At 50.7% G+C, this 283,374-nt stretch overlaps 5 protein-coding genes across 16 annotated transcripts; 4 read left to right on the top strand and 1 right to left on the bottom strand.

The window, feature by feature from the left end:
- Positions 1-49,745: 49,745 nt before the first annotated feature.
- Positions 49,746-68,334, top strand: LOC128322276 (bactericidal permeability-increasing protein-like). The gene is made up of 15 exons (XM_053243226.1): positions 49,746-49,848; positions 50,891-51,005; positions 54,157-54,285; positions 54,990-55,145; positions 56,191-56,254; positions 57,205-57,265; positions 57,392-57,483; positions 57,663-57,839; positions 61,163-61,222; positions 61,447-61,614; positions 62,780-62,868; positions 63,000-63,042; positions 66,665-66,725; positions 66,852-66,928; positions 68,281-68,334. Exons 1-15 carry the CDS (start codon positions 49,746-49,748, stop codon positions 68,332-68,334), a joined length of 1,449 nt encoding a protein of 482 aa, XP_053099201.1.
- Positions 68,335-73,852: 5,518 nt separating this feature from the next.
- LOC128324345 (cytochrome c oxidase subunit 4 isoform 1, mitochondrial) lies at positions 73,853-106,224 on the top strand. The gene is made up of 5 exons (XM_053248824.1): positions 73,853-74,007; positions 76,303-76,402; positions 98,037-98,198; positions 99,476-99,607; positions 105,782-106,224. The coding sequence occupies exons 2-5, from the start codon at positions 76,303-76,305 to the stop codon at positions 105,916-105,918; spliced, it is 531 nt and encodes a 176-aa protein (XP_053104799.1). The 5' UTR covers positions 73,853-74,007; the 3' UTR covers positions 105,919-106,224.
- A 2,256-nt stretch (positions 106,225-108,480) lies between these two features.
- On the bottom strand, positions 108,481-172,242 carry BCL2L1 (BCL2 like 1). Of its 5 annotated transcripts, none has more exons than XM_053248818.1 (3): positions 172,007-172,242; positions 160,849-161,507; positions 108,481-111,647 (listed from the first exon to the last, which is right to left on the bottom strand). In XM_053248818.1, the coding sequence occupies exons 2-3, from the start codon at positions 161,377-161,379 to the stop codon at positions 111,510-111,512; spliced, it is 669 nt and encodes a 222-aa protein (XP_053104793.1). In that variant the 5' UTR covers positions 161,380-161,507; positions 172,007-172,242; the 3' UTR covers positions 108,481-111,509. The 5 variants fall into 5 exon arrangements, with proteins under 5 accessions (XP_053104793.1, XP_053104797.1, XP_053104796.1 ...); XM_053248822.1 differs by lacking the exon at positions 172,007-172,242 and adding an exon at positions 162,903-163,030; XM_053248821.1 differs by lacking the exon at positions 172,007-172,242 and adding an exon at positions 161,776-162,015.
- Positions 172,243-178,821: 6,579 nt separating this feature from the next.
- On the top strand, positions 178,822-210,235 carry TPX2 (TPX2 microtubule nucleation factor). Of its 3 annotated transcripts, none has more exons than XM_053248808.1 (16): positions 178,822-178,972; positions 188,514-188,655; positions 188,859-188,978; positions 190,750-190,876; positions 192,904-193,032; positions 194,953-195,086; positions 195,579-195,736; positions 197,173-197,344; positions 197,564-197,702; positions 200,006-200,231; positions 201,469-201,567; positions 201,984-202,160; positions 203,787-203,933; positions 205,230-205,341; positions 208,393-208,559; positions 209,801-210,235. In XM_053248808.1, exons 2-16 carry the CDS (start codon positions 188,559-188,561, stop codon positions 209,909-209,911), a joined length of 2,115 nt encoding a protein of 704 aa, XP_053104783.1. In that variant the 5' UTR covers positions 178,822-178,972; positions 188,514-188,558; the 3' UTR covers positions 209,912-210,235. The 3 variants fall into 3 exon arrangements, with proteins under 3 accessions (XP_053104783.1, XP_053104784.1, XP_053104782.1); XM_053248809.1 differs by having other exon boundaries at positions 178,868-178,987; XM_053248807.1 differs by lacking the exon at positions 178,822-178,972 and adding an exon at positions 187,640-187,762.
- Positions 210,236-228,211: 17,976 nt separating this feature from the next.
- Positions 228,212-265,981, top strand: MYLK2 (myosin light chain kinase 2). 6 transcript variants are annotated; one of them, XM_053248814.1, is made up of 13 exons: positions 228,446-228,563; positions 234,794-234,967; positions 236,580-236,949; positions 240,841-241,307; positions 247,417-247,522; positions 249,093-249,186; positions 250,691-250,800; positions 252,019-252,160; positions 253,072-253,142; positions 256,140-256,268; positions 257,259-257,411; positions 259,829-259,961; positions 262,343-265,981. In XM_053248814.1, the coding sequence occupies exons 3-13, from the start codon at positions 236,693-236,695 to the stop codon at positions 262,421-262,423; spliced, it is 1,743 nt and encodes a 580-aa protein (XP_053104789.1). In that variant the 5' UTR covers positions 228,446-228,563; positions 234,794-234,967; positions 236,580-236,692; the 3' UTR covers positions 262,424-265,981. The 6 variants fall into 6 exon arrangements, with proteins under 6 accessions (XP_053104788.1, XP_053104789.1, XP_053104791.1 ...); XM_053248813.1 differs by lacking the exon at positions 234,794-234,967 and having other exon boundaries at positions 228,212-228,447; XM_053248816.1 differs by lacking the exon at positions 234,794-234,967 and having other exon boundaries at positions 228,454-228,563; positions 240,868-241,307.
- Positions 265,982-283,374: the final 17,393 nt, after the last annotated feature.

Below are 283,374 nucleotides of genomic sequence, written 5' to 3'. Positions count from 1 at the left end.
GAGAGAGAGAGAGAAAGAAAGAGAGAGAGTTAGTTAGTTAGTTAGTTAGTTAGTTAGTTTTACCTGTGGCCCCTTTGGGGGGCTTCCTAAAGGCTCGGGGGGGGGGTCTGCAAAGGTTCCCCCTTCCCCCGCTGGCCTCTAGGGCCTCACAGGGACTGTTTGAGCATGTGCTGTGGCCATTTTATAAAACAATTTTTTTAAAAAAATGGCCACTGAAAACAAAATGGCCACCACACATGCTCAAATTGCCTCTACAAGGCCTGGCATGGCCTAGGGCCTCAGAGAGGCCATTTGAGCATGCGCAGTGGCCATTTTGTTTTTGGTGGCCATTAAATTTTTAAAAAATTTTAAAAAATTGAGCCCGCCTTGAGTGGTGCCTGGGGCACGTGACCTGCCTGCCCTACTCTAGATACGCCTCTGATGCTGGGGTGGCGGTGGCAAATATTCCTTGAGGACGCCCTCTTCCTTTTCTTCTGTGGGTTGTGCTATTTATTGATGTTGCTGTGTGTGAGGCCAGGGGGGCAAATGTACCCTCCCCAGGGTCAGTGGTGGATTAACGGAGAGGCAGCATAGGCATTTGCCTACGGCGGCAAAATCTGAGGATCAGCAAATTTTGTCCCTCCTCAAATTTTTGCTGCCCCTCTCTGTGGGCAGCGGTGGCTGCAGCAAGGGTGGAGTGGGCAAGGAGAAAGGACCCCCCCATTTTACCCTTTTTTTAAAAAAGGCAAACTTTTTTTTGCCTAACTTGGCAAAGAGGCACCTTTTAACGTGGTGATTCTCTTTATTGAGCAAGGGGAGAATAACTGGCCCTCTCCACCCATCACAGCACCCCTCCAGTGACTGTTGCTGGTGTCTTAACTTGTGTTTCTTTTTAGATTGTGAGCCTTTTGGGGACAGGGATCCATCTTATTTATTTATTATTTCTCTGTGTAAACCGCCCTGAGCCATTTTTGGAAGGGCGGTATAGAAATCGAATGAATAATAAATAAATATTAATAAGGTAAAGGGGCGGCAAAACCGCCCAGATAACTTGCATTTTGGGCAGTATAGATATGTAGTAAGTAAATAAATGAAATGAAATGAAACGAAAGCCTTTTTGCTTATGGGCGGCAAAAAACTTAATCTGCCCCGCCCAGGGTATCTTGCTCTGTCTTCTATCCCGGAACCTCTGCCTGTGCCCTTTGCTCCTTCAGCTGCCTCGTGCTCCCCGGCCCTTTCTCCCTTGCTGCCCCTCATGCTTGGAACTCCCTCCCAGACCCCTTGCCCCCTCCCTTGCTTCTTCCACATCTAAGCTCAAAACCCCACTTTTCTGCGAAGTCTTTGGGCACAACCCCTGACTCCCCATCTCCAGCTGAAACTCAGCCCAGACACTGGCAGCCAAACTGAGCCCAGGGCCTTCCCCTGTCCCTCAATCACCTCCACGGGGGCAAAGTTTAGGCTTGTAAACTCCTTGGGGCAGGGGCCTGTGTCATGTAGCTGTCCCTTGGCAAAGCATTCATATCCCTGGATAGCAACGTGTGACAGGGTATGAAGCTGAAAAGGGTTCTGCAAAAACATATAGACAGCTCTTGGAGTGGGGTGGGGGGTGCAAGGGAATGTTGTCTCTGCTCAAGAGGAGGCTTGTATCACTTGACCGAGAATCCTGGCCCCTCCTCACCCCTGGAATCTGAAATGGCACCTTCTTGGCCCAGGGAAGGGGGTCCGAACCTTGAGTCCTGGGGGATGGTGATGGGAATTGTAGTCCGAGAACATTTTGGGGCCCAAGATCGGGTGGACCCCCTGCTGGCCTAGGCACTGGGAGATGTCATGGGGGTTAACACCATCATGGCTGGTGGTCTTTGCTGCAGCGGCGAGTACTCAGTGTGGAGGTGGCTGGAGGCTCCCTCTCCTCCTCCTCCTCCTCCTCCTCCTCCTCCCTCTCGCTCTTCCTCCCTCCCTCCTGGCTTCCACCCAGCCCATCTGGAGCCTGGCTTGGCTTGCCTGTTTGTTAATGTTTCAATCAGCTGTACACTCTGGAATGTGCACGTTATTTAACCTGAACTTCCCCAGGTGTACGGAGGCGCCAGGCTGTCTGAGGCGGCTGGCCCTTCCCAGGCTGCTTTGCCTCCCTTTGGCACTGAGCAGTTATACAAACATGCCTCCCCCAACACACTCACACTCACACACACACACACACACAGATGGCTGCCTTGTGTGGATAATGAACTTCACCCCACAGCTGCAAGTGGGCCCTGGGAACAGAGTTCCATTGCACAAGAGGGAAAACTCCGGGAGGGGGGCAGAGAAAGAGGCAAGTGGGGGGGGGCCCGAGATATTACACACACATCCACACACACCTCCTTTCAGCTTCTGCCTGGAAAATAATTAGATTAACCTGTTCTGAGCCGCTGATCTGGAGTTGGAGGGGCGGGGGCGGGGGGGGGGGGCGCAGCTTTGTCCTCGAAAAACAGGCCTGGCAACTTGCACCAGAGGAATGGGGTGTCGGGGAGACTTGAAGGCAACTGACCGAGGCAGAGGCGTATCAATCCTTGTCATCATGATCATCTAATTCTTTCAGCTCCCATGATACCAGAAGTCACCTAGTGAAAGCAACTGGCAGAAGATTCAGGGCAGACAAAAGAAATTCCTCCTTGACACGATGCAGAATTCACGGATGGTACTCACTGCCACAAGACAGCCACCAGCTTAGATGCCTTTAAAACAGCAGTGGCTCATCCTAAGGAACTAGGGAGGCACCAAGATGAAAGGCAGCAGTCTGTTTTCTCCCACCCCACCCCGCAGGAATGAGAGCCATACTGTCTGCAGGCTGGTCATTCATCAGGTAGGGCTGTGCAGGCTAAGCTCTACCTGAAGAATGGCCAGCCTGCAGCAGTGCAGCCTTCATTAACGCAGGGCGGGGCAGGATGGGAGAAACAGGTGCAGTTGGGTTGCTGGGAACTAGAGGCAGCCACGCCTTGCTTGGCCCTGCTCCTCCTCTGGCTTGCTGCTGCTTTCAAGAAAGATGGGATCAATCTTTGTCCGCCATGTTGGTTCTATGGAACCTCCATGTTCAGAGACAATGTCCTGCTCATAGACCATCCCTGCTCGTGGGCCTCCCAGAGACATCTGGTTGGCCACTGTGGGGAACCAAACTCAATGGACCTCCAGTCAGATCTAGCAGGGCTCTTATTCTTATTTACCAGGGACTTCGCAGCACTAAAAATGCTCTGTCGGGTCTTTTGATTGGCTGTCCTCCTAACACCCCTGCAAGGTAGGTCTCTGAGAATGGGGCGTTCAGACAGTACCTCCTCAGACTTCCCACTTGATGCTGTAGCGTCCAACCAGATACACAGGAGAAGCACGTTCTTTTTTAAAGTCCAGGACACTTCTGGGGCAACACTCAGAAGCCTGCCCCATGGACTTCATAGGGTCTGCAGGCCCCACAAGTTTCCCCATCAGCGTTTTGCTGGTGAGCAGCTAAAGTGGTTCTGTTGTGAGTTCCGGTGAGGCAAACACCCAGCATTGAGTGGGGCAGCCGAATGGGACTCAGACAGATTGGATCTGTGGACCAAAATCTACTGGGAAGTTCTCTTGCACAAGCTTCCCTGGAATTAACAGGAGCTATGTAAGAAGAGCTAGCCACCTTAAGTGGCGGAGTGGGGAAATGCTTGACTGGTTGCTGAAGCAGAAGGTTGCTGGTCTGAATCCCTGCTGGTACCTCAATTGATAGAGGAAGATGCTGAAAAGTATAATCTCAGACTGCGTGGGAGGAGGCAATGGTAAACCCCTCAAGCAGGAGAGCTGGTCTTGTGGTAGCAAGCATGACTTGTCCCCTTAGCTAAGCAGGGTCAGCCCTGGTTGCATATGAATGGGAGACTAGGAGTGTGAGCACTGGAAGATATTCCTCTCAGGGGATGGAGCCGCTCTGGGAAGAGCAGAAGAAGGTTCCAAGTTCCCTCTCTAGCAGCATCTCCAAGATACTAGACAGGACAAGATTTTTTTTTTTTTTGATAGGACAAGATTTTTTTTATTGAACCAACAAACTACCAAAGCATACAGTACGTGGCCAAAGCACAATTATATACAAAGTGGTTGTTTGTACATGATATATCTACAAAGATTTACACACAAGGATTTGGAAACCCACAAGGTTATGAAGTATATGCAGGTAGTACTGTAACTCGGGGGTGGGGGAGAGAGATTTCTGCCTGCAACCTTGGAGAAGCCGCTGCCAGTCTGTGAAGACAATACTGAGCTAGATAGACCAATGGGTCTGACTCAGTATATGGCAGCTTCCTCTGTTCCTATGTTCCTCCTGTATTCGACCAAAGGCAACCACAGGGCTTTGTGGGCGCCAGGAGTCGAAATTGACTTGGCAGCACACTTTACCTTTACACAAGAGGAGCTACACTAGTCCTTTTATGCTGCCTCATCGTGGCGGGGTGTTTGTGTGTTCCTAGGAGAGATGAGTGAAGTATGCTGGGAGGTATACTCCCAGTAGGGTCACCCAAGGTGTGAAGGTCAGCCCAGCTGCCCAGCTAAAGCAAGCAGGCACCTCTATTGGGCAGCAGTGATATAGGAAGGACCATCACTTTAGTGACAACGACAAAGGCATTATTTCATACTGCGCGGGAGAAGTCAATGGTAAACCACTTCTGTATTTTACCAGGAAAACCACATGGATAAAAATGTATCTATGTGGTTGCTAAGAGTCGACAGCAACTTGATGGCACTTAATCAATCAATCAATCAATCACACAAGAAGAGAGTTGTGCTCTTGCATGCTGTGGTCTTGTGCAGCTCCTATGCATTTCAATGAGGGTTGTTGCAGGAGATCTTCCCAGGGGGCTGTGCCCTCCGATAGTGATTGAAAGCCAGGAAATGCCAATTAGATATCTTGCCTAAGTTCCCAAAATGTCTCAAGCAGCTAGCCCTGTGGCTAGTACAGCCGGAGTCTTAGGTCTGCATGGACTGAGCAGGTCAGTGACACTGCACTTTATATTTTAATTCAAGGGGGAAAGGTTATTGTTTTTGAGGACATGCATATGGTGGTATGTTACCTGGCAAATCAGGGGTTCTCAGCCTTGGGTCTCCAGGTGTTTTTGGACTACAACTCCCATCATCCTTAATCACAATGGTGTTTGGGCTTTATGGCTGGGGATAATGAAAGTTGTAGTCCAAAAATATCTGGGGACCTCAGGTTGAGAACTCCTGTGTTAGGAACAGAGGAAGCTGCCTTCTACGGAGTCAGACCCTTGGTCCATCTAGCTCAGTATTGTCTTCACAGACCGGCAGCAGCTTCTCCAAGGTTGCAGGCAGGAGTCTCTCCCAGCCCTATCTTGGAGATGCTGCCAGGGAGGGAACTTGGAAAGCAGACTTTATTTGGTTTGGGATGATCTGTGAATGTGTGGCGGGCGGCAGGAACCTTCTCGAAGGAGAGGCCATAATAACTCAGACATGCTTTCTATACAGAAGGTCCCAGGTTCAATCCTTGATAATCTCCAGTAAAAAACAAATATCAGGGAGGAGGTGATGAGAAAGATCTCTGATGGGAAAGATCAGAGACCTTGGATCTCTGATCTTTCTGCCAGGCCAACCAGTAAATACTGTCCTCGATGCAGACCAACCAGCTTCATGCAGAAGGTATTGTTCTCTGGTGGTATCTCTAGTTAAAAAGGTCAGGTGAAGCGAGTGGGAAGACCTCTGCCAGAGCGCTGCTGGCAGTGAGAGCAATTCTAACCAGGTCTGACTGAATAGAAGGCATTCTCCATTCTCTCTCACCCAGCAGGCAGGGCTCAGGAAATCCACTAGTCTTCTCGCCTGTGACGAGTGAAAAATGATGCCTGACGAGTGAAACAAATCCTGATGAGTCATGTACCAATATAGCTGCATGAGTAAAAATCTTTTCTCTGGCTGGTGAACAGAGCCCACATTTCTTGACCCCTGCCAGCAGGGAATAATGCTAAGATGGCACTCATTCTAAAGTAAACAAGGGTAAAGTGTACCATCGAATTGGTGTCGACTCCTGGCGACCCCAGAGCCCTGTGGTTGTCTTTGGTAGAAAACAGGAGGGGTTTCCCATTGCCTCTTCCCACGCAGTATGAGATGATGCCTTCCAGCATCTCCCTATATTGCTGCTGCCCGATACAGGTGCATTCTGGGAAACATACTAGCGGGCATCAAACCAGCAACTTCTGGCTTGATAATCAAGTCATTTCCCTATTGCGCCATTAGGTAGCACTTCCCATATGCAGGTAAGTACCTGTATTGACATTTTAATATACAAATTGTATATATTTGTTCACCTGTTGAACAAAAATATAAATGCATAGACTACAATTCCCATCACCCCCAGCCACAGTTTACTGCTGTCTCCCAATGACATCAGGAGAGTGTCACATTGATCCACCCCTGGGGTAAACCTCCTTCTGTGTCGAACCCTCTCTCAAAAACTCTGGCTTCCAGAAGCTTCAGCACGTAACCACCACTGCCTGCAAAAGAAACCAGGGCTACAACGTTTGGCTGATTAATCCAGGGATCCTCAAAACTTGGTTGTTATTGGACTACAACTCCCATCACCCCCAGCCACAATGGCTGAAGGCAGTGAGGGGAGTTGTAGTCCAACAGCCGCTGGGGACCCGGGTTTGAGAACCCCTGCTGCGTCTGTTTGAAAAGCTGCCGTCCGAAAAGGGGAGTCTGTTTCCATCGGTGGTGAAGACTCTGCCCAGTGCCTGCTGAAAGAAGACGGAGGCCCGGTGGTTTCGAAAGGCAGACGGAGCCAACTGGTCCCAGAGCAGCCTGCAGGCAGCCAGGCCTCCAGAGCACCCCAGGGAGAGGACCACAGCTGACTTCCCGCACAAGGGCTCACCCTCGCCTTGCCCAATCCCGGGGAGGTCAGTGAGTCGGTCGGTGACTTGCAGGCGTTCGCCCCGTGAGCCAGGGGTTCAGCCAAGTGGAGCCGTTCGCAGCAGCCGTCAGCTGGTCCTCCGGGGCGGGGGGGGGGCAAAAGGGCCCACGCTCTGGGTGGAAGAGGGTGGGGGCCACAGGAGCGACCGGGTGGCCTCCTCCTTGCCAGCGCTTTGCATCAGCAGAGGAGGAGGAGGCCTGTGCCACGCTGGGAAGAGGGCAGCCTGCTTCTGAGAAGCAGCCGCTGATTGCATCAGTGGGCTTGTGCAACCCAGGCCAGCTGCAGCTGCCGGCCAACTTCCCCGGGCAGGCAACAGACGGAGGAGCCGAGGGCATAGTGGCTCCCGGCCAAGCTGCCTCCGTGCATCTGGTTCCTTTGGGTGACTCAGCCCGCCTCTGCCGGCTTCCGGGGCTCACTTGGACACTCACAGGAAGAGGGCAGGGAGGGGGAGGCGGAGGCAGAGGAGCTCAGTGGGTCAAAGTGGAGATCAGCACTTCAGACTCCAGCCCAGTGGAACAGAGGGAGCTGCCATCTACTGAGTCAGACCCTTGGTCCATCGAGCTCAGTATTGTCTACCCAGACCGGCAGCGGCTTCTCCAAGGTTGCAGGCAGGAGTCTCTCTCAGAGCCCTATCTTGGAGATGCTGCCAGGGAGGGAAGTGGGAACCTTCTGCTCTTCCCAGAGCGGCTCCATCCCCTGGGGGGAAGATCTTATAGTGCTCACACTTTACTTACTAGCTGGCCCCAGCCAAGCCACTCCCTCTCTCTTGGCCTCAGTCCTGCCCATCGGCAAGGTGGCCTGCCTTACAGGGCTGCTGTGCACATGCATGCGGGTAGCTCATATAAATGTTATCATTTCATTCATGTAGAGAACATTCCCTTCAGAGTGCCTCACAGTGAAAACCATTTGGACATGGAGCTATACACTCGCATGAGGATATTATCGAATCAAAACCTAACCCATGAGCTTCCTCCTATGAATGAAACTTGTTTTTATCATTTCCACTGTGGTATTGTTTAAAACTTATTCTGCTTTCTGTATTGTTGCATATTTTTATTTGCACACTGGATTAAACTTATTTATTTATCTGGAGCTGCAATTTAAAAGTTGAACACTAAAGAAAGGTTTCAAATCAGATAAAGAGCAGCTCAATCCGGAGGGGTTTCTCCCTGCACAATCCCAGAAGGGCAGTTAAACGACATGGGGCCTCTTCGGAGCTTCCTTTTCCTGTTTGTTTCATGGAAATAAGTCAGAACCCCTCCCTCCAGTTGGAGGGTGCGTGTGTCACCCTTTCCCATTAGGGATGTGCACAAACCATCAGTGGGATGGTTCAGCGGTGGGGTGTGTGTTTATCTTTAAGAGACCGAGAGAGGGTGCTCTTACCCCCCTCCCCTGGCCGCATTTGCCCCGCTTGCAGCTCCAGTTGGCATCCAGCCCAAAGTGCCCGACTTGCAATTGGCAACGTGGTGGGGGGAGGGAAGAGCCCCCTCCCGGTCCCTTCAAGGGGACCTCTCCACCGCCGGACCGGCTCGAATGAACCAGCTCCAAAGGCTGCCGAATCAGTTTGTGGACACCCCTATTTCCCACCCCCCAGCCCCAATCCAGAGCCCTCTCCAAAAAGGTCGGTGAGCTGAGGAGAGCGGGCAAGAGATGAGGACCCAGACTGATGCAGACTGCTGCAGATGTCACACGTTGGGGCACACAGTGTATCAGTGGTGGACCGAGATGGGAGGGCATGGTAGGAATAGCCTCAGCTGCTGTGCTGACACCCTCCCCGGCCCCACCCGCTACATGTCCCAACCTGGAGGAGAATGACTGGAACCCCTGCCCTGGGGGCTGCCAAAGAAACTTTTCCCAGGCACAGCACTGACCTCGGCAGACAAGGGCAGAGTGCCGGGAGAGTGGGGGCGGGGCCACAAAGCACATCAGTGCCAGGGGGCGTGGCTAGCCAGTGTGCCCCGCCTCCCCTTCCTATGTTCATTTGAACAGAGGACTTCTGCCTGTCTCTCCCTTCCTCGGCTAATAGCGATTTTGGGGAGCAATTTAACTTAGGGAAATAGTGCAGGGGGAGGGGCTAAACACCCTCTCCCCCAGCACCACAGACCCAGTCCAAACTGGGAGGCCCTGCAAGTCACTTTGAATGGAATCACAAACATTGGGTCATCATCCTGTCTGTGGATTGTTCACAGGTGCACCTAGGTAATTTTGGAGCCAGGACCCAAAGGCCTTTGGGAAGCGCCCCACCACCACCACTGTAAGTTAAGCATCATTCCCCCATCCCCCTACACACACCATCACACATGCAGTATTTTTAACACATGCATTTCTGAGGGCACAAACAGCAACGAACTCACAAGAATGTAAGACTATAAAACAGGCCTATTTCTGCAAATCTGCAGGAGCAGAAACATTCCAACTTAACATCTTCCCGCCCCCCGTATCTCTTTCCCCACTCCCCGCTCTGTCTCTAAAGCAGCTGGCGCAGGTCACAGTCACACTTGGCCACCCAGCACAGTGTGGCAACCGCACCCCCTCGGACAGACTAAAGAGGATGGTGGGGGGGCAGGGAGTGTGGAGGCCCTGGACCTTGGCCTGGAAGTCCAGGGGTCAGAGCGCCTCTCTGGGTCTGTTGTTGTGGCAAAAGCATCCATGTGGCTTCTGCTCCAGGAGCACTTTTGCTACATGAAAATGGCTGGGCCTGGAAGTGGCGCAAGATTCCCAGTTGCTTTCCATTGACTCTGTAACCGCTGCAATTAAGCAATCAAAGAGTTTGGAGACTCTCCAGAGGCCTGTGGGAACAGAAAGGACACTGTGCCTTTCCCCCCAAGGCCAAGGTGAGTCAGGGTGGGGTAGTGGAGAGCAGGCAGGGGTTCGAGCCCTGAGTCCAGACTCCTGCTCCTGGGCAGCCGCTGGGCATGACCTCACCCAGGCCTCCAGGGGCCTTGTGCAGCTTCTCCCCGGGATGCACCGAGGTCCCATGACGTCACCTTGTTGCAGCTGACAGGCCAGAGGCAATCCCTGAATCATCGCCATTCCTCGGGAAGCCCGACTAGCTGGGCAAAAGGGAAGGAGAGGCCATCTGAATCGAGCGACCCCACAGTGGCTTTGTCCCGGGATCTCGGATCAACGGCATTTTTCTGTGAAGCCTTCAGCAAAAACCCCTGGTCCCTCCATCCTGCTGTAACCCAGCTGAACGTCTCTCCCCCCTGTTGACTCCTGACTCTGCTTCCCACCCCTCCCTTGGGTTGCTTTCTAGATTGTAATTCTTTGGAAAGAACCAGGCAAATGGATGGTGTCATGCAGGGGTTCTAATGGCTTTGGCCACTGGGACTGGGGATTATGGGAGTTGTAGTCCGACATTTGGGAAACTTGATAACAGCAGCAGCTCGTGCTGATGAGCCGGGGGCTCCCCAAATGAGACACAGCTGCCCCTGGTTCCCGGCAGCCCCAAAGTGCCTATTTCGCCCATCCTGCCTGCCCGCACCTTAACAAGGGCCTCATTGCCTGGAGGCTGGCATGCATCAGGTAGACCTGGGTGAACAGCCCACCCAGCTGCATTTCGTTTAATGCCCCCCTGGCTCATTAGGATGAGCCACTTCTGCCTAATTATAATATAATATAATATAATATAATATAATATAATATAATATAATATCACTGCAGAAAGGGCCCAAGATAGTTGAGTGCTTGAGGCAAAAGGTCCAAATGGTTCCCCCACATGGTGGTAAACAAAACATCGATTGACAAGCAAAACACTGGATAGTTTACTGAGAGAACCGCTTGGGCGGGGCACGGACTCTGGTGTCTGCCTCTGCCCCACCTTGCTCCAGGTGTGGGGCATCTGTGGGGCGGCTGCTGCTGCTGCTACAAAGAGCAGGCTGGGCCCAGGGCTCTCGCCCTTGTGGCTCTCAGCCGTGGGGTGAGCTGCCTGCCTGGGGCCTCAGAAGAGCTTCCTGCCGTTTTCCCACCAAGAAGCCAGACGGAGGGTTTGACTGCCTGAGTCCTGGACCTGGTTTGGATCCCACAGAGCAGCTGTGGTTGGCTGCGCGGAGGAGATGTGTCTGGGAGTGCAGGAAAGCGGGGATGGGGGATGGAGTGGGGGGGGGGCAGCAATCTCACGGGTAGCGGGCAGAGGGAGGGATGGCGGTGGGAGTTGGGCAGGCCGTTAGAGGGGGAAATGGTCCAGGCAACTGAGGCCTGTTCCTATTTCCAGCTCTTCTCCCAACCCTGAGACCCCTGGGAGCTCTGAGAACACTCCCTCGAGGATTAGGGTGCTGCTGCTGCTGAGTGCCAGGTCGGTCAATGCTAAAACATCTCTCATCCGCAACCTGATTGTGGATGAGCAGGCTGACCTGGTATGTGTGACGGAGACCTGGTTGGATGCGCTGGGCGGGGTCGGTCTCTCTCAGCTCTGTCCTCCAGGTTTCCAGATCGTGCAACAGCCCCACCTCGAGGGTTGGGGAGGAGGTGTTGCAGTCATCTATGGAGAGACCCTCCCCGTTTCCAGGTGCCCGGTCAGGCAATCTCAGAATTTCGAGTGTCTGTCCTTGAGGGTGGGCCTCCGAGATAGGCTGGGGATTCTGCTGGTGTACTGAGTGCCCTGCTGCACTTCAGTCTCCCTACCTGAGCTGGCAGGGGTGGTCTCGGAGGTGGCTTTGGGCTCCCCAAACTTATTGTTTGTGGGGATTTCAATGTCCATGCTAAGCCCCCCAGTTGGTGCGGCCCAGGATTTCATGGCATCCATGGCAACCATGGGCCTGTCTCAGCTGTTATCGGGCCCTACCCACATGGCAGGACACACTCTGGATCTGGCTTTTGCCAACCGGGAAATAAATGATCTGCAGGTGGGGGAATGTGAGACAACTCTCTTGTCATGGACAGATCATCATCTGGTGGGGTTTAGTTTGACTGCTCCGTCTGCCCTATGCAGGGGTGGTGAGCCAATTAGGATGGTCCGCCCCCGGAGGCTTATGGATCTGCTTGGATTCCAGACGGCCCAGGGGAGTTTCCAGTGACCAGAGCTGGTGACCCTGTCGAGGCCCTGGTCGATCTCTGGAATGGAGAGATGGCCCGGGCTGTTGACACGGTTGCTCCTAAATGCCCTCTCTGGCTTGGTGGAGCCCGATCTGCTCCTTGGTTTTCCTTGGAGCTTAGGGCGATGAAACAACTCGGGCAGCAATGGCTGACACTGGAGGAAGAGTCATGACTAATCCAACTGAACACAGGCTAGAGCCCATTTTAGGGACTTCTCCATGGCAGTGGGAGTGGAGAAGAAATCCTTTTTCTCTGCCTCCATTGCATCTGCTCAGTGCAGACCAGTAGAGCTGTTTTGTGTAGCAAAGACATTGCTCCACACATCCCCCCAGGTAATGGGGGAGGAATCATCTACAGCCCGTTGTGATCAGTTTGCATATCACTTTGTAGATAAAGTTGCTCACATCCGTGCTGATTTGGACTCCAGAGTTTTGGCAGTTCTGGCAGACAACAACAACAACAAATATTTATATACCGCTTTTCTTTCGCATTTTAAATTTTTATTGATTTTAACAATACCTTAACAATCCAGTTACACTTAATTAAGTAAATATTGACTTCCCGCTTACCAGTCTGCGCAGTTCTTGTTAACGATACGTATAAGCCATTGCTATAATAATACAAAGCATATATACTCCATCTTACAATTCGATTTTACCCTACCCAACCTTCTGTAATTATTAAATTTCAAACCCTGCTGAAAGGTCCATGTTAGAAAAATAGTTCTTTAAGTAAAGCAAGAAAGGTTCCCAATCTTCTTTGAAACATTCCAAGTTTTAATCCCTTATAAGTGTTGTAAGTTTTGCCATCTCCGCATATTCCAAAATTTTTATCAACCAGTCTTCTTTTGAAGGCATTTTATTGTCTTTCGATTTCTGCGCGTATACTGTTCTAGCCGCCGTGGTTGCATACATAAAAAAAGTTAAGTTTATTCTACAGAACTCTCCTTGAGTTATTCCCAGCAAGAAGGATTCTGGCCTCTTAGGAAATGTCATTTAAAAATTTTTCTTCAACTCATTATATGTCATATCCCAAAAGGCCTTTGCCTTCCTGCATGACCACCACATATGAAAAAAGGTTCCTTCACATTGTCCACATTTCCAACATTTATTTGAAACTTTTTTATACATACATGCTAATTTTTTCAGTGTCAGATACCACCTGTACATCATCTTATAACAATTTTCTTTTGAAGTATAACAGGCAGTGAACTTTAAATCAGTTTTCCATAATTTTTCCCAAGCTGCCATCTCTATATTATGACCCACATCTTGAGCCCATTTTATCATAGTCATTTTAACCACTTCGTCTCTTGTCTCCTCCAAAAGCAACAACTTATACATCTTAGAGACTAATTTTTCATCATTTTCACACAGCTCCTTCTCAAATCTCGACATCTGATCCTCACATCCAGCTTTGAGGTCCTTCTTATACATTTCATTTAGCTGATGGTACTGAAACCAGTTGCTAACCAAATTTTGGACTTCAGCTAGATTTAATTTACAGCCCTTATTTTGTATATTTATACATTATATATATACATTATTTTTCTATGTAAACCGCTTTGGAAACTTTTGTTGAAAAGCGGTATATAATATTTATATATCGCTTTTCAACAAAAGTTTCCAAAGCGGTTTACACAGAAAAACAATCAATCGGCGTGCCTCTGGTACCATCTGGTCCTATTGTGTTGGATTCTTTTCAGTTGGTGCAGCCTGAGGATGTGGATAAGATCCTGGGCAGTGTGCAGGCGACATTGTGCACTCTTGAATCTTGCCCTTCATGGCTAATAAAAGCTGCCAGGGAGGGGGCAGGTAGATGGTTGGAGGTGATCATTAATGCTTGATTAAGGGAGTGCATCCCTGTTGGTTCTGCTGGACCTCTCAGCGGCATTTGATACCATTGACCATGGCCGCCTCTCGAGTATGGGAATTGGAGGTACTGCGTTGGAGTGGCTCTGGTCTTTTCTTGGGGGAAGGGTCCAGAAGGTGGTCCTGGGGGTTCGGTCTAGTCCCCCATGCTGTTTAACATCTACATGAAGCCGCTAGGAGAGGTCAACCGGGGCCTTGGACTGAGTTGTCAGCAATATGCGGATGACACTCAGCTCTATCTCTCCTTGTCATCTGATCCTAGGGAGGCAGTGGATGTCCTGAATCGGGGATTAGAGGCCGTGATGGGTTGGATGTGGGCTAACAAACTGAAATTGAATCCGGGTAAGACGGAGGTACTGTTGGTCAGTAGGAGAGCCAATCGGGATGAGGAGATTTTACCGGTTCTGGATGGGGTTGCACTCCCCTTGAAGGAGCAAGTACGCAGCTTGGGGGTACTGCTGGACCCGGCTCTGCTTTTGGAAGCTCAGGTGGAGGCGGTGGCCAGGGGTGCCTTTGCACGGCTTCGGCTGGTGCGCCAGCTGCGTCCCTTTCTCGAGAAGGCAGATCTGGCCACGGTTACCCACGCCTTAGTCACGTCACGGCTGGATTACTGTAACGCGTTCTACGCGGGGCTGCCCTTGAAGAATATCCGGAAACTGCAGCTAGTGCAAAACGCGGCAGCGAGGGTGTTATCTGGAGCTGCCCATTGGGATCACATCACACCCATTCTGAAAGAGCTGCACTGGCTGCCGGTTTGTTTCCAGGTCCAATTCAAGGTGCTGGTTTTGACCTTTAAAGCCCTTAACAGTTTGGGCGCTGGATACCTGAGGGACCGCCTGCTCCCAAGGGCTGCTGCCCACTTGATGAGGTCATCTGAGGGGGCTCTGCTCCGGGTGCCGACAATGAGGGAGGCTCAGTTGTTGTGCACACAGGACAAGGCCTTCTCTGTGGCTGCCCCCGGACTCTGGAATGCTTTCCATGTGGTTATTTGTTTCTCGGTCTCCATCACAGTTTTTAGAAAGCGTGTAAAATCTTGGCATTTTACCCTGGCTTTTATATGATTGTGTCTACTGCTGCTTCTTTGTACTTTGTACAGTTTTTATGCTTGTATTTTAAATCTTTTTAGTCAGATTTGTTTTATATTTTAGCTTAATATTTTAATTGTGTCGTTTTTATAGTCTTGTTTTTAATTTTTGTGCAAACTGCCTTGGGATTGTTTTAATGAAAAGCGGAATACAAATTTAACAATAAAAATAAATAAACAAACCCACCTCAGATCCAGATTGCTCTTCCCCTCTGCCCTCTCTCTCATCTGGGGCAACCTCACACAAGATGCTCCCAGCAGGATCAGTGCCAGGGACGGACATCTCCGGGCAGCTGCTAAGGGACTGCTGAAGGCTTGAGCAGTGGCAGCCCAAGACCAAGCCACATGCTTTGAGGCAGGAACACAAGAAGCCGCCTTCGACCGAGTCAGACCGTTGGTCTACCTAGCTCAGTATTGTCTGCCCAGATTGGCAGCGGCTTCTCCAAGGTGGCAGGCAGGAGTCTTAGAGATGCTCTGCCCTTGAGCTTCATCCCCATCCCCTAAGGGGGATGTCTTATAGCGCTCTCACATTTATTTATTTATTTTCACACTTACATGTATCATGGTTATTTTATTTCTCACTACTTATCTATTATCTTCTGTCATTGATTTTTAAAAGTATAAACGATTCAAAAGCTGACTTGATTAAGTGTCACTTTTTCAAAACGGAAGACAATTCTTGAAAATATGAAGTGACCGGGGTACCTGTGAGAAGACAGTAATCTGCAACATAGTCCATTCATAGGCGCTGTTGTTGGGGTAGGGGCTGATCCTATTTTTCTGGCTGGGCGGGGCAGTTCTCCATTACCGCTGGACAACTCTGCTCCAATCCATTCCCTTTAGAGGGCAGATCAGGTATATTAGGTCCCCCCGACTCCAATACATTGTATCTGTTCAAAGGCAAACCAGGGCAGACCCTGCTTAGCAAAGGGGAGAATTCGTGCTGGCGCCCACAAGACCAGCTCTCCCCACAGGTGATGATGAGGCATCTCACCGCCCCACTGGTGCCCCAATAATCTGCTGCTTGAGGTGACCGCCTCACCTTGTCTCATAAAAGGACCGCCCTGCTCGAGACCACCTCTATGTCCACATAGCCTTTGCTTGGAGGGGACACAGCAACTCTCCTGGGGCACACCCAGCTAGCAGGAGGCCCAGGGAAGAAGGCGTTTTGCCAAGGGTCACCTGAAACCCAGAGCCCTGCCCTGATGTTGCTCCTCACCAATCACCCGTCCCTTCCCAGGGCCAAATGGGATGGCACCCTCTCGCTCTCCCTTGGCTTGGTGGCAACCCAAGAGTCTCTCTGGATGATCAGAGGGTCTGTGGACCCCAGTGGCCTCTGCCCCATTGGAAGGAGTCTCGGGAACACGCTGTCTCGCTTATGCAGTGAGCTCCCTTGGGGTGACAAAATCTCTGTGGCCTGCTCAAGGACATGTCGCGCCCCAAGCCTTCTCAGAGGTGACAGTCAGCACTGAGACAGTAGCAGCTCGTCCTCAGGAGACCAGAGGAGGCAGTTCGGGTTGCTCCACTCTCTCCCGCCCCTCCAGAGAACTGTGCTGCCTGCAGGCTGGCCATTTGTCAGGTCCAGCTGCACCGTTAACGGCACAGCTCTACCTGATGAATGGCCAGCCTGCAGGCAGCATGGCTCTTGGGTGCAGCGGGGGAGAGAGGAACAGCCTGGGCTACCTCCTGGAAGCAGAGGCAGCTGCACCTCTTCTGGTGCCTCCCTGCCTTGTGAGGATGAGCTCCTATTGCTCTGAGCTCAGACACGTTCGGGTCAATACAGAATAGCCAATTAAACCAGATACAATGACGGATGCTCAAAGCCCAAATTGGGGTTGCATTTTTTCCTGCCATATGCCCAGCATTCATCCATTCTCTCTTTGCCACGCCTCAAACAGCTTACCTGACAGAAATGCTGAAAAGGTGTGCAAAGGACCTAACTGAAAGAGGATTTACCTCTCATAGGAATGAGTGGTTGTGGGATTCTGCTGCCCTCTGGTGTTCCTGAGGCTGCACTGCATGCATAGTTGATCCTGCTGCAGCAGCAGCAGCAGCGGCAGGGAAAGGGTTAATGCGAAGCCACTTGGGAGGCCTGGAAGTGCTTTAATTGCTGCTAATGAAAGCAAGCAGGTGATAATTAGTTAGGGACTCTGTTCCAGCCTTAGAGGTTAAAAGCAATAACGATTCTAATTAACACCAACATCAAACTTGTGCACCAGAAAAATCACCAGCAACAGCATGGGGTGTGTGGGGTGTGTGTGGATGGAGGGGTGTCTGGGGAAGGGTGCCACCGAACAGCAAAGGCATCCCCTAAACTAGTTGGGATGTGCAGGCTGCAGCTGTGCTCTCAGGTTTAGAAATTAAACTGAAACAAAGCCTGCTACTGATTTCTCTCCATGTAAACGTCAATCAATCAAAGCATCCCCTGGCTTAATTTCTGTGTGGCTAAAGGCACAGGAGCAGAACGAGAAGCAAAGCTGGCAACCTTGTGACCTGCTTGCTGCATGCGCAGACCAGACTCAAATCTCAAGCGGGGGGGGGTGTTAACTGGGGCATGGGATGGGCTGGGGGGGGACGGTGACTAAACATGCAAGCAAAGCACATGCTTAATCCCTCGGGGGCTTATTTGTCATGGATGGGGTCAAGCTGTACCATTTCAGACAGCAGGTGAAAGCCTCATGCAGTTGCACGCCAGTGTCCACATGGAAAAGTGCCCAGCACATAACGAGCTACATTTCAGGGGGAAGCCGAAGCCCTTGTTTGCAATCTGCAATCTGCTGGTCTCTGTGTGAGTCCCAAGTACAGGTTTCGGAGGGTGGGGTCAACAGAAACACATCCCGTGCTGTGAAACCACCATCTGCAGTGGGAAGCTGAATAGCTGAGACAGGCTGACCCTTCTGGGAGAACAAAGCCGAAGGCTGTGTCTGCTGAGGACGCCGAGTTCCTTATTAGCAGAGACAAAAAGTAAATTGAAAGAAGAGTGTACACAGGAATATTGTACTTCTGTTTGCTTTTGTTGTTTGCCTTCGGCATTTTAGAATGCAAAAGTGGGTTGATGATGACGACGACACTACGTATGTCGTGCTGCGTGTCGTGATCTAAAATCCATTCTGCTCCAATTGCTGCTGTGGTGCATTACAGCTGACCACTGGTCAGGAAAGATCTGGAGGAGCAGAATGGCAGAGGCTCCCAAGCTCGCAGAGCCCCTTCTGGATAAACAGAGGTAGTCTTTGGCCAGGGGCGTAGCTAGGGAAGAGGGGGGTCCATGTTCACCCCTCCCCCTGGCGGCCCTTTGGAGTGAGAGAAATAATGAAGAAAATAGGGAGGGGTGGACCTGGGGGCCCCTCTGGAGCTGGGGGCCCTGGATTCTTTGAACCCATCCACTCAATTATAGCTACAGCCCTGTCTTTGGCTTCCCGTGTTTACACGAGACGTTCTCCACCTGGTCGAGGGAGAGCTCCCTTCTGAAAGCCTAATCTAACTCACGTGCTTAGACATATGTGTGTGTGTGTGTGTGTGTGTCATATTTTTATACCACCTGATAGGTGCTTCTCAAGGCGGTGTACTGAATTAAAGCACAACAAATGTAAAACAGAATAAAAACAATTAACATTTCCCAAGATAAATAAAAACTAGAACAAATCAATCCAGAATTTTCACCCGAGGCACAAATGACCAGGCTTGAACTATCATACTTTGGACACATGATGCAAAGACCCAGCTCCCTTGCGAAGTCCATAATGCTGGGGAAAGTGGAAGGAAAGAGAAGAAGAGGACGGCCAGCAGCAAGGTGGGTGGACTCGATGACGACAACAATGAATGCACCACTGAGAGATCTGAAAGGCCAAGTGGAAGACTGATCATCCTGGCGAGGATCTATCTAGGTGGTTGCTAAGAGTCGACACCGACTTGACGGCACCTAATCAATCAATCAATCAATCAATCAAGATAAAAACAAATCAAATAGTTTAAAATTAATTTCAGTTAAAAGCCTGAGAAAAACAGGTGAGTCTTGAGGGTCTGCCTAAAAGCAAATAGTGAAGGAGACAGAACTGCATAACTGGGAAGCATGCTATGCCCAGATACCCGGAGTGGTTAGACTAGGACTAAGGAGACCTGGGTTCAAATCCTGATCAGCTTTGGGCCAGTCGTTTGCTCTTGGCCTAACCGACCTCACAGGGCTGTTGTAGGGATAAAATGGGGAAGAAAAGAATCATGCAGGATGCTCAGAGCATCTTGGGGGAAAGGTGGGACACAAAAGTCAGACAAATATGCTTTGAGGATTGTCTGCTCCCATGCAGACCTGCTGGCCACAAAGATCCGATTCTGGGATCCTGGCCAAAGTGCCCCCCCCAAAAAAACTTCTGAGACGCAGTGCAAGGCGACATGGAGCCTCAGAGCCTTCACAGGTGTGGTGCCTCATTTTTGGAACTCCCTGCCACAGTCAATTCATTTAGGCAACAGGTGAAACCATTTACATTTACCCTAGCTTTTAATGACCGGCTGCTGCCAGAGGCTGAAATACTGACTAAATTTACTAGAGGAAATCCTACTGAAATTTCGTAGTCCTTCAGGGTAACTCCTGAGTAGTACTACTGAGAAAATTAGTTTGGCTGTCAGCCAGAGTCTGTTTTTTGTTTTGTATCATTTTATTTGTGGTTGTGTGTTTTTTTTGTATCATTTTATTTGTTATTTGATTTTAATTTGAATATATATATATTTAAAAGTTCTTCAAGAGTTTTAGACTGAGAGATGGGATCAAAATATTTGAATGACTAACAGAAGTCCACCATTGCAACATCAATTCCTCTCTGTATTTGGAGTCTTGGGGTACAATCCAGCAGGATGCTTTCCTGCACAAGCACCATTGAAATGAGTGAGATGGACTGCTGGTCACCATTCCTTCCTTACCTATCAATATCTCTGTCTATCCATCCACCCATCTGTCTGTCTACCTTCCTTCTGTCTGTCTGTCTCTCTCTCTTACTGCCTGCCTGCATTAGACAGGGTAGCTGTACAGGACCTCTGTTCTAGCACATGGCCCTGTCTGAAGTTCATGTGGATTGCTAACTGGTTGGAGGACAGGACAGAGGTTAGGCATAAATGGGCCGTTCTCTAAATGGAGGGAAGTAAGAACTGGGGTCCCCCAGGGATCTGTCCTGGGACCAGTGATCTTTAACTTGTTCATAACTGATCTAGAAACTGGGGTAAGTAGCGAAGTGGCCAAATTTGCACACGACACTCAACTATTTAGGGTAGTGAAATCCAAAACAGATTGTGAGGAGTTCCAAAAGGATCTCTCCAAACTGGGGGAGTGAGCAACAAAATGGCAGTTCATTGTTAGCAAGGGTAAAGTGATGCATATTGGGGCAAAAAAACCCAAATTCACATATACGCAGATGGGGTCTGAGCTGTCAGTAATTGACCAGGAGAGAGATCTTGGGGTCCTGGTGGAAAGTTCATTGAAAGTGTCAACTCCGGGTGTGGCAGCTATGAAAAAGGCCAACTCCATGCTAGGGATTATTAGGAAGGGGAGTGAAAATAAAAATGTAAATATAATAGCCGTGTACAAATTGAAATTGAAAGGCTGTGGCAGAAGAAGACCAAAATAACCCCAGTAGTAATTGGTGCCCTAGGTGCAATTCCAAAACACCTTGAAGAGCACCTCAACACCAGAGGGGACACAGAAATCACCATCAGCCAATTACAAAAAGCAACTTTACTGGGAACAGCCTATATTCTGCAACGATATCTATAATAACAGCAACAACATTCATTATAATATCCAGCCATCCCAGGTCCTTGGGAAAGACTCGATGTCTGTATAAAACAAACCAGTCAATAACACCTGTCTGACTGTGTAAACAATAATAATAAGTTTAATGGAATTTTTATGGAATAATAATTTTATGGAAGAGGCAAAAAACTCTTTGGGATTTTTGAATACAAACTGATAGGCATTTAGCACACAATACACCTGATCTGACAGTTATAGAGAAGAATTGGGTTCTGATAATTGATAATTGATATTGCAATCCCAGGGGATAGACGAGTCGACGAAAAACAATTGGAGAAAATAACTAAATACAAGGACCTTCAGATTGAAACTGAGCGGCTCTGGAAAAAGAAAACAATAGTGGTGCCAATAGTTGTTGGTATCCTTGGTGCAGTACCCAAAAAGAACTTGAACACTATCTTGACACCTTGAGCATCAATAAAATTACAAAACGTCATCTATAGAAGGCCACACTACTCGGGACAGCATAAATACTATGACAATATCTTTAATTCTTCTTTCGTTATCCTAGACCCTTGGAAAGGGCTCAATAATTAAAGTACCAAATCCAGTCCATAACATCTGGTTGGCTAATGTGTAAACAGCATCATAATAATAAATAATAGGAAGAAGGAGGAGGAGGAGGAGGAAGAGGAAGAAAGAAGAAGAAAAAGGGAGGAGGAGGAGGAGTTGGAGTTATTGCTGTGAGCAACTAGTTGTGCTTCACAGTCAATGGCCTTGGGTCGAAGTGCCCACCCAGCCCTATCAAAAGCACACCCAGCTACCCTGATCCAGCAAGGCACTCTCTCTGCCTGCAGACGGAGACTTCCATGCATGCAGCTGATATGGATGCAGATGTTTCTCTGGATGTGTATCCTCACCTGCATCATGACACTCACCCTGGCCCCACTGAACTCAATGATTCTAGAAATTTAGTGGGGCCGGGGAGAGCCTTTTGATGCAGATTAGCTCAACATCCAGCTATTTCTCTGCATCCACATCAGCTGTGTGCACCGGAGGCTCCTTCTGCCAGTAGATCTCCTTGCTGGATCAAGAGGCCTGTATTTTATTTTATTTTTTAATTTATTACAAAGTATCAAAAATATTGACAGTCATGGCCATGATGTCGCTGTTAGCAAACAACAATGACACTAACCTCATAACATCCATTGCCACAACAAACAAAACATTGCATTTTATGTATTTGTTGATAAATATGTAAACTGCTTTGGGAACTTTTGTTGAAAAGCAGTATATAACTATTCATCACTGTTTATGCAGGGCACATCATAATCCAACTGTTTGCTATAAGTACATTATATTCCCCCCCCCCACACTATTTTTTTAAAGCTACCATCTGTAAACTTCCCATGAATTCCACTCTGCCTTCTCTATATTACACACCCAGAGGCATGGGAACAGTTTGATACCAATTCATTTCAAAACATAATGCCTACATTTCAATAATATTGTGGACACAATTCATTGGAAAGCACGATACAGGCTGTAAATCAGTCAAGCCCAAACTTCTGCATAGATATTCTTTTGCAACATTCTTTTGCCAAGTGGAAAGCGTGCATGATGTTTCATGAAACATAACCATATCTTCATTGCAGTGGGCATTTTCTGGCTATCGCTCTTAAATGAAATATGGTTTATGGTTTAAAATTGCTTTTGTATATTTTATTGATGTTGTCACTGTCATTTTATTACTGCTATTTTATGGATTAATTGGGGTTTTTTAGTCACCTTGCTTATTTTTATAGAAAGGCAGGATAAACATACTGGAAATAAATGCAACACAATAAAATAATTATACTGGTTAAGACCTGCACTTGCTTCCAGTGAAGCCTTACATGGGAGGGTAGCGGGATCTTTCTAGAAGTACTGGAGACCTACGGGCCTCTTTGCTTCCACTGGAGGGGAATGGCCACAGGAGGGGGCAACGGATTGGCCAAACACATATGCTGTATGCAAAGCTCCCCTTTAAATAGACAGTGTGAAGTGCAAAAGACAACAGGATCCCAGGACCAAACGGAGCATGACCCGGCAGTCACATCTAACCAGAGCTCCTTGACGATGTCTCCTTTGTGATGCATTCTTGGCTGGCAACTGTAGGAAACAGGATGCTGAATGAGACAGAAGATGCTGGAGATTTGAAGGAGGGCTTTGACTCTGGAATTCATATTTAGCAGTTCTGCTCAAGACGAAAGGACAGGCTGAGTGCTCTATGCTGTGCAAATAGCACGGATGCCCAAGTGAGAAACACACCATTCTCCTCAGGCTCCCTGGGGCATCTGAGCTCTATTCAGACACTGCTGTATCTGCATTCAGTGGTCTGTGCACTATGCATGTACACCTGTCCTTCGGCCTGCTGGTGCTCCTCTGTAATGCCAGGTCTGTCCAGAATAAGTCTGAAGCCATCCATGATCTGATTCTGGACGAAGGGGCAGACCTGGTATGTATTGCAGAGACTTGTTTGGGGGAGGCTGGTGGCCCAGTCTGGTCCCAGCAGCTTCTCCGTCCAGGGTACTCTGTTGAAGAGCAGGTGCAGGGACATGGGCAGGGAGTTGGAGTGGCTGTGGTCTATAAGAATAACCTCTCCATGACCAGGATCCCTGTGGAAGTGTCTGACCATATTGAATGTGTATACCTAAGTTTGGGGACCAGGGATAGACTGGGACTTCTCTTGGTGTACCGATTGCCCCACTGCCCAACAGAGTCTCTAACTGAGTTGATGGATTTGGTCTCGGGTTTGGCATTAGAGTCTCCCAGGCTTGTGATGCTGGGGGACTTCAACGTCCACTTTGGGACCAATCTGTCCAAGGTGGCTCAGAAGTTCATAGCAGCCATTACAACTATGGACCTATCCCAAGGGGTCTCGGGACCAACACATATAGCTGGCCACATGCCTGATTCACTCTGATCAGGGTGGAGTTCCGTGGGTGGGGACTCCTGTGGTTTCCCCATTGTCATGGACGGACCACCATCTGGTTAAGGTTGGACTCACAGTCACACCCCATCTTTGCTGGGGCAAAGGGCCCATTAGAATGGTCTGCCCGAGGGGGTTATTGAATCCAGTAGGGTTCCAAGAAGCCTTGGAAGGATTTAGTGTTGGCTCTGCTGGTGATCCTGTTGATGCCCTGGTGGAGAATTGGAACAGCAAACTCACCAGGGCAGTAGACACGATCATAAGAGTCCTCTCCAACTCGCTTCAAAATTGGCCCCTTGGTATATGGAAGAACTACGGGGGCTAAAGTGGTGAGGTGGATGACTGGAGCGCAAGTAGAAGAACTCAAATCCAACATATTACAACATAGAGCACAACTGAAGATCTATGCTCTGGCAATATGGGTGGCAAAGAAGCAATTCTTTTCAGCCCATATTGCATCCGCAAGTTCACATCCAGCAGAGTTTTTCAGGGTTGTGAGAGGGCTTGTAAGTGCCCCTCCTCCCTTGAATCAGAACTTGGAATCATATATTACCCACTGTGACATGTTCAATGAGTTTTTTGTGGATAAAATATCTTGTATTCAGGCCGACTTGGATTTAGATCCCACAATTACTGCAGTGTCTGGAGGTATCCAGCAACTCCTCTTATGTGGTCAGGCTGGATCTGTTCCTGTTTGCGACTCATGAGGCTATGGACAAGCAGCATGGAACAGTGTGGCCTACCACCTGTCCTCTGGACTCTTGCCCGACATGGCTTATACTATCTGGCAGGGGGTTGTTGTAGAAGCCCTAGTAGAGATCATAAATGCTTCTCGGAGGGAAGCAGGTCTCCAACCTTCTGTGGTTGGGCAAGATAATTGAGACGGTGGTGGCCTCCCAACTCCAAGCAGTTTTGGATGAAACTGATTATCTAGACCCATTTCAGATTGGTTTTCGGGTGGGCTATGGGGTGGAGACTGCCTTGGTCAGCCAGATGATCTCCAGCTGGGAATTGACAGAGGAAGTGTGAGTCTGTTGTTCCTTTTGGACCTCTCGGCAGCTTTCAGTACTATCAACCACAGTATCCTTCTGGAGTGTCTGAGGGGGTTGGGGGTGGGAGGCACTGCTTTGGGTAGGTTCCAGATGGTATACCTCAGGGACTGTTCTTCAAAATCTGAACTTTGGTATGGTGTCCCTCAGGGCTCCGTATTGTCTCCAGTGTTGTTTAACATCTATATGAAACAGCTGGGAGTGATCATCAGGAGATTTGGTGCAGGGTGTTATGAGTATGTGGATGACACCCAAATCTTTTTCTCCATGTCAACATCATCAGGAGGAGACATAACCTCTCTAAATGACTGCCTGGAGGCGGTGATGGGCTGGATGAGAGATAACAAACTGAGACTGAATCCAGACAGGGGCGCACCTAGGTGATTTTCACACCTGGACCAGCCCTTCTGTGAGGGCCCCCTGCCAGGAGGCCCCCTCCCACCACCGTGAGCCCCACCACCACCACCATGAGGCCCCCCAAGCCTTTTGGGGGCCTCCTGCAGTATACCTACATTTAAAAAACAAAAAACAAATCAAAGCCGCCACGCAGCCAAGGGGTGGCTGCCAGGGGGGTCAGCCGAGCAGCTGACCTCCTCCTCTCCCGGCAGGGGTGGCAGTGGGGAGCAACCACTGGGCACGTCCTCATGGCCCAGTGGCTGTAGTGAACTGCGAGGCGCACCTGCGCAGTTCAGAGGAAGATCGTTGCCAGCCTCACAGTTCACTACAGTCGCTAGGCCGAGGACATGCCCAGCGGTTGCTCCCCCCCCCCCGCTGCTGCCGCCCGGGGGAGGAGAGGAGGAGGTTGACTGCTTGGCTCTCCCCGCTCCCCCAGCAGTCACCCCCTCAGCTGCGCGGCGGTTTTGATTTAAAAACAAATAACAAAACACATAGGTTTGCTGCGGCAGGCAGGGGTGAGGTGGCCGTAGGAGGCCCCCCGGACATTTGGAGCCCCCCCCGGACCCTGGAGGCCACAGACTGGGGCCCCAAGGTCCGGGGGTTAGAGCACCACTGAATCCAGATAAGGTGGAGGTACTTATTGTGCGGGGTCGGAACTCAGGAGATGTTTTTGATCTGCCAGTTCAGGATGGGGTCACACCTCCCCAGAAGGAGCAGGTATGCAGTCTGGGGGTGCTTCTGGACACAAAATTCTCCCTGGTGTCCCAGGTTGAGGCAGTGGCCAGAGGTGCCTTTTATCAGCTTTGGCTGATACACCAGCTGTGTCCGTTTCTTGAGATAAATCACCTCAGAACAGTAGTACATCTGCTGGTCACCTCCAGACTTGACTACTACAATGCGCTCTGTGTGGGGCTGCCTCTGTACATAGTCTGGAAACTGCAGTTGGTCCAGAATGTGGCAGCCAGGTTGGTCTCTGGGTCATCTCAGAGAGAGCATATCACTCATATCCTAAAAGATATACAATATTTGCCGATAAGTTCTGGGTAATATACAAGGTATTGGTTATAACCTTTAAAGCCCTAAACAGCTTGGGCCCTGGGTATTTAAGAGAATGTATTATTTTTTATGAACCACACTGTCCGTTGAGATCATCAGGAGAGATTCCTCTGCAGCTGCCACCGGCTTCTTCTGGTGGCTGCTTGGGGACGAGCCTTCTCCGTTGCTGCCCCCAAGGCTTTGGAACATGCTCCCTGCTGAAATAAGAGCTTCCCCATCTCTGACAACTTTTAAAAAGGCAGTCAAGATGCATTTGTTCACCCAGGCTTTTAATTAGATACTGTTTTAATAGTTTGATGATTTTTAAAATAATTTTAATGTTGTTTTAAATTTTGAATTTTTGTAACTTTTAAACTTTTTGTTTTTATTGTTTTGTTGTAAACCACCCAGAGACTTGCAATTTGGGTAGTATACAAACATGTCAAACAAACTTCATTTGGGGGCAACAGATCCCACTGAACACCCTAAGGGGAAGGAAAGGAAATTAGAAAGAAGACCAACAGCCAGGGCCATCTACTGGCAAGCGGTGGAAATGCGAGAGCAACATTCAAGCAAGGGACACACAGAGAGAAAGACAGAGAGGAAGAGACAGGACATTTGGTGAGAGAAAGGGGGGCGGCTGGCAAGGGGGGGCAAATGAGGAGTGCCTATTGAACAGTCTGCTTTGCAGAGTAGTAGGTTCTCCTCTTAGAGGTTTTCAAAGAGAAGGATGGAGAAGCATAGTTGTAGGGATGATGTCTCACTTCCCTGCAGTCGCTAGGGGTTGGACTGCAGACCTTCATGGCCCCTTCCAGCTCTGCAGTTCTGTGCTTCTCGGTAGACACGCTTAGGGTTGCTCTGTATATCCCTTGGATTATAACTGAAGAGAGTTAAACAAGCAATTAAATGCCTCCCATTGCAATCAACAGGATATAACTTGGGCTGAATGGTATCCTTGGCGTTTTCTTACCATGCAATAATGAATTTTTAATTTCCATTCAGCTTCAGCTTCTGCTAAGTAATTATCTAAGTCCAGGTCCTCCGATATCCCACAGTGGTGAGTCTGTAAATCAGCAATAATTGGGTGCTTAAAGATAACTACTGTTATCCGCTGACATCACGATTCCGCCCCAGCAGAACTCCGCTTGTTAAGTCTTGTCAGGATGGCTGCTTGCTGACAGGCCAGCAGAATGATTTCTGACTCACTGGAGACCACATTTCAGCAGAAGCAGAGATGTCAATGCTGGCCTGCAGCCTTCAGATGGAAGTCCACGTCACCAGTTAAGACACCTGCTTCGGGCTGCCTGGGGGCATCTAACCTGGGAGGATTCTAATTAAGTGTTCCCAAAGGAAGAGGGAGAATCCTCTTCGGAGAATCACTCCCCTTTCTGGGGCCAAGTCTGCTCCCAAGCCTGCTCCAGTCTGGTTGGACCACTCAGCCCCCATTTGTGCTGGTCCCCCGTTTCTTAGCAGCTGTTTCCTACCCAGCTGAGTCACCTGGGCTGAAAAGTGAGTTAAGGAAGGAGATGATTAACTTTAGGACTTGTGACACAGAAACTGCGGTTGCTCTGTCTCCAGGGACTCGTCCCAGGGGCAGAGTCTGGAGCTAAGCTGCGAAGCCTGGAAAAGCAGGGGGCGGAGCTTGTGGAACAAGGGAGGAGCCTACTAGATTAAATTAAAATTTTAATTTTTAAAGATTTAAATTTTTAATTTAAAGATTTAAATTAAAAAACTTGTACTAGACTTGACAATGGCAGATGGTGTTACTGTTGGTCAGGGGGCAGAGCCTGGGTGGGCCTGGTGCTTCGGGAGAGAAACCTGGAAGATAAGGGGAGATTACCTGGCAGTTCAGGAGTGGAGCCCGAGGGACATGGGACAGAGCTAATAGAGTTTCTAAAGCCAAATGGAAAACAGCTTGATCCGCCCCTGCCCCCCACTCTCCTTCTTGATTCTGGCCAAGGGCGTAACAAGACTGGAGTGGGCCCGGAGACAAAATTTTAAACACACACACACTTCACAATATATCGTTATGTGACATGCCTCTGGGGGGGCCCCTCGAGGCGTGGGGGCCCGCAGGCAGCCGCCTCCCCTTGCCTAATAGTAGTTACGCCCCTGATTCTGGCCCCTCACCATGGGCTCTTCCAGGATAATTTATTCCACCTTCAGCACAAATACCCAGGGGAGATGGAAGAAATCGTTCACTTGACATTCAAGGAAGTTGTGTGAGTTCTTAGTGCCATCTGCTGCCCATAAGCTAAAAGCCATGGCTTTTTCAAGCTAGAACGAAAGCAATATTGGAAATACATGACTTTTTCCACTGATGGTCAGCAGATGGAGCTAAAAAAACTTGTGCAACATCCTTAAATGTCATGTGGACAACTTACATCTCCTACTGGAATTTTGCTGAAGGTGGGATAAGTCATTCTGGAAGAGGCATATTCCTCTTCAATTAGCTTAATTTCTGTGCCTGGTCAATTGATGGAAAGCATGCATAACGACAAAATTATTAAACACATAGAAGAACAGGCCTTGCTGAAGGAGAACCAGCATGGCTTCTGTAAGGGCAAGTCTTATCTCACTAACCTTTTGCAGTTCTTTGAGAATGCCAACAGACATGTGGATAGAGATGATCCAGTTGATATAATATACTTGGACTTCCAAAAAGCTTTTGACAAAGTTCCCCACTAAAGGCTCTTATAAACAGATAAAAGATAAAACAGAAAGGTACAGAGCAGAACCACATAAAGAGCAGACAGAAGGCTGTGCCAGCTGGTCAAAGAGGTAAAAGAAAGAGCAGCCATACACCGGGTAAGAGATTCAGCATATAGGTGTTTATATGCCAATGCCAGAAGCCTCTGAGCCAAGATGGGTGAGCTGGAGTGCTTGGCTGCTAACACAGAAATAGATATAGTGGGCATAACAGAAACATGGTGGAACAGTGAGAACCAGTGGGACACTGCTATCCCTGGATATAATCTCTATAGAAAGGACAGGGAGGGGCGCCTTGGAGGTGGAGTAGCACTGTGTGTTAAAGAAAGGATAGAATCTAACAAGCTAGAAAACCTAGGAGGATTGGAGTCCTCCACAGAAACCCTGTGGGTGACTATACAAGGCTTGAAAGGAAATGTGCTAAGCTGACAGTGGTTGGGAGTTGCAGGAGGAAATCAGGGAGGCATCAAGGAGAGGCAGGGCAGTAATAACGGGTGACTTCAATTACCCACACATAGACTGGGTAAATTCACAGTCAGGTAATGACAAAGAGGTTGAATTTCTAGATACGCTGAATGACTGTGCCCTAGAACAGTTGGTCTTGGAACCAACCAGAGAGAAGGTGACCTTGGACTTAATCCTGAGTGGCACCCCGGACCTGGTGTGTGATGTCAGTGTCGCCGACCCTTTAGGGAACAGTGACCATAGTGCCATCAAATTCAGCATACATGCAGGGAGAGAATCACCAGGGAAGTCTAACACAGACACTTTGAATTTCAGAAGAGGAAACATATCCAAAATGAGGAGTATGGTGAAAAGAAAGCTGATAGGGAAAATCAGGAGAGTCACTTCACTCCAGAATGCATGGAGTTTACTCAAAACCACAATACTAGAAGCCCAGTTAGATTGTATATCCCAAAGGATGAAAGGTACCACTAACTCCAGGAGGATGCCAGCATGGATAACAGGTAAAGACAAGGAAGCCATAAAAGGGAAGAAGACTTCCTTCCGAAATTGGAAGGCCTGCCCAAATGAAGAGAACAAAAAGGAACACAAACTCTGGCAAAAGAAATGCAAGGTGACAATAAGGGAGGTGAAAAGAGAGTTTGAGGAACATTTGAGTAAAATGGGAACAACAGAAACGTCTTTAAATACATCAGATGCAGGAAACCTGCCAGGAAGATGGTTGGACTGTTAGACAATGAGGGAGTGGAAGGGATTATTAAAGAGGATGTTCAAAGAAGCTAAATGAGTTCTTTCTGTCTGTCTTCACGGCAGAGGATACTGAGCATATACCTGTTCCTAATACAGGCTTTTCGGGGATGGTGGCTAAAGAACTGAGTCAGACAGAAGTGACAAGAGATGATGGGTGGGAAGAGAGCTGGTCTTGTGGTAGCAAGCATGACTTGTCCCCTTAAGCTAAGCAGGATCCACCCTGGTTGCATACAAAAGGGAGACTAGAAGTGTGAGCCCTGCAAGAGATTTCCCTCGGGGGATGGAGCCGCTCTGGGAAGAGCATCTAGGCTCCAGGTTCCTTCCCTGGAATCTCCAAGATAGGGCTGAGAGAGATTCCTGCCTGCAACCTTGGAGAAGCCGCTGCCAGTCTGTGTAGACAATACTGAGCGAGATGGACCTATGGTCTGAGTCAGTATATGGCAGCTTCCTATGTTCCTATGATGTTCTAAACTGTCTGGAAGAACTGAAAACTAGCAAATCATCAGGGCCAGATGGCATCCATCCAAGAGTCCTCAAAGAACTCAAATCAACCTCCCTGCTAAAATAGATAACTTATCCCTACAATCAGGCTCTGTACCAGAGGACTGGAAAGTAGCAAATGTAACACCGATTTTCAAAAGGGGATCCAGGGGCGATCTGGGAAATTACAGGCCGGTTAGCTTAACATCCATTTCAGTAAAACTGATGGAAGGATAAAATTGTAATGCTCATAGAAGAACAGGCACAGCTGGGAGAGAACCAGCATGGCTTCTGCAAAGGGAAATCTTGCCTCACAAACATTTTGGAGTTCTTTGAGAGTATCAACAAGTGTGTGGATCGAGGTGATCCAGTTGACATCGTATACCTGGACTTCCAAAAAGCTTTTGACAAAGTTCGTCATCAAATAATCCTGAGAAAACTTAGCAGTTATGGGATAAGGGGACAAGTACATGTGTGGATTGCTAACTGGTTGAAAGACAGGAAACAGAGGGCAGGTATAAATGGAGAGTTTTCACAATGGAGGGAAGTAAGAAGTGGGGTCCCCCAGGGATCTGTACTGGGACCGGTGCTTTATAATTGATTCATAAATGATCTAGAAGCAGGGGTAAGTAGCGAGGTGGCCCAATTTGCAGATGGCACCAATCTATCTAGGGTAGTGAAATCCAAAAGAGGTTGTGAGGAGCTCCAGAAGGATCTCTCCAAAATGTGTGAGTGGGCAACAAAATGGCAAATGCGGTTCAATGTTGGCAAGTGTAAAATGATGCACATTGGGACGAAAAACCGTCAATGGTATCTGAGCTCTCAGTGGATGACCAGGAGAGGGATCTTGGGGTTGTGGTGCACAGCTCGTTGAAAGTGTCGACTCAATGTGCGGCAGCTGTGAGAAATGACAATTTCATGCTAGGAATCATTAGGAAGAGGATTGAAAATAAAATGGCTAATATTATAATGCCCTTATACAAAACTATGGTGCAGCCACACCTGGAGTACTGCGTACAATTCTGATCACCACATCTAAAAAAGGACATTGTAGAACTGGAAAAGGTGCAGAAGAGGGCAACCAGGATGATCAGGGGCCTAGAGCACCATTCTTATGAGGCAAGGCTACAACAGCAGGGGCTATTTAGTTTAGAAAAAAGACAACTGTGGGGAGACATGATAGAGGTCTATAAAATCATGCATGGTGTTGAGAAAGTGGACAGAGAAAAATTCTTCTCCCTCTCATATAACACTAGAACCAGGGGTCATCCCATGAAATTGATTGCCAGGAAATTTAGGACCAACAAACGGAAGCACTTTTTCACACAATGCATAATCAACTTGTGGAATTCTCTGCCACAAGATGTGGTGACAGCCAACAACCTGGATGGCGTAAAGAGGAGTTTGGATCACTTCATGGAGGACAGGTCTATCAATGGCTACTAGTCGGAGGGCTAGAGGCCACCTCCAGCCTCAAAAGCAGGATGTCTGAGTACCAGTTGCAGGGGAGTAACAGCAGGAGAGTGGGCATGCCCTCAGTGGCATCTGGTGGGCCACTGTGTGATACAGGATGCTGGACTAGATGGGCCTTCTTGGGCCTGATCCAGCAGGGCTGTTCTTATGTTCTAACTTAGCAGTCATGGGATAAGGGACCAGGTTCATGTGTGGATTGGTAACTGGTTGAAGGACAGGAAACAGAGGGTAGGAATAAATGGACAGTTTTCACAATGGAGGGGAATAAGTGGGGTACCCCAGGGATCTGTTTGGGGATCAGTGCTCTTCTTCAACTTAATCATAAATGATCTAGAAGTTGGGGTAACCAGCAGAGTGGCTACATTTGCAGATTACACTAAACTATTTTGGTTAGTGAAACCGAAAACAGATTGTGAGAAGCTCCAAAAGAATATCTCATATATACACTATTGGGGTCTGAGCTGTCAGTGACTGACCAGTCTGCTAACTGGGCAAAGAGGCACTTTTAACGTGGTGATTCTCTTTATTTAGCAGGGGGAGAGTAACTGGCCCTATCCACTCCAAGCACAGTACCTCCAGTGACTGCTGCTGGTGTCTATCTTATGTTTCTTTTTAGATTTATTTATTTAATTAATTAATAAGTGTTTGCCTTCCACACAGAGCATAATTAACCTATGGAATCCTCTGCCACAGGATGTGGTGATGGCCACTAGCTTGGCCATCAAAGCTTTATAAGGGGCTTAGACCAATTCATGGAGGACAGGTCTATCAATGGCTACTAGTCAGATGGCTTTAGGCCACCTCCAGCCTCAGAGGCAAGAGACCGCTAAATACCAGTTGTGGGGGAGCAACAACAAGAGAGATGGCATGCCTCCATCGCTTGCCTGTGGGCTTCTCAGAGGCATCTGGTGGGCCACTGTGTGAAGCAAGAAGCTAGACTAGATAGGCCTTGGGACTGATCCAGCAGGGCTGTTCTTATGTGGCCTATGAGAATGTACTTTTGGAAACCTTCTGAAAGAAGTGAAACCCACCACCCACAAATTTCAGTGCTCAGACCCTGAGATCTGGTGACCCTCAGAGAAACCCCTGGAAGGGCCCAGCTTGCCACAAACAAATTCCTAACTGAATAAACCACCCATGACTGTAAGAAGAGATATATTTACAAAGCTTCATTGGCTGGAGAAATGCAGGTACATAGGAACATAGGAAACTGCCATAGACTGAGTCAGACTATTGGTCTATCTAGCTCAGTATTGTCTTCACAGACTGGCAGCGGCTTCTCCAAGGTTGCAGGCAGGAATCTCTCTCAGCCCTATCTTGGAGATGCTGCCAGGGAGGGAACTTGGAACCTAGATGCTCTTCCCAGAGCGGCTCCATCCCCTGAGGGGACTATCTGACAGTGCTCACACTTCTAGTCTCCCATTCATATGTGTCCAGGGCAGATCCTGCTTAGCTATGTGGACAAGTCATGCTTGCTTCTACAAGACCAGCTCTCCTCTCCTTTCTCATGAGAAAGGACAGCTCATGAGAAAGGACTCAGAGAGGCTCCCACATGACTGAGAACCCAGACCTTACAGGGTTCCTGGTTGTGTGGAACCCGCCATGGCCTGCGAGCATGGTTCTCCCCCACCACACATACACACACAACCACACACACACAATCTGTTAAACCTCCCTTTGTTTATTTATGTTCACATTTCTATACAGTCCTTTGTCCTAAGACCTCAGGGCAGTTAGCAACAAGAGAAAAGCAATTCTATAAAAACAGAAAAACAGAACGAATACAGCTAAACATTTAAAAAGAGCAAAGGACAGCTCATTGGCCAGAAGCCTTTTTTTAAAAGGGCAGTCTTCACTTTCCTCCTCAGGGCTGGGAGAGGGGGACCCACCAGGGGCGTAGCAAGGCTGGAGTGGGGCCAGAGACAAGATTTTAAAATGCCCCCCACCCTCACTGAAGCTCAGCTCATGAAGAAAAGAAATCTGAAATGAGGCTGAATAGTGGTCACTATTCAGAGAAACTATTCAGAGAAAGAGAAACTCAAGTATGTAGTACACCGCTCTGGGCTCCTTGGAGGAAGAGCGCGATATAAATGTAATAATAATAATAATAATAATAATAATAATAATACTGCAAGTCATTTAATGGTGCTAGAGAAAGACCTGCTGTTCTGGTAGCTCCAGGTCTTAACACTCACATCAGTTTCGGAGGATGAATACAACTGAAGGAAGCCCGGGCGGGTGTGCGGCTGGGGGAGTCAGTCATGTGACAAGGCAGTGGGCCCCCAGACAACGGTCTCCCCTTGCCCTATTATAGTTACACCCCTGGGAGCCACGCAGGTCTCCGTGGAGAGCAAGTTCCACAGCCTCAAAAGCCAAAGATGTTGCTCCTTCTTGGGTATCCACCATTGCCCATCATCTCCAATAGAGGAATAAGGTGCACTGTGGGGGGGGGGTTCCAAGGACAGTCTGTGGTGGGGCGCAGGGGCAGAGGCATCTGGGGAGTGGGTGATGCTTTTGGGGGGCTTGGGTTGGCTTCGGGTCTTCTCATTCCGGCCTTTGATCCTGGGCAAGGGGCAGCAGTGAGAAGCCGGCATCTGCTCCATCCTCCGCTGGCTGCTGGCTGGACCCCAGAAGTAGCTCCTGTTTTGGAAGCCCGCCTGGGAGGGAGGAGGAAGCTGAGCCTCACCTTCAATGTCAGAATCACCTCCATCACCCAAGGTCAGGGCAAGTTCAGGTCTGGGCTGCGGCTTTCATCTCAGCCGGATATCTCTCGGGCGATCTCTCCTCCTTCCACCTGCAGGCTGCCTGGATTGTGTACAAGCTGGTGTGGGGGCAGGGGCGGGCGGGCAGGGCAGCTGTCATCCCTTTGGGCTTTGTTGACATCAGAGATGGAGAAAGACAAGGCCTGCACCTGGCAGAAGGGGTGGAAGAGGCCCTTGCTGGTGGCACGGGCTGGACTGCACTTCAAAAGGAGATGCCATTTCTCCCCCACAAGCTGGAGTTCTCTTTTCATCAGAGTGGAATGGAGAGAACAGAAACATCAAACATGTCTCCTGTGTCCTCTCTGGGAGCCCCCCCCCCCGGTGTAAACTACACTCTCTCTTTCTCACAGGCTGCTGTCCCTTCAGATGGAGGCCTCCTTGCCCGCAGCCACTCCTTCTAACAAGCCAAAGAGGGGCGGGGGGGGGGGGATGAGGCCCAGCTGCCTCTGGATCTTGCGAAGCCCATGCAACTGTTTCTCCTCCTGCCCTGCCCTAGGTTGAGGAGAGCTGTGCTGCCTGCAGGCTGGCCATTCATCAGGTGGAGCTGTGCAGGCTCCATAGCAATCTTCATACAAGCTGTCATCAGAAGCCTTCCTGTACATGCTCGTGCCTTCAGAAGCAAAGGGCCTCTTCAGAGGGGCTGTCTGATGCCTATGGACTTACGCTGCCAGGCAAAGGCCTTCTGCATTTGTGACAGAGCTTTGTGTGCATTATTTTATTTTTATGCGGCTGCTGAGTGTGTATCTTATTGTTCAGTACTTTTACTGCATGTTTAAATGATCATTTATATTCTAAATAATGTTATGATTTTATGGAAGCCACCTTTGTTGTTGATTCATGGTCTAAAATAAGCAACTAAATCCTAAAAATAGACAGAAACATAAAACATGCTAAAATTCCCACCCAAACCAGCTTAGCCAGAGCTAATAAAAGTCAGCTCAAACAAAATGTGTGTGTGTGCATATGTAATTTAAAGACACATGAAAAATGAATTACACATTGACAACAATAGCATTATAGGCTTCAATATGTTACTCAAATAAAGAAGCATGTAAATGAACAAAATTAAATGAAGAATAAACAAACTGCTCTACCCAAATTAACAATCTTCCCAACAAATACATTCAGTGGCCAGTGTCGAGGCTAATACTGCTCTGGTGCTAATAGGGGCACAATTTTCGTTGATCTCCCATTCCCTCTGAAGCAGGGGCGTATCTAGGGGTAGGCCAGGCAGGGCACGTGACCTGGGCGCCACTTGAAGGGTGGCGCCATTTTGTAAAATTAATTTTTTTTTAAAAAAGGCCACTGAAAACAAAATGGCCACCGTGCATGCTCAAATGGCCTCTGTGAGGCTCTAGATCATGCCAGGCTTTGCAGAGGCCATTTGAGCATGCGTGGTGGCCATTTTGTTTTCAGTGGCCTTTTTTTTTAAAAAAAGATTATTTTTAAAAACAGCCACTGCACATGCTCAAATGGTCCCTGCGAGGCCCTAGAGGCCAGCGGGGTGAGGGGGAATCTTTGCAAAAAACCCCCAGCCTTTAGGAAGCCCCCCAAAGGGGCTACGGGTAAAATAATAATAATAAAAATATAATCTAAGACACTGTACACATATTCAGATTGGCACTATGTACAGAGAATCAGGGCTTGTGAATACTGAGCTGACGCTTATGAGCTAGGATTGTATTCATTTGCTCTTATTTTGCTTCTTGTGATAAGTGAGTTAAATGTGATGTCTTGCTAATATGGCTATTAATGGTGAGTTTGTCTTTGAATCAGTGTGAAACCCTTAATATTAAGGCCCACTGGGAGTTTCTTGCTCTCTTTATCTCATTTTAACTGTCTTTCTGAAAGACTAGAATATATTCCAAGCAGTGACACAGTTTACTCTGCATATCCTTTAATTATTTACAGAATATCTGGGAAAAGTCAAATTCTCCATTCATTTTTAAAACTTATGTAATGGTGATGCTACAATGCATAGTAGAGAATTAGACAGGCACTTCTGTTTAGTTTTCCAAGTACATCTCCACATAGTATTTGGGTATTTCATGAGCCCCCACATACTGAAATTTGTAGTTTTCCAACATTTTTTGGTCTGGCTAAGTCCACTGCTAAATAGTTTTTGAAATATTAAAAGATTAACAAGCTTGACTTGTATTTTTCAGCTGATATTATGGTAAAGTTATCTGAAAGATGGGTGTCAGATGCTTGGACAGGGGGCGCAATTTCAGTGTTTGCCCTAGGCGCTATTTTCCCTAGATACGCCTCTGCTCTGAAGCCAACTATGTTTCTTAAAAATATGTCCCTGAAGGCTGCACAGTCTTCAGGGACATATTTTCAGGAGTCACGGTTGGCTTCAGAGTGAAAAGGAGATCAATTGTGCCCCCTCGGGCACTGGAGGCAGCTGCGTCTTGTTTGGTGCCTCCTCCCAGGATGAGCCATTGCTGGCAACCCCAGCGAAAAAAATTGAAGAAGGTGTCCCCAAGAGGCAAAAACTGGAATAAATAGCTACAGATTTCAGAAACGAGGAACTGTCCCTGGGAAATAGGGAGCCTATGCCTGATGCAGCCACTTTGCTGAAACTAAGCAAGTCTCTGGTCAGTGACCACCTGGGAGCCCCATATAGACCCCACCTTGAGCTCCTTAGCGGGCAAAATGTGGGGAAATAAATGTAATATATAAATGAATAAAAACAGATGCCTGCATTACTCATCTGATGAAGCACACCGGATCCTTTCCAATCACAAGGCAGATGCTCCAAAGCTTGGTCATACAATCAAGATTCAAAGGCTGTAATCACAGAAAAGATCCAGACTGAGATAGCAGCTCCAGCTACCTACTTCCTTGCACGGGTTTCTTGGATAAAATTCAGGTGCCTGAGATGTTGTCACCCTTTTCAGTTCCTGAAGTTCTGATTTGTCCCTTGAACATGTGGACTTGTTACCATCAGTCTGCATAAGTCCTCTGTGCTGGGGTATAACCTTCCACTATTAGCAAATTCCAACCCTTACATCACTGTGTATTGCATTTCACCAACCAAAACCTCTCCCTAAAGTCCTGTGTGGCTTATGAGAAAGCAATTTCTGAGCAGTCAGGCCCCGCCAGAATTCATATGGCTAGAGCAGGGGTAGGCAACCTTGGATCTCCAGCTGTTGCTGAACTACAATGCCCATCATCCATCATCACAACAAATTGTGCGTGTGGGGGGGAGGAGCTCACCAACAGCTAGAGAGCCCATCCCTGGACTAGAGCACTTCTCTGCATACAGGAAGAGACCTTCATTCCAAACAAGGCAACACAACCTACATCTTGGAGAGACCATTACTCTTATATGGAAGGAGTTACACTGTCTGCTGATATGTTTCTGGGCAAAATACAAAGGTATTGGTCATAACCTATCAAGCCCTAAACAGCTTGGGCCCTGGGTACTGAAGAGAACGCCTTCTTCTGCACGAACCCCACCGCCCACTGAGATCTGCTGGAGAGGTCCGTCTGCAGCTGCCACCGGCTCGTCTGGTGGCCACTCAGGGATGGGCCTTCTCCATTGCTGCCCCGAGGCTTTGGAATACGCTCCCTAGTGAAATAAGAGCCTCCCCATCTCTGACAACTTTTAAAAAGTCTTTAAAGACGCATCTGTTACACTGTTACACCCAGGCTTTTAATTAATATTGTTTTAGTTGTTTTAATTTTGTTTTAGAATATTGTTTAAAAAAAATTAAATTGTTGTGTTTTAAATTCATTGTTTGTGTTTTTAACTAATGTTTTACTTCATGTTTTTATCTTGTTGTAAACTGCCCAGAGCTTTGGGTTGGTTTTGGGTGGTATAAAAATATGTTAAATAAATAAAATAAATAAATGTCCAATCGTGGTTCTCTTTTCAAAGCCAATTCAGGAGACAGGAGAGCTCCTCGGCCTATCCCTGGAGCTTATAATCACCTCCCTCCTCAAGCAACTTTTGGGTTTTGGTGACTCAGCTATGGAGGAAACAGCTGAGCTGCCAGAAGCAGGGACTGAATGGAACCTTACTGGTCCAACCAGACAGTGAGGAAACAAGACGTGGTGTGTGATCCTTGGAAGAGACTCCCTTTGCTCCTGAGCTGGGATCTACTAATTGGAGACCTGCTTCCCAGTTAGATGCACTAAGGATCCCAGAAGAAAGAGGTACTGGTACGAACAGTTTCTTCCTTTCATTCAAAGCTTTTGGGATTGGGAAAGATTGGGATCCAGGATCTGGATATCTAACTGCATCACAACGAGGTCCCAGGTCACCTTCCTGCCTGTGAGTAGGCCTTCTAATGAAGCTTATCAAAAGCTGATGTTCCTCTTGTGTTGAATTTGGTTGGGGTTATTTTTAAGTACCAGCTTGCTACTGATTTAAAGGGATCATCATTGCGGGAAAAGATCTGGCTTAGATAATTGTGTAGTAGCTGTAGAAGTCAGAATGGATCGTACATCTTGGTTTATTTAGTATTTTAATCCCAAGAGTACACGCTGACATAGTGTTAAGCATGCTTAAATCCCCTGAAAGTACATATTTAAATCCATGCTGCATCATGGCAGACGGTTCCAAGTTCCCTACCTGGCAGCATCTCCAAGATAGGGCTGAGAGAGATTCCTGCCTTCAACCTTGGAGAAGCCGCTGCCAGTCTGTGAAGACGATACTGAGCGAGATGGACCAATGCTCTGACTCAGTATATGGCAGCTTCCTATGTTCCTATGTGGCCAAAGGTTTTACCACTGTTATTCAATATACAAAAGAGCAGGCAGTTGGGTGGGGAGACAGTTTAGCTGCATGTGTATGTTGAATATATTTTCTAATATTTAATTTGGCATTCTTTCTGATGCTGTAAATGGTCCTGACCCTAAAGGACAAGATACAAACTGAAATACGCTTGTAAACGGGGACTTGTAATGGAACTGTAGCCAGCAGCAGCACACCCTAATGAACCAGGGGGGGCGCCAAACGAGATGCAACTGCCTCTGGTTTCTATTGCACCAGTTTCTCCCTCCCGCCCTGCCTCCGCGTTAATGGGAGCCATGCTGCCTGCAGGCTGACCATTCATCAGGTAGAGCTGTGCCGCCTGCAGGCTGATGAATGGCCAACCTTCAGGCAGCAGAGCTCTCATTAACGCAGGGTGGGATGGGAGAAGCAGATGCAATTGGACTGCCCCCGCTGGTTCATTAGGCTGAGCCGCCTGCTGCGAAATGTTTCCTTTTCATTCATACGGTTGTAGTAGACATTTCAGTCCTTTGCACATTTTCATATGAGTAAGCTCCACCGGACACAGTCGGATTTACTTCTGAGGAAACCATGCAAAGGATCCGGCTGTTTGCTGGGTTTTCTTCTTCCCATCAGAATGGGTTTCAGCCAGATTTTTCCTTCATGCATGTCTATAAGGCCAAATATTGGCACAGACCAGATTCACTGACAACATTCTTACCACGTTTCTTCTTAACTAGAGGACCTTTTCTGATTGGTCGTTCTCACTTGCTTGATCCAACAAACACCCAATCAGCAGCTGAGTTCTGTTTTGCTGCTGTTGTGGCAAATTTCAAACTTAGTGTAATCTGAGTCCAGCAGCCTCTCCAGGGTTTATCCCTAGAGGCAGGAGGTTCCAGCCTGGGGACCCCAGATGTTGTTGGAGTACAACTCCCGTCATCCCCAGCCGCAATGGCTAAAGAGATGATGGGGGTTGTAGTCCAACAACATCTGGGGACCCAAGGTTGAGAACCCACAGTTTAGAGTCACAAGATTCCTGAAAAGTCTCAATTGCCTATCCACACTGAGCAGGCTGGAGTGGCAAATGCATTCTGTTTTGTTTTTAAATTCCTACTTTTCCTGAAAAAAGTCACCTTAAGTGGCACAGTGGGGAAATGGTTGGCTAAGAAGCAGAAGGTTGCTGGTTCGAATCCCCACTGCTACTATATCAGGCAGCAGTGATATAGGAAGATGCTGAAAGGCATTATCTCATCCTGTGCGGGAGATGGCAATGGTCAACCCTTCCTGTGTTCTACCAAAGGCAACCACAGGGCCCTGTGGGCGCTAGGGCACTTTTCAGACTAGACCCTACAAGGCGGTCAGGAGGCATCTTGGAAGTGTGCTTCCACACTTCCTGTGTCGTGACACCACAGTCGCTATGCGGACAGCAGGGCGCCGTTCACATTTCCAATGCTTTGTTGCAAATTTAAACGCTGTGATATAGAGCAAGGACATCGTATATCCGGCGTGAAAAAGTTGCTGTTTTTTCAGATTAGTTGCTGCGAGACGGCTCCCCCTGCTGTTTACGTTCCGAATGTGACTTGCCCATATGGAGGCATTTTACTGCTGTTGAGCAGCTAGTCTGGAAAGCTCCCAGGAGTCGAAATCGACTTGACAGCACACTTTACTTTTCTGAAAAGGGCACAGAAGGAAAATACAGAAAACGCTGGAAGGTATTGATCTGCAAATAATATCGTGTGGATGCTCTTTAACCCCTGATAGTCCGCCGTGGTAATTATACAACAATATAATTGGAGTTAAATTTGTTCTATGCGATCTCCTATAACTGGCATCCTGGGAACCAGAGTGTTCACCTCCAACAATCTTGACAGGTGCGCCCATTCCTTGAAGAGGATGACCTCAAAACAGTGGTGCACCGGATGGTAACCTCCCGGCTTGACTATTGCAATGCGCTCTACGTGGGGCTGCCTTTGTACGTAGTTCGGAAACTTCAGGTAGTTCAGAATGCGGCAGCCAGATTGGTCTCTGGGGCAACCCAGAGAGACCATATTATGCCTGTCTTGAAACAGTTACACTGGCTGCCGATATGTTTCCGGGCAAAATAAAAATTGCTGATTATTACCTTTAAAGCCCTGAATGGTTTCAGTCCGAGTTATCTTAGAGAGTGCCTCCTTCTGCATGATCCCCACTGCATGTTAAGGTCATCTGAGGAGGTCCGTCTTCAGTTACCACCAACTTGTCTGGTGGCGACTCAGAGGTGGGCCTTCTCTATAGCTGCCCCTGGGCTGTGGAATCTGAGTTCATTGCTGCTCTTCAGGAGAGCCCTTAAAACCTATCGGTTTGGCCTGGCCTTCCAGGGTTTTTAATTTATTGTAAATTGTTTTTAACTGCTGTAAGTGTTCAGCGTGGTTCTCCAATCTCCAGGATTTTTAACTATTTAAATGTTTTAACTGTTAATTAGTTTCATGCTGTTTTTATAGTTTTGATTTTAATTGTTAATTAAAATCAATTAATTGTTAATTTAAAACAATTTTAATTGTTTTTACTTTGATGTAAACCGCCCTAAGCCATTTTTGGAAGGGCGGTATATAAATCGAATAAATAAATACATAATAAATAAGAGATAAAAAGCCATCAAGTTTCTAGTCCTCAACACCATTGAGGAAAGTATAAAGCCATGTGGGCAGTTCTTGAAAAAACTGTAGGGATGGGCTGACCAGGTGTCGGGGGAAGGACTGGTATCCTGCCAAGCTCATAAGAACATAAGAACAGCCCTGCTGCATCAGACCCAAGAAGCATCCTGTTTCACACAGTGGCTCACCAGATGCCACTGGAAGCCACAGGCAGGAGTTGAGGGCATGCCCTCTCTCCTGCTGTTACTCCCAGGGGAGTAGCAAGGTTGGAGTGGGCCCAGAGACAAGATTTTAAAATGGGTCCCCTCTCACTGAAGCTCAGCTCATGAAGTAAAGAAATCTGAAATGAGGCTGAATAGTAGTAACAAAAAGCAGAGTAAAATTTATATTTATATTTATATCCTATTTTTTTTTTTTAAGATTTTGTAAATTGTGGACGATGCAAGTCATTGAATGGTCCTAGAGAGAGACGTGCTGTTCTGGTAGCTCCAGGTCTTAACACCTATATCCGTTTCGGAGGATGAATACAACTGAAGGAAGCCCGGGCGGGTGCGCGGCTGGGGGAGTCAGTCATGTGACTTGCCTCTGGGACACACACCCCCAAGGCAGTGGGCCCCCAGACAACTGTCTCCCCTTGCCCTATTATAGTTACGCCCCTGGTTACTCCCCTGCAACTGGTACTCACAGGCATCCTGCCTTGGAGGCTGGAGGTGGCCTATAGCACTCTGACAAGTAGCCGTTGATAGACCTCTCCTCCATGAAGTGATCCAGACCCCTCTTAAAGCCATCCAGGTTATTGGCTGTCACCACATCTTGTGGCAAAGAATTCCACAAGTTGATGATGTGTTGTGTGAAAAAGTACTTCCGTTTGTTGGTCCTAAATTTCCTGGCAATTAATTTCATGGGGTGACTCCTGGGTTGTCCTTGGTCCTGCTTTTATTACTCCCCCCCCCCCCCGGCAAAAAAAAAAAAAAGAAGACTTCTGGCAATTGTATGAATTAAAATGGGAGAAATGTTTTATGCGTACATGTGAAAAGAATTGCTTTTAGAGTTATGTAAAAATACAAACCATCTCCCCTTGGAAGGGCCCTTCATCTATTTCTACGTCAGTTAATTCACGTGTCACTATTATGAAGATGTTTCCTGATAGGAAGGAAGCAACTCTAGGGCAATGACTCACGCAGAGGTGTCATGGGGAGCCCAGGAACAGCCAGATTAATTCTGGCGCCTGAAAGCAAAGGACAAAATAATATCTCCCCCATGCCCTTGGTGGGGGCCAGCCCCCTTTCAAAACCAACCCTTGCAAGCCCTGGGAGGGGCACAGGGGGCAGGGAGGAGGGCAGGTGGCCAGCAGCCTCCTCTTCTCATGCTTCTTGCAAGTTTTGCAAAGAGCGTGAGGAGAGGGTCAGATCGGCCCCCAAGAGCTGCTCTGACTGTGAGGGCAGGGTTGCCAATCTGCTGACGCCCCAATAACCTTCCACCGGGGGCAACTGCCTTTCCTTGCCCCATGAAAGGGTCGCCCCTGGGAAAGACTCCTTGAAGGGCGAGTAAGTCTGCTGAATGTCCTCTGCGAACTGAGCAAAGAGGCACCTTTTAAAAGTGGAGATTCTCTTTATTTCGCAGGGGGAGAGCAACTGGCCCTCTCCATCCCCAGCACAGCATCCCTCCAGTGGCTGTTGCTGGGGTCTGTCTTATGGTTCTTTTGTAGATTGTGAGCCCTTCGGGGAGGGGGAGCCATTTTATTTATATCTATGTAAACCACTTTAGTCACCTTAAGTGGCACAGTGGGGAAATGCTTGACTAACAAACAGAAGGTTGCCGGTTCAAATCCCCGCTGGTATGTTTCCCAGACTATGTTTCCCAGACTATGGGAAACAGTAAAACCTCTATTGGGCAGCAGCAATATAGGAAGATGCTGGAAGGCATCAACTTGTACTGACGGAGGCAATGGTCAACCCCTCCTGTATTCTACCAAAGAAAACCACAGGGCTCTGTGGGCGCCAGAAGTCGAAATCAACTTGGTGGCACACTTTACCTTTACCTTTAAATCGCTTTGGGAACTTTTGTTGGAAAGTGGTATTTAAATGTGTGTTGCGTTCCTATTTGTAATGTTCCAACCACACCAAATTAAGAGGCGTGGCAGAATTACTGACTGACTGATTAGATGCTAATTGGAAGGAGGGAAAGGCAGAGCAGTAAGAACAGAGAAGAGCCCTGCTGGATCAGACCCAGGTGGGTCCATCTAGTCCAGCATCCTGTTTCCTACAGTGGCCATTCAGATGCCTCCTGAAAGCCCCCAAAGAGGGCTTGAAGTCAGTAACCTTCTCCTTCTGTTGCTGCTGAGCAGCTGGTATTTGATGGCATACTGCCTCTGAACATGGAGGTTTTATTTCCCTATTGTGGCTAATGGGTGCTGATGGGTGCTGACCTTTCCTCCTCCATGAATGTGTCTAACCTCTGTCCAAAGAGAATCCAAAGAAGAATCCAAATAATCCAAAGAGAATATAAATGTCTGATAGTCATATATATTTATCTAGATTTCATCTAGGTTAAAATATACAAGTTCATTCGTGTATATTCCCATGAAAGATAAAAGCTAAACATGAAAGGTCTAAAATAATTATGAAAACAATCAAATGTCAACAGATATGTTACACTCAAAAACCCTTATATTTTAATAAAGGTGAAACTACCAATGTCTAGTTACCATTCTGAACAGTGTATGTATTACAAGCAAAATAACCCTTTCCAATAAAAGCCTGAGGGCAGATGCTTACCAAGGGAATATAACTGTCTCATCACTGCCATTGAAGAAGACCTACAACAAGTTGAAATCCATTTGGCTTGGACAAAGTGCTTTTCTCATGCTCCTTGTGGATACTAGAAGACAGCTGGATCACTCAGAGCCCTTTCGGCCTGGATAAAGTGCTTTTTATATCGTTTCATTGGTCTTTCGTGTTTAGCTTTTATATTTCATGGGAATATGCACAAATGAACTTGTATATTTTAACCTAGATACAATCTGCAATTTAAATATATATGACTATAGGATATTTGGATTCTCTTTGGATTATCTCTTGTTACCAGCAAATCCAACAGCACAAGCGTCAATGATTATCTCTTAATCCCTGTTCAAGCCATCTGAGCCTGTGGCCAGCACCATCACACCTTGTGGCAGCAACTTTCACAAATTAATTCTGCATTGTGCGAAGAAGGACTCTAAGTTCTGCCTGTCCTGAATCTCCTGCCTGCCAATTCCCTTGGATGATCCTAAATTCTAGCATTATGAGAGAGGGAGAATGTGTTTCTCTTTCTCTCTTTTCTCTATGCTGTATATAAAATTGTAATCTGGTATCAGAGGGGTTTCCAGTCTTTGGTCCCCCCAGACGTTGTTGGACTACAATTCCCCTCATCCTCAACCACAATGGCCCTTTCCCATTTGTGACATGGGAGTTGTAGTTCAACAATATCTGGGGACCCAGGACTGAGAGCCTCTGCTCCATCGTATCCTTCTTCAGCCATATCCCCGCAAATCAAAGGTGTTCGCCTTTCCTCATAGGGAAGACGCTCCAGAGGCTGTTTCCTGCACATTTCAGGCTCTACAATATATTTTGCAACAGGGAGATGAGAACTGTGCAGAGTATTCAAAATGTGACCGCACCTTAGATTTGGTGCCGTTTTATTTTTGATTAGTTTCCTAATGGTTCCTGTCCAGTTATTCATCTTTTTCACGCTGCTGTACACTGGGTCAATGTTTTTTTTCTGCTATTCATCATGACTCCAAGAACTCTTTCCTGATTACTCACTGCCAGTTCAGTCCCTATCAGTAGTATATATGTGAATTTGTGCTTTCTCAGGGTGCATTTCCCCCATTTGACACTTCCTCATTGACTGTTCAATCCGATGTGCCATTTTGCAGTCCATGTACCAACCTTATATTATGCAACCTTTGTTTGTATATGCAAATCCAGGGCCAGTTTGAGTCATATCATTGGAGCTGCCTTGATGTAACCGAGGGGTGGAGTTTTCTCACATGAATGCACGCATACAGGGGTGCTGGGCATCTGATTAACAGCCTCCACTTCCCTTCTGCCCCTCTGATTGTTAGGCTCAAAATGGGGAAACCTGGGGGTTTTCCTCTCGGGCCTGGATTGACAATTTACGATTACTAATTTGAAGAAAGGGAAGTCTCAGGCTGGGTTGGGGGAGAGAAAATTATAAAGTCCATGATGAGCTAGGAAACACCGTTGAACAGTGCCTGGCTCTCCCACCGAAGAAGACCCAACAGCTGTGCCCAGGGAACGCAAGGATCTTGTAAGTAATTCAGGTCTCAGCAGATTTGCATTCTTGCATTTCCTTAGAGCTGGTAGATCCAATTGCATATATAGCCCAAGTGGTTGCTTGTGGTGGTAGCATTTGGTGGGGAGACCAATGAATCAGCCAGTAGCAGCTCACCCTACTGAACTTGGCAAACGAGGTGCAGCTGCCTCCGGTCCTTGGCAACTCTGGTTGCTCCTCTGTCTCCTACCCTGCTCTGGCATTAACAAGAGCCATGCTGCCTGCAGGCTGGCCATTCATCAGGTAGAACTGCAGTTCTACCTGACAAATGGCCATCCTGCAGACAGCAGGGCAGGATGGGAGAGAGAGGTGCAACCAGAGCTGCCAGGAACCAGAGGCAGCTGCAACTCAGTTGGCACACCCTGGCTTGTTAGGATAAACCACTACTGGAATCTGCCGATGAGATCAGAGAGTGGAGCTCCAAAATTTCTTCCAATTTAGCAAAAGAAGAAGAAGAAGAAGCTAGGAGGCAATTCTTGGACTGTACACAGAGCTGGACTTTGGGGCGTTGATAACCCAGCACTGTGACTTGTGTGTTGTGGTGGGTGGCTCACTCTTCAGGACGACAGTGCCAGGAGTGGCCTGCAAGAATCAGCCTCCCCTTGGAGATATTCCAGATCCTCCTATTTTCATGTGGAAAGGAAAAGGAGGACTCTCGCCTTTATAATTACAGAGAGGCAAGCGAAAATGCACAGGCAGTATTTTACTCAGTGGCTCAGTGAGAAGAAAATGCACCATTGGTGAAGGACTCCACCTTCCCTGAAAAAAATAAGAGAGAGTAACATAACTGAAGAGAACAGAGTCATGCGTATGTTTCTTTGGTTCTCGCAACCAGGATAGGCAGAACGAAGACCAGGGTGCAATTTCCAGGCTGCTGGTTGCTGCGCTTTTTGGAGCAGGTGAGTCCTGAACTGATCCTGCAAGGCACTTCTCTTCTTCAGCATCACTTAACACAGGTTAGGGAATGCCTTCGCTCAGGGCTTCTCAAATGTGCGTTTCCACCTGTGGTGGACTACTACAATTCCCATCATCCCCAGCCACAATGGCCAAAGGGTTGCAGTCCAACCACATCTGGGGACCCAAGTTTGAGAACCTCCTGCCTCAGCCATGAAGAGACCTTTCGTATGTTCTCTAGCGTCGTACATTTCAAACATGCTGGTGGATCTCATTTAAAAAAATTAATTGATGATGCACAAGACTGAAGTCAGCTACTGCTGCCCCAAATTAATCTTCAGTTTCTCAGAGAGTTAATTGTCTTGTTATTTCAGCAGATAATTTGGAATTAGCTTGCTAGTTTGTGCAGATATGTCTGCAGAGGTGCACCTCAGTAATTGTGGAGCCTGGACCTCAAGCCCTTTGCAGGCCTTCCCCTGCAAATTCAGCATCATCATGCTCCGCTGGGTGACCACACCACACCCGGGACAGACTAAAGAGATTTGGGGGGCCCCAGGGCTGTGGAGGCCCTAGACTTTGGCCCCAAGGTTCAGGGGTAAGAGCGCCTCTGTATGTTTGTTAAGAAAGGGGGCATGCTTGAAACGTGCACAAGGTTCAGTTTTTTGAGGTGGGGAGAGTCTTGCCGGGTTATCATAAATTACAGAAAAAATTACACCCACGCCCCGACCTAATTGTGGCTTCCTCACAGCTTGCTTTGCACTTTTCCGTCTGCCTTTGGGGCTGTTTAAAGGAGTGTGAAGACATATCTAAAATGAAAAGGGCTAGATGGAGCTGTAGCCTCACAGTGACACCTCCTGCTCCATAACTATACCCCCTCCCCCAGTAGGAAAGCTTTATGTAGTTGCTAGTTAGTTACCCAGGGGTTAAGGCACTCCGACTCTGCCCGTGGTCAGAGGTTATATAACATATCGGGGACTTGAGCCCTAGCATGGCAAACTGGCTCTGGTGAGCTTTGGTTCAATTTATCTTTGTTTATAGCAGGCCTCCTCAACTTAGCCCCCCACCCAGCTGCTTTTGGACTACAACTCCCATAATCCCCAGCCACAGTGGCCAATAGCTAGGGATTATGGGAGTTGTAGGCCAACTCCTGCAGGAGGGCTGAAGCTGAACTGCCCTGCTTTAGAGATAGAAATCATCAATTCCTTTATTTTTAAGGGGGGAACTGATTGATGTTTAATGGTTTTGAAGAGCTGAAGTGGCTACTGTGGTAGCCTAAGGGTTAATCTCCTTTTGTGCCTTTAAAAAAATAATAAAATAAAATAAAAACAGCTTGCAGCTGCCAGCAACTGTGCTTGAGAACATTTTGAAAGTCTTGATGTATTTACTCCTCCTTTAAAAAAACACAAACCTGCTTGGGCGAGATATTGTTGCACAAACCTTGCACTGAACCTGTTTTCTACTGGTGCCGCTTCTGATATTATCAGTTCAGCACACTAAATTGCATAGCCAGACATGGGGGATGCGGGCATCTGTTTGCAGTATATGCGTATGCCTGGAGCAGCTGGGTTTCTTTGTCTGATGCAGAAGTGGCAGAAAACACAAAAACCCCAAGAAGCATCTGCTAAAGTGCCAGCAAGAAAATACCACAATTCAAGGTGTTTGTGTGCACGTTGATGGATGCTTTTCTTAGAAGCTCAGCTTGTATTGACCGACAAAGGCCCTTTGCAGGAATCGCCAACCTGAGGCTCTTCAGCTGTTGTTTGACTACAACTCCCATCACCCCCCACCACAAAGGCCATTGCTGGGGATGTTGGGAGTTGTCGTCCAGCACCAGCTGAAGAGCCTCAGGTTGGCCACCCCTGGTCTAATGCATCACAGAATGGACTGCAAACAGATTGTATCCACCCTGAGGCATGTTCCCCATGATGACATCCGTGACTTCTGGAGTCCTTTGCAGGAAAGTTAGTTGCTAGCCTTTTAAAAGGCTTTCATTTTGTGGGCAATGTCGGGTCGGACAATATCAAAATGAGGGGCACTGAAAAAATAGAGAGAAATAGCACACTGTGAGGTCTGTTTCCAGAAGAATGTGTGGTTTTCTGTAGCAAGCTGAGAAATTTGCTTAGATGTGGCAAAGGGCTATTTTGAGTGAAAAAAGGGCTATTTTTTGTTGAACAGTGGTGTATAAATATTCACCGTAGTCTTAAAAGCTGCCGTGTATAATCTCATGGGTAAACTGACTTGTCAACAGATGCAATCTTGAAAAGCCAGTCACTTTGCCCCTCCTTTTTGGAAATATTAAAGTCTGGACATTGCGTAGTGCTCTATCTGCCAGGACACGCAGACACCTTCCCATTACAAATTATGGCACTGTACTCCTTTGTGTGGTTCTAAGTACTTCCTGTCTCCCTTCCCCAGGTGACACAGAGGACCTACACACACAGCCCAACGCCCACAGAAGATGTTCTGGCTCTTTGCCCTGCCTCTCTTGATCGCCGATGTCCAGGTGGCTGGAGTCAACACAGGCCTGAAAGTTCAAGTGACCCAGAAAGGGCTGGAATATGGTGCGTATCTCATGACCCGTATTTACCGGAATAGAAGGCAACCCCCTTAAAAACAGAGGTTGAATAGAGGCTATACCCTATATTTACCCCAAAAGAAGAGGACTCTGGATTTAAGATGAACCCCCATTTTCTAATAGCAAATAACTTGTGGGAAAACTAGTATTGGCTCTCATACTGCGTAGGAGGCAGCAATGGTAAATCCCCTCCAGTATTCTACCAAAGAAAACCACAGGGCTCTGAGGGCGCCAAGAGTCAAAATTGACTTGACGGCACACTTTACCTTTACCTTTAAATGCAGTATAATCTTCATCCTCTCACAAGAGTGCAGAGAAGACCTGGCTTGCACCTTAGCCAATCAGAAATCCAGGGATTTATTTTTTTTAAACCTCCTACAAATTCTCAAATTTGTAACTTTTAAAAATTCTCAAATTCTCAAACTTTCTCAACTTTGAGAAAGTTTAGGAAAGAATAATGAAAGGGATCCAGTGATTAAAGCCCTTCCCTCCCACCCCCCACCACTCTGGTGCTCTGGGCAGCAGAAATGGACTAATTAAAGGGCTGTTAAGAACCTTTCATCATAGAGCCCCGTAAAATGGGCTGAGTCTGCAGAGAGGAAGGTTGCAATCGATGTTACACGGAACCTTTGCCGAATGGGGCTTGCTTGTGAAGAAACATTATAGAAAGATCTTGGCCATGAGGAAGGGTACTGCTGGGTGGGTGCTGCGTTGTTAAGTGCTGTGTGAAACCATCCTTTCAATCCTGCTTCCAGCTAACTCTGGAAAATTAAAACCTCAGCAGTGCGAAAGGGTTTTAATGTACATTCCCACTGGGACCAATGGAAGGAGGCGGACAGGGTGGGAGACCCTTTCTTCTGTACAGCAGTGGTTCTCAGCCTCCGGACCCCAGATATTGCTGGACTACAAGTCCCATCACCCCCAGCCACAATCTCTGTAACTCCCTTGTCCCCGCCACCCCCTGCCGATACTTTACTTGGGTGTCGTCCTTCATGCCCCTGATCCCAGTCCTTGTTTTTTCTTTGCAGGAGGGCAGTTTGTGGTAGAATTGTTGAAGTCGGTGCTGATGAAGGAAAAAATCCAGGATATAAATGGCTCCTACCAGGTGCCTCTTGTTGGGAATGCACAGTATTCTGTATGGGGGTAAGAGACCGCTCACCTTCCTCCCGTTTCAGGACCACCCCAGCGGCCACCTCCCCGGCTCCTCTGCTTTCATTAGTGGTCAACTTATCATAGAATGTTAGAGTTGGAAGGGACCCTTGGAGGTCTTCCCGTCCAGCCCTCTGCTTAGTGGAAGTGGAGGAAACTGCGACAGCCAGTCTCTGTCTGAATAGCTCCCGAGGAGGAGAGCTCACTCACAACTGCCTGAGGCAGGCTATTCCACTGTCTAACAGCGCCTACAGTCCGCCAATTCTTCCTCATGTCTAGCCTAAATCTTCCTTGCAATTTTGACCGATCCTGCCCTCAGGAGCCACACAAAATGAGTCTGATCATTCAGGCTGACAGCCCTTCAGGTATTTGAAGACAGCACTTCTGTGTCCCCTTAGTCTCCTCTTCTCCAGCAACCTGGCCCTCTTATCTGTTGCTCATAGGACTTGCTTTCCAGACCCCTCGCCATCTTTCTTGTCCTCCTCTCAACCCATCCCTGTTTATCAACATCCTTCTTAAAATGCAGGGCATAGGGACATAGGAAGCTGCCAAATACTGAGTCAGACCCTTGGTCCATCTCACTCAGTATTGTCTTCACAGACTGGCAGCGGCTTCTCCAAGGTTGCAGGCAGGAGTCTCTCTCAGCCCTATCTTGGAGATGCTGCCAGGGAGGGAACTGGGAACATAGATGCTCTTCCCAGAGCGGCTCCATCCCCTAAGGGGAATCTCTTTCAGGGCTCACACATCAAGTCTTCCATTCAGATGCAGCCAGGGTGGACCCTGGTTAGCCAAGGGGACAAGTCATGCTTGCTACCACAAGACCAGCTCTCCTCCACTGAACGCACACTGAAGATGCACACAAATCGCCTTTGACAAATAGCCTTTAGACAGTAGCCCAATTCAGACATTATGCTGTCTGTGTTTACAGATGTCTATACATTCTGCATGTGTTTGTGTGCATGACTGTACCTGCGTTCATTTTAAAAGTGGACCTGGATGCAGACGTTTCAAAAGCATGGTACAGATAGGCAGTGTATTTCTGTACCAATGTGTTCAGCACAAGGTATATAGCAATAGCAATAGCACTTACATTTATATACCGCTCTATAGCTGGAGCTCTCTAAGCGGTTTACAGTGATTTTTAGCATATTGCCCCCAACATTCTGGGTACTCATTTTACCGACCTCGGAAGGATGGAAGGCTGAGTCAACCTTGAGCCCCTGGTCAGGATCGAACTTGTAACCTTCTGGTTACAGGGCAGCAGTTTTACCACTGCGCCACCAGGGGCTCACTCAATATGATAAATAAATATGATAAATAAATAACCTGTCAATATGATAAATAAATCAATATCAATCAATCAATCAATTTATCAATCAATCAATATGATAAATAAACAACCTGTGAAGGACGATACCTGTGCACAGATCTGTGCCTGTGCACACTGCACACTTGTGTGGGTGTTCAACCTGACGTGTGAATGGGCCTAGGGAATGCCGACCCTGCTGGGATCTGATGCTCATGGATCTGTGCCCTCTGGAGGCCAGAGACCTCCTCCATGGCCTCCTCCAATGTGTTCTGGGAACTGTACCCCATGGCATCAGCAGCCCCCCAGCTCCCCTCCTGCTGTTTCTGGGGCCGCAGTCTCCCCTGTCGCTCTGGTGCCTGTTGTCCTGCTGCCAGTTTGCTACCACACCTGGCTGGCTCTTGCCGGTGGGTGCGTCACAAACGCCAGCAGGAACTCTGGGACTCCTTGAATCCTACGCGGCGGGCAAAATACCGAGCTTGTGCAGAAGCACGTGCCGTACACAAAGCCCTGCGGCTGTGGACGGCTGCGTCCGCTACAGTGTCTTCCGTGCTAGGCAGCTCCCGGAGAGTAGCGCGCACATACACCTTCAGAAGGCTGACGATGGCGCTTCCTTCAAAGCACACTCTTCCTCACAGCGGAGGAAGGGACACATTTTTACGTTTAGAGGCCATGGAGATCTGTGGCTCCGGACAACCAGTGGTGTCCAGACTGGGGGTCCTTAGAAGAAGCCTATCAAGTTCTTCCGTGAGAAGGTTGGAAGCAACAGAGCAGCATCCCCAGGGGAGAGCTGGCTCGCCACTCCCCACCTTCCACTACCTGCAAGAGAACACTGGCTGTGCTCCAGGCTGGCATTTCCATTCTCCTGGAATGCAGGCGTCCTGGTCACTGGCCTGCATGAGCTGCTTGCACCCGACGGCAGTGCCTAGAGGCCTCGGCAATGCCCAGAGGCTGCTTGACAGATGTTACTGAGGAAAGGGTTCCACTTCGGCAGAGCATGGTCTAAGGGCACACAATGCCATCCCCTTGCTGAAGTTAAGCAGGTCTTGGTGTGGTCAGTGCCTGGATGGGAGACCCATGCATGCCAGCTTTGGGGATGGGGCCGCAGCTCAGTAGCAGAGCATGTGCTTTGCAGGCAGAAGGTCCCAGGCTAAGCCATAGGAACATAGGAAACTGCCATATACTGAGTCAGAGCATTGGTCTATCTAGCTCAGTATTGTCTTCACAGACTGGCAGCGGCTTCTCCAAGGTTGCAGACAGGAATCTCTCGCAGCCCTATCTTGGAGATGCTGCCAGGGAGGGAACTTGAACCCTTCTGCTCTTCCCAGAGCGGCTCCATCCCCTGAGGGGAATATCTTGCAGTGCTCACACATCAAGTCTCCCATTCAGATGCAACCAGGGCAGACCCTGCTTAGCTATGGGGACAAGTCATGCTTGCTACCACCGGACCAGCTCTCCTCTCTGCCCCTGGCAGCATCTCTGGGTAGAGCTGGGAGAGACTCCTTCCCGAAACCCTGGAGAGCTGCTGCTGCCAGTCAGGGTAGTAGATAATATGAGCTAGGTAGGCCAGTGGTCTGACTCCGCAGAAGGCAGCTTCCTACGTTCCTGTGAAGGCGAAAAGTTTGAAAGACATTGGTGTAGGACTCATGGTGAGCATGGGGAGGGGCGAAGGCACACCTGGAAGCAAGCGGGGGAGTCCCAAAGGCTGGTTCAAGTCAGGCCGTCACCCCCTGCGCCAAGGCAAGACCACCCGCCTACCAGCCTGGGTTCCTTGTGAAGACCTGAGGGAGGGCTCAAGTGGGGAATGAGCCTCTCTTGTTGTCCCTCTGTCCTTTTTAGGCTCCACGTCAGCCAGATCCAAGAGCACAACTCCACTGTCGGCTTCGCTGAGGGGACAGGTGTGAGTCTCGGCATCCGGGATGCCCAGGTCTTGCTCAAGGGCCACTGGAGGCTGACGACTTCCTTGGGGTAAGGAATTGCCGGTGGTCGGAAGCAGCTTCTGTGCAGCGGAGCCAATAGAAGGGTGGGGGAGGCCATGGAGGCCCAAGGCACTGGCACGCCCAGCGCCAGGGTTCCCTCGAACAGGGATGCCCAGATGTTGTTGACTACAACTCCCAGAATCCCCAGCTGCAATGGCCTTTGTTTGGGGATTATTTTAGGCTTGCTGTTGGCCTTTAAGAAAGCCCTAAAGACTTACTTGTTTGGCCTGGCCTTCCAAGGCTTTTAAGTGGTTTCCTGCAGGATTTTAACTGATGTTCAAATCGTTGTATATTGTTTCCAAATAGTGTGTTTTAAATGATGTTTGTTTTTATGTTTTGTAAACTCGTTGTGCACTGCCCAGAGCCTCTGGATGGGGCGGTTTCTAGATGTAATAGATAAATACTAGGGGAGCTGCAGTCATTCAACAGCAGCTGCAAATCCTGGTTGCAGGGGAGACCGATGGGCACCCAGCCCTTGAGGGTTGTGCCGTGCACTTGAATCAGGGTGCCACTTGCCGAGGAACAGAGTCAGCAGCCCTGACAGAAGAAACCCTTTTGGTTGCTCCAACCCCCCCCCCCCCCCGCCATCACACACACAGGATGCTTGACCAGCAGCTGGAGGCAGTTTCTCCCTCCGCCCCCTTCCGCTCTCAAGAAGACAGTCTTGACCTCCTCCCTCTCCCCCCCCCCCAGATCTGACAGCGGCACTGCAGACATCCGCATCCGGCAGTTATTCCTTTCCACCGTGCTTGGGGTCGACAGGGGCAGCGGAGGACGGCTTCGGGTGTGGTGTGCCGGCTGCCATTCTGCTATTGGGGACCTCGACTTGACATTCTATGGGGGAAGCAGGTATAACGCAGCCCCTCCAGCCGGTTTTCCCTGCACACTCCCCTTCTGCTGTACTCAGTAATTGGGACCGAAGAACAGTTCATCCATCCTGGTACAAAAAGAGTTCTCAGCGTCAGCTTGTTGGACTACAACTCCCATCATGTGGCTGGGAAAGATGGGAGTTGCAGCCCAACAACGTCTGGGGGCCCAAAGTTGAGAACCCCTGCAGTGAATTAACTCCTTGCTTGCTGTTTGCTGACCTCTGACTAGAGGCAAGTGCTCGTGGCCTTCTTCGATCTGGAGATGGCCAGTATGCCCCTGTCTCTTCACTGCCGCTTGCAACTTAGTTTTTGGTTAAGAAGGGCCCACAGATCAGTGTTGGAGGATATACTCTGTACATGGAAAGTCCTGGGGTCATTCCTCACCTCTCCTATTAAAGGATCTCTGGGAGCAGGTGCTGGTCAAGGCCTCTTCCTGAGAACCAAGAGAGTTACTGCTGCCAGTCAGAGTAGACCGGACTAAGTGAGGTGGAGCCATGGTCTGACTCTTCACGAGGCAGCTTTCCACATGCATATGAAGTATCAGCACCATTAAGGGGGAGAGTCCATCACCATCCTTATTTATTATTCACAGAAGCACCAAAATACATGAGACGCTGTATGTGAACGAAGAGCATAGGGCTCCTTGCCTTTCTGACTCACCATTGAGCTGTCACTGGGGAGATGAACTGGGGATGCATGGTCTTTCTGTCAGCCGTCTCTTTGCAGGCCCAGCAAGTGAAGAGTCCTCCTTTGGGAAATGGGCAGATGTGTTGCAAAGTCTAAGCTCTCTCTTCTCACACAAAACCTGGGGGATGTTCTTCCTTTCATTCAGGGCAATCTCTCCCACCTGAAGCCTCTGCTGAGAGTCTTTCCTAAGTGGGGAGAATATGGCCCATGCTTTGTGTCGGAGAGAGGTTATATTGCTGCCCCGATGGCTTTGCCACTTGAAAACAAGCGAAGGTCACCAGCTGACTTCTGGGGTGGAGAGCTGCTACTGTTTCCCTGACATTTGTTCTCTCCCACAGCTGGCTCTACAACCTCTTTGCTTCCTCGTTCAAGGGATCCCTGCAGTCAGAAGTCAATAAGCAGGTGAGATTCTAGAGCGTGTCCTGGAGAATCCTCCTCTCAAAACATGAAGTAGAGGAGGCAACCTGGGTGCCTTTCCTCCTCCCTGTCCCAGGCGTGGTTGAGCCCTGATGCATTAAATGTATAAATTCGGCGAACAATCCCCTGGGGTAGGGCCCCAGGCCAGGGTTGGATCCACCGCACTGTGGCATAGACTGTGACTGTTGGTTTGCTTATTCATTGCATTGATATTAGTGATGGTCTGAACAGGTTTGGCACCATGGGGAAGGGGAGGGCGAGCGGGATTGTTAAGCAAAAGGAGAGCAGGTCCTTACCTGCTCTCATGCTGACCATGCAAATGGCATCTGTGCATGTGCGGACGCCATGTGCGTGCCAGCACCATGCAGGGGTATTTGGGACAAGTGCCTCCACAGCAGGAAGCTGCATGTGGTGGCGGAGAAGGGTAAGGACCTGCTCTCTCCTTTTTCTTAAAGATCCTGCTCGCCCCCCCCCTCCTCACAGTGCTTAACTAGTTTAGCGCCGAACCATTGCACATCCCTAATTTATATTTCCACTTCTTTCCACTGTGGAGCTCAAAGCAGTGTGCCCCAAGTGGTCACTCTTCCAGGACTGACCAGACCTGGCGTTGCTTAGCTTCATCCAGGTGCCTGGCTCATGCCCTCTCAGCCTGCATCCAGGGAGTCGAGCTTCCTCTTCCAACTGCAGCAGTGATCCCTTTAGCAAGGAAAGCATTCGTCCACATGTTTTAATCTACAGGCAAAGCAGCCTTCTGACCGGAGGCTAATGAGGTGGCAGTACAAATGGCCAGTGTGTGGTTCGATCCTTTTCAGCTAGTAAACTTGGGGTAATTTCTAGGTCTCTTTCTGGAGTTCGGGGACAGAGACCCATGAACTGTCTTTTCCTCTACCTGGCTGTCTGTCCTTTCTAATATCCTGGGTTCTGTTTGCTTCCAGCTATGTCCTGAGCTCAGAAAAGGAATCGATGATCTTGCAAGAGTCCTGAGAACTGCGAACGGTAGTTGTGCTTGCGAATTGCTTAGTGGGAAATTCAAGAGTGGTCTCATTCCCCTGGGAATAATTCTCAGGCAAGTTCCTCTGTGCTGTGCCTGTGAACTTTTGCTTTCTCCCTCTTCTTCTTCAGTCTCGGCTAAGATGGACTCCTTTGCAGAAATGGACTACTCCGTGGTGAACAAGCCGGTGATCAGTGCGGATCAGTTCAATATGGACCTCAAGGTAATACAGCTGGGGTCAAGGAAAGGGATTTACTGGTCTTTTCAACCTATTGGTGGGTCTTTGATTTTATTTGTTTGCTTGCCTAGCTGACCGCTCAGTAAATTCAGGAGTGACAAAAACCAGCAGGCTTCTTCAGACAGTGCCTGATTAATTTCTGGAATTCTTCTTCTTCTGTTTAGGGTCAGTTCTTCAGGGTGGGGCAGCCCCACACAAGCCCGCTTGTGCCTGCCCCCTTCCTCTTACCCGACCAGCCGGGCTCCATGCTGCTGCTTGGGATCTCTGAGTTCTTTGCCAATTCCGCTGCCTTGGTCTACTTCACTTCAGGGGCACTCCGGGTGAACTACACGGACAAGACGGTAAGGCCATGTGGGCTGGATGCCTCTGAATCCCAGTTTCAGGGGAGCTCCCTTCATCTCTTGCCTGTGGGCTCCCCAGAGGCATCTGGTGGGCCCCTGTGGGAAGAAACAGGATGCTGGACAGGATGGGCCTCCTTGGGCCTCATCCAGCAGGGCTGCTCTTACGTTCTGACGGGCAGGGGTTGCTTAGAGGAGCCACCAGCTGTGCATGCAGCAAGTCTTGGGTTTAATCTGCAGCATCTGAACCTAAAAGGATATCAGATGGGAAGATCCTCATGCAAATCTGCTGCCAGTCAGGGGTGGACAATATGGGCTGGAGGGACCAAGGCCCTGTTGAAGGCAGCTTCGTGTGCTCAGATGGGGCTTGACTTGCAAAAGGCAGGCTGGGTGTCATCCCTGTGTCCGCTCCTATGCGACAATGCAGCATTCCCTCTCTTCCAAGGACTCTCTGGACCACCTCTAGTTCTTTCTCCACTGCCATCTCTGCGGGGCCATAACTCAGCCCCTGGCCTGGAACAATAACTCCAGGCCAGAATCATCTGCCCTGGAAGGCTCTCATCTCCAGCTCTATTCAGACATTATGTTCAAAACAGATGCAAGCTTTTTTCCCAGTGTATACACCTGCTGATCTGTACACAATTTCACACAGCATGTTCAACACACATACAGTCGTATCCTTCCTGTCTGTACCCTGCCCTGGTACACAGCTCCAGTCACCCACACAGAGCATGTTCTTATGTACAGACACCCGAATGCACAACATCACGGCTGAAGAGGGCTCCTGCATCTGCCAGGCACAGACGCTGAGTGGGAGCTTGCCCATGACTTCCCTGGGGCGTGGAAGGGGGTGTCACGTGACCCTGAGCCCATGCCGGCCAGAGCGGACCTTTGGGCTAAGGAGTCGGAAATCATTCCACCGGCCACTCTATGCTGTTTCCCCTGCTTCAAGGTCCCCGTCAGAGAATATGAGATGACACAGTTTATAAATACAGTAGTGGCTAAATGCATGTCTCTAGAGCAGAATGGCTTCCCTTTTCCCTTCCTGAGCAGTGGGGCTCTGGCAGTTGCCAGAGGGGTAGATAAGAGCACATTTGTTTTCAGCTACTACTAATATTTATATACTGCTTTTCAACAAAAGTTCCCTAAGCTGTTTACATAGAAAAAATAAAAAATAAACATAGATGGCTCCCAGTCCCCAAAGGGCTCACAGTATAAAATGAAACATAAGACAGACACCAGCAACAGCCACTGGAGGGATGCTGTGCTGGGGCTGGATAGGGCCAGTTGCTCTCCCCCGATAAATAAAGAGGATGACCACTTGCTCAGGTAAAGTGTGTTGTCGAGTCAATTTTGACTCCTGGTGACCACAGAGCCATGTGGTTTCTCTTTGGTAGAATACAGGAGGGGTTGACCATTGCCTCCTCCCACGCAGTCTGAGATGATGCCTTTCAGCATCTATATATATAATTCTCCTGGGTGTGCCCAGGAGAAATGCGTCCCGGCAGCCCAGCTGATTGGCTGGGCTGCAGGGGGCGCCTGATTGGCTGGCAGCACACCCAGGAGAATTCGCTTGCTGGGTGGCTGCGGAGGCAAGGCGGCGGGCCCAGGGCCGCGGCGGCGGAGCCCAGCGAGGCGGTGGGCCAAGAGCAATGGCGGCGGGCCAGGCCGTGGTGGCGGGGCCCAGCGAGCGGTGGGCCCAGCGAGGCGGGGCAAGGCGGCGGGGCCCAGTGAGGCGGCGGGGCCGGGCCCGGCCGCGGAAGCAAGGCGGCAGGACTGGCCGGGCTGGGCCTGGCCGCGGAGGCAAGGCGGCGGGCCTGATGGCGGCACTCTGGGGCCGGCCGCAGCATCGGCGGCGGCACTCTGGGGCCGGCCAGGCCTGCTGGCGGCGGCGGCCGCACTCTGCCCCGCCGGAGATGGGGGGGCGGGAGGAGAGAGAGAGGTAGCCTGGCCTGGCTTGGCCCGGCCACGGAAGCGAGGCGGCGGGACTGGCCGGGCCGCGGAGGCGAGGCAGCGGGACTGGCTGGGCCCGGCCGCGGAGGCGAGGCGTTGGCGGCTGCACTCGGCCCCCGCAGGGCGGCGGCGGCCGCACGGGTCAGCTAGTCTTCATATATTGCTGCTTCCCAGCAGATGTGTTTACCAGAGTCAGGGAAACACACCAGTGGGGATTTGAACCGGCAACCTTCTGCTTGTTAGTCAATCTACTTAAGGTGAGGTGACTGACTTGCTCAGTTAGCAGGAGTGAATTCTCACCTTTCTTAGGACAACTTGTTTGCTGCCTAGGAACTGTCCATGGTCCTGCTGTGCGTCTTGTTACTGGCCCTGCCTTGCTCCAGGGGCCCAGCATTCTGCTCCCTGAGCTAGCCAGCGAGCTTCTGCCTGCTTTGTCAGCTGCCCTTTTTTGTTCTGCCACTTAATTGCTAACTGTCCAGGGTCCTGCTCAATTGGATTGTGACAGGGGGGTGCTTGGATTTAAATCCCCAGGAGCGGAGAGAAACTTCCACCTTTTGCCAATGTTGCAATAAAATTGCTGTTGAACATTTCCTCCGTTTGCAGCTTAGAGACAGAGCTGCCTTTAAGATCACACTACCTGCAGAGAGACCTTCCCATGGGCCTGGCCCTACCCCTGTTAACTGGACAATGAGACACCTTTTTAACGTGGTGATTCTCTTTAGTTAGCAGGGGGAGAGTAACTGGCTCTCTCTACTCCCAGCACAGTATCTCCAGTGACTGTTGCTGGTGTCTATCTTATGTTTCTTTTTTGATTGTGAGTTCTTTGGGGACAGGGATCCATCTTATTGATTGATTGATTATTTCTCTATGTAAACCTCTTTAGAAACATTTGTTGAAAAGCAGTATATAAATAGTTGTTGTTGTTGGCTTTATTTCAACTAATCAAAGCTTAGTCTTAGAACCCAATACCGGTGCGAGGCTTCAGAACCTGGAACATGTGAGACAGAAACAGCCTTTGAGCATGTGCAGAGTGCCCTCCCTTCACCACTGATTCCACCAACCACAGCCAACCTTAAGTATCTTGATAAAGGGTGTAACTTCTAGATAATTTATGGCCTTGTACATCTCATTTAACAAATGTAGGACTGGGCAACCCTCATTGTTCCTAAGATTTAGAGGAGGAAGTCCTATATGGCTACCTGGAAACCAGTTTCCAGGAGCTCTTGGTACTAATTGATTTATGCTAGGTGGAAATGGAGCATCTACTTATCCCAGGGCTCTCTGCAGAGTATAGGCACCCCTTCTGTCTGCAGGGGCTGATTCATCCAAACGGGAGCCCCTCATTCCAACATCTGTGGGTGTTCTTGTTTCAGATTCCAAAAAGTATCCCTTTCCGCCTGAACACCAAGAGTCTGGGGCTGTTCCTCCCAGAGGTGAGTACAGCAATTTCAAAGCACAGGGAGCAGGGAATGGAAACAGTTGCCCAGAATACATTTTACTTGCCAGGAGGACTAAATTGGGAGAACAGAAACGTTTAGTTCTGTGTCCCACTCTGCCCTGGGGTCCACAGAAATACGGTATTGGTTGACCCCACCCCCTCCCTCAAAAAAGACAAGCATCCCTCCGGTCTTGACCTCTGGCTTTCTCTCCCTCCCAGCTGAAGCAGCAGTTCCCAGATATGGCCATGGAGATTCACATCACCGCACGGAAGCAGCCGCTGCTGAATTTCCACCCAGGGGGTGTGGATGCAGCCGTCTTTGGAGCGGCTGAGGCCTTTGTTGTCTTGCCTAGCGCCAGGCTGGCCTCTGTGTTCCTGCTAAATATCGTAAGTGCCAGAGCAGGGCTGAGATGTGGGGTGTGTCAATGGGGCTTGAGTATGGATTCTTCTTCTAAAGGAGAGGTAAATGCAGGGGAAAGGCACATAAACAGCCCTGTTGCTGCTGCTGCTGCTGCTGCTGCTGCTGCTGCTGCTTAGTGCTGAATGTGTGTGAGCAGTACAGCACCCAGAAGCATCGTGGTCCAGGGTTCCCCAACCTTGGGCCCCCAGATGTAGTGGGACTACAACTCCTATCATCCACAGCCACAAAGGTCCTTGTCACTAGAAGAGAGCTGGTCTTGTGGTACCAAGCATGAATTGTCCCCTTTGCTAAGCAGGGTCTGCCCTGGTTTGGATGGGAGACTACATATTTGAATGGGAGAGAGACTACATATGAGCATTGTAAGAAATCCCCCTTAGGGGATTGTACAGCTCTGGGAAGAGCATCTGCCTGCTTACATGCAGAAGGTTCCAAGTTCCCTCCCTGGCATCTCTAGATAGGGCCAGGAGAGACTCCTGCCTGCAACCATGGAGATTTTTATTTGTTGTAATTTGATATTCTCTTCAGGGGATGGATGGAGCCGCTCTGGGAAGAGCATCTAGGTTGCAAGTTCCTTCCCTGGCAGTATTTCCAAGAGAGGGCTGAGAGAGATTCCTGCCTGCAACCTTGGAGAAGCCGCTGCCAATATGGATAGACAAGACTGAGCTAGAGGCACCAAGGTCCTGACTCAGTATATGGCAGCTTCCCATGTTCCTATGTTTTTATTATTTTTATTTATTATTTTTACATTTATATCCCGCTCTTCCTCCAAGGAGCCCAGAGCGGTGTACTACATACTTGAGTTTCTCTTTCACAACAACCCTGTGAAGTCGGTTAGGCTGAGAGAGAAGCGACTGGCCCAGAGTCACCCAACTAGTTTCATGGCTAAATGGGGATTTGAACTCGGGTCTCCCCGGTCCTAGTCCAGCACTCTAACCACTACACCACGCTGGCTCCGTTTTATTGTAAACCACTCAGAGACTTGAGTTCTGGGCGGTGTACAAATCTGTTAGAGAAATAAATAAATAATAAACACATTTTGTGGCAACAAATTCCCTAACTGAATTCTGTGTGGTGTGCACTGCCACTCCTGAGAGAAATCCATCTGGCTAATCCATATCCTTTGGTCAACAGGATGCCAACCTCACGGGGCAAGTCCTCCTTGAACCAGTCAAGTCTGGGAAATCAATTGGCCGAGTTGGGGGCTCTGTGGCCCTGAAACGGTGAGCTGCTTCTCCTCCTGGTCTCTGGGTCCTTCCTGCATCATGTGTGCTACTGCAGCCATTGCCTGGTTTTATGCTTTCATGGGAGCATAGAAACTGATCCACCATGGTTTTCTCTTTCCTTCCGACAGCTTCCGCCTCTCCCAGGATCGGTCAAGCATCGGAGAGATCAAGGTGGGCAGGGCATGAGCAGAGGGGTTTATACGGAGGAAAGGAATGGGGTGGGCTTGGAATCTGGGACTAGGCACTCTGTTGTGAGGGATTGCGCACTCTTGGTTTTGGGGTTTTTTTAACCATTTATATCCCGCTCTTCCTCCAAGGGGCCAGAGCGATGTACATGGTTATGTTTATCCTCACAACAGCCCTGTGAGGTAGGTTAGGTTGAAAGATACATGACTGGCCCAGAGTCACCAAGTGAGCTTCATTTGAACTCGAGTCTTCCTGGTCCTAGTCCAACACTCTAACCTGGCTTCTTCATGCTGGCTTCTTAAAAGAGTGTCTGTGTGCTCTGAGTGTGTTACCCTCTCTATATCGACATAGGAGAGAGAGGCAGTATGGCGCTGAACCCCAGTTGCTGTGGGCCAACAGTGGGAAGGCATAATGTCCCATTTGTGGGCTTCCCAGAGGCATCTAGGTGGTGGAATAGTTGATTGTGTATTTATTAAGATAGATATACCTTGCCTGGCTTTCAGCCCCTAAGGGCCCCCAGGCAACTTACAACTGTTTCCATTCAGGCAACTTATAACAACAACAACAACAACAACAATTTATATACCGCTTTTCAACAAAATTTTCCAAAGCAGTTTACATAGAGGAATAACAAATAAATAAGATGGCTCCCTGTCCCCAAAGGGATCACAATCTAAAAAGAAACGCAAGATAGACACCAGCAACAGTCATTGGAGGTAGTGTGCTGGGGGTGGATAGAGCCAGTTACTCTCCCCCTGCTAAATAAAGAGAATCACCACACTAAAAAGGTGCCTCTTTGCCCAGTTAGCACGGGTCATTCACACGTTATGTGAATATAAGGCCCATTCACACGTTATGATCAATACTCGTACAATGGGTGTACAATGTACACAGATTCAGTCATTCACATGTTATGCTGAATGCAGGTACAGATTAGAACTCTACTTCCTATCTGTACCACGCATTTGAAGGGCCTCTATCCAGGTTCACTTTTAAAATGAACACAGGTATAGTCATTCACACAAACATGTGTACAGACATCTGTACACTTGTACAGCATAATGTCTGAATCGGGCTAAAATCAATTAAACATCCAGTAAAGATTGCCAACAGTGCGGTCCTATGCACATTCACTTGGCAGTAAGCCCTACTGAATGCAGTGGGGCTTCTGTTTAAACATGTGCAGCAAGAGCTCAGCCTTGAGCCCTCAGATGTTTTTGGACTACAATGCCAATCATCCCCAGCCACAGTGGTTTTTGACTAGAGGTGATGGGAGTTCCAAGACTGGGAACCCTTGATACATAGGGCTTCACTGTAACAATCAGTGGGGGTGTTAATCTGCTCCAGAAATAGCATTTGCTGTTTTGCACTGATTGAAAGGTGCCTGGAGCAGGGGATGTCCCCAAAGGCAACTTTATGGCACATGCATGGAGAAGGCAAGTTGAGTGTTACCCCAGACAGTACCCCAAGGCAATGTGTTTGTTCAGGCCAGTCACAGGATAAAAGTTCTGAGCGACACCCAGCTCTTCTTCTGGTTACATTACGTTTATAAAACATGAAAAAGAATAATCTGTGTCATGTTTTCTGCCCTAATCTAATCTGGGGGCCATCTGCAGAGAGAATTAGGCTCCTGCACATGGACTGCTAGTGGGATGAGGAAACCATTGGCCTGTTCCCGCTGCCAGGGCTGCCCATGCGCCACTTGGTCAGAAAACCTGCAGGCGCCACTTGGTCAGAAAACCAGCATGCTGGAGAGCAGGGCTGGAGCTCCCCTGCCTTCTTGCTGACCTGCTCATGTTCTATATACTGGAACTTGGGTGGGGGTGGGGGATGGGGGATGGGAAAGGATTCAGTCCTGTAAGCCACTTTCTAACATAAGAGCACACCTTACGTGGCACAGCGGGGAAATGCTTGTCTAACAAGCAGAAGGTTGCCAATTCAAATCCCCGCTGGTACTATATCGGGCAGCAGCGATCCAGGAAGATGCTGAAAGGCATCATCTCATACTGCATGGGAGGAGGCAATGTATTCTACCAAAGAAAACCACAGGGCTCTGTGGGCTCCAGGAGTCGAAATTGACTTGAGGGCACACTTTCCCGTTACTTTAACATAAGAGCAGGCCTGCTGGATCAATCGGCCTATCTAGTCCAGCATCCTGTTTCCCACAGTGGCCCACCAGATGCCTCTGAGAAGCCCACAGACAGGGGGTGAGGGTATGCCCTCTCTCCTGCTGTTGCTCCCCTGCAATTGGGATTGAGAGGCATCCTGCCTCTGAGGCTGGAGGTGGCCCATAGCTACCAGATTAGTGGCCACTGATGGACCTGTCCTCCATGAACTGGTCTATGCGCCTCCTCATGGGTACAGTTCACTTCAAATTGCCTCCTCAGCCAAAGAGGCCATCCTGCTAAGGAGACTGTGGAGCTGCCTTCTACTGAGTCAGATCTTTGGTCCATCTAGGTCAACTGTGTCTGCACTGACTGGCAGGACTTTGGACTCAGGGGTCTCTCCCTGTCCTGCCTGGAGGTGCTGCCAGGGATTGAACCTGGGACCTTCTGCATGCAGAGCAGGAGGTGCCTTCCCACTGAGCTACAGTCCTTGCCCCCTAAGAAAAATGTTTCAGGAGTGAAGCAATACATTTTAAAGATGTTGCCTTTGGAAATAGAGATGCTGGCAGTGGCCTGGTGGAGCCACTAAACAGCGCCAAACGGAAGAGTAGCTACGCTACTGGCAGAAGGATCAGGTACGTCATCTGGGGGTGCTTCTGGACACAAAACTCTCCCTGGTGTCCCAGGTTGAGGCAGTGGCCAGAGGTGCCTTTTATCAGCTTTGGCTGATACACCAGCTGCGTCCATTTCTTGAGATAAATGACCTCAGAACAGTAGTACATCTGCTGGTCACCTCCAGACTTGACTACTGCAATGCTCTCTATGTGGGGCTGCCTTTGTACGTAGCCCAGAAACCGCAGTTGGTCCAGAATGCGGCAGCCAGGGTGGGTCTCTGGGTCACCTCAGAGAGACCATATCACTCCTATCCTAAAAGCTCTACACTGGTCGGTTTTGGTTATAACCTAGAAAGCCCTAAACAGCTTGGGACCTGGGTATTTAAGAGAACGTATTCTTTGCTATGACCCACACAGCCCATTAAGATCATATTCAGAGAGACTTGCGTTTTGGGTGGTATACAAATGTGTTATAAAATAAAATAAAATAAAATAAATAGCTGGAACTTAATTTTAAATGCTCCCCTCCTCCACACCGTGAGATCAGTCAAAGCCAAACTGAGTGATATTGCTCTCAGCCCTCTGGCTGCTTTTGGACAACAATTCCTTTCATCCCCAACCACAGTGACCAATTGTCAGGGATGATGGTCGTTGTAGTCCAACATCTGCAGGAGGACCAAAGTTGTGCAGCGCTGGCCTACAGCCTGGAGGGCTTGGCATGCCCCTTAGGCCTTTTCCCCTAGCGACAGACCCCTGCTTTTGGACCCTGCATCTGGTTGGCCAAACAGCCCAGGCCTCTGGTGACCCCTTCTTTGCCCCCCACCCACCTCCCCTGTGTGGCTTGGCTTTGTCTTGACTTCTCTAACCAGCCGGTGTTTTTCTGTGCAGGTCAAGTTTCTGGAGAAGGTGTTGTATGTCGCTCTGCAGCTGGCCTCCTCCAGAGTCAACAGTGAGTTCAGAAGCGTGCCGCCTGTTCCCAACCTCTCTCCGCCCTCTCGGATCCACGTATGGATGGGGGTTCTCCCTCCTGCACCTCCTTCTCTCCGCTCATGGCTCTCTCTTTGTGTTTCTTTAGAGCGTCTGAAGAAAGGGGTTGCCCTACCCAACATCTATAATGCCACTTTGGTGAACCCCCAAGTCGCCATGTATCAGGTAGGTGCCTTATTACGGAGCCTGTGATAGGACGGTGAAAGGGCTTCACCCTCCCTTTGGCCCTGTGGCCTCCTCTCCAGTTTGGATGCACTGCACTGGGGCTTCCCAACCCATAGCCTAGATGTGGCTGGGCTACAACTCTCCTCATCTCCAGTCACCACGGCTGAGGGCCATCATCGTGCACACTTTAGGGAATGGGCAGACAGCCAGATGGGCAGAGTATCTTCGGCAGCATGGTTTTCTGCTCCACTTTCAGACCTGCTGGAGGGTGCCTCTGAGCACATGCAGAATGCAGTTCTTCATTACTGTGTAATGCAGGGGTGCCCAGCCTTGCTTGTTGCTGGACTACAACTTCCATCATCCCCGGCCACAGTGGAGTTGCCAATGTACCCAGTCAGGCAAAGGCTAAGCAGGTTATGTGTTGTCGTCCCCCCTGCCATCTGCACCTCCCCGTCAGAGGCCAATCTCTGGTCTGTGGATAACCTAGCATACACTGCCCAGAGAGGAAAAGTGGGCAACAAATGTGATAAAAGAATAGAGAATGCTACAGATGTCTCATCTCCCTGAAGGAATCTGGCTCCCAACACTCCCAGAATCAAAGTAGCTAGGGATATGAAGAACGTTCCAAGTTCAGAACGTTCCGACTCAAAATGGGCCATTTCTAGTGTGTTGAGCTTGAAACAGATTGCCCTTGAAGGGCCTGTTTCAAGCTGAGAATGGAATGACCCTGTTCCGAGTCGGAATGTTCCGAGTGTTCAGAGCGCCATTTTGGCGGGCTGTTTTACCTGTTTTGGCTTGCTATCTCCTTGCTTCTTGGTTAGCTTGTTATTGTACATATCAGGTTGATTTGTATAATAAGCCAACCAAGAAACAAGGCAGCCGCAAGCCAATTGGAAGCCAGTGCCCAAACCAGGAAAACAGCCCGCCAAAATGGGACTTGGAACGCTCGGAACACTCAAAATGTTCCGAGCTCATTCCGGGGAGTTGTGTTCCGTTCTGAGCTCAGAACAAATACAAATCTCATTCCATGCACATCCCTAAAGGTAGTATATCCAACAAGAAAAGATACTGGCATGTTGGAGGTTTGATACAAGGCCTAAATATACAAGATCATGTTTTTATTTTTGCAAGTTTGTAATACATTTGCAACATTTTTCTGCATGCAAGTTCACCTTGTTAAGTACTTTAAAACAATGCAAGCATTTAACCAAGTAACAAACCTTTTACTGAAAGGCCGAAGCGGGGAAACCCTTCAGAAATGAAATCCAAAGAAACTTGATTGCAAAGCAGTCTAGAGAGATGGAGGATGGAAGGATGGTGTCAAACCTTGTCCTCTTGTTTGCTCTCCACAGGGATTCATGCTAATAGCAACGGATCTGCACTATCACCCACAAGTGGCTGCATAGCCTCTGCGACTGTAGAAGGACGAGGGCGTGGGAAGGCAGATGTCCTCTTCTTCGACCTCAAAGCTACTCCCCAGCAGTAATATCTTCTTTGGAAACAGGCTTTGCATTTCACAGCCATTGGGACCGTCCTGCACAGTGGTGACAAGACCTGTTACTAGGGGAGCAACTGCGATGGGCATCCCTTGGACTTTCCCAGGCAATGTTAGATTGCCACAAAGGACTGCAGTGTCCTCCTTGGTTAGCACATCTGTTCCTGGGAAGCAGCATTTCCCCAGCATTCAGATAGCAAAATGGGGACATGGGGGGGAAATCTGGTTTCTCCACAACCAACCAGCACAGCCACTGCATGAAAAGGTGGCGTCTGCCTGGCAGTTATGCTGGCTTCACAACTTTGTTTGGAGGGTGCCTCTGATGTCACCATCACAGGGGACACACAGCTTCCCAACCCCTCACTGATGTCATTTTATGAGTGCCAAAACTCTCTCTCTTTCTCTCTCTAATTTTTGAAGGCAACGCACTCTTGTTGTCCAATGCTGACGTGCACAACCCCTCAGACAGCGGCGACAGGATGCAGACCCCTCTGTTATCTGAAGGAGGGCTGCAGATCCACAAGAACATAGGAACAGAGGAAGCTGCCATATACTGAGTTAGACCATTGGCCTATCTAGTTCAGTATTGTCTTCACAGACTGGCAGCGGCTTCTCCAAGGTTGCAGGCAGGACTCTCTCTCAGCCCTATCTTGGAGATGCTGCCAGGGAGGGAACCTTCTGCTCTTCCCAGAGTGGCTCCATCCTCTGAGGGGAATCTCTTCCAGGGCTCACACTTCTAGTCTCCCATTCAGATGCAACCAGGGTGGACCCTGCTTAGCTAAGGGGACAAGTCAGGCTTGCTACCACAAGACCAGCTCTCCTCTGAAGAAGCCTTCAGCGTCCCTGCACTAAGGCTGCTTTGCACAGCCAAGCGGGTACAGCCGGGTGAGATTACTTTTCTCCCCTTTATGCTGGTATAGATATGTCCCCAAGGGGTGTACAACCCTCTAGATTTAAACTAGAGTAAAGGGCTTTTGGAGAGAGGGGAGAGACGATGAAATCATCCCTGCTTCCCTCTGTACCTGCTCACCTGTGCAAAGAAGCTGCAGGGATGATGAAGGCATCTGTGCATCCTGTTGGCCAATTTTATTTTTGAGGAGGAGAGAAGGAGCGACCTAAATGTTTCTCAAACACTTTGAACTCAGACCCTCTTCTGAGCATTTGGGCCTCCCCAGTCCAGTGCTCTCCATCTGTGAGTGTGTGGAGATCCTTCTGCACAGTTGTGAGTGTGTGTGTGTGTGCGCGCATGGGAGGACCTGTGGATACTGTACTACTTGAAAATGGCATTATAAGAGAAACAAGAACAAAATTTCGCAGTGGACCCTCAGGCTCAAAGACAGTATTCCTAAAATAATAGGACCATAGAATATTAGAGTTGGAAGGGTACTTGGAGATCTTCTGGCCAGCCCCCTCTTCAGCCCAAGAAACCGTTCCAGTGTCCCTGGCAGATTCATGAGTGTTCCTATTCAGGACGCTAGACAGTCTGGATTAGGAGCTGTGTATGGCTGTTCAGGCATTGCAGGGCTGGAGGGGAAGTTCAAGAGCAGGGATGGAAAGGAAGAATGCTTTTTCTTTTCCACTCTCTGCTTCCCTTCCCAACCAAATCCCCCCTCCTGGGAGTTATTCATACAGGGCTTCCTGCTGCAGGGTAAATGTTGAGCAAAGCCACTTCGAATCACACTCCCGGCACTGAGAGAAGCAGCCCCTCCCCTCTGCTCTTGGGTTTTGTTTTGATGCAAGTCCACATGGCATGCCTCCATTTTTTCCTTCTTGCTAGTGGGGGCAGGGGGGTGGGTGGGGAGAGATCGCTTTCCAAAGAGCTAAATCTGCACTTCTAAAGAGAGTATCCCTCTTATCATGCTAATGATTCTACACCTGCTTTTTTAGAAAAAGTAGCTTGAAACCAGCATTTTAAAAACCTGGAAATATACCAAGATAAGCTAGAATTCACAAGACAAAGCCCAGTTTGTGTGTGGAGTAGGTCCAAGTATCTCTAAGGAACTTCGGGGTACGTTTGGCTGGTGTGTGAATGCACACTCTCTTTTGGGGGAGATTTGGGGTAACAGCCCTGTCTGTCAAGCCTCCTGGGTGTTTTTCACACCCGGCTTTTAGTTCTCATCTGCTCTGCATCTCCTCTGGAATGGAGGGAATGCATTCACATATCTGCCAAATTTCCCCCAAAGTCCCTGCGAGCTTCACACACACTTCAGGGTTTTTTAATTGCACTGTGTAGCCCAATTTTATAGCCGGGGTTAAAAAATCCACTTTTTGTGTCGGGTTTTGGGGGCAACTTTGAACTCGCAGTAAAGCCTCTCAGTAAACCCCTGGTAAAGCCTGCTGTCTGAGAAAGCTGCTGCAGGATACTGACTATAAGTTTGATCAGACCAATTCTCTCCACAGTCCTACCTGGCATTCGAACATCCTGCCATGCTCAGTGGTGCCCTCAGTGTTCCATAAGTTCTGAAAGCACAAGTCCTGGAGGTTCCCAGGCATTTTGTTTCTGTGCAGGGTATTAAAACATCTTTTCCTTTCAGTGTACAGAGTTATAAACTTCTGCATATCTAGGGAGTCCCCTGAGTATGTGAGAACCACTACCTCATTTTTGGGTGGTCCTGTTTAACTTTCAGTCTGATTTGATTAAGTGCTGTCAAGTCGGTGTCGACTTTGAGAGACCACATAGATAGATTCTCTCCAGGAGAGGCTCAGCTAAATCCACTCTGACCTGTATATGATCGTATTTCTCTGGCCCCTTCCTCAAACCATTCAATGGGAAACACTATTAGAATAAAGAGGCAGTTATCTGTGGGGGGGGGGGATTCTGCTTGCTGTAGGATCCTCCCCTTCCCTGGATCTTCATGCCCCCCCCTTCCCACAACCCTTACCTCCACAGTTCCTAAATGTGGGTTCTTCCAGTCCTGACCCTAACCCCCAAGTCTTATGGCTCTCTCACTACCTACACCGTCTAGGGATGCGGTTGCACTTGGGGCTGATAATTCTCAGATGGGAACGTCCATGATTGAGACCCTCCCTCAAGGAGGAGCTATTGTTGTGATTAAAAATAGTGTTTCATCTGGCTGCTTTTGCCTTTTGGTTTTTTCCTTACGTTTGTATTTCTTGTTTTTACGTTCCGTTTTAATGTAAGCTGCTTTGGGTGAAGTATTTTTAGAAAAACAGGGAACAAATATTTCAAATGAACCAATAAATGATGTAAACGGAGGCATCCGGCAGGCGAGGTCTGTGAACGAAGCAAGCACCCCCTTGCGATCCCTACTCAGGGGAGGCTTCTGTGTCGTGTCCAATAAAGCTTGCTTTTTAAGCGTGAGCTTCTTTTGCTTCTGCAGGCAGAGGTGTAGCTATAAAATGAGCAGATGGGCTCAAAGAAGCCGGGCCCCCAGCTCCTGAGGGCCGCCCAGCTCCACCCCTCCCTATTTTCTTCCTTATCTCGCTCTCTCTGAGGGGGCCGCCCTCCCGGGAGAGGGTGAACACGGCCCCCTCCTCCCTAGGATGCCCCTGTCTGCATCCTCCACATGCTGCCCTTGTCACCGAAGTTCTTGGTCATTTACACAAATGCAGATTCAATGATGAGCTGGAGACAGAACATGTGCAAATAGGAAGGAAGGGAGAGGAAGGGAAGGAAGGAGGCACCCAGGCCAGGGAGCTCTTGTCCTCAGCTCCCGAAAAGACCAACAGCCTGAGACCACATTTTATTAATCTGTCGTTTCTTTCTTTTAATCTTGTAAACCGCTTTAGGTGCCTTTGTCAAGGCAGAAAGGTGGGATAAAAATGTAGTAAATAAATAAAAATGATAATAAATAAATAGTTTGCAAACAAGTTATATATATTTCTTTTATTGGCTTGTCCATTGGATTTTTCATTGGAAGGGCCCATTTGGGCTAGTCAAGGAGACTGGGAGTTGACAAATGCTAAACCAAGGTCAGTCTTCAGAGGAGCGGGGTCTTCCCCAAGGCCCCCCTTGGACCGCAGAGGCTCTGGGTCAGAGCATAATCTTGGTGATTAGCATGATCATTAGCGACCCTGAGCCAGTTCTGCCAGTATCAGCTGTACCATCATCCCCAGTCATAATGGCCAAAATGGCCTTTGGTCATTGTGGCCAGGGATGATGGAGGTTGTAGTCCAACACCATTTGTGGACCCAAGTGTGAGATGCCCTGCAGTAGTGGAATCTCAAGAGGAAGAAGCTGTGGCAACCCATGCAGGCCTCTCCCTAATATGGCTGGCAGGAGTCGCATTGCCCAGATGCCTGACAGAAGCCCGATGCAGACATTATGCTGTATGAGTACACAGGTGTCTGTACATAAAACGTGCACATCTGTTTGTGTGAATGACTGTACCTGTGTTCAACATAAGGCAGGTTATAAGATAACCCAATCTGGACGATTGGATGCATCTGCAGAACGTAACTGAGAACGGGGGGGGGGCACCATGCCCTCTTGCAGCACTCCCAGCGAGAACCTGGGTGCTTAGGAGAGGAGAGCTGGTCTTGTGGTAGCAAGCCTGACTGGTCCCCTTAGCTAAGCAGGGTCTGACCTGGTTGCATATGAATGGGAGACTAGAAGTGTGAGAACATTTCCCTCAGGGGATGGAGCTGCTCTGGGAAGAGCAGAAGGTTCCAAGGTTCCAAGTTCCTTCCCTGGCAGCATCCCCAAGAGAGGGCTGAGAGAGACTCCTGCCTCTGCAACCTCGGAGAAGCCGCTGCCAGTCTGTGTAGACAATACTGAGCGAGATGGACCAAGGGTCTGACTCAGTATATGGCAGCTCCCTCCCTCTGTTCCTCTCCTAACCTCGCCCTTGGATCAGGAGTTCCCAGCCTTGGATCCCCAGAGGTTGCCGGCCTGCAGTCGCCAGCATCGCATGATCCCTTCGCTTGGGCTAGTGTGGCTGGGGACGGGACGGGACGGGGCGAGGGAGCTGCCCTCTTCTGCCACCAAGCTGGGAGGGACGCTCACCACCCCCTCGAGGAAGAGGCGTGCTAGTAGCAAGCGCGGCTTCCTTTGCAGAAGGGCCGCCTCGCCTGGGCTGGCCTGGCGCAAGCGGGTCACTCTCGCCTCGGCTGGCAGCTTCCCGCCCGTGCAATGGGAAGAACGCCGCGCCGGGGTCGGCGATCGGCAGAGCCGCCGCTGCGCGACATTTGCCTTCGGCTGGCCGGCGGCTCCTCCTCCCTCCGCCGCCGCCCGCAGCCCTCCGCTCGCTCCGGCCGCCTCAAAGGCTCTTAACTTGGAGCGTCCTCCACTGGGCAACTGGGGCAGGGGGCGGGTTCGCCTGGCGCTGGGAACTGGGAGGGAGGGGCGGGGGGTGCCCTGCTGTCAAGCGGAGAAGGACCAGGCCTCCCCTCCCCATCTCCTGGAGCCGGGGGGAGGGGGAGGAGGAGGAGGGGGGCAGGCCGGGCCTGGTGGTCCCTCCTTCGCTCCCGCTGCCTGCGCGGGCCGTGCTGCTATAATAAGAGTCTCTGGCAGCTGTTTGCGCCGCGCTGGGCTGGCCGGGCGCCAGGCTCCAGTCAGTTGGGCTGGAGGACGCCCTGTTGCCTCCATTTCCCACCTCGGCTGCAGCCTCTTGCCTGACCCGCCGTAAGTACCGCTCTCCTGCTCCTCTGCCCGGCGAGACTGCTCAGCCACGGGCAGGGGGCTGGCGGCTGCCCCGGGGCTGGGCAGAGAACGGGAGCCTGGCTGGCCAGCTGGACCAGGGTAGGCAGGCTGGCCTGGGGTGCTGCTGCTTCGGCCCCTCCGGCCAGGGCCGGCCTGCCTGCCAGAGCCCCGCTCAGGGCACGGCGCTCCTGCCAGATGCCTTTCGTGCTGCTGCTGCTGCTGCTGCTGCTGCTGCTGCGGGGATCTTGGGTGGCAAACTTCCCTCGCGCCCTTCTGGGCCGGCCGAGCGAGTCGGCGTTTATGCTTCCGCGGCTGTGTTTGCTCTTGCCCATCAAAGCTCAAGGCTCGCCCCCTCCTCCAGCTCCGGGCCAACTGCCCCCCCCCCCGCCTTCCTGGGACTCTCCCAAGCCCCCGTGGGACCTCTGGACTGGAGCGGACCTCCCTGCTGGCCTCTCTTCCAGTGCCAAATTGGTTCCGATTCCTCCACGGCCGGGGCGACCTCCTGCCCAGCTGCTGCCCAGCTCCAGTAGGGCTGCTCAACCCCTTTGCCCAGCCTGGGAGTTCCCCCCCACTGCCAGAGGTCAGAGAGGACGGGTCGTCCACTCCAGCCACTTCCGGCCAGCCACCTTCTTCCAAAGTCACTGGCGGCTGCCAGCCAGCCAGCCCCAGAGGCAGCTGGGACAGTGGAAGGCCGCCGAGGGGGAGAGCCAGCCATCCGGCCTCTTGTGGGCAGAGCAAAGGCTGAGCAGGGGTGGTGGCAGAGAGAGAGGCAGCTCCAGAGGGGGGAGCTGCAAGATCAGGACCCACTGAGAGGGACCCCCACGGCTGTAGGGTGTGGCCCTGTCCAAGGAACCAGCGGGTGACCCTGCCGCCCCCCCCCCTCCGCTCTTGAAGTGTGCAGTTCTCCGGGGCACCATCTCCCAGCAGCCTTGGAGAGAAGCAGCCTCCACAGGCACTGGGCAGAAAGAAGGTTGCAAAGGTTATCTGGTCATGCCGCGTTGGCCAGCCCAAGTCCTCCTGTCTGGAGGCAGGGTGCATGCGACACCCGTGCACACGGCTTGGCACACCTGCCACTCCCGGGACCGAGATTCCTAGAGCTGCTGCGGCCCTCGCCTGATGAAGCCTCCTCCTGGCCTCCAGGCCCTCTTCCTTGAGTCACGCAGAAGAGAACTGCCTTTGCCAGATCAGAGCAAGGATCCATATCATCCAAGACTCTGATACCAGCAGTGGCCAGAACAGAGATTCCCAGGAAGCTCACAAGCTGAGTCAGGTGGAGAGATCCTTTATGCTCAACTTGTGCTAATCAGAGGCAGATGACCTCTGAACGTGGAGGTTCCGCTGGGCTTCTGTCATGGCTGGCATAGAGATCATGGCCTTGCTCAAAAGCAGGACCATCCCGGCTGCGGAGTACAGAGCAGGCGTTCTCACACTGCCCACCAGCCTCTCTGCAAGTCAGTCCTAGTGTGCGCAAGCAGAGAAAGAATCTTCTGCAAACAGATGAGGCAGGTGGCTCAGGCAAGTGAGCCAAGCAGCATGCTGCCAAGGCGAGAAGCAACAGCAACAACCAAGCAACGCAACACAAATCAGATTAATGGATCCACTTTGATCGAGGTGTGTGTGTGTGTGTGGGGGTGTTTCTTTCTCATGCCAAGTCTGGCCACCTCTCAGCAGAGGCTCATCCTAACGGGCCAGCCGGGTGCCAAACAAAATGCCTCTGCCTCTGGTTTGTGGCAGTCTGATTGCACCTGTCCCCTGCAGGCTGGCCCACAAATCTCTACCTGATGAATGGCCAGCGCAACTCTCATTAACATAGGGTGGGCAGGATGGGACAGGCACAATCAGACTGCCACAAACCAGAGGCAGCTGCATCTTGTTTGGTGCGCACACACACACATACACACACACACATGCACACACCTCATTATGACAAGCCGCTGATGCCACCTCTGAGTGTGAGAAAATTTTGTCTACCCAAAAGAAGTTGCACTGAGGAACCACCACGTCCATGGGCCCAATCCACCTGGAAAATCTCTGTGCCAAATGAAGGCTGCACAAGAGCAGGATAATCTACTAGACATCAGACTGTAGGCAAGTGGGGAGAGGCAGGTGTTCATAAACGGGGAAATAAATGTCCCTGCTCATTTCTGAGGGAGAATGAATGCTGTGTAGCCTTGAGCCTCCCACTGTGGGTACCCATGGGGCCTGCTCTGTCGTCAGCAGGGTGCTGCCTCTTCTTCACCCACTTGACCGGGCCCTGCCTCTGCTTTGGTCCTGCAGATGCTGTCGCTGCCATCCCTGTGTGTGGGCTTCCTGGCCAGAAGAGGGGTCCTGGGTGCTGCCAGCATCCGAGCGGCATCTCACGGCCACGGCGGGCATGGTAAGAGGTGCCCCTGTCATTCTCTCCTTCTGTTGTCCTAGAAGCCCCCTTCTAGTGGAGGGGCAGCCCTTGAGACCCAACCGTGGGTCTCCAGCCGTGGTTGGACTACAACTCCCACCACCTCCAGCCACCATGGCCAAGGTTGGGAACCTTGTCTTCAAGGACAGGCACCTTCCGTGGGTGAACAGCCATGGGCGGAAATCTATTATCAGACCAGGCTTGGAACAACAGTTGGATTCACTGCTTGCATTGCAGTTGTCCCTTGATGGCAGGACAGCTCAAGGCATTCTGGCCTCTGGTGGGGGCCAGCCCCCTTTCAGAACCAAGCCTTGCAAAGAGTGCGGCTGTAACAGGGATTCCCGGCGGTCGGTGACTACGACTCCCATAATCCCCAGCCAAAAACCCTTGCAGCTGGGGATTGTGGGAGTTCTATTCAACAACATCTGGGAGAATCCTTGTTCCAGGGAGCACTGCTTCTAAGCTTTGGAAGTAGCGCAGAGGCAGGCAGGCGTGTGGCCAGCACAGCAGCCTCTCCTCGCGCTTCTTGCAAGCTTTGCAAGGAGGAGAGGCACGCTTTGCAAAGCTTGGTCCCCAGAAGTTGCTCCAATAGTAGTGGGCATCTTGCTATCTATGAGTGCCCCAGTCATCTGCCCCACCTCATCTCCTGAAAGGGCAGCCCCTGCTTGAGGGCCAGTTCCTCTTTTGTCTTTGCTCCAGTAATCAGGGTGCATTTTGCCTCCAAGCATTTTGCCTTGTTATTATGACAAGGCTTCTCTTCTCAGCCTTGTCGGTTTGACTCCCCACTGGTCTGGTACTACATCAGGCGGCAGCGATATAGGAAGATGCTGAAAGGCATTATTATTACATTTATATCCCACTCTTCCTCCAGGGAGCCCGGAGCGGTGTACTACATACTTAATCTTCTCTTTCACAACAACCCTGTGAAGTAGGTCAGGCTGAGAGAGAAGTGACTGGCCCAGAGTCACCCAGCTAGTATCATGGCTAAATGGGGATTTGAACTCAGGTCTCCCCAGTCCTAGTCCAGCACTCTAACCACTACACCTCATGCTGCGCAGGAAGAGGCAATGGTAAATCCCTCCTGTATTCTACCAAAGAAAATCACAGGGCTCTGAGGGCGCCAGGAGTCGAACTCGACTTGACGGCACACTTTACCTTTATCTTTATATTTATACTAGTGTTTTCAGGCCCGTTGAAATAATGGGCGCTAGTAGGGGAGAGTTTCTCCCCCCTGCCCCACTCCCTCTCGCCTTTGCACCCCCTGCCCCTTGCCCGAGCAACTTGTCCCTTGTCCTTGCCCCTTGCCCTTGTCCCCCCTCCCTCTTGCCCGAGCCCTCCTTACCCGATCCAGCCCGCGGCAGTCGGGCGAAGTAAAAGCCTATCTTGCAAAAAAGAAGAGAGGAGCTTGCGAACAGAGCTCCTCTCTGTGCTAAGCCTCTTCCCAAACTGCCGCTATGGACGCAAAGGACGCAATAGGTGTCCTTTGCGCCCAATGCACCAGTTCGGGAAGAGGCTTAGCACAGAGAGGAGCTCTGTTCGCAAGCTCTTCTCTTCTTCACAAAATATGCTTTTACTTCGCCCGACTGTCGCGGGCTGGACCGAGTAAGGAAGGCTCGGGCAGCTGGGAGGGCGGGAGAGTGGTCGGCGGCTGTGGCCGCGGCGGGAAACATTTGGGGCAAGGGCAATTTTGGGGCCGGGCAAGGGCCCCAAAGTCTTCCAGCCGCCCGTCCTTGGTGGCGCCGCCAGGCCTTGGCGGAGGCTCTGCCACCACCTCGGCCGGCTTCCCCCGCCGTCTCTTCCTTCCGCCCGGCTTCCGCGGCGCGGCCAGGCCTTGGCCATGGCTCCGCCGCTGCCTCGGCCGCGCCACGTCCAATGGCTCGGCCAGTTTCCCCCACCGCCTCTTTCCTGGCTTTGCGGGGCTTCACCGGCTTCTTCGGGGCGGCCGCTTCTGGCTGCCCAACATGGCCGCCGGGTGTTGGCGGTCGTGTCTCCCTCAGTCTGTTCTGGGCATGTGCTTTGCGCATGCCCAGAACAGCCCAGGGAGGCACGGACACACGCCTTGGTGTCCACGGACGGACACCAAGGCTTTTACTAGAGAGGATACTACTACTGTGCCACCTAATGGAGCAGCAGGGAAATGGCTTGACTGCCAAGACAGAGGTAGCCGGTTTGAATCCCCGCTGGTCTGTTTCCTAGACAATGGGAGACACCTCTATCGGGCAGCAGTGATATAAGAAGATGGTGAAAGGCATCATCTCATACTGCGTGGGAGGAGGCAATGGGAAACCCCTCCTGTAGTCTACCAAAGACAACCACAGGGCTCTGTGGGCGCCAGGAGTTGACATCAACTCAACGACACACTTTACCTTTTTACCTTACTTTTCAACAAAAGTTCCCAAAGCAGCGCACACGCGCGCGCGCACACACACACACTCTCTCTCTCTTGCTCCCTGTGCCCAAAGGGCTCATAATCTTAAAAAGAAATATAAGGTAAATACCAGCCACAGACACTGGAGGGATGCTGTTCTGGGGATGGATAGGGCCAGTTGCTCTCCCCCTGCTCAATAAAGAGAATCACCACTTTAAAAAAGATGCCTCTTTTTAATGTACTAAAATGAATTATAGGGAATGCCCACTGAAAAGCCCTGGTTCTTTCCAAATGCTCATGGAATGCACTGAATTTCCAGTGCATGGAATTCCATGCATTTCTATGGCCCTTTAGGAGGAGGAACATAGGAAGCTGCCTTCTCCTGAGTCAGACCCTTGGTCCCGCAGCGGCTTCTCCAAGGTTGCAGGCAGGAGTCTCTCCCAGCCCTGTCTTGGAGATGCTGCCAGGGAGGGAACTTGGGACCTTCTGCATGCAAGCCGGCAGGTGCTCTTCCCAGAGAAGCCCCATCCACCCCCCAAGGGCAATATCTTGCTGTGCTCACAAAAGTAGTCTCCCATTCAAATGCAAACCAGGGCAGACCTTGCCTAGCAAAGGGGACCATTCAGCTCTCACAATTTCGCAGTGATTGTCCCTGCGGAAACCCAGCAGGGAAAGGAGGCTCAGTGCCAGGCAGAGGTGCTGGGACGTGAAGCATGAGCCCAGGATGGAGGGCCAAGATGGAGAGGCAGGGCGGGGTCAGGAAGGGGGTGCTCAGCTCTAGTGGGAGCTCGAGAAGAGGAGCGGTTGCTCCAACCAGTGGTGCTCTTACCCCTGGACTTGGGGGCCGAAGTCCAGGGCCTCCACACCCCTGGGGGGCCCCAAATCCTCTTTAGTCTGTCCGGGGTGGTGTGGTCAGCGCTGGCCCGCACTGTGCTGGGCAGCCGAGTGTGATTGTGACCTGTGCCGGGTGCTTAAGAGACAGAAGGGGGAGAGGGGAAAGAAATACCTGGGGTGGGGATATGTTCAAGGTCTTGCAGGGGGCGGGGGCTCCAAAGGCCTTTAGGGCCAGGCTCCAAAATCACCTAGGTGCACCTCTGGCCGCAGCAAAGGTCAGAGCCTGCTGCTGGGCATAGGCAGCGAAACTGGAGCCGGGCCTCTTCCCGGAGCCAAGATGGGTCTGGATCATGGCAGAGCTCACCTCCCTCCCTCGCAAGGAGAACCGCCGAAGGAGTAGCCCTGGGCCGCCAGGCGGGCAGATCGCCTGCCCTCATGGCCACTCCTGAGGGTGTCCTGAGGGTGATAATGGGGGTTCTGGGGGCAGAGTAGAGGCCGAGTTGAGGGATGCTGGGAGTTCCTGGGTTAGGAGCATAGGAAGCTGCCATATACTGAGTCAGACCATTGGTCTATCTAGCTCAGTATTGTCTTCACAGACTGGCAGCGGCTTCTCCAAGGTTGCAGGCGGGAATCTCTCTCAGCCCCATCTTGGAGATGCTGCCAGGGAGGGAACTTGGAACCTTCTGCTCTTCCCAGAGTGGCTCCATCCCCTCAGGGGAATATCTTACAGGGCTCCCACTTCTAGTCTCCCATTCATATGCAACCAGGGCGGACCCTGCTTAGCTAAGGGGACCAGTCCTGCTCGCTACCACAAGACCAGCTCTCCTCTCCTCTCTTCTTGCAGGGGGGCTTTGGTGGGAAGGGCAAGCTCCAGCTGTTTAAGGGCTGTGTTTCCTGGAGGACCACCACCACCACCCCCCAGTCCAGAGCAGTCCAGCGGGGGTTTGCTCCTTCCCCGAGGAGGCCTCCTCATGTGTTTTTTTATTAAATTATTTTTATTTTTTACATTTTATATCCCGCTCTTCCTCCAAGGAGCCCAGAGGGGGTGTTCTACATACTTGAGCTTCTCCTCACAACAACCCTGTGAAGTAGGTTAGGCGGAGAGAGAAGTGACTGGCCCAGAGTCACCCAGCAAGTCTCATGAGGCTGCATGGGGATTTGAACTCGGGTCTCCCCGGTCCTAGTCCAGCACTCTAAGCACAAAGGGAAGAGGCCATTCCCTCACTGCACTGACCACAGGGCTGCTGGTCGTCTCTCCCTGGTGAGATGAAGTTGGGTGGTGCTTAGCCCTTCAAGGCAGCGTCCAGGCTTAAGCCTGTCTGGAAGCTGTGCCTTCTGCCCCGGAAACCCAGGCGTTGGAGTGTGGCCTGCGAGTTGCCTGCTGGGGAGGAGCGTGTTCTCTGCACGTGTTCAGAGACACCGCTTTCTTGGCTGTGAGCCTCCTCTTTGTGCCGCTTGTTGTTCTGCCCGTCCCGCCTTGCATAAACTTCCGGCTGTGCACCTTCTGGTGTGGGGTGTCTCTCAGAGCTCTTGACCTATCAAGCAAAAGCCAAGGAGATTGCCCAAATTTCCAGCACTCTAACCACTACGTTTGAGCCTGGAAGAGTCCTGACCGTGACCCATCACAACCATTCTTAAGCCATCCCACCACAGGCCATTCCTGTTTATATTTTAACTTTGTGATATGCTCTCCATCATCTGCCCCTTTCTTTTAATTGGTGCAGGGCCCAGTCCTAAGGTGAAGTGTAGCACGGGGAGCTGGCCCTGCCATGGAAATCGCACGCTATATCTGTCGCACACAGATCTCTAGGGCCAGAGAGCCTTTGTCCCCATGAGTAGCCTGCCCATCAATTATGAGGAACAATCTCTGGTCACTGACCAGAGAGGTACCTTCTATCGTGGCGATTCCCTTAGATCTAGCAGGGGGAGAGCAACCGGCCCTCTCCAGCCCCAGCACAACATCCCTCCAGTGGCTGTTGCTGGTGTCTACCTTATGCTTAAGAACATAGGAACATAAGAACAGCCCTGCTGGATCAGGCCCAAGGCCCATCTAGTCCAGCATCCTGTTTCGCACAGTGGCCCACCAGATGCCACTGGAAGCCACAGGCAAGAGTTGAAAGGGGCAGGCCCTCTCTCCTGCCATTACTCCCCCGCAACTGGTACTCAGAGGCACCCCGCCCCCGAGGCTGGAGGTGGCCCACAGCCCTCCAACTAGTAGCCATTGATAGACCTCTCCTCCATGAAGTCATCCAAACCCCTCTTAAAGCCATCCAGGTTGTTGGCTGTCACCACGTCCTGTGGCAGAGAGTTCCACAAGTGGATCACGCGTTGTGTGAAAAAGTACTTCCGTTGGTTGGTCCTAGACCTCCTGGCAATCAATTTCATGGAGTGACCCCTGGTTCTAGTGTTGTGTGAGAGGGAAAAGAATTTATCTCTCTCCACTTTCTCCACGCCATGCATGATCTTATAGACCTCAATCATGTCTCCCCGCAGTCGTCTTTTTTCTAAACTTAAAAGGCCCAGGTAGTGTAGCCTTGCCTCATAAGGAAGGTGCTCTAGGCCCCTTTTCGATTGTGAGCCCTTTAGGGACAGGGAGCCATCTTCTTACTTATTATTTCTCTGTGTAAACTGCTTTGAGAACTTTGGTTGGAAAGCAGTATATAAATATCCGTAGAAGTGGTAGATCTTTGCCAGAGTCCCTTCTCTGGGTTACCCTTGTTGCCTTCAGGGTCAGGCAGGCGAGTACCAGTGAGGGGGTGGTGGCCCGGGGCTGGGGAATGCCTCCTCCAGGCAAGTCCACCATCATGATGCCGTGCCAGGCGAAGTCCCTCCTCTTCAGGGCTGGCGTTGAGAGCAGCGTCCTTGGGCAGCAGTGGATGGCCCCAGCCCTTCAAGAAGCCCCCTGCCTATCCCTGCACTCACGGCCTTTGTGGCGATAGAATGACTCAAGCCTCCTTCAGGCGCAGGCTCGGGCTGGCCCACAGGGCAACAGGGCATATTCTCGGTGCACCCCACCTGCAGGGCGCCCCTGTGCCCTGCCGCACTCAGCAGCAGTGAATATTCCCATTCTGCTCAAAACCAGGTGCCCTCCCCACATACATTCCACCGCCCTCTCAGTGCCCCCAGTCCGGCCCTGTTCAGACATTCTCCAAGGATCTTGCTGTAGCCATGGACAGCAGGCTGAAGGGGGAGGACCGGGGAAGTCCCGCCGCCCCATGTCAATCACCCCCACCACGCCCCACCACTTACAGTTCCAATGGGGCTTGTCTGAAGAAGGAAGAGCCCTCTCCATGATGGCAGGCAGATCCAGGATTGCGAGGGTTGTTTGATCCACCCTCACAATCATAGGAACATCGGAAGCTGCCATATACTGAGTCAGACCCTTGGTCCATCTAGCTCAGAATTGTCTTCACAGACTGGCAGCAGCTTCTCCAAGGTTGCAGGCAGGAATCTCTCTCAGCCCTATCTTGGAGATGCTGCCAGGGAGGGAACTTGGAACCTTCTTCTCCTCTTCCCAGAAGAGCTCTTCTCCATCCCCTGAGGGGAATCTCCTCCAGTGCTCACACTTCTAGTCTCCCATTCATATGCAACTAGGGCCGACCCTGCTTAGCTAAGGGGACAAGTCATGCTTGCTACCACAAGACCAGCTCTCCTCTCCTAGACCATCACAGGGAGGGCTTTTCCCTCTTCAGACAAGCCCCATTGAAACCGTGAATGGTGGGGCATGGTGGGGGCGATTTATTTATTTATTTATTTATTTATTTATTTATTTGATTTATATACAGCCCTTCTAATAATGGCTCAGGGTGGTTTACATCAAAACACGGCAGGGGGCGGGACTTCCTCCCCCTTCGCCCTGCTGTCCATGGCTGTAGTGGGGCCTTTTAGGGTTGCCATATTCTGGCTCTCCAAATTCCAGGTGCCTAATTTGCATATTATGTAAATTGCCTGGAAAATAATTTCTGAGCAGAAGAGTGACTGCAGGTATTTCTCCATAACTCTGCTTCTACAAGGGCTAGAGCTTAGTTGGTTTTTTTCCTTAAAAAAAAGAAAAGAAAGAAATTTGAAATCTGGGAGAATCTGGGGGCGGGGCTAATTAATCTGGGTGAGATGCTTAAAATCCGGGTGAAACCTGGAATTTCAGGGGACATGGCAACTCTGCTTTTGGATAACATCTGAATCAGGCTTCAGAGACAGGTCCTGCTGTCACTGCCTCTGCTCCTCTGTCTGGAAATGAGGTTTTTTCACCCCCCAGAAGGCCCTGTGTCATCACAGGGGGAAAGGTCCCAGTTAGGATTGTGGATGCTGGGTGGAGCGGGGAGAGGCACTGGTGGGTCTCTGTTGTTGCTTCCTCAAAACACACCAACCCCTGGCCCTGAAAGTGTCAAAAGAAATCCTCACCCCCATGAACCATACGGGGGCCATAGCCCAGTATGAGGGGGGCCCCACGGAGGGTACTTTCCCAAGGGGGCCTCCCCCAAGACAGAGCCATCCCCGAGCCTGTTTGCCTGAGCTCTGAAGAGCAGTGAGTGTTTATCAGCTGCAGTCTGCTTCTTATTCATTATCTTTAGGCGGTATTGTTATGTGTTTGTTTTTTAAATGGGTGGTGGATGCATGCTGTCTCCAGGCTCAGAGGCAGGGTGCAAGGAGGAGGTGCAAGGAAGCCACTGCAGGAGAGGGGGCCTGCCTTCATCGCTTGCCTGTGGGCTTCTCAGAGGGATCTGGTGCTGGAAAACAGGGTGCTGGCCTTGGGCCTGATCCAGCAGGGCTCCTCTTTTGCTCCTTAGTCCGGGAGGGCTTTTCTAGCTGGAAGGTAGGATTTAAGAAATCTGAACTCAGCCTTGCTTTGGGAGTAGCGTCTGGCCACCACACCTGAAGCCATCTGAGGCCTTTCCAACCAGCAAAGAGGGGACGGAGGGGGACAGTTGAGTAATGGGATGCCAGGCACCTGATGGGGCACACGGGGGGCCCAGCAAAGGTTTGTGCAATTCATTGTTTATTTATTTGTTCGCTGTTTAGACCACCCTTATAAAATAGCTCAGAGGAGGCAGATAGTGTATGGCCCTAATATCGTTAATTGACAATTACATTAATTATATCATTATACATTAATATGATTGATGTCTGTCTGTGCCTGTTTGTCTAAACACATTTTTATACTGCCCCATATGCAAGTCCCTGGGTGGTTCACAATCTAAAAATAACAACAATTAAAACAATTAAAACAGTTTAAAATACAAAAACTTAAAAACTCTAAAACTTTAGAATGATAAACTAAAAGCCTGGCTAAACAGGTATGTTTTCAGGTCCTTCTTTAAAACATCCAGAGAAGGGGAGGCTCTAATTGCATTAGGAAGCGCATTCCAAAGTCCCGGGGCAACCCCGGGAAAGGCCCCGTTTTGAGTCACCACCAACTGAGCCAGTGGCAACTTCAATTGGACCTCCCCAGATTATCTTAATAGGTGGTGGGGTTCATGAACTGCCCAGAGATGAAAGTTTGGGGCAGACTACAAATTTGATAAAATAAATGAAGAAGGCATTTTCTTAAACACCTTGGACCCAAGCTGGTCAGGGCTTTATAGGTAATGAGCAGCACTTTGTATTTTGTCTGGAAACTCATTAGCAGCCAGTGTAGTTCTTTTTAAATGGGTGTAAAATGATCTATTTGGGTAATCCCAGAGACCAACCTGGCTGCTGCATTTTGTACTAGCTGCAGTTTCCAGACTGCATACAAAGGTAGCCCCATATAGAGTACATTGTAGTAGTCAGGTCTGGATGTTACCAGCACATGCACCAATGTTTTAAGACATTTATCTCCAGAAATGGAAGTATTTGGTGTATCAGGTGAAGCTGATAGAAAGCCCTCCTGGCCCCTGCGTCAACCTGAGACTAGGGATTGGTTTGGGTCCGGAAGTACTTGCTCTTTCTTGGGGAGTGTAACCCCACCCCGAACAGACAGATTTAAGCCACTTCCGACCTCCCACAGTGTTCTGACCTCCCACGATGAGTACTTCAGCCTTGCTTTCAGCCTCAGCCTCAGTTTTTTCTCCCTCATCCAGCCCATTACCGCCTCCAGGCATTTAGGAAAGTTACACGATTTCCTGATGAAGTTGACATGGAGAAATAGATTTGGGTGTTATGAGCATATTGATAACACCCTGCACCAAATCCCCAATGATTTCTCCCAGTGGTTTCATGTTGATATTAAAAAGCATTGGAGATGAAATTGAGCTTGTGGGACCCCATACAATAGCTCTCATTTTGAAAAGCAACAATCTTCAAGAGACGTCATCTGGAACCTACCCGAGAGGTAGGAGCGGAAACACTGCAAAGCAGTGCCTCCCACTCCCAACCCCTTCAGGCGCTCCAGAAGGATACCATGGTCAATGGTACTGAAAGCCACTGAGAGATCCAAAAGGATCAATGTAGTCACACTCCTGTCGATTCCTAACTGAAGAGCATTCAGAAGGTTGACCAAGGCCGTCTCAACCCCATAGTCCATCTGAATGCCAGTTTGAAATGGGGCCAGATAATCTGCTTCTTCCAAGACTGCCTGGAGCCACCCTCTCAGTTGCCTTGCCCAGCCATGGGCGATTGGAAACAGGCCTATAATTGCCTAATTCTGAGGGATCCAATGCAGGTTTCTTCAAGAGTGGTCTAATAATTGCCTCCTTGAGACGAGGAGGCATCCTGCCCTCCCTCAGAGAAGCACTCATGATCTTAACGAGAACCTCTTCAATAATCTCCCTGCTAGATCGTATGAGCCACGTCAGGCAAGGGTCAAGAGAACGGGTAGTAAGTATATAATGAATTATATTTCATATGATTGAACAAAGTACATAACCAACCAGATTCTCACACTGATTGTTGACCATGCTCAGTTGGAGGCATTATGCCTGCCCACACATGTCTCCTGGCCATGGCAAAGATCCCCGCACACACTCAGAGCTACTGTGGGAGAGATGCAGCTCCCCCCCCCATTGCAAAAATTAGGTGGGGATGATGTGGTAATGATGGCAGGTGGAGGAGAGAAGACATGCAGCTATTCACAGGTGGCCAAAAGTGGGCCGCCACTTTGAGAACGTGTTCATATTTTGGATGCTCCTTCAGATAAATGGTGAAGCTGAATATCCCTCCTTCAGTCATGAAGGTGCCTCATACTGAGTCAGACCACTCATCCATCTCTCCTAGTAGTATACGTGGCAGCAGGGCTCTGTGCTCTGGCACTGTAGCTGAGGTGCAAGGGGTTGGACCTGGGGCCTTCTCCGTGCAAAGTATGTGCTCTTTTAGATTATGAGCCCTTTGGGGTCAGGGATCCATCTTTCTTTGTTTGGTTTGTTTGTAATTTCTCTATGTAAACCAGGGGCGTAGTTACTATTGGGCGACTGGGGTCAAAGAACCCAGGCTGCTGCCCCTCAGGGGCTGCGCCTCGTGGCCCTTACACACACACACACCCTGCGTCTAACCTCAGACACCGTGTGTGTGTGTGTGTTCGTTTAGCTCCCGAGCGGGGCTGTGCGGCCCTGTTCGGGAGTTAAATGGTGAGCACTGCATTTGCAGAGTGGCCAGGGGCAGCGCTCCCTCAGGGAGAGATGGACAGCACTGTGAATGCAGCACTGGCCGGGATCTAACTCCAGAACAGGGCCCCCTGTGTCTGATGCCAGATGCGGGGGCGTGGCTAACCCCCACGTCTGACCACCGGACATGGGCCGCTGATGGCCTGGCTCTGTTACTGATGTAAACCGCTTTGGAAACGTTAGTTGAAAAGCGGTATATAAATATGTGTTGTTGCTGTGCTTTCTCAATGAATGATGGGCCTTCAATTTTATTTAGAAGTGTGTTTCTGTGGGGAAAGGGCGTTTCTTGAAGTGGTAAAAAACAACAGCATCAGGAAGGTTTTTTAAAAAAACCCACACAACTGAGAAGGGAAGGTGTTTTCGAAGAAATGCAGTCCATGGTATGAATTAATTCTGCCCTGCTTTTCTGAAAGCCACTTAGCAAAACCAATACCACTTTAAAAATCACTACATTCCTTTTGTTAATAATGTATGCTAATTTAATATGCTACATTCAAAAAATTGAAATTGCTCTGTAGGAGAGCCAGACAGTAACTGTTGGGGCACCAGTGATCTGCTTGTGATTATATCCCCCATGATTAGACTGATTACTATATGCCCTGTAATGTCCTCTAACCTCCTTGTTTGGATCTGCTGGGTTTGTGGAGAGCTCCCTCTCATGTGATTTGCACAGTGGAAAATGTGGCAATTGCTCTTGGAAAATGTGTGAGCAGCAACCATTCTGAACTCAAGTCACCGTAAATGAATTCAAAATATGTTTGGTGCAAAAGGTGTTGTCACCTGTGAAAATGCTCCAAGATTTCCAGAGCCAAGAGATTAAGCATCACTTTCACCTTCTCCTGCTATGTTCTGTTCCTTGGTTACTGTTCCCTCCTTCCATGCCCTACATTTGTCCTTTTTGCTTATCAGCTTTTCATTCATTACATTTGGAGGAGAGCTGGTCTTGTGGCAGCAAGCATGACTTGTCCCCTTTGCTAAGCAGGGCCCACCCTGGTTGTATATGAATGGGAGACTAGAAGCATGAGCACTGGAAGATATGTGGCTGCTCTGAGAAGAGCATCTAGGTAATTTTGGAGCCTGGACCTAAAGGCCTTTGGAGGAGCCCCTCTTGTTGGAGCCCACCTCCCCCCCCCCACTGCAAGTTAAGCATCATCCCCCTATTCTCATCCCACATATTTATTTCCCCAATCCCCCCTGTCTCTAAAGCACTTGGCACAGGTCATAATCACACCTGGCTGCCACACCAGCCTCAGTGTGGGCCAGCGGTGACCACACCACTCAAGACAGACCAAAGAAGATTTGGAGGCCCTGGACATCAGCCCTGAAGTTCAGGGGTAAGAGCAACACTGAGCACCTGCCTGCTTGCATGCAGAAGGGTCCAAGTTCCCTCCCTGGCAGCATCTCCAAGAGAGGGCTGAGAGAGACTCCTGCCTCTGCAACTCTGGAGAAGCCGCTGCCAGTCTGTGCAGACAATACTGAGCTAGCTGGAGCAAGGATCTGACTGGGTAGAAGGCAGTTTCCTATCTTCCATTCAGCTCTCTGTTCTTCCACATTGGCTTCTTTGGACATCTCCCATTCTCATGTTTGCACCTCTGCCTTCAGCATTTCACTTCAGAATCTGCCATCCCCCTTGGACTCTTTTCTCCTTTACCATTTCTAGCCATGGGATCCTACCTAATTCCCCCCGAGCTCATTAATTTAGCTTTTCTGGAATCCTGGGTTGGGCCTCAGGTCAGCAGGTGTTGTTCCAGGCATGTCCACCAGAGGTTGCCAGAGGCTGCCTGTTTGGCCCCGTTTGGGTTCTGCAGAGTCACATACGCCATGCTCCTCTTGGAACCCTGCCAGGACCTTCAGATCAACCACCGGAAAAGAGGGGCAAACCATCAAAAATAAAAACGGGAGGCATGAGAAATCCACCCCCTCCACACATGTGCAAAGGAACTAATAACTGCAATCACAAAAACAGCAACGTTGTGTTGACAGAGTATAATTAGGCAGGCAAATGACTGATAATTATATACAATGAATAAGTTCAAAAGACAACAGATACAACACTGTAAATGCAAATAACCCAAAACATATGCAGCACATAACCATCCCTTCCCACATTTCAGACAAAAATAGGGACATGCTTGTAGCACTCCAGTTTCTGAAACAAGAATCCCTGGGGTGTTTCCAGACCAAAATCAAATGAGGGATCTGCGAAGTGCAAGCTCCAAGTGTGATCTTAGTTACCATATACAGTTGCTCCTACAGGCTTGTGTGTTCCTTCCTGGCATAGTCTTACCCTGTGTACACATCCAGCAGGGACCATGCACGGTTTTCGCAGCACCGTCTGCTGGCCAGCCCTTGCATTCTCAGAGTCGTCTTTTTCATGACTATAACCCCAGCAGGGCTGTCCTTGTGTTCTCAATTGAGGGAGAAGGTGGGTTCTTCTTGGAATGCAAGAGCTGGCCAGCAGGTGGCACTGCGAGAATTGTGCGAGAATCCTGCTTGGCATCTGAACGGAGTGTGAATTCCTGCAGAGAAGGAAGGCAAAAGCTTGCAGGAGATCATGCTTGGAACTTACATTACGGCTTGGCAGATCCCACACATGATCGCTGTCTGGAAAACAGCGATTTCTCTGAACTCCTGCTTCCTGCTGGAGTCCTGCTCTGCCTTCTGCACGAGTGTGGGTTGATTCTGCCATAGCCTGTCCTCCTCCCCTGACGTGAAAGCCAAGAGTGCACAAGTTCTTCGGAATGAGGAGGAGCCACTAGGAGGAAGCGGCAGCCATCTGACAATGTGTGACTAGCAGTTTCAAAGAGACCTCAGCAGCAGCCGCCTCCGGGAGGGAAGGGGCAGGTTGTGTGCCACACCTCCGTGTTGGTGCGCATGCCTTGGCCGACATGTTCACTCCTCAGAGATTCAACTTCTAGAGCGTCTGGGATGGGATGGAACCCTGAAGAAGCAACCCAGCAGTAGCCTGTCCTAATGAGCAGGGTGGGAGTCCAACAGAATGCAGCTGCCCAATTGCACCTGCTCCTCCCACCCCGCCCCACTCACTCTGTGTTAACGAGAGCTGCGCTGCATGCAGGCTGGCCATTCATCAGGTAGAGCTGTGCAGGCTTAGCCTACCTGATGAATGGCCAGCCTGGAGGCAGCATGGCTCTTGTTAAAGCAGGGGCAGGACGGGAGAAACAGGCGCAACTGAGCTGCGGGTAACCAGAGGCAGCTGCATCTCATCCCCCCCACCCCTGGCTCATTTGGACAAGCTGCTGCTGCTGCGCTGTCCTAGCATCTTGCGTCCACATTTATCAGGGCATGCCCCACAGAAGGAGGAACAGTGTTTTACTAGGGACAGGAACCAGAAAACAGGGCGGCCGGTCGCAGGTCCGTCATCAGGACAATGGAAGCGTGTGCATAGCTAGCAATATCAAACACTGCAGTTTTTGCTACATGGGCCGAATAGATATTGGGGCTGCTGAGATCAGCAAGTCAACAGAGCAGCTTCCTTTGCAGAAGGCAGGCAGGCAGGCCATCCGGAGAGGGTGTTTTCAGGCAGAGGCAGGGAGGAAAAGCAACCCCTGGATGAGGGCTGCAGGCTGTGCCCATACCCTTAGATGTCTTCACCTTATTTCTTAGCTTGGACGCCAGTGAGCAGGAGGACTTCAGCAGCCTGGTGCAAGGCAGGACCAGCCACTTGAACTTTGCTGACTGCAGCATCCAGAGGAACACACACACACACACACACACACCCCGCTTCACACATGCCTCTCTCAGCACAGTTATGATTTACATGCTAGTCCATGTAAAAAAGATGTCCACCTCTGTGGTTCAGTTTTCCTGTTTAGAAAACACACAGGGAAGGAAGCACCCACTTAAGCACCAAGAAGAGACCGCATCTCCAGATGCTTGTTCATTCGCCCTATGCATTTCAGCCAAAGGTCTTCCTCAGGGGCAACTCTATAATATAAAACCAATAATTAAAAACGTAATTGTAAATGTAAAAAGGTAAAAGGACCACCACGCCAACATTTTTCATGAACTCCATGCACATCCTATACAAAACACGATACAAATGTTATTTCTACCCACATCCTCAGTTTGTGACTCCTGGGGATGTTGACAAGCTGCCTGGAGCAGTGCGGCCCACCAACTGTCCTCTTGACTCTTGCCCGACACGGCTTGTACTGTCTGGCAGGGGGGTTGTTGTAGAAGGCCTGGTAGAGATTATAAACGCGTCTCTGATAGAAGGTAGGATTGCCTCCTAGTCTTAAGGCGGCAATTATTAGACCGCTTCTGAAGAAGCCTACCTTGGATCCCTCAGAGCTGAGTAACTACAGGCCTGTCTCCAACCTTCCGTGGCTGGGCAAGGTAATTGAGAGGGTGGTGGCCTCCCAGCTCCAGACAGTCTTGGAGGAAACCAATTATCTAGACCCATTTCAAACTGGCTTTTGGGCTGGCTATGGGGTGGAGACTGCCTTGGTTGGCCTGATGGATGATCTGCAATTGGGAATTGACAGAGGAAGTGTGACTCTGTTGGTCCTTTTGGACCTCTTGGCAGCTTTCAATACTATCAACCATAGTATCCTTATGGAGTGTCTGAGGGGGTTGGGAGTGAGAGGCACTGCTCTGCAGTGGTTCCGCTCCTACCTCTTGGTCAGGTTCCAGATGGTGTCCCTTGGAGACTGTTCTTCTTCAAAATCTGAACTTTTGTATGGTGTCCCTCAGGGCTCCATATTGTCTCTGATGTTGTTTAACATCTACATGAAACTGCTGGGAGAGATCATCAGGAGATTTGGTGCGGGGTGTTATCAGTATGCTGATGACACCCAAATCTATTTCTCCATGTAAGCACCATCGGGAGAGGGCATAACCTCCCTAAATGCCTGCCTGGAGGCGGTAATGGGCTGGATGAAGGATAACAAACTGAGACTGAATATTGGTAAGGCGAAGGTACTCATTGTGCGGGGTTGGAACTCGAGATTATTTTTGATCTGCCTGTTCTGGATGGGGTCACACTTCCCCAGAAGGAACAGGTACATAGTCTAGGGGTGCTTCTGGATACAAGTCTCTCCCTGGTGCCCCAGGTTGAGGCAGTGGCCAGAGGTGCCTTCTATCAGCTTCGGCTGATATGCCAGCTGCGTCCATTTCTTAAGATAGACGACCTTAAAACAGTGGTACATCTGCTGGTCACCTCCAGACTGGATTACTGTAATGCGCTCTACATGGGGCTGCCTTTGTACGTAGTCCAGAAATTACAGTTCGTCCAGAATGTGGCAGCCAGGCTGGTCTCTGGGTCATCTAGGTGAAGGAGTTACACTGTCTGCCGATATGTTTCTGCGCAAAATACAAGGTGTTGGTTATAACCTATAAAACCCTAAACGGCTTGGGCCCTGGATATTTAAGAGAATGTCTTCTTCGTCATGAACCCCACTATCCACTGAGATCTTCAGGAGAGGTCCGTCTGCATTTTCCACCGGCTCTTCTGGTGGCTACTTGGGGACGGGCCTTCTCCTTTTTTGCCCCGAGGCTTTGGAATGCACTCCCTAGTGAATTAAGAGCCTCCCCATCTCTGACAACTTTTAAAAAGTCTTTAAAGACGCATCTGTTCACCCAGGCTTTTAACAGAACAGGCGTTCCGCAAACCCGTTTTTCAAAATTGTGATTAGCCGGCGGCTACTCACGAGTAGACTCCCAGCCGGGAGGCTTAAAAGCAGCCTCGGGGGGGGGGGGGGAAGTGCGCAGGGCATACTGGATCTTCTGGGGACCACGTGGCCCCTGATCCTCCCAGCCCCTGCCGGCTCCATCATGGAGCCGGCAGTCATGTGTGGGGCCGCTGTGGCCGTCCAGAGCAGACTGTTTGCGAGGAGAGCGGGCTTAGCCCGCTCTCCTCGCAAACCCCCTAGATGCTCTTCTCACTGATCGTGAGAAGAGCCTCATTGTTTTGATTGTTTTAATGTTATTTTTAGAATATTGTTTTTTAAATTTTAAATTGTTGTGTTTTAAATTTCTTGTTTTTGTTTTTAACTAATGTTTTACTTTTGTTTTAATCTTGTTGTAAACCGCCCAGAGATGTAAGTTTTGGGTGGTATAAAAATATGTTAAACAAACAAACAAACAAACAAACATATTCACATGTTTGGGAAATCTTACAAGAGATCTCTGATCTGATGATGATACTGTTCACTAGCTTAAATCCACTGCAGCAATCTCTTGCAAAAAGAGTGACTATATAACCTTATGTCAAGGGACACAGCTGCTCTCAAGTTAACTCTAAAAGTAAGGGTTCATGGCCAAACATCTCGCTTTTCAAACATACTCGGGAAGTAACTGCAGTATGTCTGGGTAGTTTTTTTATTGTAAAACGCCCAGAGACATAAGTTCTGGGCAGTATATAAATTTGTTAAATAAACGCAAACAAAGAAAAGAAACTTACTGAAACAAGGGGGGAGGCATCAAGTCACCCATTTCACCCTTGTGGAACCAGAGTTTTAAATTCCAAATCCACCACATTTTTTCCCTATTAGAATTTTGTCAGTATCCTTATTAATTTCTCCAGCTGTCCAAAATTATACATCTGCTGCAGAATGATCTTTTCTCAAACAATGACCCATTAGTGGGGCACCGAACTTTTTAATATTTAAGTTTTTCTTTGCTCTTTTAATACACTTTTTAGCTATATTTGTTCTAATTTCACGTTTTTATGGAATTGTTTTAATCTTGTTGTTAATTGCCCTGGGGTTTTAGGATGAAGAGCGGTATATAAATATAAAGAGAGACAGAGAGACGTTCCCCTGTCTCTTAATCCATCTGCCTGTTTCCCCCACATATAATTTCTTACATGGGCATTGCATGAATATATATCACATTTGGAGAACTGCATGTTGTGAAAGATTTAAACATGTTATTGTTTATTACTAAAGTAATCTTCAAAGCCTGTAATTTTGCGTGTATGTCAGCAATAAACACAGTGGCCACAAGGATGATGTCCTTGGGGTGCTGTTGCCCCTGGCAAAATGTTCTGCTGGGTAGCAATATGGAAGTCCATGTTCAGACTTCCGCGCATGTGGTTCTGTTTTTCTGGTGTGTTTACAAACCACTTAACCAAGGGGCTGAACATTACTGGGGTGGGTGGTTGTAAGCATGGCCGGAAGCTGAACCACGTGGCTGGAAGCCTGTATATGGATCTGGATGGGCTTTGGAGTAACTGCCGAAGCAGTTTTTGGTTGTGGCCCCTCGACCTTGGAACGCTCCCCTCCCCCCCGAACAGCGTCCCCATGCCCCCTCCCTTAATGTTTTTAAGGAACGACTGAAGACATATCTTTTTAGAGAGGCTTTTTAATGTCTTATCCTCTGCTTTTATCTGTTAGGTTTTTTTAATGTTTAGCTTTCTACTGATAACTTTTAAAAGTTTTAAAGCTTTGTATTTTAATTGTGATTTTGGCTTGGGTGTTTTTAAAAATTTCTAACCTTATTAAATGTCTATCTGATATTGTATCTTTTATTAGTGTTGCAAGCTGCCCCAAGCAGTAGTGCCCTGAAGGGGTGGGGTATAAATATTTATTATTATTATTTTATATAATATAGAAATATATTTATTATTTCTTGTTTACACAGTCAGACAGGTGTTATTGACTGGTTTGTTCTATCCAGACATCGAGTCCTTCCCAAGGACCTGGGATGGCTGAATTTTATTGTCAGTTATTATAGATATCGTCGCAGAATATAGGCTGTTCCCAGTAAAGCTGCTTTTTGTAATTGGCTGATGGTGATTTCTGTGGCCCCGATGGTGTTGAGGTGCTCTTCAAGGTCTTTTGGAACTGCACCCATGGTGCCAATGACCACTGGGATTATTTTGGTCTTCTTCTGCCACAGCCTTTCAATTTCAATTTGTAGATCTTTGTATTTAGTGATTTTTTCTATTTCTTTTTCTTCTATTCTGCTATCCCCTGGTTTTGCTATGTCGATTATTTTCACTTGTTTTTCTTTCTTCTCGACTACAGTTATATCTGGTGTATTGTGTGGCAGATGTTTATCTGTTTGTAGTCGGAAGTCCCATAATATTTTTACATCTTCATTTTCGACCACTTTTTCAATTTGATGGTCCCACCAATTTTTGGCTACAGGTAGCTTGTATTTTTTGGAGATGTTCCAGTGTATCATCCCTGCTACCTTGTCATGCCTTTGTTTGTAGTCAGTCTGTGTGATCTTTTTACAACAGCTGATTAGGTGGTCCACTGTTTCATCTGCTTCTTTACAAAGGCGGCACTTGCTGTTTGTGGTGGATTGAATCACTGCTAAACACTGTCCGTATATTCAGTAGCGATATAGCTATGGAGTTTGGACTAGACAAGTGTGCTGCATTAATAATGAACAGAGGAAAAATAAGAAAAGCAGAAGGAATAGAACTGCCCAATGGGAGCAACATCAAGAACCTGGAAGAGAAAGAACATTACAAATACTTGGGCATTCTCCAGACTGATAACATTGCACACGCTGAAGTTAAAAAAAAAATTGGAAGTGAATACACCAGGAGAGTTAGAAAAATCCCAAAGTCCAAACTCAATGGCGGGAACACCATACAAGCCATAAACACCTGGGCTATACCTGTTATCAGATACACTGCAGGAATAATAGACTGGACTCAGGCAGAGCTAGAGACGCTAGATCGTAAGACCAGGAAAATCATGACCATCAATCATGCTCTACACCCCCGCAGTGATGTCAATAGGCTATACCTCCCTCGCAGCTCAGGTGGAAGAGGAATGCTGCAAGTCCATCAAACAGTAGAGGAGGAGAAAAGAGGCCTTGCAGAATATATAAAGGACAGTGAAGAAGATGCACTTCAAATGGTCAATAACAAGAAACCATGCAACACCAATGAAAGAAAGCAGGCCTACAAGAAAGAACAAGTCAAGAACTGAGCAGAAAAATGGAAAAAGAAGCCATTGCATGGTCAATATTTGCACAATATAAGTGGAAAATCAGACACCACCAAGACCTGGCAATGGCTTAAGAATGGCAACTTGAAGAATGAAACAGAGGGTTTAATACTGGCTGCACAAGAACAGGCACTAAGAACAAATGCAATAAGAGCAAAAGTCAAAAAATCCACCACAAACAGCAAGCTCCGCCTTTGTAAAGAAGCAGATGAAACAGTGGACCACCTAATCAGCTGTTGTAGAAAGATCGCACAGACTGACTACAAAGGCATGACAAGGTAGCAGGGGTGATACACTGGAACATCTGCAAAAAAATACAAGCTACCTGCAGCCAAAAATTGGTGGGACCATACAATTGAAAAAGTTGAAGAAAATGAAGATGCAAAAATATTATGGGACTTCTGACTACAAACAGACAAACATCTGCCACACAATACACCAGATATAACTATAGTCAAGAAGAAAGAAAAACAAGTGAAAATAATCGACATAGTAATACCAGGGGATAGCAGAATAGAAGAAAAAGAAATAGAGAAAATCTCAAAACACAAAGATCTACAAATTGAAATTGAAAGGCTGTGGCAGAAGAAGACCCAAATAATCCCAGTGGTAATTGGCAAGTTGGCACCCTATGTGCAGTTCCAAAAGACCTTGAAGAGCACCTCAACACCATAGGGGCCACAGAAATCACCACCAGCCAATTACAAAAAGCAACTTTACCGGGAACAGCCTATATTTTGCGATGATGTCTATAATAACCAACAGTATTGACGATAAAATTCAGCCATTCCAGGTCCTTGGGAAGGACTCGATGTCTGGATAAAACAAACCAGTCAATAACACCTGTCTGACTGTGTAAACCAGAAATAATAATAATAATAATAATAATAAACTATGCCAAGAAAGGTACGCATAAGCCAGACTACTGGGCCATCCAACTAGTAGACTAGGAGACTTCATTGTAAGGCCCGGGGCCAGTGACAGCAGCCCCCCTGAACTCTCAGTGTGGCCGCCTGACATATTGTTTATTGACTACAACTCCCAAAACCCCCAGCCAAAGGGCATTGCCACTGGGGATGCTGGGAGTTGCAGTGAACAGCATCTGGGAATCCCTGTTAGAGGGAACACTGATCCCTAGTCACAGTGGCCGGTAGCAGGGATGATGGGATTTGTAGGCCAACATCTGCAGGAGGGACACAGTTGGACACACCTGGCTCCTTGCTGTTCAGAAGTATCCTGTCCCTGGCCGAGAATTCCACAGGTCAATGATGCATTAAGTGCAGAAGCCCTTTGTTTTGTTGGTCCTGAGCTGACTGTTAATCAGCTGCCTGCTACTTTGATTGACCCTGAGTTCTGGGGTTGTGAGAATGGGTGAAACATTTCTTTCTGGTCACTCTTTCCATGCTGGTCATTATAGAAAAGAAATGAGCTGGGGAGGGGGTGGGAGCCGTGGGGACACTGTGGCAAGGCCATGCTGAAAACATCAGAAGAGTCCTGCTGGCCATCTGCTTCCCATAGTGGTGAACGAGATGCCTCCCGGAAGCCCACAAGCCGTGTTTGAAGACAGTAGCCCTCCCACACTCTTTCTCCCTTGGCATTTGGTATTCAGAGGTATACTGAGCTATAACCACCCTGAGCCATTTTGGAAGGGCGGTATATAAATCAAATCAAGAGAGAGCGAGAGCGAAAGAAAGAAAGAAAGAAAGAAAGAAAGAAAGAAAGAAAGAAAGAAAGAAAGAAAGAAAAAGAAAGAAAGCCTCTAAACATGGAGGTTCCATCCAGCCACAGATAGACCCCTGTTCCTCTCCCATCTCACTTAAGGTCATCTGAGCCTGTGGCCATTGCCACATCACGTGGCAGCAAATTCAGCAGATTAACTGGGGTTGTTCTCTCTTGCCCTCTCCCTCTAGTCACGACACAAGAGGACTTATCTGTGTCCATGTATTACGACACGCGCAGCTTTCCCCTTCCAGATGTCCCTTTCTGCAAGGAGCTGGATGCTTCTCAGAAGGCCCTGAAGGAGAAGGAGAAGGGGTCCTGGACGCAGCTGAGCCACGAGGAGAAGGAGGCCTGTACGTAGCAGCAGATCTGACCCAGCTGGGCAGCGTGACACAGCCGGGAGGAGCCAGGGCCAGGGCTAGCCTGACTGCTGGCCACCCAAGTAGTCCCCTTGGGAGCTAGATCTGGCGGGAGGCCGGTGAAGAAACCCACATTAGACAGACAAGAAGAGGGTGGGGGTGGCGATAACTGGACATCCAGTACCTGTTGGGTATGGTGGTGGTGGTAAGGTAGCTCTCTTACCCTTGGACAAGGATTTTCAGCCTTGGGTCCCCAGATGCTGTTGGACTACAACTCCCATCATCCCGAGTCACAGTGGTCCAAAAGCCACTGCAGCTGGGGATGATGAGAGGCGTAGTCCAACCACAACTGGGAATCTTTGTTCCAGAGAACATTGCTGGGGGCCCCAGGCTGAGGACCCCCTGCCCCCGGATGCTCCAGGGAGGTTTTTGCTCAAGGTCTGGGTCCTGAGGAAGGGCTGGGATAAGAGCAGGCAGCTGCTCCAGGCATAGGAAGCATTGGGAGGGAAAGGAGGCAGGGGGCAGCAGCTTGTGCAGGATGGAGGGAGTGAGTGCCGTGAGGGCAGTCGGAGGAAATGCAGAGCACAACGCGGCAGGCATGTTCTGCTTGCATTGCCAGGAGCACAGAGAAGTGCCTGAGTCCAGACTCTCGTCTTTTCCCAATGCCTGGGGAAAGAAGAGAGGAAGAAGTCGGGAAATGAGAAGAGGTGAAACTGGCCCGGGAGGGGCTGAGCTGGGCTCATTGCCACCTCCCCACTCTGGACTCCCATGGGCACGCCAGCAGCTTGATACGGAGTCAGACCCTCGATTGGTCTCTGTAGCTCAATATTGCCCTCACAGACTGGCAGCAGCTCCTGAGGGCCCCGCAGAGAATGGGGGCCACACTGGCCACAAGGAGCACCTTTGTTTCTTAAGGGACCCTCCCTGGGGGGGGCGTCTTGGGGCTTTTGTGTCACGTGGAGGGGGGCTTAGGAATGTCACCCATCCCTCTGCACTAGGCTTGAGCATCACATTAGCCTGGAGGCCACTGAAGGGCTTGTGTGCATCTGCCCAAAGGTGGGGAGGGGCAGGGAAATGGAGGAGCCCAGCTAGGACCCGAGTTCCCAGCCTTGACTCCCCAGCTGAGGTTGAACTACAGCTCCCATCATCTCAGCCAGAGTGGCCAAGGGCTGATGGGAGTTGTAGTCCAGTCACGCCTGGGGACCCAGCATTGGGACCTGCTGGGCGAGAAGACCCTTGCAATGGCCCCTGACGGTGGTCTTCCCTTGCAGTGTACCGGCTGAAGTTCCACCAGACTTTTGCGGAGATGAACAAGCCAACCAATGAATGGAAGACGGTCCTGGGAGGCGTCCTCGCCATGCTTGGCTTTACTGGGTTGATCGTGTGGTGGCAGCGGGTCTATGGTATGGAAAGGGGAGCAGGGGACAGGGCCAGGGGCGACAGCAACGGATGTTCCGGCCCTGTGTGTTTTGTGCCTGTCATCTTTTCCTGGGTGCTTTCCAGGCTAGCTGCTCAACAGCAGCGAAATGCCTCCGTTAGGGCAAGTTGCATTCAGGCCGTAAATAGCAGGGGGATCTGTCTCACAGCAACTAACAACCCCCCAAAACAGCAACCTTTTCATGCCAGATATGCGACGTCCTTGCTCTATATCACAGCGATTACATTCGCAACAAGGCATTGGCAATGTGAGCGGCACCCTCCTGTCCCCGTAGGGACTGCGGTGTCACGACGCAGGAAGTGTGGAAGCACACTTCCGAGATGCGTCCTGACCCCATTGTAGGGTCTAGTCTGGAAAGCGCCCAGGTGGGGTTCTTGTGCCCTTCACAGACCCATGATGGTGGGCAGAAATGGAACTGGTGCCACCACCAGCCCAATTGCTGCATGGCTGCTTTGGCGCCCACTTCACCGGTTGAATTTCTGCCAAGTGTTAAAGGCACAGAAGCCCTGCCAGGGGAAAAGTGGGCAATCCTAGCTGAGATTCACAGAGCAGCCCTTGCGTTTCCACTGGGGAGATGACCAGATGTAAAGGGAAAAGGCAGGCCTTTTTCATGGCTGGGTGGAAGGGAGAACTTCAGTAGATGCAGCTCTTCTCACCCCTGTGCGAGACAGACTGGAGACATGAGACTGTGGATGGGAGGGTGGATACTATTCTTGAATGGTTTTAGATGTAAGAAACCACACACCCCAAGTACTAGACATACACACACCAAATTCCCGATAATTCTTGTTCAGCCCTCCTCCAGAGGTACATAGGAAACTGCCTTATACTGAGTCGGACTTTTGGTCCATCTAGCTGAGGATTGCCTGACACTGACTGGCAGCAGCTCAACAAAGTTTCAGGCAGAGTCTCTCCTAGCCCTACCTGGAGGTGCTGCCAGGGAGTGAACCTGGGACCTTTCTGCATGCAAAGCAGATACTCTGCCACTGAGCTACAACCCCATCCTGCTGAGTTAGTTTTCTACTTGCAGTGGTTTTTAAAAAATATAAAGAAGCATTAAGAAAATGTGGATTTCCACATTCTCAGCTTGACATGACCCAGTCTGTTCTACCACTTCAGGACTCTTCAAAGAGAAGGGCTAGAGTTAGGAACAGAGGAAGCTGCCATATACAGAGTCAGACCCTTGGTCCATCTAGCTCAGTATTGTCTACACAGACTGGCAGCGGCTTCTCCAAGGTTGCAGGCAGGACTCTCTCTTAGCCCTATCTTGGAGATGCTGCCAGGGAGGGAATGTGGAACCTTCTGCTCTTCCATCCCCTAAGGGGGATATCTTACAGTGGAGAGCTGGTCTTGGGGTAGCAAGCATGACGTGTCCCCTTAGCTAAGCAGGGTCTGCCCTGGTTGCATATGAAAGGGAGACTTTGTTCAGTGGCATTGTCCCTGCTTTTCATGCAAAGGATCCATTCTACATCCCCGGGAAGGGCTGGGATGGACCTTTTTCCACTTGATGCTGCCAGTCAGTGTAGAGGGTACTGGGCTGGATGCCGCTTAACCTGTTGATACGACTTAATTCCCATCGCATTACAGATTTGGCTTTCGTTGCCTTGCTTAAAAACAAACACACACCCAAACACTGCAGCTTTTCCTTTTATGGAAGGCACTCCTAATCCTTGTTCGTTTCATCTGTCATTTTCTGTCGCTTTTCCAGCTCTATCTCGCCTTTCTGAGATAGGGTAACCAGAACAGCCCACATTGTTTCTAAATGGGAATATGCCAAAAATGCAGCCAGGATATGGGGAATTGTGATCTCCCAACATACCTGAGCATTTTGAAGACCACCGTGTGAAAACTGGGGAAAGCCCGCTCGGGTTGCCCCCATACCTTGACAATGGTCTGTCTAAAGCCGTCCCCAACCGGTGCTTGCACCTAGGCCTGGGGCGGCCGCACTGGAGGATGCTTTCCAGCAGAGGGTGTCCGTGCTTCCCATCCCAACCCCGCTCTTCCCCCCAGCCCAGGCCTCTTCCCACAGCTGATGTTTCTGGACCATCGGGGAGTAAACAACCCAGCCAGTCATGTCAGCCTCCTGACAGTCTGGGTGGGGAGGAACAAAGAGGCCGCTGTTTTGCTCACACTGGTCCAATGCCCACCGAGCTGTTTTCCTGGATCCGCAATAACAGCCCATCTGCCAAGCGAGGGGCGTGGAGGGGCGTGGAAGAGGACGGAGGCCAATTCCGCTCCCTGCCTTTGCAGCAATCACCGCGCTGGGCTTGGCTCTCCATGGGCTTTGCTTGCTTCTCAGGACATCCATTTCTGCCCGTCGCCTCACCGCAAGCAGCAGGCACCAAGTGGAAAGGGGCTGCAGGAGCTTCCTCCAGGTGCCTGACTGACAGCGGGTTGCAGAATCCGGGTTGCAGAATGCTGGGCCTTTAGCACACCGCGGCACGGAGAATGGTCCAGTCACCACCACAGAATCCCACAGGATCCGTGATGTCATTCTTTTGCCCCGCCAGAATTAGGGCAGCGACCTGGTTAAAGAAATCCTAATCAGTCCTATGGGCTGGTTGAAAAAGGCACAAGAAGCCGCTGCCTCTGGTGAGCGGGAGCCTGGTTGCGCCTGTTTCTCCCACCCCGCCCCCACCCCTGTGTAAATGAGAGCCGCGCTGCCTGCAGGCTGACCATTCATCAGGTAGCATCCAATGGCCAGCCTCCGGCAGCACGGCTCTTGTGAACACGGGGCAGGATGAGAGGGACAGGTGCAGCACTCTCAGGTTGCTATGAGCTTTGGCTGGTCAGATTCCTATCCATTTGGGTAAAACAATGGCTCAGATAGAGAAGGATGCTAGCAAGACACAGTAGAGGAACCTAGGAAGCTGCCTTCTGCTGAGTCTAATCCTTGGTCTGTCTAAGTCAGTGGTGTCTACACTGACTGGCAGCAGCTCTCCAAAGTTTCAGGCAGGGGTCTCTCCCAGCCCTCCCTGGAGATGCCATCAGGGAGTGAACCTGATCAGCCCTTGTTGAGGGTCAAGGCAGACCAGAGGCCCAAAGTGGGGGATGCTTATCTGGCCATTTCAGGACAACATTCAAGTACCATTCAGTTATTTTAAAAGTATTTTGTTAAGAATAAAATATGAGGTGGGCAGAGAAGCATTTGGGAGGGGGCTGGGCCCGCCCTAGCCCCCCTGGCTGCGGGTCAGTTTCCAGGGGCCGCCTTCTGCAATGCTGTGGGCTGCAGACGTGTGGGCGCCTACAGTGAGAGGAGGGACAGCCGACTGGAAACCCCTGCTCTGCGGACAGAGTCCAGCCAGTTTCCGTGCAGCCTGCCCACCCCGGGTTGGCAAGGACCCCTGGGCTCCCAGCAAGGACACTTGGGAAGCTCCGGGGGCCACGTGAGGAGGCAGCAGCGGCTACCTGGCCTGTGGGTTCTGCTGGGGTCATGCTGCCTGCCAGCCCCCCTGAGTCCTGGCTGAAGGAAGAAGCTTGGGGCACCTGGTTGCTCAGTTACATTTTGCAGGCTAGCCGATTAGATAGTGCAGCCTGGGACGCTACTAGGGTGCCCCCCCACCCCCGCCCGCCCGCCGTGCATTGGATGCCTCGAGAGCCAGGAGTGGCTCTTCTTCCTTGCCACTTGCTCAAACCCCCCCAGGGAGCTGCTGCCTCCTTGTGCTCACCCATCGAGCCCAGCATGTCCACTCCGGGGCTTCTCAGCCTTGGGTCCCCGGATGTCCCCAGCTGCAAAGGGACGGTGGGAGTTGGAGTCCAACATCTGGGGACCCAGGGTTGAGAAGAACCCCTGATCAGCTGCAGGGAGCCAGGCTGTAAGGCAGAAGCCCCTTCCCCAGTCCTGCTAGCTGCAAGCCTTTTGAACTGGAGATGCAGCCAGGGGTGGAACCGGGGGCCATCTGCAAGCCAAGCAAGTGCTCTGCTCTGGAGCTGTGGCCCCTCCCCAACGGGCGGCTACCTAGTCCAGCTCCCTGGCAGTCAACGAGGCACATACACAAAACCACTCCTCTGCATTAAAAGAATCCAGAATAACCTCCTCCTCCTCCTATTCCTGGTGCTGAACTCACAACCCTTAATGCAGAGTCCTAGCCCTGCTGCTGGGTATGAACTCAGCGTGACTGGATGCAGATTAGTCATCCACGCCTTTTTCAACAGCCCACTGACACCATGCATTAAATCGTGGAGGAAAGCCTCGATTTTGCCCAGCGATTTCAGTGCCAGGGCCACCAGCAGCAGCAGCTGCTCACCCTGTAACAAGCCAGCGGGGTGGAGAATGAGGCACAACTGCCTCTGGTTCTCAGCAGCCTGGCTGGACTGGTTTCTCCTGTCCCAGCCCATGTCAATGAGAGCCGCACTGCCTGTGGCCATTCATCAGGCTGTGCTCTACCTGATGAATGGCCAGCCTGCAGGCAGCACAACACTCATTAATGCGGGGGGAGGGGGCGGTAGGGTGGGATGGGAGAAACAGGCTGCTGGAAACTGGAGGCAGCTGTGCCTTGTTTGGTAGCACCCCACCCCCCCAACTTGTTTGGATGAACTGTTGTTACAGTGCAGGCTCATGATGACTGGAGTGATGGTGTGTGTGTGTGTGTGTGTGTGTGTGTGTGTGTGTGTGTGTGTGTGTCCGATTGCTGCAGGGGCACCCCGCCCTTTCCTTCCATGACCTCCGATCGGCATGTTAGGTTCACAATAATCCCTGGAGATATGATAGACCCCAAGCTCACAACTTGCCCAAGGCTATTCTGAGGTTCGTGGCTGAGTGGAGAGCCGAGGGTGGGTTCCCCACATCTCGTGGCAGCATGCAGACCCCAGCCCCATGTCCACCAGTGGCACTCAGAATGGAATCCCCATGTGCCTGTGTAGGTTATTCTAACAGAGGGGTTCCCAGGCCTCGGAGAGGGGAGGCCGGATGCTTTTGTCGTGAAGGCCCACAGTGGTCGTTTGCACCCCCACGGTGGGCTTTGAGAGCGTGAAGGTCTCCTTCCTGAGTGGAGCCCACTTTGCGCGTTTCTGTGTCCCTGTTCTGAGAGCTCCTTTTGCTTGAATGGATGGAGCCGCCTCGTATGAAATCAGAGCACGGACCCATCTAGCTCAGCTCTGCTCACGGGGGCTTGGAAGGTGGCGAAACCAGAGCAGTCACTCCGGCAAAGACACCCCTGAGTGCCTCCTTGGCGGCTGAGTAACTTCCCTGCATGTCTACGACAGAGATTTATATAGGGCTTTCCAACCATTGAATGATCTGGCCACACCCATTGCAGGGGAACGACACAGACACAGTCGTTCCAACCTCAGTGGAAGCTGAGCAACAGAGGCAATGGCAGGGAAGAACTCGTACCGCCGAGGAGATGGGCAATCCTGCGGTGTCTCTACACTGGGGAGCACCTGGGCCAGCTATTTATTCCCAGTGCAGAAGAGATGCAGCCAGATCCTCGGCCTGCCCCTCTCCAAGCGGAGGAGGCTCTGGCTGCTTTGCCTCTGCATGAGGCTCCGCTCAGCATTTTGAATCTAGGGCAGAGCAGTAACTCTTGCAGAGACAAAGTGAGCAGCCTTGCTGGGATTTCTGGGTGGCTCAGTGGCAGAACACCGACTTGGGATGCAGAAGGCCCCTGGTTTAATCTCTGGCTGCAAAAGAAACACGTACCCCTGACCAGAGCATCCAAGAACCGCTGCCAGTCAGGCTAGACAAGACAGACTTAGATGGGCCAGTGCTCGGAGTGCTGAGTAGAAGGCAGCTGCATGTAGCTCACCCTCTCGGGGCACTCTGGCAGTTGTCCTGACCCACAGATAATGTTCTCTTCTAGCATTAACCCACACTGGGGTGCCTGCCCAGAGGTGGTTGGACTACAACTCCCATCAGCCACAGCCACCATGGCCTTTGGGGATAATGGGAGCTGTAGTTCAACAACATCTAGGGAGCCATGGATGGGGACCCAAAGGAAAATAGCCAGTCTTGGATATAACCACACACTGCAAGGGTAAAACCTGCCCATTACCACACGTTGTGAGAACGTCAAGGACAAGCGTGGCCTCACCATCCAGCGTCAAGTGACTTGAGTCTGCAGCGGTCTCCCACCCCCACGGCCTCCGCTCCGTCATCTCCCCTCCTCACTCGGTGCCTCCTCTCTCTTGTGTTCCGCAGTGTACCCGCCGAAGCCACGCACCTTGGACGATGAGTGGAAGGCCCAGCAAGTCAAGCGGATGTTGGACATGCGCATGAATCCAGTGCAGGGCTTTGCTGCCAAGTGGGACTACGACAAGAATGAGTGGAAGAAGTAGAAGGGCACGGGAGGCAGCCTCAGCCCCTGCTGCCCTGCTAACCCCTTCCCACCCCGGCTCCTTGTTTGGGCAACCTACCCTAGGCCTGAGCCTTCTCCAGCCATCCGGTGCGGCTTCTCCATCTTTCTTGGGCTGATATGGCCATGTCAGCTGGGTGCAGAAAGAGGCCGATCAGGTCCGCTAGGCTGCCCCTTCTGTGGCAGGGGGTTTAGTCCCAAGCACCTTGCGTGGCCTTCCCTTAGACAACGTCTCTTAAACTTCCTGGTCTTTTATTTGCACACAATTAAAAAAACATGTGACACTGAATCCAGGCTCTGCGTTCCATCTTTCTTGAAAAGCCGCAGGGGAGGGGAAGCTTAGTCACGGAGGCTTCTGTTGCGTTCCTCATCAGACAGCTCTTTTCTTTTTGGGTGAGTGAGCAACAAAATGGCAAATGCAGTTCAATGTAAGTGCAAAGTGATGCACATGGGGGCAAAACACTCCCACACAACTTCAGATCTACAGATGGGAGCTGAGCTGTCGGTGACGGGCCAAGAGAGGGGACTAGGGTGGTGCTGGGCAAGCTTGTTGAAAACATCAACTCAGTGTGCAGCAGCTGTGAAAAAGGCAAATTCCATGCGAAGGACTGATAGGAAGGGAAGTTAAAATAAAACTGCTAATATAGTGTCGTCATAATTCTGCATAGTTGGGCAAGCTGATTGAAAGGGTGGTAGCCTCTCAGCTCCAGACAGTCCTGGAGGAAACCGATTATTTAGACCCATTTAAAAGTGGCTCTCAAGCAAGCTATGGGGTTGAGACTACCTTGGTCAGCCTGATGGATGATCTCCCATTAGGTATTCACAGAGGGAGCATGACTCTGCTGATCCTTTTAGATCTCTCGGCAGTTTTCGATACCCTCAACCATGGCATCCTTCAGGGTCACCTGAGGGAAGTGGGACTGGGTGGCATGGTTCTACAGTGGTTCCGCTCCTACCTCTCGGGTAGATTCCAGATGGTGTCACTTGGAGACTGTTGCTCTGCAAAGCGAGAGTTACTGTATGGAGTTCCATAAGGCTCTATACTGTCTCCAATGCTCTTTAAGATCTACATCAAACCGCTGGGAGAGATCATCAGATTTAGTGCAGGGTATGATCAATATGCTGATGACACCCAAATCTATTTCTTCCTATCCACTTCATCCGGAAATGGTACAACTTCTCTAAATGCTTGCCTGGAGGTGGTAATGGACTGGGTGAGGGATAAACGGAAGTTGAATCCAAACGAGACAGAGCTACTGTCTGGGGTGGGGGTGGGTGGGGCCAAGACCCAAGAGATGGTTTAGATCTGCCTGTTCTGGATGCAGTTGCACTCCCCCTGAAAGATCAGGCATGTAGCTTAGGAGTGCTCCTGGATCCAAAACTCACTCTGGCTTCTCAAACTGAGGCAGTGGCCAGGAGCACTTTTTATCAGCTTCGGCTAATAGGTCAGCTATGCCCATTTCTGGAGGTAAATTACCTTAAAACAGTAGTATATATGTTGATAACTTCCAGGCTTGACTACTGTAATGAGCTCTACATAAGGCTGCCTTTGTACACAGCCCAGAAACTACAACTGGTACAGAATGCAGCAGCCAGGTTGGTCTCTAGGATGACCCAAAGAGACCATATAACACAAATTTTAAAAGCATTGTACTTGCTCCAATATGTTTCCGAGTGAAATGCAAAGTGCTGGTTATTACCTATAAATCCCTGAATGGTTAGGTCCAGGGTACTTAAGAAAGCACCTCCTTTGTCACGACCCCTGCCGCCTGTTAAGATCATCTGGGGAGGTCCCGTTACAGTTGCCACCAGCTCGTCTGGTAGTGACTTGGGGCCTTGGCCTTCTCTGTGGCTGCCCTTGGGCTTTGGAAATGCACTCCCTGTCAAAATAAGAGCTTCTCCATCTCTGACTGCTTTTAAAAAGACCCTTAAGACACACCTTTTTTCTCAAGCTTTTAATTCAAGCTAATTTTAAACTGTTTAATTGTTTTACTCTGTGAAATGGTTTTATTCTGTGAGTTGTCTTTGTTTTTATTCTGTAAAAGTGTTTTAATTGGGTTTTTAAATTTTATACCCTGAAAAGGTGCAGAAGAGGGCAACCAAGATGGAAAGGGGTTAGAGCACCTTCCTTACAAAGTATGGCAATAAGATTTGAGGCTTTCAAGTTTAGAAGCAAGGTGAATAGGGGAGACATGACAGAGGTTTATTATGCATGGTGCGGAGACAGTGGAGAGAGACCTTTCCCCTGCCCTCTACATCGGGGGCTCCCAAGCTCAGGTCTCCAGATGTGGGGCTGGAATTCCCCTCACGCCCAGCCACAAGGAGGACACACGGCTGGGAATCCCTGCTCTGGGCACTGCTGTCTTGTTTTCTGAAGCCACCCATGAGCAGGGCTCTTTCGTTAGCATCCTGAGAACTACCGTTTTTGTGCACTGCTCTTATGGGCGCAAAGGTAGGCTTGCAAAGGCAGGGGATAGAGCAGCAGGGATTTGCAAGACCCCGATGGAAGGAAGGAGGAGGAGAATCTCAAGAAGCAAAACCAGGCAACTGGAACACCACAGTTTTATTAGAAGAACTGAACTGTCACTTTCAAATCAAACGTTTCTCTAATAAGAGGGGTGTGTGTGGGGGGGGGGGGCCTGAACACAAACGGAGGGGTGGGTGCATTGCATGTTCAACCTCCACACTTGAAACCACGGGGACAGAGAGGGCAAGCCGGGCTCCCAGTGGGAGGTGGCGGGTGGGGTGGGGGGGCAGCCTGGCTCTCCCTCTCTGGCCCCCGCCATGTTCCAGTCTCATCAGGTGCTGGGGCTGGTCCACGGAAATAAGGAGACCTGGGCAGGGAGCACAGCCAACACACATAAATACAGACATACAGTTAACAAAAATAGTATTATTGTATTCACAACTGAATAAAAACTACTCTCCAATATATACAGCCGAGCCTGTACAGGGAGGCAGGAGGAGGGAAAAGGAAGGGGGCAGGCAGGCCGCAAGGGGGGGCTGGCTTTTCAGTGGGGCAGGGAGTGGAGGGGGGCCTGTCTGAGGTTACAGAAGAAGCCACCCGAGGGGCTTGAAGCAGCATCACCTGCTGGGCATGAGCCACCCTGGGTGGGGAATGTGGAGCCAGAGGCACACCCCTTGTGCGTGGAAAGGGCAGGCCTGGAGAGCCGCCGTAAGAGGGAGGTGGGAAGGTGAGCAGAGCCTGGCCTCCGCAGCACCCCTCTTTCCAAAAATGCTGGGCCCGCCCCACAAGAGAGCCCCCATCCCCTTGGCTGCTGCAGAGACCAAGAGAGACACCAGCGGGTCAGTGATCACCCCACAGGGAACGCCTCGTCTCCCCGCTCTCCCAAGAAGAGCTGCTCTGGGCCCAGCAGCTGAGGGCTCTGCAGAAACCGCCCCCGAGAACCACCACCTTGGAACGCCCCCCCCCAGCCCCCCCCCAGGCCTCCTCCTGGGCCAAGCTACAGCTCCATGGTGGCCACGAGGCAGGCTGGCAATTCCCAAGCAGGGAGGGGGCGCCATCAGGCCAGGCCCGGCCTTGGGTCTGGGTCTGCCCAACATCTGGACATCTCCCTTCCGCCTCCTCCCCTCCCAGGAGGCCTGCTACGGTTTCGCTCCACTCCAGTGCAGAGGCTGCCGTCTCCCCCTCCTCGGCCATGGATTTCTCCACTGATCTCACTGGTCACAAGAAGGAAAGAAAGGGCAGCAGCAACCCACACACTGAAGCTAAGGTCTGTGTGTGTGTGCGTGTGGGGAGGAAGCCAGTGCTGCCACCCCCTTCCTCCCTAGAGCCTTGGGCAAGTGCGTGCATGTGAACACACACACACACACACACACACACACACACACACACACACACACACACACGTAGGCACGCACCCACCCACCCACTCCACCTCTTTCCACCGAATCCCCACCCTGCCTGGCCCAGCACATGCTGTTGATTCTCACTCTTACTGGAAGTGCCTTGGGCAGCCGCCAGGGAGGCTCCCGGGAGAGCCAGGCTAGCAATTAGCTGCCACTCGTAAACACCTTCCTTCCAGAGGCTGCTCCTCCGGAGAAGGGGCTCCCCCTCTCCAGGCTCCCCCGCCCCTCCCCTGCTCGCTCTCTCTCTCTCTCTCTGCGGCCAACACAGGCCTGACCTCCTCCTCCTCCTCCTCCTCTCTGGGGGACCCAGATGCACAACCTGGGATGGTTTCCTGCTGAAGAGGAGGAGGCGGGACTCAAGGCACCTTTTCCAAGAGGGGCGGAAGGGCAGCAAAGCCGAGCACTGCACCAGGCGACAGCCTGGCAGCCCAGCCCCCCCACCACCTCCCCGGGCACCTCGGGGCACACCTCTGTCCCTGGCCCCACTCCTCCTGGTGGTGCTGCGCCCCAGAGCTCTTGGTGGGACTGCCCAAGTGCACACCAATGCAGGGACCCGCCAGGGAGGATGGTCATCATGCACCGGGGACATCAAGACATGTGCTGGCTGGGACGGGAAGGCCTGGCGCCCTCGGGCACTGCAGGAAAGGGGGCCAGTGTCCAAGCAGGGGCGGGGAGGAGGCAGAGGGCTGGGCAGGCCTGCCCACCTCCTGCGGAGGGAAGGGGGCCAGAGCCCACTGCCCCAAGCCCTGCTTCCAAGAGAGGAGGATCCGGAGGACAGCCTCTGGGCCAGGCCTCGCGCGTCCTAGTCAAAGGCAACAGTCAGGAGGAGGGCAGAGGGCTGCCCTGGAAAGGAGGCCGGGGCAGGGTCTGGATCCCTCTGGGGACACAGCTAGCCACTGCTCCTGGGCGGGGAAAGCAGCACTTCACACGGGATCCGACGATGCTGGACTGTCTCCCTTCCACTCCCCAGCCCCATTCCCTTCACTGCGTCCAGCCGGCCTCATCCTGCCTCCCGCCCAGACAAGCTCCGGCCCACAGGAAGGAGGGCGTTCTCCCAAACAGGGCCCTTGGGGCCCTGCAATCCCTGGGCTGCAGAGTCCTCTCTGGGGAGGGAAGGGGGTCCCCCCCCGGTGGACTGCTGAGCCTTGGAGATCCCGGTGGGGTCTGCTCCCAGCAAGCCTCTATGCACCACCAAAGGCCTGGCGCTCAGGAGACTGCGTGCCCAGCTGGGGAGGCCTCCCGCTGTCTGTCTGTCTGTCTGGCAGCCAGCCCTCCCCTTGCCAGCTCCCGGCAAGAACAGGCCTGCCTCCTTCCGGGCTTGAGCAGATACAATCAAACTAACACCAGGACTGTGAGTAATAGTGATTAAGATGCGCAAGGAATCCCCGCTCCTGGGGAGCAGTGGGGTGCAGGGGCTGGAGGCACAGCAGCCCAGGGTCCGGCGGGGGGGGGGGGAGTCCCCAGGCCGGCAACAGGGCCCTCGGGCCAGAGGTGTCTGTGGGGTGGGTAGGAGGCACCAGAAAGAGGTCTGTGAGTTGTCGGGTGGGTGGGGGTGGGGGAATGAGCCCTGGGGTCAGAGTGGGGCTCTGCAGTGCAGAGGCCTCCAGCCCCCACCCCCCCCACCCCCCGGAATGATCACAAGGCTGAGAAGCAGGACGCAGCGTGTTTCTCGGTGGCCGAGGTGGGCAGAGAGTCAGTGCCTGGCTACTTGCGGCTCAGCAAGGAGCCCAGGAGGACGACGCCAGCCACGGTGGCCCCCGTCAGCAGCCACTTGTTGAAGCGTTCCTGGCCCTTCCTGCTCTTGGCGGCTGCATCGTTCCCATACAGGTCCACAAACCGATCCTGGAAAGGAAAGGAGAAGAGAAGGTGAGGGGCCAGGCGAGGGCTGGGGGCGGAAAGTTCCTCTGCCGTGCCAGGGTCAGGTGGCAGGCGGTGAATGGAGCCCACGTACTGGCCAGAGCAGCGGGGCCGGCCGCGACCCCTCCACTGGCTGTCCAGCAGGGAAGGAAGCAGTTAGCCCCAGGCCCAGAGCTGAGGAGTCCAAGGACCGGGAGAGGCCGGCATCCAGATCAAGTGAGACTCTGTCAACGGAAGGGCCGAAAGCACGGGTTCTTAGCCTTGGGTCCCCAGATGTCAGACTACAATACCCATCATTCCCAGCCACAGTTGTGGCTGGGGATGATGGGAGTTGTAGTCCAACGGCATCTGGGAGACCAAGAGCCCCTAGCCTAAAGCAAGTTCAAGAGGAGCACAGTGACATCATAGCCCAACTCCTCAGGGCCCGAATCCCTGCTCACCTCAGGCCATTGAGTCAATAGATCCCTTTCCTGCCATGCTGCAGACCCTGGGAAAGTCCTGGGGGAAGAAGCACCTTTGCGCTGGAACCGCAGTGTGGAAGGGAAAGGAAATACCCTTCCCTGGACACAACAGTCCCAATTCTGATCATCACTCCACACTTGCTTTTTAACTTTTTTGTTTTTGTTTCGACACACACACACAGAGCTAAACTATGCATTTAGCATATCAGCCAATCATCTGAATTTATATTTTGGCCCTAAGACAATCTAGATGCCCGCTAAGACACCCGCAATAAACCACCTTGGAAGCCTCCTTGACTGAATAAAAAGGGGGACACTGTTGATTTGGAGCCCCTTGATTCCTCCTGCATGCTACATACAACTAGTAAGGAAGCAAACTGGAGCCTAACATATTAAGGTGACTCACTTCAGAATGTTGGGAGGAATCTGATGTGGTGACAGCCAACAACCCGGATGGCTCTAAGAGGGGCTTGGATCACTTCATGGAGGAGAGGTCTGTCAATGGCTACTAGTCAGAGGGCAACCTCCAGCCTCAAAGGCAGGACCCCTCTGAGTACCAGTTGCAGGGGAGTAACAGCAGGGGAGAAGACATGCCCTCAACTCCTGTCTGTAGGCTTCCAGCGGCATCTGGTGGGCCACTGTGTGAAACAGGATGCTGGACTAGATGGGCCTCCTTGGGCCTGATCCAGCAGGGCTGTTCTTCTGTTCTTTTGATGGATGCTGGCTCAGTGTCTACATAGCCATACGATACCTACTATTCCTAGACTCTGTAACTGTGCAGTGTTTGAAACCCAGGTTATCTACAGGTATACTTCACTTATCGTATGTGTTTCAATGTGCGTCTTGATGGGAGGATCAAACTGGAGCCGTATATAGAGTGCCCAACCAGGCCTTTGGGATGCTGACTACCCACAGTCAGGGCTAACAACATTTTTCACATCAGTGACTACACTGTGTGAACATACAATTCATCCTGAGCGTGCATGAATCCCAAGCATCTCAGCTTTCCTTACTCACTTGAGCCCAATTCAAACATTATGCTATATGAGTGTACAGATGTCTGTACACTCATACAAGTGTTTGTGTGAATGACTGCACCTGCGTTCATGTTCAAAGTCAGCCTGGACATAGGCCCTTCAAATGCAGGGTACAGATAGGAACTGTACTTCTGCATAACATGTGAATGACTGTACCTGTGTACATGGTAAACTTGTTGTATGAGTTTGAACATAAATGTGTGAATACTGCCTGCCCCTACCCTCATGCTTCCAGGAAGATGTCTGAAGACACAGACTGCCTGATGAACTCTCAGAGGTCAGAGGAAGCCCGAGAGGTCTACTTTGGGGTGGGGAGGGGAGAGATAGGACACAGAATACATCCAGTTCCTTCCCCAAACACTGTTCCCTCTAACAGGGATTCCCAGATGTTCACTACCACTCCCAGCATACCCAGTGGCAATGGCCTTTGGCTGGGGATTATGGGAGTTGTAGTCAACGAGCTAGATGGACCTATGGTCTGACTCAGTATATGTCAGCTTCCTATGTTCCTATAAACATCTGGGAATCCCTGTTAGAGGGAACACTGTCCCCAAACCAAACAGAACCATACAAAATAATATGCAAATGAAGATGTATTTTGCACAATTTAGCATAGCCTGCAGAATAGGGATTTAGTTCCTCCTCTCCTTTGCATGTGCACCACAACCCCATCCTTTTGGACTCACGGGGATCCTTCTGGAAAGGACATCTCAGTGGGAATCATTTGCTACTGAAATGTTTGCTGATGCTTCTGGATCAGCACTGCAGAAGGAATGACAGAGCAGTGACAGTAGGCAGTTCCTTAGCAGCAGCTCAGAGCAGATGGGTTTTCATAAGAACAGCCCTGCTGGATCAGGCCCAAGGAGGCCCACCCAGTCCAGCATCCTGTTTCACACAGCGGCCCACCAGATGCTTCTGAGAAGCCCACAGGCAAGAAGTGGATGAGGGCATGCCCTCTCTCCTGCTCTTGCCCCTCCGGAACTGGTATTGAGAGGCCTCTGAGGCTGGAGGTGGCCCACAGCCACCAGACTAGTAGCCATTGATAGTCCTGTCCTCTGTGAATTTGTCGAAGCCCCTTTTAAAGCCATCCAAGCTAGTGGCCATCACCCCATGGCAGAGAATTCCTTAGATTAACAGCATGCTGCTTGCACTTCCTTTTGCTGGTCCTAAAATTACCGGCCTTTGCTGAAAAGCTGTGCACAGACAGAAAGGAACACCAGGGGTGGGGGGCGGAGCCCAGAAGAACTGATGACCCCTGCTAACTGAGCAAAGAAGCGTCTTTTTAAGGTGGTGATCCTCCTTATTGAGCAGGGGGAGAGCAAACTGGCCTTCTCCATCCCCAGCACAGCATCCCTCCAGAGGCTGTTGCTGGTGTCTATCTTATGTTTCGTTTTTAGACTGTGAACCCTTTGGGAACAGGGAGCCATTTTATGTATATCTATGTAAACCGCTTTGGGAGCTTTTGTTGGAAAGTGGTATATAAATAGTCTTGGTATTCCTTGCATTTCTTTTGCCAGAGTTGATGCTCCTTCCTGTTCTCTTCATTTGGGCAGGACTCTCGTTTTCTGAAGGAAGTCTTCTTCCCTTTTATAGCTTCCCTGACTCTACTTGTTAGCCGTGCTGATGGGACATCTTTTAGGTTTCCCCTGCCCTGTCATGGGGGAAGGAAGTGACTGGAGGTCTGGCTTGTATTTTGCAGGAGTCTGCTAGACAGACTCAGAATCTGAAGGGAGTTAAAAGCCACGGAGTCCAAGAAAGACGACTCCAGCCAGTGCTGGAAACTGATCGTGCAAAGGGTGCCACCACTGCAAAACCCCTGCAAGTGATGATATCTAACAGGAGGGCACAGCTGTTGTGAGGGGGAGCAAGTGTGCGCAAAAGGCTGCCTGTCGTTTGCCACCAGTGGCAATACAGGCACTGAATCTAAGAAATCCCACAAAAGCCCTGCAGGGTGTCCCTGTGAAGGGTGGCTTGAGGCTGAGAGAACAAGATTTGAACCTGGGCCCTCCTGCTCTGCAGCTCATCTTCCTGGCTACAGACCTGGCCACAAGCCAAAGACCCTGTTCCACATCGAGGAGCCGGGCACTCTTTGGATAGATGCCACACTTGTGAGAGACTCACACAGCCTGCTGCAGGGAAGGACAATCACCCAGCCTATGCCTAGCCCATTCTCTAGTGTCACTAGCCAAATCTGACAGGGTGGAAAACTCCTTTCCAACTGACGTCATGCCCCCCAAGCCAAGATGATGATGCACAGAAAGTAGGTGGATTAGTTCTCACCTGAACTGGCTGTTCCTTATTTCTAGCCTCCTTCACAACTTTGATGTATGTCATGCATGCATGATTCACCTCTGTCATAAAAGATGATACATCTGCAGGCACAGATCACTACGTCCACATGTATTCCTGCCATACAAATGTTCCCTTTAATCTTAGAGGGCCATCTTAATTTTAAGAATAACTGAGGTGCTGGTGTCGCTCTCCCCGTCACCAAGCCAGCGTTCCAGGTAGTCACTCTGCCCCGAAAGCCATCCATGCTTGAGACTCTTCTAGCTGGAGATGCCAGGGACAGAGAGACGTTGGGAATGCTCCCTTGTGACCTCCACTGGTGAGGCAGGGAGATCAGAGGCAGCAGACACAGGGAGTCAAAGCAGCTTATGAGAAAAGGAAGATGCCTCTATCCCCCACCCGGCCAGCATAATCCACACGCAGATGACGACTAGAAGCTCACTGCAGAATGAGCCACCACTCAAAGACTTGCTGTCATAACTTCTCCAGTCATAATGAGCAACTGGAAAGACAGACTCTGCCTGATGAAGACTCCTGCTCAGAACATGCAAGACCCTTGGGTCTACAATAAACCAGTCATTGCATCTGTGAGGTTTGCTCTCCTCTAACATTCCTCAGAGTTCCACTGGGGTGTCCCGTAGAAGAAGCTAAACACCTAAAAGGGGTCCATTGTTCTAGTACACAAAGAGACTAGAAGCCTGCAGTCCAGGAACTGGCTGATTAGTTCAAGTTGAGAGGTGAAGCTCAGGCCCCGCTCTCCATCTCCTCTTGGCTCGCTTTGCCTCCTTTAGGGTTGCCAGGTCACAACACTCTTGGGATATTTCTTCTCTTTCTTATTCTGCTGGCATCTTCTTGCTTTCATTGCTAGATCTCTGTGTCCTCTTCCTCAAGCTCCTATTTCTCAGTCTTATTCCTTCAGACTTTCTAAAACCAAGTTACTTCTGGGTGAAGCTGCCCCTCAGCTTCACTACCTCCTGAACCTCTTCTGAGCCTGCCCTTCAAAGCTACTCCTGTCCTTAGGGCCTGTGTAAAGTTTTACTCCCAGGCACATTGACAACATTCCCTTCCCTCCCTTCCCAGAAACTGGCCTGAGAACATCCTGACAACTTTTGATCTCTAAATGTTTGTGAACATTCCATGCCATCATACCAGCTCAATCAGCATCAGAGGCTTCACTGCCACAAGCACAATATAAAATGAATGTGAACGATACACACAAATTATTTATTGTAATTGCAGAAACCAGCCATTCAATGGATGTTGACTTTGCTTCAGAGAGAGACATGTACATTGCTCAGAAGTCTGGCTCATGCTCTCAAACAGAGCAAGCCCTGCTCACAGGGCGGAAGACAAGCTACCCAAAGAAGGCGGGGAGGCTGCAGACGCTTGAAGCACAAGATCTATCATGCATGGGGGTAGTGGGAGAAAAAGCCACAAGCTTGAAGCAGGAGACAGACCACGAGTCCTGGGCACACCAAGAGCAGCAAAGCTGCACTCACCATGAGGCTGCAGTGAGAAGAAAGTGGCACTTTGTTCTGGCCAAGAAAAACATTTGCAAGGAATTCACCCCATCTGCCAAGGGCACCCCAAGGACAAAGACCGCATGATCTCAAGGTTTAGCCAAGTCACTCCATCCCTCTCTTGGGCCAATGATCACTTCCAAGACCTGCAAGGACCCACGGAAGCTTAGTGGAGGCCTGCCGCCTCCCATGGAACTCTCAGATACTGTTGCTACAGAACACTTGGTGCTAGATGGCCACATGTTTCAAGCTTTTTCACCACAACAAAGAATAGCGGCTTGTTCGAAGAAACTAATGGGGAGAAGGGGGAGAGAGAGTGCCAGCGACAGATTTCACACCACGCGGATTTCTGGTCTCTCTCAATTCCCTCTCATGTTCTGGACAAGCCTTTCCTTGGATGCTTCTTCCAAGCTCCTTGAGCATTTCTGTTGCTCTCTCGCAACTGCCTCCAACTCAGCAACACCATTTTTCAAGGGCGAATCCCCAAGCTTTGGTCCAGTACTCAAAAGTGGAGGCTGAAGCAACTGCAAGTAGAATGCACAGATTTCTTCAGGAGCTGCAGATCCGGGACTTCTGCTAATGCACAGCTCAAAATAGCTAGACCTGACCCCGCCCCGGCAAGATCATCAAATGCCCGGCTCGTTCTTCCTTTGCCATCTTTTACAACCCCAAGATCCTGCTCAGCAGTTTTGCTCCCCACACCCACACTAGAGGAACACTGGCTCATTGCAACAAAGAGCCAAACAGCAACAGGACACCATCTCCTGGCAGCCCCGAGGAGGATTATCAGTTCTACCGGCAGCCTGACAGGGAGAACAAAGGAGTAACGCCAGATTTCGGAGGCTTTGGCCAGCCTTGGGAAGACTTCCCAGGACAGGACTCCTGGGAGTTTGAGGACATTTGGGCAATCTCCTTGGCTTTTGCTTGATAGGTCAAGAGCTCTGAGAGACACCCCACACCAGAAGGTGCACAGCCGGATGTTTATGCAAGGCGGGACGGGCAGAACAACAAGCGGCACAAAGAGGAGGCTCCCTGCCCAGCCCAGCCCAGCCTGTCACCCACACCACTGCCAAGTGAAGCAATGGCCAAGAAAGCTGTGTCTCTGAACACGTGCAGAGAACACGCTCCTCCCCAGCAGGCAACTCGCAGGCCACACTCCAACGCCTGGGTTTCCGGGGCAGAAGGCACAGCTTCCAGACAGGCTTAAGCCTGGACGCTGCCATGAAGGGCTAAGCACCACCCAGCTTCATCTCACCAGGGAGAGACGACCAGCAGCCCTGTGGTCAGTGCAGTGAGGGAATGGCCTCTTCCGTTTGTGCTTAGAGTGCTGGACTAGGACCGGGGAGACCCGAGTTCAAATCCCCATGCAGCCTCATCAGACTTGCTGGGTGACTCTGGGCCAGTCACTTCCCTCTCCGCCTAACCTACTTCACAGGGTTGTTGTGAGGAGAAACACAATCATAAGTTAAAATCCTTGGAGGAAGAGCGGGATTATAGAATGTAAAAAAAACCCCCAAACCCTGAAGGACAGGGCACACAGAAATGAATAGGCAGCAGCTCGGAAGGTCTCCCGCAGGCACCACTCCTGCCCTGCTGGCTCCCAAAGTGAAAGGCAAAGGAATCTGGGGCCGAGGCTCCAGGCTGCCCTTTCTCCGAAGGCTCCCACTGGGGCCTTCCTGGGATTCCCCACTGCACAGATCAAGGGCAGCAGCAGCAGCCGCCGCCGCCATTTCACTGGCCTGGAAGAGCACCGTCTCCCCGCCCCGCCGCCCCTGCTTTCCGCACCGGAGCTTACGAAGCAAGCCGCTGCCACTGTGCAGAACCAAACCTCCGCAGGGCTCTCTGGCTTCCTGCAGGGCTGCCAAAGAACTGTGTCACGCACAGCCAGGCCACCGATGACATCAGGAGCGGAGGAGCTGCAACGCTGCCAAGGATGCTGGCCAGCCGTGCCCAGCCTGGAGGCCGTGGAGGCGACCAAGAGCCAGCTCGCCCAACGGCTGGCATCCAGAGACGCCGCTCCAGCCCCCGCACACACAAAAGCCCCTCCTCCCATGCGTTGCCATAGGACCTGGGGAGCATCCTGGGCCTCTGCTCCATCACTCACTCCGGGCACCATTGACTGCAGAGAGAAGGGCTGCAGAGAGCGAAAACACACCCAACCCTGGGGCTGGAGTGCCGTCCCCACCACAGAAGGCTAAAGCATGTGGGGCTTTTGGGAGGGACATGATAGGGATATACAGAAATATGCAGGGTGGGGGGGGAGGGAGAAGTGTTTCCCCCTCTCTTATAATAATACTAGAGCTCAGAGTCATCTAATGCATGACTGGGAGGAGATCCAGGACAGACCAAAGGAAGGGCTGCTTCACAGAGTGCAGAATTAACTTATGGCAGAGCTGCTCAAACCTGGGTCCCCAGATGTTGCTGGACCACAACTCCCATCATCCCTAGCCACAATGGCCATTGGCCTCTGTGGCTAGAGATGATGGGAGTTGCAGTCCAACAACATCTGGGGACCCAAGTTTGAGGAGTCCTGACTTATGGGATGCATTGGCAGACGACGTCATAAGAGTCACCTGCTTAGATGACTCTGAAAAAGGGTCAGACAGATTCATGAAAACCAGGTCCCTAAACCAGGGTAGCTAGCTGGAACCTCCATATCTAGAAGCAGCAGAGCAGGTCTGGTGGTAGCAAGCATGACCTGTCCCCTTACCTAAGCAGGGTCCACCCTGGTTGTATATGAATGGGAGACTAGAAGTGTGAGCACTGCAAGAGATTCCCCTCAGGGGATGGAGAAGAGCTCTTCTGGGAAGAGCAGAAGAAGGTTCCAGGTTCCCTCCCTGGCAGCATCTCCAAGATAGGGCTGAGAGAGAGACCTGCCTGCAACCTTGGAGAAGCCGCTGCCAGTCTGTGAAGACAATACTGAGCCAGATAGACCAATGGTCTGACTCAGTCTATGGCAGCTTCCTCTGTTCCTATGAATACCAGCTGCTGGTCACAAACAAGGGCGGGAAAGGGCATTTGCCTTCACGGCCTGCTCGTGGGCTTCCCAGGAGCATCTGGCTGGCAACAGGATGATGGACTACGCAGACCGGCGAGGCTCTGGTCCAGAGGGGCCCTTCTGAGGGCATGCTCTTAAGAGCCCCTTCCCCTCCAGTGGGTTGCAGTCTCACGGGAAAGGCACCCATGCTCCCTGGGTCTGAGGGTGACCCCACCCACCACACCAGACCCAAGGCCTTCTTTCCGAGGGCTGCCAGGCCACGGGGCCTGCACTTCCAGCCATCTGCCTCAAACAGGAATGGCCACAGGGAGCCCCAACTGATGCCAGCCCTGCCTGTGCCCATGTGCTCCTTCCGCCATCTGCCTCGGGTTGCCACGCCACCATTTGGCACCGTGAAGTCTGAAACGAACCACATTTACCGTGCAATAAGGCTCGGGGACAAGCTTAAAGAGCAGAAATCAGGAATGCCCCTTATGACAAAGGACACTATTCTTTTATCGTGCGCATGATGCTTTGAACTGGACACTGGCTTTACAATCTTGATTAGGCTCTTGCGCACAGCAGCTCAGGAAAGTAGAGCACTACCATTCCCTGTTTTGCAGCTGGGGACCTGAGGGTAAGGAGGCAAGCATTTAAGGACCATCTTGCTGGATCCAGTCCCTCTCATCCAGTGCATGCCCGCTACCTGTAGCTAGACAGCTGCCCAGGCGCCATCCCCTCCAGCATCCAGTCAGCTGGGGAAAACAAACACCAGAAGAGAAGAAGAGCCTGGTTCAATCGGATTCAAGGTCCATCTGGTCCAGCACCATGTTTCCCACAAAGACCCACCAGATGTCTTTGGTGCGACCACACTTGGAGTACTGTGTACAATTCTGGTCACCACATCTTAAAAAGGATATTGTTGAACTGGAGAAGGTACAGAAGAGGGCAACCAAGATGATCAGGGGCCTAGAGCACCTTTCTTATGAGGCTAGGCTACAACACCTGGGGCTTTTTAGTTTAGAAAAAAGACAACTGCGGGGAGACATGATAGAGGTCTATAAAATCATGCATGGTGTGGAGTGGAGAGAGAGAGAAATTCTTTTCCCTCTCACACAACACTAGAACCAGGGGTCACTCCATGAAATTGATTGCCAGGAGGTCTAGGACCAACAAATGGAAGTACTTTTTCACACAAAACGTGATCCACTTGTGGAACTCTCTGCCACAGGATGTGGTGACAGCCAACAACCTGGATGGCTTTAAGAGGGGTTTGGATGACTTCATGGAGGAGAGGTCTATCAATGGCTACTAGTCGGAGGGCTGTGGGCCACCTCCAGCCTCAAAGGCAGAATGCCTCTGAGTAGCAGTTGCAGGGGAGTAATGGCAGGAGAGAGGGCACGCCCTCAACTCCTGTCTGTGGCTTCCAGCGGCATCTGGTGGGCCACTGTGCGAAACAGGATGCTGGACTAGATGGGCCTTGGGGCTGATCCAGCAGGGCTGTTCTTATGTTCTTATGTTATGTTATTATGTTCTTATGTCTCTGGGAAGCCCGCAGGTAGGACATGAAGGCATTGCCCCCTCTCCTGCCTTTGCTCCTCTGTACCTGGCATTTAGAGGCATCTTACTTCTGAGCCTGGAGGTTCCATATAGCCATCATGACTAGTAGCCATCAACAGACTTGTCCTCCATGTACCTAATTCCCTTTCAAAGCCATCTAGGCTGGCAGCCATCACCACTACTGGTAGCTTTGAATTCCATAGATGCATTGGGTGAAGAAGCATGTGCGGAGGCCATTTGCATGGTCAGCAACCACAGTATCACACAGGGGCAGCTGGGAAATGCCCCGCCAGCACGCAGTCATAGCTGGTGGGAAGTGCTGCTATTATGGAAGTGGTAGTGAACGGAGGAGGAGCAGGGATGAACCTGCTCCAGTGTTCCCTCTAAGGCGTGCGCACTCACAGGTTTTTTTAATTTCCGCTCAGTAAATTTTAGATCCCACTGAGGTTGAATCAGGAAGGCCCCACTCTGAATCCATGTGCACACATACTGCCTTGATACTGCTGCCCAGAACAAAACTCATTCCACACACAAATGGGAAAAATTAGAGATAACACTGACCTGCTCTCTTACATGTTAAGGGGGCTCAGTTAGCCCTTGGTTTTAAAGGGATGTGTCCGTGATTTGGATGCCGAATCGCTTTTTGAGCACATCTCTGCCTCCCTGGCAAATATCTTGCTTCTGATGGTTTTATTGTTTGCCTTCAGAGGCCCCTCAAATTCTTTTTTCCCATCTCTTACTGCTTGCTCATTGCCATGCAGAGAGTCTATGGCAGAGATGGGACTTGAACTCATGTCCCCCCACATCCAAGTCTAGCTCTTTCTCTGTGCTGCACTGAAAATGCCTGCTTCACCTCACTTTCCAAAAGTTTCACTAACTCAAACAGGAGCCACGTGATATAGAAACCTAACAGATAAATAGCACAACGTGACTAAATGAACTGGAATCGGAATGCTCAAAAAGTCAGCCCCAATTTTGGACAGAAGGAAATATCTGGATTTCCAATATTTCCACAAGGAAATGTCCGGAAAATCTGTTATTTTTAAAGATACAGGTCTGGATGCAAAAGACCTTTAGGTCTTGGGAATATCGAATACAAAAGAGTAATGAAGTTTGGAAGATTTAGAAAATATCGGCTTTCACTTACATAGCAATGGAAGTTGGATTTTGGATTGCAAATATCGCCTTCATTCTAATGGAACTGTGAATGGAAATGCGTTACTGTACAACGATGAGAAGAGTTCTTTTCACCTTATCCAACTGGTGTTGAACCTTGTTTGTGGAGTATCTGGATTACAAAGATAAGAACTGTTTTGATCACACCGAAGTGTTATAGAGGAATGGATATGTTGTGCAAGATCCTTTGCAACATTTGTAATGATTTTGTTTCGTAGAGTTGGGTGTGTTATTTTTGTTCAGATACGTGTACCATAAAAAAATTGGGGCTGACTTTTTGAGCATTCTGATTCCAGTTCATTTAGTCACGTTGTGCTATTTATCTATTAGGTTCACCTCACCTTCCTACTTTCCAACTCACTAATCTTAATTTGTCTACTGTGCACAAGACCCTTTAAGCCAGGGATGGGCAAACCTGGCCCTCCCAAGTTGTTGTCGAACTACAACTCCCTTCAGTCCCAACCATAATTTGTTGTGGCTGGGGAAGATGGGAGTTGTAGTTCAACAACAGCTGGAGGGCCAGGTTTGCCCACCCCTGCTTTAAGCCAACTGGGCAGGACATGGACTCAGGCAGTTGGAAGTTCTCTCTGACGGGGTCTTGACCTTCAGTCTGTATCAGATTAGAAGAGGAGCCAAGTTCGTTAAAGTGTTCTTAGTAGCTGGAAGACTGGGCTACTCTATGAGTTGGGTCTCTGGGAAAAGACAGTTCCAGGGCTCTTGTGCAGCTACTGAAAACACCTCCGTCTCTCTGCCCTGGTCTTTTGGACCGTGAAGTCAAGAGGAGACGCTAGGCTAAAGTCCACCGTGTTAACCACAGGCCTGCGCTCCCCCCCTCCACTCTCTGCCAAGCTACTCAAGGGCTTTACAGCTTTAAACCAGCAGTGCAGTCCATGACACAGAGCACTGGGAGACCTGGACTAAATGCTCACTGCTCAATAGTTTAAAAAAGGAAAGAGAAACCCTCCCTGGGAGCCACAGCCTCACTCCCTTAAGAAAACAGCAGTGGTTGACCTCACAGGAGCAACTTGTAGACTCATAAAGCACCAGGAAGTCCTGGTTTAAGAGGCACACAAACGGGCCCTCCACGCCTCTTCCTTGCACAGCTCTCGGAAGTGCCCGGGCTGCAGCCTAATGAGGAGCCAGCACTGACTGGGGTCCTTTGAGGCAAGCGACCAGCACAACCACCAGCAGCAGAAACATTTGCACCGTCTCAAGACTGAGGAAACTGAGGGAGCAGAAGCCCAAGGTTTTGAGGCAGATATCCTGCATCCTCTGTATGTTATTGCTTGTAAGCCGCCCTGAGTCCTATGGGAGTAGGGCGACATATAAATCTAACTAAATAATAAATCCTCTGGGTTTCCCAGGCCTTACTCTGCAACCCCACACCTGCATGCATACACAGCTGAGGTGGCCACTTCTGTGCATGGAAAGGCATACATTCCAGACAGAGGCTCCCTTCCCCTCATATCACAGCTGCAACCCTGGGGGCCAAACCTGACCCCCCTTTCCAGTGAAGAAGTGTCTTCAGCCAATTGACAGATGGGGAGGGGACTGTGTGTGGCTCTCATGTTCCCACCATGGAGCCTGATTTCAAGCAGCAGCCAGAGGGACAGAAAGCACAGCACAATGTTTGCGGGCTGCGAGACATGCAAGGCTGCACGTCTGCAACGTACAGGCTGCAGGAAGAGAAAGTGGGACGCCAGCAACGTTCGCGCTTGAGACAGGCAGAGAGAGTCTATCCCTGTAGAAGACAGATGTTAGGGATGGAGATCTCTCTGGACAGAAACCCATGACATTCAAAAGAGAAATTAAACATTTGATGCTAGGCATTTATCTCCCATCTAACAGTCGGAGGCTGCAACTGTTAGGCAGACACAGAACTGCCATTAAAACCAGCAACTCGCATCTCGCTCACTGCTGCCACCCCACCCCCAATAAATTCAAGAGCCATTAAGGATTTTGGTCCTGACATAAGGTTAGCTGATGAAAAATGAGTTTTGTACCTCGCTCACATTGGGTAGCTAGGGGGTGGATATCTATGCAAGAGCCAAGGAACTGACTCACTTGCTAATTAACATTCCAACCGGGACATTCCAATAATATATGCGACAAGAGAAAACCTGTCCTGGAATCATTTGGAGCCACGTTGTCAATTTTTGGATGCTGAATCCAAATTTCAGTGTCGGTCACCTAAGCTAACTTTTGTTGGAATTAGCTAGTGTTGCCATATTTGCAGAGAGAAAAACAGGGTCACAAGCAATCTGGGTTGGGAACATGACCAGATCTACTGATATAATGAATGAAACCTTCTCTCAGGGTTGGTTTCTTTAATCTTGGCACACAGTGATGGCAAACAACGTTCAACCCTGAGTCACTCATTCACAACAGAGAGCCTTGTGGAAATTCCTATCAAGTATCTTCCTCCACTGTCATTTGTAAATGCTCACACTTCGCACTTTGTGGCTACTATTATAAGTATTGTGAAATTGCCTGCAACTTCCTCTGAACTTGCTAAGTGATTTAAAAAATGAAACAGCAATTGAACACTAAGAACTGACGTAATTGCAGATACACACCTACCAAAAAAATCCCTACTACGGCATCTAAGAGGCATTTATGAGGACTGGCCAATATCTATATTGCTAAAGGTCCTATGAATAAACTTCTTGTGAGGTGTCCTGAATCATGTCAACATGAAACGAAATGAGGAGAGCTGGTCTTGTGATAGCAAGCATGACTTGTCCCCTTAGCTAAGCAAGGTCCACCCTGGTTGCATATGAATGGGAGACTAGAAGTGTGAGCACTGCAAGAGATTTCCCTCAGGGGATGGAGCCACTCTGGGAAGAGCAGAAGGTTCCAAGTTCCCTCCCTGGCAGCATCTCTGAGATAGGCCTGAGAGAGATTCCTGCCTGCAACCTTGGAGATGCTGCTGCCAGTCTGTGAAGGCAATACTGAGCTAGATGGACCTATGGTTTGACTCAGTATATGGCAGCTTCCTATGTTCCTATGACTGATGCCATAATGAGTATTTGGCAAGAAAAAACTTCAGTTATTCTGGAACACAGAGGATGGCATTTTCCAAAGAAGATGTCCTTGGACTGTTAAGGAAGCACAGCTTTGCTGAAATCTGGAAGAAGCTGATCCACAGAGGAGATTGGCTGCTTTGCATGTCTCATCATAGAAGGATGGCCCAGCTGCATGGCACTCATCCTCCAGTGATACTGTTGTTACCACCCCTCTATTGGCATATTTCCCTGTATCAACTGAACACTCATCTTGAAGAATGGGCATAAGACAACTAGGAACCCTGATTAATCTGACCTGTACAACCCCATCAGATATGACATATGCAGCCCCATTATTGGGGCTGCATATGCCATCTGAGAAACCACAATGTCCCTTCTTCCTTCAAAGAGGGAAACAAAGTGTGATTTGATTTAATGAACAAATATACTGTAAACTATTTCAAGACACTGCCATTTGATTAGGATTGTCATGGGAGATAGATGTACTTTCCAAAATCCTAAAACAATTTGTCTGCACAGCATATGGACAGGAGACCACCGCCACTGTTAACACAGCCCATTATTAAGCAACTTTATGAGCAGATAAACAGATTTGTCTACTGTACTCCACGTCAATGGAGTCAAACATTACACATCCACCAGTCCAACTAGGCATGTAACCTCTGGAAACCTTCTACAAACAGCAAAAATTACTGTTGACTCTACTGAACATCATGGAGGGAATGAGGATATGACAAACAATAGGTTCAAAATCCATACCCTGACGAACCTGATGACGTAGAAAGTACCAATCCCATGAAGAAGAAGATACCTCACTCTCAAGCAACGATTCTGGTGATACCACTGATGACCATCCTATTAAAGCACAGCGAAATGATAGGGAAGCAATCTCGATGTAGCCATTCTTTCCAGCAAGACCACTTTATTACACAGAGATAAAATAGCCACCAGATGTTACAGGTTAAAAGCAAAACAGTTTCAGTGTAACTATACCAACTTCAGTTGCTAATACAGAATTACATGATGTAACCCATAACTTCGTTAAAATTCAGATTCAGTACTCTAAACAAGATGAGTCACACAATCCATGTTAGCCCTCTCTAAGAACAGTGTTGGACTGGACCAGAGGTCCATAAGCCTTATTGAAATGAACAGAAACTCCACAAGAACATGAATGCTCATTTCAATGTGCTTTAAGCAGGAGAACCTCCTAGTGGATCATGCCAGATGGATCAGATCTCTGGTTCCAACCCTGCTTTTCTTAATAAAGTACCCAAGATCCTCTGATCGAGACGGACCCCTTGTTTATGTTGCCTCACTGGGTAGGGATGCCTCTGATGAGCACTAGAGTTTGGGCTGAACTATACATCTACACCCAGACCCCAACCTGGCCAAACCACCCATGCCAGTGAGTCATACTGTGTCTGCATCCATCACCCCTACCCGTTCCAATGTTATGAATACGCATGTGTGCACACACACATCCGCGCGCACACTCTCCAGACATTGTAAAACTCCAGACATTGTTATGACACTAGGAAATCTAACTTCATTGTGGGGAGAGGACAAAGACACAGTAATTTGGGCGGAAATTAAAATATTTGCAACAGTGTCACCATATAATTCAAATTTCATTCCACCTCTGGCTCAGCAGTAATTCACAAAATGGATGTGCCTTGAGATCAATTTGTATCAACCGGGATGGTTTTGCACCATCCGGGATGGCACTTGGAGCACTCAAAATGTTCTGACTCTGAATGGGGTCATTCCATTCTGAGCTCAAAATTGGCCCTTCACTTGAAGAGTGTTCTGCTTTGAGCTTGAAATGGCCCATTTCGAGTCAGAACGTTTGTTCTGCACATCCCAAGTCAGGAGTTATTAGGAAAAATATGAATGTAAGGAAAGGAACCGAACAAGCTTAGGATTCTAGTAGAGCTGTCCTAGGCTGCTCAGATTGACCAGTGCTTTTGCTGAAATCCTCCTTCCATGATCTGGCAGGGGTCTTGGCTCAAATCAGAAACACTTGGTAGCAAGCATGACCTGTCCCCTTAGCTAAGCAGGGTCCACCCTGATTGCATATGAATGGGAGACTAGAAGTGTGAGCATTGTCAGATATTCCCCTCAGGGGATGGAGCCGCTCTGGGAAGAGCAGAAGGTTCCAGGTTCCCTCCCTGGCAGCATCTCCAAGTTCGGGCTGAGAGAGACTCCTGCCTGCAACCTTGGAAAAGCCGCTGCCAGTCTGTGAAGACAATACTGAGCTAGATGGACCAAGGGTCTGACTCAGTATATGGCAGCTTCCTATGTACTTTCCCCATAGTTTCAGGTAAGCAGTGAGAAAATGAATGTATTTCTCAGGCACCTGAGGGAGGAGGCTATTTCTATGCCATCTTTACTTCTAAACAATAAACCATTTTGTTTCCAAGGTGCCACAGCACTCTTGGCCTTTTAGCTGCCACAGACTGGAATGGCTGCTAGGACACAGCCAGATCTTCCCGGTGAGAAAGAGAATTCAGAAACGTATTTTCTTTTCTAAATTTGTGACCCTTCCAGCAAAAATTTCCACGTCTACCTCTGGCTGGGCTTGCAAGAAAGACTGGCCTGCTTTCTGCCTCGTGGAGGATGCTCCTCTAGCAACTTCCCAATGGCTCCCCCTTTCCCTGAGGCTGCCATATTTTGCTTCCCAAAGGGAAGCTCCAGTCTTTTGTTCTCAGTGGGACTAATAGAGCCTGAATGTCTGTGGGAGAGGGGAGGAGGGAGGGAGGGAGGGAGGAGGCACAAGACCCAGGAGAGCCCTTCCTTTGTTGAGCACCTCTATCAAACAATACCCCATTGTTCCCAGAACCCGTCCCACCTGCTCCATATACACACCCCAAGTACCCCTTGAATGCTTGCTCCTGAAGAGGGACCAAAAGGTGGAGCACTTTGGGGTTGGGAGCCTCCAAGGACAAGGATCTGGGGAGACGGCGTGATTTCCCACACTAGCTTCATATGCAATAGCACAGCAGTTCTCCAGGCTGCCACTAAGGAAGCAGTCACAGCCATGCGGTTGGCCAACAATAGGAAGCCCTTTAAGGTTTCAGGGCACCTTATCCCCACAAGGGGATGCTGTGCTCTCCCTCCCTCCCTTTCTCACACACACACCCCTCCAGGTACACTTGTTTCAGGCACACACCAGTCTTGCCGCTATTCCTGTGGAACCAGTACATGCTAGAAGAATTGGGACAGGGTTACTACCTGTCCATGGATTCAGTAAATAAAAGCTTACAAGTTTCTCAGGGCTGATTTCATCTGTGTCCCATTACAGCAAATCAAAGTAGAACAGTTGCGGAGGGCAAAGGGAATACAGAAAGTTGCACGTTCAGCTCAGTGGCATTAGTGCTTCCAGTCGAAGAATGCAGAGGGGATTGAAGGGAAGGCAACAGCAAACATGCAAAGGTGGACTCAGACAACCATCTTATGTACCTAATGACTGCAGTTAGCACACGACAAGCTCACAATCTGAAGTTTTCATGCTACGGTGGCTTACCACACAGTAACCTTCAGCAGGAAGAAAGTGCCCATGTAGGAAGAGTATTGCCACACAAAAGGGTTGTCTGAACCCCAACGGGGCTTAGGCACAGAGGCCTGCAGGGAGGGTTAGGGTTGCGGAGCACATGCCTTACGCACACAAGCAAACTCCCAGGTCCAATGCCTGCCAGCGTCTCCAAGCAGGACTGGGAAAGAGCCCTGCCTGAAACCTTGGAGAAGAGCCACTGTCTCTCCGGGTGGACAACACTGAGCTAGACAGACCAATGGTCTGACTTGGTATAAAGCAGCTTCAGATGTTCACAGGCTTGGATTTGAGGAGGAGAAACCAGAAACTGTGATGCGGTGATAATAAGGACTTCAGTAGAGCAGCAAGAAGATTCTCTGACTGCAGAGAAAGGTGACATTTGCAGCAGCATCCTGAAGAGGGAAGGAGAATCATCAGCTGCTGGGGAGGAGGAGGAGGAGGAGGAGGAGGTACAGCAGCCTAGCTGAAAGGTGGGGGGAGATGGGCCAAGGGTTGGAGCAGGAGGCCCTCACTCATCACCTCTGCGCTGCTCACTTTTCTTAGCCTGACAGAGCTCCAGGGTAGGCACCGTGTTACTCCAGTAGTTTTGTCCAGCACCTAGCATGCTATTGAGCACAAAGCGAATGTCAGAAACAAGCAAGAGTCTCTCTCTGTGTAGGGGGAGGGAACTGAAATGCAGAATGTTTAAATGCACAAGGGCATGCTGGGGGATGGTCATCTGAGTTGGGTTCTGCGCCAGATTCTAGATTTCTGGCGATAATTGCTCGTGGAAGTCCAGTTCCAAGAAAGCCCTCCTTCTAAGAAAAGAGCCACTTGCCAAGGGAGAGATAAGAGTCTTCTAGCAAGAGCATGAAGATATCAAAAGCCTCAAGCCCTCGGGTGGGGCCGTGCAAGCGACGTGTCTGCTTCGACTCAAGAGCTGGGCAACGTGCAAGCTGACCCCTGCATGCACCCTGGAATGGCCCGATTGCAGTCGGTGGGGAGTTCACATTTCCTTCCGTGCTTGCAATGCATCCCCTCTTGCGCTTGCATCACCTGCAACTTCCTGGACTTCTCTGTTAATTTTCTTTCCCTTATGTCCACATAACATTGAGCAACGCTGAGGAAACGGAGCATGCTTACGTGCTGCTCCCCCAGACATCCTCTGCTGCAAGCCTGTAAAGCACCAGGTGCCTCAAACTGGGAGCCCCCAGCGAAATGTCAGAATAATGGAATGACAATGATTGTGCAAAACCCAAAAGGCACCCCAATCCTGACTTTGGGGGGAGCGACACAAGGACACACCCCACCTGCGTCTTTTTTACCATGTAGGGCTGAGTGAAGCAGCACCATCTTCAGCCATTCACACCGTGCCAGCTTTGCTTCCCAGCAGAGGTGGCCATATGGGGAAGCCGGCTGAGAGGGCTGCCTGGGGAAAGATTCAAAGTAATACTGATAGAAGGGGAGACAGATAGAGCTGACCTTTTTTGGGGGGGTGGGGGCAAAATCCATGAAGACCTTCTCCCCTTAATAAACTTTGTTAGCTGCCCCATTCTCTGGATGTTCTCTGGATGGCTCACAACATAGCATTAAAACATCAATCAAAAACACATAACACATGAAATCACCACACACACACACACACACTTAATTGTTTTGCATTGCAAGTCAGTTTTAAAAATCAAATTTAAAAGGCCTGAGTGAACTCTGGTGTCTAAAAGAACAAAGAGATGAAGGCAGGTGAACCTCACTGGGGAGGCTATTCCATAAACAGGGTGCCACCAACGAAAAGGCCCTCTCCCTAGCAGCCATCTGCCTCACCCTCATTTAGGAAGGGGTACTCAAAGCAGGGACTCTGAAGGAGATATAAAGATCCGAGTCAGGACATACAGGGCAAGCCGCTCTCTAAATGGCCTGCTCCCAAGCCATCTGGGGCTTTAAAGGTTAAAACCAGCACTTTGAATTGGGCCCGGAAACGGATTGGGAGCCAGTGCAGCTGACGAAGCGCTGGCGTGATATGATCAAAACACCCAGTCCCAGTTAATAATCTTGCAACCCTATTTTCTACCAACCGCAGTTTCCAGACTGTTTTTCAAAGGCAGCCCCATGTACAATGCATTGCAGTAATCTAAGCGAGAGGTTACCACAGCATGAGTAACGGCAGCCAAGCTATCTCTATCCAGGTATGGTTGCAGTTGGCGGATCAGCCATAGAAACCGATAAAAGGCTCTCCGCCACAGAGGCCACTTGAGCCTCTAGACACAGAGCTGGTTTGATGAGCACCCCTAGACTGAGAATCTGGTCCCCCGTGGGGAGTGCAACCCCATCTAGAAGAGGCTGAACATCATTCATCCGGGCAGAGAAACAACCAACCGATTGGACTTCTGTCTTGTCTAGATTGAGTCTCAACCTGTTCACCCTCATCCAGTCCATTACTGCTTCCAGGCACTGATTCAGGACAGTCACTGCCTCACCTGCGTCTGATGAAAGAGAGATACAACTGAGTGTCATCCGCACACTGATGACACCTCAAGAAAGAAAGGTGCTCTAGGCCCCTGAGCATCTTGGTTGCCCTCTTCTGCACCTTTTCCAGTTCTACAATGTTCTTCCTTAGATGTGGTGACCAGAATTGTAGGCAGTACTCCAAGTGTGGCCGCACCATAGTTTTGTATAAGGGCATTATAATATTAGCAGTTTTATTTTCAATCCCCTTCCTAATTATCCCTAGCATGGAATTGGCCTTTTTTCACAGCTACCACACATTGAGTTGACATTTTCAACAAGCTGTCCACCATGACTTCAAGATCCCTCTTCTGTTCAGCCTCTGACAGCTCAGATCCCATCAGCGTATACTTGAAGTTGGGGGTTTTCATCCCAATGTGCATCAGTTTACACTTGCCAGCAATGAACCACATTTGCCATTTTGTCGCCCACTCACCCAATTTGAAGGGATCCTTTTGGAGCTCCTCACAATCTCTTTTGGATTTCACTACCCTAAAGAGTTTGGTATCATCTGCAAATTTGGCCACCTTACAGCTTACCCCAACTTCTAGAACATCCTATATAATAAAACACTAGGGTGCCTGCGGCCGTGTCTCTGGTAGGTGTTCTGCACATGCGTGGTGCGCGCGTGCGCAGAACACGGCGAAAGGGAAGCAGAGCGGGCGGCGGCCGCCATGTTGGGAGCGTCGGGGAGGCGCCCTCCCTGCAGCCATGGCAGGGGGACTGGGCCCGATGGCGGCGGAGGCCGCGGCGGTGAGACTGGGCCCGATGGTGGCGGCGGAGGGGGGACTGGGCCTGCTGCTGGCCGCGGCCACACTCGGCCCCGCCGGCCACGCGGTGATGGTGGTGCGGCGGGGCGGGGGCGGCCCGGCATTCTTCTAGCACCCGTTAATGTAACGGGCCTAATGTGACTAGTTTTATGAATAAATTAAAAGGCACCAGTCCGAGTACAGATCCCTGGGGGACCCCACTTCTTACTTCCATCCATTGTGAAAACTCTCCATTTATACGTACCCTCTTTGTTTATAACTACCTTCTTTTTCCTGTTCTTCAATCAGTTAGCAATCCACACATGTACTTGTCCCCTTATCCCATGACTGCTAAGTTTCCTCAAGAGTCTTTGAGGAGGAACTTTGTCAAAAGCTTTTTGGAAATCCAGGCATACTACGTCAACTGGATCACCTTGATCCACAAACTTGTTCACACTCTCAAAGAACTCCAAAAGGTTCATGAGGCAAGATTACCTTTGCAGAAGCCATGCTGGTTCTCCCCCAGCAGGGCCTGTTCTTCTATGTGCTTTACAATTTTATCCTTGAGGATGCTTTCCATCAATTTGCTTGGAACAGACATTAAGCTAACCAGCCTGTAATTTCCTGGATTGCCTCTGGATCCCTTTTTGAAAATTGGTGTTACATTTGCTACTTTCCAGTCCTCTGGTACAGAGCCTGATTGCAGGGATAAGCTATATATTTTACTAATTTCACATTTGAGTTCTTTAAGGACTCTTGGATGGATGCCGTTTGGCCCTGGCTATTTGCTAGTCTTCAATTTTTCCAGACAGTTTGGAACATCAACTCTTCTATCTGACTCAGTTCTTTAGCCTCCATCCCCAAAAAGCCTGGTTCAAGAACAGGTATATGCTCAGTATCTTCTGCCGTGAAGACAGATGCAAAGATCTCATTTAGCTTCTCTGCAACCTCCATATCCTCCTTAATAATCCCTTTCACTCCCCCATTGTCTAATGGTCCAACTGCCTCCCTGGCAGGCTTCCTGCTTCTGATATATTTAAAGAATTTTTGTAATTCCGCCTGATGCTTTTAGCTAAATGTTCTTCAAACTCTCTTTTCGCCTCCCTTATTGTCACCTTGCATTTCTTTTGCCAGAGTTTGTATTCCTTTCTGTTTTCCTCATTTGGCCAGGCCTTCCAATTTCAGCAGGAAGTCTTGTCCTCCTTTATGGTTTCCTTGACTTTACCTGTTAGCCATGTTTGCTGGCATCCTTCTGGACTTAGTGATACCTTTCCTCCTTTTTGGTATACAATCTAACTGGGCTTCTAGTATTGTGGTTTTGAGTAAACTCCATGCATTCTGGAATGAAATGACTCTCCTGATTTTCCCTTTCGGCTTTCTTTTCACCATACTCCTCATTTTGGGGGAGTTTCCTCTTCTGAAATTCAAAGTGTCTGTGTTAGACTTCCTTGGTGATTCTCTCCCCACATGTATGCTGAATTTGATGGCACTATGGTCACTGTTCTCTAAAGGGTCAATGACAGTGACATCACGCACCAGGTCCTGGGTGCCACTCAGGATTAAGTCCAGGCATCTGAGGCTGGAGGTAGCCTATAGCCCTCAGACTAGTAGCCATTGATAGACCTGTCCTCCATAAATTGGTCTAAGCCCCTTTTAAAGCTTTGATGGCCAAGCTAGTGGCCATCACCACATCCTGTGGCATAGAATTCCATAGATTAATTATGCACTGTGTGGAAAAGCCCCCTTTAAAGTCATCCAAGCTAGTGGCCTTCTCCACATCCAGTGGCAGAGAATTCCATAGATTAATAACATGTGTGAATAAGTACTCCTTCTTGGGCCTGAAATTCCCAGCCTTCAGTTTCATGGGATGACCCCTAGTTGTAGTGTTGTGAGAGAGGGAGAAATATTTCTCTCTGTCTACTCTCTCTACTCCATGCATAATTTTATACACCCCTCAAATGTCTGCCTCTTTTCCAAACTAAAAAGCCCTAGGTGCTGCAGTCTTGCCTCATAAGGAAGGTGCTCTAGGCCCCTGATCACCTTGCTTGCCCTCTTCTGTACTTTTTCCAGTTCTATAATGTCCTTCTTAAGATATGGTGACCAGAGCTGCATACTGTACTCCAAATGTGGCCACATCATAGATTTGTATAAGGGTATTATAATATTAGCAGTTTTATTTTCAATCCCCTTCTTAATTATCCCTAGCATGGAATTAGCCTTTTTCACAGCTGCCATGCACTGAGTCGACACTTTCAGTGAGCTGTCCTCCACAACCCCAAGATCTCAGACCCCATAAGTGTTTATGTGAAGTTGGTAGGTTTTTTGGGGGGGGGGTGTGTGTGTGTTTTTGCCCCTATATGCATCACTTTACACTTGCTAACATTTAATTGCATTTGCCATTTTGTCACCCACTCACCCAGTTTGGAAAGATCCTTTTGGAGTCCTCACAATCTGTTTTGGATGTCTCACCACCCTAAATAGTTTAGTGTCATCTACAATTTTGGCCACTTGGCTGCTTACCCCAGCTTCTAGATCATTTATGAACAAGTTAAAGAGCACTGGTGCCGGTACAGATCCTTGGGGGACACCACTTCTTATTCCCTCCATTGTGAAAACTATCCATTTATTCCTACCCTCTGTTCAACCAGTTACCAATCCACACATGAACCTGTCCCTTTATTCCATGACTGCTAAGTTTACGAAAGAGCCTTTGGTGGGGAACTCTCTCAAAAGGTTTTTGGAAGTCCAAGTATATTATGTCAACTAGATCACCTTTATCCACATGCCTGTTGACACCCTCAAAGAACTCCAAAAGATTAGTGAGGCAAGACTTGCCCATTCAGAAGCCACACTGCTTCTCTTTCAGCAAGGCTTGTTCTTCTATATGTTTAACCATTTCATCCTTAAGTATGCTTTCCATCAATTTACCAGGGACAGAAGTTAAGCTAACAGGACTATAATTTCCCTGATCCCCCTAGATCCCTTTTTGAAAACCAGAGTTACATTAGCTACTTTCTAGTACTCTGGTACAGAGCCAGATTGTAGGGACAAGTTATATATTTTTGCTAGGAGATCAGCGATTTCACATGTGAGTTCCTTTAGAACTCTGGCCCTGGAAATTTGTTAATTTTTAGTTTTTCAAGACAGTTTAGAACATCCTCTCTCGTCTCCTCAAATTGGCCCAGTTCTTCAGCCTCCAAGCCTGAAAAATACAGTTCCGGGGAGGGTATATGGTCAGTATAATCTTTAATTATTCCTAGCATGGAATTTGCCCTTTTCATAGCTGCCGTGCATGGAGTCGACTTTCAATGAGCTGTCCACCACGAACGCAATATCTCTCTTTTGGTCAGTCATTGACAGCTCAGACCCCATCAGTGTATATGTGAATTTGGGATTTTTTTGCCCCAATATGCATAACTTTACACTTGCTTACATTGAACCTCATTTGCCATTTTGTTGTACACTCTCCCAGTTTGGAGCGATCTCTCATCACCTCAAATTGACCCAGTTCTTTAGCCTCCAAGCCTGAGAAGCTCTGTTCCAGGGAGGGTATATATTTTCTGCTGTGAAGACAGATCCAAAGAACGCATTCAACTTCTCTGCAATCTCCTTATCCTCCTTAATAATCCCTTTCACTCAGGGATGTACCAAGGTTGGAGTGGGCCCAGAGACAAGATTTTAAAATGGGCCCCTCGCTGCCTTCCGCTCCTTCTCCTGGACCCATGTCTCTGCTGCAGAAGAACATTAAGGACACTTGTAATATAGTGCAGCAGATTAACAGACACCCCAAACTGTCATCTGAATCCACTCCAAGATATAAGGACCAAATGATGTGGGGTTGTTCTCAAACCCAACAAAACAATTTGCAGAATATGGGAAAAGCAACTTGTAGAAATTTCATGCTACGTTTTCAGTATATTGAGTTTTCACAGTAGAGGTTTTCCATGGTAAAATAACATGTCTTAAAGAACAATGCACATTAATTTAACCTTTTTATTTATTCAGTTTTTATACCGCCCTTCCAAAATGGCTCAGGGCGGTTTACAATTAAAACATCCAAACAATTCTGCAAACCAGTGCTTTGATGTGTTCTTTCAGAGTTTTTAAATCTAGGGTTGTCACCAAGTGACTCAGTTTGAAAACCTTGATCCTTATTTCAAAACACAACCACACCACCTGAGACTTTGGGCTGATATACTTTTATAATAAAACTACAATCCTGTGTGCACTGACTGGGAAGTCAAGCATCTCCCCCCCCACACACACACAATGGCAAACGTGGGTTCTTGAGGGCACAAACAGCAACTGAACTCACAAGAATGTAATAACATAAAACAAGTATATTCATGCAAATATGCTTTAGCAGAAACATTTCAACACACAACTTAACTTATTCCCATATCCTGCATAATTCTTTATCCACTCCCCTCTCTGTCTCTAAAGGATCCAATATTTAAACAACTGAATTTCCAAGAATATAAATATGTAAAAAAAACAAGGTTGGGTTTTTTTGAGGGAGGATGGGAGAGACCTTGGAATTTTTGTTGTTTTTTAATGCAACTTGGGGGCTGAGTGGGAAAGAGACCCACCATTCAGAACAGCAGGAGCTGCTTAGCTGCTCCCTCATGCCTCTCTCTCCTGGCTTGCACTCTTTCCCCCGTCATAGCTGAATGGAGCGTTTGGAAGTAAGGCATTCCTCCCCCTTCTCCCAGCTTCCCTCCTGCTCCTGCTCCTGCTGCTTTTGCTTTTTCAGGACATTTGCAGAGTTCAGGAATTTTGCAAGCACAGAGAGCAGACACTGGAACAAAAAAAAGGAAACATACACAAGACAGACCCGATCTCCACGTGGGTGCTCCATTCTCCACGCCCCCCCACACAAAACTCTTCCCCTTCCCTCTGTGAAGAGAGACAGTTAGCAAACTGAAGTCCAAGCTCCACAATTTGCAAAAAAACCCAAAAATGGGGCAGGGGTTTACTTTTTCTTGTCTTCCTTGTGCAGAGTTCAGGAGTTTTGAAAGCACAGAGAGAAGACATGTGCAAAAAATGAAACACACAAGACACCCGAACTCCAGAAAAAATGAAACACACAAGACACCCGAACTCTCCATCCATCGCCTTGGCCTCCCAGCAGCTCCCTCCTGCTCCAGCAAGCAAGCTGCATGGGCGGGGAAGCAGGGAGAGATTTGGCAGGGCAGACAGCTGCCTTTGCCCTCCCTTGCAGGCATGCTGCATGGCAAGATTGAGAGGGTGAGGACTGGCCTTAGGGGGCCCCCTCAGATGCTGTGGGCCAGGAGACATTTGTCTCCCTTTGCCTCATTCAGGGTATGCCCCTGCTTTCACGCCCTCATCATCTAAAGGTCCAACCACCTCCAGTGTTCCCTCTAACAGGGATTTCCAGATGTTGTTGACTACAGCTCTCAGAATCCCCAGCTGCAATGGCTTTTGCTTGGGGATTATGGGAGTTGTAGTCCACATCTGGGAATCCCTGTTAGAGGGAACACTGACTTCCTCCCTGGCAGGTTTTCTGCTTCTGATATATTTAAAGAAGTTTTGTTATTCCCCTTGATGCTTCTAGCTATATGCTCCTCAAACTTTCTCTTTGCATCCCTTAGTGTCTCCTTGTATTTCCTTTGCCAGAGTTTATGTTCCTTCCTATTCTCTTCATTTGGGCAGAACTTCCATTTTCTGAAGGAACTCTTTCTTCCCTTTTACAGTTTCCCTGACTCTATTTGTTAGCCATGCTGGCATCCTCCTGAGCTTGGTAGTACATTTCCTTCTTCTTGGTACACATTCCAACTGAGCTTCCATTATTGTGATTCTGAATAACTTCCACGCTTTCTGGAATGATTTGACCCTCCTGACTTACAGCTTCCTTTTAACCAGTCCCCTCATTTTTGTGAGGTATCCTCTTCCAAAGTCCAACACATCTATGTTGGACTCCCTTGGCAGTGCTCTACTCACACAGAAGCTGAATTGGATCACACTATGGTCACTATTCCCCAGTTCTACAATTCTGACATCTCACACCAAGTCCTGGGCACCACTCAGAATTAAATTGAAGGTCGCCCTCTCTCTGGTTGGTTCCGCAACCTACTGTTCTAAGGCACAGTCATGTAACATGTCTAGAAACTTGGCCTTTCAATCAATACCCGAATGTGAATTTGCCCAGTCTATGTGAGGGTGATTGAAGTCATTCATTAGTACAGCTCTGTCTCTCTGACACTTCTCTGATCTGCTTCTCCAGTTCCAGGTCACTCTCGGTGTTTTGATCCGGAGAGCAATAGCACGTCCCTAGTAGCACGTTTCCTTTCAGTCCCCGTATTGTCATGCATAATGATTCTGTGGAGGACTATGCTCCTCCTAGGCTTTCTAGCTTTTTAAAATTTTATCCCTTCTTTAACATACAGTGCTACTCCACCCTCAATCCTCCTATCCTTTCTGTAGAGTTTGTATCAAGGAATAACAGTGTCTCACTGTTCCACCAGATTTCCGTTATGCCCACTATATCTATGTTTTCATTAGCAACCAAGAACTCCAGCTCGCCCATCTTGGCTTAAAGGCTTCTCGCATTGGTATATAAACACCTATACACTGAGTCTCTTACCTTGAGTTGGCATGAGCTATCTCCCCTATTGTCACTTGACCTGCTGTCACGTGTCTCCATCTGCTCTACCTCTGGCACTCTTCTGTCCCCTTTTGCTTTATCTGAAAAGTTTGCACCCTCACACCTTGGGGGATTTTGCTTGCTAAACCAGATACCAATTCCTGTCCGCAATCCCCCAGACGTCATTTTAAAAGCTGCTTTGTTACCTTTTTGATTGTAAGTGCCAGCAATCTGGTTCCATCTTGGTTCAAGTAGAGCACATCCCTTTTGTAAAGGCTTTGCTTGCCGCAAATCTAAACAAATCTAAACCTCTCCTTCCAGCACCCCCATCTCATCCACGCATTGAGACCCCTCAGCTCCAGCTGTCTCGCTGGCCTTGCCCGTGGAAGAGGCAGCACTTCAGAGAATAGTAACCTGGGGATCCTGGACTTCAATATGCTACCTAGCAGCCTAAAGTTGGCTTCCAGGACCTCCTGACTGTATTTCCCAATATCATTGGTGCTGATGTGCACCACGACAGCTGACTCCTCCACAGCACTGCCTAACAGTCTATCTAGATGATGTGTGACATCCACAACCTTCGCACCAGGCAGGCAAGTCACCGTGTGGTCTACATGTGGGTTACAAACCCATCTCTCTATGCTCCTGATGATTGAATCACCCACTACTAGGAGGCCCCCAACCCCTGGAGGAGTATCCTGTCTGTGAGAGGATATGGGTGAATCACCCAAGGAAGGGGTCCCTTCTAAAGGAGCATTCTCCTTTTCCTCAGTCTGATGTCCTCCTTCCCTGAGACCTTCATTTTCCCTGACAGCAGAGGAACTGTCAGCCTGGGAGTGGGATGCCTCTACCACATCACTCAGGGTCTCACCCACATACCTCTCTGCCTCCCCGAGCTTCTCCGGGTCAGCCATCTTGGCTTCAAGGAATGAACTTCCTTCCCTAACAGCCAGGAGCTCTTTGCACCGAACACACACTCACGACTATCTGACCTTCGGGCAGGTAGTCATATATGCAACACTCTGTGCGATACACTGGGAAGCAACCTCTCCCCTGCTGGCATTCTACTTTCATAACTGGTTTTATTGGCTATTTAGAATATATGGAGCTTGTTTACTTGAAAGCTAGGTCCTAGTTGCAGTTGTCAGCTAGGTAAAGGTTTTAAGCTCTATAGGATAGTACTCACCTTCTCCTTGTGCTTGGTGATAAAGGTGGACCGCTAGTGTGTCTCCACCCCGCACAGTTCCCCACCAAACTCCCACAAAACTCCAATATCTCTCGTTAGCAAAGCTCCTCTGGTCTGGGCCTTGTCTTCAAGATCTGCTTTCAAAGCGAGTTCCAAACCTCAGGAATGTGGCCCCTCCCACAAGCTGGACTCACCTGGAGCTAGTCCTCCAGCCAAACAAACTGCTGCATCAGAAACACAAACCTCTAGCCAGCCAGAAATCAAACCCTCAAAATGACTAAACCTAACAAACTTAGCTTGTCCTTTCCCCCTTCTTTTCTTGTTGATTGATTGATTGATTTATATGTCTGCCTGCTTGCTTGCTGTCTTCTTTAGGAGAGAAACCAAAGTTTGCTGCCTCCTCTGGTTTGATCCTTGTCTTCAAGATCTGCTTCCAAACCTCAGGAATCAGTTCCAAACCTATCGTCGATCGAACGCTGAAATAGTGCAACCGCTGCCAGGTTAGCTATAGCCAAGCACTGGAAAGATCAACACATGTTGGTGGATATCTGGTACAAGAACTTATGGTGTATCACGATTTCAGAAAAGTTAATCCATATTATTTGGTCCCATGCAAACCACACCACAAATAACTCATTTTATGTAATTTGGTCAGATTTCATTCTTTACACCAACTGGGAGAATTATGGTTGTTTTCTTATCCCAGACGTTATTAGATTTTGGATGGATTACTGAATCAGGGTTTGCTGTATGATGTTTTGCTGTTTGTGTTTGGATCAATTTTGTTCTGTACTGTGAATTTTGTTCTAATAAAGTTTATTTTAATTAAATTTAAGGGGAAAAGAAAAAAAGAAAGCTGACATGGTGCAAGAAAGTAGTGCTACTGTGTTGTCTACAGGAGTGGGCAGGAAACCTTTGGACTGAAGCACCAAGAAGCAAGAGCAGCAGGTCCCACCACATTTGGGAACTCACCTGGACTATAGGCAAGTGACTCCCTCACCCACAGTTCCTTTACAGGAGACCATTGACAATTGAAATGTAGAGGCCCTAGCCTTGCACATCCTTCTAAAGTCAATCTGCACTTCGTTTGCATCATAGTGGAGGTGTGTGTGTGTGAGAGAGAGAAAGAGCGCACACGCGAGAAAGCAAGAGAAAGCGTACGAATGTCTGTCTGGATCATACCGGTTTCTTTGTGAAGATTTGTTGGGCAGACAGTCTTGGATACATTTAGGTTCCTTCTAGGATACTAAAGCACTTCTTGAACCCCTAAATAATGTTAGAAAGCTCAACAAGTTGTTCTAGGAGGAACTAATCTGCCTACTTTCCTTTCACTATCCCTACAACTAGACTAAATTTGGTCCAAATCGATTAGACAGTTAGCCCATTTGCACTTCAAACATTCATGTGTCTCCCATTTTGAATTGGGGTGGACAACATCATCACAACCTATGTGTTTGAGGTGTCCCTATGTGTCCCTACAACTGTACCAAATTTGGTCCAAATTGGTTCCCACTTGCACCTCAAATGTTCATGTGTCCACCATATTGAATCAGGCTGGGTGACATCATTACAAACTACACCCTTGAGTTGTCCCTATGTGTCCCTATACCTGTAGCAAATTTGGTTCAAATTTGTGGTTCACAAGTTAGCCCAATTGCACTTCAAATATTCACGTGTCTGCCATCTTGCATCATAGTGGATGACATCATCACAAACCATGCTGTTGAGGTGTCCCTGTGTGTCACTCACTACAACTCTACCAAATTTGGTTCAAATTGGTTAGGGGGCCCACAAGTTAGCCTTCTTGCCCCTCAAACGTTCACGCGTCCGCCATCATGGATTGTGGTGGATGATATCATTACAAACTACATCATTAGGATGTCTCTATGTGTCCCTATAACGGTACCTGATTTGCTTCATATTGGTCCAGGCATTGTGAAGTTGATTGGGGACGGATGATGCTGGGTGATCTCATAAGCCTACTGGAAAGTAGGCTAATAAATAATGACAATGATAATAAACATGTCTACAATTGCCATTTAGTTCAATAGGCCTAAGCAATGCCTCAACACACAGCGCAGGAGGAGAAAATAGCACCGGCATGGCCACTGTGGGAAAGAAGATGCTGAACCAGACGGCACCCTGGTATGACCCAGCACCATCTGAAGAACTACTTCTGTGCTTAAAGCAATGAATCACGGGGATTTCAAGCCATGGGGATGAGGCAAAAACCTGCTTGCTTGCTCCCATTTGTGGTTTGAGTCTGCATAAGAATCTCTAGAACCTGAGAGATCTAACAGTGTAAATTGGGGCTTCTAAGCCAGAAGAGAGTCTCCTCTCCAGCATTGCCAGTCCGAAGCCCTATGTCCCAGAAGAACACACAGGTGAGCTCTGGTTACTCCAGTCAAGAGTTCCAGACCCAAGACTTGTCTGGACTCGTCTGGATATTGCCGCCCTCCCCTTTATTGGAGAGGAAATGTTTGTAATTCCTGAACTGCTGAAAGGATGCATTGCACAGTATCAAGGGCTTCTTACAAGCAGAGGGTGACTAACCACCCGCCAATCTGCATGGTCACTGCCAGCAGGAGGACAGAACGTCCTGATGCGTCAGGCTCTCGTCCAAGTGGGTTCACATGGCTGCTTCTTCAGCTCGTGGCCGGGAACGGCATGAACCAGCAGCCCAGCAAGTGCTTTTGGACTCAGGCCTCCCAGAGATCAGCAGAACTGACTGCCAGAGCTGGGACTGCCTTGCAGCTGAAGGCACAGCAAGGCTGCAGGAAGGGTGGGACGGGAGGAGTACAATCAGACAGAAGCACACAGAGGGGGCTGAACTGGCACCCTCAGGGCAGCACCCTCCTCCCCTTCTTTGTGTCTCCAAACAGAAAGGGCAGAATCTTCCACAACTTTCTTCTTCAAAAGCACTTTTGAAGTGGTGGGTGTGCATGTGTGCCAGGCTCTTCCAGTTTGATGCTGACCGGGGCTGCAAAAAGGCATGCAGCAGCCCTGCACCAGCGGTTATGCCGGTGGGGGAAACATGGCGGGCGAGGGAAGGGCACCGTCCCTCCGCCTTAAAGGTAACCCCCCCCCACACACACACAGCTGAACGGTCCGGCCGATGGTTTGCACACATCCCTAGTCTGCGGCTCTCTGATAATGTGGGGTGAGTGTGTTCAGGGGAGAGAGTGTGCACCCAACAGCATGGGGTGCACGGCAAAGTCAGTATGGGGTAAGTCCTCGTGAGATAATAGCTATGGGGCTGTGTGTAGCAACATGAGTCACTCCTACAAAGGAGGAAGGATCAGCGGTGGCCAGAAAGTGCCCCACTCCAGGCAGAGAGCCTGAGCGGCACTAACCACACATGCCAAGGGCCACCTTTCACACAGAATGTTCTCTGCAGAGGAACAGGCTGGCCTGAACACCACACCTCCGCCTGTCTACAAGAAGGATGGCTCTGTGGCCGCCTTGGGCAGCCTGTGGTCAAACAGGGCCTGCATAGGAGCGAGAACACTTCCCGCAGGCCCCCTCCCCCAAAACCAAGCCAAGGACTGGCAGCCCTAAAGCAACCGAGGGCTCACAAGGCACTCTGGCAAAGCAGGAGGCCTGTCAGCTGCTGTGCAACAGGATGCACAAAAGACAGAGACCGCCCACTGAGTGCCGCAGCAGCAGCAGCAGCAGGTGGATGGCAGGGCTGGCAACCGAGAGGCCTTTTGCCGGCATCCACAACTACCAGGAAAATGTCTTAAATGATCCTTCTGTCCCTCATAAACATTCACAAGTCTCTTCAGTTTTCACAAGGCATAAGAACACAAGAACAGCCCTGCTGGATCAGGCCCAAGGAGGCCCATCTAGTCCAGCATCCTGTTTCACACAGTGGCCCACCAGATGCCTCTGGGGAGCCCACAGGCAAGAGGGGAGGGCATGCCTCTGCCCTCTCTGTTGCTCCCCTGCAACTGGTATTGAGAGGCATCGTGCCTCTTGCGGCTGGAGGTGGCCTATAGCAGGGATTCTCAACGTGTGGGGTCCCCAGATGTAATGGACTTCAACTCCCATAATTCCCAACCAAAGGCCACTGGGGCTGGGGATTATGGGAGCTGAAGTCCAATAACATCTGGGGACCCACACGTTGAGAAACCCTGGCCTATAGCCACCAGACTGCTAGCCACTGATAAACCTGTCCCATTTGTCTAAGCCCCTTCTTAAAGCCATCCAAGCGAGTGGCCATCACCACATCCCATGGCAGAGAATTCCATAGATTAATTATGTGCTGTGTGGAAAAGTACTTCCTTCGGTCAGTCCTAAATTTCCTGGCCTTCAGTTTCATGGGATGGCCACTGGTACTAGTGTTCTGAGGCAGGGAGAAAATTTTCTCTCTGTCCATTCTCTCTACTCCATGCATAATTTTATATACCTAGATCATGTCTTGATCATTTGGCATTATTTCCAAAAGTGTATTCTGGTCTTAAAGTCACTCAGGCTGCTTGCTCTTCAGAGGTCCTGGTTTCCATCCATGTCTAACAGTCACTAAGAAGCAGAGGGGTGAAAAGAATGGTGGAAAACCATTCATTCCTCCAACTGGGTATAGGATGCCCTGGCCAATATTGCTTTTAGGCACACAGGGCAGCACTGGAATGGGATAAAGATGAAATTCACATTTCCGATGCCTTGTCTCGGATTTAATTGCTGCAGTTTATTGCTATAACGTTGTATGTCCGGCATAAAAAGGTTCCTGTATTTTCCGGTTATTAGTTTTCACAAGACTGCTCCCCCTGCTGGGTGCTTTGCTATTTACGATTTGAATGTGATTTGCCCCAAACCAAAGCATTTTGCTGCTGTTGAGTGGGTAATCTGGAAAGCACCCAGTTGCTCCTAATGCAGAGGCCTCCTGGTCCAGGGATGGAGAGGTATGGTGGGAACGCTCTCCATATTTCCTGGCAGGCCCTGCAAGAATCACAGTGGGACTTCCCTCCCCACCTTCCTCCTTATCTTTCAGATAAGTACTGATATGCCTTTGTTGACAACAGTTTGCCAGCTAGGCGTGGGATTGGAAACTTTGCAAATGAAAGATCCCAGCAACGAGGGCCGCCCCAGAGGGCAGGCAACTCTACACTGGGACAAGCCTACTGGGGAAGTGAGAAAAGGCAGCCAAGAGTTGCCTGGAACGCCAACAGGCAAGGAATTCTCGGAGGCTGCCTCATGCAGCCTTCATCCTGTCAAGCAGTGGGGAGAGCCCAGGGCTCCCCCGCCAGCCACTAACCCACAAATCCCAGGGTCAAGCAAGCTCGGTTGTCTACAGCTGCAATCTCTGTGTAGCAACAGTGGTTCAGAGGAGGAGCTGTGGAGTCGCAATCCAAACCTCACCTCGGGCAGGAACCACCTGGTTATCCTAGGGAAGGCACAATCTCTCAGCCTTGGTTTCCACCACCTGGCCCACCTTGTAGGGCTGTTGTAAAGATTACCAAGATGAAACACCGCAGGCACAAGAAAAGTGCTACCTATAAATCTACCCTTATATCCTTCCAGCCTGATTGTTGTCCCCCAGATCATGATGGGGCAATCCAAAGTCAAGGGACACCCTTCCCCCCCCCCCGCCACCACACACACTCTTCCAGAGCCCCCTCTCACAGCTCCCTGTCAATCCCCACCCCCAATGCACAGAGGCAGGATTAGAGGGAGACACCCCAGTGAGCAGCTGCAGGTGCAAATGCTTCAGGGACTCCGTTTAAACTGTTATGCAAATGACTGACCTACATGAGCGCAGCTGGTGCATTTCAATGACAAAAGAGGGAATTCTGGGCTCAGCAACCAGAAAAGCAAACAGCCCCAGAGTGGTGGCAATTCAGCGGCTCAGAAGGCAGCTGAAGGAGCCTGGAGCTGCAAAGGGTTAAGAAGACATTCAAGGGGGACTTTGCCCCTCCTTCCGTCCGTCCGGGCTCTCCCCCACCCCTCCAAGCACTTTGGCTCCAGCTGGCATCACCCCTGGCAACCTCCAGCCTTCCCCCTTTGGGCAAATGCTCCAGACCACCAGGATGGTCGAAGTCACTGCCCGGGGAGGCCAGGGCCAGTTCTTTGGCTCATGCCTGCCAGCACATTCCAGCTCCAGGGCTGGCGGCCTGTCAAACAGGTTTTCTGCAACAAGATTTAGGCCTCTTGGAGCCACTTCAGATGGGACAAAATTTCTACTGATATTACACAGATGGGTGGATCTCTACATTTCCATTCCACCCAAACTTGGTACAGTTTCATTTGAGTTCCATTCCACTCCCTTCTGCTAGAAATCCCCAGTATTATTTTCATCACAGAAAAAGATTCGTATTTAAAGACCACTATTTCCATGAACTTCCGATCCAAACTACTGGTGCAATAATATACTGCAAAGAATTAAACCTGTGTTTCCCCACAAAATGTGTGGAAATCACATCATCTAGAAACATGTCTGTATCTTAGAAAAGCCAATCTGAAGGGAAGCAGGAGCAGCCCTGAATCACGTGTGAATTGTGGTCAAGAGGGGTTTGGTCACATCCCTACATGGGAAGTATGCGATCTATAGGAAAAGCTACACAATCACTGTGTAGGTCACCACATGCCCCATGCACATCGTGAAGTACACACACTGTTCATCTGCACACAATGGAATGCTCCGATGTGCAACTGTGACTCTCCTTGCAGATTGCACATTGTTTCAATCTCTCCCACGCCCATGGGAGGAGAGCTAGTCTTGTGGGAGCACCAGTTGCAGGGGAGTAACTGCGGGAGGGAGGGCAGGCCGTGGACTTCTCGGAAGCATCTGGTGAGCCACTGTGTGAAACAGGGTGCCCTCAACTCCTGCCTGTGGCTTCCAGCGGCATCTGGTGGGCCAGTGTGTGAAACAGGATGCTAGATGGGCCTTGGGCCTGATCCAGCAGGGCTGTTCTTATGTTCTTAGGATGCTGGACTAGATGGGCCTTGGGCCTGATCCAACAGCAGGACTGTTCTTATGCCCCCTTTGCTAAGCAGGGTCCACCCTGGTGTGCATTTGAACAGGACACTACATGTGTGAGCACTGCAAGATATTCCCCATAGGGGATGGGGCTGCTCATAGGGGATGGGGCTGCTCTGCTCTTCCCCATAGGGGATGGGGCTGCTCTCTTGCATGCAGAAGGTTCCAAATTCCCTCCCTGGGATCTCCAGACAGGGTTGAGAGAGACTCCTACCTGCAACCTTGAAGAAGCTGCTGCCAGTCTGGGTAAACAATACCAAGCTAGATGGACTAAGGGTCTGACTCAGCAGAAGGCAACTTCCTATGTCCCTATGAGTGGTAGATGAACCTCCAATGCCCAGTCATGGTGCACAAAAGCCTAGGATGTGGAGGTTGGGGTGCCTGTACTTGTCCTGAGAGCTGCAGCCACATTTCTTTGTGCAAGTGAAAGGATTTGTTCAAGAGTCAAGGCATACAATTATCGACATGCCATTCTGCATTTGTGATGTGCTCATTGGAAGCTTTGCTGGGTGTACCCTCACCACTGCCCAGGCACCCGGAGATAATCTTTCTCTATACGAGAAGGAATAGAGAAAGGAAGGAATAGTTTCCCTCCACTGAGAAGAAACAGGGGCCGGCCCTGCTGAATGAGGATCAGTCAAGGTGCTATAGGTTTTAACTACGGAAAGTGAGAAACTCCCCAACTCGCAGTGCAATTCAGCACTGGAATAAACTGCCAAAAAGGTGATGGAAACGTGTTTCTGCTCAGCACCCCCATCCCCCATCCTTGCACTGTGTCAGTGAAGGCAATCAGAAGCAGGGCCTTTTCTGTAGCGGCCCCAGTTTAATGAAACTCCCTCCTTAAAGCATCGATAACATTCAGAAAGCGGGTAAAAAGCTTTCTTCTGAGAACCACCCTTGGGTACTCTCTGAACGTTGGTGATCTGAATGATTGTGATTTCAGCCATGGTAGGATTCGATTACTGAATTTGTGGAAATGTTTATCAGTGTTAAGTGACTCAAACTAATCCTTAAGAATAGAGGCATAGAAACACAGCGAGTGAGAGACCTGTGAGGCAGATCACAATTATATAGCATGTCCCAAGGGGTGGACTGTGGCTGAGTGACTTGCCCAGGCCCACACAAGTTGGCCATGGTGGAACTTGAACCCAGCTCTGTTCGGTCCAAATGGCACTAGGGCTGCTTCCCACACAAGAGGTTTTCTGCACAGCTTCCAAACCTCTGCAAAATGGACAACAGAGAGACGTTTGCACACGTCATAGTAAACACTTGGCATACATTCCAGCCTGGAGAGCCAATGTCATGTCAGAAATGCAGCTCTCAGTGGGCCACACATGGACGGCGTCCAACTCCCCACAAGAGAGCATATTATGGGCACCGTAATAACGCAGCCACGCTGGTGTGCGTGCGCAGGAGGGGTAAGAGCCGGGAGGGAAAGGCTTTGACACAAAGACTACACATGTAGGTCGAGCTGGAGATTAGCATCTACTGGGGAGGGGGTGGCGTCAACACTGGACAGCCCATTCAATGCCCTTTCGGGCAAACTGCCGCGTTGCCTCCTCTCGGCCCATCCCTTTGGCGGACATCTGGCACCGGAGCCTCTCAAAGGGGCACCAAAGGGAGACACACATTACACCATAACTGTCCAGGAATCACAATCAAGTGTCCACCTGCACTGGACAGGGTGGCCTGCAACACAGATCTCCCCCGGGGTAGTCAGAGGCACATTACGCCTTTTATTATCTCTAATTTCTAAGCCCTTCCAAACCATGTGCTGAATGCATTCTGCTTCCTGAGTGCTTTCTGTCACACCTACCCCAAAACATCCCTGTAAAGCAAGCCACCACTAACCCCATTATTACTTTGGGGCTGGGGGAGGCACTCAGGCAAAGAGAGGGTGGCCTGCCCAAAACAGTCCAGGGTGAAGCCACCCTCTCCTAGAGAATCTGAGTTGGGACCCTGGAGGTCTTCTAGTCCACTCCCCGGCTCATTGCAGAAACTGCTCCAGCATCCCCAAGAGAAGCCTGCCCAGCCTCTGTGTGGAAACCCCGAGAAAAGGAGAGCCCACCACTGGATGAGACAGACTCTTCCACCATTGAGCAGCCCTTAATGTTGGGGAATTCCTCCTAATGTCTAGCCTAAACTGGCTCCCTCACCATTTCAACCCATGGGTTCTAGTTCTGCCCTCAAGAACAAGGAACAAATCCACTCCTCCTCCTACACTCAAGTTAGTACAGAATGCATACAAAGAGTATAGAAATTTCCTTCCTGGAGGTTTCAAAAAATCAGGAAGTGGTACCTATAGGGATGCTGTTGTAGTCTTTCAAGGCCAGGGCTTGGATCTTGCTTTACCATCCTGCTATTCATCCTCCCAAGAGCTTCAAGAAGCTGGTTGCTGTTGCCTGTACATTGCTGCATCTGGATGTGGGTGCCCTCTCTCAGACTCAGCCTAGCAGCCCATGGTTCTTCAACTGGTGAGCCATGCCACAAGTGACACCACCACGCCAGCCTATTCTTGGTCACGCAAATTTTAAGAAGACAGAGGAAGAAAGGGAAAGCCAGACAGAGGGAGAGAGAGGCACTGAGAGCAAGACAGACAGGCAAGTCTGACAAAAAGGTTTCCAGTGAATCCTACACTGCAGGTTGGGGTTAGTGGCAAGTCCTGAATCCGAAAGGCAGCAGACTGGCCCATCTTACAGAGGTCTTGTGAGGATGCGAGAGAGAAGATCTGCAAACTGAAGAGTATCGAGGAACCAATTCATCTTGTAGCATCTTATGGATGGTGAACATGCCTGTTGACACACAATGGGCCCACTGCAGCTTGTGCACAGGCCACCCACAGCTGCCGTATCAGGCCTCCCCATGCAACACCAGCTGGCCTTGCCTGCTACACAAGGTGTGCAGAGATGGAGAGCTCGAGCAGAATCTTCTTCATTCAGTCACTTTCTTCTCCTCCTCCGCCAAGGTTGCAAGGTGCCTACACCTTGGACTCTGGCATGTACCTCTCGGTCACTCTTCCTGAGCATGGGTCAGGGTCGCAGCTCAAATGAGAGCACGTGGTTTGTTTGCACACAGAAGGTCCTACGTTCAAGATATGCTTGAGGTAGGTTGGCCGTCCCTGCTGAGATCTTAGAAGCCAGAGGGGTGGCTGAAGAGCTTCGACAGGGGATGCAGCAAGGTGTCTGCATCCCACAAGGCTCCCTGCCACTCCTTGTCACTAGCAAAACCAGAATACGTTATACAAAAGAAGAGGAATCTAGCATATTGGTTCCATGTGAAGAATTTATATTGGCTGCAGAATGCACCCTTTCTCTGTGCCAAATCTGAATGGCCTTGGCACAAAATTTTATGTTATGTCCCCCACCCCCACCCCCACCCAGTTTCTCATTTCTAGGCACCTCCAGAGTTCAGCAGCAGAGAGGATGAGGGGCCTGGAACCCACCCTATGGACCAGGGAAGGAGCGTAGCCCTCCTGTCCAATTTCTGCTCATCCCATGAAGCCATCATTTCAAGAGTGATTCAACTCATGAAGTCACTCTCAGCCTCCAACCAGCTGACCACGGGTGAGGAAGAACTGTCCCCCACCCCACCCCAAGTCAAGAGAGCATACATTCAAGGGATTGGGGACAGGAGGAATGATTCAGGACAGCTTGGGCCTGGCTTCCTTCAGAGAAGGCCGTCTACTTTATTCTCCACCCCAATCTGCAAGGCCAACAAGGAGAGGCCTCCTGACTATACCAGACACCAGCCATCATGTCCAAGAATGAGACAGGAAGTCTTGCTGGCTGCTCCTCAAGTGTGGAACACCCTTCCTAGGGAGACCGGCAGGCCTGAGCATTTGCTGGCATAGACCGGCCATAACTAGCTGGTAGTTCAGCTTGGGTGACACACTAACACTCATGAGAAGAACGGCTTCCTCACACACACACACACACACACACACACACACACACACACACACACACACACACACACACCCGCCGTGTGTTTAATGCCAGCTCCTCAGAGCTAGAATAAAGAACTCCACTGTTGAAAGCTGGTTTATAAGAGCTAGCTTTCAGCTCTCAGGGTAACACAAGAGGAAATACCCTGAAATGTACTGTGCTGTGTTTGTAATCAGCCTGCGAAGGGCCTTTGGAGGGTCCAGGTTGGAAATGGACATAAGCGCCCATCCAATGAAAAGGTTCTTGTTTGTAGCCCACGGCAAGCCAGAGAAGGAACCAGGCCCCAGGCTCCGAGGCTGCCAGGGTTAAAACGAGCACCAGCTGATGCTCAGTCCACAGGGTGAAACTGAGCGGCCCTCACAATTCCCTGCATGCTGCAGAAGGGAAAAACACGGCATGGAAACGGGGCCGCGGGGACCCCTGGGCTGCAGCCGGCTGAACTCCCCACTGCTGCATCTCCTCCTCCTCCACTGCTGCTCCCCCCCCCCCAGCTCCCCTGGCGCGGGCGGCTGCAGCTGAGAGCGGCTCTGACTCTCCCCATCACCGGGAATCCTAAGAGATGGTGCTGGCAAAGGCCACGTGAGCCGGCTCCCAGGAGCCAGCACGTGTCAGCGCACGGGGATGATGAGCAGGCTGCGCAGAGGAGCTGCGCTGGCGCTCCTGCCCGGAGGCTGCCCTCCCCTCCCCTCCACTCCCCTCCCCTCCCCTCCCCTGCTCTTCTGCTCAGCCCTGTTCCCATAAAGTGGAGGGGGGGAAACAAGCCCAACGCCGAAAAAGACACACACAACCAGCGAGCCCCCCGCCCTCTGCACAGTAACTGGGTCAAGCCAGCTCCCCGGCGTGGCAGGCAGGCAAGCAACCTCGCGATCCCCCTGGGCCGAGAGGCCTCTTTGGTGCTCCCTCCTGAGCCACACACCTGCTCCCTGGAACCCCCAGCTGGGGCCATCTGCCAGCCAGCGGCCCAGCCCTCCGCCCCCTCCCGTCTGTTTTGCTGGTGCTGCAAAGGGGAACTCTACTAACCTCCCTCCCACTACAAACCCGGGCAGCACAACAAGAAGAAGAGGCATCCAGGAGGGCAAGACCCCCAGGCAGCTCTGCCTGGCAGAGAAGGGCCCCACAGACTGACGGGCTGTCGCTGGGGTGGTGCAGGGGATGGGGGGAATGAGCCCCAGGCGCCAAAATGAACAGGATCACTAACAGGCACATCCCAAGTGGTGCAAGGCCCTAGGCTGCTTGGGCGGCAAGACGGACTTCCAGGGACACGCACCCCATCGGCGGCACCAGCAGGGAGCCAACGTGGCGGGCGGGGGGGTGGGGGTGGGTTGCAGGGCTTCTGCACTCCCAGCCTGGCATGATGGGGCTGCAGCAAAGCCAGGAGGGAATGGCCTTGTGGCCAACACCTGCCAAGTTCCATGGCAGGCTGTCAAGGGGTGCGTCAGCCTCCTTGGACAGGTGGGAGCTGGCACAAGGCCACTCCAACCTCCGTCAGCCCCAGGCTCATGCCCCCACCCCCGAGATCTCCGCTTCGGCCGCACAACCGGTCATGTGGAGGCGATGCTAATACTGACCTCCCTCCCACAGTCATGGGCAGGAGAATAGACACAGGCTTCGAGGAACTCTCTCAAGCACTATGTAAATACTCCCACGGTTAGGAAGGAGCCAGGACCCCACTGTAAAGGGGGGAGGCAGCTACTCCACCTGGGAGGGAGCCCTTCTGGCCCTCTGCATGCTCTACTCTCCCCAGAACAGTAAGAGAGCAGCAAGCAGCAAGGTGGGGGGGAGGGGGGGACCGTGCGCGTTACCTGCAGAAGATCCCAGGCCCCATCCCTGGCACTGGCAGGTTGAACGTGGATCAGGTAGCAGGACCACAAGAGAGCCTGGTGAGCTGCTGCCAGGAAGATCAGTACTGGGCTAGATGGAGGAAGGGTCGGCTGCAGCGGGAGACAGCTCGGGGTGCGGGGAGGGCTGCAGATTGCTTGGCTGTGCAGTTATTATTGACTGTGCAGTTATTGGGCAGCTAGAAGCCACTTAGCGGCCCTGGCCACGCCAAAGTGACCAACGTCCACTCGAGCCATGCTGGAATCTTGCTGTAATGTGGCTCAGGGAGGAACTGCCCAGGAGTTACACCCAAGCAGAGAGGCTCAGCAAGTGTAGGGTCTCTTTAGCAGTGGAAATCTCACCCAAAGCCCCCCACCTGGCTGAAGTAAAAGACTGAGGGCCAGCAGCTGTGCATATGGTCACCCTCTCCCTAATCTTGTAGACATCTCAATTCCAGCAATATAGAATAAGGTCATTTCAATATAGAATAAGGTCATGTGATGCATGGAGGTGCATCAAAGGGACCAGTTGCTGGCATTTTATGAACTGTCCAGGAATGGTCCAGCTCTCCTACATTCTTCCTTGGATCCCCCAATTTGCCCTCTCTACCCCAGTCCCAAATCTCTGGAGCAGTGTCTCTGGCAGCTTAAAGAAGGGGGACCCTGCGCTCACGGCTTTCTGGAGTTGACTCAATAATTCAGGGCAATGACAAAAAGGACAAAACAAAGGAAGACGAATGCTCAGGACTGACATCTCACTCCGCCTCCCACCCCCCACCGTGCGCCCCCAGGGCTGACTGAGCACGCTCACGTCCTGGTTATATAACGGCAGGTGACGTCACTTTCTGAGGCACAGCCTGACGTGCCAGGCACAGTGCAAGGGCTTTCCATGCTGTGAATGAAACGCCAGCGCCCCCACACACAGCTACAGCAGCCATCATGCCTCAGCAGCTCCGACAAGCTGCAGCTCCTCTTCAGGGGCCCTGATCCTGGGTGCAGACAGCACAGCACAAAGGCCCAGATAAAGAGGAGCTGGAAGTATTGAGGGCAGCTGGCAGGGGGCTCAAGTGCCAGCGCTTCCTCCTTCGTCGGGGATCTTGGCACACATCAGCCCTCGCTCCCCCAGCAGGAGCATAATGACAGCCAATCCGTGCAAAGCCCACAAGGGTCTCAGAGCCTAGACCAGAGCACGAACACATGGCCACTGAATCCATCGTACTGCCCACACAGAAACTACACGAATGGGTGGAAAACTGCAGCCATCTCGCACAGGAAAATAAGGGCCCCAAAGAGAGGCTCAAAGCCCAAGTGAGGGGGCGAGAAGTTAACGTTTGCAAAGGCTCTTTTCCATCCTTCACATTCTCTGTGGCAGGAATGCTGTTTGGGAAAGGAAATGGCCTGGGGAAGTCATTCCATTGGCATTTCCTGAAGAGCTCTGCAAAAAAACCCTCCCACTTCCGAATCGGCTTGGGTGGCTGCCAAGCAAGGGAGCAGAGCAGAGACTGAGCAATCTCAACCCTCCGATGGCAGTTACCTGCAGCTTAGCCTGCCCAGTCATCCCACTCAACAGCAAATGGATCTTCCAGGGAAACCAAATCTGCCTGGTGGAGGCAGAAAGGGGGAAAGCAGAGACACTGGTGCAAGGGAAGGTCACTCTGTTGAGGTGGAGGCTCTGTCTCCAGAAGAGTGTGCTGGTCACATTCCTATGTGCAACACCCCCGCCCCCCCCCCCCAACTGCACGACATCAGCACCACTAGGCCGATGCTCATGTAAGTGGATGGTCTCGGGTGTGCATTGGGAGACCACAGCTCTAATTCCCTATTCAGTCCTGATTGCTGGCCTTTGTCAAATCAAACAGGCTGGTTGGGAGGAGAGGAAAGAACTCCATATACTCCACAGAGTGCAACAGATACAACACAAACTGATAGCGGCTTGTATGAAAGCCATTCCAAATGGCTGCAGTTGAGTTAAGGTCTTGCGTCCAGGTCACTGGGTACAACTCTTGGCGCCCATAGGTAGGGCATGCCAGCTGGGAGTTAGGGAGAGAGAGAGAGAGAGGGAACTCAAGCAAAAGCTTCACCTAGTAACATTCCCCCCACTAGGCTCTGCAAGATTTTCAGGTCATATGTCATCGCTACCCTGAGGTCTGCAAGATCAAGGCTGGCCCTTGATCATCCTACATCCCACAACCTCAGTTTCTAAATCTTGGAGAAAATGAAACATTCAGTCATTGGGATGGGGCCATAGCTCAGTGGTAGAACATCTGCTTTACATGCAGAAGGTCCCAGGTTCAATCCTTGGCAGCATCTCGAGGTTCAATCCCAGGTAGCATCTCCAGGGAAAGATCCCTGCCGGAAACCCTGGGGAGGTGCTCTCATACTGAGCTTGATGGACCAAGGGATACAACAGCTTCCTACATTCTTAACTCAAGGAAGTAACTAGGTGAGCATCTCTCTGCTTCAGTGCCTTGATGCTACACTTGAACAAACAGCAGGACTGATCACAACAGCTGATAACAGCAGAACTAGAACCGGACAAACCTTGGGGAATGCCCATGGTCCTCTCTGGCCAAGAACACAAGTGATAGGGGAAAGCCTCCTGGGAAGGATGTAAAACCAGTTTCCAGGCATCTGCACAAACAGAGCGCCTCTGGCCCATTTGACCTCTGCCAGCAGCTGCCAGGCTCCTAGCAGTATCTAGGTCTTAATTTCCAAGCCAGATCATAGCACTGCCATTTCTGCATATGCTGCATTCAATGGCCACCTTGTAGCCCAGAAGTGCCTACATTTTATTGGCAAAGGAAAGAGTCGGCTCTTTGACTTGCAAAGCTGCAATGTAAATAGCTGAGCTCAAACATCACAGGTGACTGGTGGGTCTGCCCTGCCAAGCAATCAGGATCCATGTTCTGAACACCCTGGTTGCTCTGGGCTTATGCGAGACGAAGCAACTCCATGCATGAGAAAAGAGGCATAAAAGAGAAAGCAGGTGTGCAGAATCACCCTGGATCAACACTCCAGGATGAAGTCAGCAGGTTTGGGTGGCAGCCTTGAGCAAACTGGGTGCTCCTGGACGAACAGCCTGGTTGCTGCAAGGCACTGCTTGGAGGTGTGAATGTCGGAGTCCATCTTGCCACAGTGCCTTACGTAAACATTGCAGGGGCACACCTGGTACATACTTTTCCGCATACCAACAGGAAGGCAAACTGCTTAAGAGGATCACCTATACACTGAAAAGGTACTCTTATCTGCACACCAGTTGCCCTGGAGGACTGAGCCGACAGAATGGCAGGGGAGCTTTAATCCCAGCCCTGAATAAAAATGACTGTGCAAACCAACTAGCATTATGTATGCAGCCTGACATCAAAACCGACCAGTTTTACCTCCAAAAGGTCTGAATGCTTTTGGAAAGAATTCGTACTGCTGCCTTTTCTTTCCCAGTTGCTCGGTCCAGGATGGATCCCTTCCTGCCACTCTGAAGTCCAGGCTCTCCTAGTGCTCATCCAACACAGGAGAGGCACTACTATTTGAACCAAGGACATAACAGCCAGTTTTGTGCCATACCGAGCAGACCCCTTTGGGGACACACGTGATCCCAACGACCTCACCTGCCTCAGGAAGACAGAAAGAGCTGCACAATCAGGCTGCACAGGAAGACAGGACCACTGCCTTCAAGGACAAGACTTGGGACCCCCTCTGGCTACCTTCCTTTCCCTCCAAATATGCCACCTTTGAAACCACCAGCACAATCTGGATCTCCTGCAGACTGATAAAGGAAAGGGATTATCCACCTTCTTTGAAGTGTGCTGCTGGCTGCCCTTGCCCTCTCCAAGGCTCCTTTCCAAGACATAATACACTGAGTGACTCTGGGGAATGCACATGAACACACGGATTCTGCTCCCTGCCAGGACCAGGCCTGCCAGAACTTGCAAGCCTCTCTGTGAGTCTTTCTTGCTAGCGACGCCCTTTCCACAACAGCATTGTTTGAAAGGGCCAGGCAAAGGCTGCTCCATAAGCCCCACGGAAGCACTAATCCAGGCCTAACAGGGCCATGGCAAGAGCAGGGAGAGGGTTGTGTATTGGCTGGTGGCCTGCAGCAGGGCAGGAATGGTGTGAAGAATGGCAACCCAGAACACACCTCTCCGGCCAAGAGGTGTTCCAGGCGAAAAGCAAAACCGAACGACTCCAACAGGGCCAGTGCAGCTGCTACTAGCAAAAGGCTCCTGATTAGGATAAGTGAGGTGTGCGGCAGAGGAGGGCTGGGATACCGGAAGGTCCTCTGGGTGCCCCTCTGTGCATTCTGCATGGAGACATCCCTCTGTGGAGTCACAGCCAGGGGATAAACTTGCTCTCTGTCCTTGCTGACTTCAAGAATGAAGACGCAAGCCTGCTCCTCTCTGCACAGCCTTGGCCAGGGATTGATTGGCTAGACACTCTAGAGCAGGGCTGCTCAACTTCAGCCCTCCTGCAGATGTTGGCCTACAGCTCCCATAATCCCTGGCTATTGGCCACTGTGGCTGTGGCTTTGGGGAGTTGTAGCCCAAAAAACAGCTGGGGGGGGTGCTAAGTTGAGCAGGCCTGCTCTAGAGAGATTCTTTAAAATGTATTATTACTAGCAAAAAGCCCATCGTGATGAGGAAGGGAGGCCACGCATACTGCATCTGTGCACAGCTCCCTGGCAGTGAGGGCCAGCACCCTCAGTGCCGGGAAGACGGCAGATTTGATCTTCACCCCAAGCACAGTCCATGGCTTTTCCCACAGCGACCACGAACGAGCCCGAGGTATTTTTTATGACTCGCCTGAGTTTTAATTACCGAGGTTACCAGGGAACTTGTGCTACATGCCGTGGGGTAGTCTTGAAGGTCGCCCAGGCTTTTCTGCTGCCCTAGCTTTTCTGGGACTAGTCTTCTGTTCCCGCTCCACTGCACTATCCCCTGCCCCATTTATTTAAGCCAGCTAGACTACACAACAGAGCCAGGAGAGGAGGAGGAGGAGGTGTGGCTACCACCACCCAGGCAGGGAGGGCAAAGCAGCAGCAGCAGCAGCAGCAGCAAGCAACCAGTGGGTGTGTCCCCCCAGAGCTATCCTGCCCCTCCTGCAAATGGCTGAACAAATATTTGCCCAAACAATGCATTTGTGCTTAGACACAAAAAGAGAGGAGACTCAGCGGGTGGTACTAGCTGGGTGGGGGAAGGGGGGGGGATCTTGACAAGCAAGGGCCAGTGACTTTCCATCAGTGATTTAATCTAAATCCCCCTGGGGAGTTAGTTTACAAAACCAGATTACATTATCGCCTTGGTCTCCAGGATACAGCCCAATCGTCACCAGAGCGACAGGGACAAGGAGATCTCCATTGGATCCAGGACTAATCTGGGGAGCTGGAGGGGGACGGAGAAATGGGGCCAGACACGTTCGGAGGGGCTAAGAGGAAGAAGAGAGGCAGCGGCCACTCGCAGCAGGGGGAACCAGTCGGGTGTGTTTGGGCAGCCACGCCCCAGGCTGCTGCTGTGCCCCCAGGTCAGCCGCATTCCAGGCATTCCTGAGTCACATCTCCCGGCTCCTTGGCCTCTCCTTTCTCACCCCCCATGGCACTCCGCCTGGTGTACCCATGAGACTCAACTCCTTGGATGCTGCATTTACCTCTGGCTAGCTGAGACACTTCCCCTTTGAAGCGCCCCTAGAAGTAAACTCGCCAGAAGTGAGGAAGTTTCCATTCTGAGCAGTCGAAAAAAGCAACCCACTAGGCAGGAGAAGCCCAGTGGAGGGAGTGGGCCTAAAGCTCCCTTGAGCAGCCTGGTTGGCTGCTGGTTCTGAACAGCGTCATCTTTCGGACTGAGCAAGCAAAGCTGGCTCCCCCAGACACAGGCAACCCTCTCCATGTGGACAAAAATGCCGGCTGTGGCAAGGCAGGCAATGCCGCTGAGGGGCAGAATGGGAGAGCTCTGCCAGCGTCTCTCTCGGGCCAAGGGGGTCAAAGAGCCCTGGCAGATGAGGCACAAATTCAGCGAGGGAAAGGATGCCATCTGGACACCCTGGGCCGCCAGTTGCCCGCTCCCATTTTGGCAGATCACAAGGGCAAAGAGCAGCCCTCTGGGATGGAAGAGCCTTGAGGCTTGCCCTTGGTCTACAGGCCAGTGGCTAGCAGCAGTTCTGGCCAGGTCATTAACTGATGAGGACGAATGCTCAGGCCACCTTGCTGGACGCGGGTACTTGTGACAATGACGCTTTTGCTCTGTTTACAAGGAAAGGTAAAACTATTCCCGACTCATGAGCACTCTCTATGCCAGTACTGAGTTGCAGACCCCACCAAGAGATATCTCCATGGTACTATTGTAGTAGTGAGGAGGACGGGGCCTTCCTGTCAGGCAAAAAAGGCAGTTTCAAGCACAGGTGCAAAGCCACGCCCAGAGCCACTGAGGCCATGCCCACCTCACTGGACAAATCCCATAGCCTAACCTTTTCCAACGCACACTTAGGCTTCATCTAGGCACACTGGCTGTGCACCAGACTGCTTTTCCTAAGAAGAAGATTTGAGACAGAAACACCAATCCATCCATAGGGATGGGTAACAGAAGAGGACAAGTCCAGGATCAAATTTAGTAATTGCTCGCAGTTGTCTTGTGAGTCATCTTCTGGATACCTCAGTTCTAGAAGCACATCTCATTCATACCAGACCTTTTACTTAACCTTTTCTCTCTCTCTCTCTCTCTCACTCACACACACACACACACACACACACACACACACACACACACACACACACGAATTCTGAAGGAGAGCTTTTGACTCTAGAGATGATGGCCCAGTATGGCAGATTATCATAGAAGTTGGGTTTGGATGTGGGAAACGGGAAATTCCCTGCTCTGCCATGAAGCTCACTGAAAGTCTTAGGGCCAGTTCAGCACCACAGCCGTAGCAAGCATGCATAAGGTAGAAGGTAGAAAGCATTTGTGATGCTGAGAAGTGCTATAAGCATTAACGTCAAAGTGGGTTCTTGGCAGTTCTGAACTTTACTGGGTGGGCTTCATGCTGAGGAGTGCTCTAGGATTCAGAGGCATGCCAGCAGGGGATCTGAACCAAGCCAACACAAACAATACACCATATGAACAATAAGACTGCAACAATAAGAAAAGATAGCAAGCAAGGAAAGAGGTCTCAGGACCACATATATGTTGTGGGGCGGGGAAGAGAAGATTCCACCTACTAGCCTGCCTCATCAGTAAGCAGAAAGCTCAAGAGGACATGTACAATTACAACCCTTCAGTCCACAGGTACCTTGGCAGTATGTTAAGTGGCGCAGCGGGGAAATGCTTGACTAACAAGCAGAAGGTTGCTGGTTCAAATCCCCACTGGTATGTTTCCCAGACTATGGGAAGCCCCTCTGTCATGCAGCAGCGATATAGGAAGATGTTGAAAGGCATCATCTCACACTGTGCGGGAGGAGGCAATGGGAAACCCCTCCTGTATCCTACCAAAGACAGCCACAGGGCTCTGTGGGCCCCAGGAGTCGAAATCGACTCGGCAGCACATTTTACTTTTTAGCTTGGCAGGGAAGCCATATGCACTGCCTTAGTGAAGGATACTCCCACCTTTCACAGATAGAGAGAGAAGCACTTCTCAGAAACAAACAAGGTGCTCATTGGAGAGAGTTCTTTTCTGCTGTCAGGTGAGAGAAAGATCCCCCAAGCAGCAAAATGCTGTGCCAGATGCCTCTCCTTCACACTCAGCAACCCCAAGACCGACATTTGATGTTGCTAAAATTTAAGTGGACCTGTCTCTTCGTTAAATGAAAGATGGTGTCACCTCCCACGCCGTCCTTAACTAAGTTCTTACCCAGCCGCCATTATCTTGGATCCACGGGTCCAGGTGGTCAGTCAGGTAAGTGGCCATCCAGCTGGTGATCCGTCCCACCAAGGCTTGCATCTCCTTGTCAACACTTTCCACACACAGAGCTCCTCCGAAGGAGAAAAAAGCCACAACCCGCCCCCAGTTCACCCCATCCCGGAAGAGTTCATTCACCACCTGCTCAAAGCTCTGGTACGCTGTGCCAGGAGTGATGTGGAGTTGGGAGGTCAGGTCGCTGAAAGCCCTTCGGTACCTCAGTTCAAACTCATCCCCTGCCTCCCTTAGTGTCTGCCTCACGTCCAACCTTGGGCTGTTCTCATGCTCTTCAAGGATGCTGGGGTGCCCGGTAGCCCCATTGCTGGGGTGCCAAGACGGGCTCCCGTTGAGGACACTCCCCGTGTCATCGGCCAGCTCAGTCCTGTTCTCGCTGTCACCCTCGATCTGACTCCAGCTGTAGCCCCTCTGTGACAGCTTGTAGGAAATAAAGTCCACCACGAGCTGCCTGTTACCACTCGACATCTTCACACCAACTCAGGGTGTCTCAGTGAGTCCATGGTCCAGAACACAAGCCGACCTGCACAGTTACCGTACCGGGACGCTGGTCCTCTTCATGTCTGTGGCAACAATTTGAGCAGTGGGCAGGAATACTTCCAGGGAGAAAAGAGTAGTGTGGGGGGGGGGGGGGAGAGAGAGAGAGAGAGAGGCAAAAGCAAGTGTTAACCGTCAGCCTTCAGCTTGGTTTTCTGGCACGCACACAGCACCAGCCCCTCACTACTCTGAGAAACTCAGATATTAGCGAGCATCTCTGTGGCTCATCCTCAGCCTTAGTCATGCCAGCAGAGCAGCTGCACTGTCGGCCAACTCCGCCCGGCGCCACTCCACTCTGGTTTTGCCCTCAAACCAGCCCCAAAGCACCTGTGCAGGGCTCACCCCCAGCAGCTGCTTTACCGGGCGCAGGTCCGCCTGTTCGGTCCTTTGTCCCAAAGCTCTGTGCGGCAAGGCCAGGCAGCTTGGCACGCAGGCAGTGCCTCTGCCTCATCTCAGATCGGCTTGTGGAAGCAAAACCAGCTCCGTCTGGAGTGATCCTGCAGCCTGGCAGGCTGCAAAGACGCGGCTGTGGAAGCCCAGGAGGGCTCCCTCTGCCAGCCGGATGGGCGGCTGAGGCGGCGGCGGCGCAGAGAAGCCCGGAGGCCCCTCCCCCTCCTCACGCCCCCTGCATCTCCCCCTCCCTGCTCCCCGGGATCAAAGCGCTTCCTGGATTGTTTAAAGGGGCAAGGGCTGGGTGGGGCTTCTCAACAGTATTTGCTTATTACCCAAGGCTGGCCCAGCAAAGGACAGTAATGCTGCTGTCTCTTGGTCCTGTCCAGAAACCCTTCCCCAACTGTCAGGAGAGAGGAGAGTGACAGCCAGCATGTCCTCCTCCTCTGCTCTTCCGAGGGAGGATTAGCAGCTGATCTCCAGGTGTGCTCCAGCAAAGGGAGATCACCTTGAGTTCGATTTCAAGGCCACCAGACGTCCAGGGAGTTGGATTACGGGGCCTTTCCACTGGAGAAGCAGCTCATTTTCCACCCCCGCCCTGCAGCCTGCTCTGGAAGCAAAGTTTCCTTGTGCCTTTTCAAAGCAGGCCCTGCGCTGGCTTAGGGGTTCACTGCTAAGAGTTGCAGCAGAGGCGGAAAAGAACCCAGAGGGAGGCTGAGGAGGAGCATAAACCCCCCCCCACCGCCCCCAGAACTGCTCCCCAAACAGGAATGAGTCACCCTTGAGAAATTCCAAGCAGCGGCATCCCTCCTGCATGAATAAGCAAACTCCTGGGCAGATACCAGGCAAAGCCCGAGTGACAGGCTGCTGCGTTTCTGCCTTGCGCTTCAAAAGGTCCCGGCTAACATTACAGGCGCCTTGTGAATCAGCTGCTCCCTCCCCGTGCATGCCCGCCCGCCCTCCCTTCGCACAGCATCCCTGCTTTCCCAGCAGGGCAGCTGGGCAGCCACCGCCAGGAGACCCCCTAGCAGCACCTGCGGCCAAAGGAGCTTGTGCGTACTCACCCCCAGAGTCTGGGAAATCTCAGTGGAAGGAGCTCTGCTGGAGCAAATGTGGAAGAGGCGGAGGCAGGGGGGAGGTCCAGCCCTGGCCAAACCTCCCTGCCATTTGCATCGCCCCACCCCCAAGTCCCTCCCTCCAGGAGCTCAGGGCGAGCTGCCTAGTGAATCAAGGGCTGAGCCACTCAGCCCTCCCTCCACCCCAGAATGCAGGCACTTTAGCAGTCAATGCTCTAGAGTTCAGAGACACTCCCGGTCGCTGCCAACTGCAAAGCTGAGGCTGCAAGGCCCTCTTCCTGAGAACTGGATCTTCATTCAGATCTTCCAAGGGGTGTTTTGGTTTGTTTTCTTGCGGGGCTTGGGGGTGGGGGTGGGCTCCTTACAGAAAACCCACAACACTCCCCTGCCCCAGTGTTGCTCCGTTCTTCTCTGACCAGCCACCTGACTGCAAGTTTGCATGGAAGCAAGTCTTTCTGAGTTCAGTGGGAACTGGATTCCTAGCACTTGTGCCTAATGCAGTCTTCAAGGCACTTCCTCTTCCAAAGTAACACGCAAGGGGAAGGAAGGAACCTACCGAATCCTGAGCCAGAGCTTTGGTCCATATGGCTGACGGGCAGTGGCCCTCCTCCAGGGCTTCTGACAGATATTTCCCAGCCCTGGCTGGAGACGCTGGCAGGGATTGAACCTGGGACCTTCAGCACACAAAGGAGATGTGCTTCCTCCTCTGAGCTACAGTCTCTCGCCTTCTTCAGTGGGTCAGAAGACAAATGCGATTTCTCATCTTGGATTGCGGATGGGAAACCAGTTGTCTTGGGGCCAGAAACTTGCAGCTGCCTGTTGTGGACCACTTCTCCACACTGGGTCCCACCAACAGCCCCTTTAATTCCTGATCTTGGGATTCCTTCTCCCATTCCCTTATGCCTCTGTGGCCAACCTGCTCCCCAGTACATTTCAGCTCTCCTCACCCCCACCTTTGAACATAATAAGATCAGGCCCAAGGCCTATCTAGTCCAGCATCCTACCAGATGCCTCTGAGAAGCCCACAGGCAAGAAGCAAGGGCATGCCCTGCTGTTGCTCCCCTGCAACTGGTATTTAGCAGCATCTTGCGTCTGAGGCTGGAGGTGGCCTGTAGCCACCACACTAGTAGCCATTGATAGACCTGTCCTCTGTGGGTTTGTCTAAGCCCCCTTTAAAGCCATCCATGCTAGTGGCCATCACCACTTCCCGTGGCAGAGAATTTCCTAGATTAACTACGTGCTGTGTGTACTCCCTTTTGCTGGTCCTAAAATTCCCGCCCTTTGCTGAAAGGCTGCACGCAGGCAGAAAGGAAGTTTACCACCAGGGATTGGCGGGGTGTGGGTAGGGGGAAGAAAAGCAGCATGCACCTGGCGGGGGTGTGCGTGTGTGTCCCTACTGGCTGTGATGCAGGGCTCTCAGGGAAACCTCCATGCCTGCATACTGAAAGGTGCCTTCCTCTACTCGCTAGCCAACTGCCAAGCAAGAAAGCCAAACTTAAAGCCACTGACTTGGGAAGCCATGTGACATTTTAAAGGGCTGCACCACCACTGTGAGCCACAGAGGCAGAAGCCACCTGACGGCATGCAGCAGGATCAGTGGCTGCTCTTTTCACCTTCTCCTCCGTTGTGAGGCACAGAGCAGTGGTTTGGCTCTGGACATGCCCAATTTCAGTAGGAATCCCACCCCACCACCCCATGCCCAATATGTTGCCTTCAGAGCAGAGAAGGGGAGAAAGGAAAAGGATCAGGCGCCACATTCCCCACTTTCCTTGAGGACCTCTTTTCCTGTGGGGGTGTGAGATGGGGGCAAAAGGGGTTCCAGAAACTTGACCTGTGGGTCTATCACCTTCTCTTTTTGTTCTCTTTTTCTCCCTTTTTGCCTGTTTTGAGATGTGGATGTGTGAGTGGAGGGTGGGGCCAGGATTCCAAAACTGGGCACGGAGTCCTGGATTGCCCTCAGCAACTCACTTGCTCACACTGCGCACTGGCATATCATTGTGCGGTTTAGGAGCTCGTCTATAGCAAAGTGAATGCTTTTAACTGAAAAAAATCTGGAGCTTGGCTCTAGCGCAGGTAGATTTCCCTTATGCACGAGTTATGAGGGTGCAGCAGGTAGCTGGTTGCCTCTGGCAAGGGACTTCTGCAGCTCGCCTAGGCATTCTAAAGATGTCACTGCTGTTTGAAATATCTGACCTCCAGTAAGGTTCAGTCTCTGGCCAATGCTTTGGAAACGCTCTCGGGATCTGTCCCGGTACACATTATAACTGATGGGCACAGAAGGAATATGGCAAACATTCAAAGAAAATGGTGGACAGAACTCCAGAGGGGGCAGAGAGAGAGAGAAAAGATGTGGATGAGCAGAGCTTTGCCCACCAGCCACACCTTGAGGAGGCAACTGTTATCCCTGTGGCTGAAACCAGAGTGCCTTGTATGCAAAGAACATAAGAACAGGCCCAAGGGCTATCAGGTCCAGCATCCTGTTTCCCACAGTGGCCCACCAGATGCCTCTGAGAAGCCCACAGGCAAGAGCTGAGGGCATGCCTTCTCTCCTGCTGTTGCTCCCCTGCAGCTAGGATTCAGAGGCATCTTCCATCAGTGACTGGAGAACAAGGGCATTCAGAAAATCTGCCATCAGATCAGCGTCCCCGCATTTCACCTGATGCATAAGGCTGGCTTTGATGTGGGAGCGCCTTTCTTCTTCTAGGTTGCACACAAGGCCTCCAATTCACCCACCCCACCCCCTCGTCCAGCAATGCCATTTGCTTCTTTTTCGGCACAAATTGCCACCACTGCCTCTGCAGCACTGCAAGCTACTTTTGAAACTCAGGGGATCTCATCTGTCAATCCCACCCTTCCCAAGTGCAGTCCAGGTGCATTAGGCTGAGAGGCAGAGACTGACCCAAGGCAACAGCAGAAGGGCATGTGGCAAGGTCTACCTGATCTACATCTGGAACTCCCATCAATAAGCCCCTCACTGGCTATTAACATTACACCTTTCCCTCCCTTTCCTAAATCTTAACATACTCTAAATCTTCTAACTCTCTAATTATTATTTCTTATTTACACAGTCAGACAGGTGTTATTGACTGGTTTGTTTTATCCAGACATCGAGTCCTTCCCAAGGACCTGGGATGCCAGAATTTTATTGTCAATTGTTATAGATATCGTTGCAGAATATAGGCTGTTCCCAGTAAAGCTGCTTTTTGTAATTGGCTGATGGTGATTTCTGTGGCCCCTATGGTGTTGAGGTGCTCTTCAAGGTCTTTTGGGACTGCACCCAGGGCGCCAATTACCACTGGGATTATTTTGGTCTTCTTCTGCCACATCCTTTCAATTTCAATTTGTAGATCTTTGTATTTGGAAATTTTTTCTATTTCTTTTTCTTCTATTCTGCTATCCCCTAGTATTGCTATGTCGATTATTTTGACTTGTTTTTCTTTCTTCGCAACTACAGTTATATCTGGTGTATTGTGTGGCAGATGTTTGTCTGTTTGTAGTCGGAAGTCCCATAATATTTTTACATCTTCATTTCCTTCAACCTTTTCAATTTTATGGTCCCACCAATTCTTGGCTACAGGTAGCTTGTATTTTTTGCAGATGTTCCAGAGTATCATCCCTGCTACCTTGTCATGCCTTTGTTTGTAGTCAGTCTGTGCGATCTTTTTACAACAGCTGATTAGGTGGTCCACTGTTTCATCTGCTTCTTTACAAAGGCGGCACTTGCTGTTTGTGGTGGATTTTTCAACTTTTGCTCTTATTGCATTTGTTCTTAGTACGATAAATCTTTATTGTCATTGTCCTGTACAGAACAACGAGATTGAAAGAATCTACAGCAACCTCTACAGGACCTAACAAGAAATAACTAAATATATCCCAATATTACCCCCCCCAATATACCCATTGCTCTAAAAAACTCTAAAAAACTAATAACAAAAACCCCATCAGAAACTGTATTTTGCTGCAGTCAGAGCTAACACCGCTTTTGGATAGAAACTATTTCTCAAGCGGCTGGTCCTGGCTTTTATGACCCTGTACCTCCTTCTCGAAGGCAGAAGCTGAAAGAGATCATTTCCAGGGTGCGTGGGATCCTGCACTATCTCTACCGCTTTGTTAAAACTCCTGGTGGCATAAATTTGGTCTAAAGTGGGAAGAGTACACCCAATTATTCTCTCCGCAGTCTTAACAACCTTGGACAGCAATGCTCTTTCCCTAACTGTGCAACTCCCAAACCACACACAGATTCCATAGGTTAACACACTCTCTATGGTACAGCGGTAGAACATCAGTAGTAGATTATTTGAAAGACTATTCTTCCTGAGAGCCCTCAAGAAGTATAATCTCCGCTGTGCTCTCTTCACCAAATCTTTGGTGTTTGCTCCCTCTTCTTGTGGGAGAGGGAGTGCCTGTTCTTGTGCAGCCAGTATTAAACCCTCTGTTTCTTTCTTCAAGTTGCCATTCTTAAGCCATTTCCAGGTCTTGGTGATGTCTGATTTTCCACTTATATTGTGCAAATATTGACCATGCAGTGGCTTCTTTTTCTATTTTTCTGCTCGGTTCTTGACTTGTTCTTTCTTGTAGGCCTGCTTTGTTTCATTGGTGTTGAATTGTTTCACATTATTGACCATTTGAAGTGCATCTTCTTCACTGTCCTTGATATATTCTGCAAGGCCTTTTTTCTCCTCCTCTACTGTTTGATGGACTTGCAGCATTCCTCTTCCACCTGAGCTGTGAGGGAGGTATAGCCTATTGACATCACTGCGGGGGTGCAGAGCATGATTGATAGTCATGATTTTCCTGGTCTTACGATCTAGCGTCTCTAGCTCTGCCTGGGTCCAGTCTATTATTCCTGCAGTGTATCTGATAACAGGTATAGCCCAGTTGTTTATGGCATGTATGGTGTTCCCACCATTGAGTTTGGACTTGAGGATTTTTCTAACTCTCCTGATGTATTCACTTCCAATTTTTCTTTTAACTTCAGTGTGTGCGATGTTATCAGCCTGGAGAATGCCCAAGTATTTGTAATGTTCTTTCTCTTCCAGGTTCTTGATCTTGCTTCCATTGGGCAGTTCTATTCCTTCTGTTTTTCTTATTTTCCCTCTGTTCATTATTAATGCAGCACACTTGTCTAGTCCAAACTCCATAGCTAGAACGCTACTGAATATATGGACAGTGTTTAGCAGTGATTCGATTTCTGACTGGGACTTTCCATACAACTTCAAATTGTCCATGTACAGCAGATGGTTGATTTTACTTGATGTTTTAGATGTTTGGTATCCGAGGCCTGTTTTGTTTAGTATTTGTGAAAGTGGAGTCATGGCGATTACAAACAACAGAGGGGATAGTGAGTCCCCTTGGAAAATGCCTCTTCTAATGCTAACCTGTCCAAGTGCCTTGCCATTGATTGTTAACTGTGTACTCCACATGCTCATTGCTTTTAAAATAAATATCTGAATGTTTTTGCTGACACCAGTTGTTTCTAAACATTTTAGTATCCACGTGTGAGGCAATGAATCGAAGGCTTTCTTGTAGTCAATCCATGCAACACTTAGATTGGTTTTTCTTCTCTTGCAATTTTCTAAAATCATTTTGTCAATCAGCAGCTGGTCTTTTGTGCCTCTGGTGTTTGGGAAATTTCCTTTCTGTTCAACTGGAAGCTGTTTGTTAGTTAATATGTGTTGCATCCACCACTGCACTGCAAGCTACTTTTGAAGCTCAGGGGATGTCATCTGTTAATCCCACCCTTCCCAAGTGCAGTCCAGGTGCATTAGGCTGAGAGGCAGAGACTGACCCAAGGCAACAGCAGAAGGGCATGTGGCAAGGGCTACCTGATCTACATCCGGAACTCCCATCAATAAGCCCCTCACTGGCTATTAACATTACACCTTTCCCTCCCTTTCCTAAATCTTAACATACTCTAAATCTTCTAACTCTCTAATTATTATTTCTTGTTTACACAGTCAGACAGGTGTTATTGACTGGTTTGTTTTATCCAGACATCGAGTCCTTCCCAAGGACCTGGGATGGCTGAATTTTATTGTCAATGTATTATTATTATTACTATTATTATTATTTTACATTTATATCCCATGTATGGCAGTATATGAAAGCATTGACAAGAGCGTTAATAGACAACATCTGCTTCTAAAATGTATGCCATAGAATGAATAATTAAAAACATGTAATGGTAAGCAGTGTTTTCTGGAATGGCCTCCCTGGAACAGTCCATGCCCTGTTGAGAGCTTCCCAGAGGCATTTTGTTGGCCACTGTGGGAAACAGGATGCTGAGCTGGATGGACCCACCTTGTCTGATCCTGCTGGAGAGGACTCTCCATATGTTTATAAGATGTTGCTCCATTCAAGACAGAGCTGAATGCATTTATGAAGAAATATGGTGCGATCTCTATCCTAGTACCTCGGTTATGGGTTCAGAAAGAACTATGACTCCTCCTCTGGGGCATTAGGGACTATTACAGCTAAACAAAGGATGCTGAATGGTGCAGATTTGCGTGCCTCAGTACAAAGTTCCTGAAACTCAGAACTAGTGCTGCTTATGCTCTGGCCAGTTCTGTGGTGTACAGGACCAATTCTCTGATCTGACAGAGTTTCCCCTTCTTTTCATTCTTCCTTCCCCACAGCTCCATTCTGTAACTTCTGCAATGGAGCTCATTCATGTAACTCAATTTAACTCAAGAAGAGCACTTTATTCATATGGCAAGTCAGGCTTCTCAATAAGACACAAGTCCAAAGTCTTACCTGAGGCATCTTTTGGGTACTGTAGAATAAAGACAAGAAGTCTCCACAAGACCCAAGAAGTGCTCATATTCCAGGGCGCTGGGACTGGCCTTCCTCAGTAGAACACTTATTGCCTGATCTATCAGCTCAGCCAGCTCTCTTCATTCCCAAGTTGAGGCACAGTTTCTTCCTGTGACTTTTTGAGAGCTGGTGTAGGAATGAGTCGTAGCTCATGGCCAAACTACACGCTACTTTAAATTCACCGTTTCTTTTTAAACAAGGAGCCGCTTAGAGGCCCAATGCAGACTGAGACTACAGCACAGGGATGTTCACCACAACACTATTTTCTTGCTGAAAATTGCCCCCCCCCAAAAAAAACCCCAAAGATGCCAACGAAGCCTCCAAAGTAGCTGCTATTATAAAGATCAAACAGCCTCCAAATTAGACAACTGTGTCTTTCAGGTCACACCTAGTCTGGGACACAGCAAATGCTTTGTATGCAGAAGGTGCCAGGATCAATCCCTGGCAGCATCTCCAGTGGGGAAAAATTAGCTAGGCTGGATCATGGAGAGCCACTGCCAGCTGGAGTAGTGCGTGCTGCAGCAGATGGTGAGTTTGACTCAGAACAGGGCAGCTGTATACACAGATAAAAAGCAGGGAAACCCAGCCCTGAGGTAGTCAAGGGGTCCCTGGGCAAGGCATTCTCTCTCCTTCTGATCTGATGTGGAATCTGATGTGGTCTGAAAGGGATCTGATGTGGTCTGATGTGGAAAGGAATGAGAATAAGACTGCAAAGCCTTCTGTGGGCTGCCAACAGAATACAAGAGAGCCATGTCATCCTTGCACTTCTCCATCCCATCGGCTGGCCCCTCCGCAGCTAACATTGTCCAGTCGCCACGTCTTGTTCTCATCTTCCTAATCTTTGTCCTCCCAATGCAAGCAGGCAGGGGCTCTTCCCAGAGTGGCCCAACCCCCAAGGAGAATATCTGGTGGTGGTTTCCAATGAAATTGATTGCCAGGAAATTTAGGATCAACCATCGGAAGTACTTTTTCACACAACACATAATCAACTTGTGGAATTCTTTGCCACAAGATGTGGTGACAGTGAACAGCCTGGATGGCTTTAAGAGGGGTTTGGATCACTTCATGGAGGAAAGGTCTATCAACAGCTACTAGTTGGAGGGCTATAGGCCACCTCCAGCCTCAAAGGCAGGATGCCTCTGAGTACCAGTTGCAGGGGAGTAACAGCAGTAGAGAGGGCATGCCCCTTTCAGCTCCTGCCTGTAGGCTTCCAGCGGCATCTGGTAGGCTACTGTGTGAAACAGGATGCTGGACTAGATGGGCATCCTTGGGCCTGATCCAGCAGAGCTGTTCTTATCTTCTTATGGTACTCATACATGTAGTCTCCCATTGTAAGGGAGGAGAGCTGGTCTTATGGTAGCAAGCATGAATTGTCTCCTTTGCTAAGTAGGGTCTGCCCTGCGTTTGAATGGGAGACTACATGTGTGAGCTCTGTAAGATATTAGAGCACCTGCATATTTGCATGTAGAAGGTTCCCAGTTCCCTCCCTGGCAGCATCTCCAAAATAGGGCTGGGAAAGACTCCTGCCTGCAACTTTGGAGAAGCCGCTGCCAGTCTGGTAGACAATACTGAGCTAGAGGGACCAAGGATCGACTGGTATAAGGCAGCTTCCTATGTTCCTATTCAAATGCAAGACCCAGACCAAGGGGTCCCAAACCTGACCCTCCCACACCAAACCAGTGAGAGGGGACACCACAGCGCTCACTGCCCAGGAGGCTTTCCAGGTCAGGGCTCCTGCAGGGTTCCCTCTAACAGGGAATCCCAGATGTTGTTGACTACAACTCCCATAATCCCCTGCCAAAGTCCATCGCAGCTGGGCATGCTGGGAGTTGTAGTCAACAACCTCTGGAATTCTGTTAGAGGGAATGCTGCTTCACCACCACCCCCTCCCGCTGCACATGGAGCCCTCCCGCTCCTTATAATGCACTGCGTGCTGGCCGCGGCACTCCACCACGTCTCACGGGCGGAGGAGCCTGGTGGTGAGGCGGAGTGGGTGGGGCCAGGGGCCCCCCCGCTGCCCTGCGGCTTGGCCCCCGGCCACCGCGCGCTCCCTCCCTCCCTCCCTCCCTCCCTCCCTTTGACTTCCTCCTCCACTTCCTCCTCCACGCTGCCCCTCCCCCACTTTCCATTCATTTTTTCCCCTAAAATTCAACTAGGACAAAGTCAAGCCCCGCCTCCGCAGCACTACACCAATCACAGAAAAGAAAAGGCGTGCCCGACACGGGCCATTCATTCATTGGCTGAGCCTCCCGTCATTCCAGCCCCCCCTCCGCCTTTACCTCAGAATCTAGCAAAGAGGCTCCGCCCCTTGCTCCGCTTCTCTTTGCCGGGCCCGGTCACCGGTTGTCTCTCTGAGGGAGGAGGCGGATGAGAGGGACCGCCAAGGGGAGGGCACCAGCGGGGCTCAGCGTCTCCGGCCTCTGCGGTATTGGTCTTCCCCCCCGCCCGCTAGGCTGCAGTTTTCTCCGTTAGTGCTGTCTCCCTCCTTGACCGGCCGGAGGAGAGGCAGTGCGCATGCGCGAGCGCCGTTAATGCTTGGGCCAGTTGTACGCATGCGCTACTTGAAGGGCTATGCGTCAGCAGTGCGCATGCGAAAAAATGTAAAGTGGGTTGGGAGGAGACGCTCGCCCACGGAATTATTGCACTTGCGTAAGGCAATGATCTCGCAACGCAAAGTAAAGGTGCGGGCGCCCCCCTCTGGCTGAGCACGAGCACCGCAGTGGAAAAATAGGATCTCGCTGCTATTCTTATTGATTATTGATAATAATATGATGCAGAGTTGCCACTGTATGTAGTGCTTTTTCCAGAGCAATCCAATGCAGGTTCTTGTTTTACAAAAATAACAATTAAAATGCTTTACGTTCATATTTAAATGTTTGAAAAACAGTAACTTCATTTTTTCGTATAAGATAATAATGATAATAAAGAAGGCAGCCCTGCAAACAAGGAAGTGGGGTAGTAGTGAATTTCATCATCAGCAAAAGCCATTTGAACATAATTTCTCTCTGTGCGTAAGAGAATGTTTGTATGTGCAGCATGACCTTTTCGACGCTTACTCAGAAGTCTGATCCATCACATTCAATGTGACCTACTGTGCAGAGTTAGGTGTTCTGAAGTGATAAGGGAAGGAGACCAGCTGGAATGACAAAGCCTAAGTACTTTTTAACTTACCTGTGAGTTACAGACAGAGGTGCACCTAGGCCATTTTGGAGCCTGGACCTAAAGGCCTATGGAGTCGTCTCCTCCTCCCCAAATTAGACATTATTCCACACACACACTCACTGTGACACATGCAATATTTTTAACATGTGGGTTCTTGGCACAAACAGCAACTGAACTCACAAGAATGTAAGAATATAAATATTCAGCAGAAAGATTTCAACATGCAACTTAACAGATTCCCATCCCACATTACTTTCCCTACTCCCCGCTCTGTCTCTAAAGCAGAGGTCACACTTGGCCACCCATGCCGTGTGAGCCAGCAGCATGGCACTACGACCACACCACCCGGGACAGACTAAAAAGGATTTGGGGGACCCCAGGGGGACTGGAGGCCCTGGACTTCCAAGTCAACATAGGACCATCCTGCACATCTTTCAGGTGCCACAAGACTCTTCATGGTTTATATAGAGTCCCCAGCTTACGAATGGGCTGTGTTCCAAAGGTTTGCTTGTAAGTTTCTTGTTCTGAACTCGGCATGCATAGAGTTCCTTTGAGAGATGACTTGATTGTATGTGTGGATTAGAGTTTAAGTTGGGGACTTCATTAATTGAATAGGTTACAGAGCTTTGCTTGTAAGTACGGGTCATTTGTCAGCCAGGTTTTTTTAAGTTGAGGACTGCTTGCATATGGATACAGAGGTGAGGGACCAAAAGGTTATGGAACAGAAAGGGCAGCAGCTGTAGGTTTGTGACACTTGCATGCAGCACTCAAATGTATATATTTGATAAGAGCAGTGACCGTAACATCTTGGGGGGCAGCTGTGCAGGTTGCTGCGAGAGAAACAGGAAAGAGCCTTCCAGCATCACCTTTCTGGGCAGAACCTGAGGACACGTGCAGCAGCCACTTTGCTGAGCTGAAGTGAAGCAGGTCTCGGTCCCCGACTCGGTGGGCAAAGGGGCACCTTTCAAAGTGGTTGTGAACACTGTGTAAGCTCTAAATAAAACAAACGTGTTTGTTTAGCAAGGGGAGAGCAACTGTCCCTCTTCAGCCCACCACAGCATCCCTCTCAGAGGCTGTTGTGTTGCTTCTTAAATTGTGCCTTTGGGACAGGAACCATTTTCGTTTTATTATGGCATCTTGTTCTATTTTCCTGTGTAAGCCACTTTGATAACTTTATTTGAAAAGCAGTAAATACAGATCAACATATCAGGTCTGGTCAATGCCAGGATGGGAGACTGCCCAGGGGCCCCATGTGTGCTGTCTTGAGTTCCGTCACACTCAAGTTGCTTGGTTGTTTCACTTCACAACAGTGGCCACTGGTGCATCTGTATTCTCTTAGCACACACACTGTTAATTTCACAGTCTTCATGAAGTCCAACTAGCCTAGGAACGAATTTGCTGATGAATGATACTTCCAGCTACACTATTTTAGGAACTATATTGTGCAGACGGATGCAATTTGCAACCCCATCTTGGCACAAGAGGAAGCTGCCTTATGCAGAACCTTGGTCCATCCAGCTCAGGATTGTCCACATTGATTGGCAGTGGCTCTCCACATTTCCAAGCTGGGGTCTTTCTTTCCCAGCAGCCCTACCTGGAGATGCCAGGGATTGGACCAGGGCTCTCCTGCCTGCAAGGCATGTGCCCCACCACAAGGGCATGCCCCCTCCCAGAAAATGGAGTGGGTTATTTGTTGTTCTTCCTCCCCTGGCTGAACAAAGCTAGGGCCACCATATGGAAAGGGGGCAGGATTCCTGTAGGCTTAAGAGAGGCACAGAAGAGGCAATTTCAGCAGGTGCAGCTTTACTTCCCTCTGCCTGACAAGCTGCGCCTGCTGAAATTGCCACTTCTGTGCATCTCCCAAAGTTATCGGAGACCTGTCCTTCTTTCCATAGGGTAGCCAGAAAAAGCAAGTCCCTGTTCCCCAGTTCAAGTTGTCTAAAGGTATGCCGTTGAGTCGGTGTCGACTCCTGGCGACCACGGAGCCCTGTGGTTGTCTTTGGTAGAATACAGGAGGGGTTTCCCATTGCCTCTTCCCACGCAGTATAAGATGATACCTTTCAGCGCCTTCCTATATAGCTGCTGCCCAATATAGTACCAGCAGGGATTCAAACCAGCAACCTTCTGCTTGTTAGTCAAGCATTTCCCCACTGCACCACTTAAGGTGACTCCCAAGTTGTCTACCAACTGGATAATTAACTTCTGGAATTAGATATCATGATGATGGTCACTGCTTAGAAAGGGCTTTAATCATCATCATCATCATCATCATCATCATCATCTTTATTTGTCAGCCACCCCATAACAAATTGTTCTCTGGGAGGTTCACAACAGAGGATTAAAACACATTAAATCATAACAGACAAGAAAGACGAACAGAAAATACAAAATACAATACAAAGCAGCTTAAAAACTCATTTTAGAATTAGTTAAAAATCAGATCAAAACTGAAAGCCAGAATTTAAAAAGCCTGGGTGAACAAAAAGGTCTTTACCTGGTGTCTAAAAGAACAAAGTGATAGAGCCAGGCGAACCTCAGTGGGGAGGCTATTCCATAAACGGGGTGCAACCAATGAAAAGGCCCTCCCCCTGGTAGCCACATGCTTCACTTCATTTGGCAGGGGCACCTGGAGGAGGGCCGCCAAAGAAGTTCTTAAAGTTCAGGTAGGGACATATGGGGCAAGTCCCTCTTTCAGGTAACCTGGTCCCAAGCCATTTAGGGCTTTAAAGGTTAGAAACAGCACTTTTATTTATTTAAAATATTTATGCCCTGCCCCTCCAATGCACTACAATCAGAATGATACAAGATACAATAAAAGTAATAAAAGTAACTAAATTAAACAAAAAGGTTGTCAGATTAAAACCACAATCATTATTAGGTTCAAATTAAAGGTTATTTTAAAAGCTAAAAACTGAAAATTATCTCTCTATATAATTCCTTGCCTGATTGGCTGAGGCGCACCCAGGAGGACTGGTTGCCCAGCCATGGAGCCAAGGCCCAGGAGGGGGGAAATAAAGTGGGGTGGGGGGCAGAAGTGGTGGTGGGCCCGGAAGTGGAGACTGGGTCAGAAGGTGGGGGGGAAGAGGTAACCGCCAGCCCCAAAGAGCACACAGATGCTCTGTGTGGGGTCGGCTAGTAAAAAGCTAAAGTACCTACCAGATATAACCAAAAAAATGGAGCATTAAAAAGCTTCCTTTAAAAGGTGTGTTTTAAGATGTTTTTTAAAAACACTGAGGGAGAGAGAATGGCGAAGTTCTTCAGGGAGGGTGTTCCAAAGCTGAGGGGCCACAACTGAAAAGGCCCTGTCTCTAGTCCCTGTCAACTGGAATTATGTTAGTGGCAGGGCCATGAGCAGGGCCTGAGATGATGAGCGGAGGGCCTTGGCAGATTCATATGGGAGAATGCAGTCCGACAGGTACCCCAGCTCCAAGCCGTATAGGGCTTTAAAGGTCAATACCAGCACCTTGAATCTAGCCTGGAAGCGGACCAGTAGCCAATGAAGCTGAACAGAATAGCCAATTCAATGAACAGAACTGGGTCCAGAAATGGACTGGGAGCCAGTGCAGCTGACGAAGCACTGGCATGATATGATCAAAATGCCAAGTGCCAGATAAGAATATTGCAGTCCTATTTTGTACCAGCTGCAGTTTCTGGACCATTTTCAAAGGCAGCCCCAAGTATAATGCATTGCAGTAATCTAAGTGAGAAGTTACCAGAGCATGAGTAACTGTGGCCAAGCTATCTCTATCCAGGTATGGTTGCAGTTGGCTTATCAGCCGAAGCTGATAAAAGGCACTCCGAGCCACAAGAGGCCACTTGAGCCTCTAGAGACAATGCTGGATCAATGAGCACCCACAGATTGCAAACCTGGTCCTTCAGGGGGAGTGCAACTCCATCCAGAACAGGCTGAACATCATCCACCCGGGCAGAGGAACCACCGACCAGCAGTACTTCTGTCTTGTCTGGATTGAGTCTCAGCTTATTCACCCTCATCCAGTCCATTACTGCATCCAAGCACCTATTCAGGACAGTCACTGCCTCACCTGTGTCTGATGAAAAAGAGAGAGAGACAACTGAGTGTCATCTGCATATTGATGACACCTCAAGCCAAATCTCCTGATGACCTCTCCCAGCGGTTTCATGTAGATGTTAAACAGCATAGGGGAAAGAATGGAACCCTGCAGAACCACAAAGCATAACTGCCAGGGGGTTGAGCAGTAATCCCCCAGCACCACTTTTTGGAGCAGAACCACCTCCAAACAGTGCCTCCCACACCCAACTCGGCCAGCCTATCCAAAAGGATACCATGGTCAATGGTATCAAAAGCTGCTGAGAGATCCAAGAGAATTAACAGAGTTGCACTCCCCCTGTCTCTCTCTCTCTCTCTCTCTCTCTCTCTCTCTCTCTCTCTGCATAAGTCATCCCACAGGGCAACCAAAGCAGTTTCTGTTCCAAAGCTGGGCCTGAAGCCTGATTGAAAAGGATCTAGATAGCCTATTTCCTCCAAGAGTATCTAGAGCTTGTCAGCCACGACATGATCAAGCACCCTGCCCAAGAAGGGAATATTGGCCACAGGCCTATAGTTGTTGACATCCTCTGGGACCAGACTGGGTTTCTTTAGGAGTGGTAGAATAATAGCCTGTTTCACTGAAGCTGGGAGCACTCCCTCTCTCAATGAGGCATTTAGAATCTGCTGGACCCAGCTGAAAATTCCCTCCTTACTAGATTTAATAAGCCATGAAGGGCAAGGGGCAAGCATGCACATGGTCAACCAAACCCGACTAAACACCTTGTCCACATCCTCAGGGACCAACAAAGTGGCCTACTGCTATTACTATTACTATTATATACTGCTTTAAAAGAATTTTAAAGGATTTAAAGATTGAAGAGAAATCTGTCATTGGCTCTGCATAAGTTTTTGTATGTGTTTTTAACTTGTTTTATGTTATTTTTAACCACCCAGAGACTAAAGTTTGGGGTGGTGTACAAATTTGGTAAATAAATAATATAATATAAATAAATAAATGATGGCTGTATGGAACTGCCTCCTTCAGAAGCAACATGCCGCCCTGGAACAGGGAAGAGGAGCACCAGCAGGGAGGTCAATTGCCTTCAAGTCCTGAATGTGGCACCTGGCTGGCCGCTCCTGGAGGCGCCATGCTGGGCTAGATGGAACTTTGGTCTGAAGAGCTCTTCTGATGTTCTTAGTAGTCATGGTGGAAATGGAGCCTCCATGTTCAGAAGCAGTCTACTGCTCAATATCAGGTATAGGGCTGCCAACTGTCCCTCATGACGTGGGGCGTCCCTCATCTCAGGGATGAAATGTTGGTCTATATAGGGACAGCAATTGTCCCTCATTTTGGTGGAGGGGAGAGCAGCGTCTTATTTTGAGAAGTTTTTGGTTCAAAAGTGGTATAACTTGAATATGTTCTAAATAACAGCAATGCTGGCATTATTCAATAGCATATAAGTCAATTACATACACATCAGGGATACTCAGGCTCTTGGTTACCACTGCATACACCTCCCGCCCTCCACAGCCAGCGCCCCCAAACTTGTGTCCCTTATTCTGGCAATGAAACGTTGGCAACCCTAATCAGGTAGGTGAATGGGGAGCAAGCATCTAGTTCGGCACTATAGGATGCTGGACTGGATGGTTGCTCCTTGGGCCTCATCACCAGGAGGGCTCTTAAGATGTTTCTATCGCCCGCCCGCCCGCCAACCTCTCTCCCCCAACCCCACTTTTATTTCCATCCTCCACCGCCACCTTTTCTGGGTCGTCTCTGTTACTCTCCTTCCCTTCGCGGGACTACATTTCCCAGGAGCGTCAGCGATCTACGGGGCGAGAGAGGACCCGCCTCCTGGGGGCGGGGCTCGGGCGGTCACCCCGCTTGGGGAGGCGGTTGGTCGGGCGCTGCTGTTTGTTTCTTCCCCTCCCTCTGTCCAATCAGCGCATCCGGAGCTCGGGCGGGTGGGCGGCCATTGGCCAGTTGGGCAGCGAGGCAAGAGTTTAAAAATTGTTAACCGTGGCCGCGGAGGAAGTCGCGGCGCTGCAGCAGAAGAAAGACGCTGCCAGGCTGGAGGTATGGCGGGGACAGGTGGGCCAAGAAGCGAGCAGGCCTCTGGGTCCAACAGAGCTCATCGGCAAGCTGGTCTTTGTGCAAGTGGAAAGGGGGTGGGGGAGAGCAGTCGCTGCTGCTGGAAAGGGTGGGGGGACGCTTTCTTATTTTTGCATGTATATCCCGCTCTTTCTCTAAATTATTATCCTCACAACAGCCCTGTGAGGTAGGTTAGGCTGAGAGATACATGACTGGCCTAGAGTCACCCAGTGAGTTTCATAGTTGAATCGGGATTCAAACTCGGGTCTTCCCGGTCCTAGTCCAACACTCTAGCGACTACTTCAAGTTCTCCCCCGCCCCTGCATCTCGTTGCCAACCTCAAGGGGAAGAGAGGGCTGTTGCGCTTCAATCCCGTGCTCAAGAGTGAGGCTAGGGGGTTCTCAGACGTGTTTCGCTGGATGCTGTGGACTACAGGGCTGGGGATCATGGGAGCTGTAGTGCAGAGCGGAGAGCTGGTCTTGTGGTAGCAAGCAGGATTTGTCCCACTTGCTAAGCAGGGTGGATCTGCCCTGGTTGCATCTGAATGGGAGACTAGAAGTGTGAGCACTGTCAGATATTCCCCTCAGGGGATGGAGCTGCTCTGGGAAGAGCATCTAGGTTCCAAGTTCCTTTTGTGGCAGCATCTCCAAGATAGGGCTGTGAGAGAGATTCCTGACTGCAACCTTGGAGAAGTCGCTGCCAGTCTGTGAAGACAATACTGAGCTAGATAGACCAAGGGTCTATGGCCTCTCCCTATGTTCCTAACAGCATCCAGGGACCCATGTCTAAGAGCCCATTGAGTAGGCTGCAGCTGGTTTCTGAACAACCGTTCATTGGTTTGGTCTGGTAGAAACTCATTACATTGGGTTAAAAATCTTGGCTTGTTTAGATGCGGGGCTTTAATGCATTTAGAATAAGATTTTTATTGGCCTCCGTGACAGAACTGGGGTGACTCTATGCTTTCCTGGGATCTACCCTCAGTAGCGAGATTGCTCTGATCCCAAATCTAGGAGCACACTGCTCTCTCGAGGTAGGCTGCCACCAGTTGAAGACTGATCCAAAGCCACTGACCAGGCTTAGACACGGCTTCAACAGCCTAGAACTGTCCGGCTTGGGACTTACAGGCACTGTGCAGCCAGGGTCCACACAACCCAACTCTAGACAACAAGATTTTACTCTGAAAACAACTCGGCAGTAGTGAATGACCTTACGAGGCACATGGGGAAGAGTTTTGCAAGTAACCCTCCAGAACCTGTTAAATCAGACTGAAGCCACTTCTAAGTATAGGAACTGTATTAAGGAACAAGAGCTGCACACAGAATAAGGATTGGGGGGGGGGGGGAGTAAAGAAAGGCACACAGGAATTCAAAAGAAAAGACAAAAAGCATTTACTAACTGCCTAGCACTGAGTTTGACCTGAGTCTATCAGTAGGCAGGTCCTTGGCTGAGGGAGTGTTAATCTCTACAGTTTCTCCCATGGAACACCTGTTTGCAGATGAAAAGGGATGAACACTGCACAGGCCTTTGCTCTCTTCAAAGCAATGAGGGAGCGGGGTAACTTTGCAATGACTGGACCAATATGAACCAAACTGGGGACAGTAGGGACACCTCCAAGGGCATGGCTTGTGATGATGTCATCCACCCCGATTCCAGATTCATGGACATTTGAGGTGCAAGTGGGCTAACTTGTGAACTGTCTAACCAATGTGCACCAAACTTGCTACAGGTATAGGGATGTGCAAGCGATGCTAAATGGCGTAGCTTGTAATGATGTCATCCACCCCATGAAGTGGGTTAACTTGTGAGGATGGTAACTGTCAATTAAGATTATAGTGAAACATAATGTTGGTATAGATGTTGCACATTATGAGAAGGCTTAATTTTAACCATGCTGTTTTTACATGAGAATTGGAAATATTTTATTTGTATTTTTAAAACATCCCATTTAAATATTTTATTTGTATTTTTAATTTTTTTAAAAATCAGTTTTTATCCACCTTGAGCCAATGCTAGTTTATATATTAGATTAATATGTTTACTTCTCTACAAGCCGCAGACTAACTGTACTTGGTGGGAAAAGGTTTCTGGGGAGCTGGGGCTAAGAAGTTGGAGAGGATACCAAAAGGGGAAAAGTCACGGCTGCTGAGCTTGGATGGCGTCAGAAAGGGAAAAGAAAGATCAATGAACAGCTTGTTAGTCTTGGTTGTCAAGCGGAGCAGAGACAAATGTACAGGGGCAATCTACCTTCAAATGCCAGCAGTTGGAGATGAGCAGCAGGGGAAGGCTATCTCCAAAATTCCCTACATGTGGTCTTCTGGAAACACCAGGCTGGCTGTGTTTGGAAAGGGAAGGCTAGCCTAGATAGCCCCTTAGCCTGATCCAGCAGGGCACTTCTTAGGTTCAGTTGTTCATCAGGTAAAATTCCTTTTGAACCATGATATGGAAGATGGGGCTGTTAATGAATCATGTGTCTTTCCCCCCACAGCTGCCTCCCAGTGCGACCCCAAGAGATGGCTTTGGAAAGTGGTGGGGGTGGGCGGATTAGCAACAGCACTGGGTAAATCTATCAGGGGTTGAAGTTTATAATTCTGCAGTACTCAACTGCATCTGGATTACAGAGCTGTTCTTTAAAGGACCTATGAAGTGAGTGTAGTTGATCTCTCCTGTAACTGGTGCAGTGGTAGAAACATGCTCTCAAACTCAAGAGGCTTCCCCGCCCCACACCCTGAAATTAAAGCTGCTGTATTCAGCAGGGCTTTTTTTGGACAGCCAAGGGCTCCTGAATAGAAAGGAAGTAGTTGGTGATCAGATGGCTTTTGCCTTTTAGCCTTCAGTTGTGTCTTGGGACCTACATGCGGGTTGTGCTTGATCTCAGGTGGGTTGGAACCTGTGTGGGTTCTACTTTATTGCTAGAGCCCCCAAGATCTATCGGTCTCAACCAGGTGCTTTTGTTCAGGCTTGACCATAGTCCGTGGCTTCCCCTCTCACTGCACATGCTCAGTTCAAACCCTGAAAGCTTTTTATTGCTAAATAAAGTGCATTTGATTAAACCCGGGAATTTACTCCATCCAAAAGAGAATGACTGCAAGAGCAGTAAACTTTGTCTTGACCAGCTAGACATTGGGATGCAGGATGTTGTGGTAAGAGTGGGATGTGTTTATGAAAATGGAACTCTTTTGGGCATGTCCTCATTTGCTGCTCCAAATCTCTCTAGGGGCAGCTTGGTAAAAGCAAGCCTGGGATGCTGAAGCGTGGCCTTGAGGAGTCAGGAGGTTTTCTTTCTCCTCTCTGCACCAAGTTCCTCAGATCAGCCCCAAATTCTTTGCTGTCCCTTTGACACCTATTTTTAGCATGTCCCATCTTGATGTCTCCTGGAGCTTGTGGGGTCTGGATTACAGGGCATGCGATGTCAGGGGCGTTTATTTTTGGGTCGCTGGAAAGGGAGTCGTGGCTTTCCAGCCACAGCGGGGGTGGGGAGGAGAAGAAGCCTTGGAAATTCTGGCACAGCTTTTGCCCCTCTTGTTTTGACTCTGTCCCTCATCTGCGAATGGATCTGTTACGACATCAGGCATGATGGATAAGCAGAATTAGCCGGGGATTACATTGCAGATCTCCCAGGCTGGCAGATTAAGGCTTGCATCTTGGGGTTCCCAGGTGTTCTTGTTAGGCCTTGCAGCTCTTGCAGTCACCTTGCGTTGCATTTTAAAGACGGTCTGAGCAGCTCTGAGATGCCAGTAGTCTCCACCAGCCAATTCTAGGAAGGTTGATCAGAGGTGGCAGGCCTCCTGGGGGGTGGCAAGGACCCTTTTTCGAATAGAGAACACTTAAGAATGTTACAACCGCATTGTGGGTCGGAGCCCATTTCTATTAGAAATGTTAAGGGGGTGTTTTTGTTTCTAATGAGAGATCATAAGGTCCCCTAGGATGCAGCAGTTGTGTAACACAATCTCTAGCACTGGGCATATTTGAAATTGCTGGCATAAAAATGGCAAAATTAAGACTCATGAGCACCACAAAGCATGGGGTCCTTAAAGTGTCCAAGCTGCAGTTTGCTGGCAGTGCATGGATCTCGGTTTGGCTCCAGCTTCTGGCACTCCCCCACCCAGCAGTGTTGTGGCCTTGCACTTCCCGGATGCTCTGCACCTCTCGAGTTGAGAGCATAAAAGCAACACACAGTGCTCAGTTGGAGCTGGAAAAGGTTCTGGCTACCAGTCACCAACCCACTTCTAACCTTGGGTCCAGATCTCTGTTTCTTGGAAGGAATTAATTAACCAAGATTGGTTGATTCAGGTGTTGTGACTGCTCCTGGTTTGTGTTTAACTTCTGTTAGCAGTGGAATTCTTCAGAGGCCCACAGAGATGGGAACAGTGCACCCAAAGCTCAGGGATGTTGCATGGAACTGAAATTCAGCCGTGGTTCTGTGTTGCATGTGGGGTACAGGACAATTTCCAAGACAGTCCTGTTCTGACATCTTGGATGTCGGGGACAGGATGGGGCATAGCTCAGTGGTAGACAGCATGGATAAAAAAATTAATGGTTTAAACAGAAATTAAAAATGGAGTGGTTCAAAAATGTACACAAATAAAAATGCCCAATTGTCATGTAAATATAACATGGTTAAAATTAAATCTCATCACAACACTGAACATTGTCTAAAAGGAGATTGATTGAGCATATATACTGCCGTGTGTGTGTCCCCCTAGGCAGTGTACATAACTTAAAATACAACAAATCTAAAAACAATTAAACAGTTTAAAACTAATTTTGACTAAAAGTTTGAGAAAACAGGGGCATCTTAAGGATCGTCTTAAACATCTTTAATGACATGCACGCACACACACTGAGTTGCCTGCCAGTCAGGCATGGGTGTTCATTTCAGGTTCCTTTCATAAAAATGGCTGCAAATACTTTAGAGATGAGAACTTTTTACTGCTTCTTTGTCTGAGGGCCCTTTGATATGGGATTCAGCTCAGTAGGTGGCGTAAAGAACTGCTCTCCTTGCCAGACGGAGGGCTCTCCAGGAGTTCTCTCTTGGCTTCCTGTGGCCTGTTGAAGCCTTGAATCCATAGTGGTGTGTGTGCCATCTCTGGCTCCCGTGGGTTTGGTGTGGCCGGTCACTTGAGACTGACTCAGCCCTTTGCTGCTGTCTTGGCCTGGTAGTAACCAGCTCTGTGAGGAAGGTGGGAGAAGGCAGTCAAGCCAACTACGTGTTTCTCCCACCTCCTGGAATTCACCGCTGCCTCCAAATGGGACTCCTGTCCTTATGCCCTGGTGGTCTCCACCAAACAGCCCACAGTATCGCAGTCTCCAACAATAGCTTGGGAATAGAGTGGTATAGCAAGTAAGTGTGGGGTGGGGGACATAATTCACTGGCCTCTCTTCAGAAGTGCTAGAAGGACTCCATTTGCAGAGCGACTGTGCCCCTGTGGCTCAGGGCAGATTGAAATGACCATGCATGTCCTCCACTGCTTGTTCTAGAGAGAAATTCACGCCCCGCCTCCCTCATCCTTCCATTGTTATGCAAGTATCCGGGATGTTCAAGCCAATTCTGCACCTCTTTGCTGCTTTCTGACTTTAAACCTGCCATCGCATATAGTGCGTTACCAGGTTCTGTGCAGCAGCAGCCAGCATTCGTAGGCGGATGGTGGGCAGTGAGTCTTAACGGCCTTCGTCTGACTCTCGGTGACTCGGTGGGCTCTACAATACGGATTCAACAGAAAGACTTACACGCCTCCCTTTTTTTACTGCGCCTTACAGTCTGGCCATTATCCAGTTTTATTACTCATGTATTTCTGTCTTCTCATGTCTTTTAATCTTTTTACATCCATTTTTGCCTCCTATGACTCTTATTACTTTTCAGGCTTTTATACTCTCATGCTTCTGGTGTACTTCCTAGAATTATTATTTTTAGTATTATGTACCTTAAGTGCCGTTCCATATGTAATCACTTTTTATCTGATCTCACTTTTAACATGTAATCACCCTTATACTTTATGCTGGTCCATGACCATAATAAAGACTGATTGGTTGAATTCAGAGATGGCAAAAAGCTAGAACAAAGTTATGTCTTGCTTCAAAAACAAACCCAATTTATATCCGTAGATATGAATAGAATATGGAAAATCAGGCAACATAACTGCAAAGCCAAATGCAGGACTGAATCTCAGTCCTTCACAGTTGAAGGACTTGAGCCCCATTCAGACACGTCTGCAACCTTGGAGATGCCGCTGCCAGTCTGTGTAGACAATACTGAGCTGGGGTCTGACTTGGTATATGGCAGCTTCCTATGTTCTTAAAGGCTCTAGACTGCCCTGATGTCTTCAGAGTAACTGGGAGGTCATAAGGCATAAGGGTGCTAGTCATGGCTCCGAACCAGCAACCACCTGTGTGTTGTGTGGCCTCTGCTTTCCCAGACGCCTTCCAAAGTCGCTTCCAATGCTAAGATTCTCAGCATGGCCCTTGGTCTGGCTTGGGGCCTTCAGCTCTGGTTGGTCTTTGTGGGAGGAGCACAGTTGGTGGCGCTCGACCAGTTGGCCATCTTCAAGCTGAATTTGGCAGGGAGGTCTCGGGCATGCTTGGCTTGGCCTTCAGTGTATGACTTGCTAGCCTTCCTAGACTGCTAGGAACAGTTAGTACGTGTGTCATTTTGGGGCATTCACAGTGCTTGGTGCTTGTGGCAGTCCTTCCAACAACCCTTTGAGGTGGGCCAGTAGTCCCCTCTCTGTACTGGAGAGGAGGAGACTGGGGTGTGGAGGCTTCTAAGACCACCTGGTCAGGTTCAAGCTGGGGCCATTGTGAGCCGCAGTCCCTTCAGCACCACGGCACTGTGGTCCCTTGCCAGTCAAGGCTAGTGGCAGGAGCTCGGCCTTTGAGTCGCAGCCCAGACCTGTGGGCCTGAGCCCCTCGTCTCCCACCAGCCCACTCTGGTGAGGCCACTTGCTTCCGCTGCCCAGGGCTTGTCGGCCCACCTCTCTTCCTGCCCCGGAGCTGCCCTTGTAACCAAACCCTTCCGTAGGGGATTCCCTACATGGGCCTCGGTCGGCACACCACAGCCTGTGCTGCTCCTGCGAATGAAATGCCCCTTGTCACTCTGCTCCAGAGGGGGTGAGTTGCAGGCGTGGAGAGCCAGCCTGGGCTCCAGAGGCTCCTGAAATGCGATGCCCGCTCCTCCCGCTTGGCAGCCCGACTGGTTGGGCAGAGTGGCCGAGAAGAATGTCGGTGACGCACTTCATTTTTTTTAAAGTTAGTAGTGTTGACAGAAACTTGATCCTGATTAAGGAGGCTGAGAAGGGATCTGGTTCCAGGCAGGCTCTGGAGCCCTGCGACTCTGGGTTGGGCCCGTGTCGGTCTTCCTTCCCTTCTCCTTCCTTTGGGACATTTGGACAGCTTGTCCCGTCCCTTTGTAACCTGGGAGCCCCCCTCTCTCTTTCTTTTTGGTGACAACCCCTTCTGCCTCTTCCTCTGGCCGGTCAGTGCTCGGAGACCTCTGTCTCCTCCGCTCTGTGGCAACACTCCATGCCTTGGCAACAGGAGGCTGAGGGTTATAAATTAGGGTGGCACCTGCTAATGGTGCTGTAATTTATATCTGGGCAGCCTTCCCGCATGTGAATGAAGCCAGCTTTCTAAAAGCACATCAACTGGCACAGATCCTGCCCTCGGCCTCTGCATGGATGGTCGGCGAAGCCTGCCTCCAGAGGAACTACTGGTTGGAGCTGTTTGGCTTAACTTGAGCGTTCTCGGCCTTGTAGTCCAACACCATCTGGGGGCCCAACGGTCACCACTTCCAGCCATAACAGCCATTGTGGCTGGGATCAATGGGAATTGTAGTCCAACAACATCTATGGCTTGAGAGCCCCTGGCTTAGCTTCAGCCAGCAACTTTGGTTGAAGTTCTTACTCATGGTGTCCTGATGGTACAGAACAGTAGCCTAACGTGCACATTGGAGGTGTTAATGCCTGTGCCCAAATCCAGCGTGTGGTGTTAAAATGGCTGCTGAGGGTTTGGGGTTCGAAAGAGCCCATCCCCCTCAACCTTGGTGAATGGGAACTGGTCCTCTGTGAAAGCTCAGAGGTATCCATCCACAGCCTGTTCCTGTGCTGAAGTCACAGCTAAGGTGTGATATGGGTTTCGAGGCTTCTCTCTTGATTCACTTTGGCCTGGGGGGCACCGAAAAGGAAATCTCTAGTTCTTAGGCTGGAAAAACCTGCTCTTCTCTTGGTTCCCTGTTGCTGCCTCCACTGCCACCTATGATTCTTCTCCCTCCTGACTCAAGCTGGGTCTCTTCCTGCGGTTTCCTCCCATGGGTGGTCTTGAGCGCACTGCAAGCCATCCAGCTTTGAAGGTCTCGGTGTTGGGTGTGGATGTAAAGGCTGGGAATGGCTGCCCATCCTCTGCATAGGAGCCCTCTGCCCGCTTGTGGCTGGGTGAAACATGGGCTGGAGAAAGTGCTGTGGTGGGGGTCAGTGGCCTGTGGCTGGCCCTCTCCTCCTGGCTGCTAGGGAGTTCTGGCGGGAGGGGTGCTTTCCTTCCAGCCTGGCAGTGGTTTCCCCAGAGGCTTCTGGTTGGTTGCTGGGAGAGGCAGGAGGGTGAACTGTGGGTCTGATGCCCCAGGGCTCTCAGTGGCCGTCTTGTTTCCTTGTCTATCTCTAAAGCAGACATTGGGTTGCTTACAGAAGTCTTAAAACAGCATAAGATATAATGGAAGTGGTGAGACCAGAATTCCTGACGGGCGCAGCTGACAAATGCCTGCTGAACCTCCATCAGTGGGGGGTGGAGGTAATTAAGGACCTCAGAAGCTGAATGCAGTTGCTGGGCAGGTTCACATGAGTAGAGGAGATGCTGGAGAGACCCCAAGCCATTCAAGGCCCAAACCGGCACCTTGAATCGAGCCCGGAAACAGTTCTAGCCAGGGCAGCTAGTCTGGCCTTTGCAGCTCAGGCTAATTGTAGTTCTGGGACAGTCTTCAAGGGCAGTCCCAAGTAGACTGCATTTCAGTAACTGAACCTGGAGGTGACCAAAGCTCAAATGATCAGCTTTGACAAGATGCAATGGGCCGCGATGGGAATGATTTGGTGATGTTCTCTGCTGACATTCTCTTTGTACCAGAGTATACTTTACAGAGAAGTTACTAGGGTTGTGATTCCTCTAGCAGGGGCCATGCTGGACATGGCAGCAGAGGAGGGATCTTGCCAAGAGGGGTAGGAGGCAAGACCAGGTGGGCCATGAGAGGCTGCTGCGGGGGTGGCTTGCTGAGGGTCATGGTGAACGGCCGTCTCCCTGGCTGGCATTAAATGGGATCTTCATGTTCTACAGCACAGAATGCTTCGGGATTCAAAGGCTTTGCCTTGGTCTTCCTTTAGCGTGGCCTTTGATTGCCATGTACTTGGGCCTGGGGTGGCAGGGCCACAGTCCCTCTTGACCACAGCTCCACAGGGCATCCCTTTCCCGGGACTGTTGAGTGGCCGACAAGTGAGCACTTTCAAGTTACTTGCTAAGCTAACCACGCTGCTTAAATCTTGTATCTCAGGGGCTGGCTGCTAGGAAAAAAAGAGTTGCTCCGGCAGAGGCAGAAATGTCTCACGAAACCTATTCGTACGATGTCCCAGAAACGTGTATGAACTTCCAAGACATGAACGAGGAGGAGCCAGCTGGCGTGGATGCTTGGTTTGGTGAGTCTCGGGGTGTGCCCCGCTTCCCGCTGGAGAGGATGGGGAGCTGTTTCCTGTTGATGGTGCATCCTCCGCCTCCTTGGCTGGGAATGCCATTGCTGCTGCTGCTGAGCAAAGCAGCAGGATGAGTGCCTGGCAGTGGGGGTGGCAGTCGGCCTGCGTGGGGACGTGTGTTCACCTGTGGCATGGTTGGTTCTTGGCAGACATCAAAGCGGCCCTCATGACTACCCCAAGTGGAGTGGTGCCACCGGGCATTCTGCAGAAAAGGTCCGCATCAAGGGACAACATCCCACGAGCCATCGTCTCGCCAATGGTGAAAGCTGGTACGTTGCTCCCTGAAGCATGCTAAGGGCAACCTAAGGGTACCTGGACTTAGTCCAGTGGCCACCCCTGAACTTGTTCAGTTGCTTCTTGGCTCTTTGGGCTTCTGGTGGTGCCCCTGGAAGCAAGACAATGGCATGATTCGAGATCTGAATGAAACACTGGATAATGTCTTAAGTTGACCCAGGGCTCTGTTGTGCACGAGGGACCGGGCAAAGCTGCTGCTTCTGTCTGTGGTAGTTGATACAATGTGCAGAGGGCCTTTTCACACACACACACAGACACACACACACACTCTCTCTCTCTCTCTCTCTAACCCAAAACTCTAGCCTGATAGGTTTCAGGGTTAGGTGCTTGATGCGCATGATCAAATTCCCTCTCTTGGAATCTCATTTCTGCTACACTCGAGTTGATGATTTTCATGGGGTTATCCACCCTGACCCCAAGATCTTTTCTGCATACTCCTAGCACGTGGCCTGGCTTAGTCGTAACTGGAAGCTTTGTTTTCCCATTATGAGAACAATCTTCTGAATTTTTGACCTGCTGCTGTCACCTTCTCTTCTGCTGCATGAAAGGCGGAGTTTGAAAACGTCCACTTTCAGTTGGTATTAAACCAGTTTCCCATTGTGTCTGAACTCGGGCAACTGTGGCTAATCCAGGATCAAACTGTGGCTTTGTGCACATGGTCATCTAGGGCTCAACGGCATGAACTGTAGCCCCTGGCCATGCAAGATGCAACGGGCAGCATTCAGTAGCCATTCATACTGAATGAATGAAATGCAGGTGTACAGCACATGGTCCCAGACCTGGAGTGACTGAATGCCAAATGCAGCACACATACCAAAGCTTTTTTCTAGTGAGAGGAGCAGTTTGCTGCTCCTTACACTACTCACTCCTTGCCTTCTGCTGAGTTGAGCATATCCGTTCAGTGGTGTTTACAGTCACTGGTTCTGACCAGTGTTCCCTCTAATCTTTTTCATCTGTGTGCAGAATGAGTTTTATTCTGGGCAGCAGTGTGTGTGTGCATGTGCATTCAGAATGGGGCCTTCCTGATTCAGAAAATTAACTGAGCGTGCATCAAAAAACTTGAGAGCATGCGCACACCTTGGAGGGAATACTGGTTCTGACTTCCCAGGGTTAGATGGGGGCTTGTTCTGCCATACCTTGCCTGAAGATGGCAGGGATTGGACCTTGGCCCTTCTGTATGGAAACCATGTGCTTTACCACAGTCCCTCTTCTGTGCTGGAAGCTCTGAGCTACAAAGGGGTTAATCGCCTTCCTTTGTGATCTCTCACCTGGACAGCAAGCTGCTCTGTAATCCACTCTAGTTTTTGTGGTATCCTCGTACATGAACACATTTCTCCTCCTCCTTCCAGGCAGCTTACAAAATCAGACCTCTAATACCTCAATATTTTTTTAGATTATTAAAGTGTTGTTTTCTAAAAGTATTTTAAATTATTTTACTTGTTTTTATATTGTTTTTAGCACTAAGTTTTCAATTGTGTGTTTTTAATGTCTTTTAAAAGCTTTTTAAGAGCCTCTGGATGGAGCGGTTTATAAATGTAATAAATAATAAAAATGATGATAATAATATTTAAAATATTGATGTCCCACCCCTCCAGTACACTACTGCTCGGGGCGGCTCACAACAATAAAATAGATGCCATGTAAGATGAAACTAATAAAATCAACCAATTTAAGTAAACCAGTTAAGTCAGGCTAAAACCACAGTCGGAATTAAGTGTAGAGCTGACTTCTCATGTCGATCTGTAGATGAGAATCTCAATGAGCAGGAGATGGCACAGGCAGAGGGGGGGCCACCCAATGTGGTCGGCTCCGTGGCAGAATGGCGTGGCACGTCGGAGGAGGCAGCCGCTGCTCCTGCGAGGGTCCCAGGAAGGTAAGAATGCTCCTCTAAGTTGGCCAGCCTCCCCCTGGGTCCTGGGCTTGACTTGCCAGTTGTGGCCTGGCAGCATGAGACTTCTGCAGGTATCCATGCAAGAGGTATCCATGCAAGGTATCCCTGTTCGGTGCACAAGGCAATCCACTGGCCTCCCCAAGGCCTCCTTGCCCACTCCTCCGTCTCCTGCTGCTCGGGGTGTCCGGTGATGCCGTCCTGCCTACCACTTCTTCTTGCTTCAGTGCGGCAGGTGGATTTGGCTGGTCACGGGTCTGCCTGGCCTCCTGCTTTTGTAAGCTGCAGAGAGATCTCAGTGGGAATAAAACGCCAGCCTTCAATTACCGAGGTTGGGGGGTGGGAGGGGCTCTTGGCTAATCCAAGAGCAGTCCGCTTTGACGGACCTTGGTAAGGAGGGCTGTCCAAGTGCAAGAACAAAGCCCAGTGTGGTGTCCCCATTGAGATCTACTTTTTGTTGTTGTTGTTGTCAAATTTGTACACCACCCCAAACTATCATCTCTGGGCAGTTAACAACAACATAAAAGAAGTTAAAACATACACACAAATCTTAAAACGATTAGAACTTGAAAATTTAAGTAGCTGGAAAAGCTTGGCTGAAGAGGTGGGTTTTCAAGTGCTTTTTAAAAATTGTCAGAGATGGGGAGGATCGTATTTCAGTAGGGAGCGCATTCCAGAGTCTCGGGGCAGGAAGATCTCTTTGCAGCTTACAAAAGCTGAAGGCCTTTCCATAAGATGGGGCAGTAGGCAGTGAATCCTCATGGCTGTCAATATGAGATGAATCTACACTATCCCCATAATTTTGAAGCCAGATGGCATGCAGGAACCCAGCTCACTTCCTGGACAGAAATGAGGAGGAGTCTTCTGCCTCATTCAGGGGTCTAATTCAGCCTTGCATGTTTAAGAATGCCATCCAACCCACTTGGGGGTTTTATTGGGGCAGCCCTTTCCCCATCTCCCCAGGGGTACTGAAAGACCTACGTGCCCTGAGAGGAAGGCAAGAAGGGGGGCCCCTGGCCAGGGAGTTCTTGCCCATGGCTTTTGAGAAGCCCATCAGTGACCAGATTTTACGTAACTTGTCTGTTGATGCTGTAAATGGGTTTGGGTGCCTTGATCAAAGCAGAAAGGCGATATGAAAGTGCAATAAAATGAAGGGAGGGGCTGGTTTGGCTGCTATGGAAGGGGGAAATTGTCCCACAGGGATCTTTCTCAGGAAGGAGACCTGGATCCCAGCAGGTCCTCTACAGAAATGTCTGTCTTGTCCTTGTGCTAATACGTGAGCAGGTCTACTTCTGTAGATGTGTAGCATCTAGTGTGTAGCATTTGCCTTGAGATGTGTAGCATCTCCAGGCAAAGAGAAGTAACCCCTGCCCCACTCCTTTTGCAGAGATCCCTGCTAACAGAGCAAAGAGGCCCCTTGCAAAGGGGTGACTCCCTTCTGTTAATTGGGGAGAGAGGAACTGCCCCACTCAGCCCCAGAACAGCCTCCCTCCAGGGGCTGCTACTGGTGCTCGCCTTGGGTTTCTTCTTGGTTTGTGAGACATTTTGGAACAGGGGAGCATTTTATTCCTTGGTCTGTGCAAAGTGCTTCAAGAACTTTTGTTGTAAAGTGGTGCATAAATATTTGGAGTAGAAACTAATTTCTTGGTGCTTTCCCATCTCCAGCTGAACCCCACCTGGCAGGCTCCTTGGCTTTCCCCCAGGGTGCTCTTCCAAAGAGGTGGGCACTCTCCCACGCCAGATCCCTCCCAGCAGAGGATCTTGGCTGCTCTGCCTTGACTGGCTGCTGCACTGCTCCCTGCCTTGATCAGTCCCAGGGGGCTTCCTCCTGTGGCAGGAGTGGAGGGTGTTCTCAAACGCGAGTGCCTCTTAGCCTCGGCCATAGTGGGAGTTGTAGTCCCACAGCATATGAGGACCCACGTTCGGGAACCCTTACAGTTGTTGGCTTGGAAGGTGTGCCTCTCTTCTCCCCTCCCCTCCCCAATAGGGTAAACCATCTCTTCCCTCTCTAGGGTGACAAAAAAGCTCTCGGCTCACCGAAGAAGCGCCCAGCGCAGACTCATGGCCAAACAGCAAGCAGAGAGATATGCTGCAACCTTGTCCAGCAAGCAAGAGCTCCCTCCTGCCAAGAAGCAAAAAATGTAGGTCTGGCCTGTGGCTGATGCAGGAGGCGCAGAGCAGAAGACTGCCTGTTCTGTGTCTGGCTTCCACTGGTGGCTCTCCCACCAACTCGTCCAGACCTGCGTGGAGTGCTCAAAGCTCCACTGAGACATTGAGAACTCTGCAGAAATAGGGACGTAAGGTTGGGACGGTGTGTATGCCAAGCATAGGATGTGGTGCAGGGCATAGGATGCAGCTGCTTGGAAATTGTGTCTCCTTTTCAAAGCAACTCCCTAGTCTTCTCTCTGTGACTACTGGACTTGCAAAGATGTGGGGAAATATCTGGTGTGTTTTCAGAAGCCAGAGAGATTGCTGAGTAACGTTTCCAAAGGAGAACTTCAGTGGCTTCTGTCATTCCTTGCCACCTTCCCATGACTCAAACAATTATGCAGAGAAAATGTACATTTCAATTCATGGAATTCAGCTTGTGCAGTTGGAGTTACCTTGATACAACGCTGTCATGGTGGTGCATGTGGAAAGTATCCCCACTCTGTTGAATGTTTCTGCCCCTCGTGGCTCTGAGAAGTGGCTGCTTGTGTCCAGGGAAGGCTTAGAAGCAGCAGGAAACTGACCAGAGTTGGTTTCTTGAGGTCTGGAGACTTGGGGCTCTTTAGTGCTACTCCAGTCCCCTTGGTTGTGTTTCTTCCTTGGTTTTTCTGTTCCTGTTTTTCTCTTCTTGGTTTTCCTTCCTTGGTTTTTCTGTTTTCTTGGTTGATTTTTTTTTTTTTTAAACAAATCTACATCTTTTAGAAAGCAGACCTTGCTGAAAATACAAAACAGTGGGAAACAGACCTGGCTCGTGCTGCTTTTGAGGTGGAAGCTCTGTGTAGGTTTTAGAGGGGACAAGGATGTGTGGTCAGCGAAACCAGGGTGGCTCCATTCCCGGCTGACTCAGGGAAGCATTTCTGCACACAGAGCAAGTGGTGGGAGTTTACTGCTGGAGTTCCCAGGGATAGCTGCTAACTGAGATGCCTCCACAGACTCTCAGCCCTGCTAACCCAGATGGCTAAAAGGGACCTGCATGTTCTGAAGCAGCTGCTGCTGCTGAATGTGCCAGACAGGAGGGCCCTGGCTGCAAGCCTCTTGGATGCATCTGGAAGAAACTTATGATGGGCAATCCAGGGGTTCCCAATTGTGGGTCCCCAGTTGTTTGACCACAACTCCCATAATCTTTCAGCCCCTTTCAGGCTTGAGATGCTGGATGGTCGTCATCCAAAACCATCTGGGGGCCCACGCTTGGGAATCCCTGGGTTAGATGGACCTCTGACCAGATGCAGCAGGCCTGTGACTAGCGTGACTGACCAGCTCTTGCTGTCAAGCGGAAGCGCTTGCCTGGCTCTCTCCTGCTGGCATATTTGCAGCAAGGTGCATGTCCAGGAGCTTGGCCGTCCGGCTGTCTGCTTCCTGGAGAATCTGAGGGTGGAGCTCATGACTGCCTTCACCTGTGAGTCTGTCCCCGCCTTCTGCATCCCTTTCCGTCGGTGTCCAACACAGTTTGCTCTGCGACCTGCAGGTCCCCTTTCGCTCAGTGCTATGTGCAGTTTTTCTGAACTCTGTGCATCTCTTCCCAGCAACTGCATGGACAGTGTGGCCTCACAATAGTTCATATTCTCCTGGGGCTGTAGGGGGGACATGGTTCTCGAGTTGCTGTAACCGGCAAAATGTCCAAACTCTGGGAAGGGCAGTAGCCTCACTCAGTGGGTCTAGAGTTCGGAGTTCAGTGACTCTCGTATTCCCAGAGTCACTGGCTGTTGGCCCTGTCCAGTTCAGTACTGGGTTTGAAAGAGGTCTGGTGCCCTCCTGTGCCGATGGGGGCTTGGTCTTGTAACGATGATGGATGTTGATAGAAGGGGTCTGCTTCTCTCTCCGCTTTCTGAAAGAAATCACTTTTTATGTTTAAGCAACAAGACTCCATCTGCCACTCTCAAGTCTACGGAGGAGCTGGAGCTTGAGAGGATGCGTCAACTGCAGCAAGAAGTCGCCGAGTTGCGCAAGAAGAACGAGGAGTCTCTGAAAGCAGCCATTGCTGGGCCAGGTGAGCTTGGCGGGAGAGCTCGGATGGGGTGACTGACCTGCAGCGGGTGATGCATGGGTGGCTTCTTGCTTCTCCCCATCCCTGCCCTGCTTCCCCATCTGTGGGGCCCTGGACTCTCACAACCCCAGTCTTCTGCTCTCGAGCATGGATGGGATGCCTGTGTTCTTATGAGCGCTGCTGGGCTGTGGCCGTGGCCTCTAGCTCTGCTAGCATTTGCAGGCTTCTCCCAGCCTACTGGGTCCTTATTTCCCGCCTTAGTTGTGCTCAGCGGTACCGCTAATATCAGCTTGACTTGACCAGACTTGGTCCAGCTGGAGCCTGGGCTAGCTTCTCTCAACTGGATGGGAAAGTGGTGCTTTGGCTTGCGTTTGCAGAAGTTGCCTTTCAGGCCTGGAGGACTCTCCCTCCTTCATGAAGCTTGGAACGCTCCCTGAGTTCCCACGACATCTCCCCGAGTGCCTCCTATTCTCTTCCTCCCTCCGCCCCGCTCAGGGCAACCCGTGAAGGCTGCGAGCCACATCACCAAGCCAGTGGACTTCCACTTCAGCACAGAGGAGAGACTCAAGCAGCATGGGGCGGACAGCCAGCCCGGGGCCGAGTACAAGGAGGTGGATTTCGCAGCCGCACTGAGGAAACACCCCCCGTCTCCGGTGAGAGGGCAGGCCTTGAGACGCGGCGGTCTGCCTGGGGAGGGGCTTCGGCTGGGGAAGAGCAGCTGCTCAGAACGGTGGCAGTTGGCAAGTGCTGTGCAAGGTGGATGCAGATGGCCGGAAGGAGGGCTGGTGCTCTGGTGTCTCCCGGGGGGGGGTCCTCCTAACCCCTCCCCAGGTTTGCGAGTCTCACTAAAGGGCCTTGAGGCTGGACCCCGGAGTGCATGGCGAGGGAAACAAAGCACTCTGTGTCCATTTTTAAAGTGGGGTCAGCATGATCCCCCAAGATGACCAGAGAGCTTCTTTGTTTGGTGAAGGAATTAATGGTTCTCAGCATCCTCTTAGAAGTTGGACTCTTTCATTAATACCTCCAGGAAATTTTGAGTCAATGGGACAAATGCATGAGTCAAATAATGGGGATCTTCCAGACCTCCCAGGCGGAGGTCCTTACTTCTTGGTTGACATTTATTCGATTCATTCGATTTCTATACCGCCCTTCCAAAAACTGCCCCCCCTCCTTGACTCTAGGCACCTGCCATGCTTTCCAGCTGGACAGGGGGCTTGCTGGCTTGGCCCTGTGCCCCAAGCCTCTCCCAGCCCCTCACTGGCGCAGCAGCCAGGCTGCCCCAGCTTTCTTCTCGACTTGGTTGCCACCCTCTCCTCCTAAGCACCTCTGAAAGACTGGGATGAGGGGCTTGGAGAGCTTCAGGCCAGAGGAGAGGATGGCCAAAGCGCCTTCTGGCCTGTGCTCCTGGCACCCGTGCAGCACTCTGGAATCTACCCATGGATGCATCCTCTCCACTGGAATTATTGCCACATCATTTTTGCTCTTCAACCTGTAGTCTCTTTGATGCTACTTTCAGGTTAGCAAAGTGCCTTTTTCCTTTTTTGAATCCAAGCCACTTGGAAGTGCAGCAAGCCATGACAGCCCATCCCACACACACGCAAGCCCCCTTTCTGAGAACGCTATGCAGCCAGCCTAGCCTGCCCCGGGTGGAGTCAATCTGCGAATGTGGTGGGTGTGGATCAGAACCTCTCTGACCTCCCCCCAGTGGTGCTCCCTTCAGCCGTGTCAAGGAAGGTTCCGCTGCTCTTCCTCTTCTCATGGTGATACCCTTGTGGTGTTGAGAGAGAAGGGCTGGGGGCTCTTCCAAACGTGTGGCGGCGGCTGCAGCAGGTCTCTGCTCACCTGTAGACTCCTTTGGGGTCACTTGAGGCTGAATCTGGGGCACTGGCCCGGCCTAGACACGAATACGGGTGCAGAGCCAATTCACGTAGGAGGCAGTCGGGGTGTGTCCTGCTTGGGGAGTGGTGCTTGTTGGTGGTCTGCCAGCAACGGGGGCCATGAAGCTGGTTGAGCTGTGGGTGTGGCAGGAGCAGCCCCGTTCTTGGCAGAACCCCTTGCTGTCTAACCAGCCTGCCGCGTCTGCTTCCAGGCCCGAGTGGCGAAGGGACCCACCATCCCCAGGCCCTTCAACCTCTCCCAGGGCAACAAAAGGAAGCACGAGGAAGCTGCTTCCGAGTACGTGCCGTTGGCTCAGCAGATCCAGAGCTTCCAGAAACGGACTCCGCCCCGTTACCATCTGAGGAGCAGGAAGGAGGAGGATGGTAAGGCCACACGGGGGGGGAGGGCTCTGCTCTTCGGGGCTGCAGTTACCCAGTCATCTGGCTCTCCCGTGGCGGCAAGGTGAGGAGCCCTGGCACCTCTTCTCTCGCCTGCCTTGTGCCAGCAGGAGGAGGGGTCCTTCGTTGACTCTCAGGACTGCCTGCTCTTGGCCAGACGAAAGGCCAGCCTGCTCTGCTCTGATCCGTGGCCTCTCTTTGCAGGTGTCGCTCCAAGCAGGCCCCTGAAGGCCAGGCTTACCCACCCCAGAACTCCCCACCTTGAAACCAAGAGCCGCCTCAGGCCGACCACCTGCAAGAGTGCAGCTGAGCTGGAGGCGGAGGAGATTGCGCAGCTCCAGCAGTGAGTAGGCCTCCGACTTCTGTGTAGCACAGGCTTTGGATGTTCAGGTAGTCACGTTCAAACTGCCGTGGGAACCATGGATTTGTCTCATGGCCCAGGGCTGAGATGCTGAGGGCGAGGCACAGGATCAGGCAAGGCAGGGATGCATCCAGAGTAACTGTTAACTGCAGGGGCCGGAACCTCCTTTGCTGTGCTTGGGGTACGCAGTTCACGCCAGACACAGTATTCTGTTTCTTGTGGGATGTATATCATACCTGCTATGAAAATCACAAACTAAAAGCAAGTAGAACACAAGACACACATACACACAGCAAGTAGAACAGAAAACTGAGGTCATCTGAGGAGGTCCGTCTCCAGTTGCCGCCAACTCATTTGGTGGTCACACAGAGATGGGCCTTCTCAGTTGCTGCCCCGAGATTGTGGAATGCGCTCCCTGCTGAGTTACGATCCTCCCCATCTCAGGTTTTTAATTTAAAATACTGTTTGTTAATTTTATAGTTTTTAAATTATTGTATTAACTTTTATATATGTTATATGTTGCATTGTTTTAATTTTTATGTGTGTTAATTGTTAGCCGCCCAGAGACGTAAGTTTGGACGGGATATAAATTTAATAAATAAATAATAAAGAGTGTAGCCAATCAAAACTACTGCACAGAGGAGAGAGAAATGCCCAAGAGAACCAGGTTTGCTCTGCCTGGTGCTAAAAAGAGAACCATGAAGGCATCAGACACGTATGTCTGTATAATTTAGGTGCCCCCTCTCTCTTTCTGGTCACTACCTGCTCTGCTTTGAATGGGAATGGGGTGGGGAGGGGCCTCTGAGGGGGCAGGGGGGCTCAGTTGCTGGGCAGCCTGCCTGAGAGCAGGTGATCTTCCAGACGCCCTGCCTGCTTCTAAAATGAAGAGAAATACTTGTACTGCTTTTCAACAAAAATGCCCAAAGTGGTTGACATAGAGAAATAAATAAAGATGGCTCCCTGTCCCCTAAGGGCTCACAATCTAAAAAAGAAACATAGGATAGACACCAGCAACAGCCCCTGGAGGGATGCTGTGCTGGGGATGGATAGGGCCAGTTGCTCTCCCCTGCCCAATAAGGAGAATCGCCCCTCTAAAAAGGTGCTTCTTTGCTGAGTTAGCAGGGGAATGCCTCATGGAGCTTGAAAGGGCATCTGTCTTGGGCACCTTTCTGCCACAAGGCAGGTCTTTGCTTAGCTATGAGTCACAGAAGTGGAAATACTGTCCAGTTCTAGGGCACAACTCTAAGATGAACACGATGGGATTCTCCTGCAACCCCACAGCCAAACTTGGGTGTGCTGCCACTCAGTGAGGGGCGAGGTTGTTCTTGCATAAGATATCGGTCATGATGGGAGAGTAGTCCAGCATTCTTGCTCTAGCAAATGGAGTGGTTTTGTTTTCATTTAGGCATTCTGCCTCAATATTTTCAAAATCTTACCTATGCCCCATTAAGACAACCTTTTACAGCACTACAATTTCAGAGAGGAAATTCCTCTGGTTTCCTCTTATTGTGATGGGAGAGATGCCACAATTCTGATTTCAGTCTTTCGGTGTTTATGTATCTGTGGAGCTCCGTAACAGAGGCCATTTATCCATTATGTCTTACGCTGTGACCTATATAAGGGAAAGCTTCATGACTCCACTGTAAATAAGTATTGCTGGCAAATCCTCTGCTCTCAGAAGTCACTGTTCTGCTTTCTAATACAGATGCTCATGTTACCTGTTGTGTGGCTTAGTTTGTTGTGGCAGCCTGCAAAATGAGTGTGAAGGTATTGACTTCTGTGAAAAGAAGTCATGTTGATGATTGGCTTATCTGACTGTCATCTTATTGAGTGTCTGTCTTTAATGAGGTTCTGTGAAAAGTTCTTTTGTGTTGCAATTCTCTGTGAAACTGCATTAATCAGCAGTGAAGAACCTGAGTTGCCTCTCAAGGCCCCTTCTGCCTACTAGTACCCTGTTAGTTGGTGATGCTAAAGCCTCCTGTAAATCTTCCTTAATTTTCTAAGGCTTCTCTGTGTAGCTTGCCTCTTCCTATCCTGTGGGTAGCCTGGCACCACTGTAGTCTGGCATGAGAAAGGCCCAGGGTCAGTCTCTGGTAGAGCTTCTGCCCATCCAAGGAGGCAGCTTTGACCCAGGGCTCTGCCTGCCAAACCCCTGACATGGACTAAGCTAATGCAGGGTGCGGAGCGGGTGGATTTAGACTCCCTAATCCCAGGTTTCAGGGCAACCTTTCCCAGCTGGTCTGTGGTGTGCAGTCTCCGACCATCTGCTCAACCCGTTTTGATAGGTACAAATTCAAAGCTCAAGAGCTCAATCCCCGGATCTTGGAGGGAGGGCCGATCTTGCCCAAGAAGCCTCCCGTGAAGGAGCCCACCCGTCCGGTGGGCTTCGACTTGGAAATCGAGAAAAGGATTCGGAAGCGTGAGAACAAGAAGCTGCAGGAGGGGGAGGAAGAAGAGCACTTCGAGTTCCGTTCCCAGCCGTGTCCAGTGAAAATCCTAGAGGATGTTGTGGTAATGCTGGCAGACTGTTTGCTGAAAGAGAAAGCCAACTTAAACATGGCCTGGGGTGACTCTGTATAGACGGCTGATTCCGTGCTCTGCGTTCATGTCCATATACTTGCCCTCTGAAGTGGTTTCATAGAACCCAGGGATTCCTTGGGAGCCTATCAAGCGTTCTCCAGTGAGAAATAATATATAAAATAACCGCTTTGGTAAATTTATTTTGTTGGAAAATGATATAGAAATAATGATGTTTGGGCATTTATGTAGTGCTTTCAAGTGTCCACAGATCTGGTTGTAATCCTTAGAGCAGCCCTGTAAAGTAGGCCAGTCTTCTCCTTGTCCTGCAGATGTGGGGGGGCCAAGGCTGTGGCTCCCCAGCTAAGCCCAACCCTCCAAATTCATGGTAGAGGCGAGCCTCTGTTACTTCCCGACTTGCATCTCTGTCTTCCTACTATTCTATATGGCACTTTTCAACAAAAAAGTTCTCAAAGTGGCTTACAGAGAGGGAGAGGGAACAGTACAATGGCAGGACACACTACGGCGAACTTGCCGTTCAAGCAGATTGTCTTACCTTGCCGTGTACAGTCCAAGGGAATGATTGGGGTGCGGGTGCTGCTGCTGCTGCAGAGCACCCTTTTGCTAAGCACAAGTTAATCATGGCTAAGCTTATGTTCTAGTTCAAGGGAAACGGCTTTCGTCGAAATAAATGAGGAGGCCTGAACAAGCCTTGGAATCCCCTGCCATGCTTGGTGTGTGTGGGTGTGGGGGGGGCAATAAATCCCTCCATGCAAAGGGATTTCTGATGTCTGAAAGCTACCATTTCAACATAATTCCTTGGATGTTAGCGGAACTCCTTGGGGTCAGCATTGAGCTGGGGAGGCTGTGGGGAAAGATGATGACCTCTGTGGGGCACACAATCCCCACCTCAGGGGAGGGGGGTTAGTTTTGCATTGTGTACTGAAGAAGTGAATGGAAGTGGATATGCTTGGGTCATCTTCCTCTGCAAAGCGCTATCCGTGTGCAGGTGACTTTGCCTTTAATGAAGATCTTTAAAAATATGTCCCCTCCTGAAACAGAACAGAAAAGACGTGCATTTCCTTGGGCCTTCTAGTGGACCATTGACGTTCTTGCCGGCAGGCAGCTTAGGAGGGTGATGCTTCTCAGACTGCTGCCGCTGTGGCGGAGCCTTCTCAAATTCCCCTGGGACCTCAGAATCTGCGTTCAGCTGGGTGTCTTCTCCCTGCAGGGCGTTCCCGAGAAGAAGCCGCTGCCCATCACCATTCCCAAGTCGCCATCCTTTTCCCTGAAGAACAAAGCTAGCAGCCTGGCTAGAGAAGAGGAGAAGGTAACTCTTTTCCTTCCTTCCATCAACGTAGCAGTTGACCCCTCTGGGGTGGCTTCCCGAACGTAGCCACTCCTCGGGCCGTGGTGCTTCCGGCGTGGCTGCTTCTAGCTTATACGTGTGCTGCCAGTCAGTGCCTGTGCTAGTGGGAAAGTGACACAGGCATGGCTGGAGAGGCAAAGGACTGGAAAGGCACCGTCTCCTTCTTCACACCCTGGGACCTTCACCTCTCTGGGCATCGCCTCTCCTCTGATGTAGAGACACTGGCAAGCTCTGCTGGGAGCTCCCATGCCTTCTTAAGAAGCCCCACGAGAGATTCTCCTCCTCACAGCATTTGGGAGGGAGCCGGCCAGGCTTGGCTCCTGTGCTCCGTGCTGCTTTCCGTGGCACAACCCTGACCTTGCTGTCTCCTCCTGCAGGAAGAGGAAGTCGTGGCGGTGGTCAAAGCCAGGCCCATGCCCCACTTCGGGGTGCCCTTCAAGCCCAAAGCGGCAGAGCCGAGGCAGGTGGAGGTCTGTCCTTTCTCTTTTGACTCCCGGGACAAAGAGAAGCTGCTCCAGAAGGAAAAGAAGATAGAAGAGCTGCAGAAGGAAGAGGTATGGGCGAGAGGGGTGGGGAGGGGTGGGCTGTCTCCCAGGAAAGGGGAGACACTCCCCTGGTTGAAGGGGCCCTGTGGAGACTGACGCTGGAGAGCTGGTCTTGTGGTAAAGGTCAAGTGTGCCGTTGGGCCGGTGTCGACTCCTGGCGCCCACAGAGCCCTGTGATGTTCTTTGGTAAGATACAGGAGGGGTTTCCCATTGCCATCTCCCGTGCAGTATGAGATGATGCCTTTCAGCATCTGCCTATATTGCTGGTGACCAATATAGGTGTTTCTGGGAAACATACCAGTGGGGATTAGAACCGGCAACCTCTGGCTTGCTAGTCAAGTCATTTCCCCACTGCACCATTATTGGGCAGGGTCTTGTGGTAGCAAGCCTGAATTGTCCCCTTTGTGAAGCAGAGTCTGCCCTGTTTGCATTTGAATGGTAGATACATACGTGTGAGCGCTGGAAGATATTCCCCTTAGGGGGTGGGGCCGCTTTGGGAAGAGCACCTGCCTGCTTGCATGCAGAAGGTTCTGAGTTTCCTCCCTGGCATCTCTAGATCAGGCTAGGAGAGACTCTTGCCTGCAACCTTGGAGACGCCGCTGCCAGTCTGGGTAGACAATGCTGAGCTAGATGGGCCAAGGGTCTGACTCGGTAGAAGGCAGCTTCCTATGATCCAGTACCCAAGACTGAGAAATAGCAGACCCTTGGCCAATTGGCCCCAACCAAGGAAAGGTGATCCTTGGCTTCTGTGGCCTCAAAGATCTGATGTCTCTGACTGATGATACGGCTAGAGACCGAGGACTCCTGATGGCCAGACTTCTAGGAGTGACTTTGTCCTCAGAGAAGGTGAGGGGTTCCAACCTGAGGTCCAGGGCTCCTTGGAAATGCCTTCCTGCTGCTGACTCTGCTGTCTGCATTGTGGACAGATCCTAAAGCAGTTGTAGGGAAGTGGCTAGCGTTCTGCTTCTCCCACTACTGGGGGTTTCCAAGGGGCTTCCTTCCCAAACCATCACGAGTGCCCAGGTCCTTCCTGCTTCCTTGTGCTGGTGCCCTTGGATGCCCAGCAACCCCAGTGCCTTGCAGGCCTCCCCTTCTGGATGGCTAGACCTCGAATGCTGGAGTCCGGACTAGTTCTGTTGGCCAACTGCTTTGTGTGACTGGGAGGATCTGGTCACACCCCTGCATGCCTCTGAAGTCTGTGCCATTGTCCTGTTGCTTGGATCCTGGCTATGCCTTGCCTTCATTGCTCGGAAAGTAGCCATGTGCAAGCCAGACTCTGTCAAAACTCTGAAGATGTGCAGGCAGGGAAAGCAGGAGGCTGTTGTGCACCCCCGGCCCCTTTCTTCCATGCCTTGTCTTTCCCTGAGCAGCTAGCTTTCCCTGCTCTTCTCCTTTGCAGTCCCTAGGGAAAGCTAGCTGCGAAATAGATGGAGGGGTGGAAGGCGGCAGCCAGGAGCTCTGCGATCCCTTCCCGCTTCCTCTGCCTGTCTCTGGGGCAGCTTTCAGACGTCTCGAGCTGGGCCTTCCATTTGCGTGTGATGCATGGAACGTATAGCCAGAACCCAAATCTTCAGCTCAGCAGCATTGCTGATCTCTTTGTGTGTGTCCGTTCTCTCTCTCCCTCTCTCCTGGAAGGTGCCAAAGTTCAAAGCACAGCCTCCGCCTCAGTTCGATCACGTCAGTTTGCCAGAGAAGAAGGCCAAGAGTCCCACCAAGCCAGAGCCCTTCCAGCTGGCGGTGGACAAGCGAGGGGCTGTGCGGCAGGAAATGTGGCGGCAGCAGGTGAGGGGGCTGGGCTGCAGAGCTAGGGGGCTGGGAGGGTCACCCTTCTCATTCTCCTCCCTTCCATGAATGGGAGACTAGAAGTGTGAGCACTGCAAGAGAGTCCCCTCAGGGGATGGAGAAGAGCTCTTCTGGGAAGAGCAGAAGAAGGTTCCAAGTTCCCTCCCTGGCAGCATCTCCAAGATCAGGCTGAGAGAGATTCCTGCCTGCAGCCTTGGAGAAGCTACTGCCAGTCTGTGTAGACAATACTAAGCTAGATGGACCAATGCTCTGACTCAGTCTATGGCAGCTTCCGATCTTCCTATGAGAGGGCAGGGCCATTGTGATACAGCCCGTCGGATGTGGACTTCAAAACGGTCCTGAGACGGAACGCTCTCGTGCTGGGATGAAAGACTCGCTTGGGGGTGGAGACATCGCCTTTGTGGCACCTTAAAGACTAGCCAGTTGCCACAAGACTTGACCCAACTGCTGCTCTGGAAGTGGTTCTCTTGCGGGGATGCCTGTCTTCTTGTGGGAGATGGCCTCGTGGCCTCAGTCTCCCGGCCAAGAGATCTATGACCACTGCACTCCTGTCTTGAGTGTTTAACGTCAGCCCTTCTTGTTGGATGGCTGCCGCCCTGGGGCTAGTTGTGTAAGTGGACCTCCTCTTGTGTGTAACCGAGGAGGACACGGATCTTGAGACTCCATGTTTGGGAGCTCTGTGATGCATAGCACTTTCACAACAACCCTGTGGAGCAGGTCATTATGTCCTTTGTACAGATGGGGAATTGAGGCTTAGGACCGGTCCATGTGAGACATCTTCTGCTTGGATACAGGGACTCAAGTACAAAACACACCTGCCTCTCACCAAGTCTGGAAGAGATGTGCGGCTCGTATCTGGCACAGGTCTAGTTGAGAATGTGGGCTTGGTCTCTGCCCACTTGCGCTGCCCTTCAGCATGCTTCAAGGGTGGCTTGGGAAACAAAACAAAAACGACGAAAAACATATAATAATATGTAAATATTTAGAATACACACCACCTGAAAACCACTTAACCATGAGTAAATGTGATGGGTTTTTATCATGGCCAGCTCCTTGAAAGACACAGGCACCTCCTCCAGACTTGGCAAGGGCAGGGCATGGACCAGCCTTTGGAGCAGTGCCTGCGGGAGGTGGGGGTCTGAGCGGGAGTCTTCCCTCCTGGGCGGCCTGTGCCTCTGGAGGCCTCCGCCTGCCCCGGCAGCAGGGTGGGGTGTGGGATAGCGCCCCCCCCCCCCCCGCCGGCCTCTTCCTGACTGGCTTTGTCCCCCAACATAGCTCAGGGAAGAGATGAGGCGGCAGAAGGAAGCGGCCTCTTTCAAGGCGCAGCCCAGCACCGTCACCCACCAGGAGCCCTTCGTGCCCAAGAAGGACAACAGGCCCCTTGCAGGTGAGGCTTCCGCGGCCAGCCCAGCCCTGTGGTGTCCGGAGCAAGGCTGCCTTGTTGCACCAGAGCTGCTGGGTGAGCCACCTCAGCACAGGCGGCTTCTGTGCCCAGAGGGGGGGAGGGAGGGAGCGGCAGGAGGCAGCCCTTCTTGCCTGCGCTGGGGGCAGCTGTGGGGCCACCCGTCTGTTGACGGAGGGCTCGGTTGGGGCAGGAATCGAGCGCAGGCCAGGAGCTGCCAGCTCGGCACCAGCTGCCAGCTCCCCTTCCTCGGCTCCTCGGAGGCCCAGGCCTTGACTTGCAGCTGCTCTTTAAGGAGGGGATTAGGCTGCTCCTGGCCACTGGCACACTTTGCTTGCTCCCTTAGCCAACTCCCTACAGATGCCGTGTGTGTGTGTGTGTGTGTGTGTGTGTGTGTGTGTGTGTGTTGCACGCAGCCTGTGCTAAGCAGCCCAAATGCTGACGGAGCAGACTTCTTTCTCTGCTTGCGTAATGGAGCATTGCTTGCTCAAGAGAGTGGAAAGAGGATGGCCATCTGCACAGCCACCGTCTCAGATTTGGTCGCCCTAATAGGCGGCCGCCTAGTCTCGGGCACCTCCCACCCGAAAACAAAAGCATCAAGAGAAGGTGTTCTCCCCCCACCCCCCGCCCCGCCTGCCCATGGTGTAGATGGAGGAGGGGGGTTGAATCCTCCCTGGAGCTCTATCCACTGCCTTGCAGAAACACTTAATGCAGAGCAGTGGTGTGTGTGTGTGTGTGTGTGTTTTGCCACGTTTGCAGTAATCAGTTGCTCAAGGCTCTTAGCAAGCTGAAGAAACTGTATGTATTGCAATGCAGGGTGAAGCAGTATGAATGTTTGGAGTATCTTCTGTCTCTCTGTGGCCATCCCTGTAATGGCTCAGAAGCCTGGACCCTCTGGGGAATTCTCGGGCTAGAGACGGGGGGCCTGCTTGTGCTCTTTCCCTCCCCCCCCCACCCTGACGGTCCACTTGTCCTTCCCTTATGTCAGCTTGTCCCTGACTCAGGGCTCTCTTTACCAAAACTACAAATGGACCCACATTAAAGACAGACTAAAGTTGCACATCACGAAAACTAGATTTTTGAGCGGCATGAATGTTAGGTAGTTTTGAATACATCTAAGTTTGGTTGTGGCAGGTTGGAGTAACTCTTGCCAGCCATGGTGACTAGCGGCAAAGATTTGTTCACAGTCTTCCAGAATTGTAGCACTGCAAGAGACCTTGGAGTGCAGCTGCCTGCTGCTCAGTGCAGGGATCTGCTGCAACATCTCTGCTGGAGACATGCCCAGCCTCTGCTTGGAAACCTCCAGCAAAGGAAAGCCCACCACGCTGCGAGGCAGATGCTCTTGCAGTCAGGAAATTCCTCCCGATTCTAGCCTGAGTTGGCTTGCTTGTCACTTCAAGCCCTCAGCTCCAGTCCTGCCCTCTGCCTTGGGAAAACAAGATTGCTCTGCCTTCTGTGTGGCAGCCCTTTGGGTATTTGAAGCTGTCCCCTTGGTCATCTTCGGGCTAAGCATCCCTGGCTCCCTTCCAGTGTTCATTCCAACAGCGATTATTATTTACATTTTATATCCCACTCTTCCTCCAAGGAGCCCAGAGCAGTGTACTACATACTCGAGTTTCTTTTTCACAACAACCCTGTGAAGTAGGTTAGGCTGAGAGAGAAGTGACTGGCCCAGAGTCACCCAGCTAGCATCATGGCTGAATGGGGATTTGAACTCGGGTCTCCCCGGTCCTAGACCAGCATTCTAACCACTACACCACGCTGGCTCTCCCAGATGTTGTTCACTACAACTCCCAGCATCTCCAGCTGCAATGGCCTTTGGCTGGGCATTATGATAGTTGTCGTCGTCAACATCTGGGAATCCCTGTTAAAGAGAGCACTGCTCCTTCACCATTCCTTCATAGGACTTGGCTTCCAGACCCATCACCCTCCTGAATCGGTTTTCCCCAGTTTTATCAATATTCTCCTTAAAATGCTATGCCCAAAACTGGATGCAGTATTCCAGGTGAGGTCTGGGCAGCACAGAATACGAGTGGAACTCATACTCCTTGTAATCTGGCCTCTCGGCACCTGATTAACGAGGCCCAAGAGTGCATTTGTGTGTATGAGCAGCTGAATCACACAGCTGACTCATGTCCGTCTTCTCATCCACTAAGACAGCTCAGTTCTTCTTGCATGTACTGCTAAGTCCATCCTAACTTCTTGGTCTGCAGAGTTGAGATGTGTCTCTCGACTTCCCCCATCCAACCCGCTTACAAAAACGTTGGACAGCACAGGGGCCTGGTGGCACTCCATGTGATCCCAGATCTACATGGAGTAATGGGTCTCAGACTATTGGCGATCTGCTCAGCTCTCTGTGCCCCTCCACCCCACTCTTGAAGTTTAACCACATGCTGCTGCTCTCAGAAGGTGTCCTAATACCCATAAGGAACCAGCCATCTTTTCCCCTTGTGCACTTGTCACTTGAAAGCAATGACCTTGAGGATGCTGAACTCCATGCTTGCACATGATACAGCAAAATGTGTTGCCTGTTAATAGCCTACCTCTCGACCAAAGTTGGCTCTCAAAGTGGCCTACAATCAAAATCCACAATTGGAACAGAGATGTCCATGGAGCAGGGTGTGGCAGTTTCCTGATCCTCAGCTGTTGGCACCATAGTCTCAGCTCTAGAATTTTCCTCCAGAAAGAACTAGAGATGCGCTCAGGAGCTGGCTGGCTTTGAAGGAGCTCTTAAATATCCACAACCTGTCCTGACCGCACAAAACCCAGTTTCTGCATAAGTTTGGGGCTGGGCGGGGGGGGGGGGGAATTGACCATAGGCCATTTATGCAATTCCATTATGGAATCTCATTGAAGTTGCTAAATCCTGCAGCTAGAACATGGTGACTTGGTCCAGGAATTTAAACTGCCAGGCGTTTCTGTTGTACTGATGCACTTAGCATGACTGTCTCGGTGGTGGTCTCCTGCTGCTGCTGCTGCTGCTCCTCCTCTCCTCTCTATTCCTAACCTCAGAGACCCTTTCTGGTTTTGTTGTAGCTCCTGACGGCTTTCAGCTGGCCACAGAGCGACGTGCCCAGGAGCGGCAGGAGTTTGAGAGGCGGCTGGCGGAGCTCGAAGCGGAGAAGGCGAGGCTGCAGGAGGCCACAAGGCAAGCCATGGAGGAGCAGGAGAGGGAGGCGTTGGCCAGGCTCCGAGAAGAGACGGTGAGTGAGCCCCGATGGTTCCGGGGGGCGGAGTGAGGAGCGTGTACTTGGCTTATGATGTCCCCCAGGACAGGACTGGGACTCAGCCTGTGGCCTTCAACCCAGCTGTACAGGGCCCACTGCTCAGTGGTAGAGCCTTTGCCTTCTCGGTAGGCATTCCTGGCCTCAGCCCCTGGCATCATCCAGCTGGCTACCTGGGCTTGGGTGGCTGGGTTGGAAAAGAGGCCTTGGAGAGAGGCTGCTGGGCTGGAAGGACCAGTGGTCTGACTCTCTGCAGGAAGCAGCCGTGTGTGTGTGTGTGTGTGTGTGTGGCGTGCCGATGCCTCTCCCTTCCTGCGCCTTGGTCAGGGTCTGTCTCGGAGACCCCTCCTTGGGAAACGTTGGGTCTGAAGCCTCATGTGCTGGCTCCAAAGATCTCTGCCCTGCCTGCAAAATACACAGCATGCCTGAACTGGGAAGGGTCATCTGCTCTAGATGATTCTGCACCCAAGCCGGAGGAGCAGGCGGTTGAGGAACACGTCCAGGACTGGGGGGGAAGCAGTGGTGGGCCTGTTCCCCTTGGGCAGGGGCCGGCCGGGGGCACAGCTGGCTCCGTGCTCCTGTCAATTCCCACCCCCACTCCTGGAGAGAGCATCCCAATGGTGCTCTGCGGCTGCTGGGGTGAAGGCTGCTGGGTCACTTGGAAGATGGTGCATCAAATTATGGAACAGACTAAAGCTGGAGACAGGCCTGCACCTGCAGCCGGCATCACAGGCTCCGGCCACAGCACCGTATTGTCTGCCAGGCAGCAGGTGGGGATGGGGAGCTGGTGCTCAAGGGCTGGCTGCTGCCTCTGTTTCCTGGAGCTGCTCTCTGACGTGCCCCACCCTGCCAGCTGCAGCCTGGCCATTCCTCAGGCCGAAGGCACCGCTCTCCTGTCCAACGGCCAGCCCGCAGGCAGGGTGGGGCATGTCCGAGAGCAGCTCCAGGAAGCAGAGGCAGCTGTGCTTCCTGTGGGCGCCCCCGGCTCGTTGGGGCACAAGCCGTTCCTGGTTTCAGCTAGAGGGAGCTTGGGCTGAATTTGGGGCCTCCCATGTAAACGGGATCCTCTGCTGCTGAGCTGTGTCCTGTCCCATAAATCTGAGTCCACTTTTTCTCTTCCGAGGGCCAGATGGACTGATGAGCAAATGCCATAGCAGGCAACTGTGGCTGCAGGAAACCTCCTGGGCGCTCCAACCTTCCTCTCTCTCTTCTTCGTCCAGGTGCACAAAGCCAACCCTGTCCGCAAGTACCCGAGTGTGGAAATCAAGCCCAGCGACCAGCCGCTGACAGTGCCAAAGTCTCCCAACTTCTCGGAGCGATTTCGGTGCTGATGTGTGACCACCCGCAGCGCTGCTCCACCCTGTGCGCTAGAAGCGGAGACGCTCCCTTCTCATCCTTGGGTTACGTTTGTGTGTGTGTGTTGGGGACTCATATTAATACAGACTGACTGGGTTGTTCTTCTTCTCCTTGCCATTTGGTAGCTTTCGTCAGTGTAACTTCTTGAGGAAAAGGACTAGATTGGGGAGCAGCATGTCCACTCCTGCATTTGCTAGATGCTGGTCTGAAAAGGCTCAACCAGTTTTATCTCCACCAGTTAACTATTTTGTGTATATATATACACACACACCTAAGTAAAATAAAGTTTGTTGCTGAGAGGCTTTCTCTTTGGGATGATTGAACATCAGAACAGCCCTGCTGGATCAGGCCCAAGGAAGCCCATCGAGTCCAGCATCCTGTTTCACACAGTGGCCCACCAGATACCTCTGGGAAGCCCACAGGCAGGAGTTGAGGGCAGGCCCTCTCTCCTGCTGTTACTCCCCTGCAACTGGTACTCAGAGGCATCCTGCTTCTGAGGCTGGAGGTGGCCTATAGTCCTCTGACTAGTAGCCGTTGATAGACCTCTCCTCCATGAAGTTATCCAAACCCCTCTTCAAGCCATCCAGGTTGTTGGCTGTCCCCACATCTTGTGGCAGAGAATTCCACAAGTGGATTATGTGTTGTGTGAAAAAGTACTTCCGTTAGTTGGTCCTAAATTTCCTGGCAATCAATTTCATGGGATGACCCCTGGTTCTAGTGTTATGGGAGAGGGAGAAGAATTTCTCTCTCTCCACTTTCTCCACACCATGCATGATTTGATAGACCTCTATCATGTCTCCCCGCAGTCGTCTTTTTTCTAAACTAAAAAGCCCCAGGTGTTGTAGCCTTGCCTCATAAGAAAGGTGCTCTAGGCCCCTGATCATCCTGGTTGCCCTCTTCTGCACCTTTTCCAGTTCTACAATGTCCTCTTTTAGGTGTGGTGACCAGAATTGTATGCAGTACTCCAGGTGTGGCCGCTGAGATTGCATGCTGCTGCTTATTTACGTACCACTTCTCAAAGCTGTTTACATTGGTGGGGGTGGCGGAGAAGAATAAGGAAAGGATGGATCTCTAATCCCTAAAGGACTCTCAGCTTCTCAAAGAAATACAAGGTAGACCCCAATAACAGCCACTGAAGGGGTGCTGCATGTGGGTTGGATAGGACCAGTTGCTCTCCCCTACTAAACATGAGTCACTGCTTCGAAAGGTCCCTCTTTGCTCCGTTTCTTCTTTCTGCTTGTCTCCCACTTTGTCAACTGCAGCTTCTGGCCTCGAGCTGCCTAGCAAGTAACTCTGTTTTGGTGTGAATCCTTCCCCAGCCTTCTGTTTCCTGGACTTCGTAGTTCTTGGCTCAGGAACAAGGTGCATCAACCTGACTGCATTTCTCTTTTGGAGGGAGTTGGGATGGTCGTGTGAGCAGGGATGAACAATCCTCGGCACAGCTGCCTTTGGGGGCTCCGGAAGGAAGAGAAGGGACTGAGACGCAAGGGCAGCTCTAGAAGGGAGCAGGTGCCCCCCCACAAGCAACTTGCTCCCCACATGCCCCCAGTTCTGTTCCAGAAATCTGATATGTCATAGGAAGCTGCCTTATTTCGAGTCAGCTTGCTTTGTACAATCACTATTTCTATATGATTCAGAATACAGTCAAGGTTAATATATATCTCATTTCGTATGTGTGTTTTGCATTTCTTGTATCCCTGGATCTGTTGGGCTGTGATCTGAATTCTTAGTTCCAGGTCCTTTTACACTAATTGTGTGGTACTAAAATTGCGTCAGTCCAGTGCAGCTCACTCAGTACTGTCTACACTGACTGGCAGCAGCTCTCCAAGGTTTCAGGCAGGAGTCTTTCTCAGCCCCATCTGGAGGTGTCGGGGAGGGAACTTGGAACCTTCTGCATGCAGGTGCTCTTCTCAGAGCAGCCTCATCCCCTGCGGGGAATATCTTACATCGCTCAAATGCAGCCTCCCATTCAAATGCAAACCAGGGTGGACCCTACTTATGTCGGAGATGGACTTCCAGTGTATCGACCTTTTGCACCAACTGTCCTAATGACCACTAGGGGCATTGGGAGTAGAGACAGTGAGTCAGGGTCTCCCTCTCTGTCCCCGCTCTATGACCCCTGGACTGACTCTGCAGCACTGTGCTGAGTCACAATCCTTCCTTTCCTCCTAGAGAGCAGATGGAAACATCTCTCTCTCTCTCTCTCCTTACCTATCCACTATGTAGTCCTTTAGATTAGAGATAGGTCTTTCCTATCTAAGTGTATTTAACCAATAAATATTTAGTGTTTAGTCATACAAGGATCTCCATGTGTTATCTCTAAATAGCTGCAACAACTAAACCATCCTCTGCTACCTACTCCGTAACTGGAGTGTGTGCTCACCTACTGGGGGTAAAAATTAAGACTTCTAACAGCTTAGTCAAGGGGACAGTGCATGCTTGCTACCACAAGGCCAGCTCTCGGACACAGCTTGCCCACCTGTCAGTGCCCTCGACCCCTTCTGTGCCCCACTCAGGTTTTCCCCTCGTGCTGCCACCATCCAGAAGCTGCTGCTTGTGCAAAACCAAAGGCATTTGGTTTGTGCATAGCCAAAGACATTGCCAAGAGTAAGCAAGCTAGAATGTGTTCTGAATACATTTTAAAATTTAGCATACTTATAGAAATATTTTCATGAAGCTTGCAGATAAACTATACCCTTAAACCACTTGGTTGCCTTGGCAGTCTTCAGTTTACTTTAAACTATATGGCCTGGCTTTTAGATGCAGCTTTTGCACAGAAAACTCTTTTGGATTGGAGGTGCCTAAAATGTGTATTAATCTAAACCCAATAGGGCTAGTTTGCCATGAAAGTCCATTACTACTTAGGTAAGCTATAATCATACAAGTTACATTATAGGCTACCTCTTTTACAAGCTACAAGAGTTCCTCTTGTGCGGGCACTGAATTATGGAGGTTTAGAAAGGGCCAGGGCAAAGCTACAGCTTCAGTTAAGTGGATGAAGCTCATTGCACCACAGCCTGGTGGCTTCCATAGTCTCTTCTCAGATGGGAGCCACATGTGAACACAGATCCTCAGAAGCTCAGGTCCAGCTGTCTGCTCTGAATCGTGGTGGAGTTCCAAGTAGGGTCTTCTCCAGCTTTGCCAATTGAGATTGTAATTGCGAGGACCAGTCTTACAGTGTGTCTCAGCTATGACAAAAATCCCAAAGCAGTTTATGTAACGAAAGGAGTGAGAAGATGGACCCCAGGTCTCGAAGGGGCTCAAGCCAGAAACAGACCCAAGGGAGACACCGACAACGGCCTACTAGGAGAGGGGCTGGGCTGAATAGGGACTGCTGCTCCCTCTCTCAGGCAGAGACTGATTCTAGGCCTTTCATGGACGGCATGTTTTGCCTTAGCACTGATGTCGGACTCTCCCCAAGTGAGCACCAATCGGTTACCTGCCTTGTCCTGTCCCTGATCAGAGAAGAATGCCCAGATGCAGGGTGACAGTTTAAAAAAAATTCTATTCAAGGAAACCCCAGTGCAGGGGCAGGAGGAGTGATGGGTCCTTACTCACATGTAGGCACACTTGTGAGCTAGTGCATCCTGCCCTCTGTTGTGACTTCATTTTAAAAAATTAATTTGCATATTATTGCTTAATATATTACCACTGTACATCTCTAGACTACAGATGTAAAATCCATTTCAAAAATGTTCTTCCTGTGTCATGGATGAAGTGGAGACTCAACTTGTGCTCATTCCATATCCTATATAATAAAAGGCTAAGTGAGTGGCCATGGCTTTGGAACGTTGGGGATCTGCGTCCCTGCCTCCCTGGGCTGTTCTGGGCCTGCGCGAAGCGCAGGCCCAGAAGAGCCCAAGGGACACAGGACCTCAGACACCAGTGTCCCACAGCCACGGGCGGCCATTAGCCGGTGTGTGGCGGCGGGGGAAAGTGGCCGAGGCGGCAGCGGAGCCGCCGCCTCGGCCATGAGCTGCGGCACGGCGAGAGGAGGCCGAGGCAACCAGAAGCGGCCGCCCTGAAAAAGGCGAGGGCAATGGCGGCGGGGGAAGACCGAGACGGGGGACAGGGAAGCTGGGCGAGGTGGCGGCGAGGCCGCCAACGAGGCCCCCGCCCGCTCACAGCCGTCGCCGCCGCCTGCTCACCCGCCCTCCCAGCTGCCCAAAATGAAGCTGGGCGAGGTGGCGGCGAAGCCGCCAACGAGGCCCCCGCCCGCTCACAGCCGCCGCCGCCGCCTGCTCACCCGCCCTCCCAGCTGCCCAAAATCACCTTCCCCGCTCCCCCCCAAAAAAGATTAAGGGCCAAAATGGCCCATGAGAAGGTCGCCGCCCCCGCCTATCGCCCTCCCAGCTGTTGAAGACCACCTTACCCGCTCCAGCCCGAGGGAAAAGAGAGGAGCTCACGAGCAGAGCTCCTCTCTGTGCTAAGTCACTGCTCAAACTGCCGCTATGGACGCAAAGGACGCCTATTGCGTCCATTGCGACAGTATAGGCAGCAGCTTAACACAGAGAATAGCTCTGTTTCCGAGTTCCTCTCTTCTCCTTCGGGCTGGAGCGGGTAAGGTGGGCTCCGGCAGCTGGGTGCGCGGGAGGGCGATAGGCGGGGGCGGCCACCTTCTCATGGGCCATTTTGGCCGTTATTCATCCACACACACACCCCAAAAAAGTAAAAGCAAAATAAGGAAGAACAAAAACAGAGACAACAACAAAACAAAAAACAAAAAGAGAGAGGGGACAAGGGGGAAAAAAAGAGACAGAAAGAGAGAGAGAGAGACAGAAAAGACGGGATAGAAAGCTAGCGCCCGTTATCATAACGGGCTTAAAAATACTAGTGATCCATAAGACCAGACATGTAATGTGTGAAGGAGGAGGTTGTGTCTGTGCTCAGTGGGATCTCTATCCATGCTGTTGGCTGGCAAAAGTGCTTTATTTTGGGAGCATCTTAATCATCTTCAGTTCTTAAAATAACTTTAAATTTGAACGTAATACTCATTGTGGTTTTTAACCTGGCTTTTAACTTGTTTACTCAATTTGGTTAATTTTATTATTCTTATTGTGTAAAGTGTACCGTCAAGTCGATTTTGACCCTGTGGCTGTCTTTGGTAGGATACAGGAAGGGTTTACCATTGCCATCTTCCGTGCAGTGTGAGATGATGCCTTTCAACATCTTCCTATATTGCTGCTGCCTGATCTAGGTGTTTCCCATAGTCTGGGAAACATACCAGTGGAGATTTGAACTGACAACTTTCTGCTTGTTAGTCAAGCATTTCCTCGCTGTGCCACTTAAGGTGGGCTATATTGTACCTATTTTATTATTGTGAGCCGCCCTGAGCAGTAGAGTATTGGAGGGGGCGGGTTATAAATATTTTAAATAAATCTTAAGAGGCCGTGAAGGACAGGCAGGGCTCTGTCAATCAGGAAGTTATAGACTTGTTCTCCCACCCTCTTTAATAGTTGTCAAAACATATTCCTAATCTATTTTTCTTCCGGGGAAGTCCCCAGTGCTGAGAGAAGCAGTTGAGAAGCTGTTGACTACATCATGGAGTTGTTCTCTGGAGCAGCCTTGGGTTACGGTGCAGCGGCCAGGATCCAGGTGGGGCTGGGAGTCTCATTCCCCATCTTGAAACCAGCTGCCCTTGCTGAGCGGCTCAATTTAGCCAAGGGATCAAGTTTCCCCAAGAAGGGGGCAAGGCCTGGCTGCCCAGCCAGCTTTCTCAGGCCTGTGGAAAGAGCAGAAAGGTTAAAGTGTGTCCTGCTTAGGACTCTGACGGCAGTGTAGCCAGGGGAACGGGCATACTTGACTCTGGGCCAGCTCTCCCAGGACACGCTGTGCACCCGCCAAAGCCACTGGAGACTACCTGCGGAGACAAAACTATCCAGGGTGTGGGCTCGATTTCCCCGGCTGGGTGGAGAACACACAGCCAGAGCTCAGGGTAGTGGTGGTCGTGTATGCTTTTGTTATCTTGCAAAACTGGCAGGGGCATCAAACGTCTGCTTGGAGCACTGCAGGCCTCCTTGTTCTCAGAAAGGCTCCATTCCTTGTGCTGCATGCATCTGAGCCTTGCCTTCTGATGTCTCCAGAGCTTCCTAATAGCTTGGACAAAATAGAAGAGCTAACTTGTAGCAGCATCCGAGCAAGGAAGGGAGGAGAGCTCGTCTTGTGGTAACAAGTAGGGATGTGCATGGAACCAGTTAGCATGTCCAGTGTGGTTCCCCCACTTCATAGGTGTGGGGGGAAGATACCTTTTAAGGACCAGGGAGGGTGCTCTTACGCCACCCCCAACCAGCACTGTCCATGAAGATGGCAGTGTGCCTACTTTATAGGAACGTAGGAAGCTGCCATATACTGTCCATCTAGCTCAGTATTGTCTATACAGACTGGCAGCAAGTTCTCCAAGGGTGTGAGCAGGAATCTCCCTCAGCCGTGTCTTGGAGATGCTGCCAGGGAGGGAACTTGGAACCTAAATGCTCTTCCCAGAGCGGCCCCATTATCCCCTAAGGGGAATATCTTCCAGTGCTCATACATCGTCTCACTTTCATATGCAACCAGGGCAGACCCTCCTTAGCTAAAGGGATAAGTCATGCTTGCTACCACAAGACCAGCTCTCCTCTCCCTGCTGCCCCATACATCACACACTGGAAGTGGCTGGAATTGCACGTGCATGTGCACACATCATGGCGAGCGATGTACCAGGGTGGCAAGGAGGAATGCTGCCATCCTGCGGAACCATTTTTATGGACAGCACCAGTGGGGGAAACGTGTGTGTCTGTCTGTCTGTCTAAGAGCACCCTCCCCAGTCCTTAAAGGTATCCCCCGCACCTTTGAACCAGCAGTCGCCAGTTCCGTGCACACCACTAGTAATAAGCATGAATTGTCCCCTTTGCTAAGCAGGGTCTGCCCTGGTTTGCATTTCAGTGGGAGACGACATGTGAGAGCACTGTAAGGTAATCCCTGGATGGGGCTGCTCTGGGAAGAGCATCGGAGGTTCCTAATTCCCTCCCTGGCAGCATCTCCAAGATAGGGCCAAGAGAGATTCCTGCCTGCAACCTTGGAGAAGCTGCTGCCACTCAGTGTAGACAACACTGAGCGAGATGGACCAAGGATCTGACTCAGTATATGGCAGCTTCCAATGTCCCTTTGTAACCATCTAGCCAGTCGTCTGCCCCAAGAAAGCCTGTAGCCAAAGCAGGATGATCAGCCTTTGGCCAGAGGTGGTAGAGAGTTTTCAATCATGGAGGCTTCACTGGGCATCTTGTGGAGCAATCTACACCACGACCTTAATTTTTCAGACCACCCACACGAATGTTCATTGCTGCATCTTGTGGCAGTGAATTCTGTTCACATCACAAGAACCTTGCTGGGTCGGGCCCAAGGCCTATCCAGCCCAGCATCCTGTTTTTCATAGGGGTCTGCTCCAAGCAGACCTTTTGGGGAGCACACAAGGAAGAGATGAAGGCCTGACCCCTTTCCTGCCGTTGCTCCCCTGCAGCTGGTATTCGGAAGCACCCTTCCTCTGCACCTGAAGCATCACACAACCTCAAGTCTAGCAGCCCCTGGCAGACATGTCCTCCACAAATGTGTCTGACCCCATTTTTAAGTCCTCTAAGCTCATGGTCATCATGTGGCAGCCAATCTCATAGATCAGGAATGTACTGTGTCAAGAAGGGATGCCCCTGCTAACTGGACAAAGAGGCATCTTTTCAAAGTGCTGATTCTCTTTATTGAACAGGAGGAGAGCAACCGGCCCTCTCCATCCCCAGCACAGCATCCCTCCAGTGGCTGTTGCTGGGGTCTCTTTTGTTTCTTTTTAGATTGTGAGCCTTTTTGGGACAGGGAGCCATCTGTGTGTGTGCGTGTGTGTGTGTGTGGTTATTTCTCTATGTAAACTGCTTTGTTGAAAAGTAAAGGTAAAGTGTATCATCAAGTCGATTTCGACTTTTGGCGCCCACAGAGCACTGTGGTTCAGTGGGGAAATACTTGACTAACAAGCAGAAGGTGGTTGGAAAGTAGCATATAAATACTTGTTGTTGTTGGGTTTGGGGTGTTGGTCCTGCCATTTCACGGGGTAGCCTTAATAAGGCGCCATGGAAAGAGAACGCAGTCTCGTCATCCAGCACCGATGCTGCTGCCTCCCGGGCGTGGCAAGGGTGCCTCCGGAAGGGCCTGGCTGCTCCTGCCTCCGAAAGCCCAAGCTAACGAGACAATTGCTCTGGTGCTGTTGTGTGTTGGCTCTGGCGCATGACAGTCTGATTAGGGCTAATGAAGCGAAGGGGATGGTGTTAACTCTCTGCTATGCCACAGGCAAGGCCATGTGAATCACTGTTCCTTTCTTAGCACGGTGGCACCGGCCACTTAGGGAAGGGCAGCCGCTTCGAGGTGCCAAGGTTTTCACAGGGGCTGGTGCCAGTGCTGCAGGCTTGGTCTGCCCCACACAGCCAGCCCTGCTCAACGGCACAGCCCAGGATGCTCGTCTAGGCCAGTGGGCCCCCAGTCTTGGGCCCCCAGATGTTGTTGGACTGCAGCTCCCATCTGGGGGCCAAAGGCTGGGGCCCCCTGGTCTAGACTGTGGTGTGGATTGGCAAGGATGCCCGACTCCTTCTAGTTTGGCAATAGCAACCATCCTTTCACTTAATTGTGTATTTAAAATATCTATTTCCCTTCCCTCCAGGGCAATTGTGCTTGGGGAGGCTCACAGAAATAAAAAAATAAGCAACAGAAGCGTATAATATTGGGCTGAGAACTGCAATTCAGCTGAAAGCAGGTTTAAAATCCAGAAAAACACCACCACTAAAGAGCCTCTCTGAAGAGGAGAGTCTGCAGCTACGAAACCCTAAGAGAGGGAGCCTGGTGAAGTTCCTCTGGGAGGGCATTCCAAAGCAGAGGGGCTGCAACCAAAGAGGCCCTGCCCCTAGTCCCTGACAGGAGCAGGGCCTGAGAGACAGACTAGAAGGCCCTGGCAGGTTCATACGGGCCGACTGGAGTCTGATGGATGCTCTGGCCCCAAGCCATGTCAGGGCTGAAAGGTCCAAAGCAGAGCCTTGAATCAACCCCAGAAGCAAACTACCATATTTACCTGAATGCAGGACAACTCCGATTTTAATATAGATCCCTCTTAAAAACGGAGGTCAAATACAGGTTATAACTATATTTACCCTAAAAGAAAAGGACCCAGAATTTAAGATGACCCCCCTGATTTCTAACATCAAAGAACTTGGGGGAAACCTAGTCTTGGATTCAGGTAAAACCAACAGCAACAAGAAGCTGTCACAGGATGGGGGTAACTTTAAAGTTTAAAGTTTTAACTTTAAGCTTTAAAGTGACTAGCATGCACAAGACTCCACAAGAAAAATATTTTTGCCCCCTGACCCCACAAAATTGGACTGTTAGGATCCCTGATCTGCAGCAGTTCAGGTATAGATTAGCCCTTGTCTATTCCAGTCACCCCAGTGAACAGCTTGGGGCGGGGGGGGAGAAGGTCCTGGGCTCCATGTCTTCACATGCCACTTGGCGTGTGGCTCAGCCATTATTCTGCACCCAGCTCCTGCTGGTGGATCTTGAGATTCCAATGATAAAACAAAGATGATCAGGGGCCTAGAACACCTTCCTTATGAGGCAAGGGTGAAATTGATGGCCAGGAAATCTAGGACCAACAAACAAAGTACTTTTTCACACAACGCGTGATCCACTTGTGGAACTCTCTGCCACAGGACGTGGAGACAGCCAACAACCTGGATGGCTTGAAGAGGAATTTGGATAACTTCATGGAGGAGAGGTCTATCAACGGCTACTAGCTGGAGAGCTGTAGGCCACCTCCAGCCTCAAAGGCAGGATGCCTCTCAGTACCAGTTGCAGGGGAGTCACAGCAGGAGGGAGGGCATGCCCCTTTCAGCTCCTGCCTGTGCCCTTCTCAGAGGCATCTGGTGGGCCTCTGTGTGGAAACAGGCTGCTGGACTAGATGGGCCTCCTTGGGCCTGATCCAGCAGGGCTGTTCTTATGTTCTTACGCTGGAAGGCTACTCGTGTCTGCTCTAGAACAGGGGTTCCTAATCTGTCGTCTTCCAGATGTTGTTGCCCTACAGCTCCCATCATGCCCATCAACAATAAACTGTAGCTGGGCATTTTATTTATTTATTTATTTGTTTGTTTGTTTATACTTTTATCCCGCTCTTGGGAATGATGGGAGTTGTAGTTCAGCAACATCTGAAGCACCACCGGTAGGGAAGCTCTGCTCTAGAACATAAGGAAGGAGTAATGTGCATCCCCCTTACAACTGATACACAATAGCTTGCCATAACCATCACGGCGTGGAAGGGGGAACAGAGCTTCCAGCTTGGAAGGGGGTGTTCCCAGGGACACAGGACACATCGAGCCGCTTATAAAATGATGCCTGGGGGATTGCCGACAGGAACTTGGTGGTAACTTGTTCGGCAAGCAAACTCCCCTACGGTGTGAGGATGCAAACATAAAGGATGGAGGGGAGGACTGGAGTTCGGGAGAAGTAAGCAAGAGACTTCCTTTGGCTTTAACCCTCTTCCATGCGAGAGCCTTTCATGTATTATATAAGAGTGTTCACATACCTCCCGCCCCCCATCCAGTCAAAAATCACATTAGCCATTTTTACAACTGCATCATACTGCTATTCAGAGGTAAAGTGTGCTGTCAAGTTGGTTTCGACTCCTAGCGACCACAGAACCCTGTGGTTGTCTTTGGTAGAATAGAGGAGGAGTTTACCATTGCCTACTCCTGTGTAGTATGAGAGGGTGCCTTTCAGCATCTTCCTCTATCGCTGCTGACCAATATAGGTGTTTCCCATAGTCTGGGGAACATACCAGTGGGGATTCAAACTAGCAACCTTCTGCTTGTTAGTCAAGCATTTCCCTGCTTCGCCACTTAAGGTGGCCCTAATCAGAGGTGTACCTAGGTAATTTTGGAGCCTGGACCTAAAGGCCTGGACCTAAAGGCACCCCCTCCCCTGCAAATTAAGCATCTTCATGCTCCACTAGGTGACCACACCACCCCTGGGACAGACTAAAGAGGATTTGGGGCCCCCAGAGTCTGTAGAGGCCCTGGACTTTTTGGCCCCAAAGTTCAGGGATAAGAGCATCTCTGCTGCTAATCCTGAGATCCTTTTCACATGTGCTACTGCCAGTCCAGGTATCCCTCATCCTATCCCCATGCATTTTCTTTCTTTCTTTCTCTTTCTTTTTTCTTTTTGCCTAGGCAGTGGCACAGGATTTTGCACCTGCCTCTGTTGAACTTCATGTTGTTAGCTCCAGTCTGGTTTTCTGTTCTGTCAAGTTAATTTTGAATTTGATTCCCGTCATCTGTGATGTGATCCATCCCTGTTTTGTGCTGTCTGCTAATCTGAAGAGGATTCCCTCCTGTCCTCCATCTAACTAGGGCTGCTCAACTTGGGCCCTCCTGCAGATATTCCTGGGATATTCTATAATCCCTGGCTATTGGCTACTGTGGCTAGGGATGATGGGAGTTGTAGTCCAAAAACAGCTGGGGGCCCTAAGTTGAGCAGGCCTGAATCAGTAAAAATGTTGAGGACTAGCAGGCTCAGGATAAAGCCTGGTGTCACTCCATGTAGAACTTTCCTCCAGTTTGACGAGGAGCAACTTTTGAGTATTGGACTCCATCTCATACTAACATTTATTACCAAGCCAGCTATGACCAGTTTGCTAACCAAAATATCATGTCAAATACTTTCTGAAATCAAGATAAATTATGTCTACTGCATTCCCACAATCCACTGTGCCAATAACACAGTCAAAAAAGGAATAAGAAGACTAGTCTGACTGGACTTATTTGTGGAAGGGAAAAATTATAACTCCTTTCCCCCAAGGTTTGTGAACTGAAAGTCTTATAAAAATATTTCAGAAAATCCCAGCATGTCAGGCACTGAGCTGTTTATCAGGGGATGCAAATGAAGAACAACAATATACTCAGGATTCACATTCAAAGGCTGGCATAAAGCCTCCTTTGAACCACTGGTGGAAGAGTGCAAGTAACAAGAGCCCCATGATGGCTATCGGTTACCTCCGTATTCCGAGGCAACCTGCCTCTGAATACCAGCTGCAGGGCAGCCGTGGCAGCAGAGAGGACCCGCCCTCCCCTCTTGCCTGTGGGCTTCTCAGAGGCATCGCGTGTAATTTGGCTATGGCTTCCCAGCATAGCTACTGATTTACACATGTGTACAACAGTACTGCACCAAGGGATTCTGCAACGTTTAAGGAATCCTGAGGCAGAATCTTCCAGATCATGCATGGTGTTTAGTGGTGCCCCCCGCCCCGGAAACGTGGCTGCCCCCAGCAGCCGTCTGTGTTGCTTGTGCAGCCTGTCAGCTTTATCAAAGCCCCTTTAGCTTCTCATCCTTGGCACACTCGAGGACGGAGCGAATCCGACTCCCGGCACGAGAGCAAGCCCAGCGGATGGATGACTTGTTTAATTAGGCCAGAGCTGGCAGCTTGACGGCGCGATCACTAGGCCCTCGCCTCCTCCGGCTCCACCGGTTCACAGGAGAGCAAATGTGCAAGCACTGCAGGCCGGCCGGCTGGCTCCCCCTCCCCAAGCCCCCAACGTGTCCCAGTTGAGCTGGGAAAGGGAAGGGTCCTTCAGCATCGAGCCCCTGGGACGGGGTCTGCTGCCTGCCAGGGCTGGGTTGCAATCACTGGCTGGAAGCTCAAAGCACCGCGCTCACCGCCTGCTTTCCCTGATGGTGAGGACCATGAGCAAGCCCTTCCTCCCCAGGCAGACTCTGCAGGAGGGACCCTCTGGGCACTCTGGCCTCTCCAGCTCTGGCCTGGTTCACTTCCAGGCTTATTTTGGTCCTCGGGGTTTGTTCCAGCAGCAGCAACAGCCGCAGCCACCATGCCTGACATTTTGCAAACAAGGAGTTCCTTCCTGGGCAGGTGTTAACTGCTGCCTTGTATCAGGGGGAAAGGCTGACCCGGCGGCGTCCTTCTCCTTGCTGTGCTTCTCGGCTTCTCGGCCTGCCATGAGACAGCCCGAGTACACGGGTAGCAGCACGCACACTTCGGGAGCATAACGAAAAGCCCCGGCCATCCTGTGTTTCCCTCCAGCACTCAGAGGCGCTCTTACCCCTGGACTTTGGGGGCTGAAGTCCAGGGCCTCCACAGCCCCTGCCCCCCCCCCAGTCCTCTTTAGTCTGTCCCGGGAGCTGTGGTTGTCTGGCCAAGCATGATGGTGAACCTAAGAACAGCCCTGCTGGATCAAGCCCAAGAAGGCCCATCTAGTCCAGCATCCTGTTTCTCACAGTGGCCCACCAGATGCCGCCGGAAGCCACAGACAGGAGTTGAGAGTGTGCCCTCTCTCCTGCCATTACTCCCCTGCAACTGGTACTCAGAGGCACCCTGCCCTTGAGGCTGGAGGTGGCCCACAGCCCTCTGACTAGTAGCCATTGATAGACCTCTCCTCCATGAAGTCATCCAAACTCCTCTTAAAGCCATCCAGGTTGTTGGCTGGCACCACATCCTGTGGCAGAGAGTTCCACAAGTGGATGGCGCTTAATTTGCTGGGAAGGGGGGGGGGCTCCAAAGGTCCAGGCTCCAAAATTACCTAGGTGCACCTCTGCCAGCACCCTCTGTACACCGAGGTTCCATTTTTAACCAGCACGATTAGCAATCCGTTTCCAAGGCACCACCCTCCATGAAGGTTTGTAGACCAGCTGTCTGAGAACTGGGGTGCTTTAATGCTGCTGGAGTGGTGATGTGTTTATGCCACTTGACAGGGTGGTGATTCCACTAGCCCGCATCCTGAGTCACGCTGCGTTTGTGCAAGGATGTCGCACCAGAGCTCCTTGGGGCCCAATATGTTGTTGGACTACAACTTCCATCATCCCCTGCTGCCGCCACAGCCTTTCCTGCTATTTCCACTAGGAGGACTGCACTGCTGCTGGGAAGCAGTTCAAAGTCTGTCTACAGGCAGCAGTCCTGTCGCTAGCAGCCCAGGCTAGCAGTCCTGTCATCGACAGAGGGCTGCCTGTATCAAGCAGTGTGTCTATCAGCAGTTTAAAATATGTCCCACAAACCTAAGCCCCTAAAAATCTTGTCCTAAAAAAAAAAAATCTTGTCCTAAAATAAAGCAGAGATTTCTCAAGATCGTGGCTCATTTGTTTTCAATGCACTTTTAAAAAGATGAACTTTGCTAAACATTTGCTGCTTCAACACCTAAAAGACAGAGAGCAGAGCTTATACATTCTGAGCTCCTTTCCCCAGAAGCTGAGCAGGTGATGCCTCAATTAAAGTTCACGAAGTGGGACTTACATCTACTGATGCATCTCAGAGCACACGTCGGCTAGTGCTAGTTAGTGTCTTGCTTTGAGGTTTGTGACTGGAATGAATGTGGATGTCAAAACAAACAGCCCCACTAGTTTTGAGGGCTTCGTTTTCAGAGGAAGGTGGGGTAGCAGAGGGGTTACCCACTTCAAATCACCCCACAGCCATGCACTCACTAGGCACCCTTAGGCAGGACCCCGTCTCTCTCTCTCTCTCTCTCAGCCCTGCATCTGCACAATGGAGAGGAGAATGACCTACCTTGCAGGGTTATTGTAGCAGTATCCTTAAAGTACTATGTAAATGCCAGGGGGTGGCTGTCATCACCAGCAGGGCTGCAGGGAGGGAGGAGAAGCCTAAATGGTTCTTTCTGAACACTTTACGACCTGGCAGCTGTAGGGATGTATGAGGAATCACTCAGTTCTGGTCTAAAAATGTGTTGATTGACCCAGGAATCCCGACCACCCCCCTTCTCAAATGCTATGCATGATCCAATAATTGGCATACGAAGCTGCTGACTACTGAGTCAGACAGTCCATCTAGCCCAATATGCTCTCCTCTGACTGGCAGCAGCTCTCCAGGAAGTGGTTTCTCCTAGGCCGGCCTCCTGAGCTCTCCCAACTGGGAGTGCTGGGATGGAGCCAATGGCCTTCTATGCACAAAACGTGCACTCTGCCACTTAGCCTCGTCACACACCCCAGCTTCAGCCCAGAATCTCTTGCAACATTGTCCGAGGGCCTGGGGCATACCCAGTGGGGAATGTGCCAGTGGGGCAGCCTCCTGTCCTGAGCCAGCCCCGATGAGTCTATGAATAAGCAGCTCTTGCCGCCCTTCCGAAAGATGGCTGGCCTTTCGACCAGTCTCCTGGGAAAGAGAGATCCGTAGCAAAGAAGCAGCTCCAGGAATGTCTCCTTACGTGTTGCTGTCATATGAGACAGGGTGGCCTGCTGGGTGGTGGGCAATCTCAGTCGATGATGGCCAGGCGTGCAAAGTGGGGAGGGGAAGCAGCCGCTCAGGCTCTGGGCTTCCCAAGCTGTATATTAATTAGGGCTCCTTCCGAACTGAAAGGGGGGGAACCTTAGTTGACCCATCATACTATTCTTACTGATGGAGAGCTCGGGGAGGGTGGGTGATTTTCTTTATCTGCACCAGCTCCAACGGAAGTGCACAGGCAAGGGAGCACTGCTCATTAAGGTTGCCTGGAGACATGGAGTTCAAGTGCCAAAGAAAGCACAATAAAGGCGCAAATCTGGAGAACGACACAGTGGCGAAAAGATTGGAAGAGGTCAGTCCACATCCCCATACCAAAGAAAGGAGACTTAACGGATTGTGCAAACCGTCGCACAATATCCTTAATTTCACATGCTAGCAAAATAATACTCAAGGTCATCCAACGCAGATTAGAGCCCTACGTGGAAAGGGAAAAGCCAGATGTTCAAGCTGGTTTCAGAAAAGGCTGAGGAACAAAAGACATCATTGCTGATGCACGCTGGATAATTGAGAAAGCCAAATTATACCAGAAAGAAGTCAATATGTACTATATTGACTACAGAAAAGCCTTCGATTGCATCGACCATGTCAAGTTGTAGAATATCCTTAGGGAAATGGGCGTCCCAGAACACCTCATTGTTCTTATGAGAAACCTACACACTGGTCAGGAAGCCACAGTCCAGACGGAACATGGTGAAACAGACTGGTTCCAGATCGGCAAAGGAGTAAGACAAGGCTGTATGCTTTCTCCTTCTTTACTCAATTTATATGCTGAACCATATACTGAGAGAAGCTGGATTGGAAAAAGATGAGCGTGGTTTTAAAGCTGGAAGAAGAAACATCCATAACCTAAGCTACGCTGATGATATCACTCTGATAGCTGAGAATGAGGATGATCTGCAAGCTCTAGTTATGAAAGTCAAGGAGCACAGTGAAAAAATGGGACTACAACTAAAAGTAAAGAAGACTAAACTAATGACAGCGGGTACAGTAACCAGCCTCAGAACTGATAATGAAGACGTGGAAGTGGTGGATAGCCCCTGCCTTTTAGAATCAGCCATCAACAGTCAAGGACCCAGCAGTCAAGAAATATGCCGCAGACTAGCACTTGGTAGGGTTGCAATGAAGGCCTTGGAATGGATATTTACATGCCGTGACATGTCTATACCTACAAAGATTAGAATCGTTCGGACAATGGTTTCCCCCATGACACTTTATGGATGCAGAAGCTGGACTTTGAAGAACCAAGATAGAAAAAGCATTGATGCTTTTGAACTTTGGTGCTGGAGAAGACTTTTGAGGATACCATGGACAGCCAGGAAAACAAACAAATGGATCCTAGAACAAATCAAACCAGAATTTTCACTCGAGGCACAAATGACCAGGCTCAAACTCTCATACTTGGGACACATGATGCGAAGACCCATCTCTCTTGAGATGTCCATAACGCTGGGAAAAGTTAAAGGAAAGAGAAGAAGAGGACGACCAGCAGCAAGATGGATTACAACAGCAATGAATGCACCACTGCGAGACCACAAAGGCCAAGTTGAAGACAGCTCATCCTGGAGAGAATCTATCTATGTGGTCACTAAGAATCAGCACCAACTTGATGGCACTTAATCAATCAAAGTTAAAGTGTGCCATCGAGTCAGTATCGACCACAGAGCTCTGTGGTTGTCTTTGGTAAAATACAGGATGGGTTTACCATTGCCATCTCCCACACAGTATGAGATGATACCTTTCAGAATCTTCCTATATCACAGCTGCCCGATATAGTTTGGGAAACATACCAGCAGGGATTCGAACCAGGGACCTCTCTCTCTCTCTCTCTCTCTCTCTCCAGGCAGTGGCGGATTAACAGAGAGGCAGAGCAGGCATTTGCCCACAGCGGCAACATTTGAGGAGCGGCAAATTCTGCAGGGAATTGTGCAGAGTTGCATCAGGTAGCCTCCTCTGAAGTGGCTTCTTTGGACTCCCAGGAGCTTTTAGTTGTTGGGCTCAGCTCTGGGTTTCAGGGGCCCTTGGCAAACTGCCTTTCATCGGCCCCCTCCTACACAGGGGGACCCCAATGGTGTAATTCCACCACTGCCACATGAAAGCTAGAACTACAGTACATAGGAAGCTGCCTCATACTGAGTCAGACCCTTGGTCCATCTAGCTCAGTACTGTCTACACTGACTGGCAGCAGCTCCCCAAGGTTTCAGGCAGGAGTCTTTCCCAGCCCTACCTGGAGATGCTGCCAGGAATGGAACCTGGAGATGTTCTGCATGCCAAGCAGATCTGTACCACTGAGAAATGGCCTCATCCCCTAAGAGAGGAACCTAGGAAGCTGCCATACAGAGTCAGGCCCTTGGCTAGTCAAGCTCAGCATTGCCCACACTGACGGGCAGCAGCTCTCCAGGATTTCAGGCAGGAGTCTTTCTCAGCTGTACCTGGAGATGCTGCCGGGGCTGGAACCTGGGACCTTCTGCATGCCAAGCAGGTGTTCTGCTGCTGAGCGATGGCCCTGTCCCCCCTGTGGTGTAGGCACAGAGGTAGTCTCCGGTATCAGCCGTGGGTCCTCCCGAGGCATCTGGGCCCTGGCAGCTGCCCGGTGATGCCAGCCTCTGACGCCAGCCCTGCTGCTTAGCTGCTCCTCCACTTCCCCATCAACCCCCCCCGCCCCGCCGCCACTTCCTTCCCAATCTTAATATAGGCTGCCCAAGATAGACCGCGGAGCCCTCTCTGAGCCACGGCCCTGTCGCTTCCCTGGCCTGCAGAGCGTCCAGCACACCTCCTCCTAGGGCGAAGCAAAGGTTAAACAAGAGCGGCCTCTTGCCCATGCAGCCTGGCTTGATTCCCGAGCTGCCAAAGAAGCTCCCAGCAGGGCAGTGACGGGACACCCCCCTCCTCTATGCCCACACCCCGAATAACTTCTCGATGCGAGCCACAGCCCCCGGCCCTGTTTGCTCAGCTCAGCTACTGGCTTTGAAATTCCTGGTGGGGTGAGAGAGGGAGGGAGAAGCTTCTGTCACTTGTCAAAACCTCTTTGGCCAGAGCTCCGGGGGAGCCGCAAGTTCAGCAGGGGTGGCTGGGTCATCTGGTTTCTGTTTGTTTGAATTCCCATCTCCTCCAAGCAGGAGAGATGGGCAGCAGAATGGAGTGTCCTTTGAACGGAGGCCAAGAGGAACAGGTGGCCCCAAAGGCAGAGCCGGACAGCCTCATCGCCGCTCGGGTCCTGGGGTAAGAGATACGTCCCTCTCCCCACGCTTAATCCCGCTCCGTGACACCAAGTATAGAAGAGGGAGAGCTCTGCCCTCCTTGCAACACAGCAGCGGCGGCCCTCGGCAACAGCCACGGTAGGTGACCCCGGCTCTCGCTGGCTCGCCTCCTCCGGCCGAGGGTAAGAAGGGCGGCAGGCTCGCTCTCTCGGGGGACTCGCTGGGCCAGGCAGACTTCTGGGTCGACTTCAGGCCCGCCTGTGTGGACTAGTCGAGAGAAATCCTGAGCACAGTGCTCTGTGCAAGAGTTGCCTGTCCAGGCTGTTGGGCTCTGTGATTCTGGAGCAAAGTCCACGGGACTCTCTTTGGGGCAGGTCACTCCCATGCCGCTAACTTGTACGCGAAGGACAGGCTGAGGGGCCCCTGCCATTGGGTTTCCAGACAGTCCTTGGGGCACAATTCCCCCATGCATTCTCTGGCACAACTCTGACTGCCTAACTCTCCTCGGCGCTGTGCAAGAGCACCGCCATGCCTGTGCATTTCTTCTGCAGGCTCTCCAAATGCCTTGGGCTGCCTAGATCACTCGCCATTGCCCAAGGAGACCCCCATGGTTGCCAGGGAATCCTCCCAGGCAGAGTCCAACTCTTTCCCTTCTGGAGACTTCTGCAGGAGCTGAGTCCGGGTCTTTCCCCTGGGGCCTCTTCTCAGCCTTCTCCTCCTGCCCTTTGCCGACAGCAAGAGGAGACAGACCCTTCCTTCGGTTTTCTGGGGCCCTTCCCTCTATCGGCCCCCTCCCACAGCAGCGCTGCCTTTTCCTGGGGGTCTGGGTCATATGGGTAGGGTGGCAGGCCAAAGGGGTCCGACTAGGTGGACTTCGTGGATATCTCGTCGTCGTTGTAGACCTTTGATTCCAGGCAGACCTTGCTTGGAATACTGTGTCCGTCCACTTCTGGGCCCTGCAATTTAAGAAGGATTTTGATAGACTCAGGGGAGGGCAGCTGTGTTGGTGCAGGGTCAGAAACCATGTCCTAGGAGGAGCGGTGGGAGGCGCGGAGGATGTTTGGCCTGGAGAAGAGAAGACTGAGCAGGGAAAACCTGAGAGCCCTCTTCAGAGAGCTGAAGAGCTGTCCCATCGGAGAAGGAGCAGACTGGCTCTCTGTTGCTCCTGGGGCTGAAAGGACTAGGACCAGCGGGCTGAAATGACGCGGAAGCAGATTCAGGCTGGACCGAAGGAGGGGTTTCCTCACTGTAAGGGCTGTTGACAGTGGAACTGCCTGCCTCATGCAGTGGTGAGCTCTGCTTTGCTGGAGGTTCTCAAACAGAGGCTGGTCGGGCATCTTCCAGGGAGGCGGCGGCAGCAGATCCCCGCACTCAGCAGAGGCCGGACGAGGCAGCTCCCTCTCCAAGGTCCCCTCCAACTCTAGCATTGGGTGATTCTGTGCTTCTGTAGCTGCTTGCGAAGAAGCAGGTGATGGTGCCCAGCATAACTGAAAATGTACACTTTGAAAGGAGTTGCCAAGGCCCTGGAATAAAGGGGTTTGGGGAGGGCAAAACAGCCGGAAAGGAGGGGCATCATCAGGCTGAGGGCGTGCAATGAAACAAAGCTGGAGTTTATGGGGAGCTACGAAATGTGCCATGCATAGTGAGGCAGGGGTGTTCTCTGTGGAGGGATCTGAGGGTTGTAAGAGCACCCATTTCTTGTCTTTTCGGGGAGGAGCTGGGGATTTTCTCCTGTGCTACCCAAATATTTCGAAATGACAGTCAGGTGCTCTCTGATAAGGACATTCTCAACAGAACTGTAAACTTTAACTGGCTTGATTGATAAACTTGCCAGCTAAACCAGAGAGAGCCAGCAGGAGGATCGCCAGCTTTTTTTTTTTCCATTACAGCTCCCATCATCCCCATCTGCAGCTGGGGATGATGAGAGTTGTAGTCCAACAACACCAGGAAAACTGCAGGTTGGGCTACCCCTGAAGAAGAGCATTCACTGTTCAGTTGGCAAAGACCATTTTTAATCAAAGCGTTGCAGGTTAAGGTGCATACGCATTGATTTTTTAAAGCTATTTTGCTTCTGGTGTATTATTGCAACAGAGAAAGTCAGGGGGAAGGGGAGACACTCCTATTAAAGATGGCTGTCCTTCTAGCCACCCATGGCAACTTTGTTTTATTAAATTATATTCAATTGCACACATACCCCATATTTTAAAAAGAAAACTGGCTTTTGCAATGTGCAAATGAAAGCAATTCATTGATTGAAGTGTTTACAATATGCAATTTAATTCAATGAGGTTTTTATACTATGCAAATTAATGTCTTTTGAGCTGATTAATTCATCAATTAATTGGTTGCGATGATGATGTTGATGACGATGATGATGATTGATGATGATTTAGTACATTTATATCCCGCCCCATAGTATAAAATCATTAAAACATTAACATAATTAAAACAATTTAAATATAATAAATAATAATAAAACTCTAAAACCCGAAGCTTTAAAACTATAAACTAAAAGCCTGACTAAACAAGTATGTCTTTAGGCCCTTCTTAAAAACACTCAGAGAAGGGGAAACTCTAATTTCATTAGGAAGTGCATTCCAGAGTCCCCGGGGAACTCTAGAAAAGGACCAGTTTATAAACACACATTAATATTATTAATTTTGTGTGTGTGTAGCAATCTATATATGACACTTGATAGAGTTTCCTAAGCAAAATAGGCAAGTCCCTGCTTGCAAGGAGCTTACAGTTTAAAATCAACAGTGGGAAAACCCACAGAAAGAGGGAGGAGAAACGAAAGAATTGTGAAGAGTGACTAAAAGCAAAAGCTTTTAGCAAAAGCAAAAGGCATGCATTTTAGCATGGTTACAATTGGAGGATGAACATTCAAAGGATGTTTAATCCAAAGGCCACTGATCTTTAATTGGTTCAAACATAGGGACGTAGGAAGCTGCCATATACTGAGTCAGACCATAAGTCCATCCAGCTCAGTATTGTCTACCCAGACTGGCAGCAGCTTCTCCTAGGTTGCAGGCAGGAATCCTCTCAGCCCTATCTTGGAGATGCTGCCAGGGAGGGAACTTGGAACCTTCTTCTGCTCTTCCCAGAGCGGCTCCATCCCCTGAGGGGAAGATCTTCCAGTGCTCAGACTTCTAGTCTCCCATTCATATGCAACCAGGGCAGACCCTGCTTAGCTAAGGGGACATTTCATGCTTGCGACCACAAGACCAGCTCTCCTCCCAAACAAGGGATGTCCCTGGAGTCAAAAGAAGTGCTGTGCTTGGTCAGCAGCTGGAGGGGATTTATGTGTTATTTCTCTATGTAAACCACTTTGGAAACTTTTGTTGAAAAGTGGCATATAAATATTTGTAGTAGTAGTGGACCAGGAGAGCTGGGCTCTTTAATCCCACCACCCAAGGGGAAGACTGTATATGCAACCCTCAGTGGCAGGAATGGGGCGGGGTGCAGAGGGAGCTGCTTTCCTGAGGGGCACCTTCTTCCTGTGCATCAGTGCATCCGCCCCAGTTGCTCTGACAGGGCCAGTTAGCAGCACTGGTGCCAGAGGTCCTCCTCCCCCGCTTGGCATGGAGAGCCTCAGGGTCTCTGTCCAGCCAGCAGTCTTGCATGTCTCTCTCAGCGCTTGTTGCTGCGCTCATTCCAGAGCAGAAGCGCAAAGCGATATTCCATTAATGTGTTTTTATTGGGTCTGGAGTGTCCGGAGAGCAAGGGTAGCCAGCTTTCAGTTAGCACAAAGCATTACTTAGCTTTATGTATTTATTTAAAATATTTATAACCCCTCCCCTCCAGTACACTACTGCTCGGGGCGGCTCACAACGATAAAAATAGAAATAATTTAAAATAAAAGTAAAGGAATCAACCGAATGAAGTAAACAAATTAAAAGTCTGACTAAAACCACAATCAGAATTAAGTTTCAGATTAAAAGTTGTTTTAAAAGCTAAAAATTGAGAATTATAAAAACTAAAAACTAAAGAATCTGTCAGATGTAACCAAAGATGGAGCATTGAAAAGCCTCTTTAAAAAGATGTGTTTTTAGTTGTTGTTTTTAAAAAACACTGAGGGAGGGAGCATGATGAAGCTCTTCAGGGCGGGTGTTCTAAAGCCAAGGGGCCACAACCGAAAAGGCCCTGTCTCTAGTCCACACCAACTGGATCTCTATTAGTGGCGGGGCCATGAGCAGGGCCTGAGATGCTGAGCAGAGGGCCCTGGCAGGTTCATATGGGCAAATGCGGTCCAACAGGTACCCCAAACCGGGTAGAGCTTTAAAGGTCAAGACCAGCACCTTGAATCTAGCCCAGAAGCAGACCGATAACCAATGAAGCTGCCACAGGATGGGTGTGGCACTCATGAGGCAACTTGTGCCCATGAGCATCTTTGCAGTAGCATCCTGGACCAGCTGAAGCTTCCAAACCATCTTCAAGGGCAGCCCCACGTAGAGCGCATTGCAGTAGTCTTATCTGGAGGTTACCAAAGCATGAGTGACTGAGGTCAGGTACGACTTCTCCAAGTAGGGTCGCAGCTGGCATACAAGCCATTGCTTCTTTCTAGTTTAGAAAGAAGAGTACTGTGTACTCGAAACCGAGATTCTAATCCACATTCATGAGTGTGAATGAGGAATCTGGACAGAACTGATTTCTGATTGATTGTTCCAGAGTAAGTGGGCGTGAACTTGTCTGTGAGTAGCGCTGGAGTCCAGGGGGCTGATCTGGGTGGCCGTTCTGAAGTTACTTTTTCAAGATACCTGCATCATACCTGAGAGCTCTTCATACACAGCCAGCATAACCCCATGGCTCAGCTGTTGCTGGACTGTCCCACTTCAGATGGGCAGGTTGCGAACTGCATGTTTGAAAGCTGCTTCCTCCTGGGGAAAGCCTTCCCTGCAGAGAGGACACTAGCCTGTCGTGGGGCCAGTGGCGACAAGCATCCTTCTTCCCAGACAGACTTCCCCCTTCTTCTTCTCCCAATCAATCGGCTCCCATTTGGAGGGCTTCTGCTCCTCCTCCCAAAGTCCAGGGGCAAGAAGAATGGTGACAGCTTGGCCCGGCTGAGACCTGCCATTAATCTGCTCGGGTGGGACAGAAAGCACAACAGGAACGATGCGGAGAATGAGCCCGGAGAGAGATGGGGCTTGCTGTTGGGAGACGCCAAGTAATCCCAGATGAAAGATGGGTCAAGCTCAATGGCAGAACCGAGACTGAAATGGGATGGAGCCCCTTCACCCAACAGCCAGGGACTGTAAACAACCTTTCATCAAAAAGCAACTGCAGGGGGCTTTAATGAACTGTGTGGGGTGGGTGGAAATATGTCCCCTGCCTCCGGTGGGGAGTTTTCATTTATTTATTTATTTATTTATTTATCATTTTATTTTATTTTTACATTTATATCTCGCTCTTCCTCCAAGAAGCCCAGAGCGATGTACTACATACTTAGATTTCTCCTCACAACAACCCTAGGAACATAGGAAACTGCCATATACTGAGTCAGACCATTGGTCTATCTAGCTCAGTATTGTCTTCACAGACTGGCAGCGGCTTCTCCAAGGTTGCAGGCAGGAATCTCTCTCAGCCCTCTCTTGGAGATGCTGCCAGGGAGGGAACTGGGAACCTTCTGCTCTTCCCAGGGCGGCTCCATCCCCTAAGGGGAACATCTTACAGTGCTCACACTCCTAGTCTCTGATTCATCTGCAACCAGGGCAGACCCTGCTTAGCTATGGGGACAAGTCATGCTGGCTCCCACAAGACCAGCTCTCCTCTCCTGTGAAGTAGGTTAGGCTGAGAGAGAAGTGACTGGCCCAGAGTCACCCAGCTAGTATCATGGCTGAATGGGGATTTGAACTCGGGTCTCCCCGGTCCTAACCACTACACCACACTGGCTGCAGCCAGACAGCTGCTGCTTCTCCAACTGTGATTCTGTGGGGAAGCAGCAGCAAGGCCTCCATGGATGCAGAAGGGACCTGCTTTCGGTGTGCGGCTTGCATGTGCAGGACTGCCCCTAGGGTTTTGGCACCCTCGGCAGAGTTTGGTTTTGGTGCCCTCCTTCCCCGGCTGAGAAGCACAGAGCCCTGGCTCTAACTTGAGAGCCCACCCACCCTCCTCTGCTGGCTGTGCATTTGTGAGCTTGAATGACCAGCCTGTGCTGATAGCCAGTGAATGACTCGCCGGCACTGGTTTGCAGATACAGTGAGAGAGAGACCCCAGTCCCCAGATGGGCTGGCTCTGTGTATGTGCCATTGAGAGACAGTACCATCTTGTGCTGAGGCCTGAATTCAGAAGGAGGCATGCGCTCATGGCATCCTCCAGGCCGTGATGAAATGCTGCTGGGCCCATACCAATGAGTGCTTTATCTCCTCCAGGTTCAGGGGGAGGACAGGCTATGTCCTCATAGGACTGTACCACCTCTGAATGCTGCTCATCTGAGATGGCCATTTCATTTCGATGCACTCTGCCTGCTTGCAGAAAGCTAGGCCTGCTCGTTCCCCCTCTGGAAGTGTCAGCTTTCTGAGCACCTTTGAACCAACTCTTTACTGGTGAGCATCAGACATTCTGAAAATCACCTGTTTGTCTCTTTCCCCTGAAAACGAAGCCAATACATCTTAAGGAAGCATTCTAATAGTCAGGGTTATAAAGCCCATTTCCCAAGAAATTTCAAGCCAGGGGCTCTCAAATGTGGGTCCCCAGCCGAGGCACTCTTACCGCTGGACTTCTGGGCCAAAGTCCAGGGCCTCCACAGCCCCTGGGCCCCCCAAAGCCTCTTTAGTCTGTCCTGGGTGGTGTGGTTCCCCAGCAGAGCATGATGATGCTTAATTTGCAGGGGAGGGGGGCCTCCAAAGGCCGTTAGGTCCAGGCTCCAAAAATACCTAGGTGCACCTCTGGTCCCCAGCTGTTGTTGAACTACAGCCCCCATCACCCATAGCCACAGACTATTGTGGCTATGGATGATGGGAGTTGTAGTCTAGCAGCAGCTAGAGACCCATGTTTGAGAACCCTGTGTTAAGCCTCATTGTTTGGGCCTGCAAAAGGGCCCTTCCCTCCTGTAGAGGCTGCTCCGTGACAGGGAGCCATAGACATGCCAGGGCACTTGGCCACAGCAAGGAGCTCTTGGTTCCAAGGATCTGTCATGTCTTTGGAGCCATCAGCAGCACAGGCTGTGCATATGCTGAAACTCGTCTTGATTGGCCGGGCTGGGTTGCTCACATGCTCCAGACTTATCTGCTTCTTAAGAACAATGATATGGACCACCAGAAAAGAAAATCCCCACCAGAATATGGTCATAATATAGAACTCTGCTAACTGAGTGAAAAGGCATCATTTAAAGTGGCGGTTCTCTGATATTGAGCAGGGGGAGAGCAACTGGGCCGCTCCAGCCCCAGCACAGCATCCTTCCAGTGGCTGTTGCTGGTGTTTGCCTTATGCTTCCTTTTGGATTGTGAGCCCTCTGGGGGCAAGGAACCTGATTCATTCATCCGTTCATTCATTCCTTTGGGAAGCTGCAGAGAGGGAGGAGGCTTTAGGGGGAAGTGGAGAGGATGGGAGAGCTATTCTGGAAAGAGGGAGGAGATGAGGAGAACTGCTAAAGCGGGGTTCATGGCACCGGCCTTATTCACACATGAAGGGGACCAGAGGGCGCCCTGCGTGCCCAAACGACTGCTCAGAGGCCTGCGATGCTATGGGGGGCGGTGAGGAGTCCTTCAGTCTGACCTGGGGTGGCTCAGTCAGGAATGGACCAGTCTTGCAAAGGTTTTTATGGTTTCTAATTGATTTTAATATTTTAATGTGATGTTATGGGATTTTGTTGTATTTTAAACTACCTTGGGGTGCATTTTCATGAAAGGCGGCTTGGGATTGTTTTAATGGAAGGCGGTATATAAATTTAACAATAAATAAATACAAATAAATAAAAACTGAACAATAAACAAATTATTATTATTATTATTCTATGTAACCTGCTTTGGAAATTTTTGCTGGAAAGCGGTTATTAATAATAATAATAATGATAATAATAATAATAATAATAATAATAATAATAATAATAATAATAAGTGTAGTACCGTGCCTATTTCTTGTAACCTTCGGAACACACCTCCCCATTTTACTTGTGTTATTTGTTGAGAAAGAAATGTGCTTCTCTGTCGTTCCCAGCCCTTTGTGCCGTATCTCAGAAGTTGGGCTGGAGACCTGAGACAGCCCCTGGCTTTGGAGGCCTCTGCTGGGTACACCCCACTGCCAGGGAGTGGCCTCCAGAGCAGCAGAGGATGGAGAAGGATGGAGATGCCTGCAGCGCTCACGATACTGGAGGCGGAGGGGGAGATGAAGTCCCAGCGGCGGTGGGCCTAGTAGGGCAGGAGGAAGCAGCACAAGCCAGCCCCGAACCGGCAGGCCCCGCCGAGGCAGGAGGAGAGGGCTGCCCAGGTGACGGTGCCAAGGAGGCTGAGGAGAGCCCAGGCCAAGCGGAAGGCACCCCGTCTAAGCCACTGCAGCTGAGCCTCAGCTGCCCAGCAACCCTGTACAGGTAAAGGTCCCGCCCCGTGCAGCCTCCTGCCTGAGACAGCTTTGGGACGCCAGGAGAATTGTGTCTGCTGCAGGGTTGCCGCTGCCCACTTGCAGGCCGGTCAGGGAGATGAATGGCCTGTGATACAGGCTGAGCTCTCGGACGGGGCCCCCCAAGCCCACCTGCCCAGGTGCCAAGCCTTGCGGAGGGCTGCTTCACCGCGGGCAGGATTCAGTCTGCATTAGTCCTGCAGGGAGATTTCTGTAACTTTCTGGTGGGCAGAGGCTGTGGAGAAGCACTGGGGAGCTCCAGGCCAGGTATGCTTTCCTAGGGCATGTACACGTGCATGTGAGGGGCTCCTCGGTGGTGACCTACAGGTGGCATTCCCACGTGGTGACTTCCTTGACCCTAACCAGACATCTTGCAGACGCAGCCCAAAGCTCCCTCGTCGGGCTGGATTTACTCTCATTCTTTTTAACGTCTGAGGGACGTAAACCATCTGAGTGTATTTGCATTTTGTATTACATGAAGAAAATAATAATGGGATGCTGAGCCTTGTTGTTGAACAACCTCTTCCAGCACTTTGCCTTCAGCAGTGGTCACCAGATGCCTCAGGGAAGCTCACAAAACACCTTCCCCGGCTATTTGTCCCCAGAGGTATACTGCCTCTATATATGGAGGTTCTGTTGAATAATAGCATTGATGTGCTCTGTAAACTGCTTTGAGAACTTGTATATGTGTGTTGAAAAACAATATATACATATTCTAAATAATAACATGAAGATCCATGAATTTGTCTATAGACAATGGCCTGGTTCACACAAGTATTCCAATCTAGGTTTAATGTGGGTTACTGACATTAGCATGATCGTGTGAACCCATGCCAAGGGAGCCATAAACCACCTTGGCATGGATTCACACATTCATGCTAACGTTGATAACCCACATTAAACCTAGATTGGAACACTTATGTGAACCAGGCCTATATATGTTGACCCTGAAACAGCTGTACTCATGAGCAGCAGCTAGTCAGATGGAGCAACCAGTGGTCCCTGATGCAAATGCACATGTTTAGTCTCATCAAAAGAGGCTGCCAGAGTGTTCATGGGAACATAGGAACATAGGAGGCTGCCATATACTGAGTCAGACCCTTGGTCCATCTAGCTCAGTATTGTCTACACAGACTGGCAGCGGCTTCTCCAAGGTTGCAGGCAGGAATCTCTCTCAGCCCTCTCTTGGAGACGCTGCCAGGGAGGGAACATGGAACCTAGATGCTCTTCCCAGAGCGGCTCCATCCCCCTGAGGGGAATATCTTACAGTGCTCACATGTGGTCTCCCATTCAAATGAAAACCAGGGCAGACCCTGCTTAGCTAAGGGGACAAGTCATGCTTGCTACCAGCTCTCCTCTCCCAGTGGGGATTGGATGAGGGTAGTGATGCAGGTGGATTGGCAGAGGGATGCTTGCAACCCTAGAAGCCTGTGTATGCACCCGATTCTCTCTTGCTGGATTGGAGCATTTTTCTATAACAATATTTTGATGTTGATTTTGTTTGATGCCTACAGGGTTGTGTTGGCCATCAATACCTAGCAGGTATCTACTACTACTACTATGAATATTTACATATCAATTTTCAATTTAAAAAGTTCTCAGAGTGGTTTGCATAGTAAAGCATAGAGAACCATCTTATTTGATCATTCACAATCTAAAAGGTTCATGTAAGCAAACCATATTCTGCCCGCAATCTGCAAGGGATGCCAGTGACTGAACCTTCCTCCTTCCCTCCCTTCTTTCCTTCCTTTCCCATCCCTCCAGCACACTGCTGCTTTGGGCAGCTTACAATAAAATAAAAATTCCCTTGAGTCAGGATTGGAAATAAATGTCAGGAGCTCGTTAAAACCAGCCTCCAAGGGGAGGTAAACTTTACAAGCCCCCGATTTATTCTCCAGCTTGGCTTAAAATGTGAGTGGTTCTGTCACTCCTTATTTAATATCTTCATGGCTTCATCACACTAACCGGGGGCCAAATGGGGGACATTTGAAAGGCTGCACCCTGGAAAACAGGGAAAGGAAATAAAACCCCACCTGACAGGGCAAGGTTTGACAAGAAACTCCTTGGAGAAAGTGGGGAGGGAGAAGCAAGGCAAGCACTCAGGCTCCCCTGCAAGTTCAGAGGGCTGCCTTTCCTCCCTCTTCCAGGGTAAAGCCCCAACTTAACGTAAAGTAGCCACAGACTCCATTCCATTAAATAAGACTCAAAGGAAACAGCAATGATTCTCCACTCAAATTTCCAGCCAAGATGGAGAAAAACTGGGGAGTCTTGTATAGCTTACCGCTCATGGAAGGTGGGCTTCAACAAGCCTCTGAGATTTGTTTCCAAGGCTGGCTGGGGAGAATTTTGTGGGCGTTTCAAGAGGCCATGTTTCTCCAGAGGCGATCCTGGCAGGAGGAGAGGTGTCCAAGCAAGTGTGATGGTAGCAGATTTATGTGTTCAACCCCAGATCTGCCTTAGTTTTATAGACATGGGTGGTGTGTCTGGTTTTAACAGCAACCAGGGCATGTGGATGAGGAGGACAGAACCCCCCTGCACCCACCCACCCCCCACTCTCTCCCCTCTTTCCCTGAGCACTCTCCTCTCAGCTGAGCTCACTTCCAGTTTTGAAACCTGACTGTAGAAAGAAGTGCCAGAGGAGAGAGAGAAAGACAAAGATTCTGCTGGGAGAGACATTCTGGGCTGATGGAAAATGTAGCACCTCTGCCCACGCAAAACTGGCAGCAGGAGCAAAAAAAAGAAAAGAAAGAAAGGATAAATCTGGCCAAAAGAAGAGCCCAGTTGCGCACACACACACACACACACACACACTGCCCCAAATTCAGTCTGCAAGGTCTCACCAGAGAACTTTCGGCTTAGCACTTCTTAAACTTCAAAGAGAGTGAGAGAGACACCTGGTCACTGGTCTCTTTGTCTTTATCCACAGCCAGCTTGGTACCGATCTGAGCTGTTATACTACTTTAACCTGAAAAGAGTTTGAGAAATGCATATAATGCTGCTCTATCAGATGAATAAGAAGATAGCAATAGCAATAGCAATAGCACTTACATTTATATACCGCTCTATAGCCGGAGCTCTCTAAGCGGTTTACAATGATTTAGCATATTGCCCCCCAACATTCTGGGTACTCATTTTACCGACCTCGGAAGGATGGAAGGCTGAGTCAACCTTGAGCCCCTGGTCAGGATCGAACTTGTAACCTTCTGGTTACAGGGCAGCAGTTTTACCACTGCGCCACCAGGGGCTCCAGTGGCTTTTCTTCTTTGCACAACTGTGTTTCCTTTGCACAGATACTTCCAGCTGTTTCCTTTTCACAAAGGATGGTGCCAGCATTTCATAGGAGATTTGTCTATACCAGGGATTCCCTACCTGTGGTCCTGCAGATGTTGCTAAACTACAACACCCATCATCCCCAGCTAAAATCTATTGTCATTGAGTATGGTGGGAGTTGTAGTTCATCAACATCTGGAGGACCAGACATTGGGAACCCCTGGCCTAGACCAGGGTTTCTTAACCTTGGGCCCCCAGATGTTGTTGAACTACAACTCCCATCATCCCCAGACATGGCCTTTGTGGCTGGGGATTCTGGGAGTTGTAGTCCAACAACATCTGGGGGCCCAAGGTTAAGAAACCCTGGTCTAGACAATGGATACTGTGGGAAGGCTTGAGGCACATTTCCCCCCACAGTTGATCAATCCCTTTTGTTGCTTCTGGTACCAAAACAGTTTTTAGAAGCCAAAGTAGACCCAGTCGTTGGAAAATATTAAAGGACAGAAACAGAGGCTGAAAACCCTTCAATAATGAGGGAGGGTTTTCTATGCTGCAATGAAGTGGTCTTCACTTTGAATTTTGCATTTTGGAGGTCTGAAGATGCATCTCAATGTTTCAGCTTAGAAGATATTCCCGAGGAGGCTTCCCCTGCTCACGGAGAGCAGAGTCTTCCAGAGGCAGCCGTGTCCACCCACGAAGAGGGCCTGCCACCCGGAGCATTCAAGGCGGTGGAGGGCCCTGACCTGACCCCGGAACCAGCAGGAGGAGCACCTAGCCCAGCAGCTGGCCAAGAGGGAGAGAGGACATTAGCAGAGACTCCTCATGGAGCTCCAGAGAGCACAAGTGACGGTGCTGGAGCCAGGATCTCTACAGAGGAGCCTCGTCCCGCTGAAGAGCCTCATCCAACTGCGGCGGAGTCTCCTCCAGCTGAGCAGCCACCTCCAGAAAGCCAAGAGGATGTGGCAGCCCCAGGAGAAGCTGGAGCCCCTGCAGAGGAGCCCCCAACCAGCCCCTATCTCACTCCAGACTTTGGCAAAGAGGACCCATCTCAGATCTTAGGTAAGGCTGCGTGGCCTCCGGCATCACTGACAAGAAGCAAGATCGGCCCAGTCTAGGACAGGGGACATGGAGGAGGGGCAGGGTGGGGTGCACTGGGCCCAGATTTCAACCTCTGAAGAGCCTCAGATTTATTTATTTATTCTTAGTGTGAGTCTCTGTCCCTTCTGCACCCTTCTGCTGAGGTGGCATTCTGCTTTTCCCTGTGAAGGGGCAAAGTGTACTCACCTTATATCAGGGGTCCTCAAACCCGCATCCCCAGATGTTGTTGGACTACAACTCCCATCATCCCCAGCCACAATGAGGATGGGGATGATGGGGGTTGTAGTCCAACAGTACCTGGGGACAAGGTTTGAGACCCTCTGCCTTCTACTAAATCAGCCCCTTGGTCTCCCTAGCCTGCGATTGTCTACCTGAGCTCTTTTCCAGCTGCAGGTGTCAGGGATTGAACCTGGAATCTTTTGCATCCAAAGGGTCTCCTCTACTGCCGATATTGACCTCCTCCGATACTGAGCATGAATCATTGCATGGGCAGGAACCAACCCTTCTCCATAACGTATGAAGCTCCCTTATCCTCAGTCAGACCGTGAGACTGTTGGGTCCAGCACTGTCCACTCTGCCTGGAATTGGCCGGCAGGATCCTAGGCAGGGGTCTTTCCTGCTGCCTAGGGCCCCTTAACGAGTGGGTGTGCCTGGGGACTGAGCCTGGGAGCTTCTGCATGCAAGAGCAGCTGCTTTGCACAGGCGCTCCGGCCCTTCGCCTCCGCTGGTTCCCGCCACCACTGCTACGGCCTTTGGGAGGATGGGACTGCTTGGCCTCAGGCAAGAGCAAGGAGGTGGGGGACAACTGCCCCTGGCCCCTGAGGGTGAGGGGGCCCCCCTCCAGCGGAGCAGCTTGCTCTTTGCTCTTCTCCCCCCTCCCCGCTCCGAAAGGGAAGGCGCGGAGATGGGCGGGCAAGGGCCCGTCTTCACTTTGGGTCCCAACCCCGCTCTGCCCCTCTGGCCTCAGGGTCTCCAAGATGCAGCTGGGCAAATGGTGCAAGTCACCATTCCCACATCACAGGTCTCTGCAGGCAACAGATCACTCGCCAAAGGGGCGCTTTCTGGTTTGTCTGACCCAGAGGATTCCGTGTCCGGTTCCGCAGAACGGATATTGTCTGGCGAACTCCTTATGGATGGAGCATCTGCTGGGTGGGGAACGTCGCCCTCCTTTGCCTCCCGGGGTGCCGACGCCGATCTTGCCCAGCCTCCTTCCTTTCCTGGGGAGGGAGGGAGGGAGAAGGCAGGCATTGTGAGCTTGCTGCCCCCTCTGAGACTTGGGCCGGTTTCCCTTCGTTTTTTGTGGGGCTCTTGCCTGCCCCTTAGAAACGCCTCCAGGCTATTCTCGTGACATGAGCACCCCCGGCAGCTCATATAATCTGGAGTGCCCGGAGCCCTCCACTCCTGGACGCTCCAGCCGAGGGTAGCCCCGTTCTTCTACACCCGGCGTTTTACCCAGGTGGGTTCGTTCTGCCTCGACAGGTGATCGTCTGGGCTTCCACCCCCCGCCCCCGGCCTGCCGACATTTTGGGCTGTGAGCCAGGGAGGAGGCGTTTCCGCACGGCGTGCAGCGGCTGCTCTAATGGGAGCAGTGGCTGCGCTGCTGTTGTGGGTCTCTTTGGGATGTGGGAGGGCTTCCTCCTCCCGAACCCAGCTTAGGCCTTCACTGCACTGCCGCTCGTGTGGGCACACAGCGTGGCAGAGGCAAAAAAACGGCCGCTGCTCGTCTGCGGGGGAAGGCAGGCAAGCTCCTGCCTCCCCCCCCCCGCCAGCCCTCCTGAGGGGCAGCCAAGGGCTGTGTGGACGGCCTCTTTTTAGTCCCTGGAACAGGGTAGGCACCCCTTGGGCTCTGCAGCGGTTGTTGCCTGCAGCTGCCAGTGAGCCCTATCGCAACAGAACAGCAGGCGAGCCAAGGTGGCCCGCCCGGCATCTCCAGGAGCCCCAGAAAAAGGCTGGCCAGGGCACTTTCCAGATTACTCGCTACAACAGTGGGTGGCAAAATGCTTCAGCTTGGCAGGGTCGCATTGAAAACAGTCCCCAGAATCTACAAGGGAAAAGGCAGCTACTGTTTTTTGTGTGTGTGTTTGTTTTTTGGCAACAGATATACAACGTCCTAGCACTAAATTGCAGCAGTAAAATCCAGAAATAAGGCGTCCGAAATGGGGACGGCCCCCTGCTGACAGCATAGGGGGGCTGCGGTGTCACAACACGGGCAGTGCGGAAGCACACGGGGGGGGGTTGCAGCTCCGTTGTGACTCGGTGGTCAGGGTTAATCTGGACAGAGCCCTGGACGAGGCTCAAAGCCTTGCGAAAGCGCTTGGCTATCTCTTCTTCTTCATGTCAGCAGGACTGCAGCACAGCCACAAATAGAAAGCTGGCGGGCTGGCGGTGCTGCCTGCCACTGCTCCCCACCCCACCCCACCCCCACCCTCACCCCCACCCCAGCCACTTGCCTGAGTCCAAGGGGGCTGCCAAGGCTGGGGCAGGCCTTCAGCAGGAGGGGGCAGCCACAAATGAGTTCCCTGTGCCAAGGGGGGAGTTTGTATCAAGCGGTTCTCGCTTGCCTAACCCCAGGGTCCCACCCCAGCAAGTGCCACCCGCTGTTCCTCGGGCAGAAAGTGCCCCGTCGTGGTGCCACAACCTCCTTGGGCTGCATGGCTGCTTCTTGCCCTCAGGAACACAGGGGGCTGCCTCCTACTGAGTCAGACCACTGGTCCCCAGATGCACCCCCCCCTCGCCGCCAGCGTTCCCAGAAGGTGGCTGTGTTTCCTCCAGAGAGAGGCCCCCACTCTGGACCGAATGTAAATAAATGTACAGCTCAAGTGCCAGCCGGTTTGTCTTGATGGCTTATGCCCTCCACGGGAGATCTGCTTCTGCTTAACATCGGTGTAGCCTGGCTCTGTGCTAGGGGCTATGCCAGGTCCACCTGGGAGTCATGCATGGAAAGACAGCAACATGGGAGGCTGCCATATACCGAGTCAGACCATTGGTCTATCTAGCTCAGTATTATCTTCACGGACTGGCAGCCGCTTCTCCAAGGTTGCAGGCAGGAATCTCTCTCAGCCCTATCTTGGAGATGCTGCCAGGGAGGGAACTTGAAACTTTCTGCTCTTCCCAGAGCGGCTTCATCCCCTGAGGGGAATCTCTTCCAGTGCAAACACTTCTAGTCTCCCTTTTGTATGCAACCAGGGCGGACCCTGCCTAGCTAAGGGGACAAGTCATGCTTGCTACCACCACACCAGCTCTCTTACTCAGGGGCAGTGCCTATAGCTTATAGGCCTTGCATTTACTGTTATGCTTCTCTCAATCTCTCTCTCTCTCTCTCTCTCTCACACACACACACACACACACACCTCCTCCCCAGCCTGTTCACAGCCCTGGGAGCCTCTTTCTGTCACACATCTGTCTCAGCCTGTATTTGGCCCTTGGGTCTCTGGTTGCTGGTCTCTGCCCCCTTGAAGGATCCCCTGAACATTTGGCTCTGATTGTGCTGAGCCCAGGGCCGAGAGATTCCAGGGCAAGCAGCCCTGGTCCTGCCGGGGGGGGACGGGATGGGACCCTGCACTCTGCCCTGTCTCTGGCATGCCTTGCCTTCTCCTGCGCCAGCATCTAGAGTGAAGAAGACCCCCCCCCGCTCCACGTGATCGCTGGCAGGCCAGGCATGGACCCAGAGAGTGGTGCATCAGGAGTTGTTGTGATCTCTCCACCAGCTGTGATGGATGGGACAGCATGTCTTGCCACTGGGTGACCTTGTTATGCCAGAGGGAGGGGAGGAGGGAGGGAGGGAGGGAGGGAGGGATGTGTGCAAAGCCAGGCTGGGAAGCCAAGGGGGCTGGGGCAGGTAGGGGTGTGTGGGGAGCGCTGGGAGGAAGGGGCAGGCACGGGATGTGGAGTGCACTCTCTCGAGGTGACCTGGGAGGTGGTGCCCAGGGGGCTGGGCAGTGGTGGCAATTTCCCTGTGCAAGGGTGAGATACGAAATCACTTGGAGATTTCTAGCTGGCACTGGCATACATGTTGGTGTTCTTATCCTTTATTAAAAGTCTGGGGCCACGTGAGCCGTGGGCAATGAACTCCCGGAAGCCAGACAGGAAATGTGGGGGGATGCAGGTCAGAAGATCCATCTAGCTCAGCATTGTCTACCCAGAATGGCAGCGGCTTCTCCAAGGTTGCAGGCAGGAATCTCTCTCCGCCCTCTCTTGGCAACGTACTGTATGCTTTGGTAGTTCGTTGGTTCAATAAAAAAAATCTTGTCCTATAAAGATATAGATATAGATATAGATATAGATATATCTTGTCCTATCTTGGAGATGCTGCCAGGGAGGGAACTTGAAACCTTCTAGCGTGGCTCCATCCCCTGAGGGGAATATCTTAAAGAGCTCACTTCTAGTCTCCCTTTCATATGCAGCCAGGGCAGACCCTGCTTAGCTAAGGGGACAAGTCCTGCTTGCTACCACCAGACCTGCTCTCCTACCAACTCTCAGGGCACCCATCTTTCTAAAGCAGCTGGTAAAAAGCAGCTGGGCCTCCCCACCCCCCAATTCAGGTTGGGACTGTGGTGCTGGAAAGGGGAGTTTGATCCTCCCCCCCCCCCATATTGTTTCCCCTATGTAAGTTGTACCCGGCCTCGACTGCTGTTCACCCCACTGGAAAAACCTAGGTATGCACACGCATTCTCTAGCAGGGTTAGAGCAGTGTTGGGGGTCCTGGTGATATCAACCGCCCTGAGCCATTTTTTGGAAGGGTGGCATAGAAACCAACCAGCCAACCAACCAACCAACCAACCAACCAACCAAACAAATAAATAAATAATCATGATAATCAAATAATAATAATTTACTTCAGCGTGGAAGGGAAATGGTTAATCCTCCCCCCCCGCCCTCCCTGCCACCCAGTGTCAGGGTCCTGACCTGAGTCCCAGCTGCTTTTTCCTCCTCATTAAAGAGGCCAGAGAGCCCATGATGAGTCTCCCTGCTTGGCCCTGGCTTAGGAAGCAGCCCAAGGAAGGCCGCCCCCCCCCCAGCCTCCCCATTGTCAGCAGTCGCAATAGCCAAAGACCGGTGTGGCTGGGGATGATGGGAGTTGTGATCCAACAACACCTGGGGACCCCAGCAGAGGCGTAGCCACTATGGAGACGGGAGGGCGAGTGTCTGGGGGCCACTTGCCCCTCCTGCCCCCCCATTGCTCCCCAAGCCATGGCGGAGCTGCCCGATCCCGGCTAGAAGAGGCTGCTCCTGGCCTTGTGGCTCGGTGACATCACCAGGCTGCGCCCTGCGAGCTCAGTGAGGTCATCAGGCTGTGCCAGCTCAGCCCCTCTCTGGCTCCGTGGCGAGGGTCGTGGGTGGCAGGGGCTGCGGAGGCAGGTGGGCGGGCAGGGGGCGCCCTTGACTCAGTATATGGCAGTTTCCTATGTTCCTATGTTCCATGAGGAGACCCCCGGAGGGGAGGTGAAAAGCCGCCTCCTGGCTCCAGGGGTCTCCCCAGTGTGCCCTGCGTGCTGCGTGGCCCCCGAGCTCCCCAGCCCCCACTTCCTCCATCACGGAGCCGGCAATCATGTGGGCGGCTGATCCGGCTGCCCAGGGCACCCGCCAGGATCGTCTGCAGGGAGAGCGGGCAAAAGCACTGATCGTGAGACCCACCTGAAGATCTCTCCTCCCTCAGCACAAGCAGTCTCCCGCTGGTCCTCTCCAGCCCCTGTTATCAGTGGGGACTACTACTAGCACCGTCCTGACCAGATCAAAAACCTGGTTGCCAGCAGGCAAGGTACCGGCCCTCACGGTGGTGTGCAACTGCACTTCCACATTTCCGCCAGTGGGTGTCACCCTCTGAACATGTCTTGGAGATGCTCCTGCAAGCTGCCCACCACTTGGGTCCAGGGTTCCCTCTAACAGGGATTCCCAAATGTTGCTGACTACAACTCCCCGAATCCCCAAGCAAAAGCCATTGCAGCTAGGGGTTCTGGGAGTTGTAGTCAACCACATCTGGGAATCTCTGTTAGCGGGAACACTGCTTGGGTCCCTCAGCAGCAGCCGTGAGGGTAGCCCAACCCTTTCCCTCCTCCTCTCTCTCTTCCAGATGACACTCCGCCCCCACCAGCACCTTTCACTCACCGCATCGTCCAGATGAGAACTGGGGACTTCAAAGACACCTACAGCATCAACACCAAAGAAATGCTAGGAGGGTAAGAAGTGTGTGTGTGTGGGGGGGGCGGTATCTTCTAGCCTTTGCCTTCCACATCCAGTTGCTTACTCCCCCCCCAACACCATGCTTATGGAGATTTGTTAATAATAATAATAATAATAATAATAATAATAATAATAATAATAATAAATAATAATAAAAAATAGTAACTTGAAGAAAGAAACAGAAGGTTTAATACTGGCTGCACAAGAACAGGCACTAAGAACAAATGCAATAAGAGCAAAAGTCGAAAAGTCAACAACAAACAGCAAGTGCCGCCTTTGTAAAGAAGCAGATGAAACAGTGGACCACCTAATCAGCTGTTGTAGAAAGATCACACAGACTGACTACAAACAAAGGCATGACAAGGTAGCAGGGATGATACACTGGAACATCTGCAAAAAATACAAGCTACCTGTAGCCAAAAATTGGTGGGACCATAAAATTGAAAAGGTTGTAGAAAATGAAGATGCAAAAATATTATAGGACTTCCGACTACAAACAGACAAACATCTGCCACACAATACACCGGATATAACTGTAGTCGAGAAGAAAGAAAAACAAGTCAAAATAATCGACATAGCAAAACCAGGGGATAGAAGAACAGAAGAAAAAGAAATAGAAAAAATCACCAAATACAAAGATCTACAAATTGAAATTGAAAGGCTGTGGCAGAAGAAGACCAAAATAATCGCAGTGGTAATTGGTGCCCTGGGTGCAGTTCCAAAAGACCTTGAAGAGCACCTCAACACCATCGGGGCCACAGACATCACCATCAACCAATTACAAAAAGCAACTTTACTGGGAACATCCTATATTCTGTGATGATATCTATAATAGTAACAACAATATTGATGATAAAATTCAGCCATCCCAGGTCCTTGGGAAGGACTCGATGTCTGGATAAAGCAAACCAGTCAATAACACCTGTCTGACTGTGTAAAGAAGAAATAATAATAGCTTGTTTTCATTATATCATCTTGTAGAGCTTCACAGATAAGCATAGGTCCCTGCCCTCAAAGGACTTGCGATCTAAAACAGACAAGCGGGGTGGGAAACAGTGACGGGAGAGACGAGTATAGGGAGGGATGAATGCAGGGAACTGCAGTCACACAGATATTAAAAGTGGGTTACATTTGGGAATAAGGTTAAAGGCAGCCGCGGCTCAATCTAACAAGCCAGGGGGTGCCAAACAAGTTGCAGCTGTCTGTGGTTCCCTGCAGCCCGATCGCGCCTGTTTCTCCCACCCCACACTGAGTGAGCTGCACTGCCTGTAGGCTGGCCATTCATCAGGTGGCCTGCACAGCTCTACCTGACGAATGGCTAGCCTGCCGGCAGCTAATGCAAGGCAGGGCGGGGTGGGATGGGAGAAACAGGCGTGATCAGGCTGCCAGGTACGAGTGGCGGTTGCATTTCATTTTGCGTCTCCCCCCAGCTTGTTAGGCTGAGCTGTTGCCAGATTAAGGGGCACAGCTGAAAGCCACATGGAAAAGACGGGCTGTCAGGAGGAATCTGAAGGAACTCTTGATGCAGTGCCAACTCTGTGTGTGCTTCTCCTTTTCTCACCACAGGGGGAAGTTTGGAGAAGTCCGTACATGTACGGTGAAGGAGACGGGCCTCAAGCTTGCGGTGAAGATTATTAAGAAGCAAGGAACAAAGGACAGGGTATGTCGTCGCCAGGGGCATCCCCTGAGCAGGGCTCGTTTCAGTGTGGCTGCACAAGTTGTCCTTCACGGTGGTGGGTCTAAACTCAGCGCGGTGGTGGTGGTGGTGGTTTCTGGACCGGCTTCAAGCTGTAGCACAGGAGGAAGTGCTGCAAGATCCGATGGCTTAGTATGAGAGAGTCAACACGCAACTATAAGGAAATGAAAAATGTCATGCATCGTTCAGCATCAAGCCGGGGCCGTTCATATGGGTTTGGCCACAGCTCCTGAACTTTTTTCCAAGCAGGAACTGTCCTTACAGCATGCTCTCTCTCTCTCTCTCAGGAAAAGAAAGGGAGGGCTGGGGCGGACAAAGCAAGCTGTCTGCTGGCTCTTGGTCCATCCCTCAAGTGTCTCAGCAGTCTTGTTTCCTCGTCCTCCCGCTTTCACCTGGGGCGTGAGCCTGCCTGGGATCTCTGCATGCAACTCCTCTGCTCTCTGTGGCTGAGTTACGGCCGGTCTCTGCATAGGGAGCAGCACCTCAGAAACTGTGGAGCCAGGAGGGGGCAAAGGAGACCCAGGGCAGGGGGTGACGGAGGTGGAATTGTGCAGAGCGGATGAAGGATGGGAAGGAGGAGAGAGGAGGAAGGAGAGGTAGCTAGGAGGAGGAGAATGAGGACCGGAGGCTTGATGCTGCTGTGGAAGGTCACAGGAAGCTTGCACAAGAATTCAAGGCGTTGGCAACATGGTCACACTGATGGGAGACGGGAGAGGGAAGGGTTAGGCTTGCTCTCTTCCTAAAATGGTTGCTTGGAGCATGTCTCATACCCTGCACTAGGGACATAGGAAGCTGCCTTCTACCGAGTCAGACCCTTGGTCCATCTAGCTCAGTAATGTCTGCACGGACTGGCAGCGGCTTCTCCAAGGTTGCAGGCAGGAGTCTCTCCCAGCCCTCTCTTGGAGACGCTGCCAGGGAGGGAACTTGGAACCTTCTGCATGCAAGCAGGCAGGTGCTTTTCCCAGTGCAGCCCCATCCTCTAAGGCAGGCCTGCTCAACTTCGGCCCTCTTGCAGATGGTGGCCCACAACGCCCATAAACCCTGGCTATTAGCCATTGTAGCTGAGGATTATGGGAGTTGTAGTCCAAAAGCAGCTGGGGGGGAGGCAAGGTTGAGCAGGCCTGCCCTAAGGGGAATCCTTACAGTGCTCACACATCTAGTCCCCCATTCAATTGTAAACCAGGGCAGACCCTGCTTAGCAAAGGGGACAATTCATGCTTGCTACCACAAGGCCAGCTCTCCTCAAACACCATGAAGATGTTCGGTAAGAATGGACTGGTAAGGAGCCCCAGAAAAAAACCTTTCATCCAGCTTCTTTCTGGGCATCACACTCTCAAAGGATGAAGGGGAATTTAGTGAAATGTCACATCCTCTTCCACATATGACTGAGCTCCACCTGAGGGCAGCCTGGGAAGCCCTTGGCTTAGCCAGTGCCCTCCCCACATGACACAGAGTCTTTACCCCACAGGAGATGGCCGAGGTGGAGATTGATGTGATGAACCAGCTCAACCACAGACACCTCATCCAGCTCTATGACGCCATTGAGACACCCAGGGAGCTCATGCTGTTCATGGAGTTGTGAGTGGCCAGGAATGGGGTGGGAGGGAGTGGGCATGGGCACCTCCCTCCTTCCTCCCCCAGACACCCAGCTTTGTGCCACTGTCCATGGGAGGGAGCTTAGGACCACTGAGCTGGAGAGGGTGCTGTGCCAGTGCAGGATGCCAGCAGGGTTTGGTCTCATGGGAATCAATCTCTGCTTGCAAAGCATGTTTCTGTTCCTTGAGACTGTGGAGACAGGGTTGGAAGTGTGTGGATGATGCCGAATGGAATCTCAGGAGCCCGAGAGGGGTCTGAGCAGGATATTTAGTGGCCAAAGGCAAGGGAGCTTGTTGTGCGTAACCCTTGGCCACTCCCCATGGTTAAGAGAAGCCACACAAATTGGACCAAATGAAGAAACTAATCAAAGTGGTGGAAGCGTCAGGATGGGGCCTGAGCCCGTGCGTCAGACTTACACCATGAGACATCCGCCCACCTCACTTGATGATGTAGCTTGATGGTCACCTTGGATCAGCTCTGCGCTCTCACTCGTCCCCCCACCCCCACCCAGTCTGCCTCACAGGGCTGTTGTGAGGATAACCCTACACAAGCTGCCGGCAGCAGCTCATCTGAACAAGCTGGGGAGTGCTGAATGAGACACAGCTGCCTCTGGTTTCTGGCAGCCCGATTGCTCCTGTCTTCCCCATCCTGCCCTGTGTTATTAAGAGCTGTGCTGCCTGCAGGGTGGCCATTCATCAGGTAGAGCAGTATGGGCACGGCTCTACCTGATGAATGGTCGGCCTACAGGCAGCACGGATCCTGCTAATGTGGGATAGGATGGGTGAAACAGGCACAACTGAGCTACCAGGAACCAGAGGCAGCTGCATCCCGCCCCCCGGCTTGTTTGGATGAGCCGTCGCTCTTGCCCTGAGCTCTTTGGAGGCAGGGCAGGAAACAGCATGGGAGAGAGACAGAACTGTGTGCCTTTTAGGATCACACACCTTAACCAGGTAGCAGCATGCTCTTTTCCCTGCGTCAGGCAGGTAGCAAAGGGATGCGATGGAAGAGATGAAGTTGTGGAAGACTCAGCAGGCTAGAGAAACCCAAAGGCGGCCGGCGGCTGGGGGGTGGAGAGAGAAGCAAGAAGGAGAGTGGAAGGTCAAGGTGGAGAGGCCAAAGACGGGCTTAGGGTCCCCCAGCCAGCCGGCAGGGAATGCAGCCTTGCCCACTTCCCTCAAGCGGGGTCTCCTCTGTGTGCAGCGTGGAGGGCGGCGAGCTCTTCGAGCGCATCATTGATGAGGATTACCACCTGACCGAGGTGGACTGCATGGTCTTCGTGCGCCAGATCTGTGACGGGATCCTCTTCATGCACCACATGGGGGTCCTGCACTTGGACCTCAAGGTACAAAGCGGCCCCCAGGGAGGGAGGGAGGGCCATGCCAGGGAGGCGGGCCTGGGGAGGGGGGGCCCGTTGGGGCAAAGCCATGGGCAGTCACCTGGGCAAAATGCGGAGGGGGGCCCCTGCCTCCAGGAAGGCCTGCTGGGGAGCGAAAACTGCAGCCCTCCTCCAGCTCTCCTTCCTCCCCAACTCTCGGGCATAGACTCCAACTCCAGAGAGAGAGAGAATGTTTGCAACCAGGACAGGGAAGCAAAGTGGACAGGGGCTTGGGGTGGGGGGGGGAGGTGTACAACCCCCCTCCCCGTTCCTTGTTTCAGAGGGAGAGATGCTTTATTCATCTATTGAGAATATCTATCTATATGCTGCCTTCCAAGAAAAAGGAAAAACCCTCAGAGCAGTTGGCATAGCAAGAAGGAATGAGGAGCGCCCCCCCCCCTTCCAAAGGGGCTCTGTCTCAAGCGAAAGAGAAAGGAGGGTCACCACAGGGAGAGACACTGAGCTGGGCTGCCCGGCCTGGGCTGCCCATGGCGAGAGGCCTGCCGCTGCTGACGCCGCCACGTGGGGAATGGCCATCTCTTCTCCTCGGGGCTGCTCATGCAACTGGGGGCCAGCCAGCCAAGGGACTGGGAACCAGCTTGAACCACTGGGCTGTGAACCTTCCAGAGCTGAGAGGGCGACTGACTGACCCCTGTGGGGAACGGCCAGGCTGAGGCCCCCCAGCACAGCCCCCAGCCAGACCCAGCAGCCCCTGACATCTCCATCCCAGAGGGGTCACCCTCTCTCCGGTCAAGAGGACTCCTCCCCAGACGGCCCCTTGGCAGCCCCTTCCTCAGGCCCTAACCAGAAGGTGCTTTCTTTCTTTCTTTCTTTCTTTCTCTCTTTCTTTTTCTTTCTTTCTTTCTTTCTCCCTGCAGCCAGAGAACATCCTGTGTGTGACTGCCACGGGCCACATGGTGAAGATCATTGATTTTGGACTTGCCCGGAGGTAATGCCCCACCCGGGACCCACTCGGCATCAACAGCGGCTGTCCTCGTGAGCCAGGGGGGTGCCAGATGAGGCAGAGCGGCCTCTGGATCCCGGCAGCCCCATGGCAACTGTTCCATCCCACCCCGCCCCCACATTAAGGAGAGCTGCTGCCATTGGCACAGGAGCAGCTCCTGGAGCTTTCACACACCGGGAACATAGGGAGCTGCCACATACTGAGTCAGACCCTTGGTCCATCTAGCTCAGTACTGCCTACACAGACTGGCAGCAGCGGCTTCTCCAAGGTTGCAGGCAGGAATCTCTCTCAGCCTGAACTTGGAGATGCTGCCAGGGAGGGAACTTGGAACCTTCTTCTGATCTTCCCAGAGCAGCTCCATCCCCTGAGGGGGAATATCTTGCAGTGCTCACACATCAAGTCTCCCTTTCATATGCAACCAGGGCAGACCCTGCTTAGCTAAGGGGACAAGTCCTGCTTGCTGCCACAAGACCAGCTCTCCTCTCCTTAGAGAGGCTTCCAGCTCTCCAATGAGGGAGGTCACTTTGAATGAAACTCACAGCATTAGGGAAGCAGCCCCTCCCCTCTCTACTGTGAGTTTTCTTTTCTGTGTTTTCCTTGTGCCCAATGGCTTCTTCTTAGAGGAGGCAGGACGCCACGCCTCCCTTTCCCCCTAGGGTAGGGTCTAGTCATTAAAGCACCCTCTGTCATCTGGCTCTGCTGATGTCCACACACACTTCTGTTTAATTGATTTGTGGATTAGACAACCTGTTAGCCATCAGCCAGGACCCCAACGCGGCAAGCACACACACACACACAATTCCCCAGCATGTGGCAGGCCTCTTGCAGCATCGCCTGGCCTCTGCTTTTGCAGCCCCATCCCAGCTTGGATGGCATGCAAAGAAATGCTCATTTTCTGCAAAAGGGCAAATCCTCCTCCCAGATCTCTCCCCTCCACAAACTTTCAAAGAGCAAAAAGCCTGAAACCTGGGTTTTCATCTCTTTGCCTGAGGGCCGGAGGCAAGGCTGCTAGGCAGCTCTGCTTTTGCATTCCATAGGCGTGACTTGCTCAGTGTGTGTGGTCACACACTGGCCAAAGGTACCCTGAAGTCCCTTTGAGATCCTTGGAAGCACTCCACACACAAATCGGGCTTTGTCTTCCGAATTCTAGCTTATCTCAATGTATTTCGGGGGTTTTAAAATGCTGGTTTTAAGCAAGTTTTTCTGAAACACCGCCCCCCCCACCCATCCCCTGAGCAAATAGGGAAAGGCACTGATGTAGAATCATTAGCATGGTAAGAGGGAAACACTCTAGTCTTTAGGAATGCAGATATAGCTCTTTAGAAATGCAATCGAGCTGGCTTGCCTAGCTGCAGGAAGCAAACTCTTTATGTTCTAGTTACAAAAGTAAAACCTCTGTGTTGGCTCAAGTTGGCTTTTTTGAACAATATTAGTCTGCTTGCTTAAGGTTTTCGCTGGTTAAAACACCACACATGTGTTGGGGGGAAAGGAAGAAATCTGCTCGCGTATACAAATGCTCGCAGTCTAGGCCAGGAGGTTTTGAAGGCAACATGGTGTTCCTACCCAAGGAGCTCCCCACCCCTCATTTGGCTGGAAGGAAAACACAGAGGCATGCAATGTGAACCTGCACCAAAAGCAAAAATGAGAGCAGAGGGGAGGGGCTGATTCTCTCCTGCTTAGAGTCGCCACACACCCCAGAATTCCGGGTTTCACCTGGATTTTAAGCATCTCACCCAGATAGCTTAGCCCACCCAGATTCGCCAGGATTTCAACTTTCATTTAAAAAAAGAAGGAGAAGGAGAAAGCTAAGCTCTAGCGGAGCCTTGTAGAAACGGAGTTGTGGAGCAAAGCGTGCAGTTACTCTTCTTTTCAGAAATTATCTTAAAGCCAACTTACATAATATGCAAATTAGGCACCCAGATTTGGAAAGCCAGAATATGGCAACCCTGTGAGTCGTACTGCGAGTGTAATATGAAGTGGCTTTGCTCAACATTTACCCCGGAGATTTACCTGGGAGTTATCCGCACATGGCTTCATGCTACAGGGTAAATGTTGAGTGAAGCCACTTCGAATCACACTCACGGCATGGAGGGAAGCAGCCCCTCCCTTCTGCTCTTGGGTTTGCTTTTGACGCAAGTTCACATGGCATGCCTCCTTCTTTTCCTTCTAGCCAATGAGTGTGGGGGGGGGCGACAAGTTTACTAAAGAGCTATATCTGCATTTCTAAAGAGAGTATCCCTCTTATCATGCTATGGCAATTTCTACAGCAGTGCTGTAATTGCTTAGGCATTTTCGGGGTAGGTTTGGCTGGTGTGTGAATGCACCCACTCTCTTCTGAAGGAGATTCGGGGTAAAAGCCCTGTCCGTGAAGCCTGCTGCTGTGTGTAGAAGCCCCTGGGGATCCATCAGGACCTGGCAAACTTTGCAAAGAGCACCTCTCCTTGCAAGAAGGAGAGGAGAGCTAGTCCTGTGGTAGCAAGCATGACTAGTCCCCTTAGCTAAGCAGGGTCCACCCTGGTTGCATATGGATGGGAGACGATCTGTGAGCAGCACTGTAAGATCTTCCCCTCAGAGGATGGAGCCACTCTGGGAAGAACATCTAGATTCCAGGTTCCCTCCCTGGCAGCAGCATCTCCAAGAGAGGGCTGAGAGAGCTTCCTGCCTGCAACCTGGGAGAAACCGCTGCCAGTGTGTGAAGACAATACTGAGCTAGATGGACCAAGGGTCTGACTCAGTATATGGCAGCTTCCTCTGTTCCTAAGAAGCACCAGGTAGCTGCAGGCAAGCTCCTCTCCTCCCCGCTCCCCATGCCACTTCCAAAGCGAGCAAGTATCAGTTCTGAAAGGGGGCTGGCCCCCAACTGAGGCAGGTGGGGTGCAGCAGTATTTGGCACCTGGCCTCCGTTGCCCTACGACCTTGGGTCTCATGCCCCCCACCCCCCGTGCCCATGCCGATGGCCGCTCTTTCTTCTCACCCTCCCAGGTTCAACCCCCGAGAGAAGCTGAAGGTCAACTTTGGCACTCCCGAGTTCCTGTCGCCCGAGGTGGTCAGCTATGAGCAGGTCTCCTACACGACGGACATGTGGAGCCTGGGGGTGATCACGTACATGCTGTGAGTGAGCAGCCCCAGGGCATCTGTGGGGCACTTGAGGAGACCCACCCAGGCCCCTTGTCTCGCGAGGCGCCATGCGGGCTTCACGCCTGTCCGGGGGGTGGGTTGGTGACCGGCTTGCAGCCGCGTGCCTCGGCCCCTCTCGCTTTGGAACGGAGAGCCTTGGTGGCTGGAGCCACCTCCTGGACTCAAGGCCAAGTGTGGGGCTCTTTCCAAGCACCCCGGCTTAGACGGCTTCCAGAAAAGGATTAAGAAAGGGAAGGAAAGATGGCAGCTCTGTGACTATTAGCTATGGGAGCTGGATGGAGCCTCCATGTTCAGCAGCAGCATATCTCCAAAATTGCTCTCTGCTCTGGATCCTGGGAGCAAAGGCCAGGGAGCCGACAGACCCCTAGCCTGCTTGTGAGCTTCCAGGAAGGGGTGTGTGGTGGAAAGAAGCCTCTGGAGGAGAAGGGTCCTTGGCCGAATCCAGCAAGGCGATCCTCCTCTCCTTATCCAGTGTAAGATCTTGTGTGGCAGCCATACAGAATAACTCCAGAGCTCTTAACAAAGCATTTTAACTGAGCAACAAACACACGAAGTAAAGGTAGCAGATGCAACTTACTTCAGTACAGAGGGAAACCTAACTTGCAGATTCACAAAACCATTCAAACATAATATCTAACATGCAGGAGACCCAGGGGCTCATCTCTCAGACTGTGTGAGCTCTTTCATGGGACTTAATAATGTTGCCTCCCCAAAAGCGGGGAGAGCAGAGGTAGTGTTGGAGCAGAGAGGTCTGTCAATGGCTGTGAGTCGAGAATGGAGCCCCCATGTTCAAGGGCAGTGTTCTTAAGCAACCACATGGGTTTCTTGAGCAGTTGGGCTGCTGGCATGACTTGGTTTTGCCAAGGAGACAGGGCTTTGTCTCGGGAGGCTTTTCAGTGACAAATGAGCTAAAATTACCCTTCTCATCCCCTCTCCACTCTGACTCCCTCCTATCTCTTGCAGGCTGAGTGGGCTCTCCCCTTTTTTGGGAGACAACGACACGGAAACACTCAACAACGTCCTGGCGGCCAGCTGGTATTTTGATGACGAGGCCTTTGAGGGCATCTCTGAGGAAGCCAGAGACTTCGTCTCCAACTTGATTATCAAGAACAAAAGGTCTGGACCTCATCCTGAGGAACTAAGAACATGCCACCCTTTTCTCGGGAGGAAGGTTCCCTGCTAACTGAGCAAAGAGGCCCCTTTCCAAAGTGGTGATTCTCTTTATTGAGCAGGGGGAGAGCAACTGGCCCTCTCCATCCCCAGCACAGCATCCCTCCAGTGGCTGTCTTATGTTTCTAGACTGTGATCCCTTTAGGGACAGGGATGCATCCTATTTATTTATTATGCATTCCTCTATGTAAACCGCTTTTGGTTTCTAACTTTTGTCAAAAAGCAGCATATAAATATTCATAGTAACAGTAGGAAGTGATTAACTCCAGGTGACCCAGAGGTCAGATTGACACTCAGATGCCCCACCCTCTCTGTAGTCTTCCAGCCGCAAAGAGGTTGCAGAATCAGTACAGAAGATTTAGGAGGAGGAGTGAACCTGTTCCCACTCTCAGTAGAGAAGCCGTTTCTGGGAAATTAGAGGGGCATTAAAACAATTGTTGTTCTTAGCACTTTTTAAAACCTGGAAAATTTAGAGAAACTCAGTTGCCCTATTCCGACATTAAGCATGCTGTGTGTGCATACAGCTGTCAGTACACATGTACACATTTGTGTGTGAATAACAGTACATATATTCGCTTTAAAACATGGTTTGTACATAATGTTGGCTGATCCTGGGTACAGGCCCCCCTCAGACACAAGGAACTGATATTACTGTGTACACTGAACATAATGTGTGAATGGGGCTGACTATATCTTGATCCTCACAGATGCTCTATCCAGGGATTTGTGATCTGGATGCAGGTTACCCAGGCAGTAGCCGCTCATCTTACGGAGCCAAAGGGGGGGTGGGGGGCGCCAAAGGTTTCTCCTCTCTCTCTCACCCTGCCTGAGAACCACATTGCCAGCAGGCTGGCTGTTCGTCAGGTAGAGCTGTGCAGTTAACCATGCAGCTCTACCTGATGAATAGCCAGCCTGCGGAGAGTGTGGCTCAGGCGGGCCAGAAGAGAGAGGAACTGCTTTTGGCACACACACACACACACCCCTGGCTCCTTAAGATGAGCCACTATTACACCCAGGGACAGAGGGAACATGGGCGTGATGGGGTGAGGGGTGCCGGGCAGCTCTTCGCAGCCGGCATTTCCTTGAGGACGATGTTCTTCGGCAGGGGCCAGCCCTGCCCGGCAGGATTCTAGAGGGTGCTGCTTGCAGCTGTGCGGCTGAAGCCGGGATGTCGCAATGGCCCCACCGTGGTCTACCACTGAAAGCAGCAGGGCCTAAATGTGCATAACCTTGCCTGGGTCGTGCCCATCATTTGTAGAAAAGCCACTGAGGAACTTATTTAATATATGCAATATATTAATATATATGTAATATATGATATAAGCCACCTAATGGCGCAGCGAGGAAATGACTTGACCAGCAAGCCAGAGGCTGCTGGTTCGAATCCCCACTGGTATGTTTCCCAGACTACAGGAAGCACCTATATCAGGCAGCAGCGATCTAGGAAGATGCTGAAAGGCATCATCTCATACTGCGTGGGAAGAGGCCATGGGAAACCCCTCCTGTATTCTCCCAAAGACAACCACAGGGCTCTGTGGGAGCCAGGAGTCGACACCGACTCAATGGCACAACTTTACCTTTAATATATTATATATGTAATATAATATATGTAATCTAGTTTAGTACAAGAAAGTTTGTAAGGCAAATTTGCAAGGAAATTTGCAAATGACCATTTCAATTCCCCACCCAAAGGAACTTAGTGCCCCCTCACTTAGCTGGGCATGGGGGTGGGGAGCAGCCCAGTTGGGGGCAGGTTTAGCCTGGAGAAAGGAAGGCCAAGGAGGGGTTTCCTAACAGTACAGGCTGTTTGACCTCGGAGCAGTCTGCTTCCTGCAGGAGTAGGGTCTCCTTCTCTGGAGGTTTTCAGACAGAGGCTGGGCAGTCATCTGGCCGGAAAGCTAAAACAGTCTCCTGTACTGAGGAGGGGGGATGGGGTGGACTAGAAGACCTCCAGGGTCCCATCCAACTCTAACCTGTGATGATTCCGTGGCCATGGGTCTCTGAAACGGAGCCAGTACTGTGCTTTATCCACATGCGTCACCTTCACCATCCTAACAAGCGCTCTCTGAAGGAGGTCAGTAGAATGACCAGAAATGCAGCCGCTTGCCTGGGGCCGCCCGCCTAGAGAGCTCAGGGCACACGAGAGACTCGAACCAGGGGCTTTGCAGGCCAGACCACCGCTTAGCTTTTCAGCTGCTGCGTAGAACCGGGACGGGAGGGCAGAGATTTAAATGGAGACTAGTCTGAAACACTGGCTTGGAAGGGAAGCCATGGATGGAGGTCTCCAAGCCAGGAGGGCAGGAGGGGCTCTGCAAAACAGCCCCCTTCATCATAACCTGCCTCTCTCCCCACCTTCCCCACAGCGGGCGGATGAGCGCAGCGCAATGCCTCCAGCACCCGTGGCTCAACAACCTGGCAGACAAGGCCAAACGCGTCAACCGGCGCCTGAAATCCCAAGTCCTGCTCCGGAAATATGTCATGCGCAGGCGCTGGAAGGTAATAATGGAAGGGAACAGACGGCCGTGGGGCTGGGAAGAAGTGGGGTGGGCGGGCGCTGAGAGTAGAAGCCTTGGCCTTCAACTAGGGTTGCCATGTCCTCGCTTTCCCAATCCCGGTGCCTAATTTGCATATTATGTAAATTGGCATGAAAATAATATTTGAGCAGACTTGTGACTGCATGTTTTTCTCCATAACTGAGCTTAGCTTTATTTAAATTTTTTTTAAAAATGAAATCTGAAATCTGGGCGAATCTGAGTGGGCTAAGCAATCTGGGTGAGATGCTTAAAATCCGGGGGAAACCCAGAATTCCGGGGGACATGGCAGCTCTACCTTCGACGTGGCTTGGCTTGCTTGTGTGAGTCCTTCCAAAGCTCTTTGATCTGCAGGGGGCTTTCGGAGGTGCACCGGCTCCCTGTTAGTGGTCCTCAGTGTTGGCCTGAACCAGAAAATCTGAGTGTGTCGGAGGGGAGAGGCCGGCTTGGATGACCTATTGCCCCCTTCCAGTTGCATGGTTCCATGGGCTACCTTGCTGCGCCTTCTTGCACCTCCTGATCAATCTAGACCTCAGCAGCAAGAAACGTAGATGCATGCTTAGGACGAAGAGAGGCATCGTATTCCAGGAGAGCCCACGATGGCTGAGCCCACGATGGCTGCCGTGCTAAGGAATCCCCCATTTCCTCCTGGCTTTGTCATGCACATGACTTTCTGGCAAGCCAGCAGACTGAATCAGGACTCCATCTTCTTCCTCCTACCTACCATGATTTGGGCAGGTTCAGGGGCGTAACTATAACGGGGCAAGGGGAGACAGTTGTCTGGGGGCCCACTGCCTCGGGGGGGCCCCAGAGGCAAGTCACATGACTGACTCCCCCAGCCGCGCACCCACCTGGGCTTCCTTCAGTTGTATTCATCCTCCGAAACTGATGTGGGTGTTAAGACCTGGAGCTACCAGAACAGCACATCTTTCTCCAGTACCATTAAATGCATTGTCCACAATTTACAAAACCTTTTAGAAAATAATTCAGGATGATGTTCTATTGTGGCACATAGGAGATAGATAGATAGACAGACACATTTTACTATGTTTTTTGTTAGCACTATTCAGCCTCATTTAAGATTTCTTTACTTCATGAGCTGAGCTTCAGTGAGGGGGTCCATTTTAAAATCTTGTCTCTGGGCCCACTCCAACCTTGCTATGCCCCTAGGCAGGTTGGCTACCTTGGAAAAAGGAAAAAGAAATCAAGGTTCACATTTACCCTGTCTTATCCCAGTGGCCATCCCTATTTTCCAAGCAGGGGCCACTTGGGCAAGAAACCTCCTCCTGCCCACCTCCCTGACCATACTGTATTGTGCTTTTTCCAGTGCTGGGGAGGGGGTGCCTTAAGAGAATCAGAGCCCTGACAAACCCCAGCACTACCTTGGAAGGCGCCCCCAGAGAGTGCTGGGAAATGCAGTCCTTCTAGTGATTTCCCAATTCTAGGAAGAAAGTGCTGGAAGGACTACATTTCCCAGCCCTTCCATGCATGCCTTCCAAGATGGCGCTGAGGTTCCAGAGGGCTGGGACCTAGTGGGAGTGCAGAAGCGTGAAGCACAACACACCCGAGAGTTACAGAAACATTGACAGCATGTCCCTCCTCCAACCCTCCAACTAGGGCTCTTTGTGTTCTACACGTCGTCAGCCGCCTTTCAGAAATGCACGAGGTGGTCATTGTTATTTGGCACACCCAGAGCATCTCAGCTCTTTCCCATGAAGCATGGCGCTTCTTGCCCCTAAGATCATGGAGCTGAGCTTTCCCATGTGAAATGTTGGAATACAGCAGGAGGCAGAGCAGGTCTCCCAGTGCCTGGATAGCTCTTGCTTTATTCTTCCCCTGGGGCGTTTACCCCCAGCAGGCTTCACCGAGAGATTACTGGGAGGCTTTACTGCGAACTCGAAGTTGTCCCCAAAACCTGGTGCAAAGAGTGGATTTTTTTACCCCGGATATACATCGGGCTACACTCCAACGTGCACTGAAAAACCCGAATTGTGTGTGACGTTCTCCCCAATAACTCGCTGGGACTTCGGGTTCGGAGTAAATCTGGCCGATATGTAGATATATCCCCTCCATTCTGGAGAAGATGCCAGTTAAAGGGCTTTAAAAGTCCCATGTGAAAAACTTCCTGGAGAGGAATACATTCTGCAAAGCAAGCTAAAACCAAACTGGTCTGATTACAATGTAGTTGACTTGCCTTTGTAGAATTCTGCTTTTCCCGATGCAGAATTTTGATTTGAGGACAAGCAGAATTCTGCAGTGCAAGTCAACTACATAGCCCTGCTTATAATGTGAACTTTCTAGCCTTAGGATGCTTCTCTTATTACTGTTTTTCTTTTAATTGAACAGAAAAACTTCATTGGCGTTTGTGCTGCTAACAGATTCAAGAAGATCACCAGCGCGGGGTCCCTGACTGCACTGGGGGTCTGAGCGTGGGGGCCGGAACTGGATGGAATTTGAGCAACCCGGGAGCGACGAAAGGGGGGAACCCTCTGATGGGAAGCTTGAACTGTGCTGTGTTCAGTGCCCCACATCCTGGGGACTGCCTAGACAAGAGGAATGGGGCCCACCGTGGGGAACAGGAGGACCTTTGCTGCTTCCCGGAGGCAGATCTGGTGGGAGCAGCAGGCTCAGGACTTCCCCAGGCAGGCTCCGTCCTCCATGTGTATGAGGAACCGTGCTCCCTTCCCTGTAGCAGCAGCAGCAGCAGCAGGCCTCTTGTCCCTCTGCAACGCCCCACGATATCTGCTGACCTGAGCCTCATTCCCCGCCTGTGCTGCTCTCCTGGACTCCCGCTCCCCGCTCGAGCCTGCTTCCACGGATGTCAAATACCTCACCAGGCACAGGTCCTCCGAGGGTTTGCTGCTGGGAAGGGGTCTGTCTGCCCGAACCGAGGCTGACTTCTCGGTCCTCTCTCCCCTCCTCGCTGTGCCCTGGTTTGGCCTCGTGTGGATGGGGACTGGGCTGGGGCGCTCCTGTGACTCGGCTGTGCTGCCTCTCCCTCTGGGACCCGCCTGGCCCCAGCTGGGATCCCTTCGCTGCCACGGCGCGCTCTCCCCGCAGGGATCCCAGATCTCCGCTCCATTCTGCTGTTCCAGCCGCGTGTGCCACGGGGATGTGTGCTCCCCCCGCCCCCCCCCACCCCCCGTCTTGAGAAAACAGTTGCCAAACTTTGCAGTCCAGGTTTTATCGTCTTTGGTGGGCTGAGCAAGCTCCCCTCCCCTTCCTCGGGGAAGCGGCTTCGAGGCTTCAAGGCTGCTTTGCGATGGGCCTTGTGAGATTTGCATCGGGACAGCCCCGCTGCTGGATCAGGCCCCAGGAGGCCCGTCTAGTCCAGCCTCCCCTTCCACACAGTGGCCCACCACCACCCGATGCCACGGGGGAGCCCACAGCCCAGAGCCGAGGAGGAGGGCATGCCCCCTCTCCTGCTCTTGCTCCCCTGCGTCCCGGTCAGAGGCACCCTGCCTCTGAGCCTGGAGAGGGCCTTGGCAAGTTTTAGCTGCTGCCCAGACTTGGGGCTGTGTCGGACTCAGGAAGCAGACCGCGGTGGGCTGGTCACTCCCCAGACCCCCCCTCCCCCGCCCCGCCCATCACTCTGCTTTCAATGGCAGCAAGGAGGCAAGGGCGGGGGGGGGACTAAAATCCCACCCCGCCCCGCCCGCACCCTGCAGCCCTGTGAGAGCCAAGCCCCCCTCTCCGGCGAGCTGACGCTGCGCCCTCCGCCGGCCTTTCCAAGTCACGTGTGTGCCACTCGCCTGATGCCAGGGATCCTGCCCACGCAAGCAGCTCCCCAGACCATCACCGCACGCACACACACACACACACACACACACACACACACACACACTGAACCCAAAGGTGCCCAGCAACAGGCCTCGGCATCCAGGCAGGATGGGGCGGCTGGGGGAAGCTGAGCAGGAAGCCGCCTCTTCCCAGATCGGCAGCAGCCCTCCACGCTGGAGTTCCTGTGAGCTCTGGGCGGGCTGGCGGCGGGGGGGGGGCAGGAAGCAAGCGCCCAGCCCCCCTCCAGGCGTGTCCCCAGATGGGCAGCCCGTGGAGAAAGAAGCCTGCTTTGTGTGGGCCTCGGTGTGCTGCTCACCTCTTTGCCCTTCTGAGCTGCGAGAAAGAGGCGGGGGGGGGGCGGTCTGGATGGGGAAAGGAAGGGCGCGGCGGGGGGGGGGCAGCAGCCTGCATCCAGCCCTCCTAGAGCACAGAGCAAAGCCAGCCGGCCTAATGCAGACCATCTGCGTCCCTCCTCCTCCTCCCTCCTCCTCGCCCATCTGAAAGGGTTGCTTCAGAGCTGGCCACCAACAGGCAGGAACTGCCGCCTGTGTGGGGGAGTCCTCCTCCGCTCGCCCCAGGTCAGTCCCAAGAAGCCGGCCTCCTCGGAGCTGGAGGCAAAGGCCCCGCTTCTTGCGCAGAGCCTCTTGCGCCTGGAACACCCCCCCCCAGCACCACCACCACTCCCCGCTGTCCCTGCTCGGTTCATGACCCCGGATGGTCCCGTGTCTCAGAGCCGAGGCCAAACAGGGTTGGGTTTGCGGGGTGGGCGCAGCAGGCGTGTGGCCGTTTATACTCCGTGGGCAAAGTCTTTCAGAGTTCCTGATCTCGTACGTCTTTTCGGCACCCATACGAGGTGGGTGATTATGGAGCCCATTTTACTGATGGCCGACTGAGGCTGAGGGCAGACCCAGGCGACGGAAGGATGCTTTGGAAGGCCACCCGCAGCCGCCGCCCCCTGCTTCCCTGGTAACACAGAGTGCAGCCTGTTTCCCATCACATCCTGAGCCTTATAGTGTCCTCCCTAAATGTTAGTGAGGGAGGAGGAGGAGGAGGAGATGCAGGCTTTCAGCGGCAGCCACACACCCTCCCAATCATCTCTCATTCACCCTGGAACTTGCCCAAGAGAGTGTATGAAGGAGAAGGGATTTGAGTGCAGCTGGGCTTCTCAGCCTTGGGCCCACAGATGATGTTGGACTACAACCCCCATCATCCATCAGAGGAGCATAGGAAGCTGTATACCGAGTCAGGCTATTGGTCCATCTAGGTCAGCGCTGTCTACACTGACTGGCAGCAGCTCTAGTGCAACATCTCAGGCAGAGGAGGGCCTTCCTCAGCCCTACTTGGAGACGCTGCCAGGGACTGAACCTGGGACCTTCTGCATGCCAAGCAGACACTCTCCCATGGAGCTGCAGACCGCCCCCCCCCCTTCCAGGGCATCTCTTAAGCAGACAGTGCTGCTCATAGGACATCACCCATCCAAACATGAACCAAAGCAGGCCTGCTTAGCAAAGGGGGCAATCCATGCGTGCTACCACAAGGCTAGCTTTCCACCCAGTCTGGATGGGAGGAGCTGTAGTCCCCTAAAACCTGGAGGCCTGATGCTTGTGAACCCCTGAAGTCCAGGTCTCTTGGGGTCCAAGTCCACTGCCAGATGCCCTAGAAAGCAAATGAAGAGAGGAGATTTCTGACCCCCTTTTCTGTGATGACAACTGAGCACAACCGAGGTTGCTTAGTGGGAAATGATCATTTGGGGTGTGTGTGTGTGTGGTTAGACATCTCTCCATTTTAATTGGGTGCCCGGGTCAGAACAGGCTTTTCCCTTTGGCCAAGCAGTGTGGATTGTATCCTGGCCCAGAGCTTACCTCAGTGTTCCAGACCGAATTAGCCACAACAGCCGCAGCTCTCTTCCTGCACATATCCTCTGCTCCTCTCATTTTGAAGCCTTGCGTAACCGCTTGGGGGGGGGGGTTTCACGCCGTGTGTCCCAAGCAAAGCATCACCCGAACGATAAGCAGCCACTGCAGCTGACCTCCATCTGCCATGCCTGGCTGAGCAATGATTGACACTGCCACCGCCCACCACCGCCATCCCCCCAGATGCACACACACACACCCCCGCCAGCTTTCCCAGAAGGTGGCTGTGTTTCCTCCAGAGAGAGGCCCCCACTCTGGACCGAATGTAAATAAATGTACAGCTCAAGTGCCAGCCGGTTTGTCTTGATGGCTTATGCCCTCCACGGGAGATCTGCTTCTGCTTAACATCGGTGTAGCCTGGCTCTGTGCTAGGGGCTATGCCAGGTCCACCTGGGAGTCATGCATGGAAAGACAGCAACATGGGAAGCTGCCATATACCGAGTCAGACCCTTGGTCTATCTAGCTCAGTATTGTCTTCACAGACTGGCAGCAGCTTCTCCAAGGTTGCAGGCAGGAGTCTCTCTCAGCCTTCTCTTGGAGAAGCTGCCAGGGAGGGAACTTGGAACCTAGATGCTCTTCCCAGAGTGGCTCCATCCCCGGAGGGTAATATCTGACGGTCCTCACACATGGAGTCTCCCATTCATAGGCAACCAGGGCGGACCTTGCTTGCTAAGGGGACAAGTCAGGCTTGCTACCATAAGACCAGCTCTCTTCTACTGACTGGAGAGACCTCGGGCTGGGGCAGCTTGTCAGCAGAGGGATTTGCTGGCACCACCCATGCAGCAGGCTGTACTGTAAATTCCTGCCATCTGAGTGCTTTCCAAACTAGCTACTCAACATCAGCAAAATGCCTCCGTTCAGACAAGTTGCACTCAAAACTTAAACAGCAGGGGGAGCAGTCTCGCGGAAACTAAAAACCTGGAAAAAACAGCAACTTTCTTATGCTGGATATACGATGTCATAGCACTATTTTGCAGTGATCAAATTTGAAACACGGCATTGGAAATATGAACAGCACCCTGCTGTCCACATAGGGACTGCGGTGTCACGACGCAGGGAGTGTGGAAGCACACATTTCCGTGATCTGACGTGACCCTGTTGCAGGGTATCATCTGGAAAGCACCCTGGTGAGCTGAGCAGCCAATAGGGTTACATGTGGTCATTTCAAATGCTGACTTGGGCCTGCGGTCAGCCAGGGTCTGGCTCTGGGCCATGGAGTTCTGGGACTTGAGGAGCTGACTGCAAAATCATCGTCCAGAGGGAGGTGGGTGGTCTACACCAGGGAGGGGCTGCATACACGGCAGCAAGCAGGGCCCAAAGGAAGGAGCCAGGGGCAGGCAGAGAGTCAGAATCAGACAGGGGTCAGAGGCTAGGGCTTTCCAGGGCCTGGCGGTCAGGGATTGGCCCTTGGAACCCGCTCCCTTTCGGAACAGGCTGGGACTTCAGCCGAGGTGCTGCCTCCCCAAAGAGCTCAGTCTGCCTGACGTGCTGTGGAAACAGTGTGCATCCTCCTATCTTTGGACTCTCCTTTCCAAGAGGTCATCCAACTGGCACAGCTTCCTGCAGTGGAGCTCAGCTCAAGAGGCATCCAACGCTTCGTGATTCTGCAGGTGCCCCACCGTGGTGTCAAGGATATGCAACCAGAATTCAGCATCACAAGAACCCCTTTCAGACATTGAGGCTATTCACGTGTGCGTGCAAAACCTACCGGGATCGAGCCCGATCCCAGTGGCTGCACAGCAGGAAACCTGCTTAAGCAGCCTCCCAGTTAAACAAGATTAAGGGAGCAAACGCTCCCTTACCCTCATTTTTTTGATCGTGTGTCAGCCGTGGCTGGCACAAAGGGGGGGGGTCAGCACTCATGGTCGTAGAATCCAGAGGTGGTGGGGAACCTGTGGATGGGATCTGCTTGTAGCTGGAAGTCCATTTGACGGTGCAGATCCGAGCTCTGTTAGGCATTATTGGGGCTGCAGGGGCGATGCGTGGTGGCACGTCCCGGCACCCTGACCACAGGAGCTGCCAGGAAAACCTCTGGTCGTCTGGGCGAGCCATCTGCCCGCCCAGGGAAGCCATGGAGATCGTCTGCAGGGAAGATAAGTTAAGCCCTCCTTCGCCACAGTCTGCCCCGGAGTTCTTGTCACGGACCAGGAGAAGAGCTCTGTTGTGTGGTTCATGTGTGCAGATGTCTCTCCCTGTTTTTTGTCTGAATGGCTCTATGTGTGTTTACTTTAAAAGGGATCCTGGCTACTTGCCCTCTGAAACGCAAGATACAGCTAGGAAGAAGAAGACTACTGTGCATGAGCTGACCCTAATGTGTGAATAACTGTGTGTACAAACGGATCTGAACACACATACGCAATACACAGATTGCACATGAATTGAACAGAACATGTGAATAGGGCTACCATCTCAGCATTCCTTTCTAAACATACATCAAGTTTATAGTGCCTAAGGTTTGGAGGTGTGTAGACAATGAGGTGTGGCCAGGGTGCCTGAATGGGGCTAGCGAGGAAAGCGGGCTTAGCTCGTTCTCCCCGCAGATGAGCACGCTGCAAGCCCTGGGCAGCCGGATCGGCCGCCCACATGACTGCCGGCTCCGTGACCGTGCCGGTGGGGGCTGCGGGGACCGGGAACTGCGTGGCCCCAGGATGCCCTGGAGAGACCCCCAGGGCCAGGAAGCTTGTTTCAGCCTCCCGGCGGGGGTCTCCTCGTGTGCTGCCGTGGTGCAGAGCCATGCAATACACAGTCAAATAGACAGGGTTAGCGGAGCGCTCACTCTGCACACACGTCTAAGGGGAGGGCTACCTAAGCAGGTGACCTGCTCTGAGGAAACCGGGCTCACCTGCGAGCCCAGGGGTTCTCACGCTTACCGCACAGCGGGCTAGGCCCCCTTAGCCCACTTTTGGCCCATCGTGAGACTCTCCTCAATGGCTGGGAAAATCTGACAGCATCACCCCATAGAGCTCATTTTGCCCTTCCTAGTGACTAGTAGAAGTAAAACAAATGGTAAACGATGAAAAACAAGCAATTCTATGCAAATATGGTTGCATAAAGTAGGCAGGGGTTGGCTTCAGCCCCTCAGTGCAGTATCTGTAGTTTTGTTTTATTTTATGCATGCAGAGCTCTGGAAGACCCTCCAGCAAAAGGTACAGACCCCTTTCCCTGAGGAACCGCTGCCCTTAAGACAGGATGGAAGAACTCAAAGAGGCCAGCAGAAATGTTATCCCTGAAGAGGGCTGCTAGGCCAAGGCCTCCCTACCTTGTGGCAGCAAGCATGAGTTGTCCCCTTTGCGAAGCAGGGTCTATGCTGGGTTGCATTTGAATGGGAGACTTCCTATGTCAGCACTGTGGGAGGAGCATCTGCCTGCTTGCTTGCCTGCCTGCAGAAGGTTCCCAGTTCCCTCCCTGGCGCCTCCAGAGACGCCTGCCTGCAACCTTGTGTCAGAGACCCCCGGACCACGGCTGACCCAATCATACTAACACACCAGACGGACTCCTTCGCCCTCAATGGAGGAGGACTGAGGGACGACATCCCAGCAGAAGACCCTGAACCTGCCTCAGTGCCTGTCCCCAAGGAAGACTCCTTTCCAGGGTCCCCCGGGATCTGCCAGACCTGCCCTACCTGATGCTTCACTGAGCTCCCCTGTGTGCGTGGTGGTGGTGGTGGGTGGGGAGAACGCCGGGCTGCCACCACCCTCAGCTCCAGCCCTCCCCCCCACGCCCCGCTGGGGATCCTCCCAGCCACACCCCAGCCGCTCATTTCCCCAGCACTTCCGGGACTCCGGAGCTCCTGGCCACCCCCAGGACGTGCCACCCCCGGACCTGCTTGGGGTCCCCACCCTGTCGCCGTGACCAAGCTGGCAAAGCCCTTCGCCAGCGCTGCAAGAGTGCCCGCTTAGCTGTCAGGAGCCTGGAGCCTAGTAGGTCTCCTCGAGAGGAGGAATAGCAGCTGACTCCTTGGGAGTAAACTTGGTTTGCAACTCCAGGAAAGAGGCGTGGCCCTTCTCAAGGATCTTGAAACCCCTCCCTCTTCCTGGTCAGTTGCTGGCTACAACGGTGGGCCTCGGGGTTGCTTCCTGGGTGCTTCTGCAGGCCCAGCTCTGGAAGCTGCCTAGTGCCTGCCTTGCCTGATCCAGCCTCACCCTTGCTGCAGACCCTTGCTGGCCTCTGTGCAGAGAACCTGGCCGCTGCTCCTTGGCTACCACAGATTGGGCAAACACAGGGGAGGGGGGTGGGTTTGCCAGTGGAGGTCTTGCCTGCCTGCTCTGTCCTCCCTCGGCCTCTGGTAAGCCTTCTGAGACTGGCTGGCACATGGGTGGCACCTTGGAGAAGCTGCTGCCAGTCTGGGTAGACAATACTGACCTAGATGGACTGACTTGGCAGAAGGCAGCAGCTTCCTATGGGCCAGTGACTAGAATCTCAGCATCTCCAAGCACAGCGGCCAAGGGTGAGTTGTGTCATCCGCCAGCAACATCTGGGGGGCCCTGCACTAGGCCATATGAGCCGACTTGGGCCTTTGTGCTTGGGCAGGATCATTTCCCTCCCTGTCTGCCGCCTCCTCCTCCAGCAGCAGCAACAGCAACAGCATTTCCTTCCTGCCCTGGTGTAAAGAGACTCATCCTTCTCCAGGAAAACTGGTTCCATACAGAGCTCCTCATTGATGTGCTGTGTCCCTTGGGGGGTCGAGCCCAGCTCTGTTGCTTTCCAGATGTTGTGTGCAGTCTGATCAGCTCCTAATAACTGGTGCTTGGGGCAGGGGGTGGGATGACCTCTCTGGTTCCTTTACCACACGTGCTCTCACATAAAAGGTCTTATTGGTATGTGCTTGTGGGTGAGAATATAAAAATCGGGGCTAATTAATGCATTTCCAGCTCATCTCCCAGGAGTTCACCTGCATCTTGTATCTCCACTTCAGTGCGTTATCAGGGCTTGTTCTTCCAGGAAGGACCTGTGGTGGGATCCTCTTCCCTCCCACCCCTCCCTAATCTCACCGATATTCTCTGCCTTTGCACCTTTCCCAGTGATGCAGTTGCCAGTTCAGAAGTGCAGAAGGTGCTCTCCATGACAGCTGCCCCCATGGCCACCATGCCTGCCCAAACAGCCGGAGAAGCCAAGAAGTACAGGTGCTCCATCCCTGCGTGCCCACCCCCTCCACGACACCCCTGACTCTTCCAGGTGAACATATGAAACGACCTCATATTAAACCAAACCAGTGGTCCCTCCAGCCCATAACTGTCTACAAGGACTGGCAGCATCTCTCCAAGGTTTGTGGGGTGTGTGTGCAAACTTATGGATTTGAAGAACATAAACCTAAATAAGAGTTCTATAAAGGGAAGGGCTATAGCTCCGTGGGGTCGCATCTGTTTTGCATGCAGATTGTCTGGGTTCAAGTCCCTGACAGCCTCTCCAGGAAGGGCTGGGTTAGAAAGACCCTTGCCTGAGATTCTGGGGATCTGCTGCCAGTCAGCGCAGATAATACTGAGCAAGGTGGACCAAGGCTCTGACTCGGTCTATGGCAGCTTCATCTGTGTCAGGGCAGATGCCATGGCTCAAGCTGCTTTTAGAGGGCAGAAATGGCTTCGGAAACATAGGAACATAGGAAACTGCCATATACTGAGTCAGACCATTGGTCTATCTAGCTCAGTATTGTCTTCACAGACTGGCAGCGGCTTCTCCAAGGTTGCAGGCAGGAATCTCTCTCAGCCCTATCTTGGAGATGCTGCCAGGGAGGGAACTTGAAACCTTCTGCTCTTCCCAGAGCGGCTTCATCCCCTGAGGGGAATATCTTACAGTGCTGCTCACACATCAAGTCTCCCATTCATATGCAACCAGGGCAGACTCTGCTTAGCTATGGGGACAAGTCATGCTTGCTACCACAAGACCAGCTCTCCAAGACCAGCTTTGAGACATGCAATACCCCCTTACTCCTTTGCAGCAAGAACAGCAGAATCTTGTGGCAATTAAAGACGAGCGGATTCATTGTGGCAAATCTTATGCCACATTAAACTGGTTCATGTTTAAGGTGCTACAAGAATCTGTTTTAGTCAACAAAGCTTCTCTGCAAATACGCCCAGATACAAGCATGACTTGTCCCTTTAGCTAAGCAGGGTCTGCCCTGGCTGCATATCAATGGGAGACTAGAAGTGTGAGCATTGTGAGAATCCCCATTCAACCATGAAACTCACTGAGTGACTCTGGGTCAGTCATGTATCTCTCTGCCTAACCTATCTCACAGGGTTGTTGTGAGGATAAAAATAAGCATCTGAGCTCCTCAGAGGAAAAGCAAGTTATAAATGTAAAATAAATAAACAAATACCCTAGAAAAGACCTAGTTTGGGGCCAGTAGGCAGCAGAGATCGTGAAGAGGAAGCTGCTCTCTGAAATGAAGCAGTAAAGATGAACCTCGCTTGAAGCTGAAATGGGAAAGAGACAGACCTCGCATAGACCAATGACCAAGCTTGCTGGCTCAGTGGCCACAAAGTTCCAGGGGCAATGAAGAGGAAGAGAGAGATTAGTGTGGTGTGTTTTCCCAATCCCAAGCATCTCTTTGCTAAGTCAGATTGCTATAGCCCTCTTCCCACAACATGTGGGCACTTTCCAGACTAGCTGCTCAACAGCAGCAAAATGCCTCCGTTTGGGCAAGTCACATTCAAAACATCAACAGCAGGGGGTGCAGTCTCGCAGTAACTAACAACCCAAAAAACCAGCAACTTTTTCATATACAACATCCTAGCTCTATATTGCAGCTATTAAATTCGAGACAAGGCATTGGCAATGTGAACGACACCCTGCTGTCCAGGTAGGGACTGTGGTGTCACGACACAGGAAGTGTGGAAGCACACAGATACGTCCTGACTCCATTGTAGGGTCTAGTCTGGAAAGCGCCATGCAGGGTCCGTGAATGTGGAAATCCATGCTTTGACTAGAGTTTAAAAAGAAAGAAAGACCTTCTCTCTCCCTCACATTCCTTTTGTTGTCCCTTTTGTACTGTGAAGATTTGCTCTCTTGAATGATCTCTGTATTACTGCAAATGCATCTTATTGTCAGTATGATTTTTGCAATATATGGCCCCATCCATGTACATGGTGCATATGTACAAACATAAGAACAGCCCTGCTGGATCAGGCCCAAGGATGCCCATCTAGTGCAGCATCCTGTTCCACACAGTCAGAGGCGTAACTATAGGGGGGGCAGGGGGGGCACATGCCCCGGGCGCCATCTTTTCTGGTCACGTGGGGGCGGCGCCATGACAAAATTTTTTTTTAATTTTTTTTTGTTAATACAAATGTTTCCTGCTCAGTGCAGCAGCGCTGCAGCAGTCAAGGGAGCGTGTCGGAGCCCCCTCCCCCATGAGCGGTCCCTTCCGCACTGCCCCCCCCATTGCTTTGCTGGCGCCTGGCGGCCAGTCAGTGGCCTGGCTTGGCGGCGGGCGCTTGTGAGGAAAAACCTAAGTATAATGTAGTATGTTGGGGGGGTGGGGGGGCGCCATTTCAGTGCTTGCCCCGGGCGCCATTTTCCCTAGTTACGCCTCTGCACACAGTGGCCCACCAGATGCTACTGGAAGCCACAGACAGGAGTTGAGGGCGTGCCCTCTCACTTGCCATTACTCCCCTGCAACTGGTACTCAGAGGCATCCTGCGAAACAACATACTGGACTAGATGGGCCTTGGGCCTGATCCAGCAGGGCTGTTCTTATGTTCATTAGATGTGGCAACCAGAATTGTACGCTGTACTCCAGGTGCGGCCATACCATAGTTTTGTAGAGGAAAGAAAGAGACAAAGATGAATGGGAGAAAGAGGAGGCAAAGCGATCAAACACACCACAACAAGTGCTCAGTCAATGCTTGCATGTGGTTTTTTTTTTTTTTTAAGCTAAATATTAGCTGTCTGGGGCCTGATCCGAATTGCAGGTTTTGAGGGAGGGGGACTTTAAGCCTTTGCTGCTGTTTTCTAGGAGCTGCTATTATGGTAGCTTCCCTCCTGGAGGAAACAGCAGCCATGGGGGGGGGGGCAATCTGGATTCGGCCATGTTGGGGGCAAAGACTCAAAGATCCCCCATGCTGTGGTCCAGATCCAGATCTGGGACTCCTGCAGCAGTTGCTTAGCACTGGAGGGGCACAATCACCTATTCCAACCATACAGTGTACCGGGACCTTGTTATTTGCAGCGGTTCTCTTCTGCCCTAGCACTGTGGGTGATGAAACTGTGGATAACAAGTCATTGAGTGAATGGGAATTGGGGGGCTTAGGTTCCTGGAGGACAGAAAGAAGAGCAAAAAAGCCATGTACTAGGCTCTCGAGGTCTCCAGCTGTCCAGCAATGCCCCCCCCCAAGCCCCAAATTTTCTGCACACAAAAAAGTGGATTTTTTTTTGGTAACACAAGAGCCACAAAATGGTGCCCAGAAATGACTTCAGAGGTCATTTCTGGCCACCTAGGAACTGCAGATACCTGGATCTTAATCCTTTGTTTTACCCTGTTTACTGAGGTTGAGTCTCCACGCTAAACTGTGGGTGTTGGGACTGCGTGTAATGAGCGCCACCTGTCGTTTGATCTTAAGGGGCTAAACCAAAAGCCTGATAAGAGGGGATCGCAAACTTGGGTCCCCAGATGTTGTTGAACCATAACTGCCATCATTTCCAGCCACAATGGCCTTTGGCAGGGGGTGATGGGAGTTGTAGTTCAACAACATCTGGGGGCCCATTTGGAAGCCCCTGCTTTATGAAGCGAAGGGTTTTAAAGGAAGAGCGCAACTGAATGGCCCCATGCAAGAGTTCTTCTAGCAGAGATTTCCAGGCATGGTGAGCAGCAAGGGAGACTGGAAGGAGTCCTTTGAGAAAGGAGAGCGCACAGCTCCTGCTTTCAGCTTGTGGCTCGAGGAATTGGGTGGACGGCAGTTTGCTCGGGGAGTGGAGAAGGATGTGCAGACAGGATCCTGCCTTTCAGTGGAGGCTGAAGGAGATGTCCTGAGAAGGTGAGCGCTGCAGTGCTGGGTTGGCTCAATTGTCCACCATCTCTCAATTTAGGTCCAACAAACGGAAGTCACTTTTCACACAACGCATCATCAACTTGTGGAATTCTCTGCCACAAGATGTGGTGACAGCCAACAGCCTGGATGGCTTTAAGAAGGGTTTGGATGACTTCATGGAGGAGAGGTCTACCAACGGCTACTAGTTGGAGGGCTATATGCCACCTCCAGCCTCAGAGGCAGGATGCCTCTGAGTACCAGTTGCAGGGGAGTAACAGCAGGAGAAAGGGGGCATGCCCTCAACTCCTGCCTGTAGGCTTCCAGCAGCATCTGGTGGGCCACTGTGTGAAACAGAATGCTGGACTAGATGGGCTTCCGTGGGCTTGATCCGGCAGGGCTGTTCTGATGTTTCAAGGCCTCAGCCCTCGGAAAAACAACAGTGGCTACTCTCAGGAAATGCTATGCTCAATGAGGCAGTGCACACAGTGCAGAGAGACATGACAGCAAGACCCATTTCCTGCCTGGCGTTAATCCCAGACATTGAGATCATTCACACAAAATAGCGGTTTGGGGGCTGTGTGGGCAGGAGCATTTCCTCCTGCCTTGGTCAAATGCTGGGGATGAAAGCTGGGTAGGATGGCGTTGCCCTACCCACCCAGTTTTTCTCCTCCCTTGATTTCACACAAACCCATCTCCTTCCTCCTGCCTACTTGTTTAGGAACATAGGAAGGAAGCTGCCATATACTGAGTCAGACCCTTGGTCTTTCTAGCTCAGTATTGTCTTCACAGACTGGTAGCGGCTTCTCTAAGGTTGCAGGCAGGACCTCTGAAAAGTATAAGCATGCATATGTATTCAGTACTTGGTTTGGGCCCCTTTTGCAGCAATTACTGCCTCAATGCGGTGTGGCATGGATGCTATCAGCCTGTAGCACTGATGAGGTGTTATGGAAGACCAGGATGCTTCAATAGCAGTCTTCAGCTCTTCTGCATTGTTTGGTCTCATGTCTCTCATCCTTCTCTTGGCAATGCCCCATAGATTCTCTATGGGGTCAGGTCAGGCAAGTTTGCTGGCCAATCAAGCACAGTACACTGTATACTTTTCAGAGGTCCGATATTGTTCTATTCTTCAATCCTTGTCTTCTTGGTTCCATGTAATATTCTAATTTTCTGGGATTGTGGATTTGGGGTTTTCATGAGCTGTACGCCATGATCATCACAATTATAACAAATTAAGGCTTGACTTATCTCGCTTTGCATGTAATGCGTCTGTCTCATATATCAGTTTCACCTTTTAATTTGCATTACTGAAATTAATGGACTTTTGCACGATATTCTAATTTTCCGAGTTTCACCTGTATCATGTACAAACAACCACTTTGTATATAATTGTGCTTTGGCAACATACTGTATGCTTTGGTAGTTTGTTGGTTCAATAAAAAAATCTTGTCCTATTAAAAAAAAAAATCTTGTCCTATCTTGGAGATGCTGCCATCCCCTGAGGGGAATATCTCACAGTGCTCACACACCAAGTCTCCCATTCATATGCAATCAGGGCAGACCCTGCTTAGCTAAGGGGACAAGTCATGCTTGTGGCCACAAGACCAGCTTTCTTCTCAATCAAAAATTGGGAGCGCATGGCTCCCAAGCCCTGGGTAGGACACTTGTCCTACTCCATTTTCAGTTGTATGGATGACCTCACTGGCTATCAAGTCAACTGGTTATCACAGCGCTGACCTCTGCCCCATATATTTATCTCCAGCTTCTAAAAAAACATTTATGCATGGCATCATCTCATCATCATCATCATCATCATCATCATCATCATCATTATTTATTGCTTGTTTACACAGTCAGACAGGTGTTATTGACTGGTTTGTTTTATTCAGACATCGAATCCTTCCCAAGGATCTGGGATGGCTGAATTTTATTGTCAGTTGTTATAGATATTGTCGCAAAATATAGGCTGTTCCCAGTAAAGCTGCTTTTTGTAATTGGCTGATGGTGATTTCTGTGGCCCCTATGGTGTTGAGGTGCTCTTCAAGGTCTTTTGGAACTGCACCCAGGGCGCCAATTACCACTGGGATTATTTGGGTCTTTTTCTGCCACAGCCTTTCAATTTCAATTTGTAGATCTTTGTATTTGGTGATTTTTTCTATTTCTTTTTCTTCTGTTCTTCTATCCCCTGGTATTGCTATGTCGATTATTTTGACTTGTTTTTCTTTCTTCTCGACTACAGTTATATCTGGTGTATTGTGTGGCAGATGTTTGTCTGTTTGTAGTCGGAAGTCCCATAATATTTTTAACATCTTCATTTTCAACAACTTTTTCAATTTTATGGTCCCACCAATCTTTGGCTACAGGTAGCTTGTATTTTTTGCAGATGTTCCAGTGTATCATCCCTGCTACCTTGTCATGCCTTTGTTTGTAGTCAGTCTGTGTGATCTTTTTACAACAGCTGATTAGGTGGTCCACGGTTTCATCTGCTTCTTTACAAAGGCGGCACTTGCTGTTTGTGGTGGATTTTTCGACTTTTGCTCTTATTGCATTTGTTCTTAGTGCCTGTTCTTGTGCAGCCAGTATTAGACCCTCTGTTTCTTTCTTCAAGTTGCCATTCTTAAGCCATTGCCAGGTCTTGTTGATGTCTGATTTTCCACTTATATTGTGCAAATATTGACCATGCAATGGCTTATTTCTCCATTTTTCTGCTCGGTTCTTGACTTGTTCTTTCTTGTAGGCCTGCTTTGTTTCATTGTGTTGAATAGTTTCTCGTTCTTGACCATTTGAAGTGCATCTTCTTCACTGTCCTTTATATATTCTTCAAGGCCTCTTTTCTCCTCCTCTACTGTTTGATGGACTTGCAGCATTCCTCTTCCACCTGAGCTGCGAGGGAGGTAGAGCCTATCTACATCACTGTGGGGGTGCAGAGCATGATTGATGGTCATGATTTTCCTGGTCTTACAATCTAGTGTCTCTAGCTCTGCCTGGGTCCAGTCTATTATTCCTGCAGTGTATCTGATAACAGGTATAGCCCAGGTATTTATGGCTTGTATGGTGTTCCCGCCATTGAGTTTGGACTTGAGGATTTTTCTAACTCTCCTGATGTATTCACTTCCAATTTTTCTTTTAACTTCAGTGTGTGCAATGTTATCAGCCTGGAGAATGCCCAAGTATTTGTAATGTTCTTTCTCTTCCAGATTCTTGATCTTGCTTCCATTGGGCTGTTCTATTCCTTCTGTTTTTGTTATTTTTCCTCTTTTCATTATTAATGCAGCACACTTGTCTAGTCCAAACTCCATTGCTATATTGCTACTGAATATACGGACAGTGTTTAGCAGTGATTCGATTTCTGACTGGGACTTTCCATACAACTTCAGATTGTCCATGTACAGCAGATGGTTGATTTTACTTGATGTTTTAGATGTTTGGTATCCGAGGCCTGTTTTGTTTAGTATTTGTGAAAGTGGGGTCATGGCGATTACAAAAACAGAGGGGATAGTGAGTCCCCTTGGAAAATGCCTCTTCTAATGCTAACCTGTCCAAGTGTCTCGCCATTGATTGTTAACTGTGTACTCCACATGCTCATTGCTTTTTAAATAAATATCTGAATGTTTTTGCTGACACCAGTTGTTTCTAAACATTTTAGTATCCATGCGTGAGGCAATGAATCGAAGGCTTTCTTGTAGTCAATCCATGCAACACTTAGATTTGTTTTTCTTCTCTTGCAGTTTTCTAAAATCATTTTGTCAATCAGCAGCTGGTCTTTTGTGCCTCTGGTGTTTGGGCAATTTCCTATTATTATTATTATTATTATTATTATTATTATTATTATTATATTTCTATACCACCCTTCCAAAAATGGCTCAGGGCGGTTTACACAGAGAGATAATAAATAAATAAGATCACTACATGCTGTGGCAGATACTACATTCTGTTGTTTAGTGACCATGAGTTCCACAGATTCAGTCCAGGATGTGAAGTACGGGTTCCTTTTGTTGTTCCTAAAATGGAGGCATATCCTTTCTGAAAGAGAAGACCTCCTCTTCCCCCGTTTGTTCTTTCCACACCACTCACCTTTGCAGAAGGCTTTTGCTGATTATATAAACCACTGATTATATAAAAGGAACATTCTCCACCCCATAATAATTTTCCATCACTACCCCCACTTTGCACCTTCTCCCACACTGTTGCACCCTGCTTGTGTCGAGCAACCAAGATTGCCCCCACCCTCCTCCAACTTCTCCTGCACGGCTTCCCCAGCTCTGCCCCTACACGGCTGAAAGTGCAGAGTTTCTGTGCCCTGAACAAGTCTCCTGTCTTTAGGAAACCAGCTTCTTCTTGCCACCCACCACGCTCAATGAGTAACTAAGATAAAATCTACACTCCCCAGCAAGGAAGGGGCTGTCCGGTCCAATAGGCCAGGGAGGGAGTGTGGGAGGGAAGGAAGGAGAGGGGGAATTGGTGTGCTTGCAGGCAGGGTCAGAGGGGAGCAGATTGACTCCTGCAAGGGATTGGCTGGCAGATGCATGGACCTTATTCCAAGGGCAGCTCAGGTGGCCATGGAATTCTCACTCCAGTCCAAGAGGGGCCACGGAGGAGCTTCGTTCTAGCAAGGAAGATCTCCAAGCCTTTGGGCAGCTTTCCCAGTGATCCTGAAAGCACTGAGTGATGCTCTGTTCTACACTGCCAGGCTTGGGAGCCAGTGGAGGCAGAGGTGCTCTGACCCCAGGACTTTGGGGCCGAAGTCCGGGGGGGGGGCGAAATCCTCTTTAGTCTGTCCTGGGTGGTGTGGTCGCTGCTGGCCTGCACTGTGCTGGGCGGCCGAGTGTGATTATGACCCCTGCCGAGTGCAATGGGGAGTGGGGAGAGAGGTATGTGGGGTGGGGATATGTTACGTTGTGTGTTGAAATGTTTCTGCTAATGCATATTTGCATAAATAAGGAAAGGAAAGGTTGTGCCTTTGGTGCTGACTCCTGGTGCCCACAGAGCCCTGTGGCTGTCTTTGTCAGGATCCAGGAGGGGTTTCCCATAGCCTCCTCCCACGCAGTATGAGATGATGATGCCTTTCAGCACCTTCCTATATCGCTGCTGACTGATATAGGAATCCCCCATAAATATATCTGTTTTATATTCTTACATTCTTGTGAGGTTTTTTGGTGCCCTCAAGAACCCACGTATTACAAATATTGTCTTTGTCACGGTGTGTGTAGGGGGATGATGCTTAATTGCAAGGGGGGGCAGGGGCGTAGCCACTATTGGGCAACAGGGTTCAAAGAATCCAGGCCGCCACACCTCACGGCCCTAACGCACCCCCCCCCCCGCATCTGATGTCAGACATGGGGGTATGTGGTTTAGGTCCTGAATGGGGCTGCTATTTTTGTTGCACCACAAAGAATTAACTTGTAGAATTCACTGCCCCAAGATTTTTTATTTTATTTATTTACATTTATATCCCGCTGTCCTTCCAAGGAGCCCAGAGCGGTGATTTAAGATGTGGCTTAATCCCCAAGAAAATCAAGGTGGTGTTCATAGTGTTGTTGTTGTGAGCTTCTTAAGGCTAACTGTTAATGATTAAGCATTTATACCAAGGGATTTTGCCAAGCCATCTTCTGAGTGTCTCTTGCACAACAACACGGGCATCCCTGCAGATCTGGCGAAGCCACAGTTGGGAGTCTGCTGCATAGCTTTGTTCCACCCAGGGCATACTTCTCTGGGGTAGAGTTGTCATGCCCCCCGCAAATTCTGGGTTTTACCTGGATTTTAAGCATCTCACTCAGATAGCTTAGCCCACCCAGATTTGCCTGGATTTCAGCTTTCATTTAAAAGAAGAAGCTAAGCTCTAGCCCTTGTAGAAGCAGAGTTATGGAGCAAAACGTGCAGTCACTCTTCTACTCAGAAATTATTTTCCAGCCAATTTACATAATATGCAAATTAGGCACCCAGATTTGGAAAGCCAGACTATGGCAACCCTACTCTGGGGTTGCTATTAAAATGGTGTACATCCTTCCATCTGACAGATCCTGGAGGGTCCACAGGCTGCACCCCCCCCCCGGGAATCTTTCTGGTCCAGCACCTGAAGATGCTGTCCATTTCAGCTCACTAGCGCCACCCTATGCAGAAGGTCTGGCTGAGGGAGGGTGCCTGCCTTGCTCACTGTCGGCCTGGGAGCTCCCTGGCTGAGCAGGGATTTCATTCCAGGCTTTGCAGGCTTACGGGCAACAAGCCAGGGGAGGCCAGCAGTGGTCCCCTTCCAAGAGTCAGGGGCGTAACTATCATAGGGCCAGGGGAGACCGTTGTCTGGGGGCCCACTGCCTGGGGGGGGGGCAGAGGCAAGTCACATGACTGACTCCCCCAGCTGTGCACCCACCTGGGCTTCCTTCAGTTGTATGCATCCTCCGAAATGGATGTGAGTTTTAAGACCTGGAGCTATGAGAACAGCAGGTCTTTCTCTAGGACCATTCAATGACTTGCATCGTCCACAACTGACAAAACCTTTTAAAAAATAATTTAGGATGATGCTCTACTGTGGCACATAAGTTGTGTGTGTGTGTGTGTGTGTGTGTGTGTGTGTGTGTGTGTATTACTCTGCTTTTTGTTACCACTGTTCAGCCTCATTTAAGATTTCTTTACTTCTTGAGCTGAGCTTCACTGAGGAGGGAGCACATTTTAAAATCTTGTCTCTGAGCCTACTCCAGCCTTGCTACGCCCCTGCCAAGAGCGGTGGAAGCAGCTCTCACCATCCAGTGGTGTCGCTGCCAGTTCCGAAGTGCAGAAGGTGCTCTCCATGACAACCGCCATGGCCATGCTCACCCCAAGAGCCAGAGAAGCCGAGACGTCCAGGCACTCCACCCCTGCGCGTCCCTCGTCACCATCTCCTTTTCAGTTCCCTCCCTGCTTCCAGCACTCTATGATGCAAGGAGGACTTTCCTAGAGGAGCCACGTCAAGAACCCCAACCTCCCCCCTGCCTGCCCCGCCAACGTCACACACAGCGTCTCAAAATGCCTCCGGCACAGGCAGACTTGGCAGCCCGGCCAGGCCTGTCACTTCCAACACTACTCAGACTCCCTTTCACTGATGCTGGCGCACAGAGAGTCTCCCCACCCCCCAGCCCGCCCCCTAAGATTCCAGCCGAGAAAGGACGGAGAGTGAGTCAGGGACCAACCTGGCTGCTCTGGCTGCATTTTTTCCAGCCAGAACAGACTGTCCAAGTGGAAGACAGTCTGAGCCCCTGGTGGCACAGTGGTAAAACTGCCGCCCTGTAACCAGAAGGTTACAAGTTCGATCCTGACCAGGGGCTCAAGGTTGACTCAGCCTTTCATCCTTCCGAGGTCGGTAAAATGAGTACCCAGAATGTTGGGGGCAATATGCTAAATCATTGTAAACCGCTTAGAGAGCTCCGGCTATAGAGCGGTATATAAATGTAAGTGCTATTGCTATTGCTATTGCTAAGACCCAGCCAGGCGCTGAGTCTTCTGCCTGACCTCCTGGCTAGGAGGGGCTGGGGAGATGTGGGGCAAGACCTCCTGCCAGCAAATGCTTCCGGATACTGACATGCTATGGAATTGGCTGCAGAAGCTCTCTTGAGGCTAGGAGGCTGCTGAGGACACTTTGCTGAGGACACTTTGCAGGGGGCAGCACATTTGCTTCAGCAACCACATACTACTTGCCAATTTTCAGGCCATCCAAACCAAGGAAGATTCTAGACTCCTTCAGGTCTCCAAATCAGGGGAGATATTTCCACAGTTGCATGCATCGAGATTCTGAAATGTTTTGTTCCACACTCTGCTTCCCTTGAATGATGGGGAATTTGAGGGCAGCTTTATGGAGTTGATTTCCTTGTCAGGAGAGGGTGCTGCAGGTCCCAGGTCTGGATTGGGCTGGCCAAGCAAATGCACACACCAAGGATCAAATGGCATGTTTAAAGTTGGCTTGCATTTGGTAGGTTCCTCCCATGTGACTTGTGGGGACATGTTGACCACCTAAAGGGCACTTGGGACCTGCCAGCATGATGATCACCTTTTAACTGGCATTCATTATTTGTGAAGTCTGGGCCTCACGGCCAAGATCAAACTTGTTCTCTTTGCCTTCCCCTGGAGTGTGTGGCTTGGCTGGCTGGAGTCTTTTCTGCAGGGAGGCTTCCCTTCCCTCTGCTTGTGGGGTGCAGTGTGGGGAAGGGCTATAACTCAGTGGCAGACCATGTACCTTGGATTCAGAGGGTCCCGGATGCAGTCTAGTTGCAGCTCATCCTGACGAGCCAGGGGGGCACCAAAGCAGGCAGCCCAGGTTGCTCCTCTCCCTTCTGCCCGCTCGAGAGCCCTGCTGCCCGCAGACTGGCCATTCATCAGGTAGAGCTGCACAGGAGGAAGAGGAGCCACCTGAGCTGCTGCTGGGAGGCAGGGCAGCTGCGCCTCCTTTGGAACCGCCCCCCACCGCCCCCGCCGGGTCATTGGAATGAGCTGCTCCTGATGCAGTCTCAAGCATCTCAGGTAACAGGCCTGGGGAAGACTTGCCAGTCAGAGTTGGCCAAAGCCCTGACTTTTGGCCAAGAACATTCGCGCAATGCAGACGCCTGTTTGCTGTGCACACGGGATAGGGCCTTCTCAGTTTTTGCCCTCCCCATAGAGGAGAAGGCTCTGGCAGACCCTTCCCAGGCTGCCCTTCTCTCGGATGTGTGTCCCTCCTGACCCTTTCCGTTTCCCATGGCCACTTTGCCGCTGCGCT

The sequence above is a fragment of the Hemicordylus capensis genome, chromosome 4 (assembly GCF_027244095.1).
Source record: "Hemicordylus capensis ecotype Gifberg chromosome 4, rHemCap1.1.pri, whole genome shotgun sequence".
In the NCBI taxonomy this organism is placed as follows: Eukaryota; Metazoa; Chordata; class Lepidosauria; order Squamata; family Cordylidae; genus Hemicordylus; species Hemicordylus capensis.
This window is presented reverse-complemented; position numbering and strand designations above follow the sequence as displayed.

What these genes read in the sequence shown, in the direction of transcription:
- LOC128322276 (XM_053243226.1), top strand. Translation starts at nt 49,746, where the DNA reads ATGTTCTGGCTCTTTGCCCTGCCTCTCTTGATCGCCGATGTCCAGGTG. An exon ending in AGTCAGAAGTCAATAAGCAG is followed by an intron (nt 56,255 to 57,204) that starts GTGAGATTCTAG and finishes GTTTGCTTCCAG; the next exon opens with CTATGTCCTGAGCTCAGAAA. An exon ending in CTGTGTTCCTGCTAAATATC is followed by an intron (nt 61,615 to 62,779) that starts GTAAGTGCCAGA and finishes TTTGGTCAACAG; the next exon opens with GATGCCAACCTCACGGGGCA.
- LOC128324345 (XM_053248824.1), top strand. Translation starts at nt 76,303, where the DNA reads ATGCTGTCGCTGCCATCCCTGTGTGTGGGCTTCCTGGCCAGAAGAGGG. An exon ending in TCACGGCCACGGCGGGCATG is followed by an intron (nt 76,403 to 98,036) that starts GTAAGAGGTGCC and finishes CTCTCCCTCTAG; the next exon opens with TCACGACACAAGAGGACTTA. An exon ending in CCACGAGGAGAAGGAGGCCT is followed by an intron (nt 98,199 to 99,475) that starts GTACGTAGCAGC and finishes CTTCCCTTGCAG; the next exon opens with TGTACCGGCTGAAGTTCCAC.
- BCL2L1 (XM_053248818.1), bottom strand. Translation starts at nt 161,379, where the DNA reads ATGTCGAGTGGTAACAGGCAGCTCGTGGTGGACTTTATTTCCTACAAG. An exon ending in TCCAAGATAATGGCGGCTGG is followed by an intron (nt 111,648 to 160,848) that starts GTAAGAACTTAG and finishes TTTCCTTTCCAG; the next exon opens with GATCGGTTTGTGGACCTGTA.
- TPX2 (XM_053248807.1), top strand. Translation starts at nt 187,685, where the DNA reads ATGGAAGTGGTGAGACCAGAATTCCTGACGGGCGCAGCTGACAAATGC. An exon ending in AAGAGCTGCAGAAGGAAGAG is followed by an intron (nt 202,161 to 203,786) that starts GTATGGGCGAGA and finishes CTCTCCTGGAAG; the next exon opens with GTGCCAAAGTTCAAAGCACA. An exon ending in AGGAAATGTGGCGGCAGCAG is followed by an intron (nt 203,934 to 205,229) that starts GTGAGGGGGCTG and finishes CCCCCAACATAG; the next exon opens with CTCAGGGAAGAGATGAGGCG.
- MYLK2 (XM_053248813.1), top strand. Translation starts at nt 236,693, where the DNA reads ATGGAGAAGGATGGAGATGCCTGCAGCGCTCACGATACTGGAGGCGGA. An exon ending in GGGGTGATCACGTACATGCT is followed by an intron (nt 256,269 to 257,258) that starts GTGAGTGAGCAG and finishes TATCTCTTGCAG; the next exon opens with GCTGAGTGGGCTCTCCCCTT. An exon ending in TCATGCGCAGGCGCTGGAAG is followed by an intron (nt 259,962 to 262,342) that starts GTAATAATGGAA and finishes TTAATTGAACAG; the next exon opens with AAAAACTTCATTGGCGTTTG.